The 288,358-nt window shown below is 34.5% G+C and overlaps 3 protein-coding genes across 21 annotated transcripts; 1 reads left to right on the top strand and 2 right to left on the bottom strand.

The window, feature by feature from the left end:
- Window positions 1-45,275: 45,275 nt before the first annotated feature.
- LOC127881066 (rap1 GTPase-activating protein 1-like) lies at window positions 45,276-263,863 on the top strand. 10 transcript variants are annotated; one of them, XM_052428678.1, is made up of 24 exons: window positions 45,276-45,374; window positions 60,494-60,669; window positions 63,985-64,183; window positions 69,594-70,167; window positions 135,461-135,493; window positions 227,116-227,206; window positions 227,970-228,050; window positions 230,607-230,690; window positions 233,099-233,152; window positions 233,737-233,907; window positions 235,685-235,788; window positions 242,031-242,109; window positions 244,867-245,004; window positions 245,139-245,369; window positions 247,535-247,690; window positions 248,539-248,610; window positions 249,455-249,541; window positions 249,923-250,153; window positions 250,564-250,640; window positions 251,669-251,776; window positions 254,728-254,842; window positions 256,744-256,864; window positions 257,579-257,673; window positions 260,609-263,863. In XM_052428678.1, the coding sequence occupies exons 3-24, from the start codon at window positions 64,126-64,128 to the stop codon at window positions 260,717-260,719; spliced, it is 2,871 nt and encodes a 956-aa protein (XP_052284638.1). In that variant the 5' UTR covers window positions 45,276-45,374; window positions 60,494-60,669; window positions 63,985-64,125; the 3' UTR covers window positions 260,720-263,863. The 10 variants fall into 10 exon arrangements, with proteins under 10 accessions (XP_052284638.1, XP_052284640.1, XP_052284641.1 ...); XM_052428680.1 differs by lacking the exon at window positions 230,607-230,690; XM_052428681.1 differs by lacking the exon at window positions 251,669-251,776.
- A 2,609-nt stretch (window positions 263,864-266,472) lies between these two features.
- On the bottom strand, window positions 266,473-268,786 carry LOC127832591 (interferon-induced protein 44-like). Its single transcript, XM_052358111.1, has 3 exons — window positions 268,267-268,786; window positions 267,589-267,779; window positions 266,473-267,310 (listed from the first exon to the last, which is right to left on the bottom strand). Exons 1-3 carry the CDS (start codon window positions 268,301-268,303, stop codon window positions 267,287-267,289), a joined length of 252 nt encoding a protein of 83 aa, XP_052214071.1. The 5' UTR covers window positions 268,304-268,786; the 3' UTR covers window positions 266,473-267,286.
- An 8,596-nt stretch (window positions 268,787-277,382) lies between these two features.
- LOC127831642 (interferon-induced protein 44-like) lies at window positions 277,383-286,132 on the bottom strand. 10 transcript variants are annotated; one of them, XM_052356640.1, is made up of 10 exons: window positions 285,994-286,130; window positions 285,717-285,796; window positions 285,353-285,374; window positions 284,573-284,624; window positions 280,868-281,398; window positions 280,650-280,702; window positions 279,724-279,921; window positions 279,216-279,359; window positions 278,688-278,859; window positions 277,383-278,440 (listed from the first exon to the last, which is right to left on the bottom strand). In XM_052356640.1, exons 4-10 carry the CDS (start codon window positions 284,622-284,624, stop codon window positions 278,103-278,105), a joined length of 1,488 nt encoding a protein of 495 aa, XP_052212600.1. In that variant the 5' UTR covers window positions 285,353-285,374; window positions 285,717-285,796; window positions 285,994-286,130; the 3' UTR covers window positions 277,383-278,102. The 10 variants fall into 10 exon arrangements, with proteins under 10 accessions (XP_052212600.1, XP_052212602.1, XP_052212608.1 ...); XM_052356642.1 differs by lacking the exon at window positions 285,994-286,130 and having other exon boundaries at window positions 285,717-285,975; XM_052356648.1 differs by lacking the exons at window positions 284,573-284,624; window positions 285,353-285,374.
- Between the last annotated feature and the right edge of the window lie 2,226 nt (window positions 286,133-288,358).

The raw sequence follows: 288,358 nt of genomic DNA, 5'->3' as shown, positions 1-288,358 counted from the left end.
GGCACAGCTATTAGCATTTCTGGACAGTATTCTAATGACAACCAACATTGACATGATTACCTAATCAATGTAGAGATGTAAACCAGACAAATTCGTTTAATTTCAAAGACGCTACCCGTTTTAAAGAAAATGGCAATACACGTCTTGAAGCATATGTCGCTGTAAGTTTTGATTTCAATGACGCTAAACGTTTTGGAGGAAATAACACTGCACGTTTTGAATCAAATCACGTTAAGGTTTTGAAGGACATTACGCTAAACGTTTAGCAGCAAATGTCGATACATGTATACCATTTGAATCAACATTTTGCTCAACACCAAAATAATAACAAATATTACGTTTTCATTTTATCTTAAGTATGTTTCCTTTTAAATGAATATATTTACTATGCATGGCTATTAATTGTGTGCTAAAAATATGTCGTTATTGAAATAAACTTTAATTCAATGTCGAACGGTCTAGGAAAAAGATATTTTGACTAAAAACTCGCTTAGCTTATTATTTATTATAAGGCATTTAACAACACTTTATCGGTAAGATTTTGTGGTGGTGATGATTGCTTATAGCTCAAAGGTAATGTCACTTCAGGGTGCAGGATCACATGAGTTTGTGTGATTCTCCCATTTAACATTTAATGGATTTATACACGACGGTAAGTGGTGCTTTATTTCAAATAACTTTTTAAAAATATTGTTCTTAAGAATTCAAAATAGTGCATAAAAAGTCAAGTTTTTATGATTTTTATGGCAATGCGAAATACATCAAAATTACTTTATTTAATCAGCCTATGTTCTTGTTAAAAAATTCGGTATCTACTGTATTCAATGTACACGGTAATGCCTCACGCAACGTGAAATGTCAACGATTTTAGACGTATGCAAGGATTTAATCTTATACCTTAAGATATCGGCGCAAACTGCAAGAAAAACTGTCTTCTGTGCACTAAAGAGTTTTGCAAATGTATTTCAATAACTTGATATATTTGCAAAAATGAATTTCTTAACGGTATGATTTCATTCTGTCCAGCCCGTGCGTAAATACAATTCAATATTGACCCAATTTAATATATGTTGGGGTTTGTTATGAAAACATAATTATAGGACACCTTTAACACCAACTCGCATGGAAAGATGTATCTTTATAATTTGTCATATATAAATTCGTTTCGCATTATTCACACCGCTTTTTAACTACATGCATGCTTTTATGAATTATTTATCTGTCTTTTGGTAAAGTCTGTAAAAATAATTTTCCGGGTTACTGATATTAATTGTTATTAGACTCAATAATTTCACATATATATTTAAACGTAAGTTTGTTTCGAGACATTTTGAATAAGGTCGTTTCATTCTTGAATCTTACGTTGCATGTACCGTTGTGCCGATGTAATGAGCTTTCTCGGAGATTATGATAGAACATGTTTAGGGAGAATTGTGAGTATGGGTTGGCAAGTAACAAGACAATTAAATTGTTGTTTTAAAACACGCAGACAGACATATGAATGGACAGCAGACACTGTTGTAGTTTCTCGTGTATGTACTCATGCCGATTATGACTTTCATTTTAGCAGCCGACTATGACATTTATTTTAGCAGCCGATTATGACATTTATTTAAGCAATATTACTAAGAAGAGCAAATATTTATTTAACAGACGACCACGTGGGTAACCAATGTATACTGCATATAATGTTGATTGAAACGATATCACAAGTACTCCAGTATTGCTTTCAATATGATCGGGACATCAACAGAAATCCATCTGTCAATTACAATAACCATCACACTCGCGTTAATAATAGTAGTTGATTACCTTTCAATGACTGCGCATAAAAATGTGACCATGAAAATATTGACCATACAAAACTTTTAAGTATAGCTTATAGTGAATATATTTAATATCCAATGCAAAAAACTTGGACAATATTGATCAAATTTTTAGAACAATAACCAAACTGTTGGTCCAACCCAGGTGCGTTTATAACAAATAAGTTCTATGAATATTGATTTCAATACTCGACCGTTTCGCAAATGTCTATGGTTATCGTTTTCTATTGACTTTTCTTGAGAATAAAACCAAGCAGTCAGCTTGTCCTGAATGGATAAAGTTGTGTGCATTCATTCTTGCGGTAATTGGGCATCATGGAAAGAGGAATCATATAACACGAATCTGAGATCAGTCCAGTAACTACATTGATCACTTTGTTTGCATCTTTTATTACATGTCAATCGTACTTGCGAATAGTGTGCACACGAGATGTGCATTATATGCTTGTTTTTAAAATATTAATATACATATGTAGAAGATGTTATAATATTCAATTACACAGTTTTGTTTAGATATTACTTGTACAGCATATCTATAAAATACATTAACTCATTTTTTTCCATACCTACACACATATAATTGCTCTTTGTGTGTCATATAATCGCTACAAAAATATTTGTACATTCAACAAAAGTTCTACAGCTCTCACATTGGGATTATTTAGATTGTCGTCTTGCTTTAAAAAAAAAGAATATACAATTAAATGAACACAATCAATACATTGCTTGTGCACTTGCAAAGACAACTTTTTAAGTTCGTTATATTATAATCCCCTCGCCCTCGCTAGTTTGCTCTCAAAACATTTGCCTGACGTCAGATGCCGTCTGCAGACCTAATTGTACGGGTTCCTGGTGCTTAATTCATCTATTGATTAATACGCGCACAAGAGTTTGTTGTAAGAACGTTTTAATCAGAAAGCTATGGGGAGGATTGTACTTTGTTTATGAAGGCTATGTGTAGTAGAATATTCTTTTTCTTGAAAAACATCTATCAAAGCTTTCTCGTTGTTTTCATACAGCTCGTGTCTGAATATACTATTTTGAGGCATATATATGATGAGGAAGTCATATGTCATTACTTGTTTGGTAAATAAAAACTGACTTATAAATTATTGTAATATCAAATCATTTACCATTTCTTACTGACCGTAATTGACTTGAAACTGCACGTTAATGCCTTATTTCTGAATATAAATGATATTTTACTTAATATTACTGACTGTAAATAACTCAGTTTTTACTGAAAATGAATTATTAATGAATGGTTATATAAATATAAATGATTACTGAACGCAAAATCATATATATATATATCATGCAAACCTTGGCATCCTTGGTAATCGAATCTGCATAATATAAATCTGATAAATGCCGATAGTCTAATAGCAGAAGAAACGCACACGTACCATATCACAAAACGATAAAATGGGTGTGCTTATCATGATGTATGTAAAAATATATAATGCACACACTTATTGGAGAAAATGGAAGATTTTTTTTGTGTTGCAATAACTTAATTAAATGTTCGCCTTTAACATGCATAACAATAGAAAATAATGGCTTATTACGATAGCAGGACGTTTGAATACGGTTGAAAAACGTTGATTTATATCAAAACATATTATCTATTTTGAGTATGTGAAAATGATTTTATGTCTTCGAAAAGCAGTTATACACAAGACACATGTTAAGACAACGATGTGTGATACACTCGATCAGCCGCATACAAATTAAAAATACAATAAACTCCATTTGCGTTGGCAAGCGGTAAATATTTTCATCGCTACGTCATGACAACTGCACAGTTGCTTATTAATTAGACATAGGACAAAAAACTAAGTACAAACACATACAAATAAAACTAAGTTCACCGTCTTGGAACGGTATGTAAGTTAAAGGAGAAATGCCATGCTTTTTGAAACTCTTAACACTCCTTCATTTATCGAATTTAGTGCATATAAAAAAAGATTTCGCATCTCGCTCCGATTCAATGACAATATTAATAGCGAAAATGAATATGACAAGTCGCGAATTTCGACAAGTTTCGATCTACTCGCATTCAAATTGGTAGTGACGTAGGCTTGACCCGTGTTCATTCGCCTGCAATAACGGACCGGCTTTGTATACGGCTTTGGATCTAAAACGCGCAACTTTAGTAAGAGAAATGGATGAAATCTCTCTCCCCCAGCAGCCGTTGGAAAATCAATGAGATAGCCTCATTTATCACCAGTTTATTTCATAAGAGTTAGCAGCCCATAATATTTATAGATTTTTTATGTCGGAAAGATAACTCGGAATTCCTTCTGCAGAGTGTCCCATGCTTTTTTTCGCCATCCATATTTTCGCAAGAATATATTTGTCTAAATCTTGATGCGGTCTGTAGAAATAATGGGTTACTGACATAAAATATTAGCGCTGCTGTTATTTCAGGTATATGCGTATACATGTACATAGATTTCTTGAGAGATATATTGGAGTTAACGGCAATTTTCCGAGGTAGATGGAGTTACAGTTACAGACGGAATAACAGTATGTCCAATGTAGAGATTTTCGCATGGATTAACTGGTAACGACGGAGTTTAGGGAATAGCTGGTGACAACGGTTTTTAGAGAACAGTTGTTAACAACGGAGTTTGGACACGTTAGTTTCATACGTACACTTAATACTTTTCTGGTAAATATGTTTAATCATGATTTTGATCACAATGAAAACATTTTATACTTAAACCAATAAGTTAATTACATATATTTTTTTACCAAAAACTAACTGACACTGAAGTGTATTTCTTGCAATAATCTAACGACATCGCACATCATCATTCCTTGATACAATTATTAAGCCTGTTCATAAATGCAATTCACCTTTTATCGAATTATTTTGATTATAAACAAACATTAACAATCTAGCTCTATCGAGTCTACACGTTTCAAAGCGCTTTGAAACAAATGACGCTTCTCGTCGTGAGGCAAATGGCACTACACACTTTTAAGAAAATTACGCTTTACGTTGTGAAGCAAATGACGCTACATGCTTTGAAGCAAATTACGCTTTACGTTGTGAAGCAAATGACGCTACATGATTTGAAGCAAATTACGCATCACACTGTGAAGCAAGTGACGCTACACGCTTTGAAGCAAATCACGCTTCACGTTATTAAACAAATGACACTCCACGCTTTGATGCAAATTGCGCTTCACGTTATGCAGCAAATGAAACTAAAAGCTTTGAAGCAAAGTACGCTTCACGTTGTGAAGCAAATGACACTACACGCTTTGAAGCAAATTACGCTACACGTGGTGAAGCAAATGCTAACACACTCAGTGAATCAAAATTTGTCTTAGAAGCGACAATTACAATTAGTTTTCTTAAGTAACAATATTGTAAATGTTTTTTAAGGTGTTCGTTAACTGAACTTTACTTGTATTGTCGAACGGTCTTAGAAAAGATATTCAGACTGAACACATAACCGCATGTTTAATTTTATAAGGCGTTTAACATCACTATTTTAATAAGATTTGTGGTGGTGGTGATATCGCATAGCTGTAATGTCCGGTTAGTTGTGAAGAAGTAGGAACAGAAAGAAACCACATGTGCCGCTCTCTAGCTTAGTCTGAAGGAAGTTTCATTTAAACGAAAACCTAGTCTAGGCGGAATGTGTTGTCCAAGATTGTCCTACTGGCACAGTAAAAAAACAGTACACATATATTTTGCATTGTTAGATAATTATTTTGCTTAGTATAACATACCTTCTTTAGAATCAATACTTATTATATATGTTTTTTGGACGTAACGTATCGGTACAACAATATAAACCCAGAACAGTAAGATCAGACACACTCGATAAATTTAAATTTAACATAGGACAAATTCAATATAATTATGTAGAGGTATGTTATGATAAAATATAACACAATTTTTCAAACCACATCACATGGAAATATGTTTATGTATAATTCTGTTCTTGTTATATTGGCATGCTTTTTCGTGTATGGATAGCCCTATTTTACTCCATGATGTTTACATGAATATATGTATGTGATTGTGAGTGGTCTGGGTTACTGAAATAGAGCGAGCGAAAAAAAACACGATCGCTTTAACTGTGACAAGACGAATTAAACTGCTTTAAACATACACATGGCTGGGCAGCAGGCAAATAAAATTGTTATTCTGACTCATTTTAATTGCGTTAATTGCAAATACACGTACAAATGTCGATTATAAAATTGAACAATATTACTAAAACTTGTAATTGGACCTATAGGGAACTTTACTACAACAAAGTGTTGTAATTTATAGCCGAGATATTTAATTTCGAATGCAGACTATTTGGCACTTGATCAAATTTCTAGAACGAGAATTCAACAGTGCAGCCGTGATGGTTAATTAAAACCAACTGCATTTATAACAAATAAGTTCTATGAATATTGATTTCACTATTCGACCGTTGAGGATATGTCTGTTGTAGTCGTTTTCTATTGACTTTTCTTGAAAATTCAACCAGGCAGCCATCGTGTCCTGAATGGATAAAGTTGTGTGCATTCATTCTTGTGGTAACTGGGCATCATGGAAAGTGGACTCGTATAACACGAATCTGAGATCAGTCCAGTAACTTGATTAATTACCCTGTTTTCATCTTTTATTAAATGTCGACTGTTCTGTGGTATTGTTTTCAAAAGCTTTTTTGAGATAATATAAATAAAAAAACTGTTTAAGAAGTTTTATTTAATGACTAACATGTTTCCGAGATGTTTTTTACATCATATCTAAAAACTCTATAAACTATTGATTTATCGCGAAACATGTGCGTTCATTCAACAAAATGTTAAGCATCGTTTAAATTGGGATAAACGAAATGTTTTCTTAAATAATCACAATTTAAAAAAATCGGACACAAAAAATAGATCGCGCGTTCACTTAACGCGTTTTTTTTTCGGCGTAGACGTTTCATCAATCGTTTCACACTAAATGACGCGAGCAGACCCGAATAAATACACTTGTTTTATTCCATTGGCTGATTTGAGCATAATGCCCCAGAACGTTGGCAATCACCGCGTTTTTGTTTTATAGTATGTAACACTTTTCGATGTGGGGAGATGCGGACTTATCTCTGAATGTTCGAACAACAATTAAACACACATTTTGGCCCAGTTACAAATACGCAGTGCCGTAAAATTCCATCCGTAAGACTTTCACGGTAAGTGCTGGTTCAGTAACTCTTCAGGGGAAGACTGAATGAACTATCGATAAACGCCTTATGATGAAAACTCAGTATTGCTTTCAAGAACATGAATTTTAGGGATATTTTAGGGAAAGAAATTAAGGAAAAACTATCGTGAAATGCCATATTGTCCATGATTGAATAGAAATCGGTTAATTATGTAGCCACACATGTGTGACGTGTGCAAGCCAGAATAGGATACCGGTGTATATGCGACTATTAAAGGAAGAACACGAACAATACTTAAACTTATTTTTTAAATTAATAACTTAGAAACGTCAATTGTCTACCTTTATTTTAAAGTAAGGATATACTCCGAATATCTTTTTTCAAGGATATTTTTCTTGTTTACATTCCTATTATTCTAATAACCTACTGCAAAATTCTACTTCTATTTTGCTCTCAAATGTTTGCTTGACTTCGGATGCTTTAGTCTGCTGACCTAATTGCACGGATCCTTGATGCTGTCATTTTAGATATCGATTGATACGCGTAAATAGGTTTGATTTTCAATTACAAAATTACGGTATTCATGTTTCTGAAGAGAGAAACAAATGACGTTTTCTTACAACTCGTGTAAGAATACGCGATTGTGTGGAATATGACGAAAAACATTCATAAGTCATTACATGTTAAACTACAAGCATGCCTTATTTACTGCATGTAAATTACATATAACACAATCTATATGATACACTTTTAACTGACTGTACATAAAACATTACTAAATATTAAATATGTTCCTTGTATATCATACATTTACTTATCAAATAAGAATATGAGATTTAACTGTTTAAAATCTCACAGTTCATTCAGGAAATTGGTTTCATTATAAACAAAACGGAGCATTCGACTTAGTAACTGAATCGATCGCAGAGTGGCTGGAAGGAAGAAACAGAACATCGATATGTAAATTGACAATTACTAAATTGCATATAAGAACACAATTATAAAGACCGTAAGTCTTCCTGATGGATCACCTTTGAAAGTTCATTCCAAACTGACGTGTCAGAAATGAAAAGGGAAGCGAATACAAGTCTTTTGAATTATGTTAACTGTGTAATTTAATTATGTTGTCAATTTGACACACTTTAAAAAAATAAAACTTACATTTGTTTCTCAAAAAGGATGAACAGTAAATAATATATTATTCTTGCAAGAATTGTATGCAAAACACCTTCCTAAATTGATGTCTTGATATGAATTATGATGGATGTATATTTTTACGCTTCCTCGGTATCTTTTTTCTTTCAATCACAAAGCAAATAACCTGGAAACCAGGTTATTCTTTTGGTGATGTGTACGAGGTGATGTGTACAAGGTGATGTGTACGAGGTGATGTGTACGAGGTGATGTGTAACAGGAGATGTGTAACAGGTGCTGTGTACAATGTGATGTGTACAAGGTGATGTGTACAAGGTGACGTGTACAAGGTGATGTGTACAATGTGATGTGTTCAAGGTGATGTGTTCAAGGTGCTGTGTACAAGGTGTTGTGTACTAGGTGCTGTGTAAGAGGTGATGTGTACAATGTGATGTATTCAAGGTGATGTGTACGAGGTGATGTGTACGAGGTGATGTTTACGAGGTGATGTGTACAAGGTGATGTGTACAAGGTGATGTGAACAAGGTGATGTGTACAAGGTGATGTGTTCAAGGTGATGTGTACAAGGTGATGTGTACAAGGTGATGTGTACAAGGTTATGTGTACAAGGTTATGTGTACCGGTTGATGTGTACAATGTGATTTGTACAGGGTGATGTGCACAAGGTGATGTGTACAAGGTGATGTGTACAAGGTGATGTGTTCAAGGCGCTGTGTACAAGGTGATGTGTATCGGTGCTGTGTTCAAGGTGATGTGTACAAGGTGATATGTACAAGGTGATGTGTACACGGTGATGTGTTCAAGGTGATGTGTTCAATGCGCTGTGTACAATGTGATGTGTACTAGGTGCTGTGTACAAGGTGATGTGTTCAAGGTGCTGTGTACGAGGTGAAGTGTACGAGGTGACGTGTACGAGGTGCTGTGTTAAATGTGCTGTGTACAAGGTGATGTGTACGAGGAGTCGTGTACGAGGTGATGTGTTCAATGTGCTGTGTACGAGGTGATGTGTACAATGTGCTGTGTTCAAGGAGCTGTGCACAAAATGCTGTGCACAAGGTATATCACACCGGTCACTCAAAAGACCCAGGGCCGTCTTTGGAACGGGATGTCTCCTGTATATCGCATCGTAACCCATCTAACAACTGTTCTATGACCGATGAACAGATGGGAAATTCCCAGTTTACTCGATACAAATCTAGTTCAGACCCTGACAGTTTCGTTAACAGACATTTTACGTTGCGTTCTAGCAATTGATTGTTCATGAAATTGTTTATAGACCTTTTTGCGTTGAAAACTGAAAAGATATCAGCTTCACAGGCAGAGAACACCTCTACATGTAAGCTGTCAAAACAAGAACTGGTTTTTTTTATTGCGTATTTATATCGGATGCATTAAAGAACAGGTTGGTATTTAAGACTTAAATTGTCGTTTGCAGAGAAAATAAATTAAATAGGTTAAATGGGCCTTTTTACGTGTTGGCAAATTGACAAAATAAAAGTAAAAATTTTCGATGCAGTTATGATATTTGTGAGGAAACAGTAATACTGAACATTTACTATGCTCTCAAATATTCCTTATATGCATATTTTGACTATTTAAAAACCTGAATATTATAAAGCGTTCAAACGCGAAACGATTGAACAATTTGGAGAGTTCTGTTGTTGTCGTTAAATTTTGTGATACTACGAAGATTGCTTATATAAAGTATAAAATACACCACTAATTGTATAAGTACGGATGACCGAGTGGTCTATACGATAGACTTTTACTCAAGGGGTCAGTGGTTCGAGCCCAGTTGAGTTTTTGTAATGTTATTCTTGTTCTTTTACTGGACCTTTTTAGATCCAATGTTTACATTTATCAATATAAAGCAATTATTGACAAACTTCAATACATACCAAAATCTGTGAAGAGATCCATTTAAATGAATTAGTTTATGATAAGTTCGTTTTCATTGTCGATAATTAACGGCCTTTAATCATGCGCGCAACCTCTTTTTTCAGATGTATTAATAAATGAGCCGATGCAACTTCCGAGGTGGCCCGAATGTTATGAAATTTCATGGATAATTGTACAGGGTGATTAGGTTTTATATGTTTTTGTTTAGCATTAAAAAAGGGCAATGTAGTGCGATTCAGCGAAGATTGATTCATCAAAAATTGTACAGAAACATACATTCTCAAACTATTTAAAAACATGACAACCTGTATAAGACGTTGCATGGTGGAGTTTTAAAAAGCATTTCAATCAGTTTTTGTGCTGTGTGACGATACAATTTCCACCCATTTAAATCGCTAACAGGGTGCAGGATCACGTGACTTTGTGGGGTTCCACCTTTAATCTTTAGTGGATTTAAACACGACGGTAAGTGGTGCCCTTTTTAAACAATTTTTCTTAAGAATTTCAACTAGTTCATAAAAAACAGGTTTTTATTCAGCTTATGGCAATGTGAAATACATCAGAATTACTTTGTTTTATAAGCCTGCGCTCTTGTTCAAAATTCGATTTTGTTTCAAGAAACGTAAATTTTTGACAACGATATCAGTCGTTTTCAAGGATTTATTCTTATACCTTAAGACATCAACACAAACTGCAAAAAAACACTGTCCTTTATGCACTAAAGATATTTGCAAATTGATTTTAATGGCTTGAGATATTTGGGAAAATAAAGTTCTTAACAGTGTGATTACATTTTGTCCAGCTCGTGTGTAAACCCCTGGAAACCCCGTTGATTCTGCACCCTGCTAACGGCATCAAACGATTGCTTTGAACCTGAACAAGTTAATGCTTGCACAAAAATAGGGTTCTAGCCTATATAAGACTAATTTACATTTGCTAAAAAAAGTGTATTACTAAATACATTTGCATTAAAAAAAAAGAGATGGAGCAATTGCCAAGAAGGTTGCGCTCAGATTATCATATTTTCTTTGAGCGTTACACAATTGCACATTTAATAAAAGAAACCTCCTGTATGCATATACAGTTGTATTTATGAAGTTTGTAAAGATGATAACATTAATTAAATTCGTCCCTGGCACTTAAGAAGCATATGCGATACGCGTGTACAACATCACGAACCGATAACAACGCGATAATCTATAGTTATATAACGTTTTTTAACGGAAACAGAAGCACTGGCTTCACAATTAAGCTTTCCTCCTAACATATATAGTGAGCCATTTAACAAGTTATTTTATTGGGTTCGAACGGCTGTATGTCGTTGTACTCGTAGGTGTCTATGACCCCTTGATGAATTCTAAATTCGCTGGAATCATCGATAATACTCATTTAAGTTACTATTTGTTTTGAACTCACTAAAAGAACGAGTTTGGTTTCAATGTAAAGGGTTTCTTTACTTTCTATCCACGGTGGTATCAACAATTGAGTTGGAAGGATGGATACATGGTTGGTGGAATTAACGATAAGATTGGATCATTACTCAACAATATAGCAGACGAATGGACGGAAAAACTTACTGGTATAGTTACAAGATCGACATTCTGGCAGATCAGGAAAACTTCATGGTACCTTTTTGAACCCAGGGGACGATATAATGTACAGCACATAACGAGAGAACTAGGAAATAAATTAGATGCCCCCCACCCCCCCCCAAAAAAAAAAAACAACAAAAAAAAAACAACAACACAAAACAACAACAACAAAAACAAATAAACAAAAACAAAACAACAACACAAACCACGACAGTTGGCAAATCAGATCAATTTGACTAATTGATTACAAATACATTTCATAACACTTTACAAACCCATACTGTAGTATAGATAGTTTTCCATGCTCGATATCTGCATCGGGATTCCTGCTGCAGAATTTCCCATGCTCGTTTTCACCGTTCATATATTACCGAGGAAATATTTGCCTGACTCTAGATGCGGACTACAGACATAATTACACGGGTTACTGACATAAAAAATTAGCGCTGCTGTTAGTTCACGTAACGGCGTATATGCATACGTAGATTTGTTGAGGGAAAAATCTGAGCAAAAATTGCGCTGGGCTGAAATAGATGGAAATACATTACTGAGAAATAGGAGTAAGAAAACACTTAAGCAGCACGTATAATTTTTTGATGTACATCGGAATAAACGTGTGTTCTGAAAGTCTACGTAAACAGTTTGCGGAATATCCAAGAGATATTCACTTTGGGATATATACTCGTATGTGTTAAGTAGTAACAACAGCCAAAGTATATCATGATTCACGGCGTCAATTTATTGAAATAACATGTCGACCCTTGGTTATTTACCTACATGTGTTTATTGTTATGTAAAACACATAAGACTTTGTTGATGGTTTTCTAACATAGATATGATGAACACATTTTGATAAACTTCATTCTTATTTGAAAAGTGAACATGCAGTGTAATAAATATTAATTGAGTATTTTTTTTAAGTGTTTTATGGTTTACAAGTGGTCGAATGACGATTTAATATATTATGAAAAAAAATCGAACAGACGTTATACACTTTATGAAATAATTGTTTTATAGGAAAGAATGCACCATTCAATTCTATCCCGTACATTCATTTTATGCATAGTTTTCGATCAATTGGATATACATGCACAAGTAATTTTCAAGTTTGTTTCTTAATCAGTCGAACATAGTGCAAGGTTGAAATACAATCTACATGTTCATATCCAGTGAAGTGTATCGTCACGTAGGAATACTTTGTGCCAACGGAATTAAAAAAAGTGAGTAAATATGTAGTGCTTTTGCCTTGGAATTGCAGATGTATTATGTTGCATGCATTCATCTGAATTGATTAGGTATTTGTTTACTTGCATTAAATAACATACTAGAGGATGGTGGGACTCATTTGTCTTTTTTGAGTATGTTCTAGAGTTTAAATAGTTTATTAATAAGTTATATTGTACCGTCTGATATGACTCTAAGCAATAAATCTTAGCCAATACATTTAAGAACTACATTAACATCGCGTACAACCGTTGCTATCTCAGGCACTGCTATCTCACACAATGAATACCCAATAGTCTGTTGCGGCGACGTCATTCAGAATTGTATTGATATTGATTCTATTTCACCATGTAATAGCCAGTTTGTGTTTTAATCGTTTTCTATCGTTCTATTAACTGTTTGTTAACTATTTCCAAGATATGCATTGTGTCCTGAATTACCGTCCAACATAATCTGATATCTGAATTGTGTGCATTGGGAGGTTAATTGGAAAGGGGACTTCCTTTATGATGAGTACGATACACGTCCAATAATTAGATTAATTATCCGTTTTGCGTCGTGTTTTAGTAATGATTATTTTATGTTGATGATAATGTGTTCTCATTTTATTTAAATTGACAATTTATTAACAAAAACATAAATTCAACATTTATGTAGTCAACATGACTTTGCTTCAGTTGTGGACGAATGCATTTTAAACAATGGTCACATCCCATTCCAAAAGGAGATAGACCCATTATTTGAATAAAACGTTTAATTTTCTAAAAATATTTAATATCAATCCTGTTTTATTCAAACTAAGAACGCTTGCCTTAAATGAAGTGTAAAATTGAACTGATTATGGTTTCTATATGGACACTGTATGGTATTTGCTTGTATTTTCGTTAATGCCTCTATAACGCTCATTATCAACGACAATTTCGTACAATATTTCGTAAAATAAAGTTAAACAATTTAAAATCAGTGTTCCTTATGGCAATTTCCGAAATTTCAATGCCAGATGTAGTCTGGTAAAATAGATGTTTGTAGATACAAAATGCTCGTTTTTAGGTTATTATACAATTGTATAAGCTGCCATTGTCATTTTCTAAATGATACAAAACTCTATACGTTTCTGATCAGAAACAGGACGGGCAAACAGCTATGGTACCTTATCCATGTGAATTCATAACAAATCTTTGTCCTATGCATGGTGATTTCGCCGCTAAAAGCCAAAGTCTTTTGTTCTCGTTTTATATTAACTAATATCCATGTAAGGCATCATGTCTTGAATTTAATTCTCAACAAATTATGGACGTTATTCGACTTTCAAAGGAAAGCGACCCCTATACGGAGTATACCCGATATGTTTTATGTCCAATAATATTATATATTATCTGTTTTAAATCTTCTTTCAAAATCCTGTTGAGAGTTAAAAAAGTATATTATTTTTTAGTAATAATTATGTAACAACACATATTACGGAAAAACTAAATTATATAAAGTTACAAGACGTATTTATCAGAAGACCACATTTTATTATGCATGCGCTTTTTGATTAATAGAATTGTGAAAGGGACTTGCTCACAGTTTGTCAAAATGATAAATTGTCAGCATAATTGTCATAGAATCAAAAAAGAATGTATACATTATTATCAAATACTCATCAAAATACCCTAACGATAGTTGTTTTTAATCGGTTCCTTTATGACAAATTATCAATCAAAAGCGGGGAAAAAATAAAGCGTTTGTAATGATTGTCTTATCGTTAATTTAGCAAATACGTGTATTAAGAGACATATCGTTACACCACTCGGAAAGCGGGTGGTTCGTATTGGTAGCATGTTCGCTTTCGATTCCAAAAATACGGTGAAATAAACCAAGAATCAGCACTTGTTTCAATTATTGTATTTTCTTCCTTGTATTTCGAATTCTTTAAAGCTAGTCTTAATTGTACAGCTTTGTAAGTGCAATAATCTAATACAATTATACATATATGTAAAATAGGTGAACACGTCAATTTAACAATTATTAAATATGTTCGTTGTATAACATACAATCAATACTTAAATAAGAATATGAAGTTTAAAATCTCACAGTTCATTCAGGACATTTGTCTCACTATAAACAAAACGGAGCATTCCACTTGGTAACTGAATCGATCGCAGAGTGGCTGGAAGAAAGAAAACACATCTGCATGTGATTTGACAATTACTATATTGCATATAAGAGCACAAGTATAACAACTTCTTGATTGATCGTCTTTGCAAAATTCATTCCAAACTGAAGTGTCATAAATCGAAAGGAAAGCAAATACAATCTCTTGCTTTTTTTAAAATGTGCAATTTAATTATGTTGTCAATTTGACAAACTTAAATATAACTGACCGTTGCTTCTTATAAAGGATGAGCTTAAGATACTAGCGGATGTTTATACATAACACAATATTCTGACATAAATCGTATGTTGAACACTTTCCAAAATTGATATCTTAATATCAATTATTATAGATGTTTATTTGTATGCTTCCCTAGTATCTTTTGACTTTCAATCACAAAGAAAATACATGGAAACCTTGGCTTTCTTTTGTTGTTGAATCTGCATAATATTCACATGATAAATATAGATAGTCGAACAGCAGAAGGAGCGCACGTGTACAATATCGCACAATGATAACATGGGGGTTATGATGGTGATTATTGCTGCGCAAGTATTGTGAAATATACACTTTAATAGTAAAGGTAAGCACATCTTTGTTAAGATAAGAAAATCAAATGTTCATTATTAACATGTATTGCATTATAAAAGCATGGCTTATATCAAAAGCCTTTATTAGATTATAAAAGCATGGCTTAAAATGTAAGAAGCACTTTCGATGGACCGTTCATCAGATAATACGCATACTGCATAGCTAGGCTAATATGAGACGACACTTCACGCACATTTATTTAGCACCGTTTGCTCATAGCAGGACTCAAATTAATTCACAATTTTCAATTTATTGAAATCAAACTGAACTTTAAAATCATTTTCTTAGCCCATGTCTGCAGTTTTAAATTGAATAAAGGAAACATCATGTAGCATCACAGGAAACCTCTGCATTTTATTGGTAAAGTTTATAACGATGATAATACTTATGAAATTAGCATCGTATGAAAGGCGCGTGTGAAACACCACACAACAATACAAAACGATGATATATATACGTTTACAGCGGTTTTGTTTTCTCCTAAGCACTTGCATAGGCTGTGTTCATCAGCTTTTCTTCCACATATGAGGAGCTAATGAACAAGTAACTATTTGTTGGTTTCGAACTGCTGTCTATCATGGTACTTTTATTTGTTCATGTCTCCTTGATTATTTTTTGAAACTACTGAAACCACAGAGTTTGTTTCACTTTGATGTGTACTGACTCTTTTAGAGCAACATTTGTTGAAATGAAGAGTTCCTAGAATCTCGTTTAGGAATCAAACGTCGAGTTTGTAAGGATATTTTAACGTTTTATGGGAATAACGATCAAAAGAGATCATTGGCAAACATGAGAGAAAGTACATACAACATTCATGGGAGGCAACGGGGGTGAAGAAATTATTTCGCAGGTAGAATACAGATATTTATTGTATGTTTTCCGATGGTTTATAGAGAAATATCAGTGAATTAAAACTATTTGTTTGTTTTTTAAACAGTGAAAAATAACAGTAAAATTATCGATAATTTTCATTGTTTTACCGGAACTATTGTTAGATATCTGGTTTCCCCATTGTTATCCCCAATTCTGCCAAGGAAAACTAATCTGCATCGAATTTTTTTTGTAAAAAACACATGCGGACTAGCTTCCTTTGAACATTCATGTAATAACATAACGGGGCGCCAAACGTGGAATTACATTATTCGGAATGGCAAAAATACAAAAATAATAATTTTTAAGCATAAAATAAAAGAACAATTTGGTGGAATGTCGATTGTAATTCGCTCGTGATCATATAAAATATATTTTCATCCGTGGTTTTGAAAATATCATTTTCTATCATCACTCGTGAATTAAAATCGAGATTCCACCGAATCCAACAAATATCCTCGATTTAAACCGATCACGAAAACTACACTGTTGAATAATAAAGCACACTTGTTACATACTTAACTATAAATAACAAGAAGACACGGTAACCGACAAGCAAATCTCCTAACATGATTCCACCATCCCCGATTTCAATCGCGCTCGTTGGGAAATAAGATCAGGTTGACTCAGATAAAACAAAAACATTTCATAATACTGTACGGATCCATACTATGATAGTTTATTGATGTTCGAAAGATGACAATTCTTGCAGCAGAATTCCCCATGCTAGTTTTCGCCGTTCAGATATTCACGAGGACATATTTGCCTGACTCTAGATGCGGTCTACAGACATAATTACACGGGTTACTGACATAAAGAATTAGCGTTGCTGTTATTTAACGTATCGGCGTTTATGCATACATAGATTTGTTGAGGGAAAATTCTGGGCAAAAAGCGCTGGGCTAAAGTGGATGGATATAAATTACTGAGAGATAGGAGTAAGAAAATACTTAAGATGAACGTAGACTTTTTGGATATAACTAGTTATTATTTATGTTAGTAATGAACATGGAGTGAACAAAATAAGGGTACATTATTAAAAAGTATGAAGTTCCAAATATCTATTTTATCTCTTGAAATCGAACGCATGTTATAGGCCTTCTGAAATTCATATTTATTTTAACAGGAGGTATTGATCAATTTTACCCTTGTATTTATTTTATACAGTGTTATTCGATCAATTGGAAATGAATGTACACGTGATTTTCGTCACATAGGATTACCTAGGGCCAAAGGAATTTCAAAAGTGAGCAAATACATAGTCGTAAGGCTTTGGAAACGCAGATGTATTTCTATTGAAATTCCTTTAAAACGTTATGAACAATATACTTGGAAAATACGATTGAGCAAGTTTTCCTATTCGGTATACAGACAAACGGACAGACGGGCTGACGGATAAAATAACGAGTTATTTCTTTCGCATAATAGGGATGTTTTTTCATGGTCGCATTTTTCATAACAGCACACGGACTCTATACTCTTGTGTATTTGTTTTGTATCCGTTTTGAATTACATGTACACAGTTTATATTGTTCAGCTAAAATAAGATGACTATTTTTGTATTTTAAGCATTTGATTCACCGTACGTTCACTTTTAAACTATGTGGTTTCATTTTTGTATTTACCTTCTCCCTTCCAAAATATTAATTATAACTATTAAGCATAAGCAAACGGATTCTGTAATAGGGCATTTAACATCACCAATAATTACATCTTCCGGAGATGAAATATATATTGCTTTGTATGTATAGAGATAAATCTTGTTGTTAAAAACGGTTTAGCCGGTACTTTTTATTATTTCATCGTACCTCAATACGTTTGATTAACAGTCAATCAAAAAGAAATTAAATTGTTATTCAAAGTATCTAACATTGTTTTTACTGTTGCTTAATTTGAATCCCATTACAACAATATTAATTTTCATGTACCTTTGCATTTAGTGCGATAAATAATGATTCGCTAAATACGATTTTCATTGCGCCTTTCAAGTGGTTTTAATCTAAATACTACGAATGAACTGTTCTTAGGCGATGACGCCGTCTTTGAAAGGTATTATATTTAATGTAGTATGCATCGTCCTTAATTGTATAGGTCATTGGTCACTTCTATAAGAAAGTTGTGCTACAGTTTGCAATGTTTGTTTATCTGATAATTGTTCTAGAGTTTAAAACTTCCTATGATAATCATGTTGCATGAATTTCACTGTTTGGATAGGCATTGGTAACTTACCTTAAATATAATACTAGATAATGGTTATAATATTCTTTCTCTGCTTATAATGTTCTGGATGTTAAATTGTCATACTACCTTATCTTGTATTTATATAAGGTATAGCGTATAACCAATAAATTTAAAAACTAAATCAGCCTTGCTCGCAACCGTTTAAATATCAGGAATTGAACTCACACATTGAATACCCAATAGTCTTCTGCGGACACGTTTATTCATAAACTATATCGTATGAATATCGATTCTACTTCTTTGTGTAATTGCCAATTTGAGTTGTAAACATTTTCTATCGTTCTATTGATTTGTGTGATGCATTTCCAAGACATTATAAAAGAAAATTATCTAATTGTTTAATTGTGTGCATTAGATGGTACATTGGGTATATTGGAAAGTGGAATTTTTATACGAAGAATCCTATACATGTCCGATAATTAATTTGATTATCCATTTTACATCGTTGCATTAAATAACAGTACTGTTGTTGAAAAAAAATATGTCCTAGTTCTATTTTTATTTTAAAATGAGCAAACTTAAAGATCGTTGTTGATGGTTTTCATATGGACAATATATGGGAATTGCTTGAAGATTTGTTTATTTGTTTACCAAATACAAATGGAAAACCCGTAAGGCTTATCTTTTTTTAACATATTCTGACAAGCGTAAACTTAAGTCTTTCTGCACCCTCGCTTATATGTAAATCTTTATTGTAAAGAGCACATAGAAACATAATATACAGGATTGAATTGTATTGCTAACAATATCACAGAGAACGATTGAAGACGCTTAAAATGTGTTCTCCATATAGTTCACGAGTCTTGTTCCATAACAAGTATAATCAACAATACGACTTAATGGACATCGATAATATAAGAACGAATCCATGTTCTAGTGGTTACACACTGGTGTGAGACCTCAAGAGTCTGGTTCGATCCCCGCAAAAACCTGGCTAACTAACTCGTCGCTCTTATGAGTCATCAAGGTGCTGTGTACAAGGTTTTGTTTACAAGGTCATGCGTACAATATTCTGTGTACAAGATGCTGTGTACAAGGTGATGTGTACGCGGTCCTGTGTACAATTCGCTATGTACAAGGTGATGTGTACGAGATGCTGTGTACAAGGAGCTGTGCACAAGGTGATGTGTACGCGGTGCTGTGTACAATGTGCTATGTACAAGGTGATGTGTACGAGATGCTGTGTACAAGGAGCTGTGCACAAGGTCATATGTAAGAGGTGATGTGTACAAGGTGATGTGTACAACGTGCTGTGTACAAGGTTCCGTGTACAAATGCTGTGTAGAAATGTATGTCACAACGGTCACTCAAAAGACCCAGGGCCGTCTTTGGAACGGGGCGTCTCCTGTATATCGCATCGTAACCCAACTAACAAGTGTTCTATGACCGATGAACAGATGGGAAATTCTCAGTGCACTCGATACAAATCTAGTTCAGACCCTGACAGTTTCGTAAACAGCCATTGTACGTTGCGTTCTAGCAAATGATTGTTCATGAAATTGTTTACACTGCAATCTATACTTTTTGCGTTGGAAACTGAAAAGATCTTAGCTTCACAGACAGAGATCATCTCGACATGTTAGCTGTCAAAACAAGAACGTGAAGTGTTTTTTAATTAGTGAATTTATTTTGGATGCATTCAAGTACAGTTTGGTATTTAAGACTTAAAGTGTCGTTTGCAGAGAAAATAAATTAAATAGGTCAAATGAATTATTTTGTGATAATTTCTTTTTTATAGTCGATAATTGGGCACTTAAAATAAACTATATTTAAAAAATTATTCTATATCTCACAATGGCCACTGGAGTTCTATGGTAGAAGGGATTTCACAGGCACTTAAAAAAATCCGGTCTGTATTATAATGTTGTAATTAAATTGAGTGGCTTCATAGTCATTTTTTTATTATCCTATCGTCAATTCTTTTTGCTTGAAACAATAGGATAGACACACAGATCACGAAACGCAAAAGAGCATAACTTAGTAAAGTATATATGTAATCGTCCGCGAAAGAATTTGTTTGTATTTTTTCTTATGCCATTTGAAGCCATAATTACATGAGTTACATACATAAAGAATTGTTGTTGTGATATTAAACAAACTGGCATATACGCGCCAAATGCTAATGTGATATAGATATTCTGAATTTTAAATATACCGTCTTATTCGTATAAACGTATTTACTGACTTCGCATGCGTAATAATTAAACGAATTACTGACATAATTTCACATGAAGAATTAGCATTGCTCTTATAACACAACCGCGACCGTAAATTTATTTAAATTAACGGATAGTTGTTTTCGTTTAAGGAGGATGTATGGAGGATTCCTTACTGGTAACTCAGACAACCACTTAGTGCAAAGCACACACAATTACAGTAACGGTGTATATATCAACATAATACGTTTCAAAGAATAAGCATGTTCTTATTATATAAAATTATCATTATTTTTATTCAATATAAGTTAAAACATTAGCACTATAGTTTTAAGGATTTTAGTTTTTCAAGATATTGTGTGGAAACAGTATTCGAGTTACAAGCCGGTGTGTTGAAATGCCTTTTTTTCTCGATAGAAACAAGACTGCCAATGCTCGTGAGCAAAAACTTCCATATAATTATGAAAAACAAACAGCGAATTTCATTATACTATACAATATGGCCTTGACTTTTGAACCCCGTGGCATTGAGGTGTGTGTTTTGACGACAAAATCGATAGGCCTTTTACTTTGGTTTTAACCCATTTATGCCTAGCGTCTAGAAAAAAGGGCCTTGGCAAACAGCGTAGACCCAGATGAGACGCCGCATGATGCTGCGTCTCATCAGGGTCTGAGCTGTTTGTTTAAAGGAATTTCTGTAAGAAATATTCTAAATATATAAATAAATATACAAGAGACATCCCTAATTTTGGAAATAAATTAATCCGATTAAGAAGGATGGGAGAGTCCACTAGGCATAACTGGGTTAAGGAACCGATTTTCACAATCGTAGGTCCAATCATTCTCAAGATATCGTGTGAAAACGAATTTCGTGTATCAAACACGGATGACATTGACCTTTTACATTAAAATCGATCGGCATTTTCATTTTCAACAATCAACTACCATTGATACCAATTGGCATGATCGTAATTCAAAGCGTTGATTTGACATGACACAGAAAAGAAATTATCTACGGACCGTCCATTCGAATGACCGACTGACCGACCTAACGACCGCTTTACCCATCTGCAAAGCAAAATACCTGCACGTATTCAAAATGGCGCATAACAATAAGCCTTCGTGATAAAAATCATATTTGTTAAAAACAACCTAAAAACGACCGGCAATTATACATTGGACTAGATATACTTACATGGCTTTTGAATTTGAATGAATGTTTTTTTATATAGTTTTCAATATTGAAATATTACTGAACGTTAAAATCATTTCTTTGATCATTTTCAAAATTGCACGTTTAATAACAGAAACCTACTGTAAGCATCTCGCTTTTTATTTATGAAGTTTTTAAAGATGATAACTTTCATTAAATACGTGCCCGGCACTTAATCAGCATATGCGATGCGCGTGTACAACATCGCGAAAAGATAACATAGAGAATAATAGGTTAGTGTTGATTATAGATCAGGTTTATCATGCGGGGCTTAGAAAACAAAAAGCGCGAGCGAGATTATTCTATTTATCCCACTTTTTATTCAGTAACCTTTTTTATTTAAACAAAATTAGTTTTCATGAGTGTTTGTCGTACTTTGATAATGAATGTAGTTTAACCAAGGTCAGTGTCTTACGCCGCGTTTCAAAAATAACCGCTGATCAAATAATCATTTTTTTAATAAGAATATCGTTCTGTAACAAAGAGTCGAGCGTTATTAATTACAATTTTAATCATATTGAATTGCAAATCTTAAAGTTTTATAAAATCAATATGACATTAAGTTGTTATATACAAGGTACTACATTTGTTTACAACGTAGCCCAACACCACACACAATTCACTTTCGATATCAAACTATCAACTCGATCACGAGGTGCGAAATATTTGCTTCTTTGTTATAATATGTGGTTATTTGGTGACGAAATAACAAAGATAACTCGGATTAAAGCTTATTATATACATTAACATTTTGAATGTGGAAAGTGGCACCAAAGAATTGTGAGGCAAAGTTGTTCGAACTAGAGAAAGACATTTGCTGGTGAAGTGACTGGGTGCGGCGAACATCAAGAACAACTTGTCCGACGGTAGACAGTGGTTGTCTAGGCTGCATTTCGGCCATATTTTCAGTGCATGAAGGTGAACAAGAGGAAGCTGTTGGATTGTCACTGGACTGAGCAAGAATGTTAGAAAACTTTTGCTGCTGTTCAACAGATATGTTGGAATAATTGGTTAGGCCAGATTTTTTTAATTAAATGAGTTTGGTTTTTTTTTCTAAAAGTATCGGGCAGGAGGACGGAAAAAAAGTCGGATGACCAAATATGCACTAATTTTTTAAATGTTCTGGTATGAAGGTCTTTTTAATAAGCAACAACACTGGTTGTTTTCAAAATGATCATAATTAGACTGTAGGTCTTGATGTGCAGATTTTAAATGTGTTTTAATTTTAAAAATATCTTAACTGGTTCAAAAGGTATGCAGTTTTTTCACTTGTCCATATAAATAAACTTGTAGATGATTTTTGTGCTGAGCATTTTGGTTATAGTACCTGTGCGTTTTGCGGACTTCGGACTTTATGCTGCATAAATGTTTCAGAATTACTTATTACAACCTAGAATCACACAAATATACATCATCTGAAAGGAAAAATAAATCCGACATCAGAAAATAAAGCATCCCAATTCAAATTGTTAAACAGTAACATTTGGTCATGTGGACATGATATACATAAACTTCTGTTCATTATCAAATTTTACAAATTCTAATACAACATCCATTGTAAAAAGGTTTTCTGTTAGCTGTGGTGGTCGATTTCATGGTTTTATTAAATGAATATTTTTCACATCTATTTCTTGACAGAAAGGCCCAGGATAATTGCCACCATCCATTCTTGTTGTCTGAAATAACACAAAACATATTATTACAAACTACACACAACAAATCAATACATAAATATCACTAACTTTATATGTCCGAATTTAAGCATATCCGAAATATAGTACATCGAAGGAAAGACCTACTTTTGATTTCAGAAATAGTTGGTATCTTAGCTTAAATATATGGTTCCCAGAACATTATAATAATGGAACTGTTAAACATAAGCGCTCACAAATGCCTTTTGAAACAAGTTAACAGGGTTTTTGTCATGGTATTGATTAAAGAAATAGCGTCCCTAATAATCGTTATAATTATTGATCTTCGTGACAGTTTATCCAAGGATAACATAATTGATAGTTCAATGTCATAAAGGAGCCGTTAGTCCGATAATAAACCCCATTAACTTGACTATTTTATTTGGGCATTCATGGCTTGAAATCGTTTTAAAAACTGTTGATTTTGCGATTTTTGAACTTTTGGTACGAACCAGTTCGGAACTAAACCGAGTTTCGTACCCATTTCGTACCCAATGAAAATAACGAAAAAAATATATTATGTGCACAAATTCTTCACTACAACTGCATTAAACAACACATAAAGTTTTATTCTCTAAAATATGACCGTATTTGTGCGTAAAATATGGAAGGTTTAAAGTTGATAGACGCATATGGGTTACGCATTTCGAGCAGCTGTTAAATTAAAATCGTTCTTTTCTTATTGCTTTCATAATAATTTTTAGTCATTTGAATACTATCAATTTTATAAAATATTAAAGAAATAATAAAATATTTACTTACAAATCGATTCCATTCAGGATTTCATTTGACGGTTGCATAATTATTGGGAAATTAGCAGACTTTACTGATGAAAGCGTTGTACATAGCGTTCTTGAACAAACAATAATGGCGTAGCTTTTGGTAAATTCCAGCATATGTACATGATGAAAGAAGTTCACGTATTCATGTGGGTAATTAAAACTGGGTTTATAATATGATGATTTATAACTCATTTGAACTTTATCTAAAACCCGGCAAGCGTTTCGTGTTTAAAAGCCACCTTTTGGCACCCGAAAAAATCGAGATTTTAATTTATTTTTTTTGGTTTCGTCAAAAATTGGAGTCGGCGGATCCGAAAATCATTTCATTAAACAATTCTGGCCTTATGGACTGGACATTTTTGTGCCCTGTTATGGCCATGGTTTCAGTGGGTGGAATGTTTGCATTTCGAAGTTTTTGGACCAGGAATTTGCAAACTGAGTGGTTCGTTATTCTCTTGTGCTCGGGAAAGACGGCTTCTTTTGCCATGGCCTTCAGCATCTGACCTAGCTTGTTGACACCCAATTGTTTACGCATGAACCACTGGGATGCAGTGTCTTTTGTGCGTATTGCCAGGTAGAAAGGGTGTTTACTTGAAGAAAAATCAGATGGACGCATATCCGAGTACAGCTTGTAAATTAACACAGGATTTCTTGGTCCAGACGATTGTTTTCTACTGTCAAAGGGGAGCAACTCGAACTGACTTGTTCAAAGGGGAGCAACAACAACAGAACCTATTTGCAACATAGTGTTAAATTTACATAATACTAGAGGTTTAATGACTATTAATGACAACGAACACGTTTTTTTACTACTTTTCTTTGTGTTAAGGTCATTAAGATTGACAAACATTTGAGATTGTTTTTATTATTGATTTACATGGCAAATAAAGGTGACGAGGTGCGTGGGAAAAAGTAGTCCAGGTTCGGCAGTTGATGACGTCATTTCTTTTTTTACAGAAACAGAAACACTGGCTGCACAAGTCAGCTTTCGCCTAACACATATAGTGAGCCATTTAAGAAGTAATTTTAAAGTGGGTTTTGAAATGTTGTATATCGTGGTCTTTGTAGGTGTCCATAATCCTTTGATGAATTGTAGAATCCTCTTAAATCACAGATAATACTCATTTCAGTTACACTTGTTTTGAACTCACTAAAAGAACAAAAATTGTTTAAATGTAAGGTGTTTCTTTACTTTCTCTCCAGATAGCAATCAAAAATTGAGTTGGAAGGAAAGATAAAAGCTTGGTGGGATTGACAATAATATTGGATCATTATTCAACATAACTGCACATACACACGCAACATACGGACAGAAGAACGTATTGGTGCAGTTAAAAAACCGACTTTCGAACCGATCAGGACAATTTGAATGTCGGATAACGCAGCATACGGATTATATCGCCCTATTGGTGCAAAAAAAATCAATGTCACACGGTACCGTTGTGCACCCATCGGGCGATATAATGTTCAGCACATATTAAACGCCAGGTCAAGGAAATAAAATAAATGCCCCACCTCCCCCCAAAAAAAACAACAACAACATAAACAAAAAAAAACAAACAAACAACAACAACAAAAAACACAACAGCAAACAAACAGGGACAGTTGGCAATTCAGATCAATTTGACTAATTAATTACAAATACATTTCATAACACTTTACAGACTCATACTGTAGTAAAGATAGTTTTCCATGCTCAAAATCTGCCTTCGGATACCCGCTGCAGAATTTCCCATGCTAGTGTTCGCCGTTTAGATATTCATGCACGATGAAATATTTGCCTGACTCTAGATGCGGTCTACAGACATAATTACACGGATTACTGACATAAAGAATTAGCGCTGCTGTTAGTTCACGTATCGGCGTATATGCAAACGTAGATTTGTTGAGGAAAAATTCGGAGCAAAAAGCGCAAGGCTGAAGTAGATGGAAATAAATTACTGAGAAATAGGAGTAAGAAAACACTTCAGCTGCAAGTTGAATTTTTGGATATAACTCGGAATAAACGTTTGTTCGCAACGTTTACGTAAACAGTTTGCGGATTATCGAAGATATATTCACTTTGGGATATATACTCGTATGTGTTTGTTAGTATCAACAGCAACAATAAATCACGATTCACGACGTCAATTTATTGAAATAACAATGTCGACCATTGGTTATTTACCTACAAGTGTTTATTGTTATGTAAAACACACAAGACTTTGTTTATGGTTTTCTTACATAGATATGATGAACACATTTTGATAAACTTCATTCTTCTTTTAATAGTGAACATGCAGTGTAAAAAAAGTAATTGTGTATTTGTTTAAAAGTGTTCGTTTTTATGGTTTACAAACGACCGATCGACACTTTCATGTCTTATAAACAAAATAGAACAGAAGTTATACACCTTCTGACATTTTTTATAGGAACAAATGCATAACTCAAATCTATCCCCTGCATTCATGTTATGCACTCTTATTCGGTATATTGGACATACATGCACTTGTTCATCTCAATCAATGGAACATATGTGGCCCATTGAAATATAATCTAGATGTTCATATTCAGTGAAGTGTATCGTCACGCAGGAATACCTTGTATCAACGGAATTTAAAAAGTGAGTAAATATGTAGCAATTTTGCCTTGGAAACGCATATGTTTTTTGCTGCAGGCATTCATCTGAATTGTTTAGGTAATTGTTTACTTGCCTTAAATAAAATACTAGATGGATGGTGACACTAATTTCTCTGTCGATTATGTTCTGGAGTTCTGTTATTACTTTGAGCAATAACTCTTATCCAATACATTTAAGAACTACATAAACCTCGCGTGCAACCGTTACAATCTCAGGCACTGAACTCACACAATGACTACCCAATAGTCTGTTGCGGCGACGTCCATTCAGAATCGTATTGATATTGATATTGATTCTACTTTACCATGTAATAGCCAATTTGTGTTGTAATCGTTTTCTATCGTTCTTGTAAATTTTTGTTAGGTATTTCCAAGATCGGCATTGTGTCCTGAATTACCATCCCATGGAATCTGATATTTGAATTGTGTGCATTAGGAGGTTAATTGGAAAGGGGGCTTCCTTTATGACGAGACTGATACACATCCCATAAAAAGATTGATTATCCGTTTTGCGTCGTTGTTTTTAATGATTATTTTATGTTGATGATAAATTATTTCTTAATGTGTTTTAATTTTTTTTAAGTGACAAAATATTTACAAAACCATAAATTCAATATGTATGTATTTACGAAGACTTTTAAGCTTGACAAATGAATAAATCTCAGAATGACGGACAGAAAATGCGTTCGCAAGTTAGCTGTCAATACAAAACTGTTTTTTTCTTTCAATGAGCGAATAATTGTTGGATGAACCAACAAGTATATTTTTAAATAAAATGTTAAATGTATATGAACGTTTAAAGTCGGTGATAAGGCGCTCGCGATAAACCATTTATAAACTATGAATATCACACAACGACAACTGGAGTTCTATTAAAAGGGCTTTCCCAACACATCGCTAGTCCGATATTAGTTGTAATTTTGTTATAATAAAAAGTGATCCATAGTCGATAGTTGTTGATGATTATTGTTACCTTTGATTCATAAACACGATTACACCCGTCCCCAGTTGTATACATCTCTCAACATCTGGGGTAGCATTTACGACGACACTAACAACATTTCAACCATTTAATATCTTATTTGCACTTTATGAATACATGATGCTATTTGCTTTTTTAATCAAACTTAAATTGTTTTGGCTGTCAGCTTCCGATTACATTGTCTTAAATCAATGGCTGGACAGACACACAGATCACCAAAGAGCCCAATGGTAACTGAATACAACAATTCTAGCATATGTTAGTGTAACTTGGCACCTCAACACAATAATATTATTGACAACGTATTCTTTTATTAATGTTTTCTCAATTTAATTGTGTTTATTTGATAAATAATAATAATAATAATAGTACGAATAATAATAATAAGAAGAAGAAGAAGAAAAAGAAGAAGAAGAAGAAAAAGAAGAAGAAGAAGAAGAAGAACAGTAATAAAAAATAATTAAAAAATAAATAAATAAATAATAATAATAATGTTAATAATAATAATAATAATAATAATAATAATAATAATAATAATAATGATAATAATAATACAATGGTATTGTATTTTGTACAAAGTCTTGAACTAAAACAATTTCAAATTCGTAATAATTTTCTATTCAAATAATTCAAATGTCAAGAAATCAGCCACAAATCTTCTTGTTTTGACACACGCTATCGTTCGCATCTGGACGAACTGCTTTTTACAAAACGTAGCACTCAAACATTGGTTATGTGGTTGATTATGATTTTGTAGCTACAACGTTTTAGTTCAAGACTTTGTACAAAATACAATACCATTGTATGATGATGATGATGATGATTCTTATTATTATTATTATTATTATTATTATTATTATTATTATTATTATTATTATTATTATTATTACTATTATTATTATTAACATAATTATTATTATTTATTTATTTATTTTTTAATTATTTTTCAATACTATTCTTCTTCTTCTTCTTCTTCTTCTTCTTCTTCTTCTTCTTCTTCTTCTTCTTCTTCTTCTTCTTCTTCTTCTTATTATTATTATTATTATAGGTATTATTATTATTATTATTATTTATCAAATAAACACAAATATATTGCTCCTTTACATACAAACTTTGCGACTCACAACGGACGGGAACCAGGGACGCCCGAAATTGCAAGCAAACGACTACGAACTCTACCTTATTGCTCATCGATATCAGAATAATTTATTATAAAATCGGTCGATTTTATAATCGCCCATATACTGTTATATAAACGTTTTCAAAGATAAATATTTGCATCCTACACTTTTGGACGTTAATATTGACTAATGCTTTTATGTCGAAAAAAACATAACAAATTTGTAAGTGTTTTGGTAACATGAACATTTTCCCCATATATTAAATTTCTTTATAATATCTTAGTCGAAACGCAAACAAAAGTGTCTTTGCTATTTGAAACTTTTTCCATAGATTTTAACATATTTCGCTACATGTGAAACCGGCCGAGAATACTAACAGCGAATTATCCACTTTTCTTAGTTCATCGTTAGTGAAAGTATATGTTCCCGGTCTTATGCTTTCAATTGATTTTCAAGAGAAAATTCACAGGACTTCTTATTCCTGACATAATGGTAAAAAAAATGTGTTTCTGTTATTTCACAAATTGGCGTATACGCGTTCATAGCTAATTCGAAAGAGATATTCTGAAATCAGCGTGCTTGACATTTACTGAGCATATATTGAATCGATTTTCTTGGATAACGATGAAAGAAAAGCTTTTATCTTCAGCTTAATTGAATACAATAAACCATACCAACGCGTTATTTTGTTTATTAAAATTTAGATAATTTAATTAACTCATTTAAAGACTAAACATTTATTGGCTATTGCCCCCATCAGTCGTATAAATATAAACAAAAACATATGAAAGGTGTTAGCTTAACTTAGCACAAAAGGCTCATGGAGAGCTTTTATGTTTCCCTTTTGTCCGTCGTTGGATGAGCCTCGTCCGTTGTCAATATTAACATCGCGAAAACTCTAGAGTAGCCACATGTATTGTCTAATATTCATGAAACATAATCAGAACATTTGTTCCAATGGTACATTAATCATATTCAAAACAGGGATACGTGGCGAAAAAACTTAGCATACAGGTCAGCTTTAAGAAAGAGATTATGAACACTTACAGTCACATTTCTTTGCCAAATCATCATGAAACTTGCTCAGAACATTTTTGTGTAATGATATCTCAGCCGAGCTCGAACGTGATTCCATTCCGTTTAAAAACATTGCCGTTAAGTGGCGGGCTGTTTTCCTCAAATGGCTACAGTTTTACCTTGCAAATCTTTGAGTCGCATTTGTTCCCAATCAGTATTAAACATGCTCTGAAGCTTTTTTCTAATGATTCCGCAAAACTGGTTCCAGTCCGTTGCAAATCATGACTGTCAGGGGACGATTTTGCGCTCCTTATTATGGCTATTGTAAAATACTGGGTTATAAATCACATACGTCTACCACATATAATTTACAAAGTTATCTACCACACCTTTTTCACAGGTTATCTATCAATAATCTGTACATGTACGAACATTTATCTATATCATATGCGTCTACCACATGTTCATTTACCAAATGTCATCAGAGGATCCTCGTCATACAGATCAGATGAGTTGCTTTGAATGGCAACGCTGTGGTACCGAGAATGCAGGGAGTACTTCACTTAATAGGTTGTCACTGTTAACACCTTCAACGGCAGAGCTGTCATTTGCAATGGTGGATACTATATTCGAATGGAATACAACCTACTTGCAAGCCTACTAGATGTCACTGCCACATGTGTTCCAATATATTTGTTTGCGGATCGAAATAACTATATGTTTGTTCAATGATTTTTATGATATCTGCGACGAATTTGAAAATGATTTCGGTCCATTGATAGATCGCCCCATTGGTCCAAAAAGGTACCACGCGACATTTAATTTTAATGTAAAATGGTATCTTTTTGCACCAAAGGGGCGAAATATTGCTGCCATAGAGCGTGGCGATTTTCCTCATACATGTATGTCTATAGTAAAACACTGTAGAACTCACATATTTGCCTCATGATTATACAGCTTGCTCAGAACCTTTGTTCTAATTATATCTTGGTCGAGTTGGAGATCATCGCTGCCAGTCGGCGCGACACATTTCGTTGTGTGGCTTAAGTAAAATGTGCGAACAATCCGACTGTCACACGCGTTCTGAAGCTTTCTTAGAACAGTTATTTTAATCATATCTCGAATTAGAAAATGGTATAGTTCCGTTGAGAAAGCAGCTGGTGGTCTGAGTCGAAGTTGTCTGCATATGGTTTTAAAAAGACATTACCAGGTCGAGAAAGTTTAGCTCATTTTTGGTCATGTGAGAGCCTTATGGCATTCGCTCTCATGTTACATACCTGGTGTAGGGATATAATTGTTTATGCGGACAGTAACAAAGTGTTTGAATAAATATGTATATAGTTATTTCTTTACATTTACCTTCATGTTGTATTTCAATAGATAATATGCATCAAATACGTTACTTTACATAAGAATAACAGAAGGCTGAAATGGGACAGATGTAAAGGGAATTGTCTGGGAGGTAAATTCTCTTCAAGAAATAATTCAGACAGCAAATGATGAACTTAATTGTACTATCATCTACATAATGTCTTAAGGGAAAACATGTCCAGTAAATCTCTGTAGTTATGTGAGAGTACGCGGTGCAAGCGTGCTTTATTGTGCAAGTAAGTGTGTTTTCCATGTAGCATTAACAAGATTAACGAGGCGTGCCATGATTTACCACAATACTTTGTGTTATATATGTATGTGTATCAACGTTTCACATTTTAATAATTGTTATTGTCATTTGTATAAAACCAAATAGTGTATGTTATAGTTCATAGTAACAATTTAACAAAGAATTAGTATATTTTTATAAGTCTTAACACTGTAAACACATAATAAGTATATGATAAACTTAAACTACGGCCAGATTAATAATGGTGAAGAATATTGCTGATATATCGAATGTTCTCACATTGCATGTCAATATGCAGGCAAAACTCTGTTAATCGTAATTCAAGTGATACTCCAGGTACACTAGCAGAAGAGTTATCGTACAATTGTGCCTCAAATAATAAGCATTCTCTTGTTTTTATATTACAATTCTAAAATGTTAGTATTTATTAACATGTGTTTGGTTAAAATAAAAGAATGGCGGGGGCTAACAATAATGTTTAATCTTATGATAGCCTGGGGTTCCATTGTGTCTGTAGTTTTCTAGATCGATTGCTATTTCGTGTTTTATCATAGGGTATGCAATCTACAGTATGTTCGTTTTTCTTAACCTATACAATACTTTTCAACATGTCACGAATACGTTGATTCGATCTTCACATGGCTGTAAACAGTAGGGGACGTTTACATTTTGACAATTGCCAATCATCAAATTACTATCATTATTTAAAAATGCATAATTCGACATGGTAATTGAATGAACAGATATTTGTCAGGCAGAAAACTCTTTACCATTTTAATTGAATATTTTAATAGGCCTTTAACTTATCATTGTGCTACTTTACAGGATGTAAAATCGTATTTTCAATATAAAAAAGATGTCACAAAATGTCAGTATATAAAAGATGTCACCAAATATCGTTATATTTTTTTGTCAGACCCAATATCTATATAACAGATTGACGATTAAGCATCTTATAATGTTTTGGTTACTGTGTGTATTTGGCTATGCAAAGTCAAATAAATTTGTTTACTATTCGGTGAGGAAAATATTGCAGTAAACTTCTTTTGTATATTTCATGCACACTTTAAACATATGGGCATCGTTACGTGTTTGGAACAAAGCTATATAATAATCTTTTTAGTAAAGAAACATATGTGTCGTGATTTCAACAAAGATGCTTTTGTTTATTTATCTGATTCTTATTCTGATTTTTTTTTATCGATGGGTCATACTTATTGTTTTTCTGATTCTTTCATTACTAAATCATACACATGTTCAAGAAAGTACAAAGGTTCAGAACCTGTTCATACAGATCTTCAAAATTGTATGACTTTTTTTTCTTAAAAATAAGCTAACAAATATAGAAATGTAATTTCTTGTCGAAGCTCTATTATATTGATTGGCAAATCGGAAATGTAATGTGACAGCTCTCTCTATTACTTAACGAAAGAGATTGTGCCGACGAGCTTTGATTTCGAGTTGGACAGTTATTCCATATTCCAGTATCTAATTGTCATCAGAGACAATCTTTAAAATACAAACTGGAATGGCGAGGAAACCTTTCATGTAAATATTATTTCATATGTATCTCTTAACAGTATGAAAGAGGTCTGTGAATGTTCAATGCAAGTTTTTGTTTAATTACCATTTGATGGCAGTAAAGTGTACGGTGTATGACACAAAAAGTTTGTTGTATTTGTATTAAAAAATAGTACAGATTTCATCACGATAACTTTCTAGTTGACCTTGAGCATATCCGTATATTTAATAATATAAAAGAATGTTTCCAAGAAGGGCATGATAATGATTTAGGATGTTTCTTCTTATTAAACATGAACTCGATTATGGGTTTTCAATTCATATTATGTTTAATAATTTATTATCGACATATATTGTCATTCATTTGACATTTTTATTTCAAATATGCATCTTGTAACGAACTCAAAGAAGTATAGGCTTTTTTCCTCACTAAATTTGTACAATGAAACGTAATGTGGCATTTCGTTGTAGTATTATTAAACGTACGTAGTGTAGTGTTTTTTAATGTGTTGGAACTAAAAGATGCTCTTTTTACAATACATGTATTGAAATTGTGAAATCACACGTAAAATATTATGAGATTTGTCCTATGAATTCTTAAATAAACTTCCAGACACTGCCATAAATAATGTTCCTCGGAAAATGCATAAAACAGGCATTAAAAGGAAACCTTCCTAAAAAGAAATCTCATTTCCCCTGCATCTCGAGTCAGTGTCAAGGAGGTCTGTGAATGTAATGTATGTAAGTATTTATAATGGTATACAACGACCTAAAATGTTAAATATGCTGATTCTGATAATAGCACTGATTTGCAAATAAACTAATATTTTCCAAAATCTATACTTTAAAAAAGACTATACATAAAATATGTGAAGACCGAGTGTTTTATTGGGTAATAATCTGGCTCGTTAAAACGTCTGTTTGTTTACATGTTGCTGGTTATCAGATTGTTGTCGGTGGATGCTGGAGTCTTGGAAGCTTTTCGGGTCTGTGCGTAGGTTAATTAAAAGTAAACATCCACGGAAATATTGCCATAGATATACGTCAAAGCGGGCGAGTTCAAATGTAAGTAAAGAAAGCCAGTAAAGACTTGTTGCTTTCTTTATTCCAATGTATGTTTTCGCCTTAAAATTTAGAAAAAACGAGGTTTAACAGTGCCATAATCATTGAAACGAGATACGAGAAACGAGATATATCAACAAAATAAAAAGATATATTTAGAATCTTGAAGAAAATTGACAGTACACTGTGAGATAGGGTTTTAAGTAAGTATAACGTTTTATCACATGTTTATATTAAATATAAAGAAATTATGAATAACTTAAGTATACGTTAAACTATTTGAGTAAACCTTACACACATTATATAGCACTGTGACTCAGATACGTGCATCAAAAACGAGAAATAAACGAGAAAAAAAGAAATAATGCAATTCATTCAATAATAAAAAAAAACACGCAAACATTTGAAAACACTTAATAACGTTTATGTCATTCTGTGCTATTTCACAGGGATCTGTTTCTGGATATTTGACAAAGACAAAACCCTTGCATACCTTGACAGCCTTTGTTTTAGTTCATCTGCATTTTGTAAAGATAATACTATTTATCAGAAGCACGTAGATATTAAGCAGTGTTAGCAAATACTTTGTGGAAGAAAATATAATGTTTGGAAGGTGTTCTGGTTGCCAGTTTCTGTTCATTGGTGCAACGTTTACTGTATTATGGAGTTCATGCTATATCTACGAATGTTTCATTTATATTCACCAATAGTTAAAACTAACATTAAATAAATTAATGTTTAAGATTGCGAACGTGAGACATTATTGGTAAATCAATCACATTTGTGAACGCAGAATATTCTGTTTTAACGCCTTTGAGTATCCTTTCTGCGGAGTAACTTTGAATCAAGAGATGGTTTGTCGTTTTAGGAAAATATTTGCAGTAACAGTGATGCATTAAAATAAGTTTTAACAATTTTGTGAATGCACAAACTTACACTTTAAATACCAGATGAGGTGTCCAAGATTTTTTTTTCTAAATTAAATGTTTATTAGTAAACAACAATAATGTGCATTAACAACTGAATATAATCCAAGAATTCCAAGGTAATAGATAAAGAACATATTGAATTTCAACCAAAGATAAAAGATATGCAAGAGTTTATTGGTTTGCATGTGCCTTATCTGACAATTCAAATAACTTACAGAGTAGTGAACGATTGAAAATACCGATTCAAATTGATTTGTTTTATTCTTATGGTAACAGTTATCCGATTTCCGTTGTTGAATGGTGGACACCTTTGTTGTGACACAATCATCCATGTGTACATCGCATATAGCAGCATTCCAGTTCACATGTTTCTCATACACATCCTAATTCATGGAAGAATATGCTTATTCACAGCAAATGTTGACTAACGTGAACTATATGTTCTTCTTTTACTCAGGTCAATTTCAACGTTTCATCAAGAAACATAACACTTTAATTATAACAAAAGTATTTTACATCTCAGCTCACCATAAACTTTGAAGGGACATGTTTGCAGTAAAAAAACAAAAAATGCAGCTTTTTCAGTTTAAGGTTATTTTTCGATTTAAAAATGTCCAATATTATTACTTTGAATTAATTAATAATTTTGGATAGTGTATAATGCCTAAATAATTTATTTGAAACGATGAACGTTTCATAAACACTTTCATTCTATGAATTGTTTTGTTTGTATATCTTATTTGATTATGCCCCCCTTCGAAGAAGAGGGGGTATATTGCTGTGCTCATGTCGGTCTGTCGGTCGGTCTGTCGGTCTGTCGGTCGGTCTGTCGGTCGGTCCGTCCACCAGGTGGTTGTCAGACGATAACTCAAGAACGCTTGGGCCTAGGATCATGAAACTTCATAGGTACATTGATCATGACTCGCAGATGACCCCTCTTGATTTTGAGGTCACTAGGTCAAAGGTCAAGGTCACAGTGACCAGAAATAGTAAAATGGTTTTTGAATGATAACTCAAGAACGCATACGCCTAGGATAATGAAACTTCATGGGTAGATTGATCATGACTTGCAGATGACCACTATTGATTTTGAGGTCACTAGGTCAAAGGTCAAGGTCACGGTGACCCGAAATAGTAAAATGGTTTCCGGATGATAACTCAAGAACGCATACGCCTAGGATCATGAAACTTCATGGGTAGATTGATCATGACTCGCAGATGACCCCTATTGATTTTGAGGTCACTAGGTCAAAGGTCAAGGTCACGGTGACCCGAAATAGTAAAATGGTTTTCGGATGATAACTCAAGAATGCATACGCCTAGGATCATGAAACTTCATAGGTAGATTTATCATGACTTGCAGATTATCCCTTTTGATTTTGAGGTCACAAGGTCAAAGGTCAAGGTCACGGTGACCCGAAATAGTAAAATGATTTTCGGATGATAACTCAAGAACGCTTTTGCCTAGGATCATGACACTTCATAGGTACATTGATCGTGATCCGCAGATGACCCCTATTGATTTTCAGGTCACTAGGTCAAAGGTCAAGGTCACAGTGACAAAAATCGTATTCACACAATGGCTGCCACTACAACGGACAGTCCATATGGGGGGGGGGCATGCATGTTTTACAAACAGCCCTTGTTTATATTACATTGAGATTAATCTTAAAACGTCGAGTTCTTTTTTTTTAGCACATTGCCCTATATATGTTTAATAAAGTTATTACGGAAACTCATAGATGTTTTTGTGTTTTTGAACAACTCCAATATGATGTTTGTTATAATATAATTATTGCACATGTGTAAAAGTCGTATGACTTTGCTTATAAGAAACAAACTTTTTCTTTCGCACAACATACCTTTACTTATAAGTTACCACCTGTTCCAAGTTGTATTGAAATCTTTTAATTTAAGATGAAGCTAGAGCTTTTAACATGCCCAATTCTTACAGTAATGTGCTTTAACATTTGACCTCAAAATATGACATTGACTTTATCGAATGCCATCACATTCTTACTATTGGTACATTGTTTGCGAAAGACTAAAATACATAGGTGAGTTATGTTGAAATCATTCAATTTTGTGCGAAGTAAAAGCTTTACGTATTCTTTTTTGTTAATAAAGTCGCACATTTTGATGTATGACCTGAAAGATTCACCATGACCTTATAATATGCCAAGTTGTTCTCATTTCTTTTAAGACGTGCAATAAGTCAGTTTGAAACCGTTTGATGCATGGTGATGTTATAGTCGGAACCAATGGCGCCTCAGACAGAGAACACACAGATGCTAGCCATTTAAAAATGGCCACCGTCCGCCATTTTAACAAATATACATGTATAAAGATATGTATTGGGATTTATGCTGCTTTTCCCATTTGCTCAATTGTTTAACCAAATTATGGCGCATATTAAAGGGGAAGTTCGACATCATCCTGTCGAATCGACTGTGATTGTGGTGAAAATCCTCGAGGGAACGTGATTATGTCATTTATGTCATTGTTTTCGATATTACAATTATATTAGTGTAATATTCGTCAATGAATCGGTAGTATCCGTCTAAACTACACATTTTGAATTAATCGATATAGTTTGTTTAGAACTTGAACAAAAAACTTTCTATAAAAACATATGCATGTTTATTATATTGATGCTTAGATATAACAGAAATATAATGTTATAAAACGCTAAAACACTGTGTTATGACTGTATATGCATATATTAATTATCATCAAACAGGCATTGAAAGGGCCAATATAAACAGCCTACCAAAAGATTAACAACTTAGTATAGTAGGTTCAACTCATGTCGGTAGCTCGAGGATACAAATTGTTTCTGACAGAGGCTTATTAATGAGAAAATACCTGCCTGGAGATAACGTACCAATCACAGAATGAAATGGCAAGATATTTGTTGTATACAAAACATAGAATTGTTACGATTTGGAATCTACTTAAGCCACAACAAATGTATCAGTATGCGACGGAATGCGCCTTTTTTTACATATATTCCACATTAGTAAAATTCAGAGGCGAGTGCACAGCGCAGAAAGAATACTGTGTGCAAACTTGTTGAACTTTTTATTCCAAACGCACTCAGTATCATAAATGCTGCCATTTGTAATATATTAACTGTTATACGAAAAAACAACAATGTCGTTAAATCTGTAGGATATACTAGGAAAGAAAACTACTCTGCTCAAAACAATCGTTTGAGAGGCGAAATAGACCATGCGGACGCAATTAAATATACAACTAAATAATCGTTTTGTTGTAGCCAATTGTGATACGTTCTTCCAAGTGTTTGTGAAGGGAAATATTCTGGCATTTTGTAATTTCTTGTATGCGCTCTTTGATGTCTATTGAAGAATAATGATGAAAGCCCATGATCTTTTTAAGTGCAATAACTAGATATAAAATGGCACGTTTTTGTCCTCCGTCGTCCGAAGTTTCGTGTTAAAGTTATAAATCCTTCTAATTTGAGAAATTTTGAAATCGTTGTTCGAAGTCCAAAATTTTCATCCGATTGTTCCCAAACTGGCACATGTTTTTTTTTATCAATGAGGACCCAACCCAAACTCTATATGAGCAAAATCGGACCATAAGTCCAGAATTATGTCTCTTTGAATTTAAAAATAAAAGTGAAAAACTGCTTGGTTAGGTGATTATGTCAGCATTTTTTATCAGATTCTTCCAAACCTACAGTGTCTTCATATCAATGAGCATTTTACCGCATTTAAAATGAGAAACATCGGGACAATAAATCCAGAATTTTTTTCTATTAAATTTGACAAAATAAACAATTTCCACTTGTTTAAAAGATTTCGCAACTTTCGTCTGAATCTTTCCAAACTTGTTAAGTGTTTTTATATCAGTATAACTCGCACCCTGTTGAAAATGATGAATATCGGAGCTATTAATCTATTATTAGCTTTTACTGAATTTCAAAGTATTGTGAAATGCAGCTTCTTTATGCAAGTTACAGTTTTCATTCAATTTTTTTCAAACTTTTACAGTGTTTTCATGTCAATGAGTTCTCAACCCCTATCGTTAATGAGCAACGTAAGAATAAGTTCAGAATCATCTCCCCTTGAAGTTGAGAAAAATATGAAATTACGCTTACAAGATGAAGCAGATATTTTAAAACCTACACAGTTCTGTTCCATTAATGAAAACTGCACACGGATGCCCGTAAAAAAAGGAAACCAATGTAAATAAAATTAACTATGAAATATTTGAGGGTTATAACACAACATAATAAATAATGGTTATATGGGAGTTATTACACAAAATTATAGATAATGGTTATGCCAGTATCTTTTTCTATTTTGTTTAAAATAATCGGCCAATATATTAATATTTACAGTAGAAAAAAAATCGTTCCATGTAACTTCATTGAGTGCCTTATCTTGTATTGTCTTCAAATGAATGCAGATTCACTGGCACCACGGAACGTGTTTTGTTGAAATGGGGCCATTTTGCTTTCGAGCATGCACTCTAAACCGCGTACCAATGCTTTTAATAAACTAATTAAGACAGCACTGTATATCACGGAATCCGGATAGTGCCATCTATAATCTCGCACTTCTTTCATCATGGGCGACACTAGACACACGAAGCGGTACTTGATATTCTTCTTGACAGTCGCGGCGACGCACGATATTTTTCTGGACATTCGCGGCGACGCATGACAGTTTTCTTGACAGTCGCGGCGACGCACGATATATTTAACATGATATATCGCCTTTTGGGCTACCTACACAAGGGCGATATATCGTGTTAAATATATCGTGCGTCGCCGCGACTGTCAAGAAAAATATCGTGCGTCGCCGCGACTGTCAAGAAAAATATCAAGTATCGCTTCGTGTGTCTAGTGTCGCCCATGATGAAAGAAGTGCGAGACTATAGATGGCACTATCCGGATTCCGTAGTATATGGATATTGTGTGTCTTTGTAATGGGTCACGTTTTACAATAACAAGATAAAGACCTTCCACTGTTAATTTATTTCATGTAATATATTTGCGTGTGTATGTGGACCAATTATTGGGAAATGTGTTGTAAATTTCGAACAGCGTCGCAAACGTTTAGAACTGACCTAAGTATCTTTCGGACATTATATAAGATTTAAAGGGGCCTTTTCACAGATTTTGGCATGTATTGAAGTTTGTCATTAAAGGGATCTTTTCACGTTTTGGTAAATTGACAAAATTGAAAAAAAGTTGTTTCAGATTCACACATTTTCGTTTTAGTTATGATATTTGTGAGGAAACAGTAATACTGAACATTTACCATGGTCTAATATAGCCAGTATATGCATCTTTTGACGATTTAAAAACCTGAAATTATAAAGCGTTGCAACGCGAAACGATTTAATAATTTGGAGAGTTCTGTTGTTGTCGTTTAATTTTGTGAAACTACGAAGATTGCTTATATAAGGTATAAAATACGACTCTTGTGCATACTTGGCAGGATGGCCGAGTGGTCTAATTGGTTTTTACTCCAGGACTACGGGGGTCACTGGTTCTGCACTTAGAGGAGACAAAATATAATTATATTCGGTTCTGTATTCATGGCAAAAAACCAATGGCCGAACAGTAAGACACGAAAATCATTTACTACACAAGACATACAAGGAGACAGCATGAATAAAACTGGGATCATGGTCTTTGAACCATCAATTCAAAGAATCTGAGATTTCATGTGTTGGAAAACCCAAATTGGGAGTAGATTATTCACAAAACATTGATAAAACCCAGAACACAAGAATTGTTACTTCCTTACGCTTTATGAAATGAAACCAAATCGAATATCACCTATATCACGATTTTGATTTTAAAACAAGGCTTAAGAATCATAGCATCATATAGTTTAATAATAGGACAATCGTCATGCAAATCAAGGGGTGCCGCAATAATATTAAAAAAAACAACAACAACAAATTACATAACTTTGTTGTGAATGGCTATCTTTATGAAACACAAAATAGAACATGTTTAATTCTTTCAAAGAACTGTATATCGTATATCCAATTAAATTAAAATTATTGCAATGTATCTAAACCCACACAGGTAGTTGGCGTATTGTCGTCCAGATAGTTCTTTACAGAGTAATAGTGTTAAGAAATATTAACAATATTGTTAAGAAAGACCTGATTTGATTCAACACGGTATTAAAACAAGATATTTACATGACTTTGTATTGTACATAATTGTTTATAGTTTTACAATGTGTGACGATAATTAGTTGTGATGACCTGTACCAAAAAACAAATGGTATAATGTCTGCCTTGCGATCGGTACTTGTTAGTTCGATGCTTATACACGGGTCGATGAAATCTCGGGAAAACACAGAGACTTGACTCAGTCTAAAGATATTTTAAAGTGTAAGGCAATTTATGTAACTGAAAAAAATAAACCACCATGTAGCAAATTTGAACATTTTAACTCCATTAAACAGATAGCGTAAATACACATTTGTGCATAAATCTGTGACAGGCGGTAAATAAACACAACTAATATAAAAGGCATGATAAAGTGCATGTCTGATTACTATGAATACAAAGTTGACGCCTTCGACAACGAAACATGTAATGACTGTGAAACAAGGTCACAGCCAGTCCGCACAGGCTAATTGAGGACGAAACTTTCCGTCTAAACAAGATTTTTATTTAGAACAGATTTCCTTTCAATGAAAAAAGCAGCGAAAAGCGTCGTCCCTGTTAGTCTGTGTGGACTGCAGAGGCTAATCTGGGACGACACTTAACTCAAATGCATTAAGCCTAGTTTTCACAGAACGCGGCTAATCTAAACATCGAATTTATAAGAACCATCGCATTCTCCATCTATCAAACGGCAGTAGTTTCTCCGAATACATAAAATAATGTTTCTGTCAGATTGCGGATGTTTCTTTCAGACTGCGGGAGTGCATTGAAGATACCGATCCTGCTTGACAGGAAATAATGGCCACGAAATTCCTGCGTCTAATAAAAACATCAAGCTGACAAGCACAGAATTGCTTACACGCAAACATTCAAAACACCGTACAGCGTATTAAGAAACATTTGATTTACCAGTACAAATTTATTGTAAACACCGTACACCGTATTTAGACACATTTGATTTACCAGTCCAAATGTATTGTAAACATCGCACAGCGTATTTGGACACATTTGATTTACCTTGCCCCGGGGCCTTTAGGGACCACATGAGACCGTGACCATATTGTTCAGGGCCGTACCCAGGATTTTTTTTACTGGGGGGCCCAACCGGGGAGGGTTTGGGAGGGGTCCCCCCTCCCTATATATGTACTTTTTTTAATTTGGCACTTTGCAAGGTGAATTTTAATGCTTATAAAAAACGTATTTTGTGATATGAATTAATGGAATATAACAAGTAAATCAGCACATTTCGGAAGTCTTAAACTTTAAATATTGGTGTGAATCCACAACAATATTAAAAGCTTTAGATTTCCGAAACTTACAGAACTCCTGTAGCAGTTGCTTCCATTCGCTGCACGTATCAAAATACATGTTACATCAACCATCCATAGATGAAGTTCATGATCACAATGGGGGACTGATCGGGGATGTGTGTACAAGGCGATAAGAAAACATTGCCTAGAGGCTTATCTCGATTGGCGAGCGTTAATCCCCTTGTTTATCAGGGACAATAAAACATAGCTGCTCTTTTGTTTTGAGGGAAAGTGTACTGTGGTCCCTTGCACAAGAGAAAAAATTGCAGTGGGCCGATTATTAAAAAAAATCATAGTTCGACAGCCAGCTGGGGGGGCCTGAGCCCCTGGGCCCATGGCCTGGGTACGGGCCTGTCAATGTTATGCTAATTTTAACGAGTGAAGTCGACTGGGCAGTGGCGCTCTAGTAAGCACCAGGCTGACTAGGGGCCAGTGGCGTCGGCCCCTAAAGTGTAATTGCCTAAACCCCACGGTGCTAAACCGGCACTGTAAACATTACACATCCCATTTAGACACGTTTGATTTACCAGCACAATTGCATTGTTAACATCCTACTGCCCATTTAGGTACATTAGATGTACAAGTACACATATATAATGTTGTAGTTCTACCAAAGTAAAACAATAGCGATTCGTTTCGTGGCAAAGTAAATAACATAATAATAAATTGCATATATATTTACATAGTAATTCACAGCAACTGCTAACATAATAAAACGTATCTATAAAAACAAGCAGTATATTCATGATGGCTGTTTGTAAACTATTTTAAAAACCGTGCCAAAACATGAAAACCCATTGGGTGTCTTCCAAAGCAGAAGCGAGCCTGGTAGTTTCGTAAAAGAAATATTCTCCCAACTCTCTGACCATGAAAATATTAAGGTTTTATTGCAAATGTTATATCATTATGCCTCTTATAGTTTGTTTTGGCAAACATAACACTACACAAACCATTGCAAAATTGTATGCACCAAATGACATAGAACTTTATATATTCGTATGCAAGTGATCAGTGGCGTAGCAAGACTTTTTTGTTCTAGGTCTTGTCTTTATGGCAAGATACTAACGTCTCAGATTGCTCTTTGTAATGCCAGCTCTTTCTCCATCGTCGAAAAGCGTTCGTGGTCTTTTCATTATTGACCACATGTCAGTTTAAATAATCACTGCAGCCCGGCCATTCATTGCCTATACTACTAGAAAAGTAAACAGAATTTTGAATAATCTAACGATGCTTGCTTAAGCATCATCTTCTTACATAGTAACGTGGACATCTCTCTCACATGTGTTGAACAATTTGCTAGCGCCGTCATCATTCAGCTATGAAATATCAGATGGAATAAGTGGCTGAGCAAGAACATTCTGAAATGTAATGGAAGTTATTGAATGAATATGGTCAATGTTGATAAACTGTTCAAGGTGTATACAGTGACTATTGCAGTATACTTAGTGTTCTAAGGGGGCGTGGGTTTGTATTAGCACATGTATTTCGAATTTATTAAACCCTACCGCTCATGAATCTACATAATTTGAGGCCCAGGAGTGTGTTCCAACCTTCCTACCTAAAATGTGTTCGAGTCTTCCTAAAGTGTGCGCGAAATGTGAAATAGAGCTGCTCTTAAACCAGTTTGTATACATCTATCAAGAGAAATATGTTCATGTTTAGTGTGGTTGTTGAAGGAATTCCCACCTTTCCGGATTAGAGCTGCATTATAATAGCACATATCATTATGAAAATGTAAATGTGATATACGCCAAACCACAACCTTTGTCTCCTATAGCGGTGGTCATTAGTGGAAATGTATTTATAAATTGCATAATGAATCATAAAGTTAACAGTCTGGGCAAGTTGTTTTAATGCCAACTTTGTCATTTTACCTAGAAGTGCATGTGAGGTAGGAAGACGAATTTTACACTCAACACGTCGTCGTATGATGGTTTACATTGATTCCAAGTTATTTCAAAATCTATTAAAATTTTGCAATTAAATGGCTGAGACAATAATTTTCGAAAGGACATGCGCACAGCGGGAAGGAAACACAGATGCACATACGCACGGACATTGCGGCTGCTAGATGTCGTCTTCTTCGAAGCGGTAAGGGCGTAAAAAAGAGCGAAATACATGATAATTCAGCATTTCAAGGTCCATAATGTTCCATGAAATTAATACAATTCAAATTTTAGCGCGACAATTTCGCTCCGACCACAACGGATACTTTATCTATGAAGAGATTGGGTATACCAAAGACCTATAGATAATAGGTCTTTGGGTATACTTTATGGAGAAAATCATGCCGCACTGAGCCAGTGTCTTTACTCGATTAATTTATTCAACCGGTTTAACATAGATGTGCTTGTAAATCAATTATTAGTTCTGCGTTCCATAACATCCGGTTTCGTGAAAATCTCGTGCATTTTCGCTGGCGTTTGGTATTTTCTGTTTTTCGGCATAGCTGTATTAAGCCAGCTTTTCACCTTACCTGACCTTTGTAAGTGTCCAATAAAATTCAAATAAAATTTCCCGCGGCTAGGTATGAATGAATACACTTCATTTATTCCATATTTGATTTGAGTATACCACCAGAACATTGGAAACATATCCGCGTCTTTGTAACACTGTTTTACTGCATTAAACAATTTTATCTCTAATGAAAAGGCTTAATAGATAGAACAGTTTCACACTCAATTCTCGACATCAATACAGTTTGTGCGTGCACCTTTTATTTTCTAAGGATTGCTTGCGTAAAAGCGTTTATACTTAAAGGCAATGTTCTCATATTTAGTCCTTACTTCCATATTCCTGTCAACATGTAAAAGTATAAAGAGAAGTGGAAGCGAGGCCTCACTTTAATTCATTGCATTTCAACCCGCGAGGTATCGGGTCAATTCGCGGTCAGAGTGTGAATGTCGGAGTTTATATACAGGTCATCACCGGAGTTCGCGGCCAGTAAATAATCGTTATATAATAAAGACGCTATCCGTGAACTAGGTGACCTGGAATTTTCTTTAGACCAGAAGTATGTTAAATGAAGATATTCAGCAATATAATTATGGTATGTCAATAATAGATTCTTAATGTGTTTTCAACAATACAATGATACATATTATTTTTGATTAATTGAACAATAATTATTCCACCATATTGACTAATGTATTAAGCATGAGCGCAATGATTCTCAATACTGTTAATAATCGAATCAAATAGCAATGCCCGACAAACCACTAAAACAGATTTGTTCGAAGAACGCGCCTATAAATAGGGGTACTTTGCGTGTGGCCAGTTGACTCATATGTTTTAATTTCATTTCCATTCTTCTTTTGGTTTTCTGTTTTGTATCTATAGGTTCATGACCAGCAATATGCAATAATGTAAAATAAGCCGCGAAAACTCCGCGTAACATCCCGTGCTGCGTGTGATGCAGCTAAGAAGTGCACAGAAAAAGACATTCGCTATCCTTGATGTCATTCATTGTACTATCATCGCCGTATATCTTTTTAAAAAGATATTTCTTGTTTACACTAAGTTTAACACATTCCTTCATAATAGCGAAAAAAAGCACAATATGGCATTCTATACTGTTCTACTAAAAGATTGTATAATATGAAATAAGGCATAGCCTCAAAGCGAGCTCGATTAATGTTTAATAGAAAAAAATAACAAAAGACTTTAATAAACATGATATTTAAAGTGATATTATGGGCATTTTTCACTGTTGACTTGAGCTGAAAAGAATAAACAGGTCAAAAGAGTAAGTTCAAATGTGGTAACTGACCAATTATCAACAACTCATCTTGCTAACAGTTGTTTACAAAAAAATATTTATTCTTTCGATATTTTACATGACTCACCCAATCCTCTTAGCCGAAATGATCCATAAAACAAAATTGTGTTTTTGTGTCGTATGAACGAAACTGCAAGAAAACTACATTTAGACTCACATCGTACATCGAATCATTTCTGTCGTCAGTTGTCAAAACGAAAGTACGGTTGATATTCAAATGGATTATTTTCTCTTTCCGGGATATTGTTTTATTATGTTGATGCTGCATTAACAAATATAAGTGTATATGAAGTGAAAACAGCAAAAATAAACAACGGTTGCGATAGACACCTTTATACTGTTTGATGCCCATAATATCACTTTAAGTAAAATTATTATATATATATAAAGGCATATCCTAACAGAAGAACGTGGAGTTCGTAAAGACTGGTAATAATATAGGCACTGGTATAAAAAATAAGTAAATTAACTTTTAATTATTATGTTAATCAGCAATTAAATAACAAACGGGCCATATTAAAGGGTTTCATGTGACCTGATGAACAAAACTTTTAGCCCAAAACCCCGCCCAAAACAGATTGTCACACTATCAGTTGCCAGCCTTGCAACCACAGGTTTACCTACGACGGTCAGATCGGGATTCGAACCCGAATCCACCCATGAGCCATCTGATGATAATGATCATATGATATTGACCTGGGTTGCTCTACCGATTAAGCTATCTGACCTTTTGAAAAATATATAGGTAAACTGAAATGCTGTATAATAGCATGATTACCTTGCTTAGGAAAATTTTACAAAGAATTACATTTAATTGATATTCTGATATGATTTAGAACAGCATATTGTCAGTTCAAAAGCTCACATGAGTTAATGTTTGAAAAGCCCACACAAGCTTCTGTTTGTAAAAATGGTGCTTTTAATTTGCCGACTGTGTATAGTTGAGATAAAATCACTTTGTTTTTTAGCACAAATCAGGTAAAATATATATGGTTCGAATACCAACTGCGGAAAAGAGCAACAGAACAGTCCTTGTAACTAAATAACTCTAATATTTTAATCAGTAATTATTTAAACCATAAAGTGACCTATACTTCGATAATTATGTTTACCTGAAGAGAAGATATATCGAAGGTGAAAGTTGCGTAAAACATGAACCTATAAACAAATTGTGCAGCAAACAAAGATTTGTATATACCAAGGATAAATATATTAATCTAATATGTATGTCCTTGGCATTACCACCTTAAACACTAAACAGTCAACTAGAACCTACAATGTAAAATTTTGAACAGCCAACTGTTGCTACCTTCTCAATTATAATTTCCACTGGCATCATCAATGATTTCTCAATGTTGCATACTGTACTGAGGTTTCACAAGGGCCGGGCAGCATATTTGTTTTATTTTCCTTTTTGAGCATTTGAAGTCAAAGTAATTTCAAATTACCATAATTGAGGAATAAATGCAAGGTAGAACAGTGATAATTATGTCACCCACCAAAACATGTTATTTAATACCATTGATATAACACTTGGATAATTTTACACTTGTAAGTATATATTTTATAAGTACCAAAATACTAGGATTAAATAAATTTGTATATTCCTAACTACTGTTTAAAAGTCATTTTGGTTAGCGACTGTCACGTCACCCACCGTACTCAAGGTAGCAACTATCACGTCACCCACCGTACTCAAGGTATAGACTGTCAAGTCAGCCACCGTACTGAAGGTAGCGACTGTCATGTCACTCACCTCAAAGTTATTTATATGTTATTTGAATTTATGTTTTAAATATGGTTAATCACATTTGATCACATCTTTTGATTGTTTGAATCAATCACATTTTATAGTATCTATAAACATTGCACTATTTGTAGTAATTGTCAAATAATTAATTTAGAATGTGCTTTACCAGAAAGGTTAGCTCAGATATCAATAAGAGCACCCTCACTATGAGATATTGTCAAAGGTAGCAATATTTGTTTGAATCATGCCATTTTGTGAGGCATACAAATTAAACTAAATTCTTGTATTTTTTTCAATAGAAGAGAATAGAAATCTAGAATATGAGATAATAAAGTTTGGTCATGTTGAAATGATACTCAAATGTGATTTACCACCTTTAAATTTAAATGTAATGCATGACTTAGTCAGTGAAAGAAAAACACAATATGAAGTGATTATGAAATCGAGTATTTGACTGTGCAGGTTGTTGTTTGAAAAAGTTTGGTACCTGAGTACATGCCGAACCAATCGTGGGTTTGTTCCTCAATGGCAATCGTCCAATAAATAATAGCACTTACTTGTTTTGTCATCATTTTTAATAAAAAATGTGAGTAGCGGTCGGTGTTTACAATTGCTATGTACACACAAAATGGTGATTCGTTACTTGGATAAATTTTGTGATGACATCATCGAACGGGGAAGTCCCTGAATGAAGACAAATGTTTTACACGAAGAATGCTGATGCTTTATTCGAAATATGGTAACAATAAATAGAGAGAAGAATTTTAAAATATTTAAAAGCCGTAAATTTGATCATTTTTTCTATTTTATCATTATCATCAATCAGGAGACACTGGCTTTTTACTTCGAAAATTTCCAGTTCCAGTTTCGGATATTCCGGATATCAGGTTTGGTTGCGCGCGCAGATACATGTACCAAACTTTTCAAAACAACAACCTGTGTACATCTACAGTCCAATACACGTGTTAACGTTATGCGAGCTCTCGAGCCGCCTATGGCGGCTCAGCGAGCTCGCTATTAGTTTTGTTGACTGACCAGTTTCAGTGACTGTTAACAATTTTGTGTTTACTTTTTATTGTGTGCTGTTCTGAACTATTTTAGAGAGCTGATAGTGATATACATATGATAACAGTATATTGACATGCTTAATGCTTAAACATAAATAAAAGACAAATGAGAACAGTTGAGTAACCAATTTTGGAAATTTCCAAATAATGGAACAAAACATTGATGTTTAATAATCATACTTTTTTGACCGCTTTCTTATTTTAAAAAAATGATAATGTCATTGTGTCAAACTCTTATCTGAGCTTTAAAAAGAATTAATGGGCCTTAACACAATTCTTTAACAATGATCTTATCCCTTAACGCTGGGATGGCAGATTCAATTTTTCTATCATACACTACAAATTTCATATGATTATAGATCTATTTCTATTGTACAGTTTGACCTCATTAATTTCCAATTGAGTCGTAACCTGATAACACATAAGACACTGTTCTTATTTATTTTTTATGACCAATCCACAAATGAATTAAAGTAGATGGAATGCAACACGTACAAACTACTTTATGAAAATGGGGCACAAGTGAATGTTAGTATCAGTGAAAGTTTTGTCTGTATTTAAATAAATCAACTTTTTTTATGCTTCCTTGCACATGCTTATCTAAAACACAGATTTTATAATACTTTTATTCTATATCCAATAAATTCATCCAATCGGCATTCTTCATTATGTACCACGTGATCATCCAATATATTCCGGTATTCAGGATCCAAAAAGTCTGTATTTTTCCATATTGGACACTTGAGTACAAGTGCACTAAGCAATTGTTTTATAACGATAAAAGCCGTTACCGAGAAAAAGTTTCCGAATGTACTATTATCGACTCACACGGGCGCTTGTCTTGAAAATAGCATAGATGCAATTAAAGCATTTTGAAATCAAAATTAAAATGAAACAAAGAGCTGAAGAAAGGGATATAGAATAAAAAGCTTATTAGACGTTTAAGACTGTACAATACGTGATATATTTGGACTCGCACAAAGTTGAAGTCATATTGGACTCGCCTAACGGCTCGTCCAATATGACGTCAAACTGTGTGCTCGTCCAAATATATCTCCGTATTGTACAGTAAAACATCTAATAACCTATAAATATTAGATATCAGAAACGATTGGGCAAAAAAAGCAGTAAGTTTTTTTCAGGAAGAATTTTGCAGTAACTTTTGGGGTCAATAAGTTACTGTAGGCATTTTCTGTAGCATAATGTGAGTATTATAAAAATCACTAATTAGGTGTTAACAACAACACTTGACTCGCTTATGTTGTTACTAGTGGGCGATAAGGGAAAATATATGGTATGGTTTTGCAAAACAGAGCGCACACTGTAACTGTCATAGTAAATTATAGAACAAGCATAATTTTCAACAAATGTCAGGCCAAACAATCTTATGTCACAATGTATGGCATGTATGCTTTTGATTGATTATTTGTAAAATATCAGTATTACTGGAATAGTGTTTAAAAAGTCTTGGAAGAGTAAATTGGCCTATTGGTAGCCGATTGGATTTTGCCCCATAAAGGATCCAGAGGTTTTTGTACCATTTTAAACATGTGGCTGGATCTCTTTGGATTGGGAAAAATAGTTTTGATTAAAATGGGTAAAATACCGTAATTACTCTATGTTTTCGGACACTCTAAATTTTCGGACACCCGTTTTTTAGCAAAAATAATTATTTTTCATGACTCCTAATTTTCGGACACACGAGTTTCGACCTTAATAAATGTCTCTAACTTTTTGGACAGTATATTTTTCAGCACTATTTTACCAAATTTCTGTCCAAGGGAATCTAATGACACTTCGATCATGGGGTTTTACAACCAGATTAACATCATAAAACATGGCATCGGACCATTACATTTGCGTTATTCGGTACATAACCTTGTAAACAGGTATTAAACAATGGTTTCGCCCGATAGCATAAGCGTTATGACAATTACCAGGGGTAGTGCCAATTAACAATTTACTGCAATAGTACTACCCCTTTCTCAGTAAAATAACTGTGACAAATACTAAACGCTTCAAAGCGTGATGCACCCTATTGCAAGTTTAACGAACAATGGAATATGATAGACAACAATTATCGGAAATGAACAAACAAAGAATTCATAGTTTGCTTTTTTATTGCGTTAACTACAGGTTCATACTAGTGAGTATCGGTACATCACATGCTCATCTTTGAACTCGTTGGTCAAAGAACAACCTTGTAGTAACTTTCTGTCAAATGAATAAAGCATTTAAAATTATTTGAAATGCAGTGCAAACATATATAACTGTAATTGATACTATACAGCATGGCATTTTACAAGAGAGTGCTATTTCTGGCAGTCGTTGATACAATTGACAATTTTCGACTACAAGTTTTCAGACACCTGTATTTTGTGAATATTTTTCATATCTTAGTTTTCGGACACAAAAAAAAATTATTATTTTTTACTGTCCGAAAAACATAGAGTAATTACAGTAGTGGAGGTTTGTACTGACAAATACTTAAGAATTGAGGGAAAAAAAAGTTTGTTAAATGTTATATTTACTAAGGTAGCATGTATACAGCTGGATGGGAAATGAACTTAATTTTGAGATTTATAATTATTAAATTAAAAAAAATAATTTTTAGATACCATAAATAGGGAAATGTAAGTTCCCTTTTGCGAAAAAAATCCATTGGGAATCAGTGGCCGTCTAAAGTTATGGCCCCGAATTAGAACAAAAAACACACACTGGAATCTGACTTCCAATCTTACTAAAGGCCCACTTTTTTCATAAAAAAAATTGTATTCCTCATATTACAAATATTTTAAATACATTCAAATATGATAGTTGTGTTTGTTTATGTTTTTGTTCAAGTTTCTTTGAAGAAGATGTAAGAATTAACATTCTTAATATTGTAACAAAATGTAATAATTAAAAACTGTAGCATGCTTATTCAGATTCCCAAATTCATCTCAAAATATACTTCAATCATTCAAGAAATCTGTAGACCTACATACATCAGAATGTTTATCTTTGTATAAACACCAGTTGAACAAAGTGTTAGAAATTACTGCTTTACCTGTACTGAGTAAGCACAATAAAATGTACCTCCCATCCAGCTAGTGATAATGCAAAATATTTCTAACCATATTTTTCATCAAAGCTCTAACAAAGAACAGGACCTCATTGTTATCTTAACCTTTTGTGTGACCACCTGTTATAATCACATTTGTTTTCCAGTAAATGAAGGCTTGTTATACGCCCGTTTTTAAAAATGGGATGTATTATAGTTTCACCCTTGGCGGGTGGAGGGTGGGTGGCTGGCGGCGTTCACAGCAGTGTCCACTCTCTAATTCAAATAGTTTTCATCTGATCTTCACCAAACTTGGTCAGAAGTTGTGTCTAGACAATATCTAGGTCAAGTTTGAATATGGGTCATGCCGGGTCAAAAACTAGGTCACGGGGTCACTTAGTGCATTTCAAGGATTAAGCATGGTGTCCGCTCTCTAATTGAAGTAGTTTCATCCGATCTTCACCAAATTTAGTCAGAAGTTGTGTCTAGATGATATTTAGGTCAAGTTCAATTATGGGTCATGCCGAGTCAAAAACTAGGTCACGAGGTTACTTAGTGCATTTCAAGCATTTAGCATGGTGTCCGCTCTCTAATTGAAGTACTTTTTATCTGATCATCACCCAATTCGGTCAGAAGTTGTGTCTAGATAATATGTAGGTCAAGTTCAAATATGGGTCATGCCGGGTCAAAAAGAGGTCACGAGGTTTCACAGTGCATTTCAAGCATTTAACATGGTGTCCGCTCTCTAATTGAAGTAGTTTTCATCTGATCTTCACCAAATTCAGTCAGATGTTACATCTAAATGATATCTAGGTCAAGTTCAAATATGGGTCACGCCGGGTCAATAACTAGGTCTCGATGTCACTTAGTGCATTTCAAGCATTGAGCATGGTGTCAAAAACCTTCGAACGGGCGTGTAGCTTGTAACAGTTTGGCACTTTTGTTTCAATTTATGTTGTTTTGGTGTTTATTTAGCTCACCTGAGCACAACGTGCCTAAATATGAGCCTTTGTGATCGCCTGTTGTCAGTATAATTATTCTCACTATGTGTGTTTTCTGTGGTCAAATCATTTACTTTATTAAGACTCGAGAGGCCTCACTTACTGTCCAATCTTTATGAAACTTAGAAGATTTTTCCCAATTAAATCTAAGCAATCTTTAAACTTGGTTATGTGAGGTCAAAAACTAGGTCACAACTTCAACATAAAGAAAAAGCTTCATAACTCCCTAGAAGTCCTTTTTATACTAGAATCTTCATAAAACATGGTGAGAACATTTGTTGTAATAATGTCTCAGCTGAGTTAGAAAAATGATTCTGGTTCCTCGAAAAACATGGCTGCTAGGGGGGGGGGAGCATAAATGTGTATGGCATGGATGTGTATCTCATGGAGCTGCACATTTTGAGTGGTGAAAGGTCAAGGTCATCCCTCAAGGTCAAAGGTAAAAAAATAAAATCCAAGATATGTATCAAGCTTTAAAGGGAGATAATTTCTTTTTATCATTTGGCAGTAACAGATCATTTTTACAAGGGAAGCAATATTATTTTAAGGCATATAATCAAAAACTTAAATATTTGAATCAAAGCGGCATAGTAGGGGGCATTGTGTTTCTGACAAACACATCTCTTAAAATGCCTCCGGTGTTTCTAAAAATTGTGAAATTTGATCTTAAATTACATAATAATGTGTGTTATAATAGGCAAACCATACATTAGTAAAATTCAATCTGCCTTTGCACCTAGAAGGAATGGGTCAATTAGGTGCTGCGTTTCCTTTGCTTAATTACTTCAGTTAGAGGTCAATTCTTTGCGTAATAGCCATCACAAGGCCCCGGCTTCAAAGGAATTGCGGAGCGCTCTTACATAATAAAGGTCGTAGTCGCATGGTATTTGCGTTTAGCGTCCTATTTGGTCACGTGGTTCATTTTCGCGGGTGTTTTGGCATTCATGATATGAGGCTATTAATAGATGCACCTGTCGATGAACAAAGGAAAGTTTACGGGCGATAAAAACGCAATAGGTTGCGCTCTCACAAACAACTCATTCAGGTAGTACAGGTCGTAAATTGAGAGATTCGGGAAAAAGTTGACGCTTATTTATATTCTCAATTTATAAAACGTTGAACATAAGTTCAACAATAACTTCAGCGATACGATAGACAATAACAAAAAAAATGTTTCATAATCGCGAAACCCGAATATAACAAACAATTTATAATAATAATACGAATGACCTGATTCATAACCTCGTTCATGCTACTACAGGGGGTATTTCTGGAAAACGTTCTTTGGTTCTCAACAGATAGCGGCGATCTTTTGTATTTACGGGTGCTAGCAACGCAATAGTAGAAGGTTAGTAGAAGGTTTAGCTTGTTTAGATTCACAGTTCTCAATACATAGACAGTTGGATATGAGTTCATCAATTACTACAGGCATACTATAGGCAACCTCGAAAATGCTTTATAATTGCTAAAACCGAAAACAACTAAATATATTATATTAAAAAATTTATAACAATAAATGTTTTTTAAAAATGTAGTCGGTGTAATAATTACGCTGACTTTGAAATAAAGTTAGCAATTTACTTTTCTAAATAATTAAATACAATTAAACAAAAGTTAAACTATTGTGTTGTGTTTTTCATGTAAGCTGCTTATTCACCGCATGAAATGTGTGTTAGCATTGTCAAACCACACATTAGTGTGAGCAAATAAAAAATATACTACGGGGAAGCACTTCATATGTGTCCTCATATGCCTTGTTATGAGTATTTTTCTTCACTATCGAAATATATCGTATGTTTATATTTGATTTAAACGCAGTTTTCTTTCGACACAATTAAATCACACGTCAATAGCGCCGTCATGCAAAAATGGGTCTTATGCGTTTCGGCAAGCGTTTGTTAAACCCAACATGTGCTTTTGCGCAGTCAGGCCACAGGCGATGTTGTTCGCTTTAAAATCACTCAATATGTTATGTTTCTCCTTACCAGAAGGAGGGATAGCTGAGTGGGCTATTTATATGATGGTCGCATATGGAATAAGACCCATTTTTTGCATGACGAGGGTCATTACAAATCTCATTGCGAATTGAAAATGTCACATTTAGGAACAATGCTTTTTGATACAAAATTGAATTCAAAATAGCAAACTTGTTAATAATGGCAGCCTATCCACTCATTAAGGAATGATTTCCAGACGTGCTGTCCAAGTACGGCAAACATTGTGGTATGATAATTAAACGATTTTCTCTTATCGTGACACCCTACTATTTTGCTAATGATTGTTTTCTCATCTTGGAGGCGAAAGTGAAATTCTGCGAGATGGATTGTAACGCGTAATTGTAACAGGGCCACAATTAATTTTTGTCGTTTGAGCATTATACAGAAGGTAGTACGGAATTCCTTACACTGAACAGCGCTACATCCTTTTAATTGAGCACATACGCAGTGATGTAGAAAAAATTCAGAGGTTGTATCTCGAATCAGCTTATTTAATATTCCTAAATATTCATGCGTGTCTGTTGGGGTTATGTAAAAGTCACTAAGATGAAAACTGAAACAGCTACGCCTTTTTTTTTTAAATCAGAGTTTATTTACAGGTCCTTCCGGCCTCTTCATGAGGTCTTTTAGGTCCGACCTGAAAAATTAACAGCTACGCCTAAAAGCGCATTAGTGCTTTATACCTATGTTTATGTTAGCGTTGTTGACACCGTGTGAACTGCTCGGGTAACAAGTAAAGCATAAACAGCAATGTTTATACACTTTTATTCTTCCATATACAAGATACGAAGATTATTGTATATTTTGAATTTGTATATGGTGTCAAAAATCAAAAGTTTTGTACACAGAACTTTCATTATGAATTTATATTCTTGGTGAGATAGTCATTTGATATTTGAAAAAATATTCCTTTAATATGATGGTGACTGCAAATTTTCTTTATATTAAGTTCTCATTACCATTTTCATCATACTTTCTATGCTTTCAGATTCCAAAAAGCATGTTGCTTTTATTTTGTCTTAGTAATTTCTATGAAATAATAAGGATGATAAAAAGTACACACAAAACTCGACCCGTGCGCTATGACACACACTTTATAAAGTTGAATGGCGTGTGTTCATTTCAAACTTGCGATTGATTTTGAAAAATGAATTGCGTGTTAAATTATGCAATAGCGAACATCTTCAGTGCCTTCAGCGCTTTGATTCATCTTATCATCATAATAGCTTCTTAGTCATGTAGTGGCAGTGGAACGTTAACTGTGGGTTTCAACTTTAGGGAGAAAAGTTATTGCACTAGTACTTGATAATCATCAATGCACTCTTAAGATGCACCTTGAATATTAATTACAGCTAAGGAAGAACTTTGAAGATTTCTTCGGAATCTTTCTGCATACTTTTTGTGCTTCATAGCTCATCTGCTTTGAATTTAAACACTTAGCTCCATGCAAAAGCAGAGTACAAAATTGGGTGTTAATTGCCCCAAACATCTCCAGCAGCTAGGTACTTGAATTTGTAGGATTGTACAATCTGTGAAACTTTACCTGAGATTTCCCTCAGCATAAACAAGTATTTTCATCCACCTTTTTTGCTCACCAGAGCATAACATGCTCATGGTGAGCTTTTGTGATCGCTTTTTGTCCGTCGTCGGTTGTGCGTTGTGCGTCGTCAACATTTGCCTTGTTAACTCTCTAGAGGCCACATTTATTGTCCAATCTTCATATAATTTGGTCAGAAGATTGGTTTCAATGATATCTTGAATGAGTTCAAAAATGGTTACGTTTGCTTGAAAAACATGGCTGCCAAGGGGCGGGGCGTTTTTCCTTAAATGGCTATATATGGCTATGGTAAAATCTTGTTAACACTCTTGAGGCCACATTTATTGTCTGATCTTCATAAAACTTCGTTAGAAGATTCGCCACAATAATATCTTGGACGAGTTCGAAAATGATGCAGATTTGTTGAAAAACATGACCGCCAGGGGGCGGGGCATTTTTCCTTATATGGCTATAGTAAAACCTTGTTAACACTCTAAAGGCCACATTTATTTTCCGATCTACATGAAACTTGCTTAGAAGATTTGTCCTATTGATATCTTGGATGAGTTAAAAAATGGTAACCTTTGCTTGAAAAACATGGCTGCCAAAAGGCAGGGCATTTTTCCTTATATGGCTATAGTAAAATCTTGTTAACACTCTAGAGGCCATATTTATTGTCCAATCTTAATAAAACTTGGTCAGAAGATTCATTCGGGATAATATCTTGGACGAGTTCAAAAATGATGCCGGTTGGTTGAAAAACATGGCTGCCAGGGGGCGGGGCATTTTTCCTTACATGGCTATTGTAAAACTTTGTTAACACTCTAAAGGCCACATTTATTTTCCGATCTTTGTGAAACTTGGTCAGAAGATTTGTCCCAATAATATCTTGTTTTCTCAGGTGAGCGACTTTGGGCCTTTCAGGCCCTCTTGTTGTATTTTATGGGACGATTTGGGAAACTTAGTTGTGATATTGAATATCTTAAATTGCATGACTTACAAATATTTGTCTGTCGTTTTGCCCATTTTTTTTTATTCTCTCCTCTCTTGGCAACCTGTATTTCTATTAACTCTTATGTGTTATATATATACTCAGTGATATTTTGGCCTAGCAGAAAATGATCACTTTTGACCTTATTTTTGTGTGGTATAATTTATGCAGCGAGAGTTTAAGTGAATGCTGATAGTATTGAGAAAATGATCTATATTTAAAGGAAGTAAACTTGCATCATTTGTTTTTTTATTGCAGTTTTCTCATAAAACTGCAACCCAGTTTTTTATTTAATTCTCCTCAAAATGCTCAAATTGCCCATACAATAGTGCTGCTCCCATTTATAACTGAATATTTCATTAAAAACAAATGACAATTATTTGTCTCTTATAAAGTACACATCTGGCATGTATCCAGTATAAGGAAGGATAACTCTTACAAAGCAGTACAAATCAGTTCAAAATTGTGTCTACCCTTTGCATGCTGTGAAATTTGTTGTCTGCTAAAATGTTGTCTGCTGAATTTCTAAAATTAGCATTTTCTTAGATTTTTTTCAAAGAATACTATCAGAATAGCAAACAGTTTGGATCCTGATGTGACGCCACATTTTGTGGCGTCTCATCTGGTTCCAAACTGTTTGCAAAGGCCTTCAAAATTCGGTTCCAGCACTGAAAGAGTTAAAGTTGTTTTCTTTGTACTGATTTTGCACATATAGTGGTACGCTGTATACAGCAACCAATGTTTTTTTCGTACAATACTAAATGATACAACAATCCAGAAGTTTGAGTTAAAAACTTATTTATTTTACCTCGATTGCATCACAAGCCTTAGGCTTATTTGAAGTGCTTTCGAGTCCATTTCCTGTGACTAGAACCAGTATTTGGTGTCTTTGGGCGAGATCTTAAGAACGCTCCCACAGAGGGGATCCAACCCGTGACCTCCCGGTCTCAAGGCGGACACCATTTTCACTACAACATGGCGCCCAGCCTTGTCAAACAGCATCGGCAGCCTGTTATTATATGCCTTTGTCACTCTAGATTTTGTCGCTCTTATGTGTCACAGTTGATAATTTACTGTAAGTTGGTAACAAAGGAACCAATAGCAAAAATAACCCATAATGTATACCATGAATGTACTCAATATGTATAAAATTTATAGAGTTTTGTTTTATCTCTGGTTTGATCAATTTCCTGTTTACTCGAAACTTAATTTAGTTCCATCATTTGTTGAAGTTCACTGTTGGTGGAGAAAATGTTATTACTGCATATGTGAAGAGTTCCAAATGTTTAATTAAAATATTTTATAAACATTATATGTGTGTGGAAGTTAGAGCAAATTTCTAATTACATTGGTGATAGAAGTAATATCAGTGTACGTTTTGGCAAACAAAACAATTTAACATTTTTTTATGCATTATTAGATTTTGTCACCAATTACACTTTTGGATCTTTTAATGTTTGCTTACAGAAGAATATGCAAAAACTAAAGATCTGCAAGTCAAAAATTTGAGATGTGAAAAATAATCAGGTGCATGGATGATAATCAATATATACATGACAAGTTATACAGCAAGGGCAAGCTATGAACACTGCAAACTGCAACAGTTACTGATGCTCTGCCCCGTGTAGTTCAAATTCAATGACTGTTCAAATGGAACCAAATTAATGTTCGTATACATGTGTGTAGTTTTTTTCTAGATTAACCTGTGCAGTCCAAACAGGCTAATTAGGGACAACACTTTTGCTTTCATGTTTTTATCAATTAAAGGAGTATCTTCTTAGTAAAAATTCAGTTTTTGCCTTAAAGGGGCCTTTTCACAGATTTTGGCATTTTTTAACTTATTCATTAAATGCTTTATATCGATAAATGTTAACATTGGATCGTAAAAGCTCCAGTAAAAAATCAAGAATAAAATTAAAAAAAGGAAAAGAACATTGCCCGGACCAGGTTTCGAACCAGTGACCCCTGGAGTCCTGCCAGAGTCCTGAAGTAAAAACGCTTTAGCCTACTGAGCTATTCCGCCGAGTACTTATACATGGAGTATTTTATACCTTATATAAGCAATCTTCGTAGTTTCACAAAATTTAACGACAAAAACAGAACTCTCCAAATTATTCAATCGTTTCGCGTTGCAACGCTTTATAATTTTTAGGTTTTAAAATCGTCAAAAGATGCATATAATGGCTATATTAGACCATGGTAAATGTTCAGTATTACTGTTTCCTCACAAATATCATAACTAAAACGAAAATTTGCGAATCTGAAACAACTTTTTTCAATTTTGTCAATTTACCAAAGCGTGAAAAGATCCCTTTAAGTGTTGTCCCTGATTAGTCTGTGCAGACACTGCACAGGCTTATATGGAACGAGACTATAGGCACATGCATTAAGCCCCTTTTTTGTAACATGCAGCTTACCTGTGTTCCTGTTTTCATTTCAGTGGAGAACGGATTCCACGAGGTAATCAAGAGCTACCAGAGACGACTGCAGTCGCACTCTGCCCACTGTCACAGAAGCAGACGGTCAGGACCAGATGGCTGCTATGGTTACACCAATGGTTTCCATGGAAATCAGGTGCCCAGCTTCCATGACCATAACAACATCAAGGAATTTGTGGTAAATTTGGTTAAGTTTTGGGAAATGATTTTAAATGTATGTGTGTTTTGAAGGTATTAAGGGGTTTCCTTGCCTGGTGCTATTTTGTTTTAACTGAAAGAAATTCAATTTTTGTATTGTCTTATGCTATGGGGGGGGGGGTGGAGAACCCAAAGGAAACCTCACCTGTCCAATATGATAACTACCAACTAAGCTCAAATACCTGGGAGTAGGGATTATACCCAGGTCAGAAGCGTGTACCAACTGTATGCAAACTGGGAATTCATATGATTGCAAATTAAAATGGTTTACAAACACCATCATGACCAGATGGTTTCTATAATTACAACAATGGAAGCCATGTAAACCAGATGCTCAGCTTCCCTGACCTTAGCAGCATGCAGAGATGAGTGGTAAATATGGAAAGATTGGATCTGAAAATTGTGACTTCTGAATAAATACTGGTAGGCAAGCAAGAGCAGTAAACCCCTCTCCTTCCCACTCCCCCCAGTGGTGGTGGATATATTGGATTAGTTTGGTGTACTTGTTGAGATATCTTGGTCAAGTTCAATAAAGTCATCAGGAATTGTTAAGTTGAAGCTCATTAAATAAACTATAAGTTAACCTTTTAACTCTCTCAATCCATAAGATTTCATCTTATATTATTCAATTGTTTATTTAAAGCTCATTAAATAAACTAAAAGTAAGCCTTTTAACTCTCTCAATCCACAATATTTCATCTGGTATTATTCAAACTTGATGAAATTTTTTTTAAATAATAACTGTAATATTTAATTATCACTGAATCACCTTAATGAACAAATCAGTTATGACCCTTGAATTGGCAATTGTAGCCCCTCTCTAGGTGCAATAGTGTTCATCTGCTTTTCACATACATGTAAGTTTTGAAACTACAGAGTTTTTAACCAGGTTTTCCGAAGGAAAAAACTGGTTATTAGATTTGCGAATGTGGGCGGGCGGGCGGAATAAGCTTGTCCGGGCCATAACTTTGTCGTTCATTGTGAGATTTTAAAATCATTTGGCACATTTGTTCACCATCATTGGACGGTGTGTCGCACGAACGAATTACGTCAATATCTCCAAGGTCAAGGTCGCCACAACTAAAATGAGATTTATTTTAAAACAAAGGGGGTTAATTATAAACAATCAGTTCAGTTTGAGTTGTCATCCTATATCAGACTTTGTTTTCAAATTGAAAATCTGGTTTTGTGACAATGTTGTCCCTTGTTGGCCATGATTTGTCAAAAATTGACCCTGTTGTATTTGTGCTGTCTTTATTGTCCTCTACCTGTGAAACAGGAGGGGACTTATGGTTTGCACTCTGTGTGTCTGTCAGTCTGTCTGTCACACTTTTCTGAATCCTGCGATAGCTTTAAACGTTCTTCATATTTTTATGCCCTCCTTGGAAGAAGAGGGGTATATTGTTTTGCTCATGTTGGTAGATCGGTCGGTCCGTCCATCCACCAGATGGTTTCTGGATGATAACTCAAGAACGCTTACGCCTAGGATCATTTAACTACATAGGTACATTGATCATGAATGGCAGATGACCCCTATTGATTTTCAGGTCACTAGGTCAAAGTTCAAGGTCACAGTGACTCAAAATAGTAAAATGGTATCTGGATGATAACTCAAGAACGCTTAGGCCTAGGATCATGAAACTTCATAGGTACATTGATCATGACTCGCAGATGACCCATATTGATTTTCAGGTCACTAGGTCAAAGGTCGAGGTCACGGTGACTCGAAACAGTAAAATGGTTTCCGGATGATAACTCAAGAAAGCTTAAACCTAGGATCATGAAACTTCATAGGTACATGAATCATGACTGGCAGATGACCCCTATTGATTTTCAGGTCACTAGGTCAAGGTCACAGTGACTTGAAACAGTAAAATGGTTTCTGGATGATAACTTGGAAGTGCTTTGGCAAATTTCATTGAAACTTGGTATGAGTATATACATATCTTGGAAATGCTTTGGCGGATTTCATTGAACTTGGTATGAGTATATATATGGATAAGAGGATGATGCACGCACATTGATCATGACTGGCAGATGACCCCTATTGATTTTCAAGTCACTAGGTCAAAAGTCAAGGTCACAGTGACACAAAACGTATTCACACAATGGCTGCCACTACAACTGACAGCATATATGGGGAGCATGTATGTTTTACAAACAGCCCTTGTTTCATGAAACTTGAAACATGGATGGATGACAATATCAAGATTATGCACGTCATTTCATTTTGTTCCTACGTCAAACATTCTGGTTGCTATGGGAAAAAAATCTGACAATGGTGGAGTTTCACCTGTAGAGGACCATATTGCTTGACAATAGTCTTGTTTCCAATATTTTTCAATCAAAATGTACTAACTTATCTCATAATTGCTTTTAAATACAAGGGGGCAGAAGTGTTTTACAATCAACTCTTGACATATTATAACTGATAAATTTAAATGTCTTATAGACTATTTGTTTGCAATTTTTGTTTGTTTGTTTGTTTTCTTTAGATTTTCACCATATTCAGCAGTATGTCAGCAATAATGCAGCGGTCAGGTGACCGTCTTACTTTTTATGCTCCCCCAAAATTTATTATGGGGGATGCATATAGTCGCCGCTTCGTCTGTCCGTGTGTGTGTCTGTCTTTCCTTCCATGCACAATTTTTGTCCGGGCTATTTCTCAGCAACTAATGACCGGAATTCAATGAAACTTTATGGGAAGCTTCACTATCAAGAGGAGATGTGCATATTGTCAGCGGGTTCTGGTCGGATGATTTTTCACAGAGTTATGGCCCTTTGAAATTTTCTAAAAAAAAATTATTGTCCCCCGAACTACTGTGCCCTCAAGACGTTTCCTTTTATCTGAATATATAGTGCAATATTGTGATAAAAAAAACCTTTGGGGAGCATCACCCGTCTCCGACTGTTTCTTGTTTTTTCTGGTTAAACTGGTTTTACCAACCACATTCTAATGTCAGTAAATGACCATGGACCTACTTGATGGACAATATCTGTAGAATGAACCTTTCTTTAACTATCCACAATCTTTTTGATGAGAGTGGAAATCTTACCCATGATCCTTTGATATTGAGTCCAGAACTCTGCTGATTGAATAAGCCCACCTAGCGACAAATAATATAGACTGAGCTACAAATGATGTAGACTGAGTAAAAAATATGACTTTTTTCTGTTTTAATTGTTCAGCAAATATATATCATATGCTGCATTTCTTTCATAAGGTAAGCCTATAAATGACCTGAAAAAGGAACAAATTCCATGATATTCATCTTCTGTTGATATTTCTTTTCAGAGCAATTTCCAGCACATACCAGCTTTTCCATATTACCATCATAGCTTCCACCCAATAACTGACCTTGACCTTGGTTTGACCTTGAATGGCATTTATGACCTTGACCCCAAAGTGGATCAAGTTCCGTTGCAGCAACACAGAATGGCGGATCTGCTGAATGGATTTCCTCAACAACGGAAAAATTGGATGCACAATAGCGGTTAGTAAGACAAATGCCTTTTGTATAACACATGGTATTGAATGTAGCTTTTTATTTAGCTGTATTGCTATATTAAAATCAGTAATTTTTATTTAGGCACTATTTTTTTAACACTATGTATATCAAAGTAGTAGACTATACACAAAAAATGATGTTTTACAATTAGTTGGAAACATCCTACAAATGTTTGTTAAATGCTGTATTCATTTAACATCATTCATGTTGTAAGTGTGAACAGACATAAAATAAGTGAATTATGTAATTATTTTGAAATATTGACAAAACCAGTCATAAAAAATAATTATATTGGACAAATATACTAGAGTTTACTGCATTTGTTAAGTTGTTAAAGACAAAAAGTATTTGAAGTATGTCATTTCTTCAAAGATTGACAAAAACACTCTTAGGAAGTAAAACAGCAGCCGTCTGTATAATACTTAAGAACACTCTTGTCTGTTCTCAACTCAAGGGTGTGAAGTATGAAGCACCTTCAATGACTTCTATCACATCCACTCAAGTGTTTTTGAGTGTGCAGTTCCTTTAGAGGGACAATGGTGCTGCTTTGAATAGTTGTTAACTTCCGTCTTTGTTTTTAGTCCTAACCTACTTTCCTTGTTGTTTTTTCACATGTCTTTAGGGAAAGAGTGGTTTTGTACAGTGTTCAGAAATATATGACATGACTGTATACAAATACAAAAATTTTAACATGGAGAGAGAAACAAAGTCATAATAGAAACCATAGAAAGTCTTCTACCATCTACGAACGCATTGCAATCATTTTAGAGTGCATAGAAAATCATTCATGCATGCATATTCTGTCATTTGTTATTGCATAGAAATTCATTTAAGAGTGCATAATTATACTGTGATTTGATCGAACATAGAAAGTTGCTAAGATTTCATAGAAAGAAATTCAAAAGTATATAGAAAGACATTTGATAGTGCATAGAAAGTCATTTGATAAAGCATAGGAAGTAATTTGATGGTACATTAAAGGTCATTTGATAGCACATAGAAAGTAATTTGATAGTGCATAGAAAGTCATTTGAAAGTGCATGGAAAGTCATTTGATACACTAACAAAGCATAAAACGTCATTTAATAGTTCATTGGGAGTCATTTAAAAGTGAATTGGGAGTCATTAAATAGTGCATTTAGAGTCATTTAATGGTGCATTGGGAGTCATTTAATGGTGCATTTGGAGTCATTTATAAGTGCACTGGGAGTCATTTCAAAGTTAATTAGGAGTCATTTAATAGTGCATTTAGTCACTTAATGATGCATTGGGAGTCATTTAATAGTGCACTGGGAGTCATTTAATGGTGCATTGGGAGTCATTTACAAGTGCACCAAAGTCATTTAAAAGTAAATAAGCAGTCATTTAATAGTGCATTTAGAGTCATTTAATATTGCATTTAGAGTCATTTAATGGTGCATTGGGAGTCATTTAATCGTGCTTTGGGAGTCATTTAAAAGTGCTTTGGGGGTCATTTAAAAGTGCATTGGGATCATTAAATAGTGAATTGGGAGTCATTAAATAGTGAATTGGGAGTCATTTAGTATTGCATTGGGAGTCATTTAATAGTGCATTGGGAGTCATTTAATTGTGCATTGGGAGTCATTTTATAGTAAATTGGGATTCATTTAATAGTGGATTGGGAGTCATTGAATAATGTATTGGGAGTCATTTAATGGTGCATTGGGAGTCATTGAATAGTGCACTGGGAGTCATTGAATAGTGCTCTGGGAGTCATTTAAAATTGCATTGGGAGTCATTTTATAGTGCATTGGGAGTCATTCAATAGTTCATTGGGAGTCATTTAATAGTGCATCGGGAGTCATTAAATAGTTAATTGGGAGTGATTTAATAGAACATTGGGAGTCATTTAGAAGTGTATTGGGAATCATATAAAAGTGCATAAGGAGTCATTTAATAGAACATAGGGAATCATTTAAAAGTGCATTGGGAGTTGGAGTCATTTAAGACCTGTATAGACAAAACCCCTGGACATGTGTATAGTGTCATTTCAGACTTACATTAAATGAAAGTATTTTATGAGTACATTAAAATTCTATAAATTTTAGAGTTTTTTTTTAAATACACACATAATATATATTTCTTTTAGCATCTGCATTGTAGAAAGTCACTTATACATGCATAAATATTGAATTATTTTAAATATTTATTTATGCTAAAATAAATTGTATGGTTTGGGTAACGGCTGAAAAACATTATGTAGGGTAGGTAGGTTGGTTTTTTTGGTCTTTGCTATGGCTTGCATGCTTTTGCAATGGCTATAGTGTTTTAATATATTTTGTTAACCATACATTGTCTTTTTGTTTTAGAAAATGCCCATAATTCCATGATACTAACCTCTAAGACATATCTTCATTCAGTTATTGAATCATCAATCCACCTGGCAAATGGCAGCGCAAACAGAGCATATGTCAGATCCTGTTTATTCATATTAATGACTCTTCAAGAAAAAACAGCAATAAAGTCATTGATAACATTTAAAAAAATTGTTTTTACCCTTTCCCGCATAGAAACGCATAATCCCCTCTCAATAGATTTCTTAATACACCCGTATCAACCATACTTTCTATCTATTACTTCATACTTATTACTTTTCTCGTCACTACTCTATGATTACCCAATTATCCCGTATATTCCTGTTTTAAAGCAAAATCTGGTAATTTTTTTAAATAAATGTGATCGAGAATTTCAAGAAACACAAACATTCTCCATTTTTGTTAAGTATCAAGTAAATTTTGGCATTTGTTACTATTTAAAGATGTGATGAAATAATGTCCAATCTGGGCATTTTTTTTCACAGAACACGCGTAAATTGCCTGACGTGATGTTCATGTTTTTTATACAACACAAATTCACCCTCACTTGCCATGCAACGTTCTACATGTCTGCATAATATTCATGCGCTTTTTATTGAGACAAAGGATAAAGCACTGTTTATCTGACGCTAGAATATGTTAATGTAGCATTAGCATTAAAATTTGGAATCGTGTTTCGGATAACAAAATGAATAATGCTCATTTTTTTTATACAAGACAAAAAAAAGTAGGGTCAGGACCAAAATCGTAGGTAGGGTCGGGTTACCCAAACCATACAATTTATTTTGCTTGGCCTAAGGGATTTGTTCCATTCATTGACAGTATTTCAACAGGAAGATAATTGCTTTGAGTATAACAGTCCAACATAAGTGATTTATATAAAGGGCCAACAGGCCAAGTGTGGGATTATATAGTTGTAACTTCCTCGTACAAATGAGCGACTCATTTATTGAGTGGTTCAACATGATATATACATTGTTGTCAACTGTAGTGATTCTTCATTATATATTGTTGAATCCAAACTGTTGAACAAAAAAGAGCTAAAACAACAACAGGAGATCTAAATGCATTTCATTTATAATAATAAGCCACTTAAGAGCAAGTAGATAAAAGTATTTTTTGAGAACATTAAGTAGTGGTTACAAGGATGTCAAAAACAACATCAAAATAGGATTGGTTAAATATATTAAAGATACTGAAGTGTGAATTCTCTTGTAACTGTATTTTTTGTATTGCTTTATGTTTCTTTTTGGGAATAACTATCAATGAACATTTAATGTTGCCTAAATTAATGAAAGCGAAACTGTACAATTGGAAGTTGAATAAGCACTGTGCTTGACATTAAGATAATTCCTAGGAAAGCTGTTCTTTACTTGGAATATTAGAAGCAGATTGTCAGCACTTTCAGCATTCATGATGATGCGGATGGAATATGATGGTATAATAAGATTTTTAATAGTAAAAATGTCCAATCCTTGAATAAATGCATTAATTTACTGTACTGTTTACAGTTTTACCACTATTTGTTTAGGAATTATATGTTTTGTAAGGTGTGTGTTTGCCACTTTATCCATTGTGTATGTTTTTGCATTATTTTTATGCCCCCGGTAGGGTAGGGTGGCATATAGCAGTTGAACTCTCTGTCTGTCAGTCCGTCCATCCGTCCGTCAGCCGTCCGTCCGAAAACTTTAACATTGGCCATAACTTTTGCAATATTGAAGATTGCACCTTGATATTTGGCATGCATGTGTACCTAATGGAGCTGCATATTTTGAGTGGTGAAAGGTCAAGGTCATCCTGCAAGGTCAAAAGTAAAAAAACAAATCCAAGGGAAGTAACAAGCTTTAAAGGGAGATCATTTATATTTATCATTTGGCCCTTACAGATCATTTTTACAAGGGAAGTAATATTTTTAAAAGGGATATAATCAAAAACAAAAATATTTAAATCAAAGCCACGCAGTTGGGGGCATTGTATTTCTGACAAACACATCACTTGTTTAGTTCTATCTTAAAAATGACTGTGTGGATCAGCAATTTATTTTCTTAGCTACTTTTTAATTTGTATTATTTGAAGTTTGTATAATATTTTGAATGTGTATTTCAATTAAATGTGATGAATAATCAAATTAATCAGTAAATATCTTTTGTAAACAAATTTCGAAGAATGCAAAATATTGTTATGCCCTTAGCATTATCTTGGCGAGTCCTTAACTCATAATTTTATATGTAAAAAATTTACAAATAACTTATACAGGTATACAAATTATTAGCAATATTATTAAAAAAAGAAACAATTTCTACTTAAAAATAAACATTAATTTACAATGCATATACGCAAGGAAGAGCTTTTGCTTGAGATACATTTGCATGTTTATAAGTATGCACAATGACTTTAAAACAACAACAAACGCAGAACATGACATGAAATGCAACTCGGATGGATTTCAGTAATATATAAAAGTGTATCCTAATTTTCAAGCAAAATCTATCTCTTTTCAAAAATAGAACGAGAGAGTCCAAGGGACAGCTATATCTCCTGCATTTGACCTTTCAAGTGTGACCTTGACCTTTAGGGAACGTTCAGACTCATGCCATCTGCACAAAATGTCTCAATGACTTAGGTTGTTAAGGCTTTTAAGACATGGAGCTGACATGGAATAGAGGCTAGAATATTTGACCTTCAAGTGTGACATTGACCTTGAGCTTTGTGATTGACAAAAGCCTGTTGCACATCATTCAAACTGAGATTAACATTTTAAGCAAAGTTGCATGAAAATTCTTTAAAGAGTGTAGGCCAAATGGAGCGGACCGAAAAAATATCTGAACAGACTAAGGATTGGTCGGACAGTAAGCGCAGATGGAAAGAAACATTGATGGATGAATGAAGGGCATTCATATCAACCTCCTTTGTTAATAGCGTGGAATGGGAAAGATGCCTCTTTGACAAAAATTCTGTAAAATCCTTACATGGCTTATTATAAGCACACATTTACATTCCCCACGATTGCCTATAAAAGAATTTGCAAGTTTTTACACAGTTTTTGATTTTCGTTTCAGATGATATGTACTTTCCTGACCATGGCGGTTTCCCAGAAGAAACAAGCCATAATGATTTTCTGTATCAAGATTCTTCAATGGTGGAGATGCGAAACAAGCAGCGACCACGACCAGCAAGGCCCGTCACTTCGCCTGGTAATCTTGAACATCTTGTTTCTCCTCTGTCCCATCAGCGCTGTAACATGGTACCGTCACCGAGTTCCCCACCAGTGTATGAGCATCGTTTTGTCGAACCAGAATCGCCGATGGTTGCTAAGCGGATTAATTTGAAGCTCGACACCCAGTCGCTGAATAACTCTCCTGACGTGAACAGGAAAACGGAAAGGAAGATTCCTTTACTGCATCGGTACAAAAGCATGTCGCCGACAATGGGTCGGAAGACGATAAGTGAAAAGCTTTCGCCCTCTTCTCTCAGGAAATCGGTGATCTTACGCAGTTCTAGAAAATCTGAACCTATTAACATTGAGATGTGCCAGGTGTGTGGGTTTCCTCTGAAGGAAGACAACCGGATCTCAGTAACAGGAAAGGGTGGGAAGCGCAGGCATTTCCACGGCCAGTGCTTCAAATGTTCCATGTAAGTAGAAGTTTTGAAGATTTTGAAAATATTTTGTAGGATTATTCTCCATCTTCTTTGAAAGTGGCCACTCAATCATTTTATTCTTTCCATAAGGAGATGTTTTATAAAACCAGCGACTATGCTTGCTATGGGAATGAATACATCAGAACATAGAAATTCTTTACATTTTAGCTGTTTTATGGTTTTTTATGAAGACAAAATTGTTGCCAAACGGGAATTTTTTTCGCCAAATTTTGCAAATTTGTAGATAACGGTTTATTTTTTGAATGACATAGTCATGGCCCAATCAGGGAAAAGATAATATTACCCTGTGTATCATACCTTATTGGGTTAAACAATCTGTCATAAAGCCAATTTTGTATATCAAACAAATTCAATGCTGACTGATAAACATTGATGTTCCACTTAAAGTTACTTTTGTTTTCGACTGATATCAGAAAAAAGTTTGTACATATTGCACCCATCTAAATTCAGAGTTAATTGATGATTGTTAAATAAGAACGGTGCTTGATGCCCGCACATAGTGTTACACGGTTTACACCTTTAATGGAAAACACGCATGTCCTGATTGGATATCAAATCGAGGCATAAGGGGATTCTCCACATTTCACTATATGGAGTGATATGCATAGTGCGCATATCACTTATGGAAAATGGAGAACGTAAGCGTTGATAAAATTCTTTAAATTCTTTATTGTCAATATTGGCTAGGAATTAATAGTTTTTGTAAGTAACTAATATACTGACTGCTGACTTAAGTAAAGGTGAATGTTTGATGGTCTAGGGTGTCCTAGCAGGACAGTCCCACTTTTTGGTTTGATGTCCATGCAATTTATGAAATGTCCCAATTTGGACCTGAATTCAGGCATGTATGGACAGAGTAAGTGTGTTAATGGAATCAGATGGAAACTGCTTATTTTTTTATTTTTTATTGAAAGGCTTAAGCAGTCATGAATTTTAGCACTTAAAAAAGAGACTGATGTCTTTGAAGGGGCAATAATAAACTATACCCTGAAAAATGTATTTTATATTTATTTTATTATACCAAACAAACATCTTCTATGTTAAGTAACCAACCTAGCAAATGTGCAGATTGTATAATTATGCACATTAAGCTTTATCAACATTAAGTTTTAAGGTCGCCGTGGTGTAATGGATATGGTGACCGTCTAGCGACCGGGGGGTCACAGGTTCGATCCCCACTGTGGGAGCGTTCTTTAGATCTCCCCCATAGACACCAAGTACTGGTTCTAGGCCCAGGAAACGGACTCGAGAGCATTTCAATAAGCATCAGGCTTTCGATGCAATTGAGCTAAAATAAATAGGTTTAAACTAAGTTTTAATATTTTAGTAAGGGCGTCCCTATTATTGGCTTCAACAGAATTGTCTGTAGCCTAGTCCCATACTTTCAGAAATAAATATTTTCTGTTAATATGTTCTAACATCACATCATACCATTTAAAACTAGAAATTGCGTGGCAGAGGCGGACGCGTATCCCCACGCCACATGTTTGACCCAGGGGGCGCCCCAGGGTTGGTAATTGGGCCCTGCATAGTTGAGATTGACAATATTGTCATAAGAGATGTTCATTATCAATTTGAAGTAAATCAGTGTAGAAATGAAGAAGTTATGGTAAAAGGCAATTTTTGGTGGGCGTGGCCTATGTGGGCGGGCATGCCCCAGGGTTGGTAATGGGGCCATGCATAGTTGAGATTGACCGTGTTGTCATAAGAGATGTTCAGTATCAATTTGAAGTAAATCGGTGTAGAAATGAAGAAATATAAAATAACAAAAAAAAATGAGTGAAAACCTCTGACCCGGCGCCACCCCAACCCCCAAAACTTTTGACCAAGGGGTCAGATCAAAATTCCAAAAAGTGCAGGGTCGCACATATGCTCATAGCTACCATGTCTGTAAGTTTCAAGGTTCTAGTGCTTATAGTGTAGGAGGAGATAGTGGCCAGGACGGACAGACAGACAGACAGACAGACACACAGTCGGCGGAGATAACCACAATATCCCCACGCTTTTCAAAAAGCGTGGGGATAACTAAACATGGATGGGTATTTACAAAGTTTCCCTGGACAAGTAAAATGAGGCATTATGATGTATTTATCAAGTCCCAGTAGTATTATTGCAGTATCATTTCGTTCTGGGAAAACTGTACTTAATGTATGAGTGGTTAGTGTTGTCTCAGATTAGCCTGTGCAGTCAGCTAAGGTTGATCAGGGAAGACACATTCCGCAATTATGGTATTTTTCGTTTAAAGATAGTCCCTTCTTAGCGAAAATCTGGTTTAGATGGACAGTGTCATCCTTGACTGTGGACTGCACAGGCTACTCTGGGACAACACTTTATGCACATGCATTTAACTCCATTTTCACAGAGCTCATATAATAAAGTGAGTGTAAATAAAACTGTAAAATTCCAATGAGGTTTCTCAATACAGCCCAGTAAATGTTTTATCAGGAAATGGGCTCCAGTAATGTCTGTGTAACCTTAGATATTCAGCATAAGGCCCTATAGGGCCAAAAAGCTGTTTTGCCAGTTTCCTTTTCAATGATATGCCATGAGAGATAATTACGGGTTGCTTGAACTGAACCTGTTTTGAGTTACCTCTCTTATTTCACTGGTTTTATTTCTTTAGACAGAATATTATTGAATGTTTCGTTTGTTCTGATTATTCTTTTAAATTTGAACTGTTATTATTCCCACGCTTTTTGAATAAACTGGTGATATTGTGGTTATCTCCGCCGTCCGTCTGTCCGTCCGTCTGTCTGTCCATCCTGGCTACTATCTCCTCCTACACTATAAGCACTAGAACATTGAAACTTACACACATGGTAGCTATGAGCATATGTGCGACCCTGCACTATTTGGAATTTTGATCTGACCCCTGGGTCAAAAGTTATGGGGGTTGGGGCGGGGCTGGGTCAGAGATTTTCACTCATTTTTTATGCTATTTTACATTAACTTCTTCATTTCTGCACCGATTTTCTACAAATTGATACTGAACCTCTTTTATGACAATACGGTAAATCTCAACTATGCATGGCCCCATTACCAACCCTGGGGGGCCCCGCCCACATAGACCACAGCCACCCAAAATTGCCTTTTACTAGAATTTCTTCATTTCTACACCGAATTACTTCTAATTGATACTGAACTATTCTTATGACAATACGGTCAATCTCAACTATGCATAGCCCCATTACCAGCCCTAGGGTGCCCCGCCCACATAGGCCACACCCATCCAAAATTGCCATACAAAACTTCTTTATTTCTACACCGATTCACTTCTAGTTGATACTGAACTTCTCTTATGACAATACGGTCAATCTCAACTATGCATGGCCCCATTACCAACCCTGGGGCGCCCCTGGGTCAAACATGAAATATCACTTCTCTTCAGTTCATAAAGAAGCATGATAGAGACTATGGGATAATATTGCTGAAGAAGCAAATGCTTTGCTCAGTGATTTATTGGGCTCACTATTTTTTACAGAGAATTGCCAGGTTGCCACGCTCACCTAACAGATTGATGCTTGATGAGACTATGTTATTTACTCATATTGCTCTGTTATGGCATATACTCAGCAGGGGCATAGCATTTGAATACTGTTGTATACCCATATTTTATGTTGCATATTGATGTATCATCATTTCCTATAAGGTGAATGTGATCATTTGTATATTTATAGGCTTGGAATGGTGTACTAAAAGAGTCATTTATAAAAATCATAAGTTGCAAGACATTACCTAAATTTGAATATTTTCATAGGCCAAGTAATATTTCTCAGTTTTAAGTTAAGTATGTCTATGGTAATAATTTCAATTCCAATGTAACGAAATTTGCATTATTCCATTGAGCACATTTCATTGAGCACATGATACTCTTAAAGCCCACATTAATTAGGTACTCTTTCAGCTTGGCTAAGTCCTTGGTAGCAGTTACTAGTTTCGGTGGCAAACTGTGAGATTCCTGTCAGAAAACTGAGTGAGCTAATAATTGGTGCTGGAGTCGGCTACCCTATATCCTGGTGATGGTATCTGGGCCAATTGATGCTATCTCTAGTGCTTCTTATATATGCTTGTCACTTCCACCTCGACTTCACAGTGGGTTTGTTTTGTTTGGGCATTTGGGCCTACAAAGGGTAATCTGGTGCACTGTACATGCATAAAGCCCACTTTTCCAATGATCTGTACAATCTTGCCAAGAGTTCACAAAGATCTACATCTTTCTAATGCAAAACTGAGCATGCAACATTCAAACTCGCTGTAAGTTTGAGTGAAGTTTGACTGGAAAGGGCAAGTTGTAACGCAAAACCATCGGACATGTTTAGTAGACTGAGAACCACTTCAAAAGAAGCTTTAAACCAAGCACTTAATCCTTTCCCACTCAGAAGCAAAGTGAAAATGGCTATGTGCAAACGGCATAAAACCAGAACAGCCTGCGAGTATTAAGTTACTGGCAGGCTGTTCAGATGTTGGGAACTAAGAGGAACAGCAATAATGACATTATATTAAATATATTTGTGTACATAAAGCAATATGACAGAAATTGTTAAATGTACACGCATGAACAAATCCTCTAAGTATGAAGGCTTTAGCTTGTATAAAGGGAAAGGCTGAAAGTCTGTTGATATGGTGATTTGAGTGTGGAACAATTGCATCTGCTCAATATTTCAATACACTGTACAGTCATAGCTTTACACCCAACATACTGTGAACACTATAGAAAAACTCAATTCTGCATCCCTATTATCTTTGATTGTCTATTTTATAATCAAAATTAAGAATTTATTAATTAGGGCCTCCTGGCAGAGAAATTGCCCAACATTATATAGGCTGTTGACAAAGGCAAATAAAGGTCAAAACCTGGTTATTACAGCTACCTGGAACAAGGTACTACACATGCAGTGATGCTATCTCAGTGCATATTTGCTGTCACTTCCAACAACTCAGAGACACCTGGTGGACTGATTCCGGTGCTGTATTTTGATAGGTAGACAAACAGCAGAAATGTGGGGTTGGGGAAGATTAAGACAGAATGGTCTGTTATTGTGTTGGATTCTTGGTAACTATATTAATTGCAGCTTTCTTTGTTACCAAAAGGTTGTGTCATGAGAGCTCCTCTGAGACTTTACAATGAATAGAATACAGATAGATCCAAGAAAGAACACTTCTTTAATTGCTTATGCCTGTAACAAAATGTCTTAAATAAAGAAATATCTTATTTGAGATGAATGATGACTCAATATAAATGGAATTACTGGATATTTCAAATTAAAGAATATTCTTTATTCTGAGGCTAAAGTCTGAGATTGTTTGGTGAATGAGGGCCTTGGATAAAATTCCCCCTCCCTTTCCATAAACGCCCTGCGTTCATTTTAACAGACCAGATAAACTTCACCTATCAATTTTAGAGAGTGCTCATATATCTTTAGAAAATATGTTAAGACTTATATGATTTACTCTTTAAAACATATTGTTCAGGTTTTTGTTGGAATATTGGTCTTAAAACATACGGTACACATTATTCACTGACCGCCAAGTTTGCATAGTTTGACTCAGTCATAATGACAAGCTTAAGTCTATACTTGAAACCCAGCTGATCCTGCAGAAACAAATGTGTCATGGTAACAGACATAGACTGCTAGTAACCTTGTAATTTTGGCATACAAATTGCTAGTAATACAGTAGAGCAAAGTCGGGTAATTTTGACACCTTAATAGTAAAATTTGAATTAGTCCTGATGTGTCGAAATGACCCTCCAAGTGATCAAACACCGTTTTGACTTGTTGATATTTGCTAACGAACGTTTTTATAGTTGCCGGCATAACTCAAAACTTCAAGCGATTTAACTAAATGCGGTGGAGTGTAATTTCGACAGTAAGCAGCTTATTTCGACAGTAAGCGGCTAATTTCGCCACTTGTATTAATTTTCAACAATTGTTTTTATCAGTTATTTACATTGTATCTCTCAATTAATAGAATTTCACAATCTCTTTAATGTCTAGTGTTAATTAGGTTGCGGTGGTTTAGTGGATGTGGTGTCGGCCTAGCGATCAGGAGCGTGTCTCAATAAGTTGTAGGCTTTCAATGCTATGGAGCTTAAATAAATAGGATTATACTAAACTAGTGTTAATTGCAAATCAGAGAATTATACATAAATTGCAGTTAGAGTTCGTATTGTGCTCCCACTTGACTCAATATAAAGTACAGACACCGTCTTCTTAAACAAACACCACTCGCCGCGGTATTCATCTCACTGTTAGCTTACCAATATAAACCCCGCAATGGGAGCTCAGATCATATGTCGCGGGGGCCGTTTGCCATTGACGAATACCACGAATCACCACGGACCCATAATATCTACCGCGGTGTTCATCGTGTTCGCTTAAAATAAAATATTTGAATATAAACATATTGAATTGAACCCTTTCATTTAAAAGTGATAATGAATAAATAAAGTCTATTTTTATGTTCATGCTGCTCGAAAGGATGTGATAAGTATTTAAAATATATTGGTGACAATAAAACGTCCCCGATACATATGTCTCAACTGTATCTATCGCATACATGCAACTTCTCCCATTTTTATCCATTACGCGATAATCCCATATGCGCCCGATTTCCGTTTTTAAAGCAAATTATGTGAGGGTTATGTAGACGATATGAGTGCTAAAGAATGTCAAAAACATAAACGGTCGCAATTTTCGAAAGTATCAAATGATTTTCGGCATATGATTCTATTTAAAGATTTGATGAAATAAGCGCCCAATCAAGACAGTTGTATTCCTTCATGCGAAAATCACCTTACACGGTTTGCACGCCTCGGGTACAGCTATTTTCGGTTACAACTTCTAGATTAAATAAATGAATTTTTTGTCCTGATAAAAAGCGCGCGAACACCGGCGTGGCTGTATTTATTTGTAAATAAAAATTTCGTAGCGGGTACAACATTGAGATCATTTGATTTCCATTAAAAGTTTTGTTGTGAATTTCAACTAAAGTTGAAATATCTTGCAAAATATTTGGCATTGCCATTAAGAGTTAAAAGTATTGATCATTTGTACGTTTCCGACGTTATGTACTGTACATATTTAAGTACGAATACATGTGCACATACATATAATATCTACATGTTGTATATGATTTTCTTTTGTACATGTACATTTAAAACGCGTGAATGACCCTCGCAGACAGGTGTTTACAGTGGTTGCGCAGCATCAGCAGTGATCACAGGTGATCCAATTAACGGTATAATTAGGTAAAAAAAACAACAATTTCATTGATCAATCACCTTCAAAATCTTTAAATAGCTCTAATTTTATATAATCTGCTTGACAAAATATAGAGAGAGCTAAATATGATATTCATTAAGCTGCGTCAACCATTTAACGAGTAATTCTATTTAACGAATCTATCTTTCCATATGTGCTGGGAATGCTTGAAAACATTTGGAATGTTGGTATTACCCACCATCAGTATAAAATAGGAGGATAATTTTCGACACCCCGCAAATCATTGTTTAAAAAACGCTTGCCGCCATTCAAACACAAGTACAATGTCAAGTGAAACAAATTTTATACTAGTACTTGTACAAATACCAGAAATACAGCGAAATCCTAAAGGGATGTAATTGACAATTATGTAACCTCCCATAGCGAAGCTCATAACGCTATAAAAATTCGCTAAGTAATACAATTTACGTATTTTAAATGACTCACCTACATGCAAACAGCGAGACGTTTGATAGAGAGATGTTATCTGGTGATGTCACAACACCAACTACGTCACATTTTACAACCAAAATCATACGGGATGATGATGATTTAAGACAAGTCTGATAAACATTGTGAAAAGTGTCGAAATATGACGACTGTCGGAATTACCCGACATTAGGCTATATCAAGCTGTGTTTTTGGCAGAAAGTGGTTCTGAAATGTAGTATTCAGGTGTGTATGCAGTATGTTGTAGAATAAATGTCAGAGATATCAAACTGCTCCTATATCAGTCATGTTAAGTGATTATATACCATGATAAGACATTAGTCTCCAATTATCATCAATAAGCTTATAATAAGACTAACACAAACTTAATATTTTAATTAGTTGAAGTCTTAATTTAATTGCTCTAATAATGTTGAATTAGTGTGCTCCCCTTACATATACATAACATTTTATACACAAAATCAACACACAAACAAACAGACCAAGTGATTCCAATAAAGCCCCTTCCTGCAGGCTTATAGAGAGGTTCTAAAGCAGAGTGAATGATGTGGCCCCATCAGTCAGGAAATCTTAATTAGACAATGTGTTGATTGAAAGTTTTTGTCTGTTGCAATGCGTCATACATCATAGGTTTCTTTGACTTCATAGGTTTCTTTGACTATTTGTTCAAATAAGAGTTGTGTCGAGTGTGCTAAGCTTACATCCTACTTAGAAGTGTTAGTAAAGCTTGACATCTTTACATGTTTCCCAATGATATATTGCTACTACAGTTTCACAACAGTTATCAGCACTCTGAGACATGGAAAGTGCTTCCCCTGGTGATGTTTTTCTACAACAAAATCAAGGCAATGAAAGCATTTTTGTATTTGCCTTCATTTTCTCTGTGAACTTTTAGAGTCTCCCCATATATGAATTAATGTTTGTTTATCACAAAGAAAAATGCCATTACAAAATCCCTTGTACATACATGCTGGTGCATAAAACCAAAATTGTAGACAGTGGGCCATGAATCTTGAAATTCCCATTCCTTTTTATGAATTTGAGATCTTTCATGAATAGAGTTGCGTTATAACGCGTAGTTAAGACAGGGGTTTTTCTGCCTATTTTGGGAAAAGGAGTCTGACCAAATTGGGAGTTTTTTATCAACAAAATTGTCCATTTTGGGAATTTTTGCTTCGATGAAACGGCTTATTTTGGGAAAACATTGTGAATTTATCAAATTAAAAAATTTGTTTGTATTTGTTATTTTGTCTTCTATATATAAACACATGCAATATTGGGCATGTTCAACGTTTATTCAAGTACTGCAAGTTTTGTTTTCAGTTACAGTTACACTCTGAGATAAGAACTGTACAGTCAAAAACTTGTTGCATTTATTTTTTACCAAAACAAACACTGGTTAGTCACACAAGTTACAGCATAATTTTTCTCTGCTTTCTGTTTTTGAAAGCATCACACAGCTCCTCCAATGTTTTGTCATTCAGATCTAGACTTTCAATGCACCTTAAGCATCAGATGAGTAAGTTTGGTTTGTGTGAATGTGCTGCGTAATGGGGAGCACAGCAGGTTCATGGTGCTGAATCCTCAGGCTCAACCACAGCAGTGCTTGTTGGTATGATACACATCAGCTGGACATTAAGTCATAAGACACTTCTTCTTAAAGAAAAAAAAAAAGAATTTTTTTTTTGGAAATTGGGAATTTTTTTTTAAATTTCGGTTTGGGATCGGGTCCGTTTGCTTTGGGTACGCCTCCGTTTTCCGGAGGCGCAGACAGTGCTGAAAAAACCCTGTAAGATTACATCTAAGTCAGTCTGGTTGGTTGACTGGCATTGGTTTATTACTCATTACATTACATAAATAATGAGTGTATAATGGTTTAAAGCTTAGCAGAATCAAAAAAATAACTTTCTAAAAATGATGCAACAGAAGTTGTCTGCATTGTTTTGTAACAAATTAAGTCTACTCTTCAAACATATGAAAATATATAAAATTATCTGAGCGTACTGCATGCAGTGAGAAAATTATAGTCGAACCCATTTTCTTGAAGAATTATGCAAGCTTCTACTTTAAGGGCAAAAAATGTCATGAATCATAATGTAAACATCACAGGGCTCAACATTGAAATTACCAAATTAAACAAGAGGGCCTGAAAGGCCCAAAGTCGCTCACCTGAGATAACAAGATATTATTGGGACAAATCTTCTGACCAAGTTTCATGAAGATCGGAAAATAAATGTGGCCTCTAGAGTGTTAACAAGGTTTTACCATAGCCATATAAGGAAAAATGCCCCACCCCTGGCAGAAATGTTTTTCAACCAACCGGCATCATTTTTGAACTCGTCCAAGATATTATCGGGATGAATCTTCCTACCAAGTTTCATGAAGATCTGACAGTAAATGTTGCCTCTAGATCGAGTGTTAACAAGATTTTACTATAGCTATGTAAGGAAAACTGCCCCGCCCCTTGGAAGCCATGTTTTTCAAGCAAACATAATTATTTTCAAACTCATCCAAGATATCATTGAGACCAATCTTCTGACCAAATTTCATGAAGATTGGACAATAAATGTAGCCTCTAGAGTGTTAACAAGGTTTTACTATAGCCATATAAAGCCATATAAGGAAAAATGCCCCGCCCCCCTGGTGGCCATGTTTTTAAAGCCACCAAAACCATTTTCGAACTCATCCAAGATATCATTGGGACAAATCTTCTGACCATGACAATGAAGATCGGACTATAAATGTGGCCTCTATAGAGTGTTAACAAGGTTTTACTATAGCCATATAAGGAAAAATGACCCGTCCCCTGGCGGCCATGTTTTTCAACCAACCGGCATCATTTTCGAACTCGTCCAAGATATTATTGGGATGAATCTTCTGACCAAATTTCATGAAGATTGGACAATAGATGTGGCCTCTAGAGTGTTAACAAGATTTAACTATAGCCATATATAGCCATTTATGGAAAAATGCCCCACCCCTTGGCAGCCATGTTTTTCAAGCAAAGGTTACCATTTTTTAACTCATCCAAGATATCATTGGGACAAATCTTCTGAGCAAGTTTCATGACGATGGGAAAATAAATGTGGCCTCTAGAGTGTTAACAAGGTTTTACTAAAGCCATATAAGGAAATATAGAGAAAACTGCCCCGCCCCCTGGGGGCCATGTTTTTCACCGATCTGGACCATTTTCGAACTTGTCCGAGATATCAATGAAACCAATGTTTTGACCAAGTTTCATGATGATTGGGCAAACATTGTGACTTCTAGAGTGTTCACAAGGTTTCTCTATAGCAATATAAGGAATACTGGCACGGCCCCTCAGGTGGCCATGTTTTGCAACGGACCGGAACCATTTTTGAACTCAACATACATATCATTTAGATAAAACATTTTGACAAAGTTACATGAAGATTGGTCATCAAATGTGACTTCTACAGTGTTCACAAGGATTTTCTTTTTTTTGACCTAGTGACCTAGTTTTTGACCCAGCATGACCCAGTTTTGAACTCAGTTGAGGTATCAATGGGACAAATGTTCTGACCAAGTTTCATGAATATTGGACAATGAATGTGGCCTCTAGAGTGTTCACACGGCAAAATGTTGACGCCGCACGACGGACGACTGACGACGGACAAAAGGCGATCACAAAAGCTCACCATAAGCACGTTGTGCTCAGGTGAGATTAAAAATGACATTGGAAATATAGTTAATACATACTTGTGTCTGGGAACAAGATTTGAACCATCTGGTCAAACAATCACTTTTTGCTCAGCTCATATTATATAAGTGCAACATTTGACAAATACAAATACAAAATGTGAGCACTTAATTTGTTAATATCAACCAAGAAATGACAATTATTATGTCCTAGCTAGGCCTTGTCAAAAACAGCACTATGATTGATGATTTGGATAACATGTAATAACCTACTTGGTGACAGTATTATGCTCACCACAATGACTTTTGTAAATAGTGAAATACAATTAGATATATGTGGTAGCAACATATATCAGACATTAACCATCTGAATAGCATGGTTGACCTGCAAAAATGGTTCATGCTAAAATGGGTCATGCCAGAATGGGTCTTATGCCATACACTGCCATCATAGCACATGTTCAGGATTGTCAAGAGCTACACCTTTCACATGTCCATTTTTGCATGACTCTGCTCATAGGTAGCTTTTATACTGAAGTCACCTAAGATAATCAATCCCCTCGCTAGCTATGAATCAGTGTTTATAACTAATTGCGTTTGCACTTTTCAGTGAACATAGCTGTGGTTTAATGATAATGTAATTTAATCTAAATAAGTCTCTATAGCTAATGGATTTGGGTCCCTTGAGGGTGTCAGGGGTGTTTATTCAGCAACAGATTGATTGTGCAGCTTGAGTACTTGTGCAGCACTTACCGTTGCTGTTCAAAACCACTCGGATTGGTAGAATCTGCCTCACCTTGTGCATAAAAAGGCTGAGTTATCTGTCAGCCACATCTGTCTGCACTTCATACATAATAAATGAGCCTCGCTCTGTGAAAAGGGGGCTTAATGCATGTGCGTAAAGTGTTGTCCCAGAATAGCCTGTGCAGTCCACACAGGCTAATCAGAGGGACAAAACTTCACTTGTATGATATTTTTCATTTAAAGAAAGTCTCTTCTTAGCAAAAATTTAGTATAGGCAGAAAGTGTTGCCCCTGATTAGCCTGTGCAGACTGCACAGGCTAATCTGGGACAACACTTTACGCTCATGCATTAAACCCACATTTCACAGAGCACTGCTCATATTTATTGACATTTTAGTTTTGTTTAATTGAAAATATTGATTTCCATGAATCTCACTGTTGCATGCTTCAAATTCATATATAAGTACTCAAGTTTCACAAAAGGCAACAGTTTTCAAAGAGATATTTAATGCAATAATTGTTTTCGTGTTTAAATAATTAAACTTATGTTTGCACAATAAATAAAAGCACGGATAGATCATTCATTTAAATGCCTTCATTTTTTCGTTCATTCCACATAAATGCTGAAATTTCAACTATTTTAGTTTCTGCTGCTGTGTGTGTGCTCATTGGACCAATTTGACCAAAATAAAATAACTGCCACATTTTTGGTTTCACTGTCTTCTTTATGGTGCTTTAATGCTGCAAAAATGTCTAGTTATAATTGCTTATGACAATAAATGCAGCATTTTTATGTAACCAAATAATCGGAGTGTAATTCCAAGCATATTGATTGAGGATTGTTTAATCGACATCAAAATTACGATCAATGTTTCCTCAATATATCATAATATTAATCTTTAGTTATAATGTTTGCAAAAATGGAGAAAAACAAATGTTTCCGCAAAAAAATGTTGGCTGTTAAAAGGCTAAAATTATCTCATGATAAATAAGCCAGTAAAAACTATGCTTTTCTTTATTTTCCTTGAAAATGATTCCATTTCTTGAGAAAATCCATTTAAAAAATCTACATGAATTTAATAAAGCTTTAAAATGATGTGTACTTCTGTATAGAAGATCAACAAAAAAGTGCTAGCAAGCAATGAAGTCACTGGAATGGCAACAATTATAACTATTAAATTAACATTTTTACTGGAAGTCACTGGGGGCACATTTGTGTCCTAAAATGCTATTTCATTTCCCATGGGAAATGACACTGATGTAAATTTAGTAGTAAAAAGTCTCTATGTTGAATACAGTAATACATGAATTGTGGATAGCTGCAGGTATTTTATTTATTCTACTTTAACACTTATAATTATTAGATCTATGAAAGCTATGATAAGTGTCAATCTGTTTTACCTGTACTGGAAAGGAATGGAAACTGACACAGACATAATAGTTTATAAAGATGGAATAGTGCTAACTAAAATATTACATGTGAATTTAATTGAACAAGAAATTGTGGCTGTAAATTTATGATTCTTCCATGGTAGAAGTTGCAGGATTTGTTTATAGCAAGGATATGTCGATATTGTCTAGACTTTGTCAGAACTATTTTGATAAATTTGAGAAGCATGCAAACACCAGTGAAAATCATTCTTGACACGAACTTTACTGTGAAAAACAGACAATTTTGTTATAGATTACATTAAGGCAGTCTCTTGGAAATGGAAAAAGACAGATTAAAATTTACAGTTTTACTTTAAAGTGTATCCCTATGCAAATAAGCCTCCCTATGGGAGAACAGGGCTTTATACATGCGTGTAAAGTGTTGCCGCAGGTTAGCCTATGCCATCCGCGCAGGCTAATCAGGGATGACACTTGAAGCATGTATGATATTTTTTATTTAAAGGAAGTGTCTCTGAAACCACTTTGTTGTCCCACAGACTACTCCAGGAGGACACTTTTTGCACACGCATAAAGCCCTTTTTCCCAGGGTGGGGCTCACTTGTTCAACCCATTTCAACAACCTGTCTACGAATTTTGACGCATTTGTAGCCTTTTAGAAAGATACATTTAAAGATACAATTAAGTACCTGTCTTATTAAAGTTTACATTAGGCTTCATTTTCAACCCTTAGATTCTGATGAGCACCAATCAGAATAAAACCTGAACAGCCTTAGAAATACTAGCAGGCTATTATGGTTTTATGCTGTTTGCACATAGCCATTTTCACTTTGTTTATGAGTGGGTAAGGGTTAACCCTTTCAGTGCGGGAACCGAATTTTGAAGGCCTTTGCAAACAGTTTGGATCCAGATGAGACGCCACAGAACGTGGCGTCTCATCAGGATCCAAACTGTTTGCTATTCTGATAGTATTCTTTGAAAAAAATCAAAGAAAATGCTAATTTTAGAAATTCAGCAGACGACATTTTAGCAGACGACAATCCCAGCATGCAAAGGGTTAAGAACACATACAACCATCTCTGTATCGTGAAACAGGAAGAATAGCATGTTGTTCAGTGTGAATGCAAAACAATATTGGTCCTATTGGACGAAAAACCTTACATTGTTACCAGCACAGCCTTAGATACAGATAGCTTGTAGATACAAGACTGAAAGAGTTTTCTGCACTGGAATAATTCCTGGCTATTCATTTAGGTCCTATAAGCCATTAATTGGACACCATCTCTGATAATAATTACCTTGTTAATTATCTGATGATTGGCATCATTGTGTAAAGGGATTATTCTACTTAGTGGCTGGAACCATGGAATTCATTGGGATTTACTATGGAAGAAGTTGTGTGCATTGATTCGGTGCAGAAATGTTCTGTTCTTCTGAAAATGTAGTGATGTTTTAAGTGTTACATTTTGATGTGGAATAAAGAGTTGAAAGCTTTCATCAAAATAGGCAATTATTATTTTATAGGCATTTTATTATTTAAAAATACAATGAATTCATTTTTATATCAAAATGATATATCTAGTCCGATAAAATGGATGATTTATTTTGTATATATCATAACAGGTTACAAGAGTAAAGACACCTTAATCAGCTTGTCAGAGCATTAATTGCTATTTTCTAATGTTAAATATTAGACTTAAAAATAAGATATTATTTAAAAAATAAGAGGAACTTTAGAATATTAATTTTGATTAAATATTAGACTTAAAAATAATATATTAATTAAAAAAAGAGAAACTTTAGAATATTAATTTTGATGTATTATAAAATGTAAACATAAATTTAAAATATTATTTGTGTTAAAGATATGTTCAAACTAAATTATTTTATTATTAATTTAACTTAAAATAAATGGTATCTATTGGACATAACGTTTATTATAAATTTAAACTATAGTAGTACTAAGTAGGAATTTGCATAATCAAGATAGAATAAAAAAATATTCATAGTGTAATTAAATTATGAACCTTTATAATGTTTGCTTAAAAAGAACTGATTGACATTTTGAAACATAATTTTAGTGCAAATATGTTAAATGTACCAGTAAAAACTACCTTAAAAACTAGAAAAAAAAGAAGAGAACTTTAGAATTCATACCTAGGGGAGCTATAGTACCTAGGTAATGCATCCAAGAACATTCTTTTAAGAGGTGTTTCCAGTTATTTTGTATTTGTTCAATAGGAACAAAAGAAAAATCATCAATGCTATGTCCAACAGAATTAAAATGTTCTGAGACATTTGTTAAACAGTTGGGAAAATGTTTAATGTCAAATTTATGGCTATTCATTCTTTGACAACATTTTTGATTAGTCACCAACATTATTATAAATTGTTTTAGACATTTTTTACATGTTATTATTAAAGTAGATAACACTTGATGATGCACAATTTAAATTATAAACATAATTTTAAGAAGATATCAAAATAGTATGCTTTTTATTTTAAACTCTTAAAAGCTTTCCAAAGTCAAGGATGTACTTGAATTGTGTAATTGTATTCCTTGTCTAATTTTAGAAATGTTGGAGGACTCTTGTAAATTATTGAATCTTGAGTCAGAATCCACTTTTCTCTTGAAAGCCCCTGTTAACTCTATTAGTGCTGGAACCGAATTTTGAAGGCCTTTGCAAACAGTTTGGATCCAGATGAGACGCCACAGAACGTGGCGTCTCATCAGGATCCAAACTGTTTGCTATTCTGATAGTATTCTTTGAAAAAAATCAAAGAAAATGCTAATTTTAGAAATTCAGCAGATAACATTTTGGCAGACGACAAATTTCCCAGCATGCAAAGTGTTAACAGAGTTTTTTAATGCAAACAAAATGTGTTTGCTAGCATTGACTTTATTAATCTGTGTAGATATCTGAAGTGATTGCAAGAAAAGTTTAATATTCTTCTCCATTGTTAGAAACAGCAACATGCAGGGGCAAAATTTAAGGCACAACCACTTTGCCATGCAGGCTTGTACTTTAAAGGGACTTTCTCACAGATTTTGGCATGTTCTGAAACTTGTCATAAAATTGCTTTTAATTGATAAATATAAGCACCGGAACTAAAAAGCACCAGTATAAAACAAGAATAACATTAAAAGCAAAAAAAGTTATGAAAAACTGGGCTTGATCCAATGAGCTTTGAGTAAAAGTATAACACCTAAAGCATTTGGCCATTCTTGCTGATGCAGTAAGTGATATATTTTATACTTAAGCAATCCAGGTAGTGTCACAAAATATAACGATAACAACAGAACTCTCCAAATTACTCAATTGTTTTGTGTTTGTAACGCTTTATAATTTGTAGGTTTTTTAAATCCTCAAAAGATGCAGATAATGGATATTTTAATGCATTGTAAATGTTCAGTATTATTGTTTCATTGCAAATAATATAACTACAACTACAATTCGCAAATTTAAAACAATTTTTTTCTATTTTGTCAATTTACCAAAACATGAACTGCTCCCTTTAAGATTCCATTTTAAGCTAATCTATTTTTTGAAAAAAAATTATGAGCTATTGTCATCACCTTGGCGTCGGCGTCTGCGTCGGCGTCGGGTTAAGTTTTGTGTTTAGGTCCACTTTTCTCATAAAGTATTAAAGCTATTGCATTCAAACTTGGTACACTTACTTACTATCATGAGTGGACGGGGCAGGCAAAGTTAGATAACTCTGGCGTGCATTTTGACAAAATTATGTGCCCTTTTTATACTTAGAAAATTTAAAATTTGGTAAAGTTTTGTGTTTAGGTCCACTTTTCTCATAAAGCATCAAAGCTATTGCATTCAAACTTGGTACACTGACTTACTATCATGAGGGGACTGGGCAGGCAAAGTTAGATAACTCTAGCATGCATTTTGACAGAATTATGTGCCCTTTTTATACTTAGAAAATTGAAAATTTGGTTTCAATTAGTTTTGTGTTTAGGTCCACTTTATTTCTAAAGTATCAAAGCTATTGCTTTCATACTTGCGACACTTACTTACTATCATAAGGCGACTGTGCAGGCAAAGTTATGTAACTCTGACTGGCATTTTGACAGAATTATGGCCCCATTATACTTAGAAAATTGAAAAATTCGTTAAGTTTTGTGTTTTGGGCTGCTTTACTCCTAAAGTATCATAGCTATTGCTTTCAGACTTGGAACACTCACAAACTATCATAAGGGGACTGTACGGAACAAGTTGCATAAATCTGGTTGTCATTTTGACGGAATTATGGCCCTTTTTTGTCTAAGTAACTTTTAATTTGTGGTAAAATTTTGTGTTTACATCCACTTTACTTCTAAAGTATCAAGGCTATTGCTTTCAAACTTCAAATACTTTCATACTATCATGAGGGTACTGTACCTGGCAAGTTAAATTTTACTTTGACCTTTGAATGACCTTGACTCTCAAGGACAAATATTTAAATTTTGAAAAAATTTCCATGACTTTGTTATTTATGATCAGATTTGATTGATGCTTTGACAAAACAACTCTTACATGAAATACTACCATAGACTGCACCCAAACCATCCCCCATGCCCCCCCCGAATCCCCCCCCAAAAAAGCCAATTTTTTTTTCATTTTTTTTGTTGAAAGATCATCTTATAAATGACCACACCCTCACGCTATACCAACCCAACCCAACCCCCCCCCCCTTATTTTATTTTTTTTGGAAACATGGTTAAAAAACAAAAATATTTATTTTTATTATTTTATTTTTGAAAGACCGTCCAACCCAAGAATCCCCCCTCCCCCCTAAAAAATAAATTTTTAATTTGTTTTTGCATTTTTATTTCTTAATTTTGGAAGATAATGTAATAAATGACCACACCCCCACACTATACACCCCTCTCCACCCCACCCATCCATCTTTTTTGATTGAAGTATTCAGATAGTTCCCTTCACCTTTAAAAAGAAAAATAGATGCGCCGTCTGCACCCGCAAGGCGGTGCTCTTGTTATAGTGTTATGTCACTAAAACACACATTTTCAAAATAATCAATAAAAAAGGTTTTATAAAAATTAATTTGTGTTGTTGATTTACCTTTTGAGCTTAATTTTTAAAATCTTTCTAAATCAAGAATGTAATAATGCTTCTTTGAATATATACAATTTATGCATTATTCAGTACTAATGTATGTGAATATAATAACAGGTTAAGGACCTAAAACTATCTATTGGTTATCTGATTTTTGGTACTGCATTTATCAACATGTTAATCAACATTGAGTTGTATAAAATCACTTTAAAATCGTCCAATTAAAACAAGCTCTTTTTCTTGAACTCAAATTGTGTAAAATTTAACAAATGGCCTGGTTTCCCTTATCTCTTGATGTGTATATCCATCTATACATGACACCTTTTTAAAATCATTTACCGTAATTACTTTATGTGTTCAGACACTTCAAAATAATTATTTTTTTTGTGTCCGAAAACTGAGATACAAATAATATTCACAACATACAGGTGTTCGAAAATTTAGAGTTGAAAATTGAAGTGTCAGAAAATACCGTAAATTGTATCAACGACTACCGGTAATTGCACGCGCTTGTAAAATACCATGCCGTATAGTATAAATTTCAGTTATATATGTTTGCACTGCATTTTAAATAATTTTAAATGCTTAATTTATTTGACAGAACGTTACTACAAGGTTGTACTTTGACCAACAAGTTCAAAGATGAGCATATTATGTACTGATACTCAATAGTATGAACCTGTAATTAACGCAATAAAAAAAGGAAAATATGATGAATTGTTTGTTTGTTCATTTCCGATAGTTATTGTCTAACACCTTCCATTGTTCGTAAAACTTGCAATAGGGTGCATCACACTTTGAAGAGTTTAGTATTTGTCACAGTTATTTTTCTGAGAAGGGGTAGTACCACTGCGGTAAATAATTGAACTGTTAATTGACTCTACCCCTGGTAATTGTCATAACGCTTATGCTATCTGGCGAAACCATTGTTTAATACCGGTTTACAAGGTTACCGGTATTTATCCAACAACGCAAATGTAATGGTCTGTTGCCCTCAGACATGCACCTGCCATGTTTATGATGTTAATCTGGTATTAAAACCCCATGATCGAAGTGTCATTAGATATCAAAAACAGGACCGAAATTTGGTAACATAGCGCTGTAAAATATACTGTCCGAAAACTTAGAGACAGTAATAATGGACAAAAACCTGTGTGTCCGAAAATTAAGTGTCGCCAAAAATAATTATTTTTGCTAAAAAAAGGGGTGTCCGAAAACATGGAGTAATTACGGTAATACAAAATAAATGCTCAGCATGTGAGGAAGGCTCAAAGGTCAAGGTCATATCAAGGTCGAAGATCAAACACGGGTATGGTACAGTTTATTAAATATAATTTCAAGCACGATTGAAAATTGACTCAACGTGATGTAGCTGCATGACATGCATCAGGTTTATGTTTACTAAATGTTAGGTAAATTGTCATAGTATTATTATGTTCTCCTCTTCAATTAAATAGAACTTGTAATTTACATATTGTTGTATTACCGTCATTAACAATATTGCTAGAATATGATGTAAGACTTTTCCAGTAGATTTGCAGATTCTAAGCAGTTTGCATTTGATGGAAATGTAATTAGATTTGTTTGTTGAGTGCATCCTAATACGTTTCCCATGACAAATTTTCTCTGCAAACTAAGCAGAAATCATTAGTGTCTTCTGTTAATGGAACATTAACAGTCTCTTCTTATAATTCAATAATAATAAGAGGCTCTCTATATAAATCTAATCATTTCTGCAGTTATGTTTTTTACACTGTAAATCTTATTATTTACATATGGAGCATACTCTGCAACAGGCAAATGTCCTAATTCTTGCTTAACCCTTTCCCACTCAAAGTGAAAATGGTTATGTGCAAACAGCATAGAATCAGAACAGCCTGCGAGTAACTTGCAGTCTGTTCAGGATTTCTGCTGTTTGCTGGTCATCAGTATCTAGTAATCTAGCAAGAAAGGTCTTTAATTAAATTTAACTTTCTAAGGGACTACAAATACGTCAAAATACCGTACGTATCTATGTGGAAAAGGGTTTCAGAACTTTTTAATTTCCTGATCTCAAACATTATTGCCCTTTACTGTTGTGTATCCTGGATAGGCGACCAATATGGACTTTTTCAATGGTCAAGTCAGTTCAGGGCGTTCATTTATAGAGCAGTCAATTGTTTAAGCTTAACACAGTGCACAATCATACATTGCCAGCTTTACTTGAATGGTTATTTGTATGACCCCTCCCCCCACTGCCCTCCGGTTTGTATAGATGTCAGTGGAGGCATACAGAGATTGTTGATTAGTTTTCCATCAATACTGGGTAAACCCAAAATGACACGTTTTTCAATAATACCCATAATGCCTTCTACAATGCTTTGATGAATGATGTCATTGAACACTATCAACATGCCCACATACCTGGATATATATATATAGTTATGTTTTGACCATGACACTGACCTACTTTTTAGCTTAGATTTGTTTGTATGGTCCAAATTATTGGTTATTGGTTAACCCAAAATGAAACGTTTATACCTGTTGCTACTAAGATTTGATACTTGCATGGATGATGTCTGTGAACACACACAAATCACCTGACCTCATTTTTACCTTGACAATGACAGTACTGTTAGACTTAGAACAGTTTAGAAGGTCGTAAGTCTGGGTTTACCAAAATAATATGTTTCCACGAAAAAAAACCTATAAGGCTTTGATACTTGCATGGATGATGTCTTTGAACGCTATCAACACTCTTACATCAACTGACCTCATGTTGACCTAGACATTGACATACTTTTGGGTTACTTTAGGAAGAGTAATTCTTGGCCTTTCATATTACATCACTATCCCTACATACAAACAGTTGATACTTTCATGGACATTATTTATGAACTGACTGAACAAACCCACATAGCCTGACCTTATTGTCCCCTACCAGTTTCACCGGAGGGGAATAATGGTTTGCGCTCTGTCTGTCAGTGAGTCCGTCAGTCAGTCAGTCTGTCGGTCACACTTTTCTGGATCCTGCGATAACTTGAAAAGTTCTTCATAATTTTTCATAAAACTTGAAACATGGATAGATGGCAACATGTACATTATGCACTTAATTTCATTTTGTTCCTACGTCAAAAATTCTGGTTGCTATGGCAACAAATAATATATAAAAATCTGAAATTCTGACAATGGTTGAAATTTCTGACAATGGTGGAGCCGGTAGGGGACATATATTGCTTGGCAATAGTCTTGTTGGAGCCGGTACTGGGGACATATATTGCTTGGCAATAGTCTTGTTTTGAACTTGACATTGACCTACCATTGGGCTTATTCAAATGAGCCAATAAATATGGTTGTTACTGATTGAGTCGTGGGTTCTGTTTGATTCGTGGGTATAGAAATCGCGTGAAATCTCGCGATAGAACGTTCACACATGATGCAGTTCGTTACGGAAATATGTTTTGACACGGTCACCATTTATTTCCCATCAAAAATGCGTCAAAAACAAGTAAATAGTGTAATTCATCATAACTTGATAGGTCCTTATGAAATATTTCCTCATTTATGTATTGGTCATATAGTGTTTCAAACTTACACAACAGCGTTTATTTAGGAATATTTACCATGCTGCATCGTCTGTTGACATTTTTTCACAAGAAATTAATCTGTCCTGCAAGGTAAGTTTAAAGGCTATTTATAGAATGCAAATCTTGAAATTCTGGCAGCCAATCAGAATCCACGAATCAAACGGAAGCTTATTTTCATGATGGTAGTTTGACACTATCAACACAGTCGATTATTTTGATGTTTAAAGACGATAAACATTTGGAAAAAAGCAACAAATCTTAAAGAAGAAAGGTTAATAATTATTTTCATAATGATTCATGGTCATATATTTATAAAATATTTGTGATGTAACAACTTTATGAAAATAACCCACGGCTCATCCAGACTATAGCATACATATGAGCCATGCTCTGTGGAAAGGGGGTTTAATGCATGTGCATAAAGTGTCGTCCCAGATTAGCATGTACAGTCTGCAAAGGTTAATCAGGGACAACACTTTCTGCTTTGATAATATTTTCTGGTTAAAGAAAAAAAGAAAGGTCTCTTCTGCGCAAAAATCCGGTTTAGGCGGAAAGTGTTGTCCCTGATTAGCCTGTGCGGACTGCATAAAAATACCTTTAGAGAGAGCATGGGTCTTATATAACTGACAAGGCTTAATTGGGGGCAAATGCATTAATTGACTGCAGTGTCATGTTAGCAATAAGCAATATAATAGCGAGAGAAACTCATTCATTTTGCGCAGACAAAAATTGTGAATAGCTTTCTTAGTGCAATCGTTATAAAACATAAGGGATATTTTAGTTGACATTACAGGAAGATGATGTTTAGTCTTGTTTTACTTGACATTTGCTACCATAAACAATGCTGTTTTATTTAAGAACATTGGTTTAGAGCATTTAGTGGCACTTAGTCAGGTTTTCATACTTATTCAGATTCATGGGGAAGTTTCTTGGATCGATGGTGTTTAAGTGCTAACTAAGCCTGTATTTGCATACAAAAACAATGTCTGTGAACTGCAAGTCTTCAGTCCTGGACATTACCATTATGTGAACATTAATTTAGGGATTGTGTTTCTGACATCTTGTTCATAGATTTATAAATAAAGTTTCTTCCGACCTAGATATGACACTTTTGTTATGAGATATTGCCATTATTAGTGCTCTCATTTGTGTAGAAATGTCACAACGGCTTTTTAAGATACAAACTAATGAGTATAAAAACTATTTGACATTTATTATAAATCCACATAAATATTTTCTTTACAGATTTGCAGTACATGGTATTTTGCAATGCTTTTTGGATAGTATGTAGAATTATCCTTTTACCTCTCTGATACGTATTTTTACACATTTGTGAGGCCCTTAAAAAATCAAATTAAATTAAAGACCTTTTTCACTGGATTAAAGTTGTAAAGGCTTTTTATCCAAACTAAGATCATTTTGAGCAGAAAACAGCATAAAACCTGAATGACTGCGATTCACTTGCAGACTGTTATGGTTTTATGTTTTATGCTGTTTGCATATAGCCATTTTCGCTTTGCTTTTGAGTTGGGTGGGAAGGGTTAAATTATATTACTGGTCATGATGCGTACATTTGGAACCTGCTTGGTTAAATATAAAAGAAATCTGATTTCATAAAGTTAGTTTTCTTAATTACTAGCAAACATTGATTTCCTTGTGTTCAAAATTTGTCTTGGAAGATATTTGTTCCAGCAAGTATTTGTCTCTTTGTCAAATGTCGGTGGTCTGCATTTTGATTCAGGCTTATCAGTGTATTTGGAAGAAAGATAATTTAACAAAGCCAGTCTTCCCTTGTCATGTAAATGATGTTATTTCGTGCCATCTTTTTACCCCCGGAGAATAAATGAATGTATTTGTTTCCTGTAGAGCAATATCACTGGTTTCTGAAACAGATTCTAGACTGCATTTCGCTCGATGACAAGCACAGAAATGGGATAGGACTTTTGGTCATGCATAATAATGGATGATGCCGTGTACTTTGGCAATATTAGATTTTCAAGTAAAGCTGCATTATGTCTTTTGCTTTACAAATTTGTATAAGATGTCAATCAGATGAATACTTGAACGATTCTCAATTTTTATGCAAAATAAATACAATATATTTTATAGAGAAGTTGTGTATTGCGTAATAGATCTAATATTTTGCGGTGCTTTCAAAATAACAACAAATTGACCAATTCATTATTTCAAAATCACTTATCACACACATTTTGCATGGGGAACGGTTTTCTTTTATACAAGATTGCCTTGAAAGGCATAAAATGTGCTAGACAGAATGTCTCTTATTGAAAAAGACTGGTCTTCACATGGAGCCAGAGTTATGATTTGTATTTCAATGGAAGATTTATTTATCTGAAAGCCTGTCCTATTCATGAAAATGATGTTATTCTGTTAGCTGCTAGGATGCCATCCATCTTTGTCCCAAGAGTAAATGAAAATACTTTGTTCCTATGGAGCAGTATGAATGGATGCGGAAACAGATTCTAAACTGTGTTTGTCACCATGACAATCATAAGACTGCTGGGCTAAGACTGCTGGGAACATGTGGGCTGCATTCTGGGAAAATGGGGCTTAATGCACGTGCATAAAGTGTTGCCCATATTAGCCTGTGCAGTCAGCTTACCCTCAAACATGGAAAAAAAGTTCATGACTGTAATATATTATTTAAAAAAAAACAAGTTAGCAAGCAAACATATTTATCTAGCAAATTGAATGTTATTTGCAGTCAATTAATTAGCATACATGCCAGAATTTTTTAGGTCCAAAGCGGGACATTCCATAAAAAATTGTCGGGATATTTGACCAAAAAGCAGGACACCTAAAACGATCTATCATTCCACCTTTACTGTAGTCAGTATAGTACTAACAAAAACTCTTGATACTTTTATTCAAGACATAAAACATCTGATATGAAGCATGAAATCTAAAACATAATAACAGTTTTATTAAATAAGACAATAGCAAACAACGAAGATAATATTCGTCTTTTTAGAGTACAAAATCTGGAACATTACGACAACAATACTCATTATATTACTTTCAATGGCAAACATTAACGCAGGGGAGGCTATCCAGTACACTGAAAGTACGGGTTACAGTAAACTATTACAATAACACAAGACCACTTTTACTGTTTGTTGCGATGTTTTTTTAAGCATGTATCCATGCGCAGTTTGTTACTTGTCAATTGTCGCGGCTTAATTGGATTAGGGTCAAACTGTCATGCATAGCACCTCTTTGTTTTGTATTACAATTTCACCCAATTACACTAGACAGGATGGGTATCACTTATTGGACTGTTTGTTGCAATTTTGGTATATTGCACATTCGGATTATCCCGCTATTTTGGAACTAAACATTGAATGTAAAAGACTCATTAATGACGTACAGTTAATTTTACAAAACAATTGTTTTGTAAACCGTTTCAAACAAAGACAAAAACAAACACATTTTCAACATTTATTTCATTATAATACAACTATCAATAGCAATAAGCGACCACTATCTTGAAGACCACCGTGGTGTGAATGCCTGATAAAAGCAATAATTAACCGATAAATCGCTGATAAGGTGTCATAAACAACACTGGTACACACGAGAAGTAGAATCGGATTGTTAATTGGGGGCAATAAAGGGATTAGCGGTGGTAAGTGTTAGCAAACAGAGCTTGAATAGCAAATTTTATTGGGAACCTATAGACCTTACATCGTTTTTTACGAATTTCGGGAAAAAATCGTCTCATATCGGGACGCCGGGACAAAGGGCCCAAAAGCGGGACTGTCCCGCCGAGATCGGGACGTCTGGCATGTATGCTAATTAGGAGTAAGATTCTAACATAAATTTCAACAAGTTGTTCATGTTTATTTAGACTTTACTCTGAGGCTAAGTAATTAACATCAAAGCTATGTTTTAACGGGCTGAGATAATTTTATTTTGTAATTGACTGTTTTGTACCAATTTAATGCAGAAACACAGAACAATTAGGATTGGCTTGATATTTACAGTATCCAATAACTAGAAAAGCCAACCAAAGATTTAAGGTAATTTAGTTTTTACTGATAAGGGAAATTGATTGAACTGATCGAGTTGGTCATGCCTGGAGCTTGAAAGAAGTACAATTGATTTTCTCATGTTGCATGATTACAGCTGATGATTAACCCTTTGCATGCTGGGAAATTTGTCTTCTGCTAAAATGTCGTCTGCTGAATTTCTAAAATAAGCACTTTCTTTGATTTTTTTCACAGAATACTATCAGAATAGCAAACAGTTTGGATCCTGATGAGACGCCACATTCTGTGGTGTCTCATCTGGATCCAAACTGTTTGCAAAGTCCTTCGAAATGCGGTTCCCGCATTGAAAGAGTTAAAGTTAGCCTTAATGCATAGTGAAAGCACCAAATAAGGAGTCAGATCTTGTAATGGTTCTTTAAGGGAGTATTATAAATTATCTTTTAACTGTTGAGAAAATGTAAAGGGATATACACTATAACTTGTTTACTTTTCGACTTCAGACTTTAACAAGTTTGGCTCAAATGTTGAATCATAACTGGAAGATATCCAGATAATGAATAAATTATTGTACTTGAGATATTTAAATTTTTGTTATGGTCATCTTTTGCCTTCTGGGGAAACCAAACTATTCAAATGACAAAACACCTGCCCTGAGTATGGAGACATTCATCAAAACTCACATGCACAAAGTTGACAGCAAACAAGTATGTTTCAATATGTATGTGGTGTATTAATTAGTGTTATAGATAAGAAGTGTTAATATTAATCAATGTGCCATTCTGAAAGCCTCAGAAAAAAACGGGATATAAAAGCACAAGAAGAACATCAATTGTTAAAAGAAATATTTTTAACAAACCCTAGAACTGATAAATGGCATCAAACAAGGATGGCTTGATCCTATAATCTTGGACTGACATATTGAAAATATTGCTTTTTTCTTGGTTTGTTTTCTGGATATTAATCATTGGTGCTGCAAGGTTTTTTGACAGCTTGATTGGAAACTTCAGTGAAAGTGTCTCAGTATTTTCAGAAAGTTTGAGATTGCTTGTAAATTTGTCACAGAATGTCAATACTATTCATATGTCTGAATGTATATAGGAGGCATTCAATGCAGTAACACAGAAAATCTGGAACTTGGCAAATTTTTAAGGCACTTATTTGCAGATGACTTAAAACTTGAAAGGAGAAAACATTGAAAGGATTGCAAAAAATGAAAACAAAAAAGTGATCTTTTGTCTGGTAGTGTTTTTTCCTGGTAGGTTTTTTTTGTTTTCCTATTCTCGCAGAGTACAACAACATTATTACTAGAGCATTATATTTGGGACATACTATTGATTGGATGTTTGCGATGTTAGCAGTTTTTTATTTCAGTCATATTATGGCTGTTAGTTAAATTACATTTATCCATGAGCATGCAAAGCTGATCTTACACTGCAGATGCCAATTACTAACTAGAAATGGTGCGGCAGAGGTGGCATGTTTGAACTTTACTTTATGGTGACAACTTCCTTACTAAATGCTGACAACTCCCCTATTTAATGCTGTCAACTTCCATTCTAAATGCAGTTAACTTCCTTATTTAATGCTGACAACTTCCTTTCATAATGCTGACAACTTTCCTATAAAATGCTGACAACTTTCCTACTTTACGCTGACAACTGCCCTACTTAATGCTGTCAATGTCCCTACTAAATGCTGACAACTTCCTTACTTAATGTTGACAACTTTCCTACAGAATGCTGACAACTCTCCTACCTGCTGACAACTTCTTTAGTTATTGCTGACATCTTCTCTACTTAATGCTGAAATTTTCCTTACTTAATGATGACAACTTCCCTTCTAAATGCTTACAACTTCCCAAATTAATTCTGACATCTTCCTACTTAATGATATTTACTTCCCTTTTTTATGCTGACAACTTTCCAATTTTTTGTTGACAACTTCCCTGCTTAATGCTGACAATTTTCTTATGTAATACTGAAAACTCTCTTTTTATTGCTGACAACTTCCCTACTATATGCTGAAAACTTCCTTACTTATGAGTGACAACTTATCTTCCCTTCCTAATGGCATCTCCTTACTTTAAAAATGACAACTGCCCTACTTAATTATTACAACTTCCTACATAATGCTGACAATGTCACTACTTAACGCTGACAGCTTCCCTACTTCAATCAATTTACTCTATGGACAGAACAAGGTTTGAACTCATGCACCAGGGATTGTCTTGCACTATACCAATTGAGCTAGTTATCTGAACCAGTGTGTCACCAGGGATTGTCCTGCACTATACCAATTGAGCTAATTATCTGAACCAGTGTGTCTCCAGGGATTGTCCTGCACTATACCAACTGAGCTCGTTATCTGAACCAGTGTGTCTCCAGGGATTGTCCTGCACTATACCAATTGAGCTAGTTATCTGAACCAGTGTGTCTTGGGCATTCTACGTAATGAAATATTCTCTTAACCCATTACCCTTAGATATCTATTTTTACACATTTGTTGTTCTTTAGAAAGCTATATTTAATTTAATACCTTTCTTACTAAATTCAAGTTTTAAAAGCTTAATTTCCAACCGATAGTTACTGATGAGCAGCAAACAGCATAAAACCTGAACAGACTGCGAGTTACTTGCAGGCTGTTCTGGTTTTATGCTATGTTTTATGCTCATAGCCATTTTCACTCAGCGTCTATGTGGGAAAGGGTTAATATAATACCATGTCTTGATTGTACATGTCATAGTGGATAATGGTTGGTACCTAGCAATCATACAGAAGGTCCTGGGTCAGATATCAATTCTAGTTGTGTTCTTAAGATTTTTCCAAGAAAATCAAGTACTTGTTCTTCGCAGGAAATGGACTTGAGAGTGTCCCCATAATTCTTTTGATACAATCCATCTAAAATAAATTGGTTTAAACTTAACTTATGCAATTTGCATACATTTATACTATTTATTAGTTTGTAACAAGTTAAAATGACTACTACTACTACTACTACTACTACTACTACTACTACTACTACTACTACTACTACTACTACTACTACTACTACTACTACTACTACTACTGCTGCTATTGCTACTACTACTACTACTTCTACTGATAATGATAATAAAAAAGATAAAAAAATACAAATAATAATAATTTGAATTCAATGTTCAAAAAAGTAAAGGATGGAAATAATATGATAGTCTTTTATATCAAAACTAAGGAATCATGATGTTGAGCACAATCAAGGTTAATTTGAGCCATGTTCTGGGGAAACAGGGCTTAATGCATGAACCTATAAAGTGTCAATCTCGATTAGCCTGTACAGCCTAATAAGGGACCACACTAAGCACATGCATTAAGCCTCATTTTCAAGACCGAGCCTTTAACAATGAGCATTTAATCAATTATTCTGTGGCAAAATAGTTAGGTTAGAATAAAAAAAAATAAGTTATCATAAGTTCAATTTATCATCATACTGACTCATTTTGATTTATTTGATTTCGCTGCATCTAAGTATCTGAAAATGAATTAAATGAAATTAAGAATTAACCTGCTAACAAACACATCTTGTTTTTCTAGGCAAGAGTTATTGATTTGAACAAGATTGATAGAATCAAAACAAGTGTATTCAACAATAAACTGAAATACCTGATGAACATCAAAGATGTTTAAATACAAAGGGAATACGAAACTCAGTTGACAATTATGAAACTTTATTATTCAGTTCCCGTTGCATCTCAATTGAATTTTTCCAATTGAAATTTGATGAAACTGAAAGAAATTTATTCGAAAAAAAAACAGGAACAAAGAAATACAAACGATATGATGTGAACAATTTACCTGAAATCCAATTTCAATAAAATAAAAGCAAAAGTTTCATGACTGGTTTTTCAAAGGTGGTATTTCTATAACTTGAATGTGCAACAGTGAATCAAAACATGAATTGAGTTGAACATTCATCAATAGAAGGATAGTTTTATTATGTCAGTTATGGAACAAAAAACATCAGGAGTACATAATATTTATGACAATAAAAGAGTGACAAGTGATGAAAGGTCTTGCTTTTATTGTCTGAGAATTATGTGACAATTTCGTCCAGCTACTTTACCCGACATTGATAAATAGTTTTCGAGTATATGGTTGATATGATGAAAATGGCGTCGAAGTACACAATCGGTAAATCAGTGAAGACTCGGCAGTGTTTTGTCTGCTGGTGTGCAGAGAGCAGATCTGATGAAGACGATGATCCAGGGTAAGTAATTCTTGTATTTGAGTGATGGGTTTTTACTAAATTACCTCCCTTTAGTTTTAAGAAAACTCTGTACCAATGTAAAACTGTCAAAGGACTGAGAGAAATGTGTATTTCATTTGTTATGTGTTGAATTTTATCTATTTATTTCTTTCTCGGAAATGGTAAACAGCTAGGTAATATGGACCCAGGGTACCTTACTCTCTTATTGTAATTACCATTGTGTAGCATCTGGTAGTTTCTATTGGAATGAAACAACAATATGTTTGCAGTAAATAGACAATATTGTTTTTGTTTTTGAAGGAACCAATGCTATGTGACAGAAAGAATATTATTGTCATCTTTTAAAATGAATTATTTATCTTTTGTTTTAAAGTCCATTGAATTAATTGTATAATCTTTCTCAAAAAAGCAATTACAGTCTAAACCTGATGGCTTGAACCCGCTTGGCTCAAACTTCCGGTTGGCATGACTATATTTGAAGCCTTTTTTTAGCTCCACTGGCCAGAGGCCAGCGGGGCTTATCTCTTGGTCCTGTGACCGTCGTGCGTGCGTGCGTGCGTTAACTTTTTCTTTAAACATCTTCTTCTCCTAGACTACAAGTCTAATTCTGATAAAACTTCTCACAAATGTTCTTGGGGTGAACCTCTTTCAAATTTGTTCAAATTATGCCCCTGTGGTCAAATTTTACCCCGCCCCAGGGGTCACATTAATTGAAAATTTGCTTATATAAGGCCTATTTTGTGCAAACTTTAAAAATCTTCTTGTCCATACTGTATGGCATAGGGCTACCAAATTTGTTATGTAGTGACATCTAATAGTCCTCTACCAAATTTGTTCAAATTATGCCCCTGGGGTCGAATTTGACCCTGCCCCTGGGGTCACAAAAATGAACATATGCTTATATAAAGCCTATTTTGTGCAAACTTTAAAAATCCTTCTGTCCATAACAATAGGGCCTAGGGCTGCCCAATTCGGTATGTAGTGACATCTAATAGTTCTCTACTTAGTTTGTTCAAATGATGCCCCTGGGGCCATCATGGCCCTCTTGTTTTGCTTTTTATTCATATGAATTTCCATCAGATGGCTCGAAATTGTGAGGGTCAAATAATCTGATTGCCCAAACAGTTCTCACAGTCCCGGTCACAACTTTCACAGTTTGTTTGTTTGTTTAACTTGAACTTGTTTCAGGTCGCATTAACCCATTTATGCCTAGTGGACTCTCCCATCCTTCTAAATTGGATCAATTTATTTCCAAAATTAGGGATGTCTAATATGTTTACTTTATTTATATATATATTTAGAATATTTCTTACAACATGTCATCAACTCAACAGTTAATTGATTTCAGTCAAAGATGACTTTTTGTACAAAATCTGGCCTTTTTTGTAGTTGCAGAATTATTATGGCTTGAACAGCTGCATCCCAACATTTACAATGTCAACTTGATGGAATAGACAATGTTGCATCTATACAACAACTCAGAAAACACACACACCATCATCATTTCGTTCTTTGACGCACAAAAAAAAAAGCAAAAAATAAATACTTGTTGGGAGTGCTGGTTAATATTTCAGCGATGTGTTTATAGTGCTTTATTATGTTTTGTTTCTAAGTTCTGTTTCTTACATGAACCTGTAAACTTGCTACATTAAAACATGCTGATGTATTACACATTTATTTTACGAAATAAGTTGGATTGTAGATCAAATTGTTTTGAAGTATTTATTAATGAAAATATTGAGTGTATAGTTGGGTCTCTTTAATGCAAAACAGAAAGCAGTACGGTAGGCAATATGAATACTCTTTAACTGGAGATATAACTCTATTGCAGATTCATTCTAGTAAACTTTAAAGTATATTATAAATCAATTAGCTCAAATTTTGGATGGCTCAAAATTTTGTTGTCTGTTTATACTGTTTGCAACTGTATATAGCAATAAGAAAAGGTTTGATATCAGAGACTAATCATAGTGAACATTAATTCAGTTTGTATGCCCCCGGATCGAATGATTGGGGGTATATTGTTTTTTGCCTGTCTGTCTGTCTGTCATTGTTTGTGTGTCTGTCCCAAAACTTAAAGGTTGTTCATAACTTTTGCAATATTGAAGATAGCAACTTGATATTTGGCATGCATATGTATCTAATGGGGCTGCACATTTTTAGTGGTAAAAGGTCAAGGTCAAGGTAATCCTTTAAGGTCAAAGTTTTTTTTTCTAAAACAGCTGCCGTGCGGCTTCAAAGCGCAGTAGGGGCATTGTGTTACACAAAAGCAGCTCTTGTTATATACTCAATTAATCATTATTGTAATTTATATATTAAACAATAAGGCCAATTTGTACAAAATTAGTTTATTTGCAGCTGGAATTTGAAGATTTTGATAGAAACAAGATTGCAAATATAGTTTACTATAACAATAACTTTACAATAACTTTATTGTCATGCATTTTACACATCTGCATAAAGATTTTCCTATTGACCCTATTGATTTTCAGGTCACTAGGTTGAAGGTCAAGGTCACAGTGACTCGAAATAGTAAAATGGTTTCCGGATAATAACTAAAGAATGCTTACTCCTAGGATCATGAAACTTCATAGGTTCATTGATCATGACTCGAAGATGACCCCTATTGATTTTCAGGTCACTAGGTCAAAGGTCAAGGTCACGGTGACTCAACTTAGAAAAATGGTTTCCGGATGATAACTCAAGAACACTTTCGCCTAGGATCATGAAACTTCATAGGTACATTGATCATGACTCGCAGATGATCCGCAGATGATCCCTTTCAGGTCCCTAGGTCAAAAGTCAAGGTCACGGTGACTTGACACAGTAAAATGGTTTCCGGATGATAACTCAAGAAAGCTTACGCCTAGGATCATGAAACTTCATAGGTACATTGATCATGACTCGCAGATGACCCCTATTGATTTTCAGGTCACTATGTCAAAGGTCAAGTGCCAAAAAACGTATTCACACAATGGCTGCCACTACAACTGACAGCCCATATGGGGGGCATGCATGTTTTACAAACAGCCCTTGTTTCACATAAAAAAAACAGTGGAGCGATACAGGGCCATCATGGCCCTCTTGTTTCTGGTCCCTCAGGATTAATGACTCCCGCACTTTCTTGTTGAGAATTGAATACTGCTGAAGGCGATGCTAGGGGGCGTGAGAGATGTTGCATCTTCCATTATCTCTCATGAACTGACTCAATAATACCGAGTCAGCAATATTTGACATTATTTTTGGTTTGGTTGCTCTGACGAGGGATCGAAAAATTTCAGAATCTTTCTAAAAGCCTAGTGGTAGAGTGTCGTCTTTGATTGCAGGAGGATGTGCTGAGGGTTGGATTCCCAGAAGCGACATTGAAAACTAGCCAACTTTGTTAACTAAAAGACTGCTAAACTTGATATACTAAGATAATTTGAATTTTCTCTCACATGATGGTCATCAGATATATTATAAAAAAACTCACAGCAGTAGTAAACAATGGGACAATAATTAATGAACACATCTTTCATTTGACTTTGACACTTTGAGTTTGACATGGCCTAGATTGAAATATGTGACTTGACTTTGGGTCAAGTTCCCAAGGGGAACTACGTCCCCATACCCCCGTTTTTTTCCGTACCAAAATTGTTTCGTACCCAATTTTTTTTCGTACCCAATTTTTATTTTGTTGCCAATTTTTTTTAGTACCCAATTTTTTTTCGTACCCAATTTTTTTCATAACCAAATTTTTTTTTGGCATAATTTTTTTCCTTCCCAAAATTTGTGTACCAAAATTTTTTTTCGTACCCACATACACAATTGTTATGATGTAGATCAACTTAAATTGATGCTTGTATATATCGATCCTCTTTAAAAGCATCGTCACCCCAGTGCTGTCAGTACTTTGATTACAGATTTTGGCAGGTTTGATGATTTATCATTAAATGCTTTAAAGGGATCACCTTTTCATGTTTTGGTAAATTGACGAAATTAAAAAAAAAAGTTTCAGATTCGCAACTTTTTATTGTAGTTATGATATTTGTGAGGAAACAGTAATACTGAACATTTTTTTACCATGCTCTAAAATATCCATTATAAACATCTTTTGACTATTTATAAACCTGAAAATAATAAAGTGTTGCAACGCGAAAAGATTAAATAATTTGATGAGTTCTGTTGTGGTTATATTTTGTGACACTATGAGGATTGCTTATATAAAATACAACAATGGTAGTATGAGCACTGATGACCAAGTGGTCTAAGCGATAGACTTTTACTCCAGGGTTCAGTGGTTCCAGCCCAGTTGAGGCTGACTATTATGCCCCCGGTAGGAGTGCATAATAGTGATCGGACTGTCCGTCTGTCAATCTGTCTGTCTGTCTGTCCGTCTGTCCGTCTTTCCGTCATACTTTGCGTTTAGGTTTCGAAAAATGCTCATAACTTCTATGTCCCTTGAGATGTAACGTTCATATTTGGTATGCATGTGTATATGGACAAGGCCTTTCCATACGCACAAAATTGTTGACCCCTGTGACCTTGACTTTGAACTTAGGGTCCGCGTTTAGGTTTCGAAATCTGTGTTTAGGTTTTGAAAAATGCTCATAACTTCTATGTCCCTTGAGATATAACATTCATATTTGGTATGCATGTGTATATAGACAAAGCCTTTCTATATGCACACAAATTTTGACGCACACAAATTTTGGCCCCTGAGCCCTGTGACCTTGAACTTGGGGTCTGTGTTTAGGTTTGAAATCTGCGTTTAGGTTTCGAAAAAATCTCATAACTTCTATCAAGCGTTTATAGGGGGATAAGTCATCCTATGGTGACAGCTCTTGTTTTCTATCTTTAATTTTATTCTAGTTTTTTCTAGAGCTTTTTTAGATCCAATGTTTACATTTATAAATATAGAGCATTTAATGACAAACTTCAATACATGCCTAAATCTGTGAAAAGGTCCCTTTAAATTTGATAAATGAAAAGAACTAAATATATGCAGCATTAAACAATAATGAAAATAAAGAAAGAAAAAAATCAAATCCACAAGTGGGCTCCAACCACTGACCTTGGGAGTACAGAAACCACTTGACCATCTGTGCTCATATCTATGAGGCTTGTTTTAAATCTTATATAAACAATCTTCCTTACATGTATGTCACAAAATATAACAAAACAACAGAACACTCCATATCATTCAATCGTTTTGCGTTTGTAACGCTTTAGAATGTTAGGGTTTTTTAAATCTTCACATGATGCATTTAAGCAATATTTTAGAGCATGGTAAATTTTCAGTATTATTGTTAATATACTACAATGAAAATATGCAAATCTTGAACAATCTTTTTACAATTTTCTCAATTTACAAAAACATAAAAATGTTCCTTTTAAGCACAGAAGGCCTGATAAACTTTGAAATACAGGCACACACCATCCTTACATATTTTGAATGAAACATTTATATCAGGTGGAAAGCACTCTACATGTAGTTATGCAAACTCTGCAGGATTTACCTACCCTTATAGATGGCAAAACCACTGCATTCAGAAGTCAAATCGGATTCAATCTTGAAGGACTGTGAGTTTGTGACATTGTTTTTAAATGAAAATCAATCCAATCTTCCACAGAAAATTCTCTCTTTATATAATTAAGCATGATAGAAAAGATTGTTTATAAAATTAAACTTTTGTTTAAATTGTTTTAATTATTGCTCATAAATTAAGAGATGTATAAATACTTGCATTCTGTGCGCTTTATTTTGTTGGTAACTTCATGATGAACTCTGGGCAAAATATTTAGTTCAGATTAAACATGGGTCACTTCAGAAGCAATTAATTTGGTTAATTGTAACACTAGATAATGTCTAAGAATTTTAAATCAGGGCCATATTTAGAAAGCTATCAAAAGTCTGTCAGTTTCTTCAAATGTTGATTGATTGATGTCTACATAGGTTGATATATTGCCAAAATTTGATGCAGAATTCTCATACACCAATTTTGTGTTGAATCATTTTGCAATTTTTGGTAATTTTAACTTTTTACAATTTTATGTCTTTGTAATTTGTCATAGATCTTGGTCATTTTTTGGTTTGACTTTAGTCAGCATTAATTAAAATTAGTGATTTTTGTTTGCTTAAGATATGAAATATAAGAACTTTCTAAATCTGGATTGTGAAATAATGGTAGTGGCTTACCAGTTTAAAATACAGTCTTCATCTCTTGAAAGCCACAGGTACAAAAATACAAGAAATAGTGTTTTCTTAACCCCCAAACATTTTAAGTTCACAGAAATCTGAATAACCGCAAATCAGCGAAATAATGAAAGTTATTGATGGTGTTTTTATTTCACTTAAAAGATTGAGCACAATTGGGTAGTGTAGGTAACAGGTTTGTAAGAGCAATCAAGAACAGAGGGGGGTCTAATGATGACGGAGTGAGGGACCATGTGTCATTGGCGATCAAATTTCTAACGGAAGATGTCACCAGAGTAATTTGTGAATTGAATCAATGTATGGTACTGTACCTCCTGATGGAGGGGATGATTAATCTAGTGACACTTAAATCAAAAGTGGTGGTTCCGTTTGGGGTTTTATTTTAAGATCTAATATTATACATTGTTGAGTGTGACAGTGTTTTAAAGTGATTTAAAGTAAATAATGGAATGCTTTGTGGGATGTGTATACTAATGTGTGTAATAAGATGTGTGTTGAGCTTTTTTCTGAATGATTCGTGTTTAAGGAATTACATATATTTTAGATATAGTACTATTAATAATATTAATTCTTATTCAATAAAATACTAGACAGCAAATCTGTAAGGCTTTACTTCGATTGCTATTTCAAAGCAGGTATTTCACAATCTGCAAAGTGATATTGCTTAGAATTTCTTATTGCAAACTTTTGACCTTTGATTATCTGTATAAATTCATGTATTTAAGTAAACTTACAAAGAAACAAATATTACATTTACTAAAGTTACAAAACGTCCATAAACTTGTGCATAGTTATAAAGAGTCAAACAATTGTAAACTGTTGATACCAATTTAAATGGGCTCGGTTTGTAAAGAGGGCTTATTAACCTTGAATAAACTCAAGTCAATATTTTTGTGAGGGCAATCTTTCAGATAGCCATATAGGTACTACCAGATTTTCAATGTTTTATCCAATGAGGATGTTGAAAATATATATATGTATTTTTTTTCAAATAATTTTATTAGCTCGACGTTTTCGGAGAAAACCCGAAATATTGTCATAGCCAGCTCTTCGTCTGCCGTCCGCGTCGTGCTAAAACCTTAACATTGGCTCTCAAATCAAAGTGCTTCCACCTACAACTTTGAAACTTCATATGTAGATGCTCCTTGATGAGTTCTACATGCCACACCCATTTTGGAGTCACTAGGTCAAAGGTCAAGGTCACTGTGACCTCTAAAAAAAAAATCAAAAAAAATCTGACAAGCATTTATTAAAAACTGCACCCGTAGCCGAGCGTGGCACCTGTTATGCGGTGCTCTTGTTTTATTCATTTCCAACACGTTTTATGACAAGACTGGAAACAGATGCATATATTATGTTAGAAATATTGTTATCTGCATTAGAAAATGTGTGTGAAACCTTAAAATGAGGATGGCAATAAATTGCAAAGAATTTGTATTTTGAGATAAGGTGTTTTAAGGTTGAATTTAATATCAGATTTTAAACACAATATCTGTTTTAAACAAATATCTTAAACTGAAGAGCTTGGATAATTTTTGTTCAATCACTTAGAGATAATGTGTTACTATAAGTACTCGAAATGTCGAGAAGACAAAATAATGATAAAAGGGCAAAGAAACAAAACAATGGATTTATTTGAATTAAACACTTAAATTGAGTGTTCCAAATATCTGTGGCTGGATTGTACTACGAAAATGCAAAAATGCATGAGAATATATTATCGGAAAGAACAAAAAGGCAAATATACATGGGAATATATTGTTGGCAAGTGCATGGTGTTTAATACTGGGATGTTAAGTGATGGATGAACAGGATCTTTTTGAAGCCACTATCTGTGAATTAAACAAGGTTTATGTAATTTACTTAAAGCAAAATGATGTAAATTTAGTGGCATATATATTCTTCATGGACAATATTTGTGTTTTGCTTGTCATAGTTTTAAAGGTTTAATTTAAGAACATTATCAAATGGACCTTATATGAATTATAATAATGTTATTGGAGTATTGGATTTTTATGTGTACCAATAATTGATTTCTTCAACCATCAACATCACATTTTTCTTTGTTAATAGGTTTTATAATTCTATATTAATTTGTTAAATTATAACAGATAAGGTCCGTGTTTTTAAGAAAAAAAACTTCTAGCAATTAATGGTCTCATTGTCATCTGAAACAGTTATTTTATCTGATCTCAAAAATCCATTAATATAATATCCGTATTAACTCTTTCAGTGCTGGAACCGATTTTTTAAGGCTTTTGCAAACAGTTCGGATCCAGATGAGACGCCACAAAACGTGGCGTCTCATCAGGATCCAAACTGTTTGCTATTCTGATAGTATTCTTTGAAAAAAATGAAGAAAATGCTAATTTTAGACATTCAGCAGACGACATGTTAGCAGATTACAAATTACCCAGCATGCAAAGGGTTAAGGAAATTATCTAAGAAATGGCAATATGAGCCTGTGTTGCTCAAGTAGGTCAGTATGTTATGGGAAATATTCCTCTTGAATATATTATAGTCTTGCTCTGGGAAAACAGGGCTTATTGCATGTGCTTAAATTGTCTTCCATGATTAGCCTGCGCAGACACTTGCTGCTGTTCTGGTATTTTTTGTTTGAAAGACATCTCTTTTATGCAAAAATCCAGTTTACTCGGATAGTGTCATCTCAGATTAGCCTGTGCAGACTGCAAAGGCTAATCAGGGACATCTCACTAAACTCTTGTGCATTAAAAGCTCTATTTTCCAAGAGCTTAGCTCATATTATCTTTGTAAAGGCAGTTCTCAGATTATCATGAGAAAGAGAATATTATGAGCAAAATATTGGAATGCCTCTTTAACCCTTTCAGTGCTGGAACCGAATTTAAAAGGCCTTTGCAAACAGTTTGGATCCAGATGAGACGCCACAGAACGTGGCGTCTCATCAGGATCCAAACTGTTTGCTACTCTGATAGTATTCTTTGAAAAATAATCGAAGAAAATGCTAATTTTAGAAATTCGGCAGAAGACATTTTAGCAGACGACAAATTTCCCAGCATGCAAAGGGTTAACATAATAATTATATGAGCTTCACTCTGTGAAATGGGGGTTAAATACATGTGAGTAAAGTTTTGTCCCAGATTACCGTTAAAACAGGGTCATAAGTCTACCCGATCATAAGTCGGGGGGTAAAATACGAAAATCGGAGATTTTGAATATGTCCAAGTCATAAGTCGAGTCAGAAATTGTCCGTCCACGAATTTCATAAACAGACGCCATTTTAAATGTACGGGAAATTTTTATTCTATACATAGACCATGATGTCATTATAGCCCTGTGCGACGTAGACATAGCGGACACGTGTATTATGTAATTTGTTTAATATAATCAATACGATAAATATTTAGGAAATCGAAAATAATGTATAAAAATATAGACAAGCAAATCATTATGAACCACATAAAAACAAAATCAACAACATAGGAAACCAGAACGTATATACATGTACATCGTAATTTACACATCAACGACATACGAAACACCAAACTAGCGTTCAGCAGCACTATTATTATTTGATTGCTCTGCACTATCACGCATTTTTAAACGCATTGTCATACGCATGGTGTTTGCGTTTTCCAGGCATTTTCACAAAACAAATGTGTTAGTCAAATTAATGAATTATTATTATAAAGTTTGCACTAAATTGTCCACGCTAGTAATAATCCACAAACTTATAATCCGATGACACACTGTGATCACTGTAACCCAATCTTTGTACTTTTAATATGACTATCAAAACAATTCATTGGTGCCTCGGTAAAACACATTTTTATCATCATTATGATTGACATAACCAATAGACCGCTAACTCCACCTTTGTTCTACATTACAGTTTCAAAGGCGGAGCTAGGCACATGCTCAAACATAATTGGACGATTAACAGTGAATAACAAACTCGCTATTGGTTAAACATGTCGCTTCACAAATTAAAGGAATCTTATTTTGTCGGCAAGAAGGGTGATGCTTTATTGCTTCTTGACAGGAAGCGGCTTTCCTTTGATGACGTCAAACTGTCAATTCACACAGGTTGCCAATTCTCGCTCGACTTTAAAAATGACTTGATCTTTTGTTTATGCGTTCAGTTATAAAAAACACCTGCTAACATGAAAACTTTGGATTAAATTATGAAAATAAAAACAATGAAAATGTTGCAAACTGTGGTTATATTAATCGAAGTATCAGTTAAAAGACGACATTTCGTGTCGTAAATCAACGAGTTGTTTTATACAACAACAACAACAACAATTGCCGCGGGGATCAATCTTCGTCGAAGTTCATTAATTTTTTTCATGGACGACCTCATAAGTCGATACCGTAATTTTAATCAAATTTTGGAGGTCAAAAAACTCGACTTATGACTGCGTATTTACGGTAGCCTGTGCAGTTTGCACAGGCTAATCACGGACAACACTTTACGACTGAACTGGATTTTTTTTCTAAGAAGAGATTTTTATTGAACGAAAAATATATCATTAGAGACGAAAGTGTTGTCCCTGATTAACCTGTGCTAATCTGGGAAGACATTTTATGAACATGCATTTAACCCCATTTTCCCTAAGCGAGACGCCTATCTTTATAAAGATATTATTGGTTTAACCAAGTATTTGTTCTTTTAGTTTTACAAGTAAAATACATGAAATACTGAAATTAATTTTAAAAAAACTGGGTAAATTTGATGTGTTCGTTTAGTGTGTGATTACAATATTGAAATATTAATATTAATTCAGCCTTTTAAGTTATACTTGAAAAATATGGGTTAAGCAGTAGGAAAAATAAATTAATGCATAAGTGTAGTTTCAGATTAAGTGAACTTTGGCCAGTAAGAAAGTTTCTTTAAACCTAAAACACAATATTAAGTAGAAAGTGTCACCCCTGATAAGGCTGTGGGGAAGGTACAGACTAATCTAGGATGACACTTTACCCACATGCATTAACCCATTTATGCCTAGCATCTAGGAAAAAGGCTTTGGCAAACAGCATAGACCCAGATGAGACGCATAATGCGGCGTCTCATCAGGGTCTATGCTGTTTGCTTATAGGAATTTCTGTAAGAAATGTTCTAAATATAGGAATAAGTATACAAAACATCTCTAATTTTGGAAATAAATTGACCCAATTTTGAAGGATGGGAGAGTCCACTAGGCATAAATGGGTTAAACATGCATTAAACTTGTTTTTCCCCGAGTGAAGCACATTTATGTGTTGCTTAATAATGTAAACACAATATTGAAATATCAAAAGATCCTTTTAACATATATGTATGTTATATATGTATGTGTACCGGGTATGTAGGCGTATGTAATATGGAAAGCATTCACAATAATTATATCCCCAAAATATGTAATAGTATCTGGTGTTTTGAATCTTCTGTTGCAGTGGTTAAATTTCACCAGATGTGGTCTGGAATGTGCAACCTGATGAACAATTTGCTATCATGTATTAAAGGTTGTTTTTACTGCCAGATGGTGGTTGTTGGACTGAAATTGTGACAACCATGCATTCTAAATATCTGGTGAATTTACATTCAATATTTTTTGGCTCTATTAACCATGTGTTAGTGTAATTGGTCATGTTGAGCCTGAGTCCATCGAAAAACCTGGCTAAATGAATGTGGATAAAGTGTGGTCCCATAGGAGCCAATGTAATTGTGGATAAAGTGTGGCCCCATATAAGCCAATGTAATCCAAAGAGGTTAACCTGTTACCACTCAGAAACTCACTTCGAAGGCTTCATTTCTAGCCCTTAAACATACTGATGAGTAGCAAACAGCATAAAACCTGAGCAGTCTGCGAGTTACACATCCAAACCATTTTCCATTTGCTTCTGAGTGGGAATGGGCTAATCAAAGGAAAGACTGTCTGCTTTTATTGTGTATTTATTGTAAGGAAGTATTTTTATGTCCCCCACTATAGTAGTGGGAGACATATTGTTTTTGCCCTGTCTGTTGGTCTGTCTGTTTGCGCCAACTTTAACATTTTGCAATAACTTTTGCTATATTGAAGATAGCAACTTCATATTTGGCATGCATGTGTATCTCATGAAGCTGCACATTTTGAGTGGTGAAAGGTCAAGGTCATCCTTCAAGGTCACAGGTCAAATATATGTGGCCAAAATCGCTCATTTTATGAATACTTTTGCAATATTGAAGATAGCAACTTGATATTTGGCATGCATGTGTATCTCATGGAGCTGCACATTTTGAGTGGTGAAAGGTCAAGGTCAAGGTCATCCTTCAAGGTCAGAGGTCAAATATATGTGGCCCAAATCGCTTATTTTATAAATACTTTTGCAATATTGAAGATAGCAACTTGATATTTGGCATGCATGTGCATCTCATGGAGCTGCACATTTTGAGTGGTGAAAGGTCAAGGTCATCCTTCAAGGTCAGAGGTCAAATATATGTGGCCCTAATCGCTTATTTAATGAATACTTTTGCAATATTGAAGATAGCAACTTGATATTTGGCATGCATGTGTATCTCATGGAGCTGCACATTTTGAGTGGTGAAAGGTCAAGGTCAAGGTCATCCTTCACAAGGTCAAGGTCATCCTACAAGGTCAAACATCATATAGGGGGACATTGTGTTTCACAAACACATCTTGTTTTAATCTAGACGACAACTAACGCACATGCATTAAGCCCCCTTTTTCCAGATCGAGACTGAATTTGTTAGGTTTGGTTACTGCTGTCTTAAAAATTCTATAAAAATAAAAATCTGAATTAACAAATGTTTGGTAGATTTTCAGAAATTATTTTGCAAATAGAACAAGTTTGGTAATTATAAGAATATTAATTGAGCTAAAATGATGTAACATGGAATGGAGTGGGGGTTGATGGATAACTTATTTGGAAGGCCAGATTAGGTAAAGTTTCAGTTTCACTGACAAAATGTTGGCGATCATGCAGACTGGTTCTACCTGGGAAGTAAAATAACAAATGAAATTGTATTTTTTGTTCAAGTACATCTTCATAATGACCCTATAAAAAATGACATTGTGTCATTTGATAATTTATTATTGTATCAATTCTTTGCATATAAAATGAATACTTAACTTACTCTGCATTACATTTACATGTTTTAAGTGTGTTTTATATTTGAGCAGAGCAGGGAAAACTTAGGCATCCATGAAAATAAATAAACCATTATTGATAAATGGTTAGTTCTGGTTTAAAAATAAATCTAATATTGTTTTCCTTAAAAAATAAGAACAAAACTAACATGTCTTGTAATTGATTAATTGAAAAACTGAAAAGTCTGGTCTTAATATATTTATTTTTTTAATCTTTAACATGGATGTATCTTTACAGTGAAGAGCGGTATATAATTTTAATATCATTTAATTGAGATAATTGTTGAGCATTGTGGGGTTATATTTTATCCTAAAAAGAAGGAAACAGGAAGAATTATGGATAGAAGCGGCAAATATTTATGCTGAAAATTAGTATAAGGAAATTAATCATAATTATAATAATTACTTTCACTGCTGTCATGTTAAACAGAACGTAAATTTGACCTGCTTTTAGAGGTGAAAAAAGCAATTAACATTAATGAGTACTCAAAGTATAATGAGGCATATACTATCAAGTATATAATAGTATTTATGTATATATACATTATATATGTATTTTTTTTTTTACAAACAGATTGACAATGAATAAAAATATTGGTTCAAAATGAACTTTTACTAACATCATTTGCAGTTAATTACATATGTTTTGTGAACAGGTGTAATGAAAAGGAAGTGTGCATTTTATTTAAATCTTGCAACATTTGGAAGTTTTATATGAAAGATGTTTCCATATGAGCTTTGAATCTGAATATTTCCAGTGCAAATATAACAAGCTGTAAGGTGCCAACAGGAAAAATAAAATGGAAACATTAGTAAATGTGTTTTATGTTGAATGTGTAGAAAGGATTAAAGACTGAACCTGACGTGTGAGTCCAGGAATGCTTTTGGAAATAGCCACGATGTCAAAATCGAAATATGTTGTTCGAGGAAAAAGTTTGGATTCTGTGGGAGTGATAGACGATGGGTAAGGATTAATTCATTCATGGTCGTTGATCGATTGATGTTAAGTGCATGTTGACTTGATTGATGCAATGGTATGCCCTAGCATGAGGTTGTACATTTTTTAAGTGTAATTATCTTTGAATGACTGTTTTTTTTTACTTTAAAGTACTTTTTTAAAAATTAAATGAACTATGATAAGCAAATTATAATCTTGTTAATGCTAGGCATAAACTGATTCTCCTGTCATTCTGTCTGTCCTTTTCGTCTTTCCATCCATAAAAGGTTATACAGATTTTACAATAGTGTGGAGCATCAGTTAATACTTTGATACTTATACGTGTCGTGTTCTGAGAAAACTGGGCTTAATGCATGTGCGTAAAGTGTCGTCCCAGATTAGCCTGTGCAGTCCACACAGGCTTATCAGGGACGACACTTTCCGCTTTTATGACATTTTTCGTTTAAATGGAGTCTCTTCTTAGCAAAAGTCCAATTTAGGCGGAAAGTGTCGTCCCTGATTAGCCTGTGCGGATTTCACTGGCTAATCTGGGACAACACTTGACACACATGCGTTAAGCCCAGTTTTCTCAGAACACGGCTCATATAATAATTGCTATGATTGTTTTGTTCTAGCCTAAAAGCTGGGTCTTGAATTCTTCGACTCTTACAATGTTATTGCTCACTGATCAACATTCCTTATCAATTAACCCTTTGCATGCTGGGAAATTAGTAGTCTTTTAAAATGTTGTCTGCTGAATTTCAAAAATTAGCATTTTCTGTGTTTTTTTCAAAGAATACTATAAGAATAGCAAACAGTTTGGATCCTGATGAGATGCCACGTTCTGTGGTGTCTCATCTGGATCCAAACTGTTTTCAAAAGCCTTCAAAATTGGGTGCCAGCACTGAAAGAGTTAAGTGTCCCATTACAGGTGGCTGCGACTAGTGTAGTGGATATGTAGTGGATATGGTTTCCGCCTTGCAATCAGGAAGTCACAGGTTGATCCCCATTATGGTAGCATTCTTTAGATTTCCCCCATAGCCGCCAAGTACTGATTTTAGTCCCAGAAAACGGACTAGAGAGCGTTTCAAATAAGCCTTAGGCTTTCTATGCAATCAAGTTCAATTAAGTTAATATGTTTATTCCCATATTAACCATCTTTTACTTTGACCTTGATCCAGAGTGTCCTACAAATGTTGAAGATTAAATGGGCTTTCAAACACTTCAACCAAGTGCAAGTGTGTTTGCCCCCAAAACAGATTCTTGGTCCAGTTATTTGTTTTATTTCATCATTGCACATAATGCTCCATTACCACAATTACAAATATTGCAAGAATGTTACATTCTGTCAAAGTAAATACATAATGAAGATGAGCAACACTTCTAGCATTATATATTTATGCCCCCGAAGGATATCGTGATCGGACTGTCTGTCTGTCTGTCTGTCTGTCGGTATTTAGGTTTCAAAAAATGCTCATAACTTCAATGTCGCTTCAGATGTAACCCTCATATTTGGTATGCATGTGTATATTGACAAGGCCTTTCCATAATTTTGCACAAAACTTTTGACCCCTTTGATCTTGACCTTGAACTTAGGGTCCGCGTGTAGGTTTTGAAATCTGCGTTTAGGTTTCCAAAAAGCGTTTTTCGGGGGCATATGTCTTCTGATGGAGACAGCTCAATGTTTTGTAATACTTTAAGAATAAGAAAATCTGAACAATGTTTGTTGAAAGAATCAATATTATTAAGTATTTTGATGGCACATTAATACAAAAATATAAGTGACTGTTGCAAAAAGAAATAAACCTTTTTATCTTAATTATCATAGTTATCTTAAGTAATTGCTCAAACATTTATATCGCTAACATAATGTTAAAATGCAAATAAGTGTAAATAAGTCCACTGGTGTCTGAATGAAGAGTGAAAGCATGTACACTAACTCTTTCAGTGCTGGAACCGAATTTTGAAGGCCTTTGCAAGCAGTTTGGATCCAGATGAGACGCCACAGAACGTGGCGTCTCATCTGGATCCAAACTGTTTGCTACTGTGATAGTATTCTTTGACAAAAATAGAAGAAAATTCTAATTTTAGAAATTCAGCAGACGACATTTTAGCAGACGACAAATTTCCCAGCATGCTAAGGGCTAATGTAAACAATTGGGCGAGTCTAGAAGGATGTGTGTGTTTCAAAGTTTAGGAGGTCCTTCTGTGACAGAGGCCGCATTATGTGAAGACCTGGAGTGGGTCCCAGCACTCCTACCTTATTTGCTTACTAGACTCAAGAAAGTTGGGATGAATTTTGAATTATAGCTGCAATTTACAGCTATTTAGTTCTAACTTAAAGGTTATCTATTTTCGGTGTGGTCTTATGCTGTGGGGGCAAACAAAAGTGCCTGGAGGTAACCCACCTGTCTGGTATAGTGACTACCTACCAAACACACATGTTCAGGAAACGTGGATTGAACCCAGGTCACAGCATTGAGAGGCCCATTTACCAAAGTGTTTACCAGACAGCCCATAGTCTAGAAGAAGAAAAAAAGCTTTGTTAACCTATAAGTACAGTAGACTCTGCCAATACCGGACTCTCTGAATACTGGAAATCTCCCGATTCCGAACGGTCGGGCCAGTCCCGTATTTTCTCCTTCTATTTATTTGTTAAAAAATGTTGAATAAACCGAACTCTCTCGAAACAGGAAACCGAATGGATATCTCAGTGAATTTGGTCATTTTCAACGTTAAATACATTGAGTACACCGGACGGTCCAAATTCTCAAGATGCCCAAGGCATGAAAATTACAATACCTGGTCAGCACAGCGCGTGTGGTGTCACACATTTTGCTCGCGCAATTTATTGATAATCGGATTAAACATACCATAAAGGTGTCAAGTCGTTACCGCGCTAAAGAAGTCCGATTAAATAATGTAAAACAAACTGTGAATGTCTATAATAGACGTGCGGTAACACCAACAAGTGATTGACTCAATCGTTTAATGAAGCTTATTATAAACAATTTAATTACACAATTAATGCATGCCGTTGCGATGATCACTTTCTTGTGATCTTCTTGGGTAGTTTAAAAGATCTTATAGCCATGTTTTTAATGCTAATATGGAAAATCATTATGACGCTGTTCTTTTGTGTCTGTGTATGTTTTGTGAAATGTGTTATGTCTTGAATAATAAATCGTGTGTCCACAACAATCGTATTGTGTCGTTATTCGTCAAAATTGGCTTTCAGGTTTAATTAATTCAGAGCTATTTATAGTGAACTTGAACACGACTTAGTCGCCTATATGACAAATGTCACGTACGTACATGTATAAAGCTCATGCATAACGCTCACTTTGGGATTAATCAAAACAAGTCGGTATGGAATGTTTTTTGCTTTTTATCGAATAAAAACACATTTTTGAAGAATGCTTTAAACATAAACATTACATGAGTACAGTTATCACATGGTACATGTAAATGTATATGGTTTGTTTTATTCTCCTATGATTTTGTACACAATGCATACAATGTTTATTTCAGCAATACTCTTGGTAAACCGGAACTTTCATGAAAACCGGACGATCAGGCCGGTCCCCAGACCGTCCAGTTTACAGAGAGTCTACTGTAGTCATGATTTAAAAATGGTCTGACTGGGGTAACCACTGTCAGACCATAGTCAAATCATGGTTACTCATGATACAAAATGAATAGATTCAAAGTAGGAAAGAACACCATATCCAATGTTTCGAACACTTTACCATGGTAAAACTTGATTCAAGGTTACCATTTCACAAGCATTAGAGCTCAAGTTTTGATGTATGTTTTTCCATCAAAAAATGTCCCAGAGAAGCACTAAGCATTCCTCTACCTTAAAATGTTGAACATGTAATATTAGCATTTGATACATTGTAGTATTAACCTTTGAGCATTTAATATGAGCCAAAATACAAGTTTTTTTTTGTTTTTTTTTCGTTAACACTTAAAACGGCATAATAAAAGTTTAAACAGTTGTCTCTAGCTGTTAACCTTTGCAACAGGGGCATATTGCTTCAGAAAAAGACAGTCACAATGCACAGGCCAGACTGGCTTACGAGGAGAAAAAATTTACAGGACAGTAATTCTGACGATCTTGCATTTAATTCACCGTCAGCCTTTTTAATGTTCGTCAGCATTGTCTGACAGGCCGATGGGTTTTGGCCATGTCTGCTAATTGATATCAAACAGAAGCTAATTAAAAGATACATAGCAAAAAAAACAACATTTGATTGGACCCTAACTACTATCCTTTTAACTACATAAACACTTAAAACAAAAAACAACAACAGACTTTTAAACAAAGCCTACTAACAAATTAAATTCTGATTAAGAGTGCAATGTTGAATCATATGCATAATTATTACATATACAATTCATGTGAGTATGAATACAGTTACAAATACAAGTACAATCACAATTTGACAATGGATACTCTAATGTAATTAACAATTGTACATATCAAAGTTCAATAGGTCCAGAGTTCAAATCATATAGCTGGTAAACCATGGTAAACAAGAAATGTGTTTGTCAGAAACACTATGCCCCCTTCTGCGCTGCTTTGATTGAGTTTTTTTTACCTTTGACCTTGAAGGATGACCTTGACCATTTACCACTCAAAATGTGCAGCTCTATGAAATACACATGCATGCCAAATATGAAGTTGCTATCTTCAATATAGCAAAAGTTATTGCAAAATGTTAAAGTTGGCGAAAACAGACCAACAGACCAACAAACAGGGCAAAAACAATATGGTAAGTGGGGACAGAAGTCGCAATTCAACGCAAGGAAACTACGCCACTGCCTATAAAGAAGCCTGCTTCCTGTATCCGACAGGTCATGACCTCGTCACATTGTTTTGGAGCGCTACATGTTTGTTTAAACAATATTAAGCAACTTATAACCACTTTAAGTTACTATTTATAACATGCCTTTTTACCAAACTTATCCAAGGGTTCAGTGGCTTTAAGCACTCATCTTCAAGGTTTTATGACCATCACCCGGTTGTTAAGGCTCGTATGATGTGTAAAGGGATTAACACAAATAGGTAGAATTCTGATACAATGCAACTGTCAAGAGTCATTTATTATATTGGAAAATCAGTATTCCCCAAAATTTAAGGTTCACATGGTAATTTTGTTCAAAAATGAAGTAGTGCCCAGATACTTAGAGAGTCATAAAATTACTTAAGACTAGAAATTCAAGGAACTTCATGACTGTATTCTCATTACTTTCGTTACAATAATTGACATTTAACTCCAAGGGAGATAATTATTGGAATATACTCTTTTTGTTTTTATACCAATGTTGTCTCTCTTGCTTTTGGTTTAATAGGTAATATATTCTGTAAGGTAATCTTTTTTGGTCTTTAAGTTAATCTAATTGAAAGAATTGCTTTGTTATTCATTTCAGTATCTTATAATACCAATGAATCATGGGATTATTGATAGATATAAAACTTTCTTATTGAAGACAAAAAAAGTAACAGTCAATCAACTAATTTTTAAAATCTAAAACTTACACATGAATATGAAAGAGAAGTTGTATGTAAGACATAATGATGATCGTATAATGGTCCATAAATAAAAGTTTGTTCACTTATATGAAATGTGTAATGAGCAAGTATTATCCAATACCGAAGCATCCCCTGCGAAATGTTGTTCTGCAGTTCACGAATAATTTTTGAACTGTTCGTGAACTGAGTTCATGAATTGTTCACAAATAGTCAGTGAACAGAAAATGAGCCACGTCTGTGAAATGTTCTTGAAATTTTAGTTCATGAACTGTTCATGAACACTAATGGCATGAAGTGTTCATGAAATATTCTTGAAACCTAATGGCATGAAGTGTTCATGAACTATTCATGAACACCAATGGTATGAAGTGTTCTTGAACAGTTCATGAACAACACAATTCTTGAAAAATTCTTCAGGGTTTTTCTGTTCATGAACAGTTCATGAACATTTTTATTCTATTTTTCAATGGCTCATTTTCTGTTCACGGACTGTCAGTGAATAGTTCATGAACCATAGTTCTTCAAGAGTTCATGAACTGAGGTGGCATGAAGTGTTCATGAACTATTCATGAACAAGAATTTGTCAATTTATGCAAAGGTTATCATAAGTGTTACCAAAGCTCAACAAACAGGTCAGGGTAAGAAGAAACATGTCTTGTATTAGCACTTAACATATTGATAGCAACATATAACAATAATTTAAATATAACACTAATAACTGAGATACAAGTGGTTTGATAATACTCTTTAAATTTCATAATACAACTTTGCACTATATGTTCATGAATAATTCATGTATTGAAAAGATTATGAATAGTCTCATTTTCAGTTCAAGAATCATTTACTAATCAATGGTTTCCCTGAAATGGTTACACTTACAGTGCCCAAGAACTTGAAATGGAACCAATGGCTGATCAGTTCAGCCGGTAATTTATTAAAGACTTACATTTTTAAATATAACATAAACCATGTGCCTTCCGTTTCAACTTCCTGTGCACACAATATTCTTTCTTTGTAAAAACAGCAATGCAATGTACATGTTTGAGTTCTTGATATCATTTTAAACTGTTCTTGAAATAAGATGTCCTTAAAACGTTCTTAAACTTGTCTTTTAAGTCTTCCAAGAACAATGACAGATCCTTTTAAGAACATATTGGATTCTTAAAAAGTCCATCATATGTTCAAAAACATTGTGTAGACCTGTTTAAGAACATCAGAAGGAAACATGTTGTTCAAAAAAGTTCTTAAAGTGTTCAAGAATAGTTTAAGAATAATTCAAGAACAGGAAAGGTCCTTAAAAAGTTATTGAACTGTTCCTGAAGGCAGTTCTTGAAAAGTTCTTGTACAAATGTTCTTAAAATTCTCTGGAACAGGTCAAGAACTCTTACTTACAGTGGTGAAAGTACTATGCATATTAATGCTAACTTCACAGGTTTCACAAATCTACAAGATTAGTATTCTAGACATTTCAATATTACTTTCAAAAATATTTATGAAACATCTAGCACAAAGGAATTCATGAATAATTCATGATGGATCCTCAAAGTCTGTCTCAGAAAAGTCATCAGAAATAATTGTTCATGAAATGTTCATTACTAAGTATTTATGGTTAGATGAAGAACTGTTCATGAACTTTGAAGTGTTCAACAAAAATTCATAAACTGTTCATGAACGTGTCTTAAGAACAGTTCATGTCCAAAAGTTCATGAACCAAGATCAGGAACTTTTTGAGAACGGTTCATGAACAATTCCTGATTGGCTTGAAGTGTTCATGAAATCATGAACAACATTTCGCCAAGGATTTACTCACACTTGTTACAGAACCCTAAATTGTGCCTCTTACTCGTACGAAAAATTCAGCACAGAATAGTAGGAATGTTCCACAAAAGAGTTTAACGTATATGAATGCTCTTTTTATTTTTTATTGCACGGCAGAACATCATTTTTAACCAGGTTTTTAACCAGGTTTTCCGAAGGAAAAAACTGGTTATTAGATTGGCGAATGCGGGCGGGCTGGCGGGCGGGCGGAACAAGCTTGTCCGGGCCATAACTATGTCGTTCATTGTCAGATTTTAAAATCATTTGGAACATTTGTTCACCATCATTGGACGGTGTGTCGCGCTAAATAATTACGTCGATATCTCCAAGGTCAAGGTCACACTTTGAGTTCAAAGGTCAAAAATGGCCATAAATGAGCTTGTCCTGGCCATAACTATGTCATTCATTGTGAGATTTTAAAATCATTTGGCACATTTGTTCACCATCATGGGACGGTGTGTCGCACGAAAGAATCACGTCAATATCTCCAATGTCAAGGTCGCCACGACTAAAAATAGAATTTTTTTTAAAACAAACTTACAAAGGGGGTTAATTTTGTTTGTTCATTTCAAAAGTTCATTTTGAGTTTTCTCCCTTTATCAGATTTTTTTTTCACAATGAAAACCTGGTTTTGTGACAATTTTGTCCCTTGTTAATTGGATAAAATTGTAATGGTGTACATTTTATGGTGCTATTTCTTCTGCACTATTACTCTTTTTTGTGTGTAACTTTTAATCTTTTTTGTTTTTGTTTTTTAAGATAAATTTTTTGTTTGCCTTAATGTAGTGAGTATTTTCTTTAATATACATATAAATTGTACCGGTAGGTAAGACTTTTATGTAAATTTCCATAATGTTTGAAAGTTAATCCACATACAGGATGAATTGTAATATAAGAAGCACAAAAACTATAATAAAAAATTGCCAGGTATAAGTTCACACATGTTAATCCTTCAAGTCTCTCTTATATAAGATATCAGGGGACCAAAATTCCACTTGTCCAGTAATATTGACAAGTTTAATATGTCAGGACTAGTGAATTTCCCAAACACTTTTGTCCAACAGGATGAGTGAAAAAAATATGTTGAAACATCTTGTTTCTGACCAGTTAGACTCCTTGTTATTATACCCCCATTACCATTGGTAATGGGGGCTATATAGGAGTCACTTTGTGGGTCGGTCGGGCGGTCTTTCTGTCCCGAAAATTTCATCCGATCTTCACCAAACTTTGTCAGAAGTTGTATCTAGATGATGTCTAGGTCAAGTGTGAATATGGGTCATGCTGGGTCAAAAACTAGGTCACGGGGTCACTTTGTGCCTTTTAAACTGAAGTTTGTCCGGACCATAACTATGTAATTTATTGTTAGATTTCAAAATGACTTGATACCTTTGTTCACCATCATGGGACGGTGTGTAAGGCAAAAGAAGTACGTCGATATCTCCAAGGTCAAGGTCACACTTGGAGTTTCCCATAAATGAGCTTGTCCGGGCCATAACTTTGTCATTTATTATGAGACTTTAAAATCATTTGGCACAATTGTTCACCATCATTGGACGGTGTGTGATATGCGAAAGAATTATGTCGATATCTCCAAGGTTAAGTTCACACTTAAAGTTCAAAGGTAAAAAATGGTCATAAATGAGCTTGTCCCGGCCATAACTATGTCCCTGTATTTATTTTTCAGGAACTGTTAATAAGTCATATCAGCCCCTTGCTATCTTTATGACACACACTTTTAAAGGATGAGTTCATGTGGTTGCAGGATAAGTGAACATTGTAAGCGCTTGTTCTGCAGGGCTATTGCTTTATTGAAATACTTTTGTCCCCTGGCTATAAGATCATTAAGATGCCTGTTCAAAATTATCTCCTCAATATGTTTTGCCATCCTACAATGAAAAATTATTGGTCCCATTTCAGAGATAAGTAAGATAATTAGTTTAAGGTTAAAATAAAAAAGTATTTTCTAGTATGCATTCACATGTAAATGCCTTTTGTCATTGCAGTCTACACCATAATTTTGTTTACATATTGGAAGAGGGGGGCATTGTTCTTGAAGAAGACAAGATTTAAATACTTTCCTTCCAAAGCTGACAGAATGACGACCACTGGTGTGCAAGTCCAATTATATCTTCTTTTGTTTTTTTTCTTCTGATGCCACAGATGCCATTTCTTATTATTGGGAGACAAATGAGAAAATGTAATACTAATCTGCTTGTGAATATGGACAGACTGCATCCTCTACAGCATTAAATAAATATTATGTTTCTGATTAAGATCTTGTTGATATAGATTTTGCATGTTCCATATTGATATCTCTGCACAGTGTTTGGACTTGGACGATGCAAAAGTAGCGCAACAAAAGGCATTTAAAAGATGCTGGTTTTTCAGGTTAAATATCATGTTTTTGATAAAGATTTTGTTAATATGGATTTTTCATGTTCCTTTGTTCCTTAATGATCTCTCTGCACAGTGTTTGGACTCGGAGGTTGCAAAAGTAGTGCAACAAAAGGCATTAAAAAGATGCTGGTTTCAGGTTAACAAACCTTAATCCCAGATGTATGCCCCGACCAAAAGAACATTATTTAAGTATATATTATATTTTTATGCCCCTTAAGGAAGCCATATAGTAGTAGGCCCTTCCATCCTTGACTATAATTATATTCAAAATGATTGAAATGATTCAATCTTGAAATATCAACCATTCATGTTGATAATACATGTTTGATTGTACACAAATGATGTGATATAGGTTAAGAATTTAACAATATTGTCAAGAGAAAACAATTCAAAGTTCAAATCATGCTTTTAATTTCCCTTGAATATTTCATAAATGGATTTCTCTTGAAAATGCCTCTCTTAATAATGAACTTTAGTAACATTATCTGAGTGCACATCATGCAATGTCATGTTGTTTATTCTAATTAATCTTTATGGTCTTTATGACATTCAACAATTTCTCTAGCTGCTTTGACTATGTCATCACAAATTGGCGTTATAGATTCCTGCAGTCTTTGTTCTTTAAAGTTCAATCACAAAATTGTGCAAAAAATAGAGAAGCCAAAGCCGATACTGTTTTCAAAGGTTGCGATTATCATCAAAATGTGGTGATTTCTGCAGAAAAAATGAGTATGAACATGTCTACTAACAATGTGTCTTCTAGTTTGAGCAGTTTGGAAACAGAAATAAAATTAAGCTTATGACCTTATTCCTCATCAAAAGCAAAGTGAAATTCAAGCAATATGCATCCACCATAAGAAAACCAAAAAAGCCTGGGAATGACTTGCAGGCTGTTTTATGCTGTTTGCAAGGTCGTGAATTTAATTTGATTTTCCAAAGGACTGCAAGGGTTTTCCAAAGGACTGCAAAGGGAAAGGGCTTAAAACTAGGGGACATACATTTGAATACTTATCAATAAACTGGGGTTTACAAAAGGGGTTGCCCATGCTGGGCTAAAAATCGGGGGGGGGGGGGGGGGGGGGGGAGCCACGTGAGTTAAAAGCAGATTGCTAGTTGGGCAAGGCAATCATCAATATTTTCTATCATCATCCTTTTGGAAATTTAATCTGATATGAGGTAATAGTTATATGTACACTATGTCTAGCGTGATTTCGGCCTTCCGCCACTCATCACTGTGATTCAGACCAGCGTGGCAACTACTTTCGTCACTTCAATACACTGTGGAACAACGTGGAAGGCAGTGATGTCCCGTGGCAAATTGCAATATGTTGTTTAGAACTCTAGTGTAGGCATTATCTTGCAAAAAATCTCATGGTGGACCATCCCTGCCTTGGTAATTTGCGGTGAATTACAGGTTAACATGCTTTCTCCTTCGTGTACATATATAGCTTTCCACCAATTTCGTTAAAAGATGTTGCATGTAATTTGATATAAAACTATTTTAATGATTTCCTGTTCTATTGTGACATGTTTTGATTAGAATACATGTGTGAATTTGAGGCATCTGCAGTAAGTATTCAATTCAGTGATATTTTAATATCATAGTCATGCGAAAAGATCATTTGTCATGTTGGAGAGTGACTGTTTGTATACTTGTGCTTAATGTTTATAACAAGTTTATTCCGATACATTTGTAAACAATGTATACGAAGGACTCTTGACATGAAGGTCACAATTGATTAACTTATAATATGTAAATCGATATTTATCACAATATTAATATGAATATCATTAAGTAAAACATACCAATCTTTGCTTCGATTGCTGTACATGTAAATCAATGTTGAATAAAATGTTGATGTAAATAAAATATGTAAAGTCTCAATAAGAAATGTTGATATGAAATCGCAGTGAATTGAACGAGTTTTTTTCAGTACCAAGACTATATTTTTCAGAAAATATGGACGTAACAACAACGATGACGAGATTTGTATTATTTATGTCATTAACATTTATTAAAATACATAATATTACAGATATGAGTTTTTAGTACATGTATAAGAGTTCTATTGTACATGTCCCATATTAAAATACAAATAAAATGGTTGTTTACTTAAAAAAAAAAATCATGGAAAATTTTATGTCTACATCATTTTACATTATGTAATAAAAGATGGAGAATTTTATGTTCACTTCCATTTACACATAACAGACCTGTACAGATGGGATTTGCATGCCTGTTCTCACTTCTGACAGTATTTTAAATAACATTCACAACAAATATTCACACTCTCATCAACTTGCTTAAAGACCGCGATATATTTTGATAGTAGGTTGTTTGGTAAATAAAGAAACTCTCATCCGACATTCACACAAACTAATTACAAACCGATAGATCTTTTATACTCAGTAAATGAAGACTTATCACAAGTCTTCGATTACGTTTTTGTATGGATGTGACGAAATGAACTTGTCACTGAATAAAACAGGTATATACATTATAAGTCATTCGCCAACATAACGACTTTTTTGTTTTCATTTAAGTATCACTGCATTGAATACTAATACTGCCAAAGTCTCGAATATATATTAGAATCAATACATGTAAAAATAGAAACAGGAAATCACTAAAATAGTCTGATATCAAAGTACATGTACATGTAACATATATCATGTAACATGTATATATGTAATTATTGGAAAGCTTTATGTACACACACGAGAAAGCATTTTCGAAATGTTAACAATAACAATTCTTTAAATAAACAACAAGTAAAACTTCATGCAGAAACTATACACTTACCACAGTATTCACGGCAAACAACCATGGCCGCTGGTTCACCGTGAGATTGATTTTTTTATAACGTCCGCGGTGCTCAACCACTGTCATGGCAGTCTATTGCGATGGAACCACATTCAGAACCAGGCGATTGTCCATGTTGAAATGACGAAATATAATCCACCGTGAAACTGTGTTTTATGCAGAAATCGCGCTAGACATAGTGCAATTGCCTTCAAGTCAATCAAAATGTTAATGTGTCCTGTTTTGATGTGTGTACAATATGGCAGATATTATGGAACAATCCAATCATCAAAAAGCATATAAATGAACAAAATCCCATACAATAGAGAATTAAAAAAAAAGACATTAAAACTTTCCATAGTACCAAAGAAAAACAATACACGAGGATTAAAAACAGAAAATTCTAGCAATTGTGACTTGTCTATTGCTTCATAACAAGAAACATCACAGTTGAAAAGTTGTAGAACATATTACATAATGATTTGGTGCTAAACAACAGCAGCTCATGCAATGAGCATGTTATTTTTACATTAAAGGGACTGTCAACCACGAATGACGAAAAAAGAAATTTGTTTTAAAATACCGTATCTTTTTACAATTATTAGTTTATATTGATTAAAATATTTTGACTGGTATATTACATTACTTGAAAAAAGTTCATATTTTCAGTGTATTCGGTGATAAAATTTCGCCATGTGAAATCGAAAGTACATGGCGAAAAAAGGTGACATAACGATATACACACTATAAATAACACAAGAAGATTGATCATTTTATATATAAGACATATTCAATTCACTACGCATGCACGATTTTCATTCCTGAGTTTACCACGTGACGATGATGATCAATCTTACTGGCGTTATTTATAGTTAACTGGTAGTTACCTGGTAGACATACCCAGTAAAATTTATTACCGAATATACTAAAAATATGAAACTTTAACAACTTTTTTTAAAGTAATGTAATATACCAGTCGTGATAATTTAATCAATATTAACTAATAATTGTAAAAAAAATACAGTATTTTACAACTTTTCTTTTCTTCGTCGTCGTGGTTGACAGTCCCTTTAAGTTTTAAACTCGAACACACTTTAATTAGAACTTATAATCTGAAAAATTATAAGAACAGTAAACTGTTGTAAATTGTTGATGTTAACCTTTAAGATATTTTCTACATTTTATTACTTTACTTTACATTTGTTAATGAATTTTGGTAATCTCATATATAAAAAACATTGACTTAGATACAGGGCAGTTTTTTTATTCACGGGAAATAAGTACATGCTCAAAGGAACTTGCCCTCTCACCATGTGGAAGACAAATTCTTAAGTAAACCCACACAATATGCACATTAACCCATAGATAGATAGATAGATTTATTTCGGAGATAGCATACATACTCACAATTTATGCCTAGCGTCTAGAAAAAAGGCCTTGGCAAACAGCGTAGACCCAGGTGAGACGCCGCATCATGTGGTGTCTCATATGGGTCTGCGCTGTTTGCTTAAAGGAATTTCTGTAAGAATTATTCTAAACATAGAAATAAATATACTAGACATCCCTAATTTTGGAAATAAATTGATCCAATTTAGAAGGATGTGAGAGTCCACTAGGCATAAATGGGTTAATATAACCACCCAGTATGCGAAGGGACTATAATGTCTGGACATGCAAAATCATGCTCATAGAAACAAGCATGATGCTTATAATACATCCAGCGCCCTCACACTACTTTGGGGGAAGGGGTCCGCAGCCCTTAGGAGGGGGAATTTTTGCTGCGTTTCCCTTTTTGGGGGATTTTTTTACTTACTCTCTCATTATTACATTTGTACATATTTGCACTATATTCATTGCATTTATCATAATTTAGTATGTTGCAAAGATTAAATTGAAATAGAATTGAGATATAATAATCATGAGACACATCTTTCTATTAAAAAAAAAAAAAAAAAAATTTTTTTTTTGTAGGGGGAATTTTTTCCCCCAAAAGGGGAAAAAAGTAAACTTTTCAGGTGGGGGACTGCCGCCAAATTTCGGCGGCAGATTTAATAGATTGAGGTCCCTGACATCATTCTCATGGAATGAATATAGGTATGAATATGGATATAATTTTAAAGGTTTTGTTATGTGTCGGCCTAGTGTATACCCAGTGGGCATCAAACGTTGTGCGAACGTTGCTGCAGCGTAATATTTAGGTCGCAACGTCGGCAACCATTACCGAACGTTGCCACAACGTTGCATACAAAACATTACCCGGACGTTTCATCAAATGTTGCAGTTTGGTTGTCACAATGGTGTATGTTGAAAGTTTTTCCCTACGTTTTTTTCCAACGTTGCTGCAACGTTTTTTTCCAAAGTTGCTGCAACATTTTTTTCTAACGTTGCTGCAATGTTGTATTTAGGTTGCATTCAAACGTTGCAGTTTGGTTGTCACAATGGTGTATATGAAAGTTTTCCCCGACGTTTTTTTCCAACGTTGCTGCAACGTTGTATTTAGGTTGCATTCAAATGTTGCAGTTTGGTTGTCACAATGGTGTATATGAAAGTTTTCATGACGTTTTTTTTCCAACGTTGCTGCAACGTTGTATTTAGGTTGCATTTAAACGTTGCAGTTTGGTTGTCACAATGATGTATATGAAAGTATTCCCGACGTTTTTTTTCCAAACGTTGCTGCAACGTTGTATTTAGGCAATGCATTCAAACGTAGTATTTTTTAATTATTTTTTAAATAATATAAAAAAAATAAACAAATTATTTACTGCCAACCGCTCTTTCGAGTATTATCGACAGATATGCACACTGTCGAGTCCGTTTCCTAGAAAGAACCAGTACTTGGTGTCTACAGAGGGGATTATGAAAAGCTCCCCGAGTAGAAATCGTACTTTATAATAATACATGCATATGATTTCTTGTAAATTTTAGAAATTCAATTTTTTTAATTTTACAAATCAGTTGCTTAAACTAAAAAACCATGCTAAAGATGAACGTTAACTCAAAATCGCCGGATAAAATATATTGTTTAAGTTGTGTTATGCATTAAAATGTTAGAATCTAGTTTCAATAATAATAATACAGTTTATGCATATGATTTCTTGTAAATTTTAGAAATTCAATTTTTTTAATTTTACAAATCAGTTGCTTAAACTTAACGATGCTAAAGATGAACGTTAACTCAAAATCGCCGGATAAAATATATTGTTCAAGTTGTGTAATGCATTAAAATGTGAGAATTTAGTTTCAAAGTTTCAACCAAAAATATTTATAGTCAACGTTTTTGTCTGTCATTATTAACAGTTGCCGTGGTGTAGTGGATGAGGTATCCGCCTAGCGATCGGAAGTTGGTGGGTTCACTTCCCACACGGGCGTGTTTGTTTTTATATATAATTTATTTTATTTATATATATATATATATATATATATATATATATATATATATATATATATATATATATATATTTATATATATTTATTATATTATATATATTTTCATATTATTTTAAAAAGAATTTAAAAATACTGCGTTTTAATGCGACCTTAATACAACGTTGCAGCAACGTTTGGAAAAAACGTTGCAGCATTATTTGGAAAAAACATCAGAAAAACTTTCTTTTAGACCATTGGTACAACCAAACTGCAACGTTCGAATGCAACCTAAATAAAAGGTTGCAGCAATGTTGGATGCCCACTAGGTATACCCCAAGATTAGTTGTTTTTTCCATAATCTAGCCAATTCTGGATAAAGTATATCAAATACCCTTATTGCACTGCCTACATGAATTTGGGTATCTGGTTAGCTCAGTGGTTGGTCATCACACTTCTCACCTAGGCAACCAGGGCTCAATACCTGATGTGAGATTGGTTGATGGCAACCATACCAGAAAGGTTGGGTTTTTGCAAGGGTATTCTGCCTTCCGTCACAGCGCAAGACCTAAACAAATGAATAGTTAAATATTGCAACTATAGGCGAGTAATTAAATGATGAGGAAGAGGAGGTGGGATACAGTCCTCCCATAATGCCGCCTCAGGGGTGGAAGGATAAACTGTGAAATACACACATGCCTACTTTATTCAGTGCATTGCTTCAGCCAATGAGCATCATGCTAGTAGGTCAACTCAAGACCAGAATACACTGTAACTCCAATATAACGCGGATGACTGGGTCCAAGCCATGCAACAGCGTTATAAACGGACAGCGTTATAAGTTTTGAGCTTATTTATTTACGGCGGCTATAAAAACAGGTAAAGTATAGCCTATAATATTGGTCCTGTGTATTGTTATGCTGTGTTGTCATCCGCAAATACATGCATATAAACCGAATCGAACGATAACAGTACACATACCGCTTTTCTAATGTGCACATTTATCCGATAATCAAATATAATTACAACATCACTTACGAAAAAATACTGTTAAACATTTAATTGACAAGAAATATGTTTACGAATTTCGTAAGCAAATTCATATGCCTACGCCATTTTTCAGAAAAATTAGTACAGTGCATTATGGGACACAGCTGTCATTGGACAAGCAAATTCAAATTTAGATTGAATGCAATACGATACATGTACAAAGAAATATTTTATTGCGTCATAGGCAGCATGTAAAAAACGTGCTTTCCGTGGACTTTCTGATAACGGGCACAAATTTAAGTGCATTTTTTTTAATCATATTATGCGTAAAAATAAATGTTTGGATTTAAATGAATTATGCATGAAATGCACACTTTCCACGAGGATACCATCACGGTTTTCATCATATGTCTCCGAAGTAACTGTCCACGATATTATCGTGGAGTACACATAACGGATGGATTAGTTATAACTAAGAAACTGACATTATTGATTGGTATTGTCACCTGGTTATTCATGCATGACTAATTCACAACCGCGCGTTTTATTTACAATGCCGATATCATGCGTTCTTTTCGAGTGTCTAAAATTGACAGGAGACTTTAACGACTCAAACTTCTCAACACCATCACGACATTACCGGCGATAAACAAACAATGGAGGTGTGAAGCCGTTTGCCGGTTCGCATGTTTTGATAATAGCCCAGCTACACAAAACTTGACAGGTGACGCAAATTGCTCAATAATCACATCCTCAATCTTGACAAGACGTATGAAAACGTGTAAACAAACACAGCATCAATTTTATTAACACATTTGAAAAGCAAGAAAAATAATCTTAAAAAATCGAGAAATACCTTGCCGACATACTATTGTAAATCGACAAGTGCCCCCAAATAAATTGTGTAACCCTAGTACAGTAGGGTATAATATTGTGGGAAAAGTAAACAATAACATTTAAATAAAAATGGCTTCCTCGTTTTTCATTCTCTTCTTCAAATTTATTTGATTTCAATGCTCTGTACGTACCTGAAAAAGATAGAAAATATATATGTTAACTTTATAATGTTTGTTCATCTTATTCAGATCGTCAATATAACACTATTATTAACATAGTTACAGTTAAAACACCGGAAAACAGAATGATGCGAATTACCGCTACTGGGTAACTGACAGCGAAAAAATGTCTTGGCATGGCTGAAGTTGTGCATAACGCGCATCAAGTTTTTAAAATGAAATTTTGGGGTAAAAAAGTGCGCCTTATACACAACTTTTTACGGTACGTACTGAAACGTTAAACATACACACAGATATTTATGCCCCCCTTCGAAGAAGAGGGGGTATATTGCTTTGCTCATGTCGGTCGGTCGGTCCGTCCACCAGGTGGTTGTCAGACGATAACTCAAGAACGCTTGGGCGTAGGATCATGAAACTTCATAGGTACATAGATCATGACTCGCAGGGCGACCCCTATTGATTTTGAGGTCACTAGGTCAAAGGTCAAGGTCACGGTGACCCGAAATAGTAAAATGGTTTCCGGATGATAACTCAAGAACGCTTAGGCCTAGGATCATGAAACTTGATAGGTAGATTGAACATGACTTGCAGATGACCCCTATTGATTTTCAGGTCACTAGGTCAAAGGTCAAGGTCATAGTGACCCGAAATAGTAAAATGTATTCCGGATGATAACTCAAGAACGCTTAGGCCTAGGATCATAAAACTTGATTGATAGATTGATCAGGACTCGCAGATGACCCCTATTGATTTTGAGGTCACTAGGTCAAAGGTCAAGGTCACAGTGACCCGAAATAGTAAAATGGTTTCCGGATGATAACTCAAGAACGCTTAGGCCTAGGATCATGAAACTTGATAGGTAGATTGATCATGACTCGCAGATGACCCCTATTGATTTTCAGGTCACTAGGTCAAAGGTCAAGGTCACAGTGACCCGAAATAGTAAAATGGTTTCCGGATGATAACTGAAGAACGCTTATTCCTGGGATCATGAAACTTGATAGGTAGAATGATCATGACTCGCAGATGACCCCTATTGATTTTCAGGTCACTAGGTCAAAGGTCAAGGTCACGGTGACCCGAAATAGTAAAATGGTGTCCGGATGATAACTCAAGAATGCTTATGGCTAGGATCATGAAACTTCATAGGTACATTGATCATGACTGGCAGATGACCCCTATTGATTTTCAGGTCACTAGGTCAAAGGTCAAGGTCACAGTGACAAAAAACATATTCACACAATGGCTCTCACTACAACGGAGAGCCCATATGGGGGGCATGCATGTTTTACAAACAGCCCTTGTTTTATTTATCAAGCATGTGCAGCATATAATAAACAATAACACACACAGGCATAGTTTATACAATGAAATACAATACACGATAAATACAAAACATAAACAGTTAATCGTTTTAGATAACTTTAATTTGATGATTATTCCGATTGCACTTGCCTTATTGAAATTAGCGCACTGGACCGCTCTGATAGGGAATACATGTAATAAACACGGACTCGCGAGTTTTCACACCTTTATTGACATTACACAACAGATTAACACCAATTAGCTGTTGAGTGTCGTTTAACCTCTAATCGATTAAAATCAGTTAAACGGACAGATAAAGCAATCAAGCTGTGATCACCGGCTTCTTTGAATTTTCTGAGAGTTGCATAACATGGATTTGAGTCAGAAATGAAAGGTTGGAGAAAAAACGGGATCCAAGGACCCCCCGCGTTATATTGGACACAGTGTTATAACGGACCGCACTATATTGGAGTTACAGTGTATATGAGCCACGTATATATATATATAAAAGGTCAACGGAGATTAGCCTGCCCAGTCTGCACAGGCTAATCAGGGATGACACTTTCCGCCTACACTGTATTTTCATTTAGAAGAGACTTCCTTTTTAAATTAAAAATTCCATTGAAGCAGACAGTGTGCAGACTACACAGGCTAATCTGGGATAGCTCTTTGCGCACATGCATTAAGCCCAGTGTGCAGAATACACAGGCTGATCTGGGATAGCTCTTTGCGCGCATGCTTTAAGCCCAGTTTTCTCAGAGTATGACTCACATGATATCCTGCACCTATTCTGTTTTTTTAACCGAAGTTGCATGCTGGGAAATTTGTCGTCTGCTAAAATGTCATCTGCTGAATTTCTAAAATTAACATTTTCTTCTATTTTTTTAAAGAATACTATCAGAATAGCAAACAGTTTGGATCCTGATGAGGCGCCATGTTCTGTGGCGTCTCATCTGGATCCAAACTGTTTGCAAAGGCCTTCAAAATTCGGTTCCAGCACTGGAAGAGTTAAGGACAATCCGATCATAATGATTATCTTTTTCTGAACATCCCATCCATTTAAAGAACATCAGGTTTGATCTATTAAGGCAGCATTCTGTTTTATCAAGCAATTATAGACCCTTAAATCACAGTCCATAGTTTCCTCCAAGGGGGTAATTTTCTCACCCAGAAAGCGTATTCCTCTAAAAAAAATTGAACTATTGGAAATAACAATTTTTTTTGTCTGACTAAGCGGTGTTGGAAAAGTCAGCCTTGGCTAAGGTCTTGGCTAAGGTCACATGAATTTCTATGTCTTAAATTGGCCTAAAAGTGGTCTGCTTATAATGCAATGTAAAGTAATCTGCCCCTAAATAATTTTAATTAATATTTAATGAATCCTGTTCATTTATATTTTCAGATGTGATGCTTCACTGACTTTAAAGAGTTACAAGTAAGTGCATTCTTTGTAACATAGTTATATATTGTTATTGTTATGTCTATAACTCTATGTACTTTTTTTTAAACTACTCACATTTATCACTGGCTACAATATAAATAAGAAAGTGTTTGTTGGGGCTTTTGTCAAAACATAACCTCTGGCAAGGTAACATTATGTATCTATCTATTGTGGCTTTTGTTTTGATAAATCTTAACAATACTCCAATGAAAGTGTTTTAGGTTCTAAGCTATTCATTTTCAAGCAAACTCCCGTTGTAGATCAATCAGATAAAAGGACATTGATTTGTTGATATAATCACCAAAGACACCAAGTACTGGTTCTAGTCCCAGGAAACGGACTCAAGAGCTATTCAAATGAGCATTAGGCTCTCTATGCAATCAAGCTAAAATAAATAGGTTTAAACAACGGTGAGCGTTTTGATCATCTATTTCTTATGTCTACTGTTGTGCAATGTGCTTTTTTTTGTTTTAATATTTACACAGTTACTATGCTTGAAGCAACATATGTCTAAACCCATCTTGAGGAAACTTGGTCTAAATGTTAATTGTGATAATATCTAGGCCAAGTTTAAATCACGGACTGGTGCATCAAAAAACCCATTTCAACAGGTCAAATCTATGAAAAGAAATGTGGTCAGATTGTTTGTATTGACAAAATTATATTATATTATATTGTTTGAGTCTTGGTCATGTGTGTCATAAAACTATGTCAGATATGGGACAAATCTAAGGAAAACCCTGATACCACTCTGAGAAGGCACATAAAACTATGTCAGATATGGGACAAATCTAAGGAAAACCCTGATACCTGATATGCATGCGTATATGGACAAGGCCTTTCCATACGCACACAAATTTTGACCCCTGTGACCTTGACGTATAACTTAGGGTCCGCGTTTAGGTTTCGAAATCTGCGATTAGGTTTCGAAAAATGCTCATAACTTCTATCAAAGCCTTTATAGAGGGCATTTGTCATCCTATGGTGACAGCTCTTGTTAATATCTAGACTTTGTATAGTTGGAATCTAGGTTGCATGCATTAAAGAGCACTGAGTAAAATAACCTGTTTATTACACTTAGTTTAACTCTTAGTTTGCACTCCAAAAACAATATTTATTACTCAATCTCAATGAAGCTTTGTCAGAAAGGTTATCGTGACAATACTTATGCCAGAATCAAATCTAGGTCAAATGCATCATAAATCTAGGTCAACATCTCAAAGCTTAAAAAATCAGATTGCAACTGAAGAAGTATTATTGACTCAATTATGCAAGAACATGGTTAAAATATTTATCTTGAAAATATTAAGGCTAATTTCAAATATGGCTTAAGAGTGGTAAAAAAAAAACTAGGTCACTTGTTCAAGACGTATACAATTGGTGTTCCTTGAAGTCTTGACTTGTAAGGGCACTTTGGCCATTATTATGCTCTTTGACATTTTCAGATTCTACTGCCCAGCATTTGCATAAGACAATCCATTGAACATATTTCTTTGAAACATTTGCCACAAATTGACATAACTGTACTAGTTAAGTCTAGTAAATGCACGTAATGAACTGTTTTAAAAGCTTTTCTTAGGAATACTTGTTCACTGTTTGGCAAAAAAGAACAATTACAATAATATTTAAAATCATAATTAATTTAATGTTTCTGTTACTGCATTATTACTATTTTTCCTGTAGCTACTCATTACCCGATAGTCCCATATATTCCAGTTTTAAAGCCAATTCTGGTTAATATTTACTATAAATGTCCTCATGAATTTCAAGAAATACAAACATTCGCCATTTTTATACGCCTGTTTTTTTTAAACTGGACATATTATAGTTTCACCCTTGGCGGTCGGCGGGCGGGTGGCGGGTGGTGGGCGGCGTCCACAGCCGTGTCCGCTCTCTAATTCAAATAGTTTTCATTTAATCTTCACCAAACTTGGTCAGAAGTTGTGTCTAGACAATATCTAGGTCAAGTTCCTATATGGGTCATGCTGGGTCAAAAACTAGGTCACGGGGTCACTTAGTGCATTTCAAGCATTAAGCATGGTGTCCTCTCTCTAATTGAAGTAGTTTTCATCCGATTTTCACCAAGTTTGGTCAGAAGTTGTGTCTAGATGATATGTAGGTCAAGTTTGAATATCGGTCATTACGGGTCAAAAACTAGGTCACAAGGTCTCTTAGTGCATTTCAAGCATTTAGAATGGTGTCCGCTCTCTAATTGAAGTAGTTTTCATCCAATCTTCACCTAATTTTGTCAGAAGTTGTGTCTAGATGATATGTAGGTCAATTAAGTTCAAATTTGGGTCATGCAGGGTCAAAAACAAGGTAGGCACGAGGTCACTTAGTGCATTTCAAGCATTTAGCATGGTGTCCGCTCTATAATTCAAATAGTTTTCATCCGATCTTCACCAAACTTGGTCAGAAGTTGTGTCTAGACAATATCTTAGTCAAGTTCGAATATGGGTCATGCAGGGTCAAAAACGAGGTCACAAGGTCACTAAGTGCATTTCAAGCATTTAGCATGGTGTCCCCTCTCTAATTGAAGTAGTTTTCATCCGATCTTCACCTAATTATACCCCCACAAATGAAGTTTATGGGGGTATATAGGAGTAAGCTTGTCTGTCTGTCGGTCTGTCGGTCGGTCCGTGTTAAGTGTGCACTCTCTATTTCAAGTAGTTTTCATCCGATCTTCACCAAACTTGTTCACAAGTTGTATCTAGATGATGTCTAGGCCAAGTTCGAACATGGGCCCTGCCGGGTCAAAAACTAGGTCACGGGGTCACTTAGTGTGTTTTTAACAATCAGCATGGTGTCCGCTCTCTATTTCAAGTAGTTTTCATCCGATCTTCACCAAACTTGTTCACAAGTTGTATCTAGATGATGTCTAGGCCAAGTTCGAACATGGGCCCTACCGGGTCAAAAACTAGGTCACGGGGTCACTTAGTGCGTTTTTAACATTCAGCATGGTGTCCGCTCTCTATTTTAAGTAGTTTTCATCCGATCTTCACCAAACTTGTTTACAAGTTGTATCTAGATGACGTCTAGGCCAAGTTCGAACATGGGCCCTGCCGGGTCAAAAACTAGGTCATGGGGTCACTTTATGCGTTTTTAACATTCAGCATGGTGTCCGCTTGCTACTTCAAGTACTTTTCATACGATCTTCACCAAACTTGGTCACAAGTTTTATCTAGATGATCTCTAGCACAAGTTTGAACATGGGCCATTCCGGGTCAAAAACGAGGTCATGAGGTTACTTAGTGCATTTCAAGCATTAAGCATGGTGTCCGCTCTCTAATTGAAGTAGTTTTCATCCGATCTTCACCTTATTTGGTCAGAAGTTGTGTCTAGATGATATGTGGGTCAAGTTCAAATATGGGTCATGCCTGGTCAAAAATGAGGTCATGAGGTTACTAAGTGCATGTCAAGCATTTAGCATGGTGTCCGCTCTCTAATTGAAGTAGTTTTCATCCGATCTTCACCTAATTTGGTCAGAAGTTGTGTCTAGATGATATGTAGGTCAAGTTCAAATATGGGTCATGCCTGGTCAAAAACGAGGTCATTTCAAGCATTAAGCATGGTGTCCGCTCTCTAATTGAAGTAGTTTTCATCCGCTCTTCACCTAATTTGGTCAGAAGTTGTGTCTAGATGATATGTAGGTCAAGTTCGAATATGGGTCATGCAGGGTCAAAAACGAGGTCACGATGTCACTTAGTGCATTTCAAGCATTTAGCATGGTGTCCGCTCTCCAAGTAGTTTTCATCTGATCTTCACCGAATTTAGTCAGATGTTACGTCTAAATGATATCTAGGTCAAGTTCAAATATGGGTCATGCCGGTTCAATAACTAGATCTCCAGGTCACTTGGTGCATTTGAAGCATTTAGCGTGGTGTCAGCTCTCTAATTTAAGTAGTTTTTATCTGATCTTCACCAAATTTAGTCAGATGTTACGTCTGAATGATATCTAGGTCAAGTTCAAATATGGGTCAAGCTTGGTCAATAACTAGGTCTCGAGGTCACTTGGTGCATTTCAAGCATTGAGCATGGTGACCAAAACCTTCGAACGGGCGTATCTTGTGACAGTTTGGCACTCTTGTTCTTAAGTGTCAAATAAATTTTGGCATTTGTTTCTATTTAATGTCCAATCAGGGTGGGTTTTTTACACAAATTACACCCACACTTTGCATGCGACGTTCTACATGTCTGCATAGTTTTCGCGTGCTTTTTGTTGAGACAAAGGATAAAGCACTGTTTATTTGAAGCTAGAATTTAATTGTTAATGTTGTGTTAGCATTAATATTCAGAATCGTGTTTCGGATTACAGATTGAATAATGCTCATTTGAGAATCAAACAAAACATTTACAGTTGAGCATAATTAATTTAACAATAATTTTTTTGGCGAATTACGTGTCAAATATATTTGAGGATGTAATATTTAATAAATTATCTATAAAGCATCATATAAAAATCATATTTGCTTATTGACGTAAAAACAATAACTATGAAAGTAGCGTTAATCTAGGTTTCGACGCTACACAAATGTACATGTAGGTGTCTAGCTTTGCACTTGATCCGCCACGTAAGTATGCGGCGAATTTATGCCGCGAAAGGAAGCGATCTAAAAACAGATTCAGCGTCGTTGCGCAGATCGATGCGGCGTGCCTCGGCAATATGCCACATGAACACACGACACGTCTGCCGAGTACTAATGTTCTGGCTGTGGCATGACAAAGGATTATGTTTTTTCCGCGTTGGCTGTACTGTATTTTGGAAGAGCGTTAGCTTTTGATTTTTAGAGGTTCAGCGTTTGAGCCCAAGGTTTGCACAAATGTTGATCGAATCAAATAGAATCGAACCGGATCGAATGATCGGGGGTAAATTGTTTTTGGCCTGTCTGTCTGTCTGTCATTGTACGGGTCTGTCATTATTTGTGTCACAAACTTTAAACATGGTATTAAATTTTGCAATATTGAAGATAGCAACTTGATATTTCGCATGCATGTGTATCTGTATGTGTATCATAAGAGCTGCACATTTACAGTGCTGAAAGGTCAAGATCATCCTTCCAAGTCAAAGGTAAAAAAACAAAATCCAAGGGAAGTAACAAGCTTTAAAGAGAGATAATTTCTATTTTGTATCATTTTGCAGGTACAGATCATTTTCACAAGGGAAGTAATAATTTTTAAAGGGATATAATAAAAAAATAATAATTTAATTTCAAAGTGCCGCAGTGGAGGCATTGTGTTTCTGTCAAACACATCTCTTGTTTATTATATCATTGTCCTTGTAAAAAAAATTTTCAACCATTCCAAAAATTACACAGAAAAAAAAAATAATTTCAACACTTATTTTGAAATTCAAAAATCTGTGAACAAGTCCTTTAAAATTCATTATTTTTTTTTGAATCTATGAGAAGATTTTTGAAAAACAACAACCTATTCTTGAAGAGTTAATGATTTAAATTCAATTGAACAGTTATTGTCAACAAACATTCAAGAAATTGTTTGAGTTCATTTAGCAATGTTTGAATTTTTTTTATTATAAATTGAGTGTTCAACTTATTATAGGGACCTTTTCACAGATTTTGGCATGTATTGAAGTTTGTAATTAAATGCTTTAATTTTGATAAATTTAATCATTAGAACTAAATAGCTCCAGTAAAAAACAAGAATAAAATTAAATAAAGACAAAAAAGTTATCCTCAACTGAGCTCGAACCACTGACCCTTGGAGTAAAAGTAGAGCACTTAGACCACTTGGCGATCCGTGCTTTAGTGAGTTATACATAATATCAGTAATCCTCTTAACCCTTTACTACTTACATAAGTATTTGGACGCATTTGTTAAGTCCCTTTGAATGTTAAATTTAATTAAAGACCTTTGTTACTAGAACAAAACTTTCCAAATTATTCAATCATTTGGCATTTGTAACATTTTATGATTTTAAGGTTTTAAATCATTAAACTATGCATATAAAGGATATTTAAGAGCATGGTAAATGTTCAGTATGTAACGGTCAGCTCGCAAATATCATAACTACAACGAAAATTTGAAAATCTGAAACACTTTTTTTAAATTTGGTAATTTACCAAAACGTGAAAAGGTCCCTTTAAAGCATGAATAATTCATGACCTATAATAAATAATTTCATAAAAACCTTAGTGCCAAAATCTCCTGAAAAATTCATTATTTGTAGATTTCTTCAATTCTAGCATAATTTTCTGTTTGTAATTTTGTGCACAATAAGTTTGATGAAGAAGGGCAAATTGTCTAATTATACATGCTTTTAAAAGGTTCATATTAGGAAGAAAAACATGACATTTATTGTGTACTGTAAGGATAGTCTTTGGAGAGATCTACACATTTGGATAACGGTTTTCTATTATTCTTAATTTTCCTTGAAGTGTTTCTAAAAATAAACATGGCTATTTCTTAGTAATTCATTTGAGACGTACTTCTCAGAAGTATTAATTAAGTTAAAAGCTGCCAATAAATTTAAGAGGCATTCACATCAAATGTTGTTGGCAGGCAGATTTTAGTGTAAAAATTGTATCTGCTTCACATTACTATGTAAGATGTTAATTATATGTGCCGTGCTCTGGGAAAAAGGGCTTTAATGCATGGGCTTAAAGTGTTGTCCCAGATTAATCAGGGACAACACTTTCCTCAAAAACTTGATTTTTGCTAAGAAGAGACTACACTGCAACGCCGATATATCACGGACCGTTATATCGCGCTGTCCAATATATCGCGCTTTGGCTATGGCTCCCAAAAATCCGACGAGCATGATCACTAAATGACATGTTTAAATCTGAAAATTCGCTAACTTAAGCAAAAAACCGGTTCTAGCAAGTATCAACACCCCATATTTCGCGGCTTACTATGGCACGCAGTGAAGCGTGAAAAACAGTCGATTAGTGACAATGTTGTTTACACAAGGCTGGGGTTGTTTTTAACACTTAGGAAATGTCCAATTAGTGTCATTGCAAAGGTAATAATGGCAGTTTACTGGTATATAAATCGTTAAATTTCAGTACTGGTCATGAATTTCTTTGTCCTGATAAAAAAGCGCGCGAAAATTGGCGTGGGTGTATTTATTTGTAAATAAAATTTTGTAGCCGGTACAACATTGTGATAATGTAATTTCCGTTAAAAGTTTCGTTGTAAACAACAAAAGTACCGCAGTATCTCGCGAATTATGTGGCATTGACATTTCCTCTTAATAAAATATAATTCAAACACACGGTATCGTTACCGTTACGCTAAGGGTAAATTCGAATCTATGCACAATGTATTTTATACGTTTTTTACGGCAAGAATTTTTCATTTTAGCTGATTCGCGAGGGATCGTACATGAAAATTAAAAACATAATTTACATTTTGGTTTTTATGATAAATACACAGATACTTATGTAGTAATGAAAACGTTTATTGTAGAATTGGTTTGCAATTATTACAAAACAAATATGTAGCAGCGCTGTATATAAAATGAAAACATTGGGGTAATTTGACAAGTTAACCGCAATACAATTGAGTTAGACATTTCTTAAGTTATATCGCGCGCCGGATATATCGCGCTCGCGATCTTTGGACCCCACCAACCGCGATATATCGGCGTTGCAGTGTATCTGGACATGAAAAATGTCATAATAAAGGAAAGTGTCGTCCCAGATTAGCCTATGCACACTACACAGGCTTATCTGGGGCGACACTTAACAAACATGCATTAAACCCCATTTTCACAGAGCATGGCTCAATTATATTACTTTGGTGCTCAATCCTCTAGTCAGCTCTATAACAATCATCGTTTTTAGAAAAATATGGTTAGTATGCTAAGACAGATGGACGTATATGTGAAACATTTTTCAGGATTAGATTCTCTGCAATATCATCAGATCATCATCAGAATTGTTTTTAATTGGTTTCATTACATGGTGGTAAGATGCATATGGGGACCCTTAGTCTTTTAGAGTGTGTTTTACTAACATAGCGTATATTTACGCAACTTTAGGTTTAAACACAGAATTTACGCCGAAAGTTAATTAATGCGTACGCCGTTTCACTAAAATGTGCTCAAAATTTACGCTGTGTGTAAGTTTTGTTTAGCCTGTCAGGTGCGCGCGGACGCGTAAGACAGTAATCGTCTGCAACAGTATCTACTGTAAAGCGAGACTATACGATTTTTTACATGTCTTAAATTGTAATATATTGAGATAAAATATGTTACAATAACACAGGTAGCTAGATAGATAGACTTTTATTTTCCTCCATTCATGAAGAGCATAACATATAATACAAGTAAGGAAGAACAATCGAGTATATACAAATACAAAGATAAAAAATGAAACAACTCAATACAGACATGAGATTATTTACAAAGATAAGTATAACATACTTAGATTATATATAAATGATAAATAATTGTTAATTCCTGTAATTCCTAAGGAAAATAATCACAATGAGATAAAAATAATTACCTTTTTTCAGTGTAACTTATTCGCCGAGGATATGTCTTAAAGGGAAAACGAAAATAAAGACGACATAATAGGCGAATATACTTAATATATGTCACAGGTTTTGCCTTCCATGGAAGACTGCTTTATAGTGTAAGGTACACTAACATAGATTGGATCGACATGTCAACATATGTGAAAAAAAGTGGCTCAGAGCGTCTAATAGGCAACAAAAATTTATACATTGAAGACGAATTTCATAACATGCAGCAAAGACAAATTATTGCCCTGAGCCAATTGTGACGAATGTATTTCATACATATTTTCCTACAATAACCGAAGCATTTGTCTTTTTACTTAGTGTTCGTGTGTAGTATGAATAGATATCGTTGCAGGAATTTAAAATAAACCGTTAAACTAAATTAAGATTCACATCGTACATGCATGATTTACATGCTGGCGAATTCGACTGCACAGCCTTTTTTGATTTCAGAATTAAATATCTGGTTTATTTAGCATTTTTCGACATATGTTCTTCTTAACTTTTATTTAATTTATATATAAAAATAAATGTTTAATAAGTTTCACATTTTATATTAATTTATAAATATTTAACAAGATCGTATATACCCGCTCTAAACAATCGTTACAATGGACGTGAAAACGAAGAAAAAGAAAACGAATTGGTCAAAAAACCAGTTTGAAACGCTCGTTTCCGAGTATGAAAACAAGTTTGACGTGCTCGAGGGTTATCTGTCCGTTTCCCTCACTGGTTCAGACAAATGAAAAGCCTGGGAAAGCGTTATGGAATGGACGCATAAGTGGTTGAACATGCAAAGCCAGCGACAGACGATACCTTTCAACGATTTCCTTTTTCGCTTATACCTCAGTCACAAATAGACACCGATCACCGTTCGATCAGCGGCCGATGTATTTTTCCGCTCATCGTGCTGTCGACCGGCCGATGATCGCACGGAAACCGGGACAATTTGTAGCATCGGGCGACGTCTCGCTTAATTTTAAGTCTCACTTAAATTTTTACCTGACGTCGGGCCAGGGAGGGAATCGAGTTGAGATCGAAACAAGATTGGAGGATCAACGTATGGGTATTGCCCGGCCATTGCCCGAAATCGGATTCATTAAACGTGTATCGGCAACAGTAAAGGTATTTCCCAGAGGCATATACATCGGCAGGCGACCATCTGAATGCCGGAGAGCCATGCCTGATGGACGCCGGACGATACTCGTTATGATACACGTACAATGAATCCGATGTCGGGCGCACGCAGGGCGATAATCGTTCGTTGAATATGAGCATCACTCTGGGAAAACAGGACTTAATGCAAGTTAAATATGAGCATCACTCTGGGAAAACAGGACTTAATGCAAATTAAATATGAGCATCACTCTGGGAAAACAGGACTTAATGCAAGTTAAATTTGAGCATCGCTGTGGTAAAAAAGGACTTAATGCAAGTTAAATATCAGCATCACTCTGGGAAAACAGGACTTAATGCACGTTAAATATGAGCATCTCTCTGGGAATACAGGACTTAACGCAAGTTAAATACGAGCATCGCTATGGGAAAACAGGACTTAATGCAAGTTAAATATGAGCATCACTCTGGGAAAACAGGACTTAATGCAAGTTAAATATGAGCATCTCTCTGGGAAAACAGGACTTAATGCAAGTTAAGTATGAGCATCGTTCTGGGAAAACAGGACTTAATGCAAGTTAAATATGAGCATCACTCTTGGGAAGCAGGACTTAATGCAAGTTAAATATGAGCATCTCTCTGTGAAAACAGGACTTAAAAGCAAGTTAAATATGAGCATCTCTCTGGGAAAACAGGACTAAAAGCAAGTTAAATATGTGCATGGCTCTGGGAAAACAGGACTTAAAGCAAGTTAAATATGAGCATCTCTCTGGGAAATCAGGCCTTAATGCAAGTTAAATATGAGCGTGGCTCTGGGAAAACAGGACTTAATGCAAGTTAAGTATGAGCATCTCTCTGGGAAAACAAGACTGAAAGCAAGTTAAATATGAGAATCACTCTGGGAAAACAGGACTTAATGCAAGTTAAATATGAGCATCTCTCTGGGAAATCAGGACTTAATGCAAATTAAATATGAGCATCACTCTGGGAAATCAGGACTTAATGCAAATTAAATATGAGCATCACTCTGGGAAAACAGGACTTAATGCAAGTTAAATATGAGCATCACTCTGGGAAAACAGGACTTAACGCAAGTTAAATATGAGCATCGCTATGGGAAAACAGGACTTAATGCAAGTTAAATATGAGCATCTCTCTGGGAAAACAGGACTTAATGCAAGTTAAATATGAGCATCACTCTGAGAAAACAGGACTTAATGCAAGTTAAATATGAGCATCTCTCTGGGAAATCAGGACTTAATGCAAGTTAAGTATGAACATCGTTCTGGGAAAACAGGACTTAATGCAAGTTAAATATGAGCATCACTCTGGGAAAACATGACTTAATGCAAGTTAAATATGAGCATCACTCTTGGAAAACAGGACTTAAAGCAAGTTAAATATGAGCATCACTCTGGGAAAACAGGACTTAATGCACGTTAAATATGAGCATCACTCTGGGAAAACAGGACTTAATGAAAGTTAAATATGAGCATCTCTCTGGGAAATCAGGACTTTATGCAAGTTAAGTATGAACATCGTTCTGGGAAAACAGGACTTAATGCAAGTTAAATATGAGCATCACTCTGGGAAAACAGGACTTAATGCAAGTTAAATATGAGCATCTCTCTGGGAAAACAGGACTTAATGCAAGTTAAATATGAGCATCACTCTGGGAAAACAGGACTTAATGCACGTTAAATATGAGCATCACTCTGGGAAAACAGGACTGAATGCAAGTTAAATATGAGCATCTCTCTGGGAAAACAGGACTTAATGCAAGTTAAATATGAGCATCACTCTGGGAAAGCAGGACTTAATGCACGTTAAATATGAGCTTCACTCTAGAAAAACAGGACTTAATGCAAGTTAAATATGAGCTTCTCTCCGGGAAAACAGGACTTAAAGCAAGTTAAATATGAGCATTTCTCTGGGAAATCAGGACTTAATGCAAATTAAATATGAGCATCACTCTGGGAAAACAGGACTTAATACAAGTTAAATATGAGCATCACTCTGGGAAAACAGGACTTAAAGCAAGTTAAATATGAGCATTTCTCTGGGAAAACAGGACTTAATGCAAGTTAAATATGAGCATTTCTCTGGGAAATCAGGACTTAATACAAGTTAAATATGAGCATCACTCTGGGAAAACAGGACTTAAAGCAAGTTAAATATGAGCATTTCTCTGGGAAAACAGGACTCAATGCAAGTTAAATATGAGCATCACTCTGGGAAAACAGGACTTAATACAAGTTAAATATGAGCATCTTTCTGGGAAAACAGGACTTAAAGCAAGTTAAATATGAGCATTTCTCTGGGAAAACAGGACTTAATGCAAGTTAAATATGAGCATTTCTCTGGGAAATCAGGACTTAATGCAAATTAAATATGAGCATCACTCTGGGAAAACATGACTTAACGCAAGTTAAATATGAGCATCACTCTGGGAAAACAGGACTTAATGCAAGTTAAATATGAGCATCTCTCAGGGAAATCAGGACTTAATGCAAGTTAAGTATGAACATCGTTCTGGGAAAACAGGACTTAATGCAAGTTAAATATGAACATCACTCTGGGAAAACAGGACTAAATGCAAGTTAAATATGAGCATCTCTCTGGGAAAACAGGACTTAATGCAAGTTAAATATGAGCATTTCTCTGGGAAATCAGGACTTAATGCAAGTTAAGTATGAGCATCGTTCTGGGAAAACAGGACTCAATGTAAGTTAAATATGAGCATCTCTCTGTGAAATCAGGACTTAAAGCAAGTTAAATATGAGCATCACTCTGGGAAAACAGGACTTAATGCAAGTTAAATATGAGAATCACTCTTGGGAAGCATGACTTAAAGCAAGTTAAATATGAGCATCACTATGGGAAAACAGGACTTAAAGCAAGTTAAATATGAGAATCACTCTGGGAAAACAGGACTTAATGCAAGTTAAATATGAGCATCTCTCTGGAAAAACATGACTTAAAGCAAGTTAAATATGAGCATCACTCTGAGAAAACATGACTTAAAGCAAGTTAAATATGAGCGTGGCTCTGGGAAAACAGGACTTTAAGCAAGTTAAATATGAGAATCACTCTGGGAAAACAGGACTTAAAGCAAGTTAAATATGAGCGTGGCTCTGGGAAAACAGGACTTAAAGCAAGTTAAATATGAGCATCACTCTGAGAAATCAGGACTTAATGCAAGTTAAATATGAGCGTGGCTCTGGGAAAACAGGACTTAATGCAAGTTAAATATGAGCATTTCTCTGGGAAAACAGGACTTAATGCAAGTTAAATATGAGCATCACTCTGGGAAAACAGGACTTAATGCAAGTTAAATATGAGCATCACTATGGGAAAACAGGACTTAATGCATGTTTAATATGAGCATCACTCTGGGAAAACAGGACTTAATGCAAGTTAAATATGAGCATTTCTCTGGGAAAACAGGACTTAACGCAAGTTAAATGTTAACATCGCTCTGGGAAAACAGGACTGAATGCAAGTTAAATATTAACTTCGCTTTGGGAAAACAGGACTTAAAGCAAGTTAAATATGAGCATTGTTCTCGGAAAACAGGACTTAATGCAAGTGCGTAACGTGTTGTTCCAGATATGCCTGTACATGCCTCACTTTAGCTATGAAAAGACTTTTTCTAAACAAAAATACCATTTAGCGGAAAGCTTTAAAAAGTGATAAGGTGATTCAGGGTATTCAGCCTGCAACTCAAGCTAATGCATCAGACAACACTTTTTGCCTAAAATAAGTTTTGTGTAGAAGTGGTCACAACCTTTAAACAAACAATTCCATTAAATTGGAAAGTGTCTTTCCTAAGCCTGTACGGACTACATTAAGCGCCATTTTCCCAAAGCAAGGCTTAGTAATGTCATCACCATTGCATGAGGTGTGCAAACTTCATTTCCAGGAATCCACACATGCCCGTGTTATTTGCCCTTGAACATTGTTACAAAGGGATGTGTCACATATGTCACAAACTTCTAATTTACTCATTGTATAGTTTAGCACTTGTATATGATGTTAACACCACAATAAAGACAGATGAATTGCCATAAAACACCTGGCAGTATTAAAATATTGTAAATTCTCATACACATTGTGTAAACGAACGTGTTCAGACATATATGCACTTTATTAAGCTTTAAGGGATGAACATGAAATTATTCCCACAAAATTACAAGTTTCTAAAAATATAATTATAATTTTTGCTGAAGGAAGAATCTTTCTTTTCTGGTTTACCAAATGTCAAACCAACTTTCTTAGAAAGCTTAATAACACTTAAAGACCAAAATTACATCAATACCGACATAATGAAGAATATATTGCCCATTGTTTTTCAGACCCATGCCCATCACAGACAGTCTTCATGGTTGTGCCTAAATTTCAGTCTGAGGAAATTTAAAAGCCCATGAACACTCAAAATCAACAAATATTTTGTACAATATTTAGAAAAATAAAGTTAAGACATGAACATACAATGTTCCTTAAAGCAATAGTCAAATTTTCAATGCTATATGTGGTCTGGTAACATAGATTTAACTAGATAAAAAATGCTCTTTTTTATTTTTTTGTGGGACAATATGTTCAATACATGTTCATGTACCAAGTAAGTGTTTGTGTGTCGTATTAATAGATATTGTTGCAGGAAATTAAAATGGAATATTTTGTGCCACAAACAATAAAATCGAGCATTTTGTATCTGCTTAAATCTATGTTAACCTACCAAATCTAGCTTTGAAATTTTGTCTATTCCTATAATGAACACTGATTTTTAGCTTGGCTGTTTTCGGAGAAAACCCGAGGTATTGTCATAGCCAGCTCATCGTCTGCCGTCTGGCATCTGCCATCCGCGTCGTACTAAAACCTTAACATTCGCTCTAAAATCAAAATGCTTCCATCTACAACTTTGAAACTTTGCATATAGCTGTACCTTATTACATTGTAATGAGTTCTACACACCACACCCATTTTTGGATGACTAGGTCAAAGGTCAACGTCACTGTGACCTCTAATATAAAACTTTAACATAGGCTCTAAAATCAAAGTGCTTCCACCTACAACTTTGAAACTTTATATGTAGATGCACCCTGATGAGTTCTACACGCCGCACCCATTTTTGGGGTCACTAGGTCAAACGTCAAGGTCACTGTGACCTCTAATGTTAAACTTTAACATAGGCTCTAAAATCAAAGTGCTTTTCTTCTGACAAGCTTGCATTTATTCAAAACTGCACCCACAGCCGAGCCTAATGGCACCCGCTATGTGGTGTTCTCAATGTTTATGGGTTTAATTTAACCCATTCATGCCTAGCGTCCTGAAAAAAGGACATTGCAAACGCTGTTTGCTTATATGAATTTCTTTATGAAATATTCTAAATATAGAAATAATATACTTGACACCCCTAATTTTGGAAATAAATTGATCCAATTTAGAAGGATGGCTAAGTCCACTGGGCATAAAAGGGTTAATTTCAGTTGATTTTGAGTATTTATGTTACTTTAAATTAGGAACAGGTCATCCAATGATCAGACAAAGACTGACCAGTCCAAATAAAGGTTTCATAATAAATCCTTAAAATGTGTTGTATGTGTTTTCGTGGAACAAATCCAAGACTTTTATTTGCCGCTTCCATTTTTAAAAGGGATCATGTGGACAAATGCATGAGGAAACTATTATGTGGAGACATTGAAGAAAATGCTTATTAATGCTGTATTTAGTTTAAAATTGATCATAATTATATCTGTTATAACTGGAGGAATTGTTCTGTGGAAATCATTTTCTTTGGGTAACGTTTTGACAGACAGTATCTGGAGAAAAATATCTTGTTATAAAACAAGCCTTTGTAGCAAAAGCTATATGATATGTGGGTTTTTGCTAAATAAGAGATATGAAGTAATGTTTGAAATACTTGGTGGAGGAAATAACTCTTGAATTTGATTGAGAAAGTTTACAGTAAAAAGCGATAAATTTGGACGCAGGTTTCATCATAGTTTTCAAAACGCATACAGATGGGTCTTTGTGTCTCATTTTACACTGAAATCGTGATAAATATAAATGTAATAGGCCCTTTAAAGTAGCACAGGTTTGCAATTTTTTGCTAGATTTATAATCCAAATAAAATTTCTCATTTCTAAGAACAAGGAGATATTGTAAGGTGTATGAACTGAGGTGTTGGAATTTACTGGATTTGAATCATCATTTGTCATTTGAAACAGGAAAAATAGGCACAAGCTAATAATTTATGTTCTTCAGCAGGTGTTTAAAGGCATCATTATACCAAATATATTATTTTATAGCTATGGTTACTAAGAACTAAGTGCTATTGTAAAATGTTAATATCTAGATTTTAATGGAATGGGAAGTGAAGGTTAAAATAAGCTGTAACATAAAACATTAATTGTTGCAGACGGAATTAACCCATATATGCCTAGCGTCTAGATAAAAGGCCTTGGCAAACAGCATAACTCCAGATGAGACGCTGCATGATGCGGCGTCTCATCACGGTCTGCACTGTTTGCTTAAAGGAATTTCTGTACGAAATATTCTAAATGTAGAAATAAATAATATTATACTAGACATCCCTAATTTTGGAAATAAATTGATCCAATTTAGAAGGATGGGAGAGTTCATTAGGCATTAAAATGGGTTAAATGATCAGTTGTTCATAATTAATATGTTTAATATTGTAATGGCACATTATAATAATACTTTTGGGAATAACACTCAATAATATAACAATAATGATAAATATTCATTTATCACAAAAAAGGTGCAATTAGATAAATAGATAAGGAAACAATTAAAAAAGACATAATTAAATTGACTGTTTTTACAATAACAGAAAAAACAAAACCTGACACAGCCCGTCAATCATGTATTTATTTTTGCAAAGATTAAACTTCAAACTTCATAAAGATTGACAGTGGAAATAATTGTATATGAATCTGAATTTGTATGTGCAGAAGGTAAATTTAAAGGCATTAAAATGTGAAACCACATAATGCAGTGTAAAAACACTAAGAAAGATGTTATGAATAAGAAGTTTTATATTTCAAGGTCATGATATCAGCCTTTGAAAATAAAATTTAAAAGAAGAAACACATATTAACAACAAAAGACGAGAATATGAGTTAGGATGTAATTACTCGCTACTGGCTACTACACTTTCCTCGATATTTCTTAATGGAAACAGATCAATTGAAACAGTTTCTTGCAAAAATGATGTCCATTTGGTGAGAGAAAATGTCTGAAGGTAATCGTTTGTGATGGGAGACAGTAAAAGTTGATCTAACTCTTTCAGTGCTGGAACCAAATTTTGAAGGCCTTGGCAAACATTTTAGCAGACGACAAATTTTCCAGCATGCAAAGGGCTAATGCTACTTATACTTCCTTGACAGCGGATGAATAATGGATCGGGACCCATCACCCTTTGCTATGGATAAGGACTTAGTGTAGCTGCATTAATGCACAGTGTGCTTAATGTGCAAGGACGTCAGCATTTATATGGAGATGTTTGATAGAAAAGGAGGTTAAATGTGTCTCGTTACGGAAAAACTGGGCTTAATGCATGTGTGAGAAGTGTTGTCCTAGAGCAGCCTGGTCAGTCCCATCTGGGACAACACTTTACACACATGTTTTAAGCCATGTTTTCACAGAGAGAGCAGCTCATACCTACATATCTGATAGAAAAGGAGATTAAATGATAAGCAGTTTTTTTTAAGTTTTGTTTTATTATTGCTTGAATATCAACTATATGTGTACAGTATTTTCTAATTTTTAGATGCAAAGAATTAAATTATTGGCTCACAGCACATAATGTTTTCATATCAATATAGGAAATATGTTATTGAATATTGTGGATAAACACTATTGTGATAGAGTTAAAGTTGAGATAAGTACTATTGTATTGGAAAAATCATCTTATTGCATACTTGGAATTGTTCACAACAGAAGGGTAATATGTGAATTAGAATCAGATGGTGATTTTTAACGCTGGCGTGATTTGTATGAAATTTGCATAATTTTTTCGTAGTAAACTATTAAAAGTATTTTCCTTTACACAGCATGAGATTTTACTGAAAGATGGACCAGATTTTAGTGACAGTGAGTTAAGAGGTGGTTTTTAAAGATGTGAACAAGGATGGTTTCTTTATGTGGGATGAACTAAAGAGAACAGTGATTGATTTATTTAATGTGTATTATTGAGTTAGAATAGCACTGACATTAGGATTAGATTGTTTGATGTGACCCTACAGGATTTTCTGTCACCACTTCTCTATTCTCTTTATGTCAGATAACATTTAAAGTGTTTGAATTTTAGTATCCGGTTAAACTAGTTGCTGCAATGTTGCTGATTAAGTCTACATAATGTCTATTAAATGCCCATTAAAATATGATGGAAATGTTTTGTGAGGAAAATATATTATGCTTTGAAATCTGTATTAAATTCACAATAAATGACATCAAATGAGTCCTTAATGACAATATTCTGAAGGACAAATTCATTAAGATATGTCCTTTTACTTCCCTAAACAAAAAAAGCTGACAATAATGATTGTAAATTGGCATTCCAAATAGTGCTTAAAGAGGCACATTGACTATATTAGTGATTAATATTTTAGATACACATCAAAGCAATTCATAGTACCACAATTGACACGTATTTTTCCAGTATTCAATAATGTATTGAGTGACTCAATATAGTGACTGTAACTATAGAAATACATATTAAATGTTTAAAACAAATGTTGTCACTTAGATGAAAAGTGAAATAAGCTACAGTTTTGTTGTCACTATAATGTGTATTCAGAAATTCATGCTTTATGCACTTTTTATTCTAAAAGAGTTCACTACTATAGCGATTTTTATTCAGTGCACGCTAAAAGCATCGTGATAACTCATGAATATTTTACTGAAAAACAAAACCCATTTGATGAGCAATTATTCATCTCATAAAAAAGATTATCCTAGGTTTCAAAGGAATATATAATACTTTAAATTAACCATCATACATTCCCTTTTAACTAGAATAAAAAAGTTCATAATTTTAATAGGTATAAAGGAACAATGAAGATTAAAAAAAATGTTATTGCATTGTGATAACTATATAGACTACTGTCTAATAATTTGATGAACAGTAGAAGTCAGTATTTGATGAACTGTAGAAGTAAACATTGATGTTGACATAAAATACTAGTTTGTATTTAATGGAAATTTGAAAATAGAACTTAAAGATATAAACATTAAAAGACATTTATTATATGTGAATTTACAAAACTTTAAACAAAACCATTCCTGGCTTTAAATTCATCTGTGCTTGATTTGGATTTAATACAAGCTGGATTTGTGCATAGACTATTTCCTGGTTTGTGGGAAAACCAAAATGTCGTCACGGTCCAAGTTCCAGATTCCGGAGATCAAACTTGAGCCTGTCGTGTCCCCAGATTACGGGCAGGAAAAGCCCGGATTCTTTAGAAGAGCCCGGTCTTACCATGGCTGGTCAAGGTCGTTTAAAAAGAGGTGAGTGAAGTGATCAACCTTGACACGGTGACCTTTCCCTACTGCCATAATTATAATTTATTGTAGAACTTGCATTCAAGGGTAGAACATAAAGTGCAAGCTCTTAATATTTCTCGACAAAGGCGGAGGGATATTGTTTTTGTGTTGTCGGTCAGTCTATATGCATTTATGTTATATTGAATATTAAATCTCCTTAAGTCCATTATTCATCAAAGTGTTCGAGCGATACCATTCACACATTTGTCCTTGTTCACGTCTGCATTGTTGTTGGCCCTAATAGATGCTTTAAATATGGTCTTTAATTGTTTAGAAAATCCTAATTTCTACAGGTATTCTATTGAACCTCGCATGCGTCAGGGTTATTAAGTGAGGTGACAAATGCCCATAACTCTTAGCTGCAATTTTGCAGAGTTATGCTGTTTTAGCACTTAAAATATGCATGTATAAGATTTTACATTCTGTAATATTGTTATATATGTAACCTCTTAATTTAGTTACAAAATTATATTCGTTTTAGGGATCATTATTTTAGTTCACTAACAGAAGATGGAATACTGAAAACGTATAGAAATTCCTCTGTATGAAATTTAGTGGATTAATAAAAAACAACTAATTCGTTGACACGTAATTTGTTGCATTTCAAATAAAAAGCAACTAATTCATTGATACGTAATTTCGTGGATTTCAAATTTTCAGAGAAGACTGACCGTCATTATAATTAATAACAATCAGAGTAATAACACAGCATAAAATGCTAATCTGTGTTGACATCAAGACGAATTGAGGTTAATGTGCACTGAAGCATGAAAGTGCTGATAATTGTCGATAAGAGCGATAAAGCGGAGAACTTGTGGGTCCCCACTCGCTAATTTGCCATCAATGTTGTATTGACAATATTTGCAATTCTCAGTGCAATCGGTCTTGACCTAGTAGTAACAATTGAGTAATAAGGTTCCCAAAATACACGTGTGAAAACCGTTATGTCTCTTTTAACTTTAATTGGCACTAATTGACATATGTGATAAATCTGCAAACTGTTAATTTGATGTTTGATATTTTATATAAACACAGTTGTTATTCATACTAAGTAATCATTAACATCGTAGTTCTTATCATACTAAGTAATCATAAACATCTTAGTTCAAACATAATAATTTACGTCGAATGGGTGGAAAATAACAACAACATTTTAAATTCGGAAATATTTTAATTAGTCAAGATATAGTGTAATGTGACCTACTGAAGTGAAGTAACTATTAAAAAAAAAACAAATATCTCGGATAAGTGACAAAAAAAGAAAATGTCGGAAATGACATTCAGAAATGACTGATTTCGAATTAAAAATGTATAAATAATCGTTGGCACTTGAATTCGTGGTTCAGCGGACCAATGAAATCCACAAAAATTTGTACCACACAAAATTTAATGATTTTACAGTATATGAAAAATAATTAAAACATGCAACAACTATTTACATAATGATTACATACAGTACAGCCAACGCGGAACAAACATATTTTGCGATCCGCGGCGGCAAGGGGCAATGAGTCGATGCCGAGTCGGCCGTTGAAGCCGCATCTGTATGCGGCGGCAAGTCGCATTTCGCCGTGAAGCTTCGCATTTGTCCACCGAGACATGCCGAGGCAAGCCGCGATCCGCGACATGACGCTGAGAAATCTAAAAGAACAATTATAGTAATATTTAAAATCATAATTATTTCATTGTGTGCGGATTCAAAATAGATAAACTAGTTAATAAAAAAGCATGCTGTTGTTTTGTTTTTAGTGATAACATTCCCTTTTGTAAAGGAATTGCTGTCATCTGGATAGAAATACTTATAATTTTAAAAGAATGCAAATTAAAAAAAATCAAATTTATAAAAACAAAATAAAGAAACAAAATACGATTATCACGGGCATGTATTAATAAAATTCCAATAATAATTTGCCATTGTCATTTTTAGAATCGGCTAAAGTACTTTAAGTTACTTTGTGTGCGTTTATTGCGCCATATGATCATTGTCTTTATATTAAACGATCAACAAACATATTTGTTTTGAGTTTAAATTTTACGACAACATGTATTAGCATTTAAGCATATTTAATGTGTCTGGCAAAATTAGTTTGTTTCCCGCCCGTAGTGTATGTATTTCACACATAAATGTCACGTAATTATGTTTTGGCACATACGTATGGTCAAGACTCCAGCAGTTGGTGGATTTATAATTATGCCCCCCTTCGAAGAAGAGGGGGTATATTGCTTTGCTCATGTCGGTCTGTCGGTCGGTCTGTTGGTCGGTCTGTCGGTCCGTCCACCAGGTGGTTGTCAGACGATAACTCAAGAACGCTTGGGCCTAGGATCATGAAACTTCATAGGTACATTGATCATGACACGCAGATGACCCCTATTGATTTTGAGGTCACTATATAACGTCAAAGATCAAGGTCACGGTGACCAGAAATAGTAAAATAGTTTTTGAATAATAACTCAAGAACGCATACACCTAGGATCATGAAACTTTATGGGTAGATTGATCATGACTTGCAGATGACCCCTATTGATTTTGAGGTCACTAGGTCAAAGGTCAAGGTCACGGTGACCCGAAATAGTAAAATGGTTTCCAGATGATAACTCAAGAACACATACGCCTAGGATCATGAAACTTCATAGGTAGATTGATCATGACTTGCAGATGACCCCTATTGATTTTGAGGTCACTAGGTCAAAGGTCAAGGTCACAGTGACCCGAAATAGTAAAATGATTTTTGGATGATAACTCAAGAACGGTTTTGCCTAGGATCATGACACTTCATAGGTACATTGATCGTGACTTGCAGATGACCCCTATTGATTTTTAGGTCACTAGGTCAAAGGTCAAGGTCACAGTGACAAAATCGTATTCACACAATGGCTGCCACTACAATGGACAGCCCATATGGGGGGCATGCATGTTTCATTGCATGTTGTTTTTGTTATTATATTTTAGCTGAGACAATTAACAGTTTGAAGCCACAACACTTAACACTTAATTGTTGTTTTGTTAATTATCAGCTTATTATAACTATTGCTTGACTATGCGTATATAAAGTAGTTTCATTGTGTTTATATTATACAGTTGATATCGCTAATCATTACCCGATAATCCCGTATATTCTAGTTTAAAAGCAAATTCCAGTAAATATATACAATAAAAGTGCTCAAGACCCACACACTTTTGCAATTATTCTTAAGTATCAAATACATTTTGGCATTTGTTAATATTTAAAGATGTGATGAAATAACGTCCAATCTGAGGTGTTTTTTTCCCCACTGAACACGCATAAATCGCCCGACATGATGTACATGTTTTTATACAATATAAAATACACCCAAACTTTCAATGCGACAATGTACATGTCTGCATAATTTTCGCGCGCTTTTTATGGAGACAAAGGATATTTTAGCACTGTTTATTTGACGCTAAAATTTGTTTATGTCGCATTAGCATTAACATTTGGAAGCGTGTTTCGGATTACAAATTTAATAAAGCCCATTTCAGAATCAAACGAAACATTAATATTGTGCGTTATTTATTCAACGATAATTTCTTTAAGCTGTATTACGTGCCATATCGCTTATTTAAACGTGAAAATAATAAATATGAAAGTAGCGTAAATCTAGGTTTCTATGCTACACAAATGTGCATGTATACATAGGTGTATATCTTGTTTTTACTCAATCCGCCGCGTACATATGCGGCGGATTTACTCCGCGAAAGTACACGAGGTTAAAACAGACTCGATGTTGTTGCGCGGATTGGTGCCGAGTGCCTCGGCGATACGCGGCGTTAACACTCGACACGGCCGCTGCGTACTAAATTTCTGGCCGTGGCATAGCCGCGGATTATGTTTGTTCCGCGTTGGCTGTACTGTAATATGATGAATATATTATAATTTCATTGAACACATTATCTTTTTCACAGTTTCTGAGCAAAAATATTGATACAATTATGTTAGCTTATTGTGAAAATTCATTTATATCTTGTCCATACATTGGGATTGACAACACCAAATCAATTTTTCTCACCAAGACTGTCATATAGTTATGAACTCACAACATGATATTTAAACACTCAATTAGTTCCTGCAGTGATTTAACCATACAGCAATGATGTACTTTACAAGCATCATATTTGTACTTATGAACTCAGTGAATAATTGTGTCTGGGAAAAGGGGGTCTTAATTGTCATGAGTGCTCACTGCACAGGCTCATCTGGGGTGTCACTTTGCTTAACCCTTTGCATGCTGTGAAATTTGTCGTCTGCTAAAATGTCGTCTGCTTAATTAAAAAAATTAGCATTTTCTTCGATTGTTTTCAAAGAATACTATCAGAATAGCAAACAGTTTGGATCCTGATGAGACGCCACGTTCTGTGGCGTCTCATCTGGATCCAAACTGTTTGTAAAAATTCGGTTCCCGCACTGAAAGGGTTAACCCTTTCCCACTCAGAAGCAAACTGAAAATGGCTATGTGCTAACAGCATAAAACCAGAACAGCCTGCGAGTAACTCGCAGTCTATTCAGGTTTTATGCTGTTTGCTTAACTCATCAGTATCTTAGGGTTGGAAATTAAGCATTTCAGACTTGTATATTATGTAAGAACGAACTTTTAATTTGATTTTGAAAAGGACTTCAAATGTGTCGAAGTGCATTTCTGAGTGGTAAAGGGTCTTTCAGTGCTGGAACCGAATTTTGAAGGCCTTTGCAAACAGTTTGAATCCAGATGAGACGACACAGAACGTGGCGTCTCATCAGGATCCAAACTGTTTGCTATTCTGATAGTATTCTTTGAAAAAAATGAAGAAAATGCTAATTTTAGAAATTCAGCAGAAGACATTTTAGCAGACGACAAATTTCCCAGCATGCAAAGGGATAATAATCTCTGTTTTTTTAGAGGGAGGCTCAGTTATATAAGAGCTGAATATTGCAAGACTTAGTGCATGTTAACCCTTTACAACTTACTATTTTGACTATTTTGACGCATTTGTAGTCCCTGAGAAAGTGACATTAAATTAAATAGCTTTCTTACTAGATTCAAGTTTTATAGGCTTAATTTCCAATCCTTGAATACTGATGAGCAGAAAACAGCATATAACCAGAACTAAGGGTTGGAAATAAAGCTTTTAAAATTTGAATATAGTAAGAAAGGTCTTAAATTGAATATATCACTTTCTATAGGACTACAAATGTGTAAAAATACGTAAATAAGTGGTAAAGAGTTAAAAGCTTTCATCGATTGTTAACAGAATTTAGCTTACCCAGATGTTTGCAAGAATCTGCATTAACAAAAATGATCAATGTTTTTCTTTGATGGGTGGGATTTTTATTCTAAAAGTCATACAGTACACTCCACGCGTTTTCCCCAATTTCCCTCCATACTCCGCGGGTTTCGACCTGGAGGGAGATAAAGAAAATCCAGCTATACGCGGCGTTTGCATGATTTTGGACGCGGCGGTTAACGATCGGCAAAACTGATAAGCCGACGCGGAGGCCCTCGGCGTTGGCAACGCGGGGGGAAAATCCGCGTTTTACGAGATAACGATCAATTTAATTTTGTTTGACTTCCTGATTACATTTATTTGTACATGTAGTATAATATTAACAATTAAAAAAAACAACCAAGATAGATCGATCCCGACGTGGTTGTAGAAGTAGTTGTTGTTGTATAGAAAACTCGTTGATTTACGACACACAAAACGTCGTATTTTAACTAATACTTACCAATTAATATAAACACAGTTTGCAACATTGTTTTTATTTTGATAATTTAATCCAAAGTTTTCATGTTAGCAGGTGATTTTCTATACTGAACATGTATACAAATGACCAAGGACCCTAAAAATCTCGCAAATCTGTGTGAATTGACAGTTTGACGTAATCAAAGAAAAGCCGCTTCCTGTCTAAAGGCATAACTTACTCAAGTAAACACGTTCAACGAATGCATAAGGAATGGTTTTAATTGTCGGAACAAAGTCAATTCTCTGCTCGCCAATGCATTGATTTTCTCTTTGTTTGTAGGTTATTCCATTGATTGCTAAAAGGTTGTAACTATTGAGTTGATAATTGCATTTAATATTCACAATTGTATTCTTGTTGCGTCGACATTCTAAACAATGTTTACCAGTAATTATGGACCAAATCGGCAGAGTGACATTCACACATGTTAATCCCTTTTGTCAAAACACCGCAGACAGCAGTCTACACAATAGGTAGTAGACAAGCTTTGCGTGTTTTCATAAGGTCAAACACTTAAAATCCAGTTCCGCCCAGATGTCTTCTGTAATCAGTTTACAGTACAATTAGTGTTAAAATAATTACTCTACTAAAATACCGTATCGATAAAGATTCGGCGTGTTCGATTTGAAATTATTTTAGAGGAAATATCAACTTATTCGAGATATAATTTCATTAATAAATACCAAAGAAACTTTTAACCGAAATCAACAATGTTCTCTGCGCTACAAAGTTTTATAAAAAAAATCAATACACGCACGCTTTGCAGGAGTATACATGGTACCTTGACCTTGTACATTGCAGCATAATTTTTGCGCGCTTTTGTCGGGAAATATACATGAGGACTGTATATTGGAAGCATTTGTAAACGTCGTTTTAACAATTAAAAATCGTAGTGTGTTTCGGATTACTTATTATTATTCTCATTTGGAAATTTTACGGAACATTTATTCTTGTGTCATATGTGTTGATTTAAATATTAATTTGTCAAATGTATTATATTAGACTAATTCATATTGTAGACGTACCTGTGAATTAAAAAACATAATTTTTATATGTATTAATTTTCTATACAATCACTTTTTTATACATGTACTACAGTACTTAAACAATTTATTATAACAATGTTTTTATTTTTTGGCATGCCCAGTAGCACACTGCTAACGCGGCGTTGCGCGGTGATCACTGATAAGAACGGAAAGTGTCTGCATTTACCGACTAGCCTAAAGTAATACACGCCGCGGGAATAAGCGAACGCGGCGTAACGCCGAGCGTTTTCTCGAGTTCACCTCGCTCTTCCAACGCCGCGTGAACACTCGCTAGCAGAAAAAAACCCGCGGAGGGAGCGCGTTTTTGGGGAAAACGCGTGGAGTGTACTGTAGCTTAGCGCAGTTTTTATGTTGTTGAATTGCATGATCAGGCACTTTTTTCAAACCTTTCCATTAACAACACTTTCATCTTCAATTTATGACTGATTTGGTGTTATTATAAGCTTTGCATTAAAATAAAATAAAGATTTGCAGATAATCAATCAGAGCAATATTTTAATTGGCTCCACTCTGTGAAGTTAATTGTATTTGGATTGTGTTTATTGCCCTGGATCGAATGATTGGGGGTTTATTGTTTTTGGCCTGTCTGTCTGTCTGTCATTGTATGTGTCACAAAACTTTAACCTTGGTCATAACTTTTGCAATATCAATGATAGCAACTTAATATTTGGCATGCATGTGTATCTCATGGAGCTGCACATTTTGAGTGGTGAAAGGTCAAGGTCAAAGTCATCCTTCAAGGTCAGAGGGCAAACAAAAATTCAAAGCTGCGCTTTAGGGGGCATTGTGTTTCTGACAAACACATCTCTTGTTTGAGAATTTTTAAAATTAAATGTTAGGAAAATATTATTTTTTTCCATAGAAATATCAAGGAGTTTTTAGTTGGAATGATAGAATGATAAATCACAATTTTGCGCGCAACCCACACAAGGTGGTCACGCTTAAGCATGGTTTCCTTAATTCAGTGGTTGGATCCCCACTCTCAGGGAGCCTGCTAGACCAGTCTTATCTAAAGACCCAAGCACTGGTTATACCCTTAAGTACTGGTTAGACATTGATACAGACTCAAGAGTGTCTCAATAAGTTAAACAGGAAGGTTAAATTAGAAGCAAAGTTGAAATTGCTGTATGCAACCAGCATAAAACCAGAACAGCCTGCATGTAACCTGCTGTTGGAACCAGAACAGCCTGCATGTAACCTGCTGTTGGCTGCTCATCAGTGTCTTTAGATTGGAAATGAAGGCTTTAAAAGAGAACTGAGAAAGAAAGGTCGTAATTCAATTTGATTTTCTAAGGCACTGTAACAAACGTGTCAAAATGCATATGTTAGCAGTAAAGGGTGAAGGCATTTGCTGCAATCAATCTCAAAGAATAAGTTCTAAACCAAACCCAATGAGAGGAAAGAACGTAACATAATAATGTACTGCACAACTACAAACTGGCTCTTACAAAATGGATTGTAATAATTTTCTCAGAGAACTACTTTCAGCACTCAAGCAAGCACTGGCAATTTGTATCAAGTGACCGTTGGTGATTTCCTTCTTTTTTTCCCAGTAGGTTACCTAAACAATCTCGGACCTTAGTTGGGAATAGATGTGAAACAGTGGGATATCTGGCGCGGAGATAATTGAAAATGCATTTCTGGCCAAAGAAAATGGCGTGGGCAATATGCGAGATAGATAATTACTCTTCTACTCTTCTGAGCACTGACCTGTCATTGGTATGTCTGGCATTTAATGCTGACGATTCTTTATTGATGACAATTTGACCTGTCATTTTTGTGGCTGGCATCGCTGATGATTCTTTATTGATGACAATACGATGGTGACAATATTTAGGCTCTTTTTTTGCAGCCCGAAGACAATCCTCGTCCTATTTCGTTCTTACAAATCTAAAATACAACTAAGAATTCAAAAGTTAAAATTAGAAGAAGAATATGGGTCTGGTTCAAAGCTCAAAACATGGTTCTTAGCAAAACGTGAATTTGTATACAACCTGACAGAAATTTAAAATAATACTAAGACTAACAGGTTCATGTTCAAATCAGGTCCTTAGGACAAAAGCCAAGGTCATAATTCAGGGTCAAGTTAAACATTAAAAATCAAATGAGACTTCTTTAAATCTCTTGCTCAAAAAGTCAGAGTTGTATCTTTGTGACAATTGAGCTCTTGTTTAAGTGTAATAATACTAAAAGATTTTATGTCTTCAGATCATTATAAGAAAAAAAAATCTATGTTGAATACTTTTCCATGTAAATAGAACAGTTACTGTAAATAAGTACTAGAACAATAATTTTTCGGTGTAGCTGTTTGACCCAACTTTTCTCCTTAGCTTACCTAAATTTTGTAAGTGTTCAATGATATTCGAATACAAATTTCCCGCCAGTAGGCCAGAAACCTTTTGAAAGAGAAAACATGAAATCTACAAACATCTATCACATTTACATTAATAGGTATTTCAATAGACTTCCTATTTTTGTGAAATGGAAATGAAAAGGGAATGAAAAGGAATACTCTAGTGTGCAACGATTTAGAATCGTGTTCAGAACAATTTGATATCTAATGAAAAGGCTTAAGGGTAGAACAGTTTCACACTCCACTCTTGACATCAGTACAGTTTGTGTGCCCCTTTATATAAAGAAGATTGTCAGCGCAAGAAGATTTGAACTTAAAGGCAATTTTATTAGCTCGGCTGTTTTCTGAGACACCTGAGATATTGTCATAGCTAGCTCGTCGTCCGCCGTACGCGTCGTTCTAAAATCTTGACATTTTGCTCTAAAAACAAAGTGATTCCACCTACAACTTTGAAACTTCATATGTAGATACACCTTGATGTTTTACACGCCACACCCATTTTGGGGTCACTAGGTCATTAAGGTCAAGGTCAATGTGACCTCTAAAAAAATAATAAAAAATTCCAGCAAGCTTTCATTTATTTACCAGGTTTTCCGAAGGAAAAAACTGGTTATTAGATTGGCGAATGCGGGCGGGCTGGCTGGCTGGCTGGCTGCTGGCTGGTGGGCTGGCGGGCGGGCGGAACAAGCTTGTCCGGGCCATAACTTTGTCGTTCATTGTGAGATTTTAAAATCATTTGGCACATTTGTTAACCATCATTAGACGGTGTGTCGCGCGAAAAAATTACGTCAATATCTCCAAGGTCAAGGTCACACTTTGAGTTCAAAGGTAAAAAATAGCCATAAATGAGCTTGTCTGGGCTATAACTATGTCATTCATTATGAGATTTTAAAATCATTTGGCACATTTGTTCACCATCATGGGACGGTGTGTCACACGAAAGAATCACGTCAATATCTCCAATGTCAAGGTCGCCACGACTAAAAATAGATTTATTTTAAAACAAACTTACAAAGGGGGGTAATTTTGTTTGTTCATTTCAAAAGATCAGTTTGAGTTGTCTCCCTTTATCATATTTTTTTTCACAATGAAAACCTGGTTTTGTGACAATTTTGTCCCTTGTTCAAAACTGCACCCCTAGCCAAGCGTGGCACCAGTTATCTGGTGCTACTGTTATATTTGGTAATTACTACCACATTGCATTCTGTGCACTAGTATATTTTAGATCATAATAAATATTGTTGTTCCCTATCCTGATATTTTGCCGTCTTTCCAGCAATGGCTTCCTAATTAATACCTCACTTTAATGCACTGCATTTCATCTGGCATTGGTATCAAGGTCAGTTTGCAGTCAGTAAAAGAAACCTTATATAAACGCTATCTTGTTAGCTAACGATGTGAACTTTTATTTTGACCAGAGATATCTTAAATGAAGATATTTTGTAATATTATTGTGGTATGGCAATACAAGATTCACAATGTGTTTTCAACAATTCCATGATAAGTACTAGTTTTGATCAATTTAACATAGAGAATAATAGGTTAGTGTTGATTATAGATCAGGTTTATCATGCGAGGCTTAGATAACAAAAAGCACAAGCCTTGGCGAGTCCTTTTTCGTTTTCGTGCCAAGCATGATAAACCTGATCTATAATCAACACTAATCTATTATTAGTCCCTAACCGGTTTCACCGGAGGGGACTTATGGTTTGCGCTCCGTCTGTCAGTCCGTCCGTCAGATCGTCCGTCCGTCACACTTTTCTGGGTCCTGTGATAACTTTCATGAAACTTGGAACATGGATAGATGGCAATATGGACATTATGCACGTCATTTCATTTTGTTCCTACGTCTAAAATTCTGGTTGCTATGGCAACAAATAGACTAGAAATACTGCTGAAAATGGTGGTTTTCTGGATCCTGCGATAACTTTAAAAGTTCTTAATATTTTTTCACGAAACTTGGAACATGGATAGATGGCAATATGGACATTATGCATGTCATTTAATTTTGTTCCTACGTCAAAAATTATGGTTGCTATGGTAACAAATATATATTTTTTTAAATCTGAAAATGTTGGAATTTCTGACAATGGTGGAGCTGGTAGGGGACTTATATTGCTTTACAATAGTCTTGTTCTATATATCCCACTTTTTATTCAGTGAACCTTTTTATTTAAACAAAATTAGTTTTCATGAGTGTTTGTCGTACTTTGATAATGACTGTAGTGTAACCAAGGTCAGTTTATTACTCCGTGTTCAAAAATAACCGCTGATCAAATAATCATTTTTTTTTTAATCAGAATATCGTTCTGTGACAAAGAGTCGTGAGTTATTAATTACAATTTTATTCATATTGAATTGCAAATCTAAAAGTTTTATACCATCAATATAACATTTAGTTGTTATATACAAGGAACTACATTTGTTTACCACGTACCCTAACAACATAGCACGTGCCGTTGATTATAGCAATAAACGGGTCTTTTATCAACCGAATTCGCCGTGAAAGTGGGATAAAAGAACTATTCCACTTTATTGGCCAATTTATTAAGCATAAGTGTGAAATTGATTCACAATACTCAGTTAAACTAAAACAGGTCTGTTCGAAGAACGCGCATGTTAATATGCATGTATGATTGGCCGGTTGACTTATATATGTTTTTGATTTCATGTCCATTCTTCTTGTGTAATTTCTGTTCTGTATCTAAAGATATATGATCAATAAAATCTAATAATGCAAAATGAGCCACAAAATCAAGCGCAACACTACATAATTGATTTGTGTGTCATGCAGCTTAAAGAACCGTGCAGAAAAAGGAATTTGCTATCTTTGATCTCATTGATGAAGATCATTCAATCCTTTGCATGCTGGGAAATTTGTCGTCTGCTAAAATGCCGTCTGCTGAATTTCTACAATTAGCATTTCTTCGATGTTTTTTTTCAAAAAATACTATCAGAATAGCAAACAGTTTGGATCCAGATGAGACGCCATGTTCTGTGGCGTCTCATCTGGATCCAAACTGTTTGCAAAGGCCTTTAAAATTCAGTTCCCGCACTGAAAGGGTTAAAAGCTATTTCTTGTTCAACTGAAAGGGTTAAAAGATATTTCTTGTTCATGTTATTGGACTATCATTTTTGATAAGAAAAAAAAAGACAAAATGCATTTTTTTTATAAATATTTGTTTCTTGATTTTATTGAAAACAGCAACATAAATTTGGTATAATATGTGCAGACTGCAGACTGGCCCAGGCATATACTCCGACTGGTTAAAGGTTACATGAAGCTTAATGACTATTCCTGGATTCAGAAAAAGTTCTCATAATACTCTCTATGGTATATCCCTTTCCCCCATAAGGAGCAAAGTGAAAATGGCTTTTGCAACCAGCATAAAACCAGAACTGCCTGCGAGTGACTGCGACTGTTCAGGTTTTATGCTGTTTGCTGCACATCAGTAACTTAAGGGTTGCAAATGAAGCCTTTAAAACTTGAACCCAGTAATAAAGGTCTGTAATTAAATTTATCTTTATATAGGACTACAAATGCGTACAATTGTGTATCTTAAGGTGGTATAGGGTTAATTGCTGTTTCCTTAAGAAAAAAGTCCTCATATGTTCTGCATGGTATATGCGAGACCTGACTCAGTCTTTGATTGCGATAAGTAGTAATTCTATTAGGGTTACTGAGAGAGCATTAACATGCTACTCTAATGGCTTCTGGGTAGTAGTAAATGTCTTTACAAACAATTAATCTGTCTAAAATGTCCGAAGTCTACATTACTAAGGATTGCTTTAAGGGTAGGAAAAGTAAAATATGTCGGCTTCTGATACAACATTAATGTGCAATATGCTACTAAATTGGCAAAGGAATAAAATAACTTCTTTCAGTTGTCACAATTGGCTTTGACCTTCCTTCTGTGCAGTCGGAACTAAATTTTTAAGCCCCATTCCAACAAACATTATTAATATATAAGATATTTTCAATATAGAAATTGAAGTAATTATAACGGTGAATAAACTAGAATAAAAGTGTATTAGAAGTAAAATAGTACCAGAAAACCAACCAAATTAGAGTTTTATGCAAATTGATTGTTTTTCTTTTGTACAGTAAAAAAAGTCATGTACTGTGTTGGGAAATTTCCACGTATCTGTTCAGATTGATAATAGGAAATGTTGATTCTATTTTTGGATCTTAAACAAATAGAAGTAAATTTATCTGTAGCTGTGTGAACTTGGTTGCTGTCAATTTCATTTCAGTACAGAAAACATTTTATTAATGGTAACAAAGCTATTTCATGTTTATTTAACATTTCTTTTTCACATTTATCATCATAATTATTTATGAGTTGTTTTTGTCCCCTACCGGTTTCACTGGAGGGGACTTATAGTTTGCACTCCGTCAGTCAGTCAGTCAGTCAGTCAGTCAGTCAGTCAGTCAGTCAGTCAGTCAGTCAGTCAGTCAGTCAGTCAGTCAGTCAGTCAGTCAGTCAGTCAGTCAGTCAGTCAGTCAGTCAGTCAGTCAGTCAGTCAGTCAGTCAGTCAGTCAGTCAGTCAGTCAGTCAGTCAGTCAGTCAGTCAGTCAGTCAGTCAGTCAGTCAGTCAGTCAGTCAGTCAGTCAGTCAGTCAGTCAGTCAGTCAGTCAGTCAGTCAGTCAGTCAGTCAGTCTGTCAGTCTGTCTGTCAGTCTGTCAGTCAGTTTGTCTGTCACACTTTTCTGGATCCTGTGATAACTTTAAAAGTTCGTAATATTTTTTAATGAAACTTGCAACATGGATAAATGGCAATAAGGACATTATGCACTTCGTTTCATTTTGTTCCTACGTCAAAAATTGTGGTTGCTATTGCAACCAAAAAAAATAATAATCTGAAAATGGTGGAATTTCTGACAATGGTGGAGCCGGAAGGGGACCATATTGCTTGACAATAGCCTTGTTATGATTCTGGAACTGTAATATTGAAATAAAATCGTATACATGCACTCATTAAGTGAATATTATAAAAAGGGAACGTAATCGCTTTAAAGGTTATATCACAAATATCAATGCATATAAGGCTTTTACAGTAACTGTATTTGGTTTTGTTGCAACATGATAAAGTATTAACAAACAAGCATTATTTTGTGATGCATGGTTTTATATACTTGGAAAGCAAACGAAATAACTTAAAGCACGGGTGGTTGCGTGTGGCTATGATAATATTAGTAAAAACATCATTTTGAACGAAAAATAATCAAACTGTTATGAAAAATCAATGTCTTTTAATAACAAATTCGTCCACAAGAAGGTCATACGAGTTGTGTATCATGTTATTTCTTAAAATTTGATCCAGCAATTGTAAAAATATTTCAAGATTGTACATTTCCAGAGAGGAAATTTATTTCTGAGTTTACATGTAATAAGACTGAGTTCATGGAAATCGGTGCACAATTGGTGAAGTAATGGCTGTTCTAAGCAATGCACCCTATTATAAATTTGATAGTGAAATTTTGTTCTCAGAGAAGTTTTTATAATTTGACTCTTTTTCATTAAAAATGATGTTTTTACAAATTATTGAAAGCTATTGCTGCTCATTATAGGAGAATTTTCACTTTTATTTTTGGTCTCATTAAAAAGCAAATTCATATGGGGATTAATTAACACCGGTGTTCCTGTCACCAATGCAGCTATGACTTCAACAGATTCCATGCCCATTTAATGATGTTGATGAGTTTACATTTGATATCCGTCCATTATCTTTATAGGGACTTGTTCCATGGAATGACTAGATTCAAGTTTTAAAGACTCCTCTACCAAACTTTAGATAGAGGTTAAAGTGTCTGCTCCCTTTAGGTTATGTCATTTCACTATAGGCAACATATAGAGATTAAAGTGATGGTTCCCTTTAGCTTATGTCATTTCACTAGGCAACATAATTATAGAGGTTAAAAAAAGACTGCTCCCTTTAGCTTATGTCATTTCACTATGCAACATATAAAGGTTAAAGTGTCGGCTCCCTTTAGCTTATGTCATTTTACTATGCAACATATAGAGGTTAAAGTGTCGGCTCCCTTTAGCTTATGTCATTTTACTAGGCAACATATAGAGGTTAAAGTGTCCGCTCCCTTTAGCTTATGTCATTTCACTAGGCAACATATATAGGTTAGAGTGTCGGCTTCCTTTAGCTTATGTCATTTCACTTATAGGCAACATATAGAGGTTGAAGTGTCCGCTCCCTTTGGCTTGTCCAGAGTTAATATTTATGCCCCCCTTTGAAGAAGAGGGGGTATATTGTTTTGCACATGTCGGTAGGTCGGTCCGTCCGTCCACCAGATGGTTTCCGGATGATAACTCAAGAACGCTTAGGCTTAGGATTGTGAAACTTCATAGGTACATTGATCATGACACGCAGATGACCCCTATTGATTTTGAGGTCACTAGGTCAAAGGTCAAGGTCACAGTGACTTGAAATAGTAAAATGGTTTCCGGATGATAACTCAAGAACAATTACACCTAGGATCATGAAACTTCAAAGGTACATTGATCATGACACGCAGATGACCCCAATTGATTTTCAGGTCACTAGGTCAAAGGTCAAGGTCACGGTGACTCTAAACAAAAATGGTTTCCGGATGATAACTCAAGAACGCTTATGCCTAGGATCATGAAACTTCATAGGTACATTGATCATGACTCGCAGATGACCCCTATTGATTTTCAGGTCACTAGGTCAAAGGTCAAGGTCATGGTGACTCAAACCAGTAAAATGGTTTCCGGATGATAACTCAAGAACACTTACGCCTAGTATCATAAAACTTCATAGGTACATTGATCATGACTCGCAGATGATCCCTATAGATTTTCAGGTCACTAGGTCAAAGGTCAAGGTCACGGTGACTCAAACCAGTAAAATGGTTTCTGGATGATAACTCAAGAACACTTACGCCTAGGATCATGAATTTTCATAGGTTCATTGATCATGACACGCAGATGACCCCTATTGATTTTCAGGTCACTAGGTCAAAGGTCAAGGTCATGGTTACTCGAACCAGTAAAATGGTTTCTGGATGATAACTCTAGAAAGCTTACGCCTAAGATCATGAAACTTCATAGGTACATTTATAATGACTTGCAGATGACCCCTATTGATTTTCAGGTCACTAGGTCAAAGGTCAAGGTCACAGTGACAAAAAATGTATTCACACAATGGCTGCCACTAGAACTGACAGCCCATATGGGGGCCATGCATGTTTTACAAACAGCCCTTGTTTAAAGAATATTCTAAGTTAACATAATACTGTACATGTAATCATTCAACAAATTCAAGGTCTATTAAAAAATTGTTCAAATGCTCATGAAAACCAGCACTGAATTTCTCAACTACAAATTAAGGACAGTTAACAGCTTTTTTTTTTAATTGGAAAAAGAACACCCAATAGGGAAAAATTGGTGCAAACAGCCCGGATATTGAGAACATTTGTGGTATGAAATGTTCAAATTTGGTATTAATGTGTTAACTACTTGGTACTTTAAAACACTCAAACCCTTTTTAATGTTCTTGCACTTGCCTTTTTCAGGTGAAATGTCAGATTTCGTGCTCATTTGGGATTGAAACTTTTTATCGGAGACATGTTAATTTTTCAATAAGCAATGACTGATGCACTTCTGGGTCCACATTTGATTCTGACTAAGGATGGCTGTTATCAACAGTTAGAGTTTTCTTAAAGCTGTTTTGACAAGGACAAGTTGTATTTGATTATTGTGACTCAATATATTTACAGAAATGTTAAAAAATAAAATGTTTGCCTTCTCAATATAGAATTTTGTCATTTTTCTCAGATTTGGAAATTGCCTTAATCTGTATTTATACTTGTATTTACAATAAAAATAGCTTGTTTATGAATCCTAGAATGTTTTCAACCATCCGGGTTACAGTGTTAATCATAAACATTTGAAAAAAACAACTTGTATATGTAAATTCCCATGATACCAATTCAAGAACAAATGAAGTACAGTTCATGAACCCTAAAATGTTCCACGTGCAATCATATAGTGTTCAGGAATACATTGACCAAAATTCATTAAGTAAATTTCATGAAACACATCAAAGAACATATCAACTGCTGTTCATGCAACATTTTTTATTTGCGTGAAATGCTCATGAAATGCACATGAAATCATAAACAGAATTTCCCTAAGGTAACGCTTTAAGAACTTAATGTGGCGTAAAATATTGCACTTGTTAAGTTTTTTAAAAATTAATATTTTAGTTAGATATGACTGTATGTAAACCTGTTGCTGTTAAGTTAAGAAATTGTGAAAAGGCATCACAGAATAGGTGCTAGTTTTAGTTGCTTCCCTTCTATTCATATAAATATTTTCTATCCATAAAAGGGAGGCAACTCATGAAATGCAGAGTTGACATTAACCACAAGGTTATCTCCCAATATTTTGTAAGTTACTGTTAGGTGGTAATGATTTCAATAATGTTTATAAATATATCATGTTATCTGTGGAAGAAAAAGACTTAAACAACTAATATTTTATTTTGCTTTGTTATAGATGAATTGTATAGCAAATGTTTTATTACAGAATATATTTAGAGGTAAAACATTGTCAAAAAGTATGGGGAATTGTTTAATAAAATTTTGTCAGATGTCCACAGGTTGATTTGTCCATGTCTTTTCTGTTGTATCACCATCATCACCATTTGCCTTTTTGAACATTCTAGAGACTCCATTAATTTCTTCTAGAAACTTTGTGACAACGATTGTTCCAATTATATCTTGGCCAAGTTTGAAAGTGTAGGGTTAAAAAAAGGTCAAATTAAAGAAAAGGCATGTGAACATTTTATTGACCTTATATATTGCACATTCTTATCAAACTTGGTCAAAACAATTTAGTCTTGTGGATATCTTTGTCGAGTTTGAAACTTGATCATGTGGGATAAAAAAAAGTTCAGAAGGTAAAATTAAAGAAGAAACTTTTGAACACTTCAGAGTTTATATTTATTGCCAAATCTTTTTGACACTGGGTTAGAACATTTCGTCGCTTGATTGCTTTAGTGCTCTAACTACCATTTTCATTTTTTGGAGAAAAACGCATGTGATAGTTAAACCTTTATTTTCTCACTTATTTATGCACGTATGAGGACACAAATATACCGGAGTGTTTATCGGCAAACGGAGAATATGAATATAATTAAATAATTACATTTAGATTCTGGCAATTGATAGGCTAATCTGTGCGTGAATTCTACTTTGCTCTATTAGTCCCGGAGATGGTGCAGTACAGCATTCACCTGTTTGTAAAAATGTGGGAGATAGAGCAAAATGGAATCGAAAATTGGGAGATAGAGCGAAATGGAATCAAAAAAATTCTTCTGTGATGACTGAATCTTGAATCCGATTATGTCATATTAAAGAACTGGTTCTCACGAACACAGCGATATAAATAACTCATTTAAAACAAAAAAGGAGATAGAGCACTATAGCAATAAAGCGACGATTTGTCTCAAAATATCATGACCAAGATCAAAACCGGATCATATGGAGAAAAACCTAGGTCAATAGGGCCATTTCAGAAAAAGCATTTGAATATTCAAATGGCAACATTTACTGCCCAATCTTCATGAAACATGGTCAGAAAATTACAGCATTAAACAAAAAGTTACCTTTCAAACTGTGTATATGTTCAAATAAATTTAGTGATTCATAAAGTAGATTCTACTCCTTTTACCAAAATCAGTTTTTATGTCCCCTAGGGGACATATTGTTTTTGCCCTGTCTGTTTGTTGGTTTGTGTCAAACTTTATCATTGGCCATAACTGTTGCAATATTAAAGATATAGCAACTTGATATTTGGCATGCATGTGTATCTCATGGAGCTGCACATTTTGAGTGGTGAAAGTTCAAGGTCATCCTTCAAGGTCAAATATATGAGGGGGGGACATAGTGTTGCACAAACACATCTTGTTTAAATATTTGAACCGCCTTAGTTAAGAGGCTGCAGTGATGTGCCTGAAATGACTGCTGTTAAAAAAGCGGAAATTTCATACAAACAAACAACTTCAAAATGATCTGCTTTTAACAGATGGAGCTTAAAACATTAGACTTAGACCATGTATTCTGTATCTTATTTTCAAATGCATTTTAGCCTTCAGTTCGACGGAAAACTATGCTTGTTTTTGCATAAAGTATTGTCCCAGGAAAAATAGCCTGTGCAGTTTGCACAAGCAAATTATGGACAACTCTTTCCTTAATTTTTTTATTTTCCTTTGAAGTTAGTCTCTTCTTGGTAAAAATCCACTTAAGGGGGAAAGTGTTGTCCCTGATTTGCATGTGCAGATTGCACAGGCTGATCAAGGATGACACTTCAAGCACAAACATTAAACCTTGATTTTCTAGAGCAAGGCTGATGTGATGGTTAAAATGTCATTTCTGTCTGTTAGTAAAATAGGAATTAAAACTTTATTTCCCCTGCAAAATGTTGTTCTGCAGTTCACGAATAATTCGTGAACTGTTCATGAACTGAGTTCATGAATTGTTCATGAATAGTCAGTGAACAGAAAATGAGCCACGTCTGTGAAATGTTCTTGAAATTTTAGTTCATGAACTGATCATGAACACTAATGGCACGAAGTGTTCATGAAATATTCTTGAAACCTAATGGCATGAAGTGTTCATGAACTATTCTTGAACCCTTATGGCATGAAGTGTTCATGAACTTTTCTTTAACCATTATGGCATGAAATGTTCATGAACTATTCATCAACACCAATGACATGAAGTGTTCTTGAACAGTTCATGAACAACAGAATTCTTGAAAAATTCTTCAGGGTTTTGCTGTTCATGAACAGTTCATGAACATTTTTCTTCTATTTTTCAATGGCCCATTTTCTGTTTATGGACTGTCAGTGAATAGTTCATGAACCATAGTTCTTCAAGAGTTCATGAACTGAGGTGGCATGAAGTGTTCATGAACTATTCATGAACAAGAATTTGTCAATTTATGCAAAGGTTATCATAAGTGTTACCAAAGCTCAACAAACAGGTCAGGGTAAGAAGAAACAAGTCTTGTATTAGCACTTAACATATTGATAGCAACATATAACAATAATTTAAATATAACACTAATAACTGAGATACAAGTGGTTTGATAATACTCTTTAAATTTCATAATACAACTTTGCACTATATGTTCAGGAATAATTCATGTATTGAAAAGATTATGAATAGTCTCATTTTCAGTTTAAGAATCATTTAGGCCACGACTTTTATATTTCTTGGTTTACAAAACCGCCGACCCTAATTTTTGGAAAATGGGAAAAAAAATAAAATCGGAAAATCGTCTTTTTTTTATATATTTTATTCCCGACCGCACTGAAAAACGAGCGAACCGAGAAAAAAACGATCCGGTTTGAGTACTGTTGCGAATAAAATCAAGTAAGTACAATCAACGATTGGTTCACATATATTGCAGAGATCGGGATATTTTCAATGTGACACAGTATGTACCAGTCCTTTTATGGGCACTTCTCAAAATTTATTTATTTACAGACAATAGGAAAATCAGCGTCAGTAAAATGTCGACCGCATCATAATTTATTTCCGAGTCTGTGACGCAACTATATTGTTTAACATGTTTATTATATTAAACAAACCCGATATTCTAGTAGATAAAAAAAAGTATTACCGTGCAATTTGATAATTAGTATAAATAATCCAATAAAACACTGCCATTATTTACAATATATGTGTTTAGGAATTTTGTTAACACGTCCGCCATAGTTTATAGGAACTGTACAGAAAGTTTGGAAATCGGAACAAATCGGTATATCTCGGAAAATCATTGATAAATGTATTTGTCGTTTTAATGCTTAGGGCCGAGTAATTTCGGCAAATCGGAACTCAACTTGCGTAAAATACTAGCTCAATTAACCGTTAAACTCCGCCTCCGTTCTCTGCAAAAGATTCGACGGCGGAGCTATGCACGTGCTATTATTAAATTGGAGCATTGCAACTGAGAAACAAACGCACGATTGGTTCGGCATGTTGATTGCTAGACAAAGGAAGCCAATTTTGTCGGCGCGAAATTTGTCGCTTTATTGCTTGAGAAAGCAAGCGGCTTTCCTTTGATGACGTCAAACTGTCAATTCACACAGACTGCACATTTTCGGAAGACTTTAACTGGCTCCTTGTTTACAATTCCAGTCAAAACACTTGCTAACATTAAACTTCGGATTAAATTATCAAAATAAAGCAAAAGCCAAGTTGACAAATATGATTGTATTAATTCGCGTCAGTTCAAATAAGACGTTTTGCGTTGTAAATCAACGAGTTTTCATGACAACAACAACTTTAACAAACATTACCGCGACGACGCGGGGATCGATCTACCTCGATTTTTTGCATGGGCGATGTCATAAATCGAATAAGAGCAAACACATACTTTGTGTATGAGTAGTTTATCTTATATGAGATTTATGCAACGGGCATCGCATTGCGTAATGGTGCGCATCGAATTACGGAAATTAAGCGCAGTTTTTCGTTTTAATGGGAGAAGAACGCATGTCATTTAATGGAGTGTTTAAAATATCCTGATGTTACAAAAGGTGCTTTTAGGTGACTCATTTCATTTGAAGATATAGATGTCTTTCATTGCATATTTTGATTTTTCGTCTCTGTGTTAAGGTTATAAAAGATATGATGTCTTTGTTCTGATGTTATTAGTAATAACTTAATTTTCCAATGATGTTTTTTTTTTTTTTTTTTTCGACCGCCCGATGGACCATTTTCAAAATAATTTTTGTAAACCAATAAAAAAAAAAGTCGTGGCCTTACTAATCAATGGTTTCCCTGAATTGGTTACACTTACAGTGCCAAAGAACTTGAAATGGAACCAATGGCTGATCAGTTCAGCCGGTAATTTATTAAAGACTTACATTTTCAAATATAACATAAACCATGTGCCTTCCGTTTCAACTTCCTGTGCACACAATATTCTTCCTTTGTAAAAACAGCAATGCAATGTACATGTTTGAGTTCTTGATATCATCTTAAACTGTTCTTGAAATAAGATGTCCTTAAAACGTTCTTAAACTTGTCTTTTAAGTCTTCCAAGAACAATGACAGATCCTTTTAAGAACATATTGGATTCTTAAAAAGTCCATCATATGTTTAAAAACATTGTGTAGACCTGTTTAAGAACATCAGAAGGAAACATGTTGTTCAAAAAAGTTCTTAAAGTGTTTAAGAATAGTTTAAGAATAATTCAAGAACAGGAAAGGTCCTTAAAAAGTTATTGAACTGTTCCTGAAGGCAGTTCTTGAACATTTCTTGTACAAATGTTCTAAAAATTCTCTAGAACAGGTCAAGAACTCTTACTTACAGTGGTGAAAATACTATGCATATTCATACTAACTTCACAGGTTTCACAAATCTACAAGATTAGTATGCTAGACATTTCAATATTACTTTTAAAAATATGTATGAAACATCTAGCACATTAAAGGAATTCATGAATTATTCATGATGGATCCTCAAAGTCTGTCTCAGAAAAGTCATCAGAAATAATTGTTCATGAAATGTTCATAACTAAGTATTTATGGTTAGATGAAGAACTGTTCATGAACTTTGAAGTGTTCAACAAAAATTCATAAACTGTTCATGAACGTGTCTTAAGAACAGTTCATGTCCAAAAGTTCATGAACCAAGATTAGGAACTTTTTGAGAACGGTTCATGAACAATTCCTGATTGACTTGAAGTGTTCATGAAATCATGAACAACATTTCGCCAAGGTTAGACTTCTTTTTCAACACAGAAGCAACTGTTTAAATCAATATTACATGTACTCTCAAATTTCGCTTATTTTACTTTATAACTCGTGGAATAATTTTTGATTGCAATAGTTGTTTCTTAATAATTGGATTGTCATGCAAATTTGATTTTCTTATTTGCTGTTAATTATCACAGGAATTGTCGTCTTGAATTTCTGCCTCTGAGCTGTTTTAAATTCCTGAATCTCAGGTTGTTGAGGAAACCTTGATAGAATAACAATTGTATTATGTTAATTACATATTTTCCTTTATTTAAATGTCAGTAATTCAGTTCTCTTACGGGTTTTTATAGGATATCTACATGCAATACTTGCATTAAATACCATTACAGTTGGAAATTAAATAAAATGGTGCAGTTTGCAAGGGTGTTGATTTTTTTTTACCTAAAACTAAACAGTGACTTGTATGAGTCTTGAATTGATATTCAATCAACATGGAGAAAAAAAACCTGAATACTTTTATGATAACAAACTCCACTTTAACCCTTTCCCTCTCAGAAGCAAAGGGAAAATGGCTATGACATTTTAAAACTTGAATCAAACAAGAAAGGTCTTTAATGAAATGTAACTTTCTAAGGGACTACAAATGCGTAAAAATACGTTCCTAAGTGGTAAATAGTTAAACTTGCGCAGTGAGTGCTTGTTTGTTAAGCTCACCTGAGTTTAAAACACACATACTATTAGGTCTTATATTTGAATCTTGGTCAGGTTAGGTCAAAGACTTAAGGTCACCAGGTGAAGTTTTCAAATTCTTGATCATTTGAGGTCAAAGACTAGATCTCCTGAGGTGAAGTATTCAAATTCTTGATCATGTGAGGTCAAAGACTAGGTCACCAGTTGAAGTTTTCAAATTGATCATGTGAGGTCAAAGACAAGATCACCTGAGGTGAAGTGTTCAAATTCTTGATCATGTGAGGTCAAAGACTAGGTCACCAGGTGAAGTTTTCAAATTCTTGATCATGTGAGGTCAAAGACTAGATCACCTGAGGTGAAGTTTTCAAATTCTGGATCATGTGAGGTCAAAGACTAGGTCATCAGGTGAAGTTTTCAAATTCTTCATCAGGTGAGGTCAAAGGCTAAGTCACCAGGTGAAGTTTTCAACAATGGGTATAACTTGAACTCAGGTGAGTGTTTAAGGGCAAACATTACCTTCTTTTTTAACCCTTTACCCCTTATACGCATTTGAAGACCTTTAGAAAATCACATTAAATTTAAGTCTTTTCTTAATGTATTAAAGTTTAACAGGCTTTATTTCCAAGCCTAAGATAATAATGAGAAGCAAACAGCATAAAACCTGAACAGACTATGAGTTACTCACAGGTTTTTAGCTCTACTGGCCATAGGCCAGAAGAGCTTATGGGATGGCATGGTGTCTGTCTGTCTTGTCTGTCTGTCTGTGTGTGTGTGTGTTAGACTTTCTCTTGTTTATCTGATAAAGTCCACATTTTTCATCCGATTCTTTTCAAACTTGTTCAGTGTGTTGATATTAATGAGGACTCGAAACCTATTGAAAATGGGTTACATCAGAGTAAAAAGTCCAGAATTATCTCCCTTTGAATTTGAGAAAATTGTGACATAAGGCTTGCTTACGCAATAAAGTCCACAGTTTTCATCCAATCATTTCCCAACTTGCACAGTGTCTTTATCTGAATGATGAGTCAAACCCTATGGAAAATGAGCAATATCAGAGTTATAAGTCCATAATTATCTCCCCTTGAATTTGAGAAAAAAATGAAAATCTTGGAACATTTTGCCATAACATTTGCAATATTGAAGATAGCAACTTCATATTTGGCATGCATGTGTATCTCGTGGAGCTGCACATTTTGAGTGGGGAAAGGTCGAGGTCATCCTTTAAGGTCAAAGGTAAAAAAAATGAAAATCTTTAACATTGTGCCATAACTTTTGCAATATTGAAGATAGCAACTTCATATTTGTCATGCATGTGTATCTCATGGAGCTGCACATTTTGAGTGGTGAAAGGTCAAGGTCAAGGGTCATCCTTCAAGGTCAAAGGTCAATACAAAAAAATCAAAGAGGCACAGAAGGGGACATAGTTTTCCAACAAACACATTTCTTGTTTGTTTACATATAAAGTTCTATCCTTTTGATACTTCAACGGATGTTTTATATCATCAAGAGCCAGAACCCCATTGAGAGTGAAGAAAATTTGTCCAACTTTAATAATTGTTGAAAAGGAGCCTTTTGAAGTTTAAATTTTACGTTTCTTCTCGTTTATGCGATGAATTTCCCACTTTGGGTCTGTTTGTTTAAAATTTACTCAAAATGTTCATACTATCAAGGGCTTGAGCCCTATTGATTCCAGCCAGTAGAGCAATTTAGGCCCTCATGGGCCTCTTGTTCTGGTTTTATGCTGGTTGCAAAAGCTATTTTCACTTAGCTTCTGATGGGGAAAGGGTTAATCAATGATTACACTGGAATTATGAATTGAGTTGGGCTTTTTAAAGTTGTATAATTGTATCAACTTTTAACAACCAAATTCAACTGCATGCATTGTGAAGGACATTCTGCTGTCATATCAATGTTCATTTCTTTGCTGAATTTCTTCCTAGATCTAGAGACAATATAATTATTTTCCCAGAACGTACAAGAGTAAATTACTGCTGGATTAATTTGCAAGCATCAATTTGACACTCTAAATATCTTTTCTTTTGTTCAATTTCTGTCATTGGAAATGTCATGATTCCAAAAATAGCAACTTAGTTGTTTTCTTCTAATGTGACAGTATAAAGGTTTTAGCTTTGTTTCCAAGAATTTTGTTTTTAAGGGAAAAGACGTTTTTGCCTTGAAGTGTAAGGTCCGTCATTAGTGACATGACTTTGGTATGGAAGCTTTGAAGTCTTTTTCATGGCTTTTTTTTCTTTCATAATAAAACATAATCCATTTTTTTTTTATGAATGGGTAGGTCTTTATGATTTTCCATATTAATGGTAATGCTTATTATGGTTTGAATATTGCCCTCATGATGAAACAAATGTGCCATGCTCTGTGAAAATGGGGTTTAATGAATGTGCATAAAGTGTCTTCCCAGATTAGCCAGTGCAGACCGCACAGGCTTAATCAGGGACAAAACTTTCCGCTTTTATGGTATGTTTCCTTAACAGAAAGTCTCTTCTTTGCAAAAATCCAGCTAAGGCGGAAAGTTTCATCTCTGATTAGCTAGGAACCGTAACCCTCGACTGCCTGTGTGGATAACTGCAGTAAAATTAAGCAGACGACGAATGCTAGGAGCGTCTGCTCTAACCACCTCATCTGCCTGTTTATAGTTCCCACTGGTACACTACATAGTGTGTATGTATTCAAAAGTATTTAACAGCTTGTAAGACAACGTTGTCCAGTCTAGTGCTTATCATTTAAATCTGTACATACTTGCTGCTTTCAGGGAAAAGGGGGCTTAATGCACGTCAAATGAGATTAGCCTGTGTACACTGATTAGCAAGATCAATGACTTGAAAAAAACAACACATCTCAACCTGTGCTTTAAGACACACTCTTTATAAATTTGAATGGGTTGTGGGTCCCATATTGACCTTGATAAGATTCGTACTTGAAATTATTTTAATGGGCTATATCTTTGTTAAAAAGATATGACTTGGAACCTTATCCAAGCCTATTATCAAACTCCACTTAGTTTAAACCTATTTATTTGAGCTGGATTGCGTATAAGCCTAAGGCTTATTTGAAATACTCTTAATTCCATTTCCTGGGACTAAAACCAGGACTTGGTCTCATTGGTAGATCTAAAGAACGCTCCCACAGGGAAGATCAAACTCGTGACCTCCCGGTCACTAGGGGGACACCATATCCTCTACGCCATGGCACATACTCCACTTTGACCTTGGCAATGACCTAACCTAGACTTTTAGAAGAATATTCTATTTCTTGGTTACATACATTTTACAGTTTTGCCTAGCAGCAACATGGCATGCTGCAACTTTTGAATACTTACTCTGTTGCTGTTTTGTGACTTAAATAATCCTGTGATATCATTTTTCTTTAACCTTCTGCAAATTTAGACTTAAAATAGTTCAAACTGTCTGTCATAATCTGCCTGTTCTATATAATATTTGAGTATTGATACAACCATTCCTATATCACTCAAAGCCAAAATTTGTCTTCTGAGCACCAACTGCGGGTATGTATGTTTACCAAGGACAGATTACTTATTCACATGGAATTTTTTGTGAAACAGTTTAGTGTCTGAACTTTCTATTCAAAGTGTACATTAACCTCTTTGTCTCTCTTATTAACATCTTATCGTCTACCAACATAAAACAGATTGTGTTACTCTAGTCTTTACTCAGTAAGCTGAAGGCGTAATTATTATCCATGAAACAGAAGCCTTCTTACACTTATCACTGTCTTGTGCCTTATTAAATTCTCCAGGGGTTAAACTGACAGGGGTTATCACAAATAATGGAGGGTGGTCTTAATTGTGGAAGCAGCCTGTTGGAAATTAGATAGCATCTCAGTATACTTACAATTTCTCCGAGAAAAGACCTCAGGAGCCTAATATTCTTCTTTGAGAGGGAGCAGCGGTTTTTTAAGCATAAAAATAATGGTATTATTTTGCACATACCACTGAAAGAAAAGTAAAATATCATAATTTGTGTGGCTGGCTCATTATTCAAACTCATCAGCCAAAAATTCACTTGACACAATTTGCTCTGACTGTTTAATCAAAGAGAATGATAAGCATTCATTTTGGTTTTGTTAACATCTTTCAATCAACAAATGTTTATGTATTTTTAAATACTATGGGGGCATTGATAAGGGAGATTGTGCATTAAGCATTAAGTAAAGTAAGTAATTAAGTAAATTCAACCTGCTGACAGTTTTAGATTGGATTTCAAAAAGCTTAATGAAACTGGCAAGTCTATCTAGGAGTTTCCTGAAATAGATTCCTAGTGGTTGGTGACCTATTGTTTCTCAAATTAGTTTGAATCACACATTTAACTCGGACTGTATAATATAGGTTAAGATACACTTATTCTTTTAAGATATCAGCTGACTTGTTTTCACTGAATGCATTAAAGCCACACTCTTAGGCTTAACACTTTACCACTTAGATTGACGTATTTTGAAGCATTTGTAGTCTGTTAGAAAGTTATCTTACTAGATTCAAGTTTTAAAGGCTTCATATCCAACCCTTAGATACTGATGAGCAGCAAACAGCATAAAACCTGAACAGACTGCAAGTTACTTGCTGGCTGTTGCACATAAGCCATTTTCACTTTGCTTCTGTGTGGAAAGTAGTGCTGCAACAATACGCCAAAAACCGTATTGCAGTGGGAGCAGTGGTCTAATGGTAAGACGCTGGCTTAGGGATCGAGAGGTCCCGGGTTCGAATCCCGCCCTGACTGCTGGAATTTCCTTGAGCAAGAAATTTATCCCACAACTGCTCCTCTCCACCCAGGTGTATAAATGGGTACCTGTGAGGGAAATAAGCCAATGTGCCGTGGCTGCATACTGCGCCAAGATGTTAACGGACGACTTATGACCCAGGGATCAGGGAAAAACTGTAAAGCGCCTTTGAACGCACATCTCGAGTATGAAAAGGGCGCTATATAAATGTGGTATAAAAAAAAAAAATTGCAATATATTGTCAGTTCAAAAACCCGTATTGCAATATATTGCAATATATTGCTTACTTGTACCAAAATTATAACTTGCCAATTGCCTGATAATCCCGTATAATCCAGTTTTAAAGCAAATTCTGGTATATATTTACTATAAATGTGCTCAAGAATAACAAGAAACACAAACATACGCAACTTTTCTTAAGTATCAAATACATTTTGGCATTCGTAACTATTTAAAGATGTGATGAAATAACGTCCAACCGGGGCGTTTTTTTCCACTGAACACGCGTAATTCACCTGACGTGATGTTCCCGTTTTTATACAACACAAAATACACCCATACTTTCCATGCCACGTTCTACATGTCTGTATAATTTTCGCGCGCTTTTGATTGAGACAAAGGATAAAGCACTTTTTATTTGACGCTAGAATTTTTTATTGTCGCATTAGCATTAAAATTTGGAAGCGTAATTCCGAAGTTCGGAATACAAATTTAATAATGCTCAATTCAGAATCGAACAAAACATTTACAGCAGCGTGTGCAATTAATTCAACGTTAATCTGTTCAAAAGCATCGAACAAATGCTCCGATGTAACAACGCTACTCCGTATAATACACTTTCAGAATGCTATTTTTACGGATTTTTTTTACACTGCTTTGTTTTGTTTACCTTGTTATCATTATTTCGAATGGCTTTTCTGGACAAATGTGAATGAATTTTTGTAAAATGTTCGTACCGGTATAATGAAAATCGTATCGCAATACAATATGCAAATTGCGTATTGCGATATATACCGATAAACCGGTATATTGTTGCAGCACTAGTGGAAAGGGTTTCTGCATGAGCCTAAACAGTCATCCAGATAAGCCATAGTTGTCAGAAGAGGCTAATCAGGGACATCATTTCGCCCCTTGACTGCATTTTTGTTAAAAACACATTGTTCTTAATTTATCTGCCTTTTTATGATCAGATTTTTCGAAGAGTCCCCTTTGCATATAGATAAAACTTACATGAACTCTCATAATTCACAACTGGCTCTAAGTGGCCTTAAGTTGCAGCAATGAGTTCTGAGGTGCGTTGAGGTAATGAGCTACCATGTGGCTGCACTGGCGTCACCGGCTGCACCTTGCTGCTCTATCCCCCGCAGGAATTAGTCAACTGTGACTCAAGTCATGCAATCCTTTCCCTGGAATCAATTGTAATGCGGTGAAGTGGTTGACAGGAGAAGGCGTAAGACCAGGTACTGCTCTTAGAGAGTCTGGTGCGAGAGGAATTTCCATTGACCGGCTTTTAAGAATTGTTTTCCAAACATATAATTATAAATGCATGTTTTTAACTTACAGTTATGATTTTGATAATCCGCTCCATTTGAAATTTAAGTGAGCTTAAACCTGTAACCTATGGGTAAGTGCGAATTTGGGTTTTGGATTCACATTTGCCAAGGAAATGAAAAATCACAAATCTAAGTGGTTAAGGGTTAAATATGTATCAAAGTGGTAAAGGGTAATTTGAGAATGTTTCTGATATAAGGCCCAATACACAATTACTTTTTTCACATTTTGGGATCGGAGCCGTAAATGCCCTCTGAATTGGGAAAAACTTACCGGTAATTGTTTTAACTTAAATACATTTGTACTTTAAAATTGAGAATGAGTGTTTTTATGATATGTACAAAGGTTGAACGCTGGAAATTAGATCTTAGCTGCATAGGAAAAATAAATGGACACTTGGTATGGGGCCAAATAAATGCCCCAAATTTGACCAAAATGAAATCACTGTTATATAAGATATTTTGTCTAATGCCACATAAACATAATAACAATTCCTTTGTTACCATGATGAAATGAAGTTATGTTTGGCTTCATTAATGCTGGATTGGCATCTGGTTATTTATTTTCATTCTCTTGACTTGCGCTGGCATTATAAGACAGTGTCTAATGATGTTTACAATTTAAACAAGATGGTAGGAATAATCATCTTAAGTATTTGAACAAATATTTTTTCTGAGAAAATGGCACAAAAACTTGTGTCTCAGGATAGTAAATAATAATTTTTGGAATTATAAATTAAGATAGTTACTCATAATTCATTAAGTAATGTAATTTATTACTCCATTCATTAAGTAATGTAATTTATTACTCCATTCATTAAGTAATGTAATTTATTACTCCATTCATTAAGTAATGTAATTTATTACTCCATTCAAATGATATTTTTAAGCAACAATGCTAATATAAGCATGAACACCATCAGCAGTTGTTGTAGGAGTAGCAGTGGTTAAGTGATAAAAGTAAAATAAACCAGAATAACTATCATTTATTACAACATGTATTAATCGTTATTTTCATGATTGAATAACTTATAAACTTATAAACTCAAATAATGGTAAATAAATCCATCATTTAAATATTGTAAAGACTGTGTTAAAATGAATTAGTTTTTCAATCCTCAATAGTTCTATGTCTAAAACCAGGTAGTAAAAAAAATGTCATTTAAATTAAAGTATTCGATTTAAAAACAAAAGATGCCAAAAACATTAACCCATTTATGCCTAGCGTCTAGAAAAAAGGCCTTGGCAAACAGCGTAGACCCAGATGAGACGCCGCATGCTGTGGCGTCTCATCAGGGTCTGCGCTGTTTGCTTAAAGGAATTTCTGTATGAAATATTCTAAATATAGAAATTAATATACTAGACATCCCTAGTTTTGGAAGTAAATTGATCCAATTTAGAAGGATGGGAGAGTTACATTTGCTCAATCTGTTACACTTGGTAGCACAGGACCTTTCTTTGTTTTTTTCTACATGTATTTGAACAACATTTTTACCTAGATTATATTACTCATGGGGGAAATCAAGATGAAGTGTACAGATTACATTTGAGTCACTGATGAAAAATATGAAAGGCAGTAATTGTTTGTAATGATATCTGCCTGTCAGATGAGAAAGTAAGCAAGGATAGAAGGACACTGTTTCATTGAACTGTATTTTAATTACCTTTATACCTGACACTGATGGGAAGTAAAAATCCAGCAGTGCTGTAGTTTAGTGAAGTGTAACCTACAGTGATATAGCTTTGATTACATGTGATTGTTGAACAAGTGTAGTTTTTTATAAGGCCAATTGTTTTTGAAAAGGGTTAGGCTTGGTAGTGATTAAATGAATACTCATACTTTGACGTTAGAAATGTTGTAAAAAATATATTTTTAAATATTTATTTTTTGCATATTAGACGGACAATATTTATATCTTCATAGCTCTACCTTTATTTACTGGTTACAGAATAAATGTTTCATTTTTTACGTTATAAACGTATTATATGCGGTTTGCTCTAAGACATTAACAAACATTTTTCTGAATAAAATTATTTCAACATCTGAATGATAATTGTCATTGGAACTATTTTTTTATATTTTATAAATGCTTACACAAATTTGTTTTGAATAAAAAAGTGTTCAGTCTGTTATTATGTGGAAATGATGCAATTGTTTGGATGTGGCACTGGGATGAAAACAGATAGAAGGAACCGGTAAGTATTGATTTAGTAAATTAACCCTTCACCACTTAGATATGTATTTCAGGCATGTGTAGTCCCTTAGAAAGATACATTTAATTGAAGACCTTTCTTACTAGATTAAAGTTTAAACCCTTTCAGTGCGGGAACCGAATTTTGAAGGCCTTTGCAAACAGTTTGGATCCAGATGAGACGCCACAGAACGTGGCGTCTCATCAGGATCCAAACTGTTTGCTATTCTGATAATATTCTTTGAAAAAAATCGAAGAAAATGCTAACTTTAGAAATTCAGCAGACAAAATTTTAGCAGACGACAAATTTCCCAGCATGCAAAGGGTTAAAGGCTTCATTTCCAAATCTTTAGATACTGATGAGCAGCAACATAAGCAGCAAACAGCATAAACCTGAACAGACTGTGAGTAATACTTGCAGGCTATTCTGGTATTATGCTGTTTGCACATAGCCATTTTTACTTTGCTTTTGAGTGCGAAAGGGTTAAGATAGTTATTGGGTAAATTAACCATTTATTGGACCGATCAGAAACAACGTACTGAATTCAAGAAGTTTACTTCAAGAAGAGCTCAGAATCATAATCTCAGGTCTGTATAGTTGGAAAATTCTTCAAACTGGTTCAATTTTAGAACTTTTGAAGCACAAGCACTGTTCTAAATTTCTTGTCAAACAGTTCTTAAATAAGGGCTTAAAGTCTTCAAAACAATTATTTTCAAATAAATCATGCTTTTGGTATAGAAAATATTGTATTTAAGAAATCTCTATGAAATATTCATACAAATATGCATACTAATCTTAACTCTTTCAGTGCTAGAAGCGAACTTTGAAGGCCTTTGCAAACAGTTTGGATCCAGATGAGACGCCACGTTTTGTCCAAAGGATCCAAACTGTTTGCTATTCTGATAGTACACATGTATTCTTTGAAAAAAAATTAAGAAAATGCTAATTTTAGAAATTCAGCAGACGACATTTTAGCAGACGACAAATTTCCCAGCATGCAAAGGGTTAAAGGAGTTCCTTTACAAACGGACAAGATGTTGATATGAATGAATGTGTAACCATCCTTGTAAAAATGAGCCTAATATAAGGACAATTTTGAGGACTTTGATTTATTGTTGCACATTTGCAGCTTGTTGTTCAACCATATTCAGTGTTTGGTAATAATTGGTATCTTGAGTAATAGCAGATATACCACAATTCATCCACAAATTGACAATCATGCATCCATCAGTCCGAAAATAATGTGAAAATCTGTCAATGCTTACAAAATATTGCTCGCCATTAACGCATCATTTTTTCATCATTATTATGTCTGGATTTTGTTGGCGTTTTTTTCTTGCATGCCATTATAGTGTGAAATGTCCAGGAAATCCTTTGAATCCTTGCTTAAATCTGTGGTAGACAATATGGCACATGGACAGGGCTACATCATCAAGGGTTTTATCAGAAAGAAATCAGTTGAGATACAGATTGTGGTAGCTATGGAGTGTGCGGCTGGACTTTATTGATATTGAAAGTGACCACTCATTTGTTTATTGCCAATATATCTTACAGGTTTTTGTTTCTGTTTTTATTTCTGACATATGTTGCATTGGTGAGTGTTTTTATTTTATTACCATATTTCTCAATTATCAATGCATGCTATGACGTTCAATATTTATGGAAGGGCAATTGTTTTTACTGGTTTTGTAATAAAGTAACATAATAGGAGCAGGTAGTAGTATATGTAACAAGACAAGCTGTTGATTTATCTTAATGTTGTAATGGAGATTACAACAGTTTACAATTGTAATTTAATGAATACAATATATTAAAATGTTGTTTTTGTTTGGTAAAATAATTATGGCAAGATTATGATTTGTAATAAATATTTTGAAAAGAAGGCAAAATAAATATTCTCATGACCGAGGAAAATATTATCAGGTATATTGGGCAAAATTTGTGTATGATTTTTTAAAACCCTAGAATTCACATATTTTTAGCTCATCTATTTTTTGAAAAAAAATTATGAGCTATTGTCATCACCTTGGCGTCGGCGTCGGCGTCGGCGTCGGCGTCGGCGTTGGCGTTGGCGTCGGCGTCCGGTTAAGTTTTGCGTTTAGGTCCACTTTTCTCAGAAAGTATCAATGCTATTGCATTCAAACTTGGTACACTTACTTACTATCATGAGGGGACTAGGCAGGCAAAGTTAGATAACTCTGGCGTGCATTTTGACAGAATTATGTGCCCTTTTTATACTTAAAAAATTGAAAATTTTGGTTAAGTTTTGCGTTTAGTTCCACTTTTCTCAGTAAGTATCAATGCTATTGCATTCAAACTTGGTACACTTACTTACTATCATGAGGGGACTGGGCAGGCAAAGTTAGATAACTCTGGCATGCATTTTGACAGAATTATGTGCCCTTTTTATACTTAGAAAATTGACAATTTTGGTTAAGTTTTGTGTTTAGGTCCATTTTATTCCTTAAGCATCAAAGCTATTGCTTTCATACTTGCAACACTTACTAACTATCATAAGGGGACTGTGCAGGCAAAGTAATGTAACTCTGACTGGCATTTTGACAGAATTATGTGCCCTTTTTATACTTAGAAAATTGAAAATTTGATTAAGTTTTGTGTTTAGGTCCACTTTATTCCTACAGTATCAAAGCTATTGCTTTCATACTTGCAAGATTTATGAACTATCATAAGGGGACGGTGCAGGCAAAGTTATGTAACTCTGACTGGCATTTGGACGGAATTATGGGCCCTTTATACTTAGAAAATTGAAAATTTGGTTAAGATTTATGTTTTGGTCACTTTACCCCTAAAGTATCATAGATATTGCTTTCATACTTGGAACACTCACAAACTATCATAAGGGTACAGTAAAAGGACAAGTTGCATAACTCTGGTTGTCATTGTTACGGAATTATGGCCCTTTTTTGACTTAGTAACTTTTAATATATGGTTAAATTTTGTGTTTCGATCCACTCGAAGTATCAAGGCTATTGCTTTCAAGCTTCAAATACTTACATGCTATCATGAGGTTACTGTACCTGGCAACTTGAATTTTACTTTGACCTTTGAATGACCTTGACTCTCAAGGTCAAATTATTAAATTTTGCTAAAATTGCCATAACTTCTTTATTTATGATTAGATTTGATTGATACTTTGATGAAACTACTCTTACCTGACATACCACAATAGACTTCACCCAAACCATCCCCCGTGCCCTCCCCCCCCTCCCCCCCCTCCCCCCCCCCCCCTATTTTTTTTTTTTTTTTTTTTTTTTTTTATAAGATCATCTCACAAATGACCACCACACCCTCACACTATACCCCCACCCCACCCCCCCACCCCACCCCCCCCCCCCCCAAATTTTTTTTTTGATTTTTTTTTTTTTTTTTTTTTTTTTTAAGATCATCTCACAAATTATCACCACACCCTCACACTATACCCCCCCCCCCCGATTTTTTTTATTTTTTTTTTTTTTTTTCGCTTTTTTGGAAGATAATGTAATAAATGTCCACAACCCCACACTATACACCCCTCTTCACTCCACTCCTCCCTCCTTTGTGATTGAAAATGAGAGTCCCTTCACCTTTAAAAAGAAAATAGATGAGCGGTCTGCACCCGCAAGGCGGTGCTCTTGTTTTATTTAATGTGTTGATCTGGCCGTGAAGCCAAAATAGATACAGATTCATATAAATTGTCAAGTCAGAAGCATTCAGACTAAGAATTTCATTTATATGAGCTGTGCTCCGCCAAAAGGGGTTCTAATGCATGTGAGTAAAGTGTCATCCAAGATTAGCCTGTGCTGTCTGCACAGGCTAAATCATGCAGGGTCAACACTTTCCGTCTAGAATGGATTTTTCTAAGAAGAGACTGTCTTGAAACAAAAAATATCATTAAAGCGGAAAGTGTTGCCCTGATTAGCCTGTGCGGTCACTGCACAGGCTAATCTGGGACATCACTTTACACAATTGCATTAAACCCCTTTTTCACAGAGCACTGCTCATATAATTTCACACATGCTCACAATGTTAATGCTCATTGCATGGTTACGGACCAATAATTCATTGTCACTATTGCCATAATATTTCTCGGCCACCATGTGTTACAACTAGCACATGACAGTGTAAGAAAGCCGTAGGTCATACATGAAAAGTGTAATAAACGGTCAAATGTGGAATCATGTTTTTACTTAGTCCCTTTAGCAAGAATTTCTGTTACATTATATATAATTTAATAGAAACGTCAATTTGAAGTCAAAGTTTCAGTGACTCAGTGAAAAAGATAAATTTGTCAGCACAATTAGGCAATTATAAGCAAGTAATAACAACCAATGCGAAAGACAAAAAATACGTTACCGGACATGTGGTCCTATAACTTAAAAAATGTGCAGGACCTCACCACATTTCCTTGACAATGTTCGTCTTGAACAAACAATAGAAAATGCATTTTGTAGAGTTTATTTTTATTATTATTACATTCACAATGTCCATCATCTTTTGCATGGGTTGTAATTAACTGATTCATTTTAATATTCCACCAATCTTTGCAGTTTATATATGCTGTTATATGGCTGAAATATTGCTGAAAACAGCGGAAACCAACCTAAATAAAAGAATAAGAAGGATAACTTTTTCATTAGCATTTATGTACCCACTTGTTGAACATAAAAAGTATTTCTTTGTGTCAAAAGTGCTTTGTTCAAGGATTGAAGGAAAATGCATTTGTTTATGAAACCATTTGCTATAATTAAAAATTTACATCAACTATTTCCCCAAACTGATCCTTGAATAACCCTTTCAGTGCGGGAACCGCATTTTAAAGGCCTTTGCAAACAGTTTGGATCCAGATGAGACGCCACAGAACGTGGCGTCTCATCAGGATCCAAACTGTTTGCCATTCTGATAGTATTCTTTGAAAAAAAATCGAAGAAAATGCTAATTTTAGAAATTCAGCAGACGACACTTTTGCAGACGACAAATTTCCCAGCATGCAAAGGGTTAAGAAGTATCTACTGAATATTCCATTCAAAAATGACTTGGATGTCGTTATTTTAAAGCACATGTTTATCAATAATAAGGCATCTGTTTGGCGCAGCATTTGTAAAGTACTTTCTGTAGTTTAATCACAAACTTCCTTTCCCGATCTATCAAGTATTATGTGAGCCACTTTATGTGAGCCATTGAGAGGATGAAAACAATTCAGAAGCAATCGACTAAGCAAACACCAACAGATCCATTCATGATATTGAAGATGATAATGAAAGCCTCAGTCAAGTATTGTTCACTGCATTTTTTGCTTGTTTTTACATTTCTTTACCATATTTATCCTATAATAAGTGCAGAAAGATATCCAGTTCATGTGAAAGGTGACTGATTGATATAATCTGAGTTTTAACCCTTTGCATGCTGGGAAATTTGTCGTCTGCTAAAATGTTGTCTGCTGAATTTCTAAAATTAGCATTTTCTTCGATTTTTTTCAAAGAATGCTCTCAGAAAAGCAAACAGTTTGGATCCTGATGAGACGCCACGTTCTGTGGCATCTCATCTGGATCCAAACTGTTTGCAAAGGCCTTCAAAATTCGGTTCCAGCACTCAAAGGGCTATAAATGGAAAAATTAACAAAGTATATTGTTTTGTGTGTGTTAGTGACGTAAATTTGTATTACGACGGTGTGTAATTCTGTTATAAAGAATGACAAATCTTTTGCCAGTTTTTGTTGAGAAGACACTCTATTAGGGAAACATTCACACTCAAAAGAGACTACAAAAGTAAATATCTGTGGTTATTTTGCTGCAGATGAAATTATCCTAAACTGAAGACTATTTTATCCTTAGCTGCAGACTACATCCTCCTAAGCTGCAGATGACATTATCCTAAGCTGCAGATGACATTATCCTTAGCTGCTGATGACATTATTTGTAGCTGCAGAAAACATAATCCTTAGCTGCAGATGACTTTATCCAAAGCTGCTGATGACATTATCCTTAGCTGCAGATGGCATCATGGAAAGCTGAAGATGACAATAACCTTAGCTGCAGATGGCATTATCAAAAGCTGTAGATGACAATGTCATTATCCTAAGCTGAAGATGACAATATTCTTAGCTGCAGATGGCATTATACAAAGCTGCAGATGACATTATCCTAAACTGAAGAAGACAATATATCCTTAGCTGCAGATGACATTTTCCTAAGCTGCAGATGACTATATCCTTAGCTGCAGATGGCATTTTATTCAAAGCTGCAGACGGCATTTTCCAAAGCTGCAGATGACAATTTCCGAAGCTGCTGATGACATTATCCTTTGCTACAAGTGACAATATCCTTAGCTGCAGATGACAATATCCTAAGCTGACGATGACATTATCTGTATAGCTACAGATGACATTATCCTTAGCTTCAGACAGCATTATCCTAAGCTGCAGACAAAATAATCCTACAGATGTCAATTATATGTAAATAAAGTGTTCTATCAAAAAAAATAATTTCAATCACATAAGCTATTTAAATTAACACGAATGACATATGTTTAATGTCCTTTACATTGTTAATTAATATCAGAGAAAGCAAGAAAAACACAACAACAACAGATGGCAAGCTAAAAAAAGTAGAAAGAATATCAGCATACAAGTATTAGAACCCCTCAAGTCCATCAGAAATAAACAATTATTTTAAAATGTCCTCTATGGATATATGTGACAATTAATTCACTGACACTGCTTTAGTTAGGTTAATCATATCTATTTATGTTAGATTTACAAGATTGTTGTGTACTTATCATTTACTACAGTCAGGATTCAGAGCCTATATATGCGCATACTGAGACACTATATGATAATAGATTATCAAATATTTTTAACAATTTCATGGTGGTTCTTTTAGAAATTTGGTCTATTAGATTTTTGTAACAAGCAGTTTAAAAAAACTCATACTTGAAAAAAATGTTCATCATGGCAATTATGGTACTGATTAATCATGGCTTTATTTCAATTGGGATTTAATGATACTCAAAGTGTATCTCAATTTAAGTTAAGATGCATTGGAGTTTGATGGTTAAGATAATGAGGTTATCACGATTTTATTACGACATTTGTTCCCCCTATTTGATTTACTACAATGTGTAAGACATTTGTTTCCAGAAGGATTTTGTATTATTGGAAGTTTTCTGAGTTGGTGCCTGGTCAAAATTGTGTTGTTTGACAATTTTCTGGAAACATTTGTAGAGTAACCTCTGTGATAATTTTGAAGAGATTTATTTTATTTGACATTTTTCTTCAATGTTGTGGCAAAAGTTATAATTTGTTTGGCATTTTCTTGACATTGGTTGAGATTCTTTGAATGATCATCATGTTGTTTACTACGTTGTCAATGTCGTGATGATTCCAGAAACTTTGCCAGAGGTAAGTTTGATGCCTTCAGTCCATATTGTTACTTTTATTGTTTACTTGTAAGGTTTCACTGAATATTTAGACAACAAATACAATTTATGTAGCATATCAAGATTGTGTTTTAAAATGATGTATCAGCTTTACAGTCCGCACAGGCTTATCAGGGATGACACTTTCCGCCTAAATTGGATTTTTGCTAAGAATATACTTCATTTAAACAAAAAATGTAATAAAAGTGGAAAGTGTTGTCCCTGATAAGCCCATGCAGACGGCACAGGCTAATCATGGATGACTCTACGCACATGCATTAAGCCCAGTTTTCTCAGAACAAGGCTCATATATATATACTCTGGATCTGATTTATTAATTGTGATGTAAACATATTAAGTCAAAAAAATTAACTTCAATTGAGATTTAACAACAACTGAACATGACATAATATAATTATGTGGATAAATTGCTCTCGAAAAAGCTTATTTAAGTTGAGACCTCATTCATATAATGAATTAGCAAAAATGAAGATAAGTTTGTTTGTGATATGAAATAATAACATGCATGTGATAAAATTCTTTTCTTTACAATTATATCATCAACAAAACGCCACTTAACGACATGTTTGTTTAAAACGGGACTAGAATGTAATGTCTTTTAAAACGGTCATGTTCATGCATATTTGGAAGATTTTCATGAATAATTAATTATTAAATATGAACTAGAACACCAGTCTGGTGTGGGGGAGATTGCATCCAGTCTGGTGTGAGTAGGGTATTGGTTAGATTGCATCCAGATTATAGTTTGTTCTGAAGTTCAAGTCGCAAAAAGGATTGAGAGATTCTGCTGTGTTTCATTTGCTGCGCAAACTTTAATAATTTCTGATATTTTTCTTTAAATGAAATTGTTCCTGAAAAATCAGATAATTCATGACTTTTGGCCATGTACTGCCATGTTTGACCATGGGGGTAGTTCATTGGTCTGAGACAATGGTCTACCATAAAGTTCAATGGTTAACCATTATCAGTAGATGGCAACATGGTTTGAAGTCATGGTTGTTGCAGCCTGTCAATTACTGCCCATTGTTAAACCTTGACTACTTAGATAGGTATTTTGACAAATTTGTAGTCCCTAAGGCCACGACTTTTATATTTCTTGGTTTACAAAACCGCCGACCCTAATTTTTGGAAAATGGGAAAAAAATAAAATCGGAAAATCGTCTTTTTTTTATATATTTTATTCCCGACCGCACTGAAAAACGAGCGAAACGAGAAAAAAAAACGATCCGGTTTGAGTACGGTTGCGAATAAAATCAAGTAAGTACAATCAACGATTGGTTCACATATATTACAGAGATCGGGATATTTTTCAATGTGACACAGTATGTACCAGTCCTTTTATGGGCACTTCTCAAAATTTATTTAATTACAGACAATAGGAAAATCAGCGTCAGTAAAATGTCGACCGCATCAAAATTTATTTCCGAGTCTGTGACGCAACTATATTGTTTAACATGTTTATTATATTAAACATACCCGATATTATAGTAGATAAAAAAAGTATTACCTTGCAATTTGATAATTAGTATAAATAATCCAATAAAACACTGCCATTATTTACGATATATGTGTTTAGGAATTTTGTAAACACGTCCGCCATAGTTTATAGGAACTGTACAGAAAGTTTGGAAATCGGAACAAATCGGTATATCTCGGAAAATCATTGATAAATGTATTTGTCGTTTCAATGCTTAGGGCCGAGTAATTTCGGCAAATCGGAACTCAACTTGCGTATTAAAAATACTAGCTCAATTAACCGTTAAACTCCGCCTCCGTTCTCTGCAAAAGATTCGAAGGCGGAGCTATGCACGTGCTATTATTAAATTGGAGGATTGCAATTGAGAAACAAACGCACGATTGGTTCGGCATGTTGATTGCTAGACAAAGGAAGCCAATTTTGTCGGCGCGAAATTTGTCGCTTTATTGCTTCAGACAGCAAGCGGCTTTCCTTTGATGACGTCAAACTGTCAATGCACATTTTTGGAAGACTTTAACTGGCTCCTTGTTTACAATTCCAGTAAAAACACTTGCTAACATTAAACTTTGGATTAAATTATCAAAATAAAGCAAAATCCAAGTTGACAAATATGATTGTATTAATTCGCGTCAGTTTAAATAAGACGTTTTGCGTTGTAAATCAAGGAGTTTTCATGACAACAACAACTTTAACAAACATTACCGCGACGACGCGGGGATCGATCTACCTCGATTTTTTTCATGGACGATGTCATAAGTCCAATAAGAGCAAACACATACTTTGTGTATGAGTAGTTTATCTTATATAAGATTTATGCAACGGGCATCGAATTGCGTAATGGTGTGCATCGAATTACGGAAATGAAGCGCAGTTTTTCGTTTTAATGGGAGAAGAACGCATGTCATTTAATGGAGTGTTTAAAATTGCCTGATGTTACAAAAGGTTCTTTTAGGTGACTCATTTCATTTGAAGATATAGATGTGTTTCATTGCATAATTAGATTTTTCGTCTCTGTGTTAAGGTTATAAAAGATATGATGTCTTTGTTCTGATATTATTAGTATTAACTTATTTTTCCAATGATTTTTTTTTTTTTTTTTTTTTTTTCGACTGCCCGATGGACCATTTTCAAAATAATTTTTGTAAACCAATAAAAAAAATAGTCGTGGCCTAAGATAGTTTAATTTAATTAAAGACCTTCATAACTAAATTTAAGTTTTAAAGGCTTCATTACCAACCCTTAGATACTTATGAGCAGCAGACAGCATAAAACCTGAACAGACTGCAGCGTACTCACAGGCTGTTCTGGTTTTATGCTGTTTGCACATAGCCATTTTCACTTTGCTTTTAAGTGGGAAAGGGTTAAGTCCATGGTACTACTAGAATAATCATCTGCCAAGTCCATCATTTGACAACCTTGTTTAGGGATGAAACTCTTTCAGTGCTAGAACCGAATTTTGAAGGCCTTTGCAAACAGTTTGAATCCAGATTAGAAGCCACAAAACGTAGCATATCATCAGGATCCAACCGTTTGCTATTCTGAAAGTATTCTTTGAAAAAAGTCGAAGAAAATGCTAATTTTAGAAATTCAGCAGACGACATTTTAGCAGACGACAAATTTCCCAGCATGCAAGGGATTAACGTCTGCACGCTGTCTGGCTGACTGTGATTGCATTATTGATGCTTATAATAACACATTGGGTATGTCTATCATTATATATATCAAAGAGCCACAAAATACTATTACAATGATCACTTGACCTTGAAGATTTATTACTGTATTGACGATGGTTGGTCATAGAACCATTTATTACTGTTTTATTTTAGTCTGTATTTAACGCCCAAAACTAAACAGTTAATGAGGGATTTTATCGTGGGATATATATATCACATGTGGTTTTCATTGATTCAAATGTTAAATGATACATAAATTTTGTACATCAACAACTGAGCTCATTGATTCTATCACATTCAACTGTACTCGTGCTGTCATTAGGTGGCCTTTGTTGTAGGTGCTGTCAGGACCACAGGCTAACATGACATAAGATGATGTGCTGTCAAAGTTATGTCCTGTTGGTTGGGGCTTATTGTTGTCTTTAATTAAATAAACTAAAGATCCTGGATACAATTTATTTGATGTTAGTTACTTGCATTTTCATGGATGATGAAATAGAAAAGTGGTTATGACTTATTATATTATGACTTCTATATTTATATTGAGACGGACTCATTGTGGAGTCAGCAAGCTTATGATAGTCCTTGGGATTTCCATTAACTTTTTTCACAAGTTTGTTATTAATGTCAATGTCTGTATGCTGAGCACATGCTATATTGAAGTCATCATTATATTTACATATCAAATAATAAGAGGGCATGCACTTTAAGATTCAGGAATTCCCAGTGCATACTAATGTATACTTTAAGCACACGGTATATATTATGTGTATATAGATTGGGCGAGCTTATACAGCTTTATTCATAGACTGTATATAATAGGATGCTGTTAGTGTTAAGTTTCACAAAACAACTGGTATTTAACTGATTAAAAGATAAATAAAGAAAGGATAACTTTACAAGTTTATGATATTGTAGGTAGTACATGTGTTTGCATTAGATTAGACCATTTCAACTTTGAAATGCATTTTAGAAGGTAAGTGATGTTTATTGTTAAACAAAAAAAATATGTGTATTATTTGATTGTTTTCTCATTGGTTTTATTTAATTGTACTTCTTCAAGCATTGTAAAAATGGAAATAAATATTTGAAGCCATGAATTAAATACTAGTAAATGTCTATGAACGGTTTTTGAAAGAACAGTGTTTTTTTGAAACGTCTTTATCTAATAATTATTTTTTGTTTAGATGAATCATATCAATATGTCTATAAGAAATCAACAACATTAAATCAGTTAATTATCACTATTTTTTTTTTGTTCAATCAAAGGAAATTTATTTTGTGTTCAGTATATTATGCTGTTAAGCTATTTTAGGGTTTTGACTTAGTTTACAATTATTTTGTTATCAGATTGTTTTTAATTACCCACATTAACATATTTGTTACTCGAAATTGGCTGCTTTTTTTCCTCACTAAGTTAGATTTCATTTGGCTTATTCCTCAATAGGCATAATTATTCTTCCCTTGGACTATATTTTTGTCCAATAACTTTTAATTGTTGCAATTCGAACCTGTTTCTTTTATTCACCCACATGTTGCCCTCATTAAAACTGAGTCATTTAAGCATTATTTATAGAAGATTTATTCAATTGCCTTCATGAAGAACCAATATTTATTTTACAATAAGTACTTGAAATTGTTTCATATCCTACGCTATTTGCTATTTCTCATTCCTTTCTCTTTCATACCAGCCTAAGTTGGTGCCCCACCTGTTCATGTTATGTTCCATGAAAGCATTTTGGGTAAACAGAATTTTGGAAATAAAAGGCCTCACTTTCAGAGGGGTCTTGTGCAGGAAAAAATGAAGAGGAATCAAAGATTTCATATGAAACTTGTAAAGCTCTAACCACAGAAGCAACGTTTAATTTTGCTATCATCATGTTATAAAATACATTTATCAAAGTCATATAAATCTCAGGAGAAAACAGTAGCCAAGGAAAATCTCAGAAAATAGTGATGCAAACATTATATGTGTCTTGTTCTTTGACAACTGGTCATAATGCATGTGCGTAATTTGTGTTGTCCCAGATAAGCCTGTGCAGTCCGCACAGGCTAATCAGGGAAGACACTTTCCGCATAAATGGTATTTTCCGTTTAAAGGAAGTCCCTTTTTACCGAAAATCTAGTTTAAGTGGAAAGTGTTGTCCCTGATTAGCCTGTGCGGACTACACAGGCTAATCTGGGACGACACTTTACACACATGCATTATGACCAGTTTTCTCAGAACAAGACACATATAGTCTCAAGAGAAAAACAAGATACTAAACAAATCTAAATATACTTAGGTGATAAAAACTGTAACTGATTTCATGTTATTTCTTTCAATGTGTAAGTCTATAAAGTAAATTGTTTCTTTTATCTTCAGCACAATTTTGATGTTTGCATTTATCATAATTCTTATAAACTTCACAATTCTATCAGCTTGTTGAGTTTGGAATAACTAGAGCTGTATATGTTTACAATAACTGAGAATATCAAGAAACGAGCCTCACTTTGGTAAAATGGAGCTTAATGCATGTGGGTTAAGTGTCGTTCGAGATTGGCCCATGCAAAAATAAGGGATAACGCATTCTTCATAAACTGGATTTTAGCTAAGGAGAGACTTTCTTTAAACTCAAAATAGCATAAGAATACCATACAAGCAGAAAGTTTCATCTCTAATAAGCATGTGAAGACTGCACAGAATTTTGATGACAATATTTAACACACATGCATTTAGGCCTGTTTTTCCAGTACGACAATATTAAACACACATGCATTAAGGCCTGTTTTTCCAGAACGACTACCGTAATTACTCTATATTTTCGGAGACTATAAAATATTTATTTTTTTTCGTGTCTGAAAACTTAGATACGAAAAATATTCACAGAATACAGGTGTCCGAAAACTTAGAGTCGAAAATTGAAGTGTCCGAAAATAGCGTCCATTGTATCAACAAATACCGGTAATAGCACGTGCTTGTAAAATACCATGCCTTATAGTATAAATTACAGTTATATATGTTTGCACTGCATTTTAAATAATTGTAAATGCTTAATTTATTTGACAGATAGTTACTACAAGTTTGTACTTTGACCAACGAGTTCAAAGATGAGCATGTGATGTACCGATACTCGCTAGTATGAACCTGTAATTAACGCAATAAAAAAGCAAACTTTGAATTCTTTGTTTGTTCATTTCCGATAGTTGTCTAACACCTTCCATTGTTCGTAAAACTTGCAATAGGGTGCATCACACTTTGAAGCGTTTAGTATTTGTCACAGTTATTTTACTGAGAAGGGGTAGTACCGTTGCGGTAGATAATTGAACTGTTAATTGGCACTACCCCAGGTAATTGTCATAACGCTTATGCTTTCGGGCGAAACCATTGTTTAATACCGGTTTACAAGGTTATTTACCCAATATCGCATATGTAATGGTCTGTTGTCCTCAGGCATGCACCTGCCATGTTTTATGATGTTAATCTGGTAGTAAAACCCCATGATCGAAGTGCCATTAGATATAGAAAACAGTATCGAAATGTTGTAAAATAGCGCTGTAAAATATACTGTCCGTAAACTTAGAGACATTAATTATGGACGAAAACTCGTGTGTCCAAAAAATTAGAGTCACGAAAAATAATTATTTTTGCTAAAAAAAGGGGTGTCCGAAAACTTAGAGTGTCCGAAAACATAGAGTAATTACGGTATACTATACACGCATGCATTAAGGCCTGTTTTTCCAGAACTGGACTCATAATTATATTTACTGAGTATATATGGAGAATAATCAGGGATGATACCAGGACATGATTCACTGAGAAGTAATACTGATCTCAGATGTCAAGACCTCATGGCCAAGTGGTGGGTTTGTAAGGCTTTTTGTCAACATTAATTATTGCCCACAGGTGTTTACTGGTTACAAATTTTATGTGACGGTTCCCCTCCTACTTAAAGGTTGGAAACCTGGTTTGTGAGTAAATTAGGGGAGGCGGCTTTGATTGGGATTGGACGGCAAGGTAAAGAGTGACCTTTGAATTTTCCTGCAAGGAAAATGAGCGACACTATAATTCAGGGGAACTCGACATTCTAAGAAACAAATCAAGGATTTTGATTAACCCATTTATGCCTAAGCATCTAGAAAAAAGGCCGATGCTGCGTCTCATCAGGGTCTGCGCTGTTTGGTTGAAGGAATTTCTGTAAGAAATATTCTAAATATAGAAATAAATATACTCAGACATGATTATGACCTAATTTTGGAAATAAATTGATCCAATTTAGAAGGATGGGAGAGTCCACTAGGCATAAATGGGTTAAGTACAAACTGAGTAATTTTATGTTTCTCTTTTGATTAAAAAGCCTTGGGCTTGAATAGAGGCAATAACGGGAATAGCTAAGGAAGAGCAAGTACTTGGTGTCTGTTATAATGGTGAGAGTTCTCTCTGACTAAAGGTCCAACCCATTGGTAAACTTATATGAATACACAATAGACTTACAACCATAAAAGACCCATCCAGAATGTGAATATATTCAGGCTACCTCTGGTTGTTGTGACATTTACAAAATGTTCGTCATGGAGAATGGTGTAGAATAGAAGTAGTAAATGCCAAGTTTGACCCAGAATTAAAGCAATTTTCAAACTTCAATTTAAAGAATGTTCTTTACTTTTATAAGACTGTAGTCAAAGAATTGTTTGGTGAATACAGGTCTGGCTATAAAAACCCTCTGACTCAGGACCGAAAAAAAGGCAGGCTATTTCAACATTTCTATCTCTAACTCAGAAACATTAATAAATGGTCTCCTAATTCAGAGGATTCAAAGTATATTATTCAAATTGAAAAACAAACAAAATAATTGCAGTGTTTTTTTTCGTAAAAAAAGGGATTGGTATTCGGTCCCTTTCCCAATTGTAAAAAAAATATATATTTTTTTCCCAAATGGGACCTGAAAATTCCAAATCATAGGTTTTCAAAAAAATATTATTTTTTTTTAGATTTTATTATTTTGTTCATTTCCCATCCAGCCATATAAGTTTAACCTTAGTAAAAACAATACTGAAAACACTTCTATTCAAAACAGCAGCAACACTGATTTTCCATTTTTTTGTCAAAATGGACGCAGATTTTCTCAATTCAAAGGGCCCCTCAGCATGGTCCCATTCTCAAAATGGTAAAAAAAAACACTGATATGTGAACATGTTTGGCTAAGTCCCTTTAAGATTGTATCTCAAACAACCACAGTTCAAAGCCCTACTATGACATGATTCATATCATGTAAATATGACAGCTTATAGCGTCTTCATGTAAATTGAGATTTCAAATTAAACTTAATGCTTTTGTCGTTTGTATGATCATTTAAATAAACCTGTGCATCAAAATTGGATACACTACTGGCCAAGACGTTTAAATTGTGATCGAATCGTGTGTTTGATAAATGTATTATCAGCTTATATTGACTTCAATATTTGAGCGTTTGATATGAGAAAAGGTTTACCATTGTAAACAATTAACCGGCAAACATCAAAGGATTAAGTGATTTTAAATATTTGAAAGTTTGAATGTGGAAATAGATTAAAATTAGTGGACATACCAAAAGAGTTATATTAAGAAGGTATTATAATTGGATTGTGTGGCTCTTAATTGTTGGGGTTTAGTTTCAAACATTTAAATAAGAGGTTAAAAAGACCTAAACAATTTCATGTGGATTATAATTTAAGTGTACACTGGATTTGAGGGAAAACTATATGAATAAATAAAAAAAAGAGTTAAATGTTTGTGCATTATAATTTTGAATGTGATGATGCACTGAGTGCAACTATTGTTGATTAAAATGGTGAATGTTATAATACTTAAAAGTATTTTTTAAAATGTGAAAACAATCATGTATCCTTACACATAAGAAATGCATCATTAGTATCCTATCAAAGGAATGCTATTTCAAGTAAAATCCCATATTATATAAGAATACATTAATTATTGGTGAGTGTTAAATATTACATCATTTAAAAACAAATCAAGCTGAAACAGAAATATAAGTATTTCAATGGAGATAATTTTTGTGAAAAAAAAACAAACAACAAACTTCCTTAAACATTTGAATTCGAAGTTTTATTATATTTTGAAGATAAATGTTATATACTTAAATTTAGCATGTACATTAAAATTTGAGCATTCTAAAAAATTAATTAAATAGATCGATAGTGTTGGAAGCTGCAATAATGAACTCTGTTAATATATTTGCAAGATACGTTATCTAATTTAACATTCAGATTGCTTGGTAATCTATAAATAACATTCAGATTGCTTGGTAATCTATAAATAACATTCAGATTGCTTGGTAATCTATAAATAACCTTTAAAGAAGTTATCTGAAGCTGAGGCAACCTCATTAATTATTCTCTTTTTAGAACTTCTGTCATGAGTCATGGAAAACATATAAATTGTGTATAGATTGATACTTAAATCTATTGAGACAGAAATGAAACAAAACTGAAAACTTTGTATCAATAGTTGATGTTATGGCCTTAGGCATCTTATTAGGTTATCATTTATTTAATGTAAAAAAAAATAAAATATAAAGAAAGAAAAGCAAATGTCAATTTTTTGCAATGATATAAGAGTTATTTATGTGGATATACAAGCTGAAGACTTCTTCGCCAAGCCAATGCATAGAATTTGAGGCAGGCATATTTTTAATTGTGTGTGCATAAAATTTATGTTTAGATTTAGCCATTAGATTTAACAAAAATATGTATTTTCTCTCAGTACTTTGATATTCTACATCAAAATATTATTTTAGCATTCAGAGATTAACAAGACAATTTTCTTAATGGAATGACTTCAAATTACAACACTATTCTTGCATATGGAAGTAGTATGTAAATTAACTGACAATATTTACCACTATTTTAATTAGCTACTCACTTGAATATTCAATTATAACCTCTCACTGAACTGGAATTTTCATGGGAAATTTTTTATTTTAAATCAATGATTAAATAAAGAAAATGTCGATATGATTATTCATAATTAAGCTAGAAAAATATCGTCAGGAAATTCTTACCAGGACATTCAAATTTACTATAAGTAACAAACTACAGAAATCAATCCTCATTACACTGGAAAGTAAGTTTTCACAATAAGTCTTTTCCTTGTGAATCAATATGTCTCAAGATTGTTTTATCATCAAATTCAGAGGCTGATGAAAGAGATTTTTAACTCTTTCAGTGCTGGAACCGAATTTTGAAGGCATTTGCAAACAGTTTGGATCATGATGACACGCCACAAAACGTGGCGTCTCATCAGGATCCAAACTGTTTGATATTCTGATAGTATTCTTTGAAAAAAATCAAAGAAAATGCTTATTTTAGAAATTCAGCTGACAACATTTTTGCAGACGACAAATTTCCCAGCATGCAAAGGGTAAATAGACATAAAAACACCTTGTAATATGAGCTGTGACTTGGAAAAACGGGCTTAATGCATGCATGTAAAAGAGTCATCCAAGACTAGCCTACGCAGTCAGCACAGGCTAATCAGGTACAACATTTTCAGTTTTTTAGGTATTTTTTGTTTGAAGGAAGTCTCTTCAAAACAAAAATCCAGATTCAGTTGAAAGTGTTGTCACTTATTAGCCTGCATAGTGGTCGACTGCCTGCAGGTTATTCAGAGACATTAACCTACACACATTCATTTAGACCAGTTTTCCGAGAACCATGCTTATATTATCAACAATATATATATTCATATTTGACAATAAGCCACACCTTGCACCCTCCAAGCTGTGAGTCTGACAAATGAGGTGTAGTTTGTTGTGTGGTCATGCATTATGACAATATCACATGGTGACAATTGAGTGGCTAATAGTAAATCAGGATGTTGAGTATTTTTTGTAATGTCATACAGATAAAATAAGTCAATGACATGCTTATATAAGCTGAATGTAATAGGTTTAGCCCACACAATATTAATGCAGACCAGACCCATTCGGTCCAGAAAGATTATGTTTTCACTGGCTACCGTATATTAATTTTTTTTAAAGATAGAATTTAGGAAAAAAAATCAAATCAAATTATTGTTTATAAAATTGTATTCAACGCTTCAGTAAAGTATGTCTTACTGCATGGCAAACATGGCAATAATGCAATAAAAAATCAATGAAAATGTTTTATTCTTTTGACATTCAATACAAAATTGTCTTTCTAAATATGCACATTTATAAAATGAGGGAAAAATGTGTGTTTTATGATGGTGGATGTATCTTGCCATCTTGCTGTTGGCCACAATGATAAGGCAGTTCTTAAAATGAACTTGGGCTCATGATGAACTTTTGTGATGTTCTTTTCTTGGGGTCTGATTTTCATAATATAGTATCCAAATTGTTCATGAAACTTGGTCATAACATTTGTCCTAATGATATGTTTATCAATTTTCAAACTGGTTCCTGTTGTAACGTAATTACACATTGTTTGTGGAGAACACACAGTAACAAACAAAGTTCATTTCTCTTTTCATCACGATTTATTTCTGTGGAATATTTTCAACTACAACGCTTGCTAATTTTCGTGAAAATACAATTTTACAGCACGGCGACCAATATGGCTGCCACAAGAAGAAAACATGACTGCTCTATTCGATTGTCAAACTAACATGTCTTTTTAGAAAAAAGAAAAATCAAAACTGACCAAATAGGCCTTATACATTTTCTGATTGGCTATTATAAATATGTTGGTTGACAGACTCTCTTATGTTCCACTTCAATGAAGCAGTAGGCAGGTGCTAGACAGAAATTATCTTATTTGACCATGTCAACGAATATTTTTTATGGCTTTTCCAGATTAGCATATTCCTATAGGCAGTCATGTTTTGATTTGCATCGTGATAAGCATGGTACATTTTAATGTAAACTTAGTTACATTCTCTTATGATTTAGTAAATATTAAATTAAGATTCTATAATTTTATTTAAAGCATTATTTTCTCTATAATTAAACATTTATTAATAATCTCCAAAATTCAAGAATCCTATTTATGACATTTTAAATATGGTTGTTGTGATAAAAGATTTATTAATAATTTTCTACAATTATTAATTTATAACTTAACCAACTACGTTGCACTGTGCTGTAAAAGAACTAGGTGAGTTTAAAGAAAAGGTCATCTTTTACTAAATCTTAATGAAACTTAATGTTCCTGTCAAGAACTGTCACTTTTCATTGTGGCCGATGGCAACATGGCAATATATGTATCCTGGAAAAAGCAACTTTTGGGAAAAACCCACAAATCTGCTTGTACAAATAAACATGACCCATTTATAATCCTTTCAAACTCACACACCGTATCAACCATTATTATTTGAAGGAAGCTATCTTTGGTATAATAATGGACCAGCGTTGTTTGTACCGGGGTGAAATCCCCAGGCGAAATGAAGGCCATATGACCATGGCATACCATGGTAGACCATGGCTAAACCATGGTTGACCATGGTCATATGACCATGGTGGACCACGTTTTGTTAAATGGCACCACAGTCTTTGACCATGGTTGACCATGGTCAACCATGGCCAAATACCATGGTTGACCATGGTCAAATACCATGGTCGACCATGGCCATATACCATAGTTGACCATGGTCAAAGACTGTGTCGCCATTTAACAAAACGTGGTTGGCCATGGTCTACCATGGTAGACCACATTCATATGGCCTTCCTTTTGTAAAACAGCACCACAGGCTTAAGTGGTCATGGTTTTGACAGAAAAAGGCTGATGATAACTGCTGGAATTTCTGCAGGAATTTCCTAGAGAATTCCAGGAAAAAGGTCAGGCTTGATAGGTCTGTTTTTTATTTACCAAAACTAGAAATAAAAGGCAGTTTGACATTAATAATTAACTTTTTGGCATTGAACACTTGTGTAGAAAGGCTCTTACTGTAAGGGAATATTATGTGTCCAGGGCCATTGAATTACTGAAAGAACTTAAAGATAAAATTCAACATTGTAATAAAATCATTTGAATTGCTGACACTTCATCAACATGTTGGCGAACAGTTAATGAGTATGAAATGATTGGTTATGCATCTGATTATGTTGATGACAAAAACATGGTTGACCATGGTCACCATTGCCGACCATGGTCCATGTTTTTTGTGACCATGGTCAACCATGTTCCTGATCATGTTCCACCACGGTTTTTGATGGCTGACAATCAAATACCATGGTCAACCATCAAAAACCATGGTGACCATGGTCTACCATGGTAATTGTTTCGCCTGGGTTAAGTTGGTTTTTTCTAAACTCGTGCTTTTCCAGGATCAGTCTATTTACCCACCAATCCCAGCTTATCATAAAACACTAAACTCTTTCTTTATTTGTCACATTTAAGTGTGACAGACTATATAGCGATGCGTGACTGTAGCATAATTTGCAACATTTACAATTTCAGAGACAATTGTAATATTTTACTTGGCCAACCTAAACAATGCTTACAACTTATTAATTGTGAAGGCATGTTTTCCATGAGGCAGGTTACAATATAAGGTCACCACGCAATTAACATTAAGCAATTAGTTAGGTTTTCAACCAGGCTAATACTGGCAGCTGGTTGGTTGTCAGCATTTGATAATTAATAGCATACACCATAAATTGTGCATTGATAACTCTTTCTGTGTCAAAGCATGGGTTATTTTAATTACTGATTCGTGTTTTCTATTTCCTGTTTGAAGATGAATGTTGTGAAAATATATTTTAAGGATGTAGTGATGTGTTTAACAAATTTAAAAAGAATCGTTCAACTAATAATACAAAGTATTAACTTTTAGTGGAACTAATTTGTGCGTGAATGCTGTTTGACCTGCGAATTTGAAAGTGCATGAACATGATGATATAACAGAGTGTAAATATCTGATTGATAATGGATAGTATATTGAATGCAAATAGTATGGACTCTCTCCAGATATCTGCCCCAAAGATTCGACTAAAAAATATCATGTCGGCATTGAAAATCATGGGAAAAAATGGGTAAATAGTAATTTTTATTTGCTTCTTGCACTTAAGTTTTCCTTTTTGTGTGAACATTATATTTCTTCAGCCAGCTGTTGGTTTGAGGAATCTTGTATTTTTGATAGCTGTTCAATCGTAGGATGCTCAACACAAGTATCTTACTGCTCTTGTTATTTACAGTGAAGATCTTCACAAAGTAGTTTTTAACATGTTCCCAAATATACATGAAGTAAGCATTCAAACCCCACAATTATTGTGGGGTTGTTATGCCCTAAAGGATCTGTCCATCCGTCATTCCATCACACTTTGCGTTTAGGTTTCGCGTAATTAGGTTTAAATGCTCATAACTTCTATGTCGCTTCAGATAGCAACTTGATATTTGGCATGCATGTGTATCTCATGGAGCTGCACATTTTGAGTGGTGAAAGGTCAAGGTCATCCTTTAAGGTCAAAGGTCAAAAAAACAAATTCAAGGGAAGTAATAAGCATTAAAGGGAGATAATTATCTGAACCTGCCAAATGATAAAAAAAATCAAAGCACCGCAGTAGGGGACATTGTGTTTATGACAAACACATCTCTTGTTATTAATATTTTTATGCCCCCAGTGGGGTGGCATATAGCATTTTAACTGTCTATCCGTCCGTCCGTCCGTCCGTCCATCAGTCCGTCCGAAAACTTAAACATCCAGGCCATAACCTTTGCAATATTGAAGATAGCAACTTGATATTTGAGTGGTGAAAGGTCAAGGTCATCTTTAAAGGTCAAAAGTCCTAAAATACAATCCAAGGGAAGTAATAAACCTTAAAAGGGAGATAATTTCTAAACCTGCTAAATGATATATTGAAATTTTATTTCAAAGTGGCGCAATAGGGGGAATTGTGTTTCTGACAAACACATCTCTTGTTATTAATGTAATTATAATTATTATTATAATTATGATTATTATTACTATGTTTTCTTGGCAGATTATTTGAAGTGTCATGATAAATGAGGATGACAACTTGTTAAAGGGGCCTTTTCACAGATTTTGGCATATTTTGAAGTTTGTCATTAAATGCTTTATATTGATAAATGTAAACATTGGATCTTAAAAGCTCCAGTAAAAAATCAAGAATAAAATTTAAAAAAGGAAAAAAAAGTAGCCGTTACCAGGGCTCGAACCAGTGACCCCCGGAGTCCTGGAATAAGTCTGAAGTAAAAAAGCATTAGCCCTCTCGGCTATTCCGCCGGGTATACACAGTGTAAGTATTTTATACCTTATATAAGCAATCTTCGTAGTTTCGCAAATTTAAACGACAACAACAAAACTCTCCAAATTATTCAATCGTTTTGCGTTGCAACGCATTATAATTTTTATGTCCCCCACTATAGTAGTGGGGGACATTTTGTTTTTGCCCTGTCTGTTTGTCTGTTTGTCTGTTGGTTGGTTGGTTTGTGCCAACTTTAACATTTGCAATAACTTTTGCAATATTGAAGATAGCAACTTGATATTTGGCATGCATATGTATCTCATGGAGCTGCATACTTTGAGTGGTGAAAGGTCAAGGTCAAGGTCATCCTTCAAGGTCAAAGTTCAAATATATGGGTCAAAATCGCTCATTTAATGTACACTTTTGCAGTATTTCAATATTCAAGATAGCAACTTGATATTTGGCATGCATGGGTATCTCATGGAGCTGCACATTTTGAGTGGTGAAAGGTCAAGGTCAAGGTTATTCTTCAAGGTCAGATGTCAAATATATGTGGCCAAAATCGCTCATTTTATGAGCACTTTTGCAATATTGAAGATAGCAACTTGATATTTGGCATGCATGTGTATCTCATGGAGCTGCACATTTTGAGTGGTGAAAGGTCAAGGTCAAGGTCATCCTTCAAGGTCAGAGGTCAAATATATGTGGCCCAAATCGCTTATTTTATGAATACTTTTGCAATATTGAAGATAGCAACTTTATATTTGGCATGCATGTGTATCTCATGGAGCTGCACATTTTTAGTGGTGAAAGGTCAAGGTCAAGGTCATCCTTCAAGGTCAAATATATGGGTCAAAATTGCTCATGTAATGTCACTTCTGCAATATTGAAGCTAGCAATTTATATTTGAAATGCATGTGTATCTCATGGAGCTGCACATTTTGAGTGGTGAAGGGTCAAGGTCAAGGTCATCCTACAAGGTCAAACGTCATATAGGGGGACATTGTGTTTCACAAACACATCTTGTTAGGTTTTCAAATCATCAAAAGATACATATAATGGCTATATTGGACTATGGTAAATGTTCAGTAATACTGTTTCCTCACGAATATCATAACTAAAACGAAAATTTGCGTATCTGAAACAATTTTTTTCAATTTTGTCAATTTACTAAACCGTGAAAAGATCCCTTAAACCGGTAAAAACTTGCTGCTTTTCTGCTATTATTTCCATTTGCTAATAATTGCTAATATAGCACAAATCATTCTTTAATCAAAGATACTAACTGCTTAAATACTGAATTGATTGCTGCATTTTTTCCCCTTCTTTATAAAGTACCTGTAAAATGCACTTTGCCTGATGAAAAAAAGAAAATTCTCTATTGCCAATCTGAACAATCCCAAAAGGGAGGAAAGTTATCTCGATATCGTTAAAAACACAATTTTATCTGCCAGTGAACAAATAAAACGAGCATTGACAGGGCTTTTTTCCTTCTTTGGGACCCGCCGAAAATCGGCCCTTTCCCCTCAGATTTTTTTTTCCCTCAGCAGGTAAATTTTCCCCCAGACATCATTTTTTTCCCCTAAAAAAAAAAAAAAAAAAAAAAAAAAAAAAAATTTTTTTTTTTTAACTTTAAATACATAAGTTAACCTGATCCAGAGTAGAAAATATAACATATTGCATAATTAAATTATCTGTTGCCTTGATTTTGTTTTAAAAACAGCAAAATATGTTGAATTGATTATTTAAGACTTTCCTTATTTTCCCCAAAATCCGGCGTATCGCGTGATTTTTTCCCCCAAAATCTGGCATTTTGCGCGATTTTTTCTCCTCAAAAAAGGCCAGGCCCTTTCCCCAAAATCAGATAAAAAACCCTGATTGAAACTGAAGTTGCATTTAAGCAAAAACCTGGCAAATAAAATAATATTTAGGTGTTTTTGTTCAATTAAGTACCTAGCAATAAATTTTTTTCCTAATGTCATAGTTTTCAGGTGCAGCGGTACAGGTACTTTTCCCGATGGGGAAAATAGCCCTTTGGAATATCATCGCGATATCAAACTTAGATTTGACATTCTTTTGGTGTCTCTCTCACCCAAAAGTGTGCATTGCGGTTTGTTTATGTATATTTTAAATAATATAAATTGTTTCTGTCTTTAGTTTTTGCTATAATATGCACTAAATCTCATGACTTTTGGATAAAAAGATACTGTCTAAAAACATTTTTACTGTATATGTATTCAAATCATGCATTATGGGACAGTTGATTTGTTTGGATGTTATAACAAATCCCAGCATGCAAGCTTAGAGATTTTGGGTTAAACCAACTTAGATGAAAATAATATATATTCAGTTATCTATTTATTTATAATTTAAAATAAATAAATAATTAGAAGCGGTAAAATTGCATATGAATAATTTTTTGAAATAACAACAACAATATTTTCCTAAATATTTTGTTCAAACTTCCCATAATAAGTTCTAAGTATAGTGTTTTAACATGAGCTGTAATATACTCATAAAAAAATATGAATCAAAAGCTTTGTACTGATCCTTCTAAAGTAATAGCAGTTTTGTGCTTTTATTAGCCTAAGGCAAGCTTTTAATGAGTAAGGTTTTGAAGGGAATAATTTTTTTTCCACTTATCCTAATTAATATATTATTTTCAGTAACCTTTCTATTCCACGCAATGTTTTTTTGTTGAAATGCACATGAATGAAGTCAGTACATTTGCTCTCTGTACAATGGCATTTAGAATAGTGAAGCCTTATTAATAGTATGCGACACACATAAAGCCGGAAGGAATGTACATTAAAGTGTGTTTAGGTGCGGATTACGAGCCTGATAATTAGACATTAATATGTGTACAGTATTGTACTGCATATAATGCTGACAGATATCAAGCCCCATGAACTGCGCTAGTAAATTTCTGTTCAATGCTGTGTTTGTTACGGAAAATTACAAGAAGTCAGTAAGAAATCCAAAAGTGAATTAAACATTTACCGGACTTAGATACGTATTTTGACGCGTATGTAGTCCCTTAGAAAGTTAAATTTAATTAAAGACCTTTCTTACTTAGGATTCAAGTTTTTAAGCTTCATTTCAACCCTAATAGATACTGATGAGCAGCAAACATCATAAAACCTGAACAGACAGCAAGTTAGCCAGTTTAATTGTTCCACTGTAACATGGAGATGTAGGATGGGCAACATTGCCTCTATTGTTTAAGAGGACTTACCTCTTGTTATGAGAAGAATGCCTTTTTTTGTTACATCCAACAAAACTGAAGCAATTGAGGATAGTTTCAATACAGTAACGGATATTACCTGCAGGGAAGGTGTATTGAACAAATAAATTAAACAATCAATGTATTATTCAAATGTTGAAATTAGATTAACAGTTGTGAAATGGTAGATAAGTTACTCTAAATATTATTTGGAAAGATGTTATGCTAAAAATATCCCTTATTTCTGAGTCTGAATTAAGGTAGCTGGCTGAAAAAGTTGATATGAAATTTTGAATGTATGTAGTAATGCAGCATAATAATTAACTTTATATTTGCATCACTATATTAACCTCTGCAACACTTTTTAATGAATTCATGAACAGTAAGTGAACAAATTATGTACAACAAATGTGTAAATTAATTTTGTAAATGTCTAAATTCATGAGCCAGTTCATGAACATAACTTCATGAAAACATGAATTTACTGAGCTGATGAACTTTGGTCTCGTTAGCATCAATGTTGTGTTATAGGGATGATGGCCTTTTTCAATATGGACTACATAAGAAATGTTAGTAACTGCACAACTATTCAACCACTTGATACATAATATTTACCCCCATTGGTGCATATTACTAATATTACAACCATCATATATCTGTCACATTAATTACTATGTGCCTCTTTTGAAGTAACTGAATTTGTATTGAATCATGTCAATGCTGAAATAGCTGTGATAATTAACAAAAAAAAGGTGTGCGCTACGAATTTGTAATCATCACCACACTAACAACGTCCATGTTTCTTGTTTGACTTTGCATTTACATTGGGAATTCAAAAGATTATGTTAAAATAATTTCATCATGAGTCTGTTATTTGAGAAAATCATGCATCATTCGCAATTAACCCTTTCACACTTAGAAGCAAACTGAAAATGTCAATGTGCAAACAGGATGAAACCAGAACAGCCTGCGAGTACCTCGCAGTCTGTTCAGGTTTTATGCTGTTTGCTGCTCATCAGTATCTAAGGGTTGGAAATGAAGCCTTTGAAACTTTAATTTAGTAAGAAAGGTTTTGAATTAAATGTAACTTTCTATAGGACTACAAATATGTAAAAAAAAATTTTTATCCTAGTAACCAGATGAAAATCGATAGTATAACAACGATCGCATAAACTTAAGCTTTATACTATTGATATTTTTAGACCATGGTTTTCCGATCTCTATCAATGTGACGTCATAGCAAACGATGACGTTGAAATAAACAAACACTGTGAAGTCAACTTGGGAAACCAGTTTCTTTGAATTTTAAAGAATTTTTACTCTTTTTGAATGATAAACGACCACAAAATAATAGGATAAATAGAATATTATGTGAGTGTAGCCTCGCGCTACATGTTTCTGAGCCTCGCATGATAAACTTGATCTCTATCCGACACTCACATAATATTCTCTATATCTAAGTGGTAAAGGGTTAAGTGTTCTAAAGAAGCTTCAAGTTTGTGCCATTGGGAAGGCTTTCTGATGGCTTTGTTGCAATATTGAGAAGGGGGCTTTTACAAAATAAATGTCTTTCTAACTTTAGTGCAAAGGTATTATGCTTCAACCTATTTATGCCTAGCGTGTAAAAAAAGGCCTTGGCAAACAGCGTAGACCCAGATGAGACGCCGCATGATGTGGCGTCTCATCAGGGTCTGCGCTGTTTGCTTAAAGGAATTTCAGTAAGAATTTCTGTAAAAAATATTCTAAATATAGAAATAAATATACATGACATCCCTAATTTTGATAATAAATTAGAAGAATGGGAGAGTCCACTAGGCATAAATGGGTTAACATACAGAGAGTCCACTAGGCATAAATGGGTTAACATACAGAGAGTCCACTAGGCATAAATGGGTTAACATACATAGAGTCCACTAGGCATAAATGGGTTAACATACATAGAGTCCACTAGGCATAAATGGGTTAACATACATAGAGTCCACTAGGCATAATTGGGTTAACATACAAAGAGTCCACTAGGCATAAATGGGTTAACATACAAAGAGTCCACTAGGCATAAATGGGTTAACATACAGAGAGTCCACTAGGCATAAATGGGTTAACATACAGAGAGTCCACTAGGCATAAATGGGTTAACATACATAGAGTCCACTAGGCATAAATGGGTTAACATACAAAGAGTCCACTAGGCATAAATGGGTTAACATACAAAGAGTCCACTAGGCATAAATGGGTTAACATACAGAGAGTCCACTAGGCATAAATGGGTTAACATACAAAGAGTCCACTAGGCATAAATGGGTTAACATACAGAGAGTCCACTAGGCATAAATGGGTTAACATACAAAGAGTCCACTAGGCATAAATGGGTTAACATACAAAGAGTCCACTAGGCATTAATGGGTTAACATACAGAGAGTCCATTAGGCATAAATGGGTTAACATACAGAGAGTCCACTAGGCATAAATGGGTTAACATACAGATTTTAAATGAAAGAAATCATCCAAATCACAGCATTCTTTCTTTGTTTGTAAAGATCATGATTTATCAAATGTATAGAAAATGTTAAAAAAAACTCAACCTGTCGATTACAAAAAAATAATTAGATTTAAGGGTCAGCAAAAAAGGTTGTTGGGTTAGTGATCAGGTGACATACTACTTTTATCATTACATCTCATGGAGGCTGTGTCGATAACTACTTGCTGTAATAAGGTGGATACGCGTTTACTATTTAATGTCAAACAAATACAGATATGTTGTTTGCAGATGTGATAACTCCAATATCAGTCCAAACAATGCCTCAGTGTTCTGTTTTGGTATGTTTTACCTGAAATAATGAACTGCATGAGAATCAATCAATTCTTTCAATGGAGCATCAGCAATTATAAAATCTATTTAACATTAACAATAACAAAATCTACTATATCAGTACAGTTATAGAAGTGTGTGTTGAAAGATTTGTTTGAATGTGACAATCATCATGATAGAAAAAAATAACTAACTAAAAGGTACTGCAGATTGAATATAATAGCCCCATTGGTGCAAAAAAGTACCATGTGATATTTAAATTAGATTAGGCACTAGCACCTTTATGCACCATGTGATATTTAAATTAGATTAGGCACTAGCACCTTTATGTACCATTAGGGCGATTAATATAACCAGAGCTTTTACAGGGAGATGCAACTGTCTCAGATAAAAAAAAAATATTAAGAAAATGGATAAATCTTAATCATAATAATATACCCTTTCAACCAAGTTCATGGGGAAAAGGTATACTGGAATCCCCTCGTGGGTAGTTGGTCAGTTGGTTGGTTGATCTGCCCTCGGCTGCGTCAGGCAGTCATGTGTATTATGTGTTGCAAATTACTCTCTCAGTTTTCTGCCTCTCAACTCTCAACTCTAGATAAAATTATGTTGTTTATACTATGTTCAAGTGCAAGACTTAATTTTCATGTATGTTGGGATATACTTTGCAAAGTTATGTGCCCTTGAATTTTGGATACTTAAATTACTGTACATGTATCATTTGTGGTGTAAACCAATCTCTTCCTTTTGTGTGTATTATAAATAAACAAAATATTTTTAGATATGTTTTTATACTATTTAACTCAACTCATTTTATAAAGTGAATAAAGGCCTTTGGCCCAAAATACACAGTGTTTTACACAAGACATAACAAATGTTTGTAGTTGCGAAAACATTTTTTTTACATATAAAACATATCAACGTGTTAATTTTATACATAATTTAAACAGGCTCATTTATGTATCTGCTGTGTTAATTAGTTTATAAAAGTCATGTACAGTATTTCCACCATGATACACCAGTATACCATTTACTATTGTAGAAATTCAAGAGGTTATTTTCGTGTAATTGTCGCAATTCTTTGAAGAGTGATGTGCCCTTGAACGTAGACAAATTTTGGATACTTAATTATTTAGCAAATGTACTTGGTGTTGGTAACAGTGTTCTGTGTACCATAAAAGGATTTTAATAGTAGTGTTAGTAATCCATGTGAGCAAGCAAATGACAATATTGTGGGATTAACTTTACTAATATACTCAACTTTTTCACCATTTTAAATTAGGTCATGGCGGGGTGTATTGACTACCTTAGTTTATTTTGTTAATTATGTTATAGAAAATAGATATTTGGTATTGTTTGTAATAAAGTAAGTCAGATAAAACTACAGAACACACACACAACTATTTTTTCTAATCACTAATGCTGAACAAGAACATTGGCAGTTATTGATGGTTCCAGCTATTTATTACTAAAGTCCACAAGCAGGAGTTTTTATTAGTTGAAAAGGCCATAATTGTGTGTATGTGTTACCACTGGCTCCATGTTAGCAGTGGAAATCTTCAAGAGAGAAGAATCAAGCATTGTTAAAAAAATGCTGATATTTTTGCCTCTAATTGGACAGAGATCTGATTCAGGCTTTAATAATAAATAGTAGTAGTCTAAATACTGGATCAGGAATAGTTTGAGAGGACGTTTTTTACACTATATGTGTTGAAATGGACAATGTATTAATGTAAGTGGTTTGTGTCCATATTTGTTTTAAAGTACAAGAAATAAGATCTTGTATTCAAATGTATGTAATATGATAATTGATTTTTTCATTTTTTCATCATGAATATTCAGACAAATCAAAACATAGATACATATAATTTACCTTGAATTGATGTCACAAAAATATGAAATATTAATTATGCTTATTCAGTGTTCTCAGGATTCACTTATACTTATATTGTTCATTGTGTAAATTGAAACAAACTGTCCACGCCAATTGGAGTTTCTGTATGCAGTAGTTTGCAAATAAAAGGAACCAAATGTAGAGAATGTTTTGCAGATTGTAAAACATGAAACTATCAAGAAAACCACAGCTAATAATTTTGTTTTCTTTAAATTATGAATAAATGTTTATGCAATTTAACCCTTTCCCCCATAAGAAGCCAAGAGAAAATGGCTTTTACAATCAGCAGAAAACCAGAACAGCCTGCGAGTAACTCGCAGTCTGTTAAGATTTTATGCTGTTTGCTGCTCATCTAAGGGTTGGAAATAAAGCTTTTCAAACGTGAATCTAGTTAGAAACGTCTTTAATTGAATTTAGCTTTCTAGAGGACTACAATTGCGTCAAAATACGTCTCTAAGTAAAATAAGTGTCAAAGTTTAAACATTTTATTCCAACATAATTGCTGCTATTTGGTTGGTAGAAAAACACAGTACCAAGAATTTTTTAAAAGACAGAAAAATGTCTAATGCATAAATCTCTACAAGATATATATTTTTTTAGATACGCTTTAATCCCTGGAGACATTTCATTAATTGACTGACATTCCTTGAGACACGGAAACCATCTTATGTCCCCTGAAAATCTCAGAAAGAAACCATGCAAATTGCATAATGTAGTATTAAAAAGTCCCTGGGGAAAGCATTGGAGCAGAAATTCTATGGGAAGTAATTGAACACAAATTAATAACATAGAAAATTGCTGGAAACATATTCTCATCAGTGCAGATATATTATGGACTTTTAGCTTGGCTGTTTTTGGAGAAAATCCGAGGTATTGTCATTATAAGCCAGCTCATCGTGTCGTGTTGTCCGCAGTCTACCAGCATCATGCTAAAACCTTGACATTTTGCTCTAAAATCAAAGTGCTTCCACCTACAACTTTGAAACTTCATATGTAGATGCACCTTGATGAGTTCTACATGCCACTACCACTTTTGGGTCACTTGGTCAAAGGTCAAGGTCACTGACCTCTTAACCAAAAAAAATAATAAATTCTGACAAGCTTTCGTATATTCAAAACTGCACCAGCAGCCAAGGGTTGGCACCAGTTATGCGGTGCTCTTGTTAAAATTCAGAGGACTAATTAGTATGTGAACATAATTATACCGGTATGAGCATCTTTTTAGGAAAACTGGGCTTAATGTATGAAAAGTGTCATCCCAGATTTGCCTTTGCAGTCTGCATAGGCAAAATCATGGAAGACATTGTTGACATTTATATAGGAAAATCCAGTGTATGCAGGAAGACCTGTCCCCAGTGGCCAGTCTGGGATAAGACTTTACAGTCATGCATTTAGCCCAGTTTTCCCAAAAGGAGACTCATATATAGTAAATTGTGTGCTACATAGATCTTAATGCAATGTAAACAATAAAGTTGAGCATTTTTGTCCAAGATTTTAGTTTGTTTTCTTTTTTTAGCTCACCTGAGCACAACGTGCTCATGGTGAGCTTATGTGATCCCTGTTAGTCCGTCGTGCGTCGTGTTTTGTGCGCTGTCAACATTTGCCTTGTTAGCTCTCTAGAGGCCACATTTATTGTCCAATCTTCATGAAATTTGGTCAGAAGATTGGTCTCAATGATATCTTGGATGAGTTTGAAAATAATTATGTTTGCTTGAAAAACATGGCTTCCAAGGGGCGGGGCATTTTTCCTTATATTGATATAGTAAAATCTTAAACACTCTAGAGGCCACATTTACTGTCCGATCTTCATGAAACTTGGTCAGAAGATTCATCCTGATAATATCTTGTAAGAATTAAAAAATGATGCCAGTAGGTTGAAAAACATGGCTGCCAAGGACGGGGCATTTTTCCTTGTATGGCTATAGTAAAACCTTGTTTACACTCTAGAGGCCACATTTATTTTCCGATCTTCATGAAACTTGGTAAGAAGATTTGTCCCAATAATATCTTGTTATCTCAGGTGAGCGACTTTAGGCCTTTCAGGCCCTCTTGTCTTGAAATTGTTACAGTCAAATGACAAAACACTTTCATAGTTTCATGCTTGAAAATAGTGACTGAAGTCCAATATTTCATTTTTTTGCCAATATATATAAATATTTCTATATAATTACTTAGTTTGTTGTATTTTTTTCACTTTTCAAAGTTATGTTAGATGATTGGGAAATCAGAAATCAGTCTTGTATGCAGGTAGAGTTATTATAGTGTGTGTTTTAATTAAATATTTCAAGTATTTATTCTATTGACCTTCAAGCAAGTGCAATTTCATTTACTGTCACAATTGATGTTTTTGAAATAAACGTATGGTGCCAAGAGTAAATCTTGTAGAACATAAGGTCTGATTCATTGCTTTATAATAGTTTTGCTTTTTGTGGGTAGAGGGGGGTGGGATAAAAATATGAATCACTGCTTGAGGAATTTATTATACATGCAAAGCACATAAACAGATTGTCATATCTCCTGTAAATATTTGTATTTGTGATCACAGAATTTTAAGTCAAATAAAACACTTTTATTCATGTTTAAGTTTGTTTTCATAAATGATTTAATAATGCCAAATGTCAACATAAGCCAAGTTTTATTTAAATAACATGTATAACGCAATGCAGTGAGCCCAAGAATGATACTCGTCAAAATGATTTGAAGTATTAGAACTCATTAACAAAATAATTAATGACATTTAATTACTGAAAGGGTGTTACCAAATTCATAATTAATGTGCATACTTTTATGCTCATTTTATTACCTTATTAATAATTTTGTTTGAAATAGGAATGAGCAGTTTAATGTACAAGCATGTTTAAATATGACATAATTGTATAAAAAGTGACTGATTGAGATGTTTTTACGATAACAAGCAAATAAATATAGGCTGTTCTCTGTGAAAAGGGGGTTTAATACATGTGCTTAAAGTGTTGTCCCAGATTTGCCTGTGCAGTCAGCACAGGCTAATCAGGTACTACGTTTTCTGCTTTGTTGCATTTTTGCAGGATTTAGACTGTACTTTACAAAATAAGAGTTTAGGCGGAAAGTTTTGTCTCTGATTAGCCTTTGCGGACAGGCTAATCTGGGATGACACTTAAGGCAGATGCATTTATCCCCCTTTTCACTGAGAGCACGGCCCATATCAAATTTTAAGAATCAATATGCTGCACTTTTCGATTTCATCTTTAGAAATAACAGGTCTTTTGCCATACTTTTGAAATAAAATAATTTTGTATTATATAGTGAAGAGAAACTTTAATCACTCTGTGGGATTAATAAAAATAACAGATTAAATATAATGGGCCCTATTCTATAAAATACAACATGTATCCAAGTCAAATGATTGGGAATACCCAAATGTTATTCAGTTTGATGTCATGAAATGTTCATTTTGATTGTCCTGTAATGCCCCTATATTTTTAGCTTGGCTGTTTTCGGAGAAAACCCGAATTATTGTCATAGTCAGCTCATCGTCTGCCGTCCGCCATCAGCCGTCCGCTGTAGGCGTCGTGCTTAAACCTTAACATTGCCTCTAAAATCAAAGTGCTTCCACCTACAACTTTGAAACTTCATATGTAGATGCACCTTGATGAGTTCTACACGCAACACACCCAATTTTGGGTCAGGTCAAAGGTCACTCTAACCTCTTAAAAAAAAAAAAAAAAAAAAAAAATCTGACAAGCTTTCGCAGCCAAGCGTTGGCAACCGTTATGCGGTGCTCTTGTTAAATATAATGAGGGATGCATATCCTGTTTCTGTAAATGTATTTTAAAAGATGGATATTAAGAAATTAAAAAAAGAATGCTAACTATGCTATCTATTTCCTAAATACCAGATGTAAAGATATCATCAACCCTATCTTTAACTCATCTAGTGGTTACTATGCACTATTGATTGATCTGTGCCTCTCCCAGACATGTGAAATGCCCTATCAATTAAAGAAACAAAAGAGCTTAATGGCTTCAGAAATTCAATATTATTTCCTGATTACAAGTATTGATGAGACAGCCTCTTTATGTGGATCAAGGTTTTATATGTTGTCATTGGAAAAAAATTGAGAGGAAGAAAAAGAGGTTTGTTGGAATGTTAAACTAAATATAATGTAGCCCTTTAACCCATTTATGCCTAGTGGACTCTCCCATCCTTCTAAATTGGATCAATTTATTTCCAAAATTAGGGATTTCTAGAATACATATTTCTATATTTAGAATATTTCATACAGAAATTCCTTTTAGCAAACAAGCGCAGACCCTGATGAGAGGCTGCATCATGCGGCGTCTCATCTGGGTCTACGCTGTTTGCCAAGGCCTTTTTTCTAGACGCTTGGCATAAATGGGTTAAACCACTTAGATTCGAATTAGGACGCATTTGTAGTCCCATTGAAATTCAAATTTGATTAAATACCTTTATTACTCAATTCAAGTTTGAAAGGCTTCATTTCAGACCATTAGATAATGATGAGCAGACATAGAGGGGGTAATCACATGACAAACAAGATGGCGACGTCCATGCTGAGGCGTGTATTTTTCGTCGTTTTATACCCTTTATTACTTGTATTATTATTTTTTATTCCGCTCACTTTCCAGCCATATTAGGAAGAAAGTTACTTGCTTTTATTTCATAGTAATATTCACTCTATATCTCAACTCATGGTATAAAATTTCTTAACGGATGACCTACTAAGGGCTCCACTAAGAAAATTTGCTGGGAGTAAAGTTGAGATATAAAGCGAATTTAAATACAAAATAAACGCTTAAATCACCTTTTTACTGACATGGCTGGAAAGGTAGCGTCATTTACAAAATAAACAGAAGTAATATAGGGTATAAAACGGCGAAAAATAACTGTCTCGGTATGGACATCGCCATCTTGACTTTCACTTGATTACCCCCTCTGAGCAAACAGAATAAAACCTGAACAGACTGCAAGTTACTGCCATTTTCACTTTGCTCAATATGGGGGAAAGATTGTTAATATGCTGAAATTGCAAGCAAATTTATGATATATTGAGAGTTGAGCGCAAAACTATTGTATATTACAATGTTTTGTGTCTCATTTTTTAGCTCGGCTGTTTTCAGAGAAAACCCAACGTATTGTCATAGCCAGCTCGTCGTCCGGCGTCTGCCGTCTGCCATAGGCCGTCTGCCGTACGCTGTTCGTGTTGTGCTAAAACCTTGACATTTTGCTCTAACATCAAAGTGCTTCCACCTACATCTTTGAAACTTCATATGACTAGATGCACCTTGATGAGTTTTACACGCCTTACCCATTTTTGGGTTACTAGGTCAAAGGTCAAGGTCACTGTGACCTCTTAAAAAAAAAAAATTCTGACAAGCTTTCATTTATTCAAAATTGCACCCGCAGCCAAGCGTTGGCACCCATTATGCGGTGCTATGGTTTTTATTTGTTCTTGCCATAAATAAAGGACTGCATTTATGTATCATGTTTCTCTCTTGCTGGTACATTTGTACATGTTAGATATTGTTGGACAGCCTTCATAAAATGTAAACAGATTTGTTGAAAAATATGGCATAAACAAGATGAACAATACATATCTGAAATTTTATAGGTACACAGTATGTTGCATGGGCAACAGCTGCTGTTGTTTTCATAATTTTTATTGTTGGAGTTATCCATTTACTTTGCTTGAAGGCATCTTTTTGAAGTTATTATTTATTTACACCCGAAACAAGCTATTCTAAATAACTGTGTATGGGACAAAACTAGTCCAACTTGTGGATGTCTCAAATATTAAGCTTCTTTTAATATTGGTAATATTTGGAGCGTACAACGGGGGACAGACCAAAACAATGGTGGAAAGTTTTCCTTCTTTGTCTATATTTATTGCGCAAGTATTTTGTTCTGCTTTCGCAGCCAAGCGTGGCACCCGTTATGCGGTGCTCATGTTTAGTATACCTATTTAAACCCATATTTATAACACAAGACAATGTTTTCAATTTAACCCTCAAATTCCCACTCGGAGCCAAAGTTGAAATGGCTATGTGCAAACAGCATACAACCAGAACAGCCTGCGAGTAACTCGCCCTTGCATTGTTGCACTGTTGTCATTGTATTGTCGCATTCTCGTTATAGTACTCTCGCGTTCTCGTATTCTCGCCCTCTGGAGTTTAATGTGTTACCACGATGGCCTTAACAGAATTCCGTACAAAACGCCACAAGTATGTTACCCAATGTTAAGCTTAGTTTTGTAATATTGATTGGTAAAATAGTTAAGACCACACGTGTGACTCAGGGCCAGTCCTAGCTTTGTAAGGGACCTAGCATTGCATGTTCTAGCTAGAGAGTTTGGGTCTGAACTATTATGATAGTTGATCTATCACATGGGCGTTGATCTATCACATGGGCGTTGATCTATCACATGGGCGTTGATCTATCACATGGGCCTTGCTCTATCACATGGGCCTTGATCTATCACATGGGCGTTGATCTATCACATGGGCGTTGATCTATCACATGGGCATTGATCTATCACAGGGGCGTTGATCTATCACATGGGCGTTGATCTATCACATGGGCGTTGATCTATCACATGGGCCTTGCTCTATCACATGGGCCTTGATCTATCACATGGGCGTTGATCTATCACATGGGCGTTGATCTATCACATTGGCATTGCTCTATCACATGGGCGTTGATCTATCACATGGGCGTTGATCTATCACATGGGCGTTGATCTATCACATGGGCATTGATCTATCACATGGGCGTTGATCTATCACATGGGCGTTGATCTATCACATGGGCATTGATCTATCACATGGGCATTGATCTATCACATGGGCCTTGCTCTATCACATGGGCCTTGATCTATCACATGGGCGTTGATCTATCACATGGGCGTTGATCTATCACATGGGCATTGATCTATCACATGGGCGTTGATCTATCACATGGGCCTTGCTCTATCACATGGGCCTTGATCTATCACATGGGCGTTGATCTATCACATGGGCGTTGATCTATCACATGGGCATTGCTCTATCACATGGGCGTTTATCTATCACATGGGCGTTGATCTATCACATGGGCCTTGCTCTATCACATGGGCCTTGATCTATCACATGGGCGTTGATCTATCACATGGGCGTTGATCTATCACATGGGCGTTGATCTATCACATGGGCCTTGCTCTATCACATGGGCCTTGATCTATCACATGGGCGTTGATCTATCACATGGGCGTTGATCTATCACATGGGCATTGCTCTATCACATGGGCGTTTATCTATCACATGGGCGTTGATCTATCACATGGGCGTTGATCTATCACATGGGCGTTGATCTATCACATGGGCATTGCTCTATCAAATGGGCGTTTATCTATCACATGGGCGTTGATCTATCACATGGGCGTTGATCTATCACATGGGCGTTGATCTATCACATGGGCATTGCTCTATCACATGGGCGTTGATCTATCACATGGGCGTTGATCTATCACACGGGCGTTTATCTATCACATGGGCGTTGATCTATCACATGGGCGTTGATCTATCACATGGGCCTTGATCTATCACATGGGCGTTGATCTATCTCTAATGGCCATCAAAGTTGAATCTCCATGCAAGATGACAGTTAAAGTGTTCAAAAACTTGTTTTATGCTTAAACTCAATTCCATTTTGTTAATGAATGTAACCTTGATGTTGATGATCGATATTTGTTGCCTAAGGGAAAATGAATATTTTCCTGTCATTAACAGATTTGTTTACACCACATTACCTATATATAAATTAGCTGGTCTCTTTGAAAGTGGGGCTTTATGTATGTGCGTAAATGGTTTTCTCAGATGAGGGATAATTCTTGCCTAAACTGAATATTTGAGATTATGAAAATATGAAAAAAGCACTCCTTCCTATGAAAAATTCCATAAAAGCTGAAAGTGTTATCCCTATTTTTTATCTTGGATGATACTTTAACTCTTTCAGTGCTCAGAAACCGAATTTTGAAGGACTTTGCAAACAGTTTGGATCCAAACTGTTTGCTATTCTGAACAAAACAAAATGCAGAAAATGCTAATTTTAGAAATCAGCAGACAACATTTTAGCAGACGACAAATTTCTCAGCATGCAGAGGGTTAAGCACATGCAAGTCCAGATTTTGGAGACACAGGCTTAAATTAATACAATTGTGGGCACATGTGTTTTAATGTAGGAAATTATGAACATCTCTATTTCTGCATAAAAGAAGACAAAACATATGGATTTAAATTATAAAAGTTATTCATTACAAATCTATGTTTCTATTTGTTCCTTCAATATTTTGCCAGCAAATTTACAAAGCAGTTGCTCCAAATCTTGAGTGCAAGCAGGTACATTTTTGGTTAATAAATTTGTGAACCTTTAATTGGTATATGTTGTCGTTAAGTGACTGATCTGTTACATATTTGCTTGATAAATTGACAGCACTTTACTTGCCCCAGGATATTGGTCAGGGAAAGTTCACGTCCGCCATAAAAACTACAATAACTGTTTAATAAAAATAGGTATCTTGTTAAACTTAATTATGTGGGCTTTCAATGTGCATGATAAAGGACAAATTTGTGATATTATAGAAATTTTGGATAGTTCAGAATTATTTGAATCGCTGGAAAATCTTAAATATTTAAAATATTGTTGTTGTTTTTTAAACTTGACAATGAACTGAAAGCAATTGCCTCATGAAGGGCAGCTATTCTGTGAAACTTTCATTTAAAAATTGTGCTGATTTGCTTCCCATTGAAAAATAATATTTATATATTGAAGTGTGTTGGTATAATAAGTCTAATGTATATATATCTATAACAAATACAATTATAATTGGGGTTCAAAAAAACATAAACAATTGTGAAAAGAGAAGTTAAAATGCAATCCTGTTTGCATGTATCACAGTGAAAAAAAGACCAAAATAAAAATCTCTTAGTACGTATCATACTGCGAGAAATACAGAAAGTGCTTAATATATATTGTCCTAATGGCAAGTCATTTATTTGGTGCCATTAGCAAAACAAATCTCAGTTTTTGTTCATGTGACAATATAAATGTAGAAAAGTAAGACGTAAAAGGGGGTATTTTCCTGCTACAAGATTAGCTAAACGAGATGTAAATCCCCAACAGATAGGTTTCACTGTATTTCTCACAAAACCTTCCCCAGGCTATTTGCTATTATCGGATTGTATCTGTATGCAATTTCCCGTATTTTACGATGTGCTGGACGTAATTTTTCTTCCGGAATGTTGGGTTTTAGTGTCACAAAGAACGAATAAGTCCAAAGAAGATTATGCGGTTATAATTAACCTAAATACACTTGACAAAATAGTGTACTTAACCCTTTACCTCTAAGATAAGCATTTTGACCCATCTTTCATTCCTTAAAAAAATCAAAGTACATAAAAGATTTTTATTTTAAAGATTTTAACTTTAAAAAGCTTGTAAGAAGCAAACAGCATCAAAACTGAGCTCGTTCTGGTTTTATGCTCTGGATGCATATAGCCATTTAACTCTTTCAGTGCGGGAACCGAGTTTTGAAGGCCTTTGCAAACAGTTTGGATCCAGATGAGACACTTTAGCAGACGACAAATTTCCCAGCATGCAAAGGGTTAAACCCTATTATAAACTCTGGCCCCATGTGCTCTAAACGTTTTGTCTTGTTTGCTTCAGGAAGCAGAGTATGGATGGACAGCTGTACTGTGAGTCACATCTGCCCACAACGCCGAAATCCAAGATGGAGGACAAGTCCAAGAAAAACGTTGTATGTCAAATGCATGTTTTTCTGAATGTCATATTTATATCTGGAATTATCTCTTATTTACCTGTTCCTGTCAATTTTGAAAATGTCCTACATTCTATTTGCAAATAGTTTTGAGTTGTAGGGGTTGTAGGAGCATATATTTGGGGTTTTGTCGTCTTTCTAAAACTTTTCCTGTCCTACTCGATGTTACCACCTTAGCTCATCCTATTCAGCATCCATCACACTTTCAATATTACTTGACTTCCAAAGTTTACAAAGCTTGGTATGAAGTAACTCTTTAGGGTGGACATGTGCATCATTGTCAGGTTGTTGCGGTCCAATGATTTTTCTGGAAGTTATTCCTTTTTGATTATACATGTAATTATGTCATTTTGAGAGGAAATTTTTGTTTTGAAATGAGGATGTAATGATCTGAATTTGATGAAAGTTTATATGTGGGCAAGTGTGCATTGTCTGGTTGCTCCGCTCCATTGAATGTTCAGGGAGTTATTGCCCTTTGAATAATAATTTCTGTTTGCGTTTTTTCTTGGAAACTGAATTTTATGACACGTCAAAAGCAGCATCCTTATTGGGTGGATTTGCATGTATATGTTCCAGTTGTTCTGCAGTTGAATGTTATTCAATATCTTTTAAAAGTATTTGGCCCAAATGTGTTGTTTACTTAAACATGCAAGAATACTGGGTGTGTTTTTACGCCAGAATTGCGATTTTATTAAAGCAAGGCACAGTTGCAGCAAATATTGAGCATGCTGTCTGCTTTAAGGGTCCTGACTTCATCGACCTGATTATTCGTCTCCAAGACAACCGGATAGAAGACCAGCGCTGTGATATCTCCAACTTCAAGGTGAGAGGTCAAGGTCACACTTGATATCACACTTTCAATCACATTTTCAACCTTGTTCTGGGAAAACTGGTCTCAATGCATGTGCGTCAAGTGATGTCCTAGATAAGCCTGTGCAGACCACACAGGTTGTTCAGGGACAACACTTTGAGCATAGACAGAATTTTGTTTAGAGGAAATTTCCTGTAAACGAAGAATGCAGCACAAGCTGAAAGCGTTGTTTCTCAGGTAAGAGTCTGTAAGGACAGCATAGCCTAACCTGAAACCCCCTGCGAAACGTTTTAGAACTGATCTTTTTATAAAAAATTTAGAATTGTACTGGAACAATTGACTAGAAGTGTTCTGGAATCATCTTTAAAATGGTCTACAATGATTTAAAAACAGTTGTTGAACGTTAAATGAGAATAATTTTTAGAACAAACAGTTCTGAAGGTTTGTTCTAGAACTATTCCAGAATTGTTCTTGTATAAATTTCTAGAACTGTTTTAGAATAATTGTTCTAGAATTTATTCTCATTTAACGTTCAACAACTGTTCCTAAAAAATTCTAGTAGATTTTCAGTATGATTACAGAACAGTTCTAGTCTGTGTGTTCCAGTACAATTCTTGAAATGTTTTAGAACTGTTCCGAAGGTTTGCTTCAAGTAAGTCTGGAACGAATGTTCTAGAACAGTTCTAGGACATTGTTCCCCTCAGAACTTGTAACTGAGAACTATTCATCAGGAATAACCTGATTACCTTGGCCCAACTGGTGGGATGATTGATCTTAACTTCCATTATTAAATAAAGTTAATATAAGAAAATATATAAACTTTATTTAACTGTTATACTTCAAATAGTTACACAATAAGAAAATAAGTATACTATTGTTCACACCAACATTATATATGAACAATAAGTATAATTAATGTAAGAAAGAACATTTTAAAGGGAGGTAATATCACACTGGTACACATATTTATTTTAAATCAATAGAACAATTGTAGAACAATTGTAGGCCTTGATTCTAGACATGTTCTATATGTGTTCTTATTCCCCATTAGAACTTTTGTAGAACTTACAAATTTAAAAATTGAAGTCAAATTATCATTGTCTGAATGAGTTTATTCAAATATGTAGAACAATTGTAGAACAATTGTAGACCTTGGTTCTAGACCTGTTCTATATATGTTCTTATTCCCCATTAGAACTTTTGTAGAACTTACTGGTTCTTAAAGAGTTCTAAATGTGTTATAGAACTACATTTTAGAACATTTTTAGAAATGTATTGAACTTATTTTGTCCTTGAAATGTTCTAAAAAAGTTCTTGTTTATTATTGGGACAGTTTCAGAATTAAGCCATGTTCCACAATTGTTCTGGAATTATTCTAGAAAACTGTTCTGGAATGATTCCAGAACATTAGTTATAGAAAGCGAATATGAAATGTTCTAGAACTGTTCTTGATGTTCTAGAACAGTTCCAGAACCGTTCCAATTTCTAGAACAAATTTTCGCAGGGGACACTCTATGCACATGCATTGAGACCAGCTTCTTCAGATCGTATATTATTTCCATATACAGTCATGTTTGGTTGATTGCTTAACTGGAACATGAGAAGTCTGTCACTTTTGATCTCACTCTGTCTCTATAGGCAAATAATATCTATGTATTCAAGTTGAAGAGTCCATCACACTTTTGATCACACTTATTTGCTTGTCATTTGCTTGTTATTTCTATAACTTAAAGGTAAGACTTTCATCTAACTTTTGTTCTTTGGTCATGTGCTTGTTATATATCTACAAATTTAATTTGAAAATCCATTCAACACTATCAGAGATGGCCAATCAATATTTGTATATTCCGGATTGTCTTCTGAAATTATGACAACAACAGGAATGACTAACTACCTATTAAATTGAACATTGCGTTTTTTTAACAAGATTTATTCATTGAACTGTCAAAAGCAATCCCGATCACTTACATACACGTATAGCTCTTACTGGAATTAACTCTTTTAGTGCTGGAACCGAATTTTGAAGGCCTTTGCAAACAGTTTTGATCCAGATGAGATGCCACAGAACGTGGCTTCTCATCAGGATCCAATCTGTTTGCTATTCTTATAGTATTCTTTGAAAACAATCGAAGAAAATGCTAATTTTAGAAATTCAGCAGACGACATTTTAGCAGACGACAAATTACCCAGCATGCAAAGGGTTAATAGCCTTGCTTCAGGGAAAACGTTGCTAATGCATTTCCATAAAGTGTTTGTCAGAGATTAGCGTGTGAAGTCTGCACAGGCTAATCACCGTGGGACAACACTCGCTGCTTTTTTGGTAATTTGTTTTGTTTAAAAGCGGTCTTAAAATTAAGTTTAAGCAGAAAGTCTTGTTCTTGATTAGCCTACGCAGACTGTGAAGGCTAATGTGGGACAACACATACATTCATTAAGCCCTGTTTTCCTAGATCTAGGCTCAAATACACTTGTTTCTCATGAGCAATTCTCAACACCAATAACCTAACATGCCAGTTATTGTTGTCATTCTGCTGCCATGACGAGACTTCTCTTCTCTCACTCACTCAGGCGCCCGACTTCTACGAAATGCTTTTGAAGTTTCAAAGTCGTCGCTACGAAGATCAGCGCTGCTCGCTCCCGCTAGCGCTGCAGGTTGCCTTTCCCCACCCACTTGGGGTTGTCACGTCCTAGTAGCGCTCAATTTGTCATTGTCTGCTTAGGTACTCAAAAGTACACTGGGCACTCTTAAGTATACTACAATGTACCTGGGGTATGGAAAATATACTTTAAGTACCCCTGAATATGAACTTGTGTTTTAAAGGGTATTTTCCGTGCCGTTGGTACAACGTAGTACACTTAGAGTACCCAGGGTACTTTTTAGTAGAACCTCATGAGCAGACAACGACCAATTGAGCCCCACTTTACTTTTACACGTCCTAGTTACAGTAGTTTTTGCACATGTTGTGAACCAATATCTGCATATTTATTGTGTACAGTGGTTGGTAAGAACAGAACTGAAAATATTTTAAGGGTCTTTTACTATACCCTAAAATATATACTTAAGTCTAGTTCTGAGCCTAAATTAGTGCAAAACTACTGTGTAAGTATTTATATAACTTGGAAACTAATTTTCTTGTAGACTTGTTTGTCTATTCTCGAAATCAAATGTCCAAAGCCATTTATCCAGCCCAAAGTTTTATATCTTACATTATAAAACCTCCAAAATATACAATCAAATTGGGATTCAATCAAAATCTCAAAAGATCACAATTTTAAGATGATTCAATGAAATTTCATGTCAACATCATGTAAACAATTAAATAAGCTAAACATTATTAGCTCGATCCTTTCAATAATTGTTCAAAAATACAATAAAGCATTAAGAATAGCCGTCAATTATTTTGATTGTTTAATGGAAGCTTTTTTAGTATTACCATTCAAATTAATTTAATTAATTTTCAATTTTCTGTTCTTAAATTGGTTGGAAATAACCTATAAATTATTCCTTATGACATTTCAATTAATATTATGAACAAGAAAACATATTTTACATGATTCTTATTCAGATATTGGTTATTGTTGTGTGGTTTTAGATTTAGGTGAATTAAGCCAAGTTTTCTGTAATTTTAGCACTGTTGTCACACTTGTTTTATTTTTAATATGTTTGAATTTAACAGTTTATGAAACAGTTCAACAATTATTTTAGTTGTACATGTTTATTATAAATCGTAGTTTGTTTTTACCAGGTTTTTGACAAAAAGGAACATTGTTATTTGATAATGTTACTTTACATCATAAAGTTTAATTTATAATCACATTTTACAGGCTAACACAACACTTGTTGCAATTAATTCATGTTGTTTGTTATGTTCACTTTTTTAACATTAAACAGTTTAAAATAAAAATAGCACATTGTCAATCTGAAATAAATTCTAAGATAATTGCGTTTTATCTTTAACCCTTTCAGTGCGGGAACCGAATTTTGAAGGCCTTTGCAAACAGTTTGGGCGTCTCATCAGGATCCAAACTGTTTGCTATTCTGATAGTGTTCTTTGAAAAAAATCGAAGAAAATGCTAATTTTAGAAATTCAGCAGAAGACATTTTAGCAGACGACAAATTTCCCAGCATGCAAAGGGTTAATTAAAGAAATGTGACTTAAAACACTGTATCTTTGCTAGTGTAAAATAAGGTATAATTTATTAAATGTCTTTTTGTTACATTACATTTTTGTGTATTTTCTATACATGTTTTTCATTTGGTGTAATATGTCAGTGTTTACTTTCTTTAATTTAAAGTGTGTTTTGTTTATAGTTAACTTAATAGTTAACATAGTGATTTTTTCACATTCAAGGTTTTTCAGTTTAGATAAATCAAACACATTATTTAAAAAGCCATCGTAATACAATAATTATTATTACATACTATAAATAATAATGCTTTAACATTAACTATATATTAATATTTTTGATACTCAAATTGAATATATTTTACATATTTCCTTGCAATGGGTGGTTGTTTACTGTTGCAAATATTTGTCAATGTAAATGCCATGTTAGATTGAACTGAGTGAAGCACTCTATGAAACATGATTGTGACAAGCATGTCCTGTATTCTAAGTCTAAAATCTCAAAATGAATACCTAGCCTTCTGAAAACAGGTATTAAGGCTGACCAAAAGTGAATCCAACAGTGGGCATTAACCCTTTCCGACTCAGAAGCAAAGTGAAAATGGCTTAGTGCAAACAGCATCAATCCAGAACAGCCTACGAGTAATTGCAGTCTGTTCAGGTTTTATGCTGTTTGCTGCTCATCAGTGTCTAAGGGTTGAGAATAAAGCCTTTAAAACTTAAATCTAGTAAGAAAGGCCTTTATTTAAGTTTAATTTCTAAAGGACTACAAATTCGTCAAAATATGTATCTAAGTGGTACAGGGTTTATGCAACATATATTGGAGTACTATTATCCAGGTAATACCTTGATAAACCCATACTTGGTATGCATCTGAGAAAGGCGAAACCATTGGTGTATTTTCATTAAAATGTTTTTTTGTGTGAATTAAAGGTACAGACAGAGGAAAGGCTGAATGGCAAGAAGGATACTGACACTGTTAAAGAGGTATGTACCTTTAATTGCCTCAACTAAAAAATTAAATAAATGTAAAATAATTCATATTGAGAGTAATATCTAAGTAGCTCTTATGTTTTTTTATGCGTTATTTGTTTTAAGTATGGTTAACAATATTAAATTAAACACACTTTACAACATTTATAATGTACAATGTCTTTTGACATAAATGGAGTTCAATTTTATGTTATATTTTAAATGCTTTCTGGGGCCTATGCATTTTATAAATAACTTCCTCAAATTTACAATCATTATAGAGCCATTGGTAAAGCAAGAAATCAGGTTTTATTGCTATACTGAGGAAAGAGACATTATGTACAAGACTTTTACTCAACCAAAACTGAAAGTTTGGAAAGCACATGCCGATTTTACCTTTGTAATCAAGATGCCATACCATGTTCAACTAATATATACCAGCTTCTCTCTGGGAAAACTGGGCTGAATACATGTGTGCAATTTGTTGTGCCAGATTAGCAGGTGCAGCCTGCACAGGCTTATTTTGGACGACCAGAACACTTATGCATTAAACCCAGCTTTGCCAGAATGGGACTCATATTTGTACCCCCTACTTTCAGCTTCTGAGTCGCCCAGGCCCCTACCCGATGGTCCATCTGCCCCCGGGGTGCATGTTTACCGTCCATCCGGGCGTCCTGGGGCCAGACCCAGGGGAAGAGAACTCCAGGGTCATCGCGACCTCTGGGTTGGAGGACGGCTCACACTGCTATAGGAACCACTTTCTGGGAACTGTAAGTATAGGACATTTTTTGGGAAATCTTAGATCATAACATATACAAACTTCAATGTATTTGGTGATTGCACTGGCTTAAGGAACCACTTTCTGAAAACTGTAAGTATAGCACAATTTCTGGAAAATCTGAGATAACTACATATAATAACTTCAATGTATTTGGTGATTTCACTACTCTAGGAACTATTTTCTGAAACGCTAAGTTTATTAAACAGTTTAACCCTTTGCATGCTGGGAAATTTGTCGTCTGCTAAAATGTCGTCTGCTGAATTTCTAAAATTAGCATTTTTTCAAAGAATATTATCAGAATAGCAAACAGTTTGGATCCTGATGAGACGCCACGTTCTGTGGCGTCTCATCTGGATCCAAACTGTTTGCAAAGGCCTTCAAAATTCGGTTCCCGCACTGAAAGGGTTAAATGTAACATATTTTGTGATGCATTTTCTGGGAACTGAAAAGTTCAGTCAGTGGATAAAATTTGAAGCCATTTTGGGATTGCTCATATTGAGAAAAACATTTAGTATAGTGTGGAGTGTAGCCTGTAAAATAGTGTGGAGTGTAGCCTGTAAAATATAAAAGAGTGTTAAGATATATTATTCAAAGTATATGCAGTGTGTGTTTGTGTAAATGCCTTCCCATTGTACTTAAGATTAATATATTTGTATTGACTTAAAATTTTCTGGATTCATACCATCTTGCATTTGTGTTTGATAATTAATTAATGGATTTTTGACAATGTTTGAGAAGACCCACACAAATTGTTGAACATTAGTGTCTGACAAATAATACTGGTTTTACATTATAAATATGGATATTAAAGGGATCTTTTCACGCTTTGGTAAATTGACAAAATTGAAAAAAGTTGTTTCAGATTCGCAAATTTTCGTTTTAGTTATGATATTTGTGAGGAAACAGTAATACTGAACATTTACCATGGTCTAATATAGCCATTATATGCATCTTTTGACGATTTTAAAACCTAAAAATTATAAAGCGTTGCAACGCGAAACGATTGAATAATTTGGAGAGTTCTGTTTTTGTCGTTAAATTTTGTGAAACTACGAAGATTGCTTATATAAGGTATAAAATACTTCACGTATATGTACTCGGCGGAATAGCTCAGTAGGCTAGAGCGTTTTTACTTCAGGACTCTGGCAGGACTCCAGGGGTCACTGGTTCGAAACCTGGTTCGGGCAATGTTCTTTTCCTTTTTTTAATTTTATTCTTGATTTTTTACTGGAGCTTTTACGATCCAATGTTTACATTTATCGATATAAAGCATTTAATGAATAAGTTAAAAAATGCCAAAATCTGTGAAAAGGCCCCTTTAACATATTCAGACATAACATTTAAAATCAACATCAAATAATACCTGGGTTCAGTAAAAATTTTGATATTCACGTATTCAGACAAAATCAACAATATCATATAGTATCCAGAATCAAGCCAGAAACTTAAAATCGCCAATATAAAAAAAAGAAAAAGTCAAACTTAATTGTTCATAATTTCTTATTGAACTTTTTATTGCTGCGTTTTTGCGGAGTCAAATGATTAATGCAGCTTAATAAAGGAGCACTCTATATGCTGACACATTTATTAAAAAAATGAAAAAAAATCTCAGTAACCAGCTGTCATTGTCAAAGTATTGATCTTTTATCCTAATATCTTAGCTAAGTTTGTTCTGTCTCGAAACTAGTTTTATGTTTAATCTGGTCATCCCTTGTACAGTTGAAATGATGAATTCACCCAATGGGAGCTTTTTTTTTGAATTTCAGGAACATTTCAATTGCTACACTCTAGATGAAGGTGTAGGGCCCATGATTTTGTCTTTTAAAGAAGAACACATCAATTCGCAGCAACAGATCCGCTGCATTTTAAGGTATCACATTCTTAATTTTGAATTCTTTTTAGCTCACCTAAGCACAACGTGCTCATGGTGAGCTTTTTGATCGCCTTTTGTCCATCGTCAGTTGTGCGTCGTCAACATTTTGCCTTGTGAACACTCTGGAGGCCACATTTATTGTCTGATCTTCATGAAATTTGGTCAGAACATTTGTCTTATTGATACCTCGACTGAGTTCGAAACTGGGTCATGCTGGGTCAAAAACTAGGTCACTAGGTCAAAAAAAGAAAAACCTTGTTAACATTGTAGAAGTCACATTTGATGCCCAATCTTCATACTTTGTCAAAATGTTTGTCTAAATGATATGTTGGTTGAGTTCAAAAATGGTTCCGGTCCGTTGAAAAACACGGCCGCCAGGGGGCGGGGCAGTGTTCCTTATATGGCTGTAGAGAAACCTTGTGAACACTCTAGAAGTCACAATTTTTGCCCTATGGACATGAAACTTGGTTAAAACATTGGTTTCATTGATATCTCGGACGAGTTAGAAAATAGTCCAGATCGGTGAAAAAACATGGCCGCCAGGTGGCGGGGCAGTTTTCCTTATATGGCTATAGTAAAACCTTGTTAACACTCTAGAGGCCACATTTAATTATTGTCCAATCTTCATGAAATTTGGTCAGAAGATTGGTCTGTATGATATTTTGGATGAGTTCCAAAATGGTTACGTTTTTCTTGAAACATGGCTGCCAAGGGGCTGGGCATTTTTCCTTATATGGCTATATATGGCTATAGTAAAATCTTGTAAACACTCGAGAGGCCACATTTATTGTCCGATCTTTATGAAACTTGGTCAGAAGAATTATCCCAATAATATCTTGGACGAGTATAAAAATGATGCCGGTTGGTTGAAAAACATGGCCGCCAGGTGGCGGGGCATTTTTCTTTATATGGCTTTAGTAAAACCTTGTTAACACTCTAGAGGCCACATTTATGTTCCGATCTTCATGAAACTTGGTCAGAAGATTTGTCCTAATGATATCTTGGATGAGTTCGAAAATTGTTTTGGTTGCTTAAAAAACATGGCCACCAGGGGGCGGGGCATTTTTCCTAATATGGCTATATATCATGTTTCACAGTGTTTTGCTTTTATATATGCAGTCATTTGCATATTTGAAGATTTTATATTGTTTTGCATTAATATATGCAGTCATTTGCATATTTGAAGATTTTATATTGTTTTGCATTTATATATGCAGTCATTTGCATATTTGAAGATTTTATAGTAATAGTTTTATAGTTATTTGACCATTTGAATATTTGTTTAATAGTATATGTCATTTGTATATTTGTTTATTGTTGTAGGGTTTCATGATCTTGTACAGCTACACTTGATGTCTGTTTTCTTGTCAATCTCTGGCAATATGATATTTAGGGGTAACACAATCTTAGTTGTAAATGCAATATTATACAACATATTTACATCACTTATTGTTAAGAGAATCATCAAATACCTTTCCAATATTTCCAATATAAGCAACAATGCTTGTTAAAGATTATTGCATCAACATTACATCTTTCTACAGTTTTGCTGTAACACCTTTTCCTATATAAGCCAAACGCAGAATGGATTCAATACCTCTGCTCTATTGCCATCTTGCTGTGTGTTTGTGTCAATAAAGTTCTACAGTTAATGTTGCTCTGACTTACAGGTAAGACATTTATATTACTTCTACTTTACTTGTATACGTGATATAAGTTCAGTATTTTGTATGTATTACAATTGTTCATTCTACATGCAAGTCTAAATATTTGGTGATTATTTTATATATTAAAATTCTTCAGTTACCTCTTGCTAAAAGCGAGTTATTCCTAAAGTTTGATGTTTTAGATATTGAATACTTTCAGTTGTAAAATTTGTATTGTTAACAATTAATAGCATTTGTTCAGGACCTCTGCTCTATTGCCATCTTGCTGTGTGTTTGTGTCAATAAAGTTCTACAGTTAATGTTGCTCTGACTTACAGTCTTTCATTATCCTGCGCACTTGGGGAAACAACGTGAAAGTAACAAATCGGTCACTCATAAGAAAGAGCACACGCTAACCGAACGTGTGACAGTGGTGAGAATCAGACGATCCCATGAAGAGGACTCCATCAGTGCCAGGACCATATCTACTCAGATCCTTGACAAGGGCAACAGCTGAGGACCAGACCACAGTTGGGACAGCGACAGCCGACCACAGCTCGGATCAAAGACAGCCGTCTACAGCGGGACCAGTCACTGCCTTCCACAGAGGCGAGCACAGCAGTCAACCCAGACCACAGCTCAGACAACCACAATCGACCACAGACAACCTCCACAGCCCGGACCAAACATCTCCCTCCACATTCTAGGGAATGGCAAGATACCAAGGTAGGCCCAGTTTTTACATCGAATTGACTAAGAAATCTAACCGACTGAAGGGTTTACTTTGGGAAATTTGTCAAAAGAATCAATCGCATAAATAACCGATAAAATGGGTTAAATTTTATTTATTAAAAATATGTAAAATTCCACAAAAATAGAAAAATTTATGATAGAAAAAGTAAAATTATGAATTGAAACTGTATATAGCCTAAATTCAAACAACAATAAAAAAACAACAGGAAAAATGTTATATAAAAAAAGGACAAAGAAACAGTTTTTGTGTACATATTATGTTTACCTGTATTTTAGTGATAGTTGTTTTCAAATATATTGTCAGTTTAATGGTAGGTGTTCCTAACATTTATTAACCATAGTTTAAAAGATCATTTAATTTACTTCATTCTGATAATGGTAGTCTGGTATTAGGATTTGCAGTCTACATGTACTATGATTATGATCATAGTAAGGACCATTTAACTGTAGAATTACGGAATATTATGTTACAAAAAAATGATCTATGATCTTGTAACTTCCAAGAATTCTACAGCATATAAAACGGTCAGGTCGCTATCTTTTGTCAGTGACTCTACCTAAACTTCACGGTAGATGTACTCCAACATGCATAGGTGACAAACCATGTTTGTGTGGAACAACTGATAGGACTTTCACACTGGATCTGCCAGTCATTTTCTGAGATTGTATTTTTCTCTTTTAGACAGACATTAGACATTATAAGAATGTCTACACTTCCAAATACCAGACATACAAAAATAAACATAACATAGGGAACCTTTTTTTTCAAGATTGGGCGTGTGTTTACGAAAGAGATGTCAATAATTAGTAGTTTTATCATCATAAAGGGGTTGTTTTTAAATTATCAGAGGTTAGATTTCTCGCATTTCCATGTAGGGCCCTACCAAGACAGAAAAGAAGAAACTGAATAGTTGATATATGTAGTGTATTGTCATTTCACACCTTTTGTATGTGTTTAGTTTTTCTCATTATGTCATTAGTTTGTTAGTAAGTTTGGGTTATAACCTAGGTTTATGTTGATCCTTTAAGATTCTTAATAAAGAGTTATCTTGTAACATGACAGTAATCTAATTAAAATTTAATTGTCCCATTTAAACAATACATTGCCTCCATTTAAAATGATGAAGCTTGCATTTTGTTAGATGGCATACCTTTCTTGGTTCAATATTAAACCTCAACCTGAGTTAGTCTTTACAGTGGGTTAATTTTAAAGTAATGACTGATCATCATGAATAAAGTGCTAAGAACTAAGTGCACGGTTCTACAACCCATTCTAGAGACAATAACTCTAAATTAGGCCTAATGTTGTCTATACGGGATTTTTTTTCCTGTTCATTCCATTGTTGGTAACAATCATTTAAATGGAGCTGCAATTGTGCAAGATTTTGAGTAAGAACACTTTGTTAATTACTTAACTTATAACCTTTTTACAGTCTAGAATGTTCTTTTTCATGTTGTTCTCATGTTGTTGTAAATATTGCCTAACCTCATCATATAGTCATCATTTTAAATTGTTCATTTAACTGGATACTTCACAGTTTCTTTGATTTGTTTACAATGCAGGAGCATTGGTTTCACAGCGCAGGGGAAGATTTCACAGTGTTTTGCTTTTATATATGCAGTCATTTGCATATTTGAAGATTTTATATTGTTTTGCATTAATATATGCAGTCATTTGCATATTTGAAGATTTTATATTGTTTTGCATTTATATATGCAGTCATTTGCATATTTGAAGATTTTATAGTAATAGTTTTATAGTTATTTGACCATTTGAATATTTGTTTAATAGTATATGTCATTTGTATATTTGTTTATTGTTGTAGGGTTTCATGATCTTGTACAGCTACACTTGATGTCTGTTTTCTTGTCAATCTCTGGCAATATGATATTTAGGGGTAACACAATCTTAGTTGTAAATGCAATATTATACAACATATTTACATCACTTATTGTTAAGAGAATCATCAAATACCTTTCCAATATTTCCAATATAAGCAACAATGCTTGTTAAAGATTATTGCATCAACATTACATCTTTCTACAGTTTTGCTGTAACACCTTTTCAATATTCCAATATTGTCAACAATGCATGTAAAAGATTATAACATAACATAAATTAAGACACAAACAAATTATTCATGTTGAGATCTTAAATGACAGCCTGTTATTGGCATCTTAATCAAAGCTCCCTTTTGATGTTACAACATACTTTGTTGTCATTACCTAATTGTGGGTCAGAGCAAATCTAAACCAAATGTGACCATAACAACAGCAGATGGCAACCAACTCCTATATAAGCCAAACGCAGAATGGATTCAATACCTCTGCTCTATTGCCATCTTGCTGTGTGTTTGTGTCAATAAAGTTCTACAGTTAATGTTGCTCTGACTTACAGGTAAGACATTTATTTTACTTCTACTTTACTTGTATACGTGATATAAGTTCAGTATTTTGTATGTATTACAATTGTTCATTCTACATGCAAGTCTAAATATTTGGTGATTATTTTATATATTAAAATTCTTCAGTTACCTCTTGCTAAAAGCGAGTTATTCCCTAAAGTTTGATGTTTTAGATATTGAATACTTTCAGTTGTAAAATTTGTATTGTTAACAATTAATAGCATTTGTTCAGGACCTCTGCTCTATTGCCATCTTGCTGTGTGTTTGTGTCAATAAAGTTCTACAGTTAATGTTGCTCTGACTTACAGTCTTTCATTATCCTGCGCACTTGGGGAAACAACGTGAAAGTAACAAATCGGTCACTCATAAGAAAGAGCACACGCTAACCGAACGTGTGACACATGCTTTAGTAAAACCTTGTTAAAATCTAGAGGCCACATTTATTGTCCGATCATCATGAAACTTGGTCAGATGATTTGTCCCAATGATATCTTGGATGAGTTCGAAAATGGTTCTGGTTGGTGGAAAAACATGGCCGCCAAGGGGGTGTGGCATTTTTCCTAATATAGCTATAGTTAAACCTTAATTATTAACAGTCTAGAAGCCATATTTATTGTATGATCATCATGAAACTTTGTCAGAAGATTTGTCCCAATGATATTTTGGACAAGTTTGAAAATGGTTCCAGTTGCTTGAAAAACATGGCCACCAGTGGGCGTGGCATTTTTCTTTATATGGACTTATGAATCTTCATGAAACTTTGTTAGTATATTTGTTTAAATGATACCTTGGATGTGTATGAAAATGGTTCTGGTCTGTTGAAAAATTTGGCTGCCAGGGTGTTCACTAGTCATGAAAGTTGGTAAGAACATATTGTTCTAATGACATCCTGGGCTGCACAGAACAGGTCAGTTCCTTTGAATCTCAAGTGAGCGACTCTTGTTTAATATATTACAGCACGGCTAGTACAATTGTATTGCTTTCAATTTCTGCTGTGTTGCCTTTGAACCCAGGAGTTAGTTTAAAAGGAAGTGGGATGAGCCTATATCCGTTTATTTTTGCTATATTTGGTTTTCTAACACATTAAAATGAGTTTAGCGTATTATAAAATTCATAGCAACATTTAAAATTGCCACAATAAATGGTATTTGCATGCACTTGTGATTTCATTTCACGTGTAATTAATGTTAAGTATGCAATAAAAAATGCAATGAAAATAAAATAATAAATTGAAGTTACAATTCTGTTGCATGTCATTTCATTTTATAATTCATGAATTAAAAATTTAACCTCACTTTTGTTCTATATGTAAATCTAATTGTTACTATGTTTTACTATGTTTTGCGCTGGACTGAATATTTTGTGCATTCACTACACATTCCCGTACTGGACTAAATATTTTGTGCATAATTCACACCTATGTTCCCGTTTTTAGAACTCGTACTGGTACCCAACACTGTGTGTTCCCGTTGCACTCAGTTGACAATGTGCCAAGTCCCATGCGACTCGCAAAGGTAGGTTTCCAGAGGTTGCAGGTTCTCGATCTGGGAGGACAAGGTTTAATGCTACGGTCATTTAGGCAGAAAGTGTCTTCCCAGATTGCAGTCTGCACAGGCTTATCAGGGATGTCACTTTTTGCCTACATTGGATGTTTGCTTAGAAGAGACTTCCTTTCTCACAAAAAATAACAATAAATGTGGAAACTGATACAAGCTTAAATCAGGGAGGACTTTTTTAACATATGCATTAACCATTTCCCACTCAGAAGCAAAGTAAAAAATGGCTATGTGCAAACAGCATAAAACCAGAACAGCCTGCAAGTAACTCGCAGTCTGTTCACATTTTATGCTGTTTGCTGCTCATCAGTATCTAAGGGTTGGAACTGAAATTTTTTAAACTTGGATCTAGTAAGAAATACCTTTTATAAAATTTAACTTTCTGAGGGACTACAAATGCGTAAATATACGTATCTAAGTGGTAAATGGTTAACCCTTTTAGTGCGGGAACCGAATTTTGAAGGCCTTTGCAAACAGTTTGGATCCAGATGAGACGCCACAGCACGTGGCGTCTCATCAGGATCCAAACTGTTTGCTATTCTGATAGTATTCTTTGAAAAAAATCTAAGAAAATGCTAATTTTAGAAATTTAGCAGATGACATTTTAGCAGACGACAAATTTCCCATCATGCAAATGGTTAAACATTGGTCCCCAGACTGCTGCTCATAAGAACATATACAGTGGAAACTTCCTATTCATAACTTCAACATATACAGTGGAAACTTCCTATTCATAACTTCAACATATACAGTGGAAACTTCCTATTCATAACTTTAACATATACAGTGGAAACTTCCTATTCATAACTTCATATATTGCCTTTATCTCTATATAATGAACAAATGAAGTTTAACAGAAGTATATTTTTATGTACATAATTATTATTTCATTTACTTCAATAATGTATTTGTTATGCCCCCACAGAGAGGATTTATATATAAATGTTCTGTTTAGTTTAAACATTTTTATTTCAATCAAGTTGACATTATTTATACATAGAATATCACACAACAATACTCATACTTTCATGTTCGAAAAGGATTAGAACAAAATTTCACAATCTTATATGGTTCTTCTCTGGGCTTTCTATATGAAAAGTTACAAATTGGCTATATTGTAAGGCAAAGTGAACAGTATGTTGATACAAAAAAGCCCCATTTATAGAATTATGTTCTGTTTATTGGTTTGTTGGTTTGAGAGGTAGTTTGTCTGCATAAGTTAGTGGAGAGTTTAAATGAAACTTGAAATAAGTCATCAACATTTAGTAATGGACAATTTGTTCTTATATATAGCTTACAAAGTGGTGTCAGTTTAACTCATTTTTTTTACAAATCTCTTAGTTAGATTTTGAGATATGTACTAAGCAGTGGTTGGTGCTACAAAACTATACTAAGCAGTGATTGGTGCTACAAAACTATACTAAGCAGTGGTTGGTGCTACAAAACTATTCTAAGAAGTGATTGGTGCTACAAAACTATACTAAGCAGTGGCTGGTGCTACAAAACTATACTAAGCAGTGGTTGGTGCTACAAAACTATACTAAGCAGTGATTGATGCTACAAAACTTAATACTAAGCAATGATTGATGCTACAAAACTCAATACCAGAGTTGCGACACCTTAATACTCTACACATTCGCTTTGAAAATAGCGGTTGGCGTGTTGTTGGAAGTACATGTACATGTCGAATGTGTTATTGTAAAAACTATTGGTATTGTGTTTTGAGTGCAGACATTGTATTTAAGTTTCGATTTCTAGCTTAAATTTATATATTTTGTTCAATAATTTGAGTTTAAATGTGATTGTTTGTTGCTTACTTACGAACTAATTTTTATGTGTAAATATGCATAGACGCTAGTGGATATGTAATCAGGTTACCATATTTACAACAATAAAATTTAACGGTTGTTTGTTTTTGTTTGTTATGTTAATATTTTCTTAAACGTATGTTAAACGCAAGATGAAATTATTAATTAATTTTGGAATAAAATCGCATTATGTATTATTTAAAATCAAATTTGAATTGCCAAGCGCGTGAATTGTCTCCTGGGGGTGAATTGTGTTTGGGTTGCTATTAACGCTATTAAAGCTTCCGGCGAGAACTCATTTTATAGCGATTGCGCAATAAAAAACACCACTTTTTCGTCATTTTATCAAAAACTGGACTTTTCCCAGACATGACGAATACGCCATCGTCTAGATCGCGTTCTGGTCCATATACAGGTCAAATTTCAGGCACAGTGTTGGGCCAGTTTTCATGGCCCACAAATCGCGGCTATACCCTGGAGCTTAACGAAACTTAGCCCCCTTTATCATTCGTTCGATTGAACGTCATCAATGATGACGTCCAATACATCACTCATTCCATACTAAGCAGTGATTGGTCCTACAAAACATTATACTAAGTAGTGATTGGTGCCACAAAACTATACTAAGCTGTGATTTGTCCTTCAAAACATACTTCACAGTGATTTGTCCTACAAAACATACTTAGCAGTGATTGGTCCTTCAAAACTCTATACTAAGAATTGATTGATCATGAAAACTCTATACTAATCATTGATTGATCCTACAAAACTCTAAACTAAGAGTGATTTGTCCTGCAAAACTCTATTCTAAGTAGTGATTGTTGTACTTAAATATACTAAGCACTGATAAGTCTTGCAAAACTGGAAATACAAGTATTTAAGTAAGAAATATTGTTTTATTTTCCAGTTGATGTGCGAGGAATACTCTGGTGAAAGGTTCCAGCCTGTGCTGACTACGAAAGGCTCAGAGATGATTGTTCAGTATGATGAACACAGGCTCACCAACAACTACAAGTTTGGCATCATCTATCAGACATTTAAGCAGGTAAACATTTGAGCCTTGGTCTAGCAAAGAATGGTCCGAGATATGCCTGTGCAGTCTGTGGCTTGTGTTACCTCAATGTGATGTAGGGGGATTTTTTGTCCACAAACGCAGCCCTTCATTCCTTTCAATTTCAGACACACGAGGAAGAACTGTTCGGAAACGTAACCCATAGCAACGCCATGGAGGAGTTCCTACAATGTATAGGCCGAAGAGTGGCGCTGAAAAACTTTGAGGGCTACAGAGGTGGTCTTGACACCACCCACGGGCAGACGGGTCTAGAGTCGCTGTACACCAAATTCCACAGTCGAGAGATCATGTTCCATGTGTCCACCATGCTGCCCTACACTGATGGGGACGCTCAACAGGTCTGTATGTTCTGTCAATGACATGTATGTTCCATAGGTTCTTTTTATGTCCTTTATGTTTTCCTGTTATCCTATATGTTTTATATGTTCTGTCTTTATCCTGTATGTCTCTCTGTGTTCTGTATGTTCTGTCTTTGTCCTGTATGTTCTGTCTTTGTCTTTTATTATCAATATTTGTTGGGTATGTTCTTTATGTTGTTGTCTTTGTCTCGTTTGTTCTGTATAACATGTTTCCTTTTTGTTATGTGTATGTCATGTATGTTCTGTTAAAACCCTTCACGACTCAGATACTAATTTTGACTCATCAGTAGTCGTTTAGAAAATCATATATAATTAAGGACCGTTTTTAATAGATTCACATTTTAAAGGCTTGATTTCAAACCTCAAGATACTGATAAGCTGCAAACAGCATCACACCTGAACAGGAAGCAAGTAACTCTCAGCTGGTTTTAGGCTGGTTGCATATATCCATTGTATGTTCAGTTTATGTCCTTAATGCTCTGTCTGTGTCTTGTATGTTCTGTCAATGTTCTGTATGTTCTGTCTCTGTCCTGTATGTTTGGTTAATGTCAATATGTGTTATGTATGTTCTGTAAATGTCCTATATGTTATGTCTATTTTTGTTATAATCCATCTGTGTCATGTATGTTATTTTATGACCTGTTTGGTTTTGTCAATGTCCAGTATGTATTGTATATTTTCTGTATGTTCTGTTTATGCCCTTATGTCATGCCTTGGTCTTTCTATTTTTGTATATGTTCCATTTATGTCTTGTTTCTGTCCTTTATGTTCCATCTAATTGTTTCATCCCATATGGATGAATTTCTTTGCAAGGTGTTCGTCTGTGTATTGTGTGTCTGTGAAGATTTATTGTATTAATATGACACCAAAGAGAATATACTGAACATGATTCTGACAATACATTTCATGAATGTGCATGCGTTTTATATTGGTTTTTATACCCCCACAAACGAAGTTTACGGGGGTATATAAGAGTGAACTTGTCTGTCGGTTGGGCTGTTGGTCTGTCTGTCGGTCCGTATAAAGTGTCCGCTCTCTAATTCAAGTACTTTGCATCCGATCTTCACCAAATTTGTTCAGAAGTTGCATCTACATGATGTCTATGCCAAGTTCGAACATGGGCCTTGCCAGGTCAAAAACAAGGTCACAGGGTCACTTAGTGCGTTTTAAACATTCAGCATGTTGTCCCCTCTCTATTTCAAGTAGTTTTCATCCGATCTTCACCAAACTTGGTCAGAAGTTGTATCTAGATTATCTTATGGCCAAGTTTGAACATGGGCCTTGTCGGGTCAAAAACTAGGTCACTGAGTCATTTAGTACGTTTTAAACATTGAACATGGTGTCTGCTCTCTATTTCAAGTAGTTTAAATCCGATCTTCACCACACTTGGTCAGAAGTTGTAACTAGATGATGTGTAGATCAAGTTCGAACATGGGCCAAGTCGGGTCAAAAACTAGGTCATGGGGTCACTTAGTGTGTTTTGAACCTCTAATTCAAGTAGTTTTTATCCAATCTTCACCAAAATTGGTCAGAAGTTGTATCTTGATAATTCTAGGGCAAATTGAATATGGGTCATGCCTAGTCAAAAACAAGGTCACAGGGTCACTCAGTGCGTTTTAAACCTCACCATGTTGTCCGCTCTCTAATTCAAGTAGTTTTCATCCAATTCTCACCAAACTTGGTCACAAGTTTTATCTAAATGATCTCTAGGACAAGTTTGAACATGGGCCATTCTGGGTCGAAAACTAGGTCACAGGGTCACTTAGTGCGTTTTTTAACATTCAGCATGGTGTCCGCTCTCTAATTCAAGTAGTTTACATTCAATCTTCACCAAACTTGGTCAGAAGTTTGATGGAGATGATCTTAAGGCCAAGTTAGAACATGGGCCTTTCTGGGTCAAAATATAGATCAAGGGGTCACTGAGTGCGTTTTAAAAATTGAGCATGGTGTCCGCTGTTTTTTGTGAAGACGACATGCAAAATATTATGTGTCAATGCTGCATGTGGGGGTATTCGTCACGTCTGTGACAAAGCTCTAGTTGTTAATTGTAGTGATTGGAAATATATTACCATTATCTATATCCTATGTCCATGTTTCATCATCTTTTTCTGCTGGTATTCATTACATGCTCATGTTTTCTGCAGCTGCAACGGAAACGCCACATTGGAAATGACATTGTTGCCATAGTCTTTCAAGAGCAGAATACTCCGTTTGTACCCAGCATGATTGCCTCACACTTCCTGCATTGCTACATTGTAGTTCAGCCAATCAACCCCAACACCAATCACACTCAATACAAGGTGAGTGGAGGTCAATAAAATGCAATTAAAGGTGAGCGGAGGTCAATAATATGAAATATAATGTGTATGAATGTCAAACATGTTTACTTCAATGTGATGGAATAGGATGTCATACAAACAGCATGGATGTTTATCATAGAAATTCATATAACATACCATGCAAAGTTAGTATATAACTTATCTCACAAAAAAAGTGTGTAAACACCAATTACCTGCAATACATGTTATACACAATCAGAAGTGTGTTCAAATCACCTGCAAAAACAAATATAAATCATCTACAATTTAACAATCATGCACAATGCAAGGATAGTGTACACTTAACACATATAATACAATGTGAGTGTCCTGTAATCACATGTAATACATGATAAATGTGCAACACTTACATGAAAGACAATATAAGTTTGCATCAATAAGCCATGTAATGCAAGATGATTGTGCATCAATCACGTGCACTAAAGGGGAGGGTGCACCAATCACTTGCAATAAGAAGGTGAATGTTCACCAATAACACACAATACGAGGAGAGTGCACACCAATCAGCTATAATACAAGGTGATAATGTACCAATGTCACATGCAACCCTAGATAAATGTGCACCAATTACTTGCAATTCCATTTTAGTTGTATCAATCACATGCAATTTGTATTGAGGATTAACTAATCACATGCAGTTCGATTTGTGTGTATTCAGGATGAACAAATCACACGCAACACCAGTTGAGTGTGCACCTATTAAATTCAAGGTAATTGGTATTTGCTCTGTATTGTTTAGACAACATATTTTGAACGAACAAAAATGACGATAAAATACTTTAACATGAATGTTGTTTCTGGTTCCATAGGTCACTGTAACTGCAAGGGAGGATGTACCATGGTTTGGTCCTGCCTTACCGCCAGATGGAATATTCAACAAGGTACAGATATAGTTCCACTATTAAACCTATTTATTGTATGCTATTGCATCAAACACGCTTATACTTACGAGGTCTTAATGTCTTAAAATACAATGTCTTTAGTGATTATTGTCCCCTACCTGTTTCACCAGAGGGGACTTATGGTTTGCGCTCCGTCTGTCTGTCTGTCTGTCTGTCAGTCCGTCTGTTTGTCCGTCACACTTTTCTGGATCCTGTGATAACTTTGAAAGTTCTTAATATTTTTTCATGAAACTTGGAACATGGATAGATGGCAATATGGACATTATGCACATCATTTCATTTTGTTCCTATATCAAATATTCTGGTTGCTATGGCAACAAATGGACTAGAAATACTGCTGAAAATGATGGTTTTCTGGATTCTGCAATAACTTTAAAAGTTCTTAATATTTGTTCATGAAACTTGAAACATGGATAGATGGCAATATGGATATTATGCACGTCATTTCATTTTGTTCCTACGTCAAAAGTTGTGGTTGCTATGGCAACCAAAAAAAAAATAAAAAAATAAAAAAAATCTGAAAATGGTGGAATTTCTGACAATGGTGGAGCCGGTAGGGGACCATATTGCTTGACAATAGCCATGTTTGAACGGGTTTTAACATGATAATAGCAACTTGCTACATATTATTACATGCAATGTTAGTAAATATTCATCGCTTCCGTGACTGTTACAATTGTATATTTGAGCTGGGCTCTGAGAAAACGGATCCTGAGAAGGCTAATCTGGGAAGACACTAATCACATGTTTGAAGCCCTGTTTTCCCGCAGCCAGGCTTATATGTGTTGAGGAAACGTTTCTGTCATGTTTGCCATTCTTACAGGGTGATGAGTTCAAAGATTTCCTGCTGTCCAAACTGCTCAATGCTGAGCTGGCGTGCTTCAAGGCTGAACAGTTTGCCAAACTAGAGGTTAGTCTCTTCAGATAATTGAACACAATAAAATTGAAGAAAAGTCTGTAGTTGTCCCCTACCGGTGAAACCGGAGGGGACTTATGGTTTGCGCTCTGTGTGTCAGTCTGTCAGTCCATCACACTTTCCTGGATCCTGTGATAACTTTAAAAGTTCTTCATATTTTTTCATGAAACTTGAAACATGGACAGATGGCAATATTATGCACGTCAATTCATTTTTTTCCTATGTCAAAAACTGTGGTTGCTATGGCAACAAATGTAAACAAAATAAGGGGGACCATATTGCTTGGCAATCTCTTGTTTAATTTGATTTTGTAAGGAATTGGTAACAGGTCAAATCATGTGTATTTCAGCGGTAAAGTGTTTGTTCTATTTTCAGGAAAGAACCAGAATGGCTCTGCTAGAATGTCTGTATCAGGATCTGCAGCGTAAGAGCTGTGAGATGTTTGGGGTCAGTGTTCCCTCAAATTCCAAAGAAGGTGCTAGATTCATTGATTCGTTTCGTAAAACCTTTGGCAGTCGACCAAAATCCAGCGACCCGCTTACACCAACGAATTCCAGTCGAAAATCCAATGGCTCACTGTTGTCTACAGTTGGAGAAAACGAGAAAGTAGGTTTGGGTTTAGTTCTTTTCATTTAAATACCTTATATGTATTCAACACTCCGATTACTTGTGTGTGCTTTTTATTCACCTGTTAAAAAAAAGCTTTTCTATGGGATCACCACAGGTGACAGGCTGGTTGAAAAACTTGTTCCAACATTATTCAATTCCTTTTTAAGTAATTATCTATCAAAGTTTCAATTTCATCGAGTTTGTTTTAAAAAGCTTACAAAACAAGCAATACGTATGATCTTTGAAATTCTGTCTTAGAAAGATTACAATTTTAAAAGCCTCATTAATAAAATGTTTAATACGTAGTCATCATAGACATTGACTGGAAACTTAAAATTCTTATTTAATATCAAGTGCTGTCATTAGAAACATAAATACCACAGTGCTAATTGTTATACTTTTTACAGATTTCGCCATCAACACCAAAGAAAGGGATTCAATTTTCCAATTCGAGCAGCTTAGAGAGAAAATTTAAGGACAAAAGGTACATTTAACATTTAAGCCACACTCTGGTGAAATGGGGCTTAATGCATGTGCATTAAGTGTCACCCCAGATTAGCCTGTGCAGTCTGCATCGGCAAATTAAGAATGACACTTTCTCCTTTTATGGTATTTTTCTTCAGCAAAAGTCAAGTTAAGTCAGAAAGTCTCGTCCATGATTAGCCTCTGCTGAATGCACAGGCTGAATTCACAGGCTGAATACACAGGCTGAATACACAGGCTAATCTGGGACGACACTTTACACACATGCATTTAGCCCAGTTTTCCCAAAATGAGTCTTAATAACTTAGAATTTGTGCATCATCAAGTTTCAACAGTTTGGTCATGGTTCACCTGCACGTTTGTAAACAACGCAACTAATCTTTTATGCAACAATCAAAGCTTAATTATGGATGTTTACTGACAAGATAATTCTGTATTTGATTTTTTTTTCTGCGCATACTTTCCAGAATAGTTTTTGCTTGAAAATGTCTTAGTGAGTTAAAGGTGTTTTTGTAATGCATACTAATTTATGCTGGAAAATCTTATGTATAGTTTGAAAGCAAATCAAATCTGCAAACTATGGTATTTTATACAAATTTGAAAAAGATATGCAATAATATACATAAATGCTAGATATTTTAAATATTGTCAAATGTTAACATATCAGTAATAATATTTTCACGCTAACTATGAACATTTAAACTTATATTGTGTCTCAAGCATTAATGAAAGTCAATGCTTATCAAGTCCAAATTGTAGCAAGCCATACCATCGTTTGGTATTTAAAATTTAGACTCGGTTTGAAATTTACAAGTTGGTTGTTATGGACCCTTGCTTCATGGCAACCAATTTTTAAAAGATCAATCTTAATATTTTACCTTTGCTCCATTGCTACAAGTATTCTTATTTGTCAATATGGTATATGGGAAGATGTTTGAGATCAAGAAGCTTTTGTAATAGTGTAGCCAAAGTTCCATTTTCCTTTCCTCCCACCCGCTTACCCACAATTCCGCTGGCTTTTTCCCGTAGTTGCGTGTACAGATTGGACAGTCAGAGCACGCAGTCGTCCTACAAAACATGTGGCAGCGCCCCTTGTAGTCCGCAGTCTAGTCCCAGTAGTTCGTCCACCCATTCCCGGTAAGAAATACACAGCAAAATATTAACAACTTGTTTTGTTATGCTTTACATGTTGTTGTTTGTTAACCTTTTACCTCTCAGATACGCTCTTTGACGCGTTTGTAGTCCCATAACTTGAATTTAAGACCTTTCTTAACCCTCTACCACTAAGATACGTATTTTCACACATTTGTAGCCCCTTAGCTTAGAAAGTTAAATTTAATTTAAGACCTTTCTTACTAGATTCAAGTTTTTAAGGCTTCATTTCCAAACCTTAGATACTGATAAGCAGCAAACAGCATAAAACCTGAACAGACTGCGAGTTACTCGCAGGCTGTTCTGGTTTTATGCTGTTTGCACATAATTATTTTCACTTTGCCTCTAAGTGGGAAAGGGTTAATGGATTCAAGTTTTAAAGGCGTCAAATCCATCCCTGAGGTATTGATGAGCAAGAAACAAAATTAAACCTGAACAGACTGCAAGTTACTTGAAGTCCCTTCTGTTTTTATACTGGTTGTATATAGCCATTATCACTAAGCATCTGAGCAGGAAATGGTTTAATAACTTTTGATGGTTGTGTTAATGTGAACAGGAGAATAAATTAAAGCTAATGTATCGACTTTTAGTTTAGTCCTTTTCATTAAGCTTTATTCCATCAAAAGCCATGGGCGAAATGAGACAGTCTTTATGACATATCCTGAGTAGAATTGTCCAGTACTTAAGAACATTGAGATGGAAATCGCGACCTCCTGATAGCCAAACAGGCACCATATGCACAACACTATTGTCACCTATTTTATATGGTCTGTTTGGGGGTACAGAAATATTGAATCCCTTACTCAAAATGATAATTAATAATAATGACTGCTAATTTGTTAGCCGAGTTATCTTGCATGGACCATTCTTTTTTCAGGCCATGTAACATGTACATTATATGTGCACGTATGTTTTATTTTTAATATTGTGGTTGTTGTCTTTGGATTGGAAGTTTTTCTGTACATCCCCTGTCTATATGTATTAATATATGTACTTTAAGTCTTTTTCTTAGACAGATGTGTTGCTAATGTGTGTTTTAAAATAGTAATGACCTTGTTATTGTTCCTATTGTGTGTTCTGGTATAGTTAAGTCATAATGATGTGGTTATTTTAGTCGCTTACTTGTATACTTCAATTGTGCTAAAGGTGTAAATAGTACTCGTTCCGTATTTGCTAGTTCTCTTAATTTATTTTTGGCACCTTTTGTATATTAATGTCCCTGAAGGTATATGCATGGCCCTTTCTGTTTACATTATGAAGTAGCTTTCAATTTCTCAAGATCTCTCTTCGTTATGAAACAGTTTGTTTCTAATTGGTTGCGATTCCATCTGTATATGAACTGTCTCTTAATTATTTGGGATTCTATTTATACATGAACTGTCATTTACTTGTTTGTGATTCCATCTGAATATGAACTGTTGTTTGTGACTATTTGAACATGAACTGTTTCTTACTTGTTGGTAATTTCATCTGTATATGAACTGTCCCTAAATTGTAAGTGATTCTATTTGTACATGAACTGTCACTTACTTGTTTATGTTTCAATCTGTAAATGTTCTGCCACAAAATTGTCTGCGAGTACTTCTGTTATTAACTGTCTGAAACAGCTTATGCATACGTCTGTATATTAACTGTGTCTATATAGTTTTGCAAATGGGCCATAGGTGTTGTGACTCTCCATTTCCGATAAATATAACAATTATATTATTCTTTCATAAACTTTTTAGTCCAATAAATACACTACTAATAATGTTAAGCGGAAGTTTATAATTGTCCATTAAGTGTAAGATATCTCTGTTCAAAGGTGTAGTATTGCCACCATTTAGCATGGTCCAACTCTGAAAATTGTAAATATTAGATTTCACAAAATAAGTGCATATAACAGCATTACAAAAATATCAATATGAATCCTGGCTCTGGAAACACTGGTCTTAATGAACGTGCATGAAGTGTCGTCCCAGATCAGCCTGTGCAGTCCCCATAGGGTCATCATGGACAACATTTTCCACTTTTATGGTATTTTTTGTTCGCATTTAACGATGCAGGTACTACATCATCCAGCTTATACTCAACAATTTCCCTCCATTCACAGGGTGCTACATCATCCACAAGTGTCCCCCTCCATTCTCTGAGTTGGATTATACTCAACAATTCACCTCCATTCACAGGGTGCTACATCATCCAGCTTATACTCAACAATTTCCCTCCATCCACAGGGTGCTACATCATCAAGCTTATACTCAATAATTTCCCTCCATTCAAAGGGTGCTACATCATCCAGCTTATACTTAACAATTTCCCTCCATTCACAGGGTGCTACATCATCCAGCTTTTACTCAACAATTTGCCTCCATTCACAGGGTGCTACATCATCAAGCTTATACTCAATAATTTCCCTCCATTCAAAGGGTGCTACATCATCCAGCTTATACTCAACAATTTCCCTCCATTCACAGTTTGCTACATCATCCAGCTTATACTCAACAATTTCCCTTCATTCACAGGGTGCTACATCATCCAGCTTATACTCAATAATTTCCCTCCATTCACAGGGTGCTACATCATCCAGCTTATACTCAACAATTTCCCTCCATTCACAGGTTGCTACATCATCTAGCTTTTACTCAACAATTTCCCTCCATTCACAGGGTGCTACATCATCCAGCTTATACTCAACAATTCACCTCCATTCACAGGGTGCTACATCATCCAGCTTATACTCAACAATGTCCCTCCATTCACAGGGTGCTACATCATCAAGCTTATACTCAACAATTTCCCTCCATTCACAGGGTGCTACATCATCCAGCTTATACTCAACAATTTCCCTCCATTCACAGGTTGCTACATCATCCAGCTTATACTCAACAATTTCCCTCCATTCACAGGATGCTACATCATCCAGCTTATACTCAACAATTTCCTTCCATTCACAGGGTGCTACATCATCCACAAGTGTCCCCCTCCGCCTCCGAGTCCAGCTTCAACTCCATGGAGGACTTCACACCAAACAGCACAACACAGTGCCAGGAAGACTCAGATACTGGCATGGTAAGTCATGTTACACTCTAACAGACTTTTCTACACTCAAACCAAAGGGCATCATGTGAAAATTTACTTTGGAGATTTGTGATATGTTCATGCACAAATGTTAAATGGCAGTTTTTGTATATAATTGTTTTTGTTTAGACTTTGAAATTTTAATTAAAAAGCATTCAATCTATAGATTTTTGCAAAGAAGTAATGTAACACTCCCCGTCCCCCCCCCACTGCCGGGAGGGTTATACTGTATTCTGTATGTCTGCCCGTATAACTTCTTGGACTTTTCACATTTCTATGGTAGTATGTAGAAATGACTTTTCTTTTTAAAATGACTTCATTCTACTAGAACAAAGTAATTTGTAAACCCTGACAACTATCCTATGAAAATATTTCATTTAGACTGATATCTAATTAATGCATGTGCGTAAAGTGTTGTCCCAGATTAGTGTGGGCGGTCCGCACAGGCTTTTCAGGGACAGCACTTTCTACTGTTTTAGAATTTTTCTTTTAAAGAAAATATCTTGTAAACGTAAACCAAGTCTAGGCGGAAAGTGTTGTCCCTTATTAGCCAGTGCGGACCCCACATACTAATCTGGGATAACACTTTTTTCATATGCATTAAGAAGTAATCAGTGCAAATGAAATATTTTTTCAGGTTTTTCTATTATTTGACCTAGTGACCTAGTTTTTGACCCCAGATGACCCAAATACAATCCCAATACAATCCCAACCCAGATTTCATCAAGATTAACATTCTGACCAAATTTCATATAGATTGGATGAAAACTGTGACCTCTATTGTCTATACAAGGTTTCTCTATTATTTGACCTAGTGACCTAGTTTTTGACCTAGTGACCTAGTTTTTGACCCCAGATGACCCAAATACAATCCCAACCCAGATTTTATCAAGATAATCATACTGAACAAATGTCATAAAGATTGGATGAAATCTGCGACCTCTATTGTCTACACAAGGTTTTTCTATTATTACGCCCCTCTTCGAAGAAGAGGGGGTATATTGTTTTGCACATGTCGGTCGGTCACTCCGACCACCAGATGGTTTCCGGATGATAACTCAAGAACGCTTAGGCCTAGGATCATGAAACTTCATAGGTACATTGATCATGACTGGCAGATGACCCCTATTGATTTTTTGACCTAGTTTTTGACCTAGTGAACTAGTTTTTGACCCCATTTGACCCAAATACAATCCCAACCCATATTTTATCAAGATAAATATTCTGACCAAATTTCATAAAGATTGGATGAAAACTGTGACCTCTACTGTCTACACAAGGTTTTTCTACTTTTTGACAGTTTTTGACCTAGTGACCTAGTTTTTGACCCCAGATGACCCAAATACAATCGCAACCCAGATTTTATCAAGATAAACATTCTGACCAAATTTCATAAAGATTGGATGAAAACTGTGACCTCTACTGTCTACACAAGGTTTTCTATTATTTGACCTAGTTTTTGACCCCAGATGACCCAAATACAATCCCAACCCAGATTTCATCAAGATAAACATTCTGACCAAATTTCATAAAGATTGGATGAAAACTGCAACCTCTATTGTCTACACAAGGTTTTTCTATTATTTGACCTATTATGTGACCTAGTTTATGACCTAGTGACCGAGTTTTTGACCCCAGATAACCCAAATACAATCCCAACCCAGATTTCATCAAGATTAACAGTCTGACCAAATTTCATAAAGATTGGATTAAAACTGTGACCTTTACTGTCTACACAAACAAATTGTTGACGGACACACGCACACACATACAGACGCCGGACATCACACGGTCACATAAGCTCACCATGTCACTTCATGACAGATGAACTAAAAATTGGTTGTTTTTAAATACTAATTTATATTGTCATTACCAATATTCTTTGTGTTCAGGAGAGCATGTCATCTACTGGTACCCCCAACACACAGATCAAGGCTGGCTCCCTGTCCAGCAGCTTCACAGAGGAACACTGCCAAAACTGTAACCAGGACTCAAACAACTCTTCTGCTTTCGGTATTTATATGCCATAGAGATATGTGCCTTGCTCTGGGAAAACTGTGTTTAATGCATGTGTGAAAAGTGTTGACCCAGATTAGTTTGTGCAATTTGCACAGGCTAATCAGGGACAACAATTTGTGTCTGAACTGGAGTTTTGTTTTTAAGAGATTTTCTTTAAAGGGAAAATTCTATAAAAGCACAACAGTTTGTTTCTGATTAGCCTGTGCTGACTGCACAGGCTAATTTTGGACAATCTTTTGCGCACATGCGTTAAGCCCCTTTTTCACAGATGAAGGTTCATCTAGCATAATATTATTATCAAGTATGGTATGAACTTGTTTCTGTGAATTGGGTTTTCTAAGAAAAAAAAAGTGCATGCATTTGTATTTTGTTTTTACATTGATTGTTCCTTAAAACATGCAACAAATCCTTCAATGTTTTTGGGCAGAATGTATGCCAAAGCCGGCAAATTTTTTTATGGAAATAAAAATGAGTCTGCATTTACACGATATGAAAACAAAACACTAGTGTCAAATACAGTCTCTATGTCCCAAGTATTAATTTTCCCTCCCCCTTTTATGAAGTAAAGGGGATATACTGGAATCACCATATTGAGAGTCTTATTGAGTTTATTATATCGTTTATTGCATACAAATCTAAACTCAGAAAAGATCTTTCTATATCACAGAACTAATGCATGAAACCAATATAATGCGTTTACTTTTTCAGTAACATCTGATGGTAGCTTGACACAGGTTGATAAACTGAAAATTGAGATTCAGAGGTTGAAAATGGACAAAAATGAGATACTTCGGCAACAGTCGGTAGGGTTGAAATAGTAAATAATGTACCCTAATTGAGTTATCAAATGTTAAATCATAAAAACATGTAATTTTTATAATTTAAATGTGTGTCATTGTTCATAATGTTTCATAAGCTTGTGCTAAGCAATAATGATATCACAGTATTTTTAGCTTGACCTTTTGTAATTATACAAATTATACAATTATCGGTTGGTCGGTCTGTATCAAGTGTCCGCTCTCTAATTCAAGTAGTTTTCATCTGATCTTCACCAAACTTGGTCAGAAGTTGTATCCACATGATGTCTAGGCCAAGTTCGAACATGGGCCTTGCTGGGTCAAAAACTAGGTCACGGGGTCACTAAGTGCGTTTTAAACATTCAGCATGTTTTCCGCTCTCTAATTCAAGTAGTTTTCATCCGATCTTCACCAAACTTGGTCAGAAGTTGTATCTAGATGATCTTAAGGCCAAGTTCGAACATGGGCCTTGCCGGGTCAAAAACTAGGTAACGGGGTCACTTAGTGTGTTTTAAACCTCACTATGTTGTCCATTTTCTAACTCAAGTAGTTTTTATCCAATCTTCACCAAAATTTGTCAGAAGTTAATGTCTAGGGCAAGTTTGAGTATGGGTCTTGCCAGGTCAAAAACAAGGTCATGGGGTCACTTAGTGCGTTTTAAACATCACAATGTTGTCCGCTCTCTAATTCAAGGAGATTTCATCCAATCTTCACCAAACTTGGTCAGAAGTTGTATCTAGATGATGGCTAGGTCAAGTTTGAATATGGGTCATTCCGGGTCAAAAACTAGGTCACAGGGTATCTTAGTGCGTTTTAAACCTAACCATTTTTTCCGCTCTCTAATTCAAGTAGTTTTCATCCAATCCTCACCAAACTTGGTCACAAGTTTTATCTAAATGATCTCTAGGACAAGTTTGAACATGGGCCATTATGGGCCTAAAACTAGGTCAAGGGGTCACTTAGTGGGTTTTTTAACATTCAGCATGGTGTCCACTCTCTAATTCAAGTAGTTTACATCCGATCTCCACCAAACTTGGTCAGATGTTTTATCTAGATGATCTGAAGGCCAAGTTTGAACATGGGCCATGCCAGGTCAAAAACTAGGTCACAGGGTCACTTAGTACGTTTTACACATTGAGCATGGTGTCCGCTCTCTATTTCAAGTAGTTTAGATCCGATCTTCACCACACTTGGTCAGAAGTTGTAACTAGATGATGTGTAGGTCAAGTTCGAACATGGGCTATGCTGGGTCAAAAACTAGGTAACGGGGTCACTTAGTGTGTTTTAAACCTCACCATGTTGTTCGCTCTCTAATTCAAGTAGTTTTTATCCAGTCTTCACCAAAATTGGTCAGAAGTTGAATCTTGATAATGTCTGGGGCAAGTTTGAGTATGGGTCTTGCCAGGTCAAAAACAAGGTCATGGGGTCACTTAGTGGGTTTTAAACCTCACAATGTTGTCCGCTCTCTAATTCAAGGAGATTTCATCCAATCTTCACCAAACTTGGTCAGAAGTTGTATCTAGATGATGTCTAGGTCAAGTTTGAATATGGGTCATGCCGGGTCAAAAACTAGGTCACCGGGTATCTTAGTGCGTTTTAAACCTCACCATTTTTCCGCTCTCTAATTCAAGTAGTTTTCATCCAATCCTCACCAAACTTGGTCACAAGTTTTATCTAAATGATCTCTAGGACAAGTTTGAACATGGGCCATTCTGGGCCTAAAACTAGGTCATGGGGTCACTTAGTGCGTTTTTTAACATTCAGCATGGTGTCCACTCTATAATTCAAGTAGTTTCCATCCGATCTTCACCAAACTTGGTCAGAAGTTTGATGGAGATGATCTTAAGGCCAAGTTAGAACATGGGCCTTTCTGGGTCAAAAACTAGGTCAAGGGGTCACTTAGTGCGTTTTAAAAATTGAGCATGGTGTCCGCTGTTTTTGTGAAGACGACATGCAAAATATTATGTGTCAATGTGGCATGTGGGGGTATTCGCCACGTCTGTGACAAAGCTCTAGTTGTCTTTTGTCATCATTTTTCATGTGCCCTCGGTTGATCTTCATCAACATGTAACTTGTGATAACTCTGAGCATCACATTGCTGGAATTTCTTTATAAAACTTCGTCAGAAAATGTTCTCAATTATATCTAACCTAAGTTTAGAACTGGGTCATGTGGGGTAAAAAACAAGCTCAGTTGGTCAATTTTAGAAGGGAAAATCTTCATGAAACTTGGTCAGCACACATTCTGTTACATCTTGGCTAAGTTGGAAACAGGTTTTTATGGGGTTTACAAAACTTGGTGACCTGGTCAAATTTAAATGGAAGCTTGTTACCACTTGAGTTATGTTATATAATTCAAAATCTTTATGAAACTGGGTTAGAACATGTTTACATTTTCAGTCATATCCAAAACAAATTGTAATTGTATTTTGTGTTGTGAAAAATTTCGTCAATAGTTTTCAATTATACAATATTAAATGCAAATTCCTAGTTCAAATATATTTTCGGGTAAGAGTATCAAATCAGCGTCAGCTTTTTGTAATTGTTGAGTTATTTGTTACAATATAACAATTTGTGGACTGGCTAGCTCAGTGTGTATAGCGCTATACTATAAATCAAGAGTATTTAGGGTTTGATCCCCAGCCCAGCAGCAACATAACTTGTGTGGAAATTCTTTCTGTGGTCATTCTCCCGCTACCGCAGATTTAAGTAAGGCAGTTGTCAGTTACTGGCTGAGGATGTGTCGGTAGTAAACCAGCTATCCAAGGTAAAGAGTGAGTTGGAAAAACAAAAACAAACCAACAAAAGCTGAAATTCTTATTTCATTGAAAGGTATTTTTGTTTGCTTCCAAATAAGGCTCCCAAAAAGTTGCAATACATTATAGGTGTCATGTTCTCACAAATTAAGCTTTTGTTCATTAATGATTCAATGTGTTTTTCAGGTGAATCAACGTGAAAATCGTGAGCTTAGAGAGAGACTCTCCAGTACACAGAGGGAACTTCAGCAATTTAAAATGAACATGATAGAGATGAGTGATGAAGCTCAAGTTTAACCCCGTTACCTAGACCTGACCTTGTGACTTTTGACCTTTTTTGGTCATGTGACCTTTGAACCTCCATGGGTCATATTATCCCTGGTCTCTACAGATAGTGTTACCTATAATGGTTTGAAAATTATCAAAAAATATTATGTGATGTTTTATTGGCCCAGTGCGTGAGGTCACTGACCTGTCCATGTTTTGTGTAATTAAATCCCTTTATGGGATATACCTCCCCTGGTAAACAACGCTTGACCTCTTCACATCATTTGACCTTTGCCCTGTCAAGGTCATACAATGCTTTGACCCCACAAATTGTTGTGACCTTTTATTGAACATTCATATTACTCACAAATGCTACTAGACTTTATTCTGGCAGAGATTATTATTATGGTAGATACTACTAAGTGGTGCTGATGAAAATGGGATGAAGCGGCGTCCTTAAGTGAGGCTGTGTGCTTTGTTGCCATGTTATGACATGGAATGGTGTCTATGCCTTTCCAAACATGTATAACAGCCCTATATTGCCATGTAAGGATTTTCCTGGGACAGATCATGATCCAGGAATATTGCATTGCAGTGTTGTGTAACCATACATTTTGACTTTCTGTGACACAATCCTGTTGTTATGGTTTGTCTATAATAAGTGCATTGAACCTGAGTATTTATGAGCTGTATTTAATTTTACAATTTAAGTACCCACAATGCCCTATGCCGAATAATTGTCTATTGGGAATTTTATAAGACTGAAGAAATTGTAATTATCAGTTTTTACAATTATTATTTGAGCATTCTAAAGTGAGTGACATTGTTTCACTACCAGCCATAGAGAACACAGTGATACTGGAAGAAGCAGTGACGGATTCCAATACAAGAGAGCAATCAAAAACCAGTATTTGGCCTGTGTTGGTTGGATACATTTGATTTGTGCAAAGATCTATCACAAACATTCTGCTTTGAAGAGAACAAATGAAGTTCTAACAATCAGCCATGGTGCAATTTCATTTGTGTAAATGTTACATTGCATTATTTCGTCTTTTTTTCTTGCTTTTTTCAGCATGAATGCGTAACAGTTGAGCATTTGTGTATTTGATATTTGTGTTACTATGGTATATATACATGTGTTTATATACACATATATATAATTCTATAAACTGCTATTTAGTGTGCAATGTTATTGCTAATGACTGAATAGTATCTGAAAATGATATAGAGTATTTACAATTTTATACTCGATTTCTAGTGATTGCAAAATCAGGTGTTTATGATGATTAATTTTTGTTTAAAAAACAGAATATTGATATAATTTTGCAGATTTGTAATTAAAAATAATTAAAAGTCTTAAACAAGATGTTTATATGATGTCTGTTTATAAGTATTTCATATGCTTCTGTGATAAACTGTGTAATGTGAACTAGCTAGTATGAAATCCAAACATAAGTTGTATTGTTTAATATTATTTGTTTTACTGTTACATATTATAGAATATAGTACTGTTGTTGATTGTTAAAAAAAATCTACGCATTCATTGAATTCATTTGAATGATCTATGGCAGCTGCTGTAAGATAAGTTTAATATGAAATTTTCTAGTTTAATATGTGACAAGTTTTATAAGTTGGAAAAAGGTTTATAGATGAACACCATAAGCATTAAGCGATTGTAACAATTTTAGTGACGTTATAAATAACGCACAGTGTACTGCAATTTGTTTAATTATATTGATGACTTTAATATTTAAAATATACCCACATGACGTGAAATTTTAAGAATATTTAGTCAAATTTTAAGAATATGTAGTCAATTTAAGGCAAATACATTATTCAAATATACTAATCTGATGTTTATAACTTGATAGGCATAAATTAATTTAATCAAATGCCACAAGTTGTTTCCATTATGTATACTTTTGTTTTTTGCCCAATCTATTTAATAGTACATTTGTGGCGTATAAGTGGTTAAAGAACTTTGAGTTATTCAGCTTTATGCCTGTTCAAGTTAATAAAATATGAGTTATTATTACTTGATAATATTTATAATAATACTCTAACAATTATTCACAGAGTAAGGTCATGCTCACATTAATTACGTCATCCCTCTATTTCATTGAACATTGAGTGAAGACATTGCATCCACAAAGCTAACAAGGGCAATTATTAAGTCACATGTAAATGAAATACATGCCTTCATATAACATTTCATGTATGAACGTCAATATGTCATACTTGGTATGTTATTTAAATAAGACTTATCTTTTAATTTTAATTTTTCCCAGAAAAAAATGTTTAGGCCTTAATTTGGCGGAGTCTTATGTGTCAGAAAATTTTCGGACTTTTGTTTATTAGGCTGAAGCTTAATGATGCAGCCTGTTACCTTTTAAAGAGCCACCTGTTGTTGCACACATGTTATATTTTTTGTATTCTTTTTTCCGAATGAATACAATTGGACAATGTTAATATTCCATTTAATAATTTTATTTAGAAATAATTATGAATATATCTCATGAGCAAGAAAGTATTGCATTCCCATAAATAAGATGAGAATTGTTGAACTGTGATTTCTAGTCTCCAAACTAAGAGAACAATCATTTATGGTATGGTTTCTATGAATGAATGCAACCCCTTATCTCCATATTAATTTTATTTTTGTTTAAAAAGATAGCATGCCACAACAGCAACAATGATTAAGCGAAAATTCAGATCGTTGAAAGTGTACCAAAATTTGACGTGTAATACAACTTAAAAATAATATTTGAAGATTATGTTAACCTAATATAATGTCTTGTTGGTAACATTACATACATATTTATTCCTTCATTTAAATTCTTGTATGGTCGATATGCATTGCATATTGTGCAAGTATTTGATGACCTATGTGCGTACGTGAGTACATGTAAATGTTGCCAAGGCGATTTCTGTATGATCTACATGGCTTGCGTGGTTCATACACATTGTTTTTACATATTAATGTTATAACCGTGATTATTTTGCTACAACATATATTATGCTACATAAGTATTTTGCTATATTTTGGAGATTTCTGTAAATATAAATTCTAGTCAAGGTATTTGGTGGCGTGTAAATAGTTATTACATCTTTGATTAGTGCTTCATTATTTATTTCGTTATGAATACCATTAACTAATTAAATGTTGATTAAATTCGTGTTTGTTATTGTTATTTAATCTAATGATAAACTATTAACGTTATGCTATGCACAGTTTATTATTCAAAATACTCAGCTATACTTGCTTCAACAGATAGCATCTATTACACAATACACTCGAAACAATCCGGGTCTGGGTTAAAAAAAACAGTTTACAATTGACATGACGCCTTATCTATGATCGCTCCGCCCACTAGAATTGATCCACCAATCAGCGATCGATTAATCGGGCGCACTCGTTAGCAACGACCTGTCCGCCATTTTCTAGACAAGCTAGGTTCACTTTTATTCCAACGAGTTTCTTTTGTTTTCCTCTTTAAAAAAAACGATTAAAATGGTTAAACGGTGTCAATGGGGATTATGTAACTCGGACAATCGATATCCTGACAGATTAGTTGGTGACATTGAATTTATTTCGTTTCCAAAGCCGAAAAAAGATCTTGACAAGAGCGAGTGGAAGCTTCAAGAATTACCGAGATCCCCTTTATAGAACATTAATTTATTTCACAAACTTGAAATGTCATATAAGCAATAACTAAGCATTATTAAGTATGTATTATGTCACGTGTGCATGTAAAATAATTGAGAATTTTGGTACCCATTTCGTGTAACTTTACGAAATCACCGTTAAAAATCGCGTTTCTGTGTGTGTCAGAAACAAGTGAAAACCATTTTGTTATTATTTTAATAAAGACGTATCGATAAATGCTATTGTAAAAGAGTTATTATTACTGATATTAGTTAACCAATAAATGCGGTAACTTCGGGGAAGTCGGTACCTGCGCGAGCGTCTGATATTGGTAGCCTTATTTATTTATAATAGTCCGACCGTATTCCATTTCGTACAACGCTAATTTTATATCAGACAATGTCCAAACTTACTGTGTTGTTTTTTGCGCTTTAAATTATAGTGATTGATAAATGTCCGATAAGCAATGTTTAATATGATTAATATCACTTTTATACGCAATAACATGTGTGACTGAGGTACCCACCCGGCGTCAGAAAGCGCGTAAAACTTCACCGAATTCCCAGTTATAAAGCGCTATTTCGTGTCAAATACACGGGTAGGGGGAATGTTTCGGTAATAATTTTGTGAATAACACGGGTAAATACCGATGAAGTGTTAATTTATTGCAGATACCACCATTACACGTAATAACGGGTTCTATTTCGGTAAGCGCGCAAGCGTTTGAAAGCGTGTTTAATGTACCGATTTACCCGTTATAAATAGCTGATGTTCTCTTTAATCGTATAATTTTTGCATTTGCAGAATAACTAAATGGCACCAACCCCTTTACAAGTGTAATATGGTGTTAATCAAGTCCATAAAATCATCCGGAATATCGCGTAAATTTATATGCAGTCTATAGGCAAAGAAGCCATTTTGGTGTTAGCTTGTCTAGGTTTTCTTCCCGCTGAGCCACGTGATTAAGTGGGCGGAGCGATCACTGATAAGGCGTCATGTCAATTTGCCGCACACATTGGACAAGTAACTTATAATTTATAAAACAATTAAAATATTACCAAAGTTTGAATTGTTATATCTATATGGTAATATTTTAATTGTTTTATAAATTATAAGTTACTTGTCCAATGTGTGCAGCAAATTGTACGTGCTAGCATACCAAGTAATTTGCATGTGAGAACTCTAATCTGTCCAACTATAAAGGTTTTGCTCTTATCATTGCTTAAATAGTTTCAATAGTTGAGAGCAAAGGACTAAATAAATAAATTGAATAATGACACTTAATATGGTTTAATAGATAATCGGAGCACAGTGTATTGTATTTTTAAAGTTCATACAAAAATTATGAAATAAATATGGAAACTTATACTGTGCATGTGTTTGACTTAGAAAAGACATCTAATAGAGTGGTGCAGAGTGGATTAAACTTACTCAGTCTTATATTCATAGAAGTAGTCAAATGATATAGATGCGAAAATCTTCGTTCTGAAAATGCAAAGCTTGAATTCGTTATAATTTCATTTTGTCATATTATGAGCTCAATCACGTGCGATATGGAGTAAAAACGGATAACTTATTTCTCCTATGTTGATAATGTTATTTATTCAAAAGAAACTGCTAATAAAAGAGAACATCTGTCATTGTATATGCTTCTGATTGCAGATGACATAGCTCTGTAAACAATCCAAATGTTTAACAAAAACAACTGGATTGTATTAACATTTATTCTTGTAAATGCGGTTTGGAGATTTATGTATACAGAACAAACTGTTTATTATTTAAAATATGAAGCACGTTCAAATTTCAGGATGTATAAGTAGGAAGTAGAATCTGTAGAAACTTTTTCATGAAAACGGGCTTGGATCAGACCCAGTTAAAATTGAAGAAAGCCACTTGAAGCTTGTGAAACAGTTCGTTTTGTTCGAGCAATTTCTACTTCGCCCCATTACAATACACATGCCAAGTAGATATACAACGCGTTTGTAAACCTCGCGGTGCAACGAAGTGCGATTAACGTGTTTTAAACACTGCAGTCTTACAAACAATGTCACAGGACAATCGCACAATTCGCCAAATACTTTCATTTGAATATCTACTCTTTACACAAAGATGTTTTTTTCCGATGATAGCAAGGTATAGTGTTTTTAAAACTGAGCATTTAACATAGCAGTGAATCAGTGAAGTGAAGCACTTAAAGCAATAATATATAAACATTACCAATAGGAAAGTGAAGCGATTCCACGAGAAGACCATGGAATACGTAACTCCATTGACAAATACGGTTGTAGGAATGAAGAATGCTGCCGCAAAATCATCATTGCCAATATCCAATGCATACAAATAAAGTTTTTGTCGTTTTCATTCATGTGTATCTACAAAAACGCATTAGCCGACGCATTCAGTCGCTTTACTTGTTATAATTATAATTTATTTGATATAACACGTATTTGCAAATGTTTGGCCATATCATGAACGAACAAACCTCAAACTTACTACGTATTGTTTGTTTTCTCAAAACCAGCATCAAACATATAAGGAAAAGATTTAAAATGCGCTCACATCTTCTTTCATAACACTATGTTTACAAAACCAATAAATTTAGAAGTCCACACTTCTTTTATGCACACATTCATCATATAAATTCTTTTCATTGGTTTTCTCCGATGGTTGTTTATTCTTTACAGACGACACCTTCACTCGCTTAACCTTCTCTTGCAGACCCTCAATGTAATCTTCTGTAAGGTACAGAATCTGCCTCAGAGCAAGCAGGGCAAGTATGCTCGTGTCCACGTCCAATTCCATCTCAGACACGTAGTTCTTTACCGGGAAGATGTTGTTAAACTGGAGACCGAACATCGTTGATACTTTCTCGACTACCTCTTGGATGCTTGGACTTTTAAACACGTTTCCAACGTTTGCAGCTTCTTTCCTGCATGTAAGATCAACCTTGTTCAACAAAACGACTTGTGGAATCCCTGGAAAAATATTAGAAAATATTAATAACGATACATTATAAACATCCATAAATGAAAGTATATAAATATATACAGTTTGAATAATGTTTGATATGTCAAAGATTTTTAAAACTAAATAACAGATATAAGTATAGATTGCTACGCTGTTCGATTCAATAAAAGTAATTGCAAAGACGCTCGTGGAACAATCCTTCCAAGCTATGCGCCAGCCGAATCACTAATTAAAAAGTTGCAATGAGCATTGATTCGGCATCAGATGATAAAACAAAGGCCTTTACCAAAGTTGTGATGCTGTGTGCAGCTTTCCCACTCCTAGTCCTCTGTGATATGCATCCGTTGAAGATGGAGTTGACGGTGTTGTAGAAGCTCGACTTCCCCGACCCCACTGGACCCAACATCAAAACCCGGACCTCTGACATACCCATCTCTCGAGGAGGCTTGAACGCCACTATGTCTTCCATGAGCGTCTCTAAGAACGTAAACGATATAAACGTTATTACGTCTTTATATCAGCAAATTATTTTGATCAAATACTGCACGTAAAAAGAAATGAGAGGAATGGTATATGACCAGTATAACTAATTGAGATAAACACAAACTACTTTGCTATTTGATGTTTCAATACTGCGTAGCATTCAAGTAGCGTGTGTTAAGGCATATCACAAAAGAGGCGGAGAACTCAACCGTAATAAACGTATGTATATATTTATTTTGTAAAACTACATTGACTTCCGAAAAAGACGAAACATGTTCGACAATAAAAAATAAAGAGGAAAAATAATAATTAAGAGGAAATAAGAACTGCTTAAATATATATATATATAGTTGTTTTTTTTGTACAAAAACGAGCTATAATGAATAAATACGCCTAGCACCAAATTGTGTTTATGCTCTAAAGTTTAATGATATGTATGAGTCAACTATGCCAACCACAATTAGGACGCATGAAATATCACCTGTCACGCGAAAGACCTCAAGCTCTGTCACCGCCATTGTGCCGTTGTTTACCTGGTGACCGGTAAGACCTTGATTGTTGTAAAAGGTTCCTAACTTATAACAACCATTAAGTGTAAAAATGCCTCCCGCAGGGTTGATGGTCCCGCTATAGGTGCACAGATCGTGGCCTGTGCCAAATGTCGGTCCGATTGTGGAGTGTCCATAAATCCCATTTCCAGCATTCACAATTGGAAATCTGGTAAACTTTTCTGATCCAGAAAACGTCAGTTGAAACAGAAAAGCATCACCATCTTTAATGTACGCACCGGCGCCGTTTCAGTTGGAACTAGCGTACGTATCCACCATAAACAGAGCCATGTTGGTTGTACAGCAGAGTCACAGTTGGTCCCTGGTTGTCACACTTATTGTGGAATGCTGTAGCGTTACATCCGTCCCTAGTTATCTTGAAGAGCAGCGTGAAGATCTTTGGCCCTTTGCCAATCCATAACTCCAACTGATCCATAAATTTTCCAGTCAGCTGTTCCGTCTTTCCTTTTGAAATGTTTAGGAATCTAAACAGAAAAGTATGTAACAAGTGTACATGTTCAAATCATATATTTGAAATAAAATCAGAGAGGAACCTTAATTGAATTAAGTAAATATGTATGATGAAGCAAACAGTGAATTTATAAATGGGATAAGGTAATTATAAAAAGCTAATTACCCATTATTTATTTACAATCTTATATCAACGATCATGATTTATCGGATCTTGTTAAAATTATTTAACATGATATTACTTAGCACAGAACGCATGTAATATAAAGCAAGTACAATTTATTCCATGCAAATAAAGGCTGTTAATAATGTCGTATGGCAGATGGATATACTATATAACTTTTATTCCCAGACTTTAACTTTTTTAATATAGCAACAAATGACTTAGTATTTTAGTTTTCTATGTAAGGACGCTCAATAGTGTACCTATATACTCATTACTGGCTTTAAATTGGTCTTTAACCTGTAACATTAAATCTGTCCCTTTCATGTATGTATTAATGAACAAAAGATAACATATAAGTACATATATGCCTAGACGTGTTCATTAAGTGTTTTACACATTTTGAAAATGGGACTGGAGTCCTGCGGACAGGGACAAATAGAGTCGTTTGACTTAAATTGAAAAACTGTGGGTTTTAAACAAACTTTTAATTTTAGAATAAGTTTTTTCAGCATGACCTTTGCTAAGGTTCAAATAATAAGAAGTGCAGTTGCATCGTTCCATGTTCATTGAGTTTACCAAACAGTAACCAAATAGACCTGCAATTTTCCTTCAGGGATCGATTTTTCTTCAAATTATCTCAACAACTATTTTGAACTTGTAAAATGACGTTAACGTTTCATATTGCTTAATATGGTAAACTGATAAATATCAGTTGATGCGAAATTATTCGATAATAGAACACTTCTTTTGAAACGTCTTAAGCCATATCATTTCCTTGTGTTTGCGATTGTGTTTGTATACGCAATGGCATGTATGAACCCTTATTCGAACATATTTTAGCTATTTATGTATTGTTTGTGTAAGAATGGCTTCACACATTATGTTTTAATTTTTATTTTGTTCAAAGTACTTGATTTGAATCTAAATCAAGTTGTATTTTTTCATTGTTCTGGTACTGCTAATTTAGTAATTACGTCCCTTTTCTTAAAACGTGTTGTTATTGTAGACGTTGTTTTAATGGTGATACTTTTTATTTTAAATGTTGATATAAACATTTGTGCTTTTTATACATGCATGCATATTGTTGTTTCTATCAATTGCCATAATTTCGAAGTTTTAGTTTTACACAAGATAACTATTGATGCGAAGCATCAAAGGGCGTCGGGAATTTCGGTGTAAAAGGCACTCAATGAAGTTACATGGAACGATTTTGTTTCTACTGTAAATATTAATAAATTGGCCGAGTATTTGAAACAAAATAGAAAAACATACTGGTATAACCATTATCTATGATTTTGTGTTATAACCCCCAAATAACCATTATCTATGATGTTGTGTTATAACTCCCAAATAACCATTGATTTTGTGTTGTAACCGCCAAATATTTCATAGTTCATTTTATTTACATTGGTTTCCTTTTTTTTAATGACATCCGTGTGCAGTTTTCATTAATGAAACAGAACTGTGTAGGTTTAAAAAAATCTGCTTCATCTTGTAAGTGTAATTTGTAATTTAATATTTTTCTCAACTTCAAATGGAGATGATTCTGAACTTATTCTTACGTTACTCATTTACGATAGGGGTTGAGTACTCATTGATATGAAAACACTGTAAAAGTTTTAATGTGTTTACGAACATCCCACCCTCTCACACATATATTTCATGGGCATAATAAAAACAAAAAATGGTTACAATAAAACAGCATATTTATTTAAACTAAAATGTCTACATCAAAACAAAAAGTTAACATACGCTACGGAACCGCTTGACAAATCACCTTCTAACTAAGAAATTAATAAGTGACTGTAGTGTAACGGTTATCAATAAAGCAATAAACCGTGTAATCGCTGTCGTCTTGTAAAATTGAAGAAAATACGCGTTAACCAAAACTCGAACAGCAAAAGTCTGCGCTATTGTTACAAAAACCACAAAATAAATATATTTTGATTATGTTTTGTTTTTTATACAAAACCAGAAAGTTTCACCAGTACGCGTATTTGCCCAGTCCCTGTGATCAGTGATTAATTAAAATAATTAGCTTTGCATTATTGGCAATAAATGTTGTAGTAAATGTAATAGGCACAAATGCAGTACTTATTTACACTCATTTACACAAAAAATCACCACTATGCAAGATATTCTGACAACAAAAATATATACATTGATCCGTAAAATAACTTCTCCTCCCATAAGCGAAAAAAACGTATTACATACGAGTCGCCGCACTTCAGTGCGACGCAAATGATACTTGTCCGTTATGCCATTATAGCACCACGCTATTGTAATGTTTAAAAAATTCAATTTCGCAAAATTATTACCTTAAAAAACACATCAAAACTTAGGCATTCTCAGTTTGAAGTGAATTACATAAAAAAAAATAAGATTTATAAACCATAACAAATCGTTATTAGTAGAGTTTTACAATTACAATCGAATTTCGACGTCATTTCAAGTTTCAACAAAAATTGCGACTTAATCACAACGTGTGACAATACGGCCCCTTTATTGACTAACTAATCGCTTAATACGATTTGTTGAATCGAATTATGGTTTTGAAATGATTTAACACATCAACACATTGATATCTCATATAGCATGGGAATGTTTTATTTTTTCACTATGTATGTTGACCTTTACCTAGTTCATTACGCGTATGCTGACGAGCTATAAATTATAAAGTAAAGTTTTTTTGACTACCTCACTTAGTATTGTTTGCTATATATACTATACAGTACATAGTTCGCCATAACTTTATGTATTATCAGGAACTACCTGGGATGATGACTCGCGTAATAAGGCCCTCTCCTTGCCGAAAGTGAAATCTCAAATAGCTTTTGAATCAATAATTTAAAAATGTACTTTCTAATAAAGCGCACTATAGCGAATATAACAAATGATCAAAATGTTATTGATATATATCAGTTGCAAAACTGCTCTCACTTTCGCTTTAAAAGTTCTGTTTTATTATTATTATTTTTAAATAGTGTACAATACACATCTTTGTTTTGGCTGTATAAACCACTTATAGTGTATCGTCTGCGTATCGTTTGTTCACAGTTTCAAACGCTATAACAACTTACACGTTTATATCAATATCAGTAAACCAAAATCATTTTCAGAAAATGTAACCCAACACTAATTATGTTTTGGACGAGTGCAAATTTGTCTAAACATACAAATACGTCTTAGGGAGAAACCACGTAAAGTGTTTAATTTAGTAAACTGGTTCGCATACATTTTTATAAACCCAACAAATCGCATACCTTCTATTGTTAAGCTTAAAACTGCAACACCTAAAACTTATTCCGCAGTTTGTACACAGAAGTAGTCTACCTGAACAGGGTGCATGATCTCGTGACTATGTTGGATTCCCAATTAAACTTTAATGGGAGTAAACACACCGGTAAGTGCTGTTTTAATTTTCCAAATAACTTTTTGAAAAATATACAAAGAACAATGACAATTAAATATTTTGTTTTGGCAAAACTCTTTTACAAAATAGGAAAACATCCTTAACTTAGTTTACAATTGGTTCTGTATAACTGTGGAATTTGTATAAACAAAAGCCCAATCTCAAAAAACAAATTTAGATGAAAGGAAACGATCTGTTGTTTTCACGTTAAAGTCGGTCAGAAAACTCATCAGATTTCATTTTTCAAATAGGAACCACATGCGTGGAGCGCATGAAGTTGCGAGAAAGCATCTCGGGGCAAATACAAAACGAAGTAAAGAGATTTGAAACGCGCATCTTCCATAAATATGATATAAATAAAGCGTTTTATGTTCCGTTTTTGGTCCCAGCAACTGCAGTGAGCTTTGTAAATTTGGAAGAAAATGCACAAAAGGGCGTTTCCATAACAATTCGTTGAAGCCTTACATGGGCACTAATCAACTGCAATCGATTCGAAAATTCCATATATACTGCACGAAGTTTGCTTCACGCAACGTAAACTTTTGTTACCGATTTCAGCCGTATTCAAGGATTTATACCTTAAGATATCGACACAAACTGCAAGAAAAACTGTCTTTTTATGCACTAAAGATTTTGGTATTTTTGTATTTTAAGAACTTGAGACATTTGAAAAAATAAACTTCTTAACGGTGTGTTTACATTCTGTCCAGCCCGTCTGTAAATCCCTCAAAACTCCGTTGATTCTGCACCCTGTAAAGGGACCCGACTCTTTTCAATTGTAGAGATAGTTACTGTTTCCATAACCGTGTCAAATATGTGTCTTTGGATTCTATTTAAAGAACGTAGGTCATAAACCACTGAACGTTGAAGTAAGGAGAAATGACAAAATATTTTTGACGCATACTTGAATTTTGATCAAATAAACAATACTGTATGAATGAGCGTTTGATATTATATCGTACTGTAATACATAAATCGTTGATGGCTAACTTGTGACCTTTGACCTCTTTAGGTAGGTCGACCTTTGAACATCCATGGATCATGTGATCCATGGCTTCTTAACATCGTGTGACCGTATGGTTTGATAATTGTCAAACAACAAAAGGTGATGTTGAATCGACCCACTGAGTGTGGTCACTGACCTGATAACGTTTTGTGCAATTAAAGTTCATTATGGAATATACCTCCCGTGGTAAACAACGCTTGACCTTTTCACATCATTTGATCTATGTCCAGTCAATGTCATAAAACTAGTCGACCCTACAACGTTTTGTGACCTTGTATTGAACATTCATATAACTCGCAAGTGCTACTAGACGTTATTCTGGCAGAGATTACTCTGATGGTATATTTAATACTACTAAGTGTTGCTGATGAAATTGAAATTGAAGCGGCGTCCTTAAGTGAGGATGTTTGCTTTGTAGTCGTGTACCACAAATGTATACCCGCACTATATTGCCATGCCAGGATGATCCTAGGACAGATAATGATCCTGGATATATTGCATGCACAGTGTTGTGTAACCATACATTTCAATTTTATGTAAAAAAATCCTGTTGTGATGGTTGGACTATAATAAGTGCATTTAACCTTAGTATTTATCAGAAGTATTTTACAAGTATAGTACCCACAATCCCCTACCCCGAATAATTGTCTATTGGTGATTTGCAATTATTATTTGAGCTTTATTAAGTCAAATGAAAGGTTTTGAAGTCGCAATAAGTTTTTGTGAGTGAGTTTTGTTATCTTTAATTAAGTTTAAGGTTGAGGCTTACTTACTGGTGTTTAGTGAAACTAATTTCGTAATGCGAGAGACATTGTATTACTTCCAACCATAGAGGGCAAGGTGGTACTGGCAGAAGTAGTGACAGATTCCAATACAAAAGAGCAATCAAAATACAGTATTTGGCCTTTGTTGGTTGGAAACATTTGATTTGTGCACTGATATATCACATACATTCTGCTTTGTGGAGAAGAAATAAAGTTCTTACAATAAGCCATTTGTGTATTTGATATTTGTATTATTACGCTATATATACATGTGTTTATATACACATATAATTATATTAACCAGTAATTATTGTTATATTTTATTGCAAATGTCTGATTGCTATCTGAAAATGATATAGGGTATTAACAATTTTATGCTTTATTTCTAGTGATTGCAAAATCAGGTGTTTATGATAATTTGTTAAAAAAACAGAACATTGATATATTTTTTGAAGATTTGTAATTACAAAAAACTTAAAGACTTAAACAAGATGTTTATAGTTTTGTTTGCTTTATTAGTATTTCATATATCTCTGTGATACATAAAAATGTTTAATGTGAATTAGCTAGTATGAAATCCAAACATAAGTTTTATTGTTTAACAGTATGTGTTGTACTGTTAAATAGTATAGAATATATTTTTTATTCGTTCAAAAATTCTATCCATTCATTGAATTCATTTGGATGATCTATGCTTGCTGCTGTGATAAGTTTTATTTGAGATTTTTTAGTTTAATATGTTACGCGTTTCATAAGTTTGAAGGTTTATAGATAAAAACCATAAGCATTAAGCTACTGTAGCAATGTAAATGGCGTTATAAATAAATTATGAAGTCACATGTAATTGAAATACATGTCTTCAAATTACATTCCATATATGAACGTCAATAGTTCATACTTAGTATGTTATTTAAATAGGGCTTATCTGTTGTTTTAAATTTTTCCCAGAAAAAAGTTAAGTCTATTGCTTTATGAGATGTAAGGACTTTTGTTTATTAGGCACAAACTTAATGACCTTTTAAAGAGCCATCTGTTGTTGCACACATGTTGTTATATTTTGTTGTATCATTTTTTTTCCGAAAGAAAACAAATTGATAATGTTTATATTTCATTTTATTATTTTCTTAGAAATAATAATAAATAAACCTTGTGAGCCAGAAATTATTGTATTACCAGAAATAATATGATAATTGTTTTAACTGTGATTTCTAGTGTCCAAACCAAGAGAACAATCATTTATGGTATGGTTCTATGACTGAATGCAACCTCTTATATCCCTATTAATTTTAATTTAGTTTAAAAAGATAACATGCCACAACCGCAACAATGATTAAGCGATAATTCAAATCATTGAAAGTGTACCAACAATTTGACATGTCAGACGATTATGTTGACCGGATATAATGTCTTTTTTAGTAACATAAGATACGTATTTTTACTTCATTTCAATTATTTTATGGTCAATATGCATGGAATACTGTGCAAGTATTTGCTGAGTCATGTGCATAAGTGAGTAAATGTTGACAAGGCGATTTCTGTATGATCTTAATGAATCACGTGGTTCATACACTTTGCTTTTACATGTAAATGTTTTAACAGTGATTATTTTGCTACAACATATAGTATGCTACATAAGTATTCTGCTATATTTTGAAGATTTATGTAAATACAAATTCTATCGAAGGTATTTTGTGGCTTATAAATAGTTATTACATCTTTAATAAGTGCTTCATTATTTATTTCGTTATGAATACCATTAACTTATTAAATGCTGATTTAACTTACAATTTGTGTTTGTAATTGTTATTTGATATAATGACAAAGTATAAATTATATGCACAGAGTTTTATACAGAATAGTCAGCTGTAATTTCATCAGCATCTATTACACACATTAACCTGGTAAGAATTAATCGACCGTTTACACTTCGCCTCACATGTTGGAAAAATAACTTTAAATTAATTAAATATATCTTGATCTATAGAGATTACTTTGACCTTAGATCATACACAATGGTTGACGGATACTTGGAAGATGGTTACATGCAATTTAAGGAACACGCTTATAGATTTTAGATCAACAGGTCCAAGGTCAAGACCACAGGGGCTTGTAGTACGAAATAAGTTTCTAGATAACGCTTTCACGTACCATATTCTCTAAATTTGTATGTTGGTTACTTGTCTAGAAATAAAGTTGCTTATCGCTTTAAGACTGTTGGCAGTATGCCAACAGGCTATTGCGTTGAAAATCAGAAACACGTTTCCCCGTCACATGATTTGCTTATTAAAGACATTTCGAATCTTGTAATCCAAAACATTACTAGTGCAAAGCGGTAGCGCTTTTAACAGTTTGAGACGGCGCTATTTTGTTACTCGCGCGGAGTTAAACATTTTACTCTTAATGTCACAGGATCTCTATTCTATAAATATTTTTGTATTACCCGTTTTATGGACCGATAACCACCGCGTTGGCATCCTGATGCATGGGTATAACATCGCACTAAAATATCTGTGTTTACAAACCACCCATACGAATGACACAGTGTTGATTGATCTACAACTTTAATTTAAAAACAATCCTTTTAGTGATAAACATGTCAATAAAATGATAACTACAATGTTTACAAAATGAATATACAGGGGTTTGGCTAAAACAGCATTGTTTGTCGTTTATAGGAAGATCAGCGAGTTTCATCATTATATGTAATTCATCCAACCTGAACATGTTCATTTTTATTATTTTATACTGATACAAAAACCTTGGTTTTTATCGAGTTAGTTTTATTAAAGTAAAAATGAAAACATTTATAGTTCCATGTCTTTATGTAACAGCCATGCAAAACTTCATGTGAACGAGATGTGCTCAGACCCAGTTTATGTTGCAGAATTACATCTGAAGATCATGGGGTAGTTTTTTTTCCAGCAATTTCTAATTATTCCCATTAAAATACCCATGCGATGTAAAAACAAACAGCACAGTTTTTATTCTTTTGATGCAATAAAAGACAATTTAAGTGTTTTATACTAGGTGAAATGAAATTGCTGTTTAACGTCATAAGTGATATCACGTGTAAGTTGAATGGTGTGGATATTATAACTTGATCAGGATGATCCATCTGTTTTGGCATAGTCATGTCGGGTGTGCTTTTATAAGAAACAAAACTTGACTTTAGTAAGGCATGATAGACTGTGTTATGTGGATTAACTGTAGTCATACACAGAATATGAAAAGACAATTACACATTTATTTAAATAATTATAAATTCATCTATTAGTTACACGCAGTTATTTTTTCAGATGATAGCATGTTACAACGTATAAAATACTAAATAAAGCAATACATCTAGTGATTGTAGCCAAAGAATCACATGAGGCAACAATATTCATCCATACAAATACAAAAGCGATTAGCATCTGGTATGGCATTTCAAATAAAATCCCAAGGCATGTACAACTAAATCCATGAATACAATGCCGAATACATCCCTCAGTGAACGCATATACATGTAGGAATAAAACAAACGTTGGAAATCATCCCGAAATTATACAATGCCTCAGGACGTTTCCATTTACCGAGTTAGTACGTTTCGTCAAGTGTAGCCAATACTGAGAAGCTCATCAGACACTGAGGTCACTCATTTAAAAATGCTTAGAGAGAAGTCATCATTTCCGTTTCTGCATTATTCCAAAGGTCAATTTAAAATTTAATAATATCTTTTTATGGTGCGAATTAGTTGGCGACTGTTTATTTGCTGATGAATTCAGCCGTTTAACCCGTAATCGTCCACGAACATCTATATAGCTTCTCCGTATTGTTTGTTTTCTCGAAAGAAGCCTTAAACTTATAAGTATTCAAACTCACTCGCTTCTCCTTTCATACAAAATATGTTGATAAAAAGCATACATATTATGCACATGTTGAACCTTCTATTTGTGAACGAAGTTATATAACTACTCTTTGTCGGTGGCTTTCTCCGATGACTGCTTAAACTTAACAGCCGACACCTTTACTCGCTTCATCTTTTCTTGCAGTCCTTCCATGTAATCCTCTGTCAGGTACAGAATCTGCCTAAGAGCAAGCAGGGCAAGGATGCTCGTGTCTGCTTCCAACTCCATTTCAGAAACGTAGTTCTTTACCGGGAAGATGTTGTTAAACTGTAGACCAAACATTGTGGATACTTTTTCGACAGCCTCTTGGATGCTTGCACTTTTAAACACATTTCCCACACTAGCGGACACTTTTCTGCATGCCAGATCAATCTTGTTCAGCAGAACAACTTGTGGAATCCCTTGACAAAATCAAATTACAACAATGGACATGGTTAAAGGCGATGTGATGTGATTATATGTTAATTTCATAATACAATATTTAGTTCGTAAAGTTTCCCAATATGTCAAATTTAAATTACAGTAATGATTGTTATTACCAGTATGATCTATATTTTTAACACGTGATTTATCATGTTCGTATACAAACAAACAATAGCGCTTAACATTCGAGCTTTCTATTTCATTTTTCAGCGACTTATCCCTTACCTTTGTGATTAATTATTTCCTGAACGCTGATAATTTTCTCCACGAGTTTTGGTGGGATGTCTTCAATGCTGGACGAGTCCACAACAAACACGACACAGTGAATCTTGTCCGAAAAAGACGGCTGATGTACAAACCCATGAGTTTCCGATGAAATGGGCAGAGCTGGGTTGAACTTAAAAATAATGGCGAGTGAAACACTTTCTCACACGTTTGCTATATCAAGTTAAGTTTTCCCTCTATAATTGTTTATCTATAAGACTAAGAAGAGTGATATACTTTCTTTGGCCTGTGCAATATATACTTAGAAATAATAATGTAAATTTATTATTCGTACACAATACAATTAGATCTACGAGCTATTCGAAAGATTTTCAATGTCATTGATGGGCATTATTCCAGCTGTTTTATACGGTAGACATATACAAAGTCTTGATTCATGTCGAGAGATAAAGAAGTAAAAAAGCTTGCGAAACCAGGAATACATTACATTCTGAAGTAATTGCATTTGTCTAAAAATATGTACAGTACCTCGTAGTAATCGGGCACGTGACCATCAAGCAGATAGTTGCATTCGAGAATGTTTAAGCCCTGGGTGACCTCCAAACCTCGAGTGTCGCAGAGTCGGAAGTTAAGCGCCGCTCCAGACCGACTTTTTGTAACGTGGGGCGTGTACTGCAATCATATGCAACGCCGTAAGAAGTGAAAACCATTTTATTTCAATAGCAGCAGAAGACATTTACTTGAATCAAAACGGACAAATATTCCAGCCACCCTAGAGAGAACATATTTAACCGATTGACATACATTTTGTTCTTGATAATCAAAATTAAATGACACAATTATTTACAAACAACCGCTTCATTAATTGTGGGTTTATGTGTGAAAATCATTGTGGAGCTAAATGCCATGTACGCAATGTTTAAGAACGCTATAAGAATGTTTATTCTTATTGTTTTTAAATATCCACCAAGCGAATCAATACTTGAAATGTATTGATCGACACATTTCATATGAAAACATAAAGCAATGTCTATACCACAGTGGTGATACTATGGACAGCTTTTCCGCTCCGAGCTCTCTGTGATATGCGGCCCTTGAAGACGGAGTTGACCGTGTTGTAGAAGCTTGACTTTCCCGACCCCACAGGACCCAACATCAGAACCCGGACCTCTGACAGACCCATCTCTCGTGGAGGCTTGAATGCCACAATGTCTTCCATGAGCGTCTCTAGGAACTTGATATAGAATTGATACGTTTATTAATTTCTTGTTTATGTAAACACTTCGAAATAAATGTTTCACACATAGGTATAATTACGGAACGGTATTTGCAAAAAATAAATTATTAATGTAGAGATTTTTGTTAAGAGTCATAATAGGATATATTCTACAAATATATTTTGTTCGAATTGATTTATAACACTTCACAAATGATGCAGACATTCAACCTAGAACGTTTTCACATTGGCTATTAAGAAGTGTATCGTACTAGATGGTTGTTTTCAAACATATTACTAAAAGGTCGTAGCTAAACATATATGTCTGCACAATTACTTTTTCATCTCCCATTGCCGCCCATGCAATATCACCGCTAGCCAAAATTAATGATAAAATAAGAAAAAATGGTCCATTTTATTCGTTACAATGTTGGGGCAAACTTGAACAACTTAAATAATTGAATTTAAATCGGTATATTTGTATGAACGCTTTTACGAAACTTGAAAAAAAAAAATTAGATCTAACTTCAGCGTCACTAAACGCAAGTGTATAACACTAATAAATACAGTGGTTTTGTTAATTTACATAAGTAACAGACATGTATACAATGTGTGTAAAAAGTATATAACTACTGTTTTGACCTTCCGACTCTCCTCTTTAATTTGCTTGGGTAAAATAAGAAGAATAAAAACGTTATTTACGTTTGCATTTCAAATGTTAATATTTAATTATAGAAGAAAAATACCTTTTCATTCCATTCAGGTGTCTTTCGCCAATGAATGATGTCCATTTCTCCATCTTAAATTATTAAATAAACATGCATGATAAGGTGTGTCTAGTAAAATTTCATAACATTTAAAAAATGCTCATTCCTTAATAAAAATATGATCGCCTTACAAGACGCGATCACGTGCATCAGTTATTGAAAGAAATACATGTATTATACAATGATTTTTAAATAACCTATAACACGGTAGACCTCCATCTCTGTCACAGCCTTTGTTCCGTTGTTGATCTGATCAGAAGTTAGACCTATGTTATTGAAATAGGTTCCAATCTTCATTTGTCCATTTAGTGTAAATACTCCTCCCGTATGATTAATTGTCCCGTTAAAGGTTGTAAAATCAACCCCCCCGCCAAAGTTCGGACCATAAGTAGCATGACCAGACAAACCATAGGCACCATTGACTACTGGAAATTTCGTGAACTTTTCTGACCCCGAAAACTTCAGTTGAAACAGAAATGCATTTCCGTCTTGAATGTTTGCGCCCGTGCTATGCCAACTGGCACTCCCATATCCCCCATACACTGAGCCCTGTGGGTTGTATAGCACCGTCACAGTTGGTCCCTGGTTGTCACACTTCTGGTGAAATGTTGTAGCGTTACACCCGTCTCTGGTTATTTTGTAAAGCAGGGTGAAGATCTTGGGTCCCGTGCCAATCCAGAATTCTAACTGGTCCAGAAATTTTCTTTTAAGCTGCTCCGTCATTTTGACTGAAAATATTTTTTATCCCATCATCAGACGTGCATTGTCGAAATAAACCACTGTGAAATAAATTTACCTTTATTTCAGCAGTGCTGAAATATAGCTGTCACGCGCGGCGAAGAATGTTCATATTACTCGGAATCAACTATAAAGTAATCAGTTTTAGTAAAATCGAATCAGATTCAACAAAACAAACAATTTGATACCAAGATGTAATATAGTTTTTACACATAATGCAACTCAAAAAGCAAATAAACATTATTTACAAATATTAAGTGCGCGTACTCGTGACGTCATTATTGATACGTCATACGACACAATGCATGTTGTTTCACGCTAAAGATGCAGTTGTTTAGTGTCTTTTTTTCATTATTTCTTAAAAATTGGGGACGTAAAGGTATGATAAACGAAAAACAGGTTGGTTACTGATCTTTTTGTAATGTATTAGGCTCGACACGATTAAAATAATGAAACAATGTTTGCTTAAAATATCTTTGGGATTTTCCGTCTAGTTCGATTTTCCTATTCTATGTTTAAAGAAATAATTTACGACTAAGAAAATTGATGGGATAAATCGAATACTAGGTCGGTGCCGAATAAAGCAAAGTTTATCTTGCTCGGCACGAAAATCTGAACCACTCGCCAAGGCTCGTGGTTTAGATTTTCTAAGCCTCGCAAAATAAACTTTGCTTTATTCGGCACCGACCTAGTATTCTCTATGAATCTAAACGGAAACAAAAAGCAAACAACTAGTGTTTGTATCGCCCTTAATTTGAACACTGCTACTTATAACATGTTACGTGTTTATTTACAACAAAACACTAATCCGAATAATTTAAGGGCGCAATATTATCCAAGAGATTGGAATTCAAACCTTTATGATTTAAATTTGGACAGTCACATTACATTCTTACTGTATAACTACATGTTTGCCCTTGGAAGTGTTACTCTCGCAGACAAAAATGCTAGTTCTCCAATTTAAGAGTTTAAACATTCCTTCAAAACCTTGGTATTGACCGCTCGCATTGCTATAATATGTAATTGTAAGAAAGATGAAATATAAAATAAAGACTAAAAATGCCATTTTGCTTTTAATCACATCACATCTTGTTGTTATGAGAAACCGAATCACATCACTACATGTTTTGGAGGTCGTGCATTATTAAACCCGTACGCTCGCTATAAAAACCAAACAAAAAGTAAATTTTCATAGTTATGACATGAACACTGATGAAAACATCGGGTAATTTTAAAAATAAAACCCACAACAACAACAACAACATAACAACACTTGCTTTCTCTGTTCCTGTGAATAAAATAACAAAAGTAAAAACTTGTGTTGTTTTGCGCATTTTCAAGTTAACGCGAGTTTGTATCTTTAAAAAGTGTCGTGTAATGTTCAGTGGGGGCAAAGTGGGTTTTCCACGATACATTAATCGTTAAGTTGAAAATGAGTTTAATGTTTCCTTTTGAAGAATGCTTACATACAATTCTTTTTTGTCTATAAATGAAGCTAATTTGTGTTAACTGCACTGTGCTTCATTCATTTCATAATCTTGGAAATATAGAATTTATTTTTAATAATACAATCCGATTTAAGAAAAAGTAATGATCAATTAGTCGAAACTCTGTCCTTGGACACATACAGGTTTTCACATGTCATTGAAATAATCTTAATCACGTGATTGTTTCTTTTTTACTCAAATAGATGACCATGATGGTAAATATAAATGGATGTCTCATATTTTATATATGTTCAAGTATTAACTGTATTATGCACTTTAATAGCCATATTTTAAAGGGGGGTGTCATGCGTAAACTGGAGATTGCTGGATTTAAGTGAGGTTGTTTGGAATTAACATTTTACTTCCAAGATGGCGTCGTGTTCGCGTTTTTTCGTTAAGGAGAAACGGATATTTCCATCCGGTAAGCCATTTTGGTTTTAACCTCCTTTTTGGAACTGACTTTCTTTGAAGCATATTTTGGTACTGCCTTGCAAACGACAAACACAGTTCATACATGTGTTATAATGTTTTACACGGGATAACTGTAGTGAATTAATTCCACATTAATGCGAATGTGTTCAAGAACTTTTTCTCATAAGATGTCAAAAGTTTACATTTTGTATTATTTTGCAGTTGACCCAGTAATTAATATGTGAGGAATTATTTAGGTTTAGTTCATCAGCTCAAAGGTACATTGTAATTTTACATGTTTATTATGAAGTATGGAAATACTTCTATTTGAATATGCCTTAAACTGAATACCATGCTTATTTAACAGAATCCTATGCTAACTATTTTCAGGTAACAAGACGCCAGTTATAGACATTTAGGATAACAAGATTAAAAAAGAAAGCGTAACTAAGTGTCTAGCGCTCTAAAAACCGAAAAGTACCATTCCATCAAACAAAGAAAGATTACCTCTTATCAACACGCCAGTTAAACGCACAAAACAACGACATATACGTGTAATATGTGTTATGGAAAATCAAAAACGGTAAAGCTGGTACGATAATATTAAAAGGTTGATGAGACAAAACACCACCATTATTGCGATTTAGAATACACGAAAAACATTAAAATACCTGACACAACCTTAGAAGATGCATATCAGTGGATAGTTTCTTAATTGAAAACTTAAATATAAATTGTTTATTGAATAAAATATCAAGTTCTGTAGTTTGTAAAAATATCATAATTGCAAAAGTGAACTTGTATTGGATATTACGATTTGAGCAACTGCAATACATGGTATGATCTCAGTAGAACTGATCCATATATACATGCGTTTGTGTATTTTATACTTGTTTGAATACACATTATTTAAGACTGTTGTATATAGGAATTAACGTATTGTTTCACTTAGAAAGGTTTTTTGTTATTTTCTAACGTTGCCTGCTCATCTTTAGTAATGTGAGTTTGTCCATAACGAATTAATTTCGACCCAAGTACATGTTTATAATGTATGTGAGTTCCGAGTATACTTGAACATGTATGCAGAGACTTAGTGGGCAAAATCATCAGCTGTACATGTAATTGTTTGGTTCATGCATCTTAATTTACTGCTTTAGTCAGCCTTTGTTAAAGGATTCTTTCTGGCATATTCTACAATTAAACTCACGTGGTCGATGGATGGGGATTGGTATATAAGTAATCCTCTATTTGTAAACTCCTTATTACATATACTGCAACGAAAGATGCACTCATTATCGCCCTCTGAGACATGCATCATCTGAAAAGACGATAACGAGGATAATTAAACGAAAGTTCATATCACAATAAGGTCGAAACGTCATACAATACATAAAACTATTGAACTGTTATTGAAAGGGGCTTATTAACATTCTATTACTGGTATCACGTATATTAGAAACCCCACAATCCATCCTCTTGTAAATAGGGGAATTGATTCAGTTTGTCGACAGGTTTTTCGTAGAGCATTATTGTAACTCTACATCATGTAACGTTATTAAGATAACGCTTTTATGTATATTGCACTTCATAACATGCCATACAACTATAATATTGAAGTATATGTATCAACTTTATTAAATATAGGTAGGTATTTCGTGTCAAACCCTTAAACATAGGAAATAGCTGTTTGTCATTTGAAAGTCAGGTCCCAACATGCGCTTAAAATAAAAGTCAGTTCCAAAAAGGGGGGGTTAAACCTTTATAACTCGGCATTAAATGAATCGCGTCGAGATAATACAATAATCTTGATTCACGTTGTTTTTACTGTAAACTGTGAACAGATATTGTTAATTATAAGATAAAATGATATTCGAACATCCAACATGTCAAAGGCCAAGAAATTAAACAACAACTATGAGGGCGGTTTTGCTTCACTCGACGTCTAACTCCGATGTTTACGGTATTAAAACAAAAAAAACGAGGACATCACTAAAGTCGTAGAACCCAAAAGGCGTATTCATGAAAAATATATATAAAGTGGCTTACCGGGTGAACATATCCGCTACTCCTTGAAGAAAAACACAAAAACGATGACATCTTGGAAGTAAGTTCCAACTAACCTCACTTAAACCCAGTAAGCTCTAGTTAAATAAGACATGCGCCGTTCCCCCTATTTTTTTCGAACTGCTGTAGGTCTTAACTAACTTACGATATTATTATGTATCTGAAATTTTGGAACAAATTTATATCATAATAATTGTATTGAAATAATAACTAACTTTCCAAATTTGTGAAAAGATTGATGCACAACACAAATATTAATCAAACTAGAGTAGTTTCTTTTTGTCATGCAAGCTTTAAGTAATTAAAAAACATTACGTAACTATGTTTTATTCCGTTTAATGTTTACCTTGCTGATTTTACCTGTTGCAATTGCGTGATTACGCGACTGTCGGTTACCTTCTATATTACACCTTTATTCCACTTCCGCTGATTTAAAATAGAATCGCCTATTGTAAACGCATTTACACAATTTATTTCAAATAAACAAAAAACAGCAATGTTAATCGTTCCAGTAAAAGATACATGTAAAATTCCTAAATTTAGCATTCAGTTATTCCAATAATCACTTAAGATTTCTTATTTATGACTTTGTGCTCTAAAGAACTTTAACAAATACAACATACCTGTTAAACCCTTCACCATCAAACTAAAGCTCAAAACAGATTGCACACAATCTTGATATAAATATCCTCTACCTTAAATATAATATCCCTGCACATGCACTTCGTCCAATCGATGGCCGTCAAATGCGCACAGTTAACTGATGCATATGAAACCGATCACCAGGAAGAGAAATAATTTGTATTGCATTTGTATAATATTATGTTAAACTAACGAATAAGATGGGTTTTTCGAACATTTATATTTTAAAATAATTAAATGTTTTCATAATATGATAAGTAAGTAATCGCACAGGTACTGAGAAGATTGAATACTTGTTTGATGATGGGAAGTGACAATACATACACGAAGACCGCAAACACATTTGTTTTGAATAAGAATAATATTAAAAATAATTAAATCTACGAACCATACGAAATGCATTATTCTCTGAAATACGTATACAAAATCACAAAACTAACATTTGATTGCTAACCTTTTTCATTAAAAAGGTTAGAGGGCCCTCAGTGATGTTAACTATTTCTTAGATGATAAAAACACAACTTGTTTATAAGAAAATACATAATCAAAGGTTGATTAAACTTTCTTTGTGGATGGAGGGTGAAATGGAGAAATTGTCGTTATTTCATCAAGCAAAACATGTGGGTGGTATGATTATGGGAATAATTAAACGTAAAACGGAATCATGTGATCATTCACAAAATAGTTGAGTACGTATAATAGCTTGGTGGAATATCAAATGAGGAATATGCAGTCATTTCATTATTTTCTTCTCAAAAGAAAAGTGGATGCCATGGTTATCGATTTCATGGGTATTGTAATAACTAACCAGTACATAGTCTCGGTTTATTAAACATGGCATGTCGATAGATGGCAGTTTGCGATTTTTTTCGTCCGTTCTTCCGTCCGTTTGACAGTGAGTCCATCCGTTCGAAAATTCTGAATCATGTTATAACTGAAATAGTCATAAGCCAGGTGGACGAAACAGAAATGTGAATATATGGTCGCAATGGAAAAATTGGTCTGTATGTTTATCAGAACATTTTGGATTCTGTCCTAACGCTAAAAGAATTTCAGCTACGTTGATGAAACACTGTACGTAAATAGAAGGCCATATGAGGAATATGTTTATAGTTCCGTTCGTTCGTCAAACACAAAATGTGGTTGGTATAATTTAACCTTTGCGAAGTCTTAAACAGTATTTTAGGAAAGTTCACCATACTCTTTGCTATACTATTTCCCATTTAAATCTTGTCTGCCCGTCATTCTATCAACAACAAAAACGCTTGATCCTAGCACGTTAACTCAACAAGAACTAAGTTACCGGTAGTTCATGACACTTAGTACGTGGATATAGAGCCACAATGGGCATATTCGCGTTATTGCCGTTTTTTGTTTGTTTGGTACATAAAAATGATGGCTGTTAAGTTGCAGTAATACTATGTTTTATTTTATTTAAAATAATCCTTCTTATTCACAGATCGTTTCACTTTGGTTTGATATCATTTCCACTACACTGTAATCATTAGATAAACTCACAATGACGAGGTAAACACACGTGTTCAATTTCAATTTGTATTCGGATAAAAAGAACCATGGCAACGCGCTCCATTGCGCTGTAAATCAGTAAATCTTCCTTTTACTTTTTTGTTTATCTGCCCTTATCTTTGCAGTATGACATATTGACGCATTGGCGATATCGGTTCGGTAGCTCAACATCTCAAGATTTTAAACATTGGTTTCGTCACTTAGTGAACGTTAACGTTGCCTTTTCAAAGTCGGAAACGAACTTTAATATAATATTGTATTTAGTTATTTCATGCCTAGATGCTTGTGTTAATGTCTTATTCCATCTCAGAAACTAAGTTATATACAGGAAAATGTTATTTGACCGCAATTCGATAATTGTGGATACTTTCAGGGGATATATGTGCATAGAAACTAAAAAAATATATATGTTATTATAAATTGATGTACAACCTTACCTATTGTTAAATTTATGATTTTATTAACGATAATGGGTACTCCTTCATCTAGTTCATACAGTAAATCCGACAGTTCGTATACGTTCAACGGAATAATGGTTTAAAAATAACGGTCGTCACGTGTCATTGAGGTCACGTCCGAAAAAGTATACATAGAGGCTGTTATAACCCGGGTTTTACATTAGAAAAAAACACGCTCATACATGCCTTAAGTTTGTTATTAAAGTTTAAATTCAATGTCTGGCTTGCCGAAAAAGACGTTTACTAATCCGTTTATTGCCGTGTAATACCAACTTTCGCTAGCTAAGTGTTTTATTGACAGCTTTTCAGCTTTGAAGATCTATTGCTTTCGTCACGCGCTCAGTGTTTGTCATTATGCATA

The sequence above is a fragment of the Dreissena polymorpha genome, chromosome 5, assembly GCF_020536995.1.
Source record: "Dreissena polymorpha isolate Duluth1 chromosome 5, UMN_Dpol_1.0, whole genome shotgun sequence".
NCBI lineage: Eukaryota > Metazoa > Mollusca > Bivalvia > Myida > Dreissenidae > Dreissena > Dreissena polymorpha.
This window is presented reverse-complemented; position numbering and strand designations above follow the sequence as displayed.

Coding starts and splice junctions, on each gene's coding strand:
- LOC127831642 (XM_052356639.1), bottom strand. CDS start 285,403: ATGTCATCGTTTTTGTGTTTTTCTTCAAGGAGTAGCGGATATGTTCAC. Junction 279,922..280,649: donor CACCTGAATGGAATGAAAAG/GTATTTTTCTTC, acceptor TTCTATATCAAG/TTCCTAGAGACGCTCATGGA. Junction 279,360..279,723: donor TCCATAGTATCACCACTGTG/GTATAGACATTG, acceptor ATATGATTGCAG/TACACGCCCCACGTTACAAA.
- LOC127881066 (XM_052428678.1), top strand. CDS start 64,126: ATGGCGGATCTGCTGAATGGATTTCCTCAACAACGGAAAAATTGGATG. Junction 64,184..69,593: donor AAATTGGATGCACAATAGCG/GTTAGTAAGACA, acceptor TTTTCGTTTCAG/ATGATATGTACTTTCCTGAC. Junction 245,005..245,138: donor TCTATCAGACATTTAAGCAG/GTAAACATTTGA, acceptor TTTCAATTTCAG/ACACACGAGGAAGAACTGTT.
- LOC127832591 (XM_052358111.1), bottom strand. CDS start 268,303: ATGGCGGTGACAGAGCTTGAGGTCTTTCGCGTGACAG. Junction 267,780..268,266: donor TGAGGTCTTTCGCGTGACAG/GTGATATTTCAT, acceptor TTACGTTCTTAG/AGACGCTCATGGAAGACATA. Junction 267,311..267,588: donor CACACAGCATCACAACTTTG/GTAAAGGCCTTT, acceptor ATATTTTTCCAG/GGATTCCACAAGTCGTTTTG.